Source organism: Lepeophtheirus salmonis, chromosome 3, assembly GCF_016086655.4.
Source record: "Lepeophtheirus salmonis chromosome 3, UVic_Lsal_1.4, whole genome shotgun sequence".
NCBI classification, from domain to species: domain Eukaryota; kingdom Metazoa; phylum Arthropoda; class Copepoda; order Siphonostomatoida; family Caligidae; genus Lepeophtheirus; species Lepeophtheirus salmonis.
This window is the reverse complement of record NC_052133.2, coordinates 28,044,572-28,332,929: the sequence shown is the minus strand read 5'-3', so window position 1 is coordinate 28,332,929 and position 288,358 is coordinate 28,044,572. Positions and strand designations below refer to the sequence as shown.

Genomic DNA, 288,358 nt, shown 5'->3' with positions numbered 1-288,358 from the left:
CATATTTGAAAAAGAAGTTTTCAAATCCTCGATTAGAGATTATATTAGAGATGAGTATGAAGATTTAACATATGTAAATACAGTTCTAAAACACGTCGTTTTTAATTTATGACTGACTTTATGTTGAAGTTTCATATTTTATTGTGGAATATAAATTTTTTATATTTGACTTTGAGGAAGTATTTCAAGAATTTACGGGAAATGAAGAGCAAAAGTGTTGTGTAAAGTTTCTGCCTTAGGTCATTTTTTGTAGTTACATGTATACTACTAGGGCTGGACATTTGTTTAAAAATCCTAGACCGGTCTGAGACTGTTATGAATTTTAGTGGGAGCAAAGGTCAAGGACGTCCGCAGGGGGTGGGCTGGAGGGGCTGTAGCTCTCCCAAAATAAGGAATTTTTGCTTTTTAATATAAAATTTAATATTTGGTGAATTGGTGGATTTTTGAATTTTTTTTCCAAATAACTTAAAATTTGATTTTGGATTTTTTTTCTCCCAAAAATGTAATTTTTTGTGAATAGCTGTGGATTTTTGAAGTTTTTTTCAAAAATTTAATATTTGAATTTTTTTCAAGAAGTTCTAAAAACCAAGTCCCCTTCCCCGAAATATGATCCTGTGGACATCCCTGAAGGTCCTTTAAAAAAGTTTGGTCTAGACTGTTTCCAAAGAAAAATTCTGTCTGAATCGGTCTTCTTTATAAATTCCGTCATACCGATTCAATGATGAATTGTTGATGACGTCATGTGCATTTCAAAATTGAGAAAGATCGGCCTACAATTACTTCATATGAAGTAAAATGTGTTGCATAAACCATGTGTGTACAACTTATACTTAAGAGTAGGTGATAAAATCTGTTCATAGATTGAGACTGAATAAATTGACCTACGATTTGAAAACGATGAAATTTCGGTTTAGAGTCTGAGATCGTGGGCTGGACAAAAATATCGGTATAGAAAAAATCATTTAATACCAACTGAACTTTTTTTTGTACTGGACTGAGTCTCAATACTAATACATACTACTAAAATGAATTTGACGAGGTCAAAAACAACAAAAAAATTGTTTTATTCAGTTAGATACGTGAAGGATAACATCTTTTCCTTTCTTTTCCCACTAATAAATATTGTTAGACAAGGAACAACGTATAACTAGTGTTGGATTCAAGTAGTTAATTATTGAGTCAAGTCGAGTTTGAATTTCTAAGCAATGTGCCAAGTTGTGCTGGAGTAAAGGCAAAAAAAAAAAAAATTTCATTGAATAAATCAAATTTAAGCTCAACAGTTTTACTACTTCAACCATAAAACAGTCAAATTATGTAAAAATAGTAGAAAGTATTTTTGGAAATTATATGAAAAAGTTTTATTTATATAATCCCAACACAGTATAAATTAAATTAATCTTAATATCTACAGATTACTCTCATTTGTATGGTTTTTTAAAAGAAATATTTTTATATTCGATATCAAAAAAATTGAAACGTCAATGAAAAACCCTTTACAATCAAACCTGGTCCAACAATCATCAAGTGTCTCACTGTACTAAGTGCCCATATCCAGTTCTTATATAGGAGTTTCATAACATAAAAACTGTATTAAGTTGGTCCCTGCAATCTCCGGCCAACGGTCACACAAATTATTAAGTAGGTTCATATTTAAGCTTATATATAACACTAACTTTTTTATTCTTACATAGACTGTTGAGTACATGCAGTGATCTGCTTTAGACTTATCATTAGCAATAGGATTGTTGTAGAGCGCAAGGAGAACGCTGCAGCGAGACATATGGTATTACCAAATTAAGACCCTGTTAACATCCACTGCCTGTTATATAATTTTGAAGAGAGAAAATGAATTACTGCTATAGAGAGTGGAACCATCTACATTTAAAATAACGTTTGTGCAGGGAAAATATGGGAATTATATTTAAATATTTATTTTTAAGACAATTTACACAAAAGATAGTCGAAAATTCTTCTTTGAGAGAGATAAATGTTCTGTTGAAGAATGAACAAAAGAAAAAGGATCTTATGGAGCCTTGATCGTTATTGATTTTTCCAAAACTTTTAACTCTATAAAACATAGACATGTCAGGAGAGCTCTAAAAAAACTTTTTTCAAGTAAATATTTAAATTCAATAAGATTAATATTATGGATACTTTTCATTATGTTATGATAATTTTTGTAGAATGTCTGAAATTGAGACATAACAAAAAAAACATTTATATCTTTTGAACTAAAATATTTATTTTATTAATATAGTCAATTCCTCTAGATATTTTATTTAATTATTAATTGTAGTGATAAAATGTAAATAAAAGAAAGACCACTTCTTAAAAAAAATTAATAATAATGTTAAACTGTGCGTTTTCCCTACAAAAATCCCATACTTAGTTATAAGTTATAGACCCTCTCTTGACGAATAAATAAGTAAAACAACCATACATTCACATAAATGAATCTATTCACCACATTTCGGTCTTCCCCTCCCTCTATGTGACCTGGTATTACGGCACTAACACAAAATAATTATGTGTATCTGCTTTTTTTCTTCAAATCATTTTTCTGGACGTTGATTGGTTGAATTATAATTAGGTCCAGAGCTTGGAAGAATTAGCATACTACCACCTAATTTTTGGCCTTTTTTCCGTTTCTTTTAGGAAAAAAGGTTGCAAGATCCTATATAGGTGACGAAGTCCAATGAATGATTGTTTTCTTTTCTTTTCTTACATATTTTTAACTTTTAAAAAATTATGATAATTTTATGTAGACTTTAAGAATATAGGACGTGATAAAAAATCAACAACGTACTAAGTCAAAGAAAAAAAAATGATGCAAAAAATTTAAATATTAAAAAATTACTTGAGAAAATAAAATCTTTGAACAGCGTGGTCTTCAATTTGTTCTGAGACAAAAGTGCCTAGAGATACACTACGATACTCGAATTGAAGACGAACAGTTATGGTTTCTAATTTAGCAATAACGTTGAATATTTTTATTCGACAAATATCCCAACCCTCGAAGCCATGAGGAGTTCATGAGAAGAGAAATCCCGTCATTTGTGCTCATTTAGTCCTTCTTTGATCATTTCTACAATACTTGCGAGGTCAAAAGAATCCTTAAATTCATGAATGCCATTTTTTTTCTTCCACAATTTGAACAGAAATCCAAGCTATGCCTATTAAACCGATCTGTAAAGTATAACCATTATGATATCAAATTTGATTTTTGACTATGCAGGCTTAATTGGTTTTTGATTACACTATTTGGAACTCCAAGTGCCTTTTATTATTGAAGTAACAATGTTTGAGGGATTCAATCTTTTTGGTCTTTGACTTTTCTTGATTGTAGATATCAATTAATCGATCATAGTAACCAGATTTAATTCTTCTTTCTTCATTTTGGGAATGTGGATATTCACAATGAATTTGAGAATTAATGTTATCCCATTACTAGCTAGACATAAATTTTATCCTTTTTTCCACTATTTTTAACTTTTGAATTGTTCCAAAATACCAAACTGGGTTTAAGAGGCCACTTACACTAAGTGGTCACTGTCAGTTTCCCTTGGCAAACTGCTTAATACAGGTTTGACTGTAATTACAACTGGAAACGAGATTAATCTATAATCCAATATTTTGAGCTTTGATCATTTGAATTTAGTCGAAATTGATTAATTTTACAAAGATTATCAACATGAGAAAAGTAGTGTTTTTTTTCCCGAGTTAGAGTAATACTCGAAATTAACACTAGTATTTACTCAAATAAAAAAAGGTATATAGTTTAGCAATAATAAATAGTTTTATTTTTCAAAATTCAGAATGAGGATAAAAAAAGTTTATTTTGTACATTATGCGATTAAAATTTAAAAAAAGGAAAAAACAAAACGCATTCTTGAGATCTGTTGGAGTGTAAAAGTAAATACTACGTTAGTTCTCGATTGATTAATACATAAATCTCTATCAAAGTTGTAAATTCAACCATTTTTATCTTAAAAATATAAAAAGAGTATTTGTGGTGAGTTAATAATTTTTTTAACAAAAATCAAGAATAATTTATTTTTTGTATCATACATACAGGGTGGTCCAGAATTAGTCAAACTGAACTTTGATTCAATATAAATGTTTATGGTCAATTTTTGAAGTTCAGTGATTTAATCAATTTATTTTCCAAAATGGTTAAAAGTTTTTTGGAATTCATAAATTGTACAGTAAATATATACTTGTTACATTATGGACGAAGAAAGTAAACTTGTCGCCATCATCAAACTTTTCAAAAATAGGCACCGCTTGCTATCATGTCTAATTTTGGGAATGCTAGAACCCAACCCTTACATACACTAAAAAAAGCAACTCTTACTGAAGCTGAAAAAGTCAAGAGAGTCAAACGGTTTTTATACCAAGAATCCGGAAGGATAATTAGTTTTTGGGAAAATTTAATGCTTAGAATAATCCAAGGATGTCTCGAGCAGTTTTTCAGGGGTCAAGAACGTATATCAAACCCAGAAACCCAACAAAAAAAAAATTGTTTAAAGGATTCCTGATGCCGTCAAAATCAACCATTACACCTATTTACATATAGTTTACTGAGACAAATGAGTTAATCTAGGTTAATTCCACCTTCCATGGGGTCGAAATCTGCTTTCAGCAGAATGGTTTCCCAACTCTTAATGCAAAAAATGTCATAAATATTTGGAGCACTTCTGTAACAAGTCATGTATACCCCTCTCCTTATTTGATTTGTTACCCTTGAGAGTTTTTATGTGTTGGAAGGTCGAGAAATAATGCACCTGTATCTCCATGCTCACCAAGGACACTCTGATGGGAGCTATTAAACATCATAGGGGAAAAAATATCTAAGAATTAATCTGTTAATGTCGTGATTCAGTTAGAAAGATACTTTGAACTGTAATTAAGAGTAGTTAAAATTTACCTACATATATATATTCCATAGTAGATGCGCATTTTGAGTACGATGTATCCCGGACCACCCTGTATATACAACATACGAGGTGTATTCAAAAATTAAGATTACTTTTCAAATTTCATTGGCAAGGTACATTTAGTATGCTCGATTTCTTTATTTTTTTAATGTTATTACACTCGCCACGAACATATCTTTACTTTTAAGCTATATAATATGTTTACTTTGTTTGTGAGAGGCATAACGGTTGTTTGGCTATTTTTTGTTATTGAAAAATATGGATCAAAGAATTTGCGTCATTTTTTTTTGTAAAAAATGAATAAATGCTCAAAAAAACTTGAAATGGTGACAATGGCATACGGTGAAATTGCTCTGAGTAATAAAAAAAAAGGTTTACAAGTGGTACAAACTCTTTTAAGATGGTCGGGAAGATGTCAATAACGAGCTTCGCTCTGGACGCCAAAGCTCCTCAACAACAGATAAAAACGTTGAAGTAGTGAAGAAAATTTACTATAGTTCGGTTTTTAAAAACCATCAAATCACTATCAGAGAAGTTGTTGAGGATATTGACATATCGGTTGGCTCGTTCCATAATTTTTTTTATAACGTTTTGGGCATTAGACGAGTGTCAGCGAAGTTTTGTCTAAAACTGCTTAATTTCGACCTAAAGAATTGTATCATTTTTTGCCCACAAACAACACCACAATCATGCCTTAGTCACCATATTTACCTGATTTGATCCCATGCAACTTTTTCTTGTTCCCAAAACTGAAGAGACTAATGAAAGGACGAAGATTTGGAACGATTGAGGAGATGAATACTCAAGGCCATACCGAAAAGTGTTTATGAGAAGTGCTTCGAGGATTGGAAAAAGTATTGGCACAAGTGTATTGTATCTGAGGGGTATTATTTTGAAGGGGGCAACATAGATGTTGATGAAAAAATAAATATTTTTTCTTAAAAAAAGTCCCCTTACTTTTTGAATACATCTCGTAGACTTAAATAATTCATAGATTTATTTTGTAAATTCCAAAAAAACAAGGAATTCTTTGGTTGATCTATTTATTTTATTTCATTGAAATATTAATTAATAAATCAAACTATTTCAATTCTTTAAGATATTCATTTGAGAATTGTCTTATTTCAATTTTCTATTTCATTTCATAACTATTCCACTAATAGAAAAATTTAAAAAACTGCCTGTAGTTGGTCCCCCCCCCAAAAAAGGAGCTACATGTTCCATGTATAGAGCATTACTTGTTAAACTATTAGGACTCCGCACATAACATATATTTTCAATAAAAGGATGTAAATGTCTAATTTTAAAAACTAAAAATGTTTTTTAAAAGTTTTTTATTTATTTAAAAAACTATTATTAAAACTCTATATTGTATAAAATATAGCAAATATAAACCAATTTCCTCCAAAAACAACAACATAAATGTCAATTCGACAATTTAAAAAAGAGCCTTACACATTATCTCTGTAATTGCCAAAACTGACCCTCCATAAGTCCCGTAATTTAGCGCAAAAAATAGAGGGCTCAGACAAATTAATTTTCTAAAAACAAAGAAAAGTCGAAATTAATTTTATAAAAAGGGCACGACCATTTATTTATCTTTACTGAAGACCTTTTTTATGCTAAAGCTGGTCTTTGGGCCGATACTAGACATATGCACGGAATTCTAGAAATATAGAATGCTCACAAATTTTTTTTACTGTGCCCATGAGTCCATTGGTTATAATTATATAAACTTCATAATATTCAATTTTAGAGACATATGAATATCTTTTGGTAAGAGAGCTAATGAAAATTATTGTTGAAGAGTCATAAGGGAGTATTGTATAAGCCATCCTTCAAAAGAGCCTAGTCAAATAATAGACAAATATGCATTATACTAAAAATTTATAGATATGATGTTAGCTTAACAACTTTTTTGTTTCGTGAATTTACTTTCCCTGAACTTTTAGATCGTTTTAGATTTATATCATCATTAAGTTTTTTGATAATTTTTTTGTCATTATATTAAATATTTGAATACAAATCTGATTAAATAAATCTTTAAATAAATTACCATTCAAACATTTATGGTCTCCCTTAAATCAATTATAATTAAACAAATATGAGAAAATAGACTTCTTATATTTTGACACTGAAAAAGATAGATTGCATATTTTCTGTCTTCACGATGAGGTTGTAGACATTATAAATTTGGACTACTAGAGAAAACATAAGGTCACTCGGTGTATAGAGTCCTCCTCGGTTTATTGTCTCTAGTAGTTTAGTTTTGCCATTATTCTCCATTGATTCATCAAAAGTTACACAGGGAAACCCCTTTGAATTAACAAGCTGGTCATAATAATAAGTGCTCTTAAGTCTAGAGGACTGAGATTTGGATACATATTTCGAAATAAAGAATAAAATAGAATTTTGATTTGAATCAAAATCCTTACATAACGATTCCTCTTTCAAGTAAGATCGTATTTTACTTATGGCGGCATTCTCTTCTGGATGCATTTTCTGATTATTATCTCTATGAATACTTGGTACTTCATTCATGACTAAGTCATCGAATTTAGCAAGCGACGATATTCTATTTATTTTTCAGCGTCCAATACTTGAAGTACTGACACGAAGTACTTAGCACCTGAAAGTTGGAGATACCAGCTAAATCTAACTTTAATGAAATCGCTCTCAACTAGACCAAGGAGAACGTAGTCTAATTTACATTATGTCAGTAAGTAGATGGTCTGACCTGCTGCTGCATCAGTGGTTTGACTCACAGCAGTAAAAGTTTTTATAGTGAGACTTATCTTGTTACACACGCTTTCCTCTTTCCACTGGTTTAACCATTAATTAAAGTCTGTAAGGTAATTAAAATTTGCATGGCCCAAAGTGAGAGGTTCCTTTGAAATATATGATGAGTGATGTCAGAAGAACGACATTTGTTGGGCATTAGATGAAAAACAAATAACAATGCAAAGGACTGAAATTCCAAATAAAAAGAAAACTCTAGTAAAGCTAATATCAATTTAATTATTATTAATTAATAAATACTTTAGCTTGAATGCTTGTAATTATATAATATTTAATAATTAATAACAATTATTACTCCAATACATTTCTAAGATCCTAAACCGATATACTTACAATCAAGGGTTTTACTTAAGGTATTTTAACTTTTAAGTTGCTAATTGAGAGATACAATATCAATAATTATTAATTATAAGCTTTCCGTTTCTTTCAAACTAAACTCAAATTTCATCTTATGTGTGAGTTCCTTCTCCTTCTATATGCCTAAGCAGCTGAAACCGCCTCAATCACTTTTCTTTCTTTTTTCTTTAAGGAAGGGATCATTGAATAAACGTGTTATAGACTCATCCTGTACTCATTTTTTTCTTTTTTCCCTTGCGTGAGCATTCCATGACCTATGGGACACCAATATTCCCCCAAAAACCCAGCAAGTAAAAAAAAAAATTGTCCCAAATAAAATTTATATAAGTAAAATTAACCCAAAGTTTATCTCCAAGTAAGACAAAAATATAAGGCATTCAATTTATATCATTCACTAGACACTAACATTTTCCCAAAATCTCAATACCTAGAGAAATGTCTCGAATAACAATCCCTACGTAAAAATTACCCCAAAGTGTATCTCCAACTAAGAATAAATATATCAATTTACATCATACACAAGACATGGGGTCTCTGGTTTTACATGTCATGTAGAAACAACATTTCCCTTGACAATCAAGTTTTAGATATTCGATTACTATATATTTGAAGGGAAGACCTGGGAATGTTGTTTTTGGCTCAATTATTCATAGTTGACTTGAATTAGTATCATTAGAACATATGGATGCAATTGTTTGGACATATTGAAATGATATACAAGTTAATAGTTTTTCCACAATAATTTGCATTATATTATGCATTTGTGATGTAAATCTTAGGACTATAGATTTTTGGATGTTTCAGAAAAAGAGATATATTGAAATTGACCCATTGATTAGTTCATTAATAAATCCTTGGCTTTTAAAGCAGAGAGTAAATTTGAAAGTCCGTCTTATGTGTATAAAGACTTATCTATTGATGAAGTTTACATGATAAGTTATAAAATATGTTTTTCAATGAGAACATAGAATAAAATTTTTGACAGGATTTGATTGGGTATTTTATTTAGACCAAGTAATTGAAAAATGATTTTGTAAAAGAAAATACTGATTATTTTCATAAAAATTTCCTTTACAATTCTTCATGACTGCTATTAATACATACAGTAAAATATTTTTTTGAGAATGTTGATTTGTCATGCAATATATGTAGACAAATATTAGTCCTATTTTTAAAAAAAATCATGTTCTTTAATGAACACACATTTTTCCATGCAAAATCCTTTAATGCAAAGATTGAAGCGACCATAATGTTGTTACGCAGACATTTAGACAAGGTTGTGCCCTATCGGTCTAGCAGTTCTAGCGTTTCCGGTTCTTGAACCCCTAGAACCGGAACAAACACTGCAATTTATTGGTTATCGGTCTCACTTCTTGTATTTTCTTCCTAATATAATATATATAGAAAATACAATATTTATTTAAAAAAAAAATAGTTAGTATAAACTTTTTGAGTTTTTTTGTGTAATTGTAGCGATTTTCAATATTTTTTGAGGTTACTAAGACGATATAGTTGTGTCTGAGTTCCAAATAGCTAAGAGCTTTTTATGGATCTAGAAAAGTGGTTTTAGGCACTACACGATGTAAATAAAAGAGGAAAGGGGTGGGGTAGATCATCAATCCAGCCCTATAATATGATTACTATAGTATTTCTTAAGCCAGGGTTTCCCAAACATTACTATGACAAGGCCCCCTACACTAATACATTTTTAGCTGAGGCCCCTTTATAGGAACCATGTATACTATGTATATGTAGAATGAAAGCAATCTTCAATTCTCCATCTTCCTGCGATAGTTTCGAACCCACGATCTTCAGTGACATCACTATTTCAAATATATACTTACATTGGTTTACTAAATTCAATACTATAAAAATAATTACATCTACCTATATGATAATCATGCCTCCTCCCTAAATCCTCAGCTCTTCAAGAAAAGCTCCATATTTAAATATTATTTGCACTTACTACTTGCATTTATTATAGTTCTATTCTTTATACATAAAGGACTCTAAGGAAAACAGCAACAATCGTATTAACTATCACATTGAATTCTGATAGTTTTACGGTGCTATCATTATATTAGAGATGGGATATTTGTAGAGACACATTACAGTTTTATTTTCCTCGTGTTCTACAAAAGTACTATCCCTCTTCATTTCTTGACCGAGGTTGTGTGAATGAGTAAACATAATTTAAATACATTTTTTTGTTTCATTTTCTTAGAGTCTCTTTATGTTTACCTTTTTGTACAATTGATTCGTTGTTTTATAAAAGGGAAGTACATTTATAGTTTTGTCATTATGTAGTAGCGTTCAAGTGAGCTACAGTTGTCTAAGAACACAGTATTACCAATGCTAACTCCGTCAAATAGAACTAGAAACAAAATGTCAACAAAAGTTTTTTCATGACAATAACGAGACGAAACAAAATATTATTTTCTTGACTAAAAAAAGACGAGATGTAATGTGAAGAAACAAATCGTGACGAGATGAAATGTGACGAAACGAAATGTGTCGTCTAATCTTCATGTCGTTATGTGCAAAGGGGCTGAAGGGTTATTTATATACCTTAAATACTCTTCTGATAGTTTGATACATATAATTATGGTTGTATAATTCAGCATTTTCAGTAGCCCGGAAATATATAATAATAGATTTTGTAATATGTAAATGTAATTCTGAGAGTTTGAATAATGTTTTGAAGGTTTAGCTGACATAATCCTTCATTAGATTAGCTATGAATAAAGAAAATAAAAACAAGTCCCTCTCTGTAACATCCAATGATATAAGCAAAAGTTACACTGATAATACACTCCTGGTTACACTTCATACTTGGATTATATCTTAAAGAATAATGATAAAAGCTTTAGAAAATAAAATAGAATACAGACTCTTCTGGTTGTCGAAATAAATAAAAAACTTGCACTCCAAAAAATGCTTAAGATTTACAAGCTTAGATATCATAACTTTTTTTTTTGTAAATAAGACATTGTAGCAAAGCTTGTTCCAGGATACAAGGTTATAGTGGCCACGTGGTATAAGTATTTTTATTTTCACATCCCAATAGTTATTTTTTGATATAGGTACACGTATGGTGCAAATATTCTTTATAGAAAAACAAAATTATTATTTGAGGAAGAATATTATATGTGTAAAAATATTCATTTTCTACAATTTACCAGCTTTCGTTTTATTGGTAGGGATTTTAGCTGGCCCGTTTTTTTGAATTGATAATCTGAAGAATTTCAGGTTTTCCTTAGCAGTTGTTATTATTTTTAGCTCTTGAGTAGTGACCTTCCTATTCTACTAAATTAAATTATATTCAAAACCTGATTGAATTTTTGTGTGTGCTCATAAAAGATGGAGAGCAATCTTGAGGATTTATTGAGGAGTTTTAATTGTAAGTAGTGTTGTGTCAGTTCTTGTTTAGGACTGAAGACTGTAGTCCCATCTATTTCAGTCTTGGCACGGTCCATTTCAGTTCTAAAGTCTCATAAAGTTCGGTTCTTGATGACGTCACACAAATATACTTTTTTTTTAAAATTTATTCTAATACTGATAGTTCAAAGGACCCACAGTCTTAAGGACCGGTCTCAAGGACGGATAGGACCTGGCTTAAGACTGGACTTGACCGAATTAATAAGGACTGATGCAACACTAATCGTAGATCCTTGTTGGGTTTAGAGTAGAATTGAGAATCGATATCGGAGTCAATGTCCTTGTTTATTTCCTTCTCTTCTTCCTTCCCCCACGTCACAGCTGATTATAGCTTTTCTAAAGAAACGTGATGACAGCTAAGCTGCTTTCTTGTTTTTTTGCTTTGAAAAAATTTTATCGTGTAAAAAACGTTTCATCGTTGTAATAAATTCATTTGTGGTTTGTCAACTGGTAAAGACGATTGAGTAAAATTCAAGTTATTGAGGAATTTTCCTTTTATTTATTTACTTAATAAATAGTTAAGGCCAAATAATTTATAGATATATTTGCTCCATTATGAGATTTATGTTCAAATTAGATGACTAGCATGAGATATACAAGAATATTAGCTATAATTTAGACCCTATTATTAATTAATGCGACTCTAATTAACCCCGGTATGACCTTACGAATATAATTGATCATATTCATATCCTCAGTCAGATATTTATTAAGCGAAGTTGTCATTAAAATAAAAGGAATTTATATGATGTAGCTTTACTCGGAGAGGAACAATATTTTCTCTTGTAATGTTCTTTATAACTCCGCTATACAATATTATATGATTACACGACATTATTATACGAGAAAGAGCAAGAGATGGTTCGAAATTTTGGAAAAATGGGATGCAATGTTAAGTTAGGGCCTCAAGAATCCTGTGAAAAGAGAGGTCCATACTCGAAATGTTTTTCTCCACAAGAAATTACATTTTTTAGGGATAAGTCCTTTAAAATGATTACAATTTCTAAAGATTCTCTCCAAATGTATGTTCTTTGACATTTTTCTTCAATGTATGAAAAAGACGGGAAGATTATTAAAGGGAAGCATGTGTGCCAAATCTCTTTTTCTTTTTTGATGGATATGTCCAAAAGTACCCTTGGTCGTTTACATACTCGTAATCTGGAAAACGGCCTTACTTTGGGACACTTAGAACGATTGATAATCCATCAAACAACCCTTAAATATATTTATTCATGAGCAACTGGAAGGTATCAAGATATTCTTGTAAACCTAATGACTGATCATGGCGCTTTTATTCTTGGAAGGTTACCTTCTCATTCGGGACTTCAAGGTTGTTTGTTTTCCAAGTCATTGGAGTAAATATATACTTTACCAGAAAAGTATGTTAAGTCATGCCAAGATTTTGGTTAGGAAAGATTTTATTGTTTATAAAGAAATGGAAAACCGCATGTGTACAATTATGAATTATTGGAGTGACATTTATCGTATATGTTGCGATCATTTGGAAACTTTAGCCTCCTTTTTTAAGGAGTCTATTCTAAAAAAATCCTTTAGATGATAGGACATTAAACATTGCTGGTTTTATTTAAAAAAATATTTCAAATGTGTTCAAATGGAAAGAAAAGACTACAACACTCGAGTCCATTATGCTAATTATAGTAGGGATAAAGTTCGAATGTTAATAATGGACTTTTTGGAGCGATGCCCATTACATATTCATCTATTCAAAGTGGAAAGACTCATTTCCTATCTTTATAAATCTACTTATTTGATGTTGAAAATAAAGGTGTAGGGACATCTCATATATACATGTTTGCTGAAGTGGACCAAGTAAAATTATATATTGTAATTTTAAAGAAATGTATTATCATTTAGCTCTTCGACTTGAAATTCAATATGACAACTGTAGGTGGGTGATTTCTTTCAATAATATTTTTACTTGTCATCCATTTTTTTAAAGCTTTTCAGATTTCAGAACAAGAATTTCATTATTATGGGCCTTTTAGCATGCATTGTAATGTGGATATAAAAAAATAATTTTTTTGGTGAAGAATCATTCCAATTTTTCTGCCAATCGCAGCTTATGAATAATTTTTAAAAATACCCAAAGTATAGATTGCATTGATAACTTAATTGAAGTAGTAAATAATACATCTCCAAAATTGTCTGGAAAATCTGCAAAACAAAATAGACCTAACACATTTTTAAGATAAAGTGAATAAAAAAATATCACACATTTATATTCTCCTTTGATCATCCCGGAATTGTAAAGGTGAAGGAGTGGTCCAATAGTAAATATATTAAATCTTTAAGGCTATTAAAGAATCGCATTTCATCTAAAAATCAACAATTTCGATTCCTGAAAATTATTTATGTGAAGACACCCTTCTAACAGAAGATAGGAAATAATATCTAGAATGAAATATAGCTCCTCTCATCAATTGTGATAACAAGAGGAAACAATTTATTAGGGGCCTAACTGAGCATTCCTCCATCCCTTTACCTACATAAATCTCGTCTACCTTAAATCAGTTTTCTACCCCAGACTCTCCTTTAACCTTGAATATGTTTCGTAACTCGAGCATTAATCCTACCTTAAGTAAATTACCTACCTCAAACTGTCCGACTTAAATCTGTTTTCTACATCAAGCCCTCTTTCTACTCCTAGCTCTCCTCCTACCTTTATTATGTTTCCTACCTTAAGTCATCTTCCTACTCTAAACTCACCTCTTACCTCAAGGGATCATCCTACCTTAAACAAGTTTCTTAGCTCAAACTCTCCTCCTAGCATATCGTTTCCTGACTCAAGTTCCCCTCCTACCATAAATCTGTTTCTTACTTATAGCCCTCTTTCAACTTTAAATCTGTTTCCTAGCTCTATTATTTATCCTACCTTAAGTCAATTTCCTACCTCAAACTCTCCTCCTACCTTAAATAATTTTTCTACATCAAGCCTTCTTTCTACTCCAAGCTTTTCTCTCACTTTAAATATGTTTCCTACCTCAAGTCCTCTTCCTACTTTTATACTCCAAGCTCACTTCCTACCTCAAGAATGTTTCCTAATTCAAGTACTCATACTACCTTAAGTCAGTTTCTTATTTATAAGTATTTTTCCTGAATCTAGTATAAATTCATTTCTTACCTTAAGTCCCTTTCCTAGTTTGAATCAATTTCTTACCTCAAACACTATTACATTATATCACCTTCTATCATTGAGTCCTCTTCCTGCCTCATTATCATCAAGATTTAAATAAAGGTGCTTCAATTTTATTGGGTGTTTCTTATATAAACTATATGTTTAATAAAAAAGAGTGGAAATGTAAATTGTATGGATTTTGCATAAACAAACATTTAAACCAGTCACGCAAAAAATTCATTTAGTGTAATTTATGCATCGTCGGACGTTTCAAATTGTCGGACACTTAACGGCTAAGTCGCAACAATTCTTTAGTACTTCAACCAAGAATATCAAAAGATATTGTTATGTAATCATCACACATTTTTAGATAATCCTGTAAAATTTCGAATCGATTGATACTATAGTTTTTGAGACATAAAAGTTTAAAGTTCGATGTTCTAATTATTTGTAGTTAAAATTCAACATTTCTATACTTTATGGTGTGCGATAATAGGAACATATTTCCTCTGTATTTGCTCATATTAACACAAAATTCCCATATTCGAGTTCAATAGGAGTTTTGACATTAGTATTTTATATATTTGCTGGATTTTTGTCATATCATTTATGAAATAACCACTGTCTGATAATATGAACCAAATAATTGACAAATTCATATTATGGGACAGTTTTTTTAATTGAATAAAATAACAAATAGCTCACTAAATAACCAAATAAATAGCTAGATACCGAAGAGAAAATCATTCAAATAGTTGTTGATCAGAAAGAAGAAAAGGAGGAAGATTCGCTTCACTCCTACTCATCACCTTGGGAAATTATCAACATTTCATTTTCAAGCATAAATAATGGTTATGGTTCCTCTAACAGGTGCTCATACCAACATTAAGTTTAACTGAATTGATACGACTATTCCACTTGAAGCATTGTCAATCTGAGGAGTTGAATCTTGAAGTGATTTTGAGGAATACCTTTTATTGAGGGAAAAATATGAGAAGACGACAGAAGAATCTTTAGCCAATATTTTGTTCCACCTTACCCAATGTTTTTTTACCCAAAAAGGCAATATATTTGAACTAAATAATCAGTTGAGAAGTCAAAACATTAAGAAACATTATCTTAGCTGCTTCAATAAACACCTATTATAAGCTTAGAATTTAGGTATCACAGTCCTCCTCATCCTCCAAAGAGCAATTTTGAAGCATAGATCGTAACTCATATTTGACATTCCTCTCAGTAATAATACAATTCAACAAAGGCTAGAGCAAATGTGGAAGTAAAGGGATTCAGAGGATTTATTTAAAATCTTGGAAGGCATTGGGAAAAGAGAGACGAAAACAGTCAAGTACGATTATTTGTGTTTCAAGTTGTAAGTTGAAATATACAATAGTAAAGAAAGCGCCTCACTCTTTAATATCTACCGCGAACCTCAAATGAGGATAAGTTCCTTCAATAAAAAATTTCCATATTTGGTGTTTCATTCAAAATTAGTGGCTCAAACGCTTTTTTTATCATTAAATCCTAACATTGACTCGCGAAAGGTAGTATAATTACGTTTTCAAAAAGTATCATAAATTACAGTTAAAAAAAAACTGGGATTTTTTCCTTATCTTGATTTATGTTCAATATTGTTTGTATGCACAATATATGTCAAAAGATAATTAAAAAGGGACACCATATGTTTTTTTGTTTTTTTTGTATTTTATTGTGACCGTAAATTTTTACAAACTTTATGTAGGAATAACAGGGTCTATATAGGGGTAATCAAAATAATTTCTAGAAAAGAAATAGAAGATAATTATTTGAAAAATACAAATCCATCCCATACTTTTTTGAGAAAAAAATCCTTTTAGCTTAATTTGTAGTTGACTCACCATAATTTTTAAACCATAAGTTTTTTTGATATTAAAAAAAAGATACTGAAATTTGTTATAATAACATTGATAATTTGAATAAGATTTTGGAGAAGTGCAGCTTGGCTGTCATGACGTTTCATTGGATTCGCTAAGAGCTAATCCACTAAAATGGTGGCACACTCATGAAAAAAAGAACATTTTCTGACCTATTTAAGTTATACATTAGGTATTTATCGATACCCGCAACTACAATTCTTAGTGAGAGGGTCTTCTCATCTGCTATCTGCCGGGTAAATAGTTTCTAGGAAAAGAAACAGGATTAATTACATTGTAGCAGATATGTTCATTATTCTTCATGGTATTCTTCACTAATATCATTTATTAAATTGTAGAGAGTTTATGAGTTATCAGACATCCTTTGTATCTGGCTAAACGTGAGCCGGTGGTATTTAATGAAATATACATATATATCCCAGTAATAAGCAACCTAATTTCTCTTATTTATGTTATTTCTTGATAGCAAACTCGAACAGATTTGAAGTAAAATTTTCCTTACTCTAATTAGACTCGACTTCAATCATCGAAATCTCGAACTCGATAATATTAAATCGAATCCAACTCTAGAAGATAATAATGACCTATTTAGTTTGTGAGCTGGTGTAACATTATACTAATAGCTACTCTCACTTACCAATGGGGTCGTTGCAGATGTAAAACAAGTTCTAGTTTGACACATTTTCATTGACTATTATATCAAATAGACGTTTTGTGTGTATTTTTTATATTTAAAAAAATATAATTTAAGGGGTAGCACATTTTATTCATAGAAAAAATCAGAAGAACAACTTTTGTGCAACTAAAAAAATGTATAATTGAGCTTCACATTCTAAAGTTTAAAAACTAAATCTTTGTCATTTTAAAACATTTGTAAATTGATATTTAGGGTCCTTATAATTGTTTTTGCTTTATGGGTCATTAAACAATCAGTTTAATACATATACTTTATCAATTATATCCAACCAATTACTAATATTTAATGTAACTAGCCTCCTTCATTATAAAAGAGATTTATGACATTTATAAATGTAAAGGTGAATGATCTTTGTTCGAGTCTGATTTATTTATTCTATAAATCATTTTCTAAAGAATATTTTAGATCATTTTATGAGATACTAGCAGAGGGTGCCTGCAGTGCAGGTTTGAATAGGGGGGAATAGAAACAAGGAATGAAGGTAGAAGAAAAGAGACAGAGAGAGGGATGTAGAAAGAGAAGAGTAGAGAGAAGGAAAATACATTTTTTCTTTCATTTTTGTCCAAAAACAGCCTCTAAATGACGTAAAAGAACCCCCAAAAAGTATAGCTTGTATATGTTGTACGTCTACTTGCTAAATTTTGAACTGACTACAAACTGACTGAAAAAACTAGACTCATAAGAAGATATATGTGATATATATATTTATTAGGGGGATGCAGTTGCCCCCGAAATTAGAAATCTTTGTCAAAATCAGCGGAACCTGATTTTGGTAGTGCAACTAGGCAAGTAGAAGATAAATACAAAATTTTAGTAAATTTGGTTAGCGTTTATCTCTAGCACAATTGCAATTTCTAAACACGTATGAAGCGAAATAAATAATTGTGCGCTATTTAAAAAATATATATTTTTCAATAAATTATTTATATAAACAAAAAAAGATTATGATGTTTCATAATTATTTTTTTTGTGACTCTAATTTCTTTGATTACAGAGAGTAGTAACTAATCGCTCCTAAATCGTTTATTAAATATAATGGACAATATTAAACTTCAGTAAAGAAAATTAATAAAGGAAAACCTTTCTTCCTTTTTTCCTTATTAATTATCTTTTAAATTTAGAATGTAAATATTGCATTTATATTCGAACAAGAAAAATGAGCACATTTACAGTGTTGCATTCACGTCAGTTGAACACTTATAAAGATACAATTACTTGTACATATGTCAAATTTTACTGTGTAGTGAGTAAGTTTCATTTTATTGTAGGTATTACGGATTGACAAGTTTGCATTCAAAGGGCACACTTTGTTCATTAGTAGGATTGGTCTATATTTGAGTATGGTTATACTATTCTTTAGCCAAAAGTCATTATTTTCTTGTGATATGAAGAACCTCGATTATCCATCTCTTGACGATAGACTAGAAGAGAAGAAGAGGATAACTTTCTGCTTTGCAAAACGTTGTCCGCTAAGACTTTTGTTAGAGGGGATTGTAAGGAACAGATAATGCTGATAATACTCTAGATAAGTTTGGGGAAGGATAAAGGTTTCGACAGTTCATCAGACCTGTGCCTGGTATCGAAATTACTTACTTTAATACAAAGACTCAGAAATTGCAATTGAGCTAGAGGTAAACGTTAATCAAATTTGTTAAAAGTTTGAAATTCAGAAAATGTATAAGTATAATCTTACGTGGCACTAGCGCTCTCAAGAAATCTATACTTATCTATGATCACAACATATACGTAGTGCATCTTTGGAAGGGAGATCTGTATGTGATCTTGTCTCCACCGCCTTGCGTAAGTATTTGCACAAATAACAACCAGGCATGCGGACTTAGACAATAATGATGGATTTGACTTTTGTGATAAAATTTATTTAATCTTATTTTTAAAGAAATAAACAATATGTTCTTACTGATACAGATTATACCCTTAATCCAGGGTATCACTGTATTTCAATAGATAAATAGGATTTGTAAATTATATATGATAATTTAGAGTACAAATTGTGGTCGTGAAAAAGATAATAAAACTCGAGAGGCTTATCTCTGATGAGCTTTGATAAATTATGAGTTCTGTTCCTCTTATATATATTTATGGTCCTCTTTCAAAATTAATAGTCTATTAAAAACAAGTTGGTTGTTGACAGTGGAACTTATGAAATATCTGTCATCAGACTTGATTAAGTATCAAAAAACTATAATATCTATTAATATACATTGATAGTTCATTAGATAACAAACTTTTGCCTATGAATTGAGTTGGTGTGTTTCTGATTGCTTTTACGTCAAGCCACTTGAAAATAACTTTTATAACTCTATTTTATGTGCCCTACAAAGAGCAACAGTTTATATATTATCATTTATTTTCATGTTTCTCGGAGTAAAAGTAATCACGGATATACCATTTTAATCCAAAGGCAAAAAAAATACAAAAAACATTTTGTCGACTTGGGTAATAATTAAAAATTTAAACAATATATAGAGGAAAAGAGTAAAAAATCTTATGTGAATTATGTCTAGGTTCTGTATAGTGATGTTTATGAGACTTTCAATGTATAACAATTTTTTCAGTATTCTAATAAAGACAGAAGACATTTAAAATGACTTATGAGGAATGATGATGGAAGATGTTTATTTTCATATTCCGTACTTGTTATTTTTATGTGTTTTTAGTGGCATTTACTACCTTAAGTGCCTCACTATAGTTTTCCACCAATATCAAGAGACACTTTAATTTTTCTTTTTCCCAATAAAATAAATCATTTTCATCAGTAATAACCTGAAAAACCTGTTAAACATTATTTTATAATTTTGGGGGCGTCTGTAGGATCATACTTTAATACTTTTGGGGTGGAGGCTTGGTTTATGGATTTTTTGAAAAAAAATCCAAATATTATTCTTTTTTTTATGAAAAATTAAAAATAAATTTTTTTTAGAAATAAAATTCAATTTTTTTTTTTTTTTTTTTAAATCAATAACTATTAACAAAAAATACAAATATGAAAGTTTTTGAGAAAAAAAATTCACAAATCCACATCTATTAAAAAAAATGAAAATTTCAAATACTAAATTTTTTTCCAAAAAATTTCAAAAATCCAGTTATTCTCAAAAAATTAAATTTTTTTCTAAAAAAAATCGAAAATCCACAGTTATTCAAAAAATTATTCAAAAAAATTAAAATCCATGCTATTGACAAAAAATTAAAGGAATTAACAGTTAAGTTTTATGGAAAAAAAAATTCAAATGTTAAATTTTCTAGTAAAAAAGCAAAAAATTTTAATTTTGGGGTGTCGTCAGCCCCTCCAGTACAGCCCTTGCGGACGCCCCTGAATTTGGTTTTTTTTTATTTATGAACGTTTGTATGATACTATATTGTGTATTCATTTGTGTTGTGGTTCGGTTTGTAAATCAAAAACGGGTTTCAAACCCTTATAAATTTAACTAATTTGGTCCAACATCGGTATGTACCGGTCTTGCACTAAGAATTCGGTCTTAATTCGTTTTGTAGGAGAAAAAAAGAGAAAGCAAAAATTAAATTATGTGCGACCTCTTTTTAGAAAAGGAAATTTCTGTTCACTGTTTGAACTTCAGTCTGAAAGAGTTATCTTTCCATATGAATCTAGAAAAAATCTATTAATACCGAACACTTAAAAAAATTGGTCTTGGACCGAGTCTCAATATTAGTAGGTTTCTAATCGTACAGTATAAACAGCTTATAATGACACCCTAATATAGTGATAAAAATGCATCTTTGTCTTAGTTACATCAAACCCGGAGATAGTGATCATTTTTTATCAATTCCCTCCATTTTCATATTTTATATTCTCGGAATTCTCATTTGCGGAATTGGTGACAAGAAATATCATTTTCCCCCAACAGTTGACAATACTAATCTCATTCCAATTTTTTTAGAGGGTTTCAAGGTATGGCTTAATTTCTAAGGCTGAATTTTTTTGATTATTCTTGTACAATTTCAATTGATGAAATGTTATTGAAAGGCATTGATTATTTGTGCCTCAATCTCGTGGTTGTAAAATTCTAATATTATATCATCTCTTATCAACTGACAATTGTTGCAAAGCTATATTAATATAGCAAAAAATATGATTGCAGAGAATATATCCAGTGACAATCGTTTGCAGTAAATTTTTTATTTTGTTCCAAGCGATTTTTTTGTATATTCCAGAAATGGGAACACAAGTTTTTTTTTTTCCTTGTCATTTGAATGAAACTTGTTGTTCTTCAGACTTGACTTGAACTTGAGATTGTAATATTTGTACTTGACTTGAAACTGGAGATGCTAATCAAATAATAGAAAATTCCCTTTGTAAAAAGAAGGTCATTTGTAAAAAAAAGTGGAAATGTATTTTGTTAAAAAAAGGATAATCAATGTATACAATATACTTGAGAATATTCATGGTGACTTGTTCTCATACCTGGTAAATGCTGCTCCTTAATGTTATTATGAAAGTTTTGCTCCTTGGTATTATTTGGCCCAATCATGTTGGATACTTTTAAGCTATATTACGTATTTATTCTACTTCATTATATTTCTTAATACTTTTTTATTAACGTTTTTTTATTATGAAATATAAGTGCATTTGAAGAAAAAAAAAACTATAGACCATTTCCACTGACGTCATAAATTGCATCTGAATTGAAGATAACCCTATCTTGGGGACTCATAATTGATATTTTTACTAGGTAAAACGGACAAATTTCCGATAAATATTGATTAAACTTCATTAAATGGCTTTAAGAAATACAAAATATGAACAACTGCAATTAATTAATTTTTTTTTTATGCCAATATTAAATATTGATATTTCCGTCGCTAGCTTCTTTTGGGGGGAGTAGTGGGTTTTGAGCCTTCCCCTATATTTTTAATCATATATTTGGTGTGCACAAATTGCAAAGTGTGTACAGTCTCCATTTCTTCGTCTTAAAATCCATTACAAAGTTGATCATTTTAAATACTAACCATACACTGATACTCCCATTTCATTTTGATCAATTAAAATTACATGAATATTAAAAGTATATATTTCTGTGTAATATAATTTGAACTTTATAATATGCCCTTCAATATTTTTATTTGAGTAACTTGTACTAGAATATTCTAAAGTTGTACCATTAAAATATGGATCATCGATTAAATGTTTAATTATTATATGCTCATCATGCCAAGTACTGTAAATCCTTCATTTAAAATTATCTATCTCATTTTTTGGTTGCAACTTGTAGAACTTGTACACTACAATGAAATAAAATAATTTATTGTATTGTAGTGTTAATAACAATATAGGATAATTAAAGAAAAATATCTTATTATTTTCATTGTATTGATTAATTTATAATTAAATTATATAACGATGTAGTAACATATTTTAATTACGGCTGTATTGATCCATCGGAAACGGTAGAATCAGCTAAATACTGCCAATTCTACTAATACCTATGTCTAATTATTTACATGGATAATATGACTAATGTGAGCTCCTTTTTTGGAGACAAAATTACCATTACAAATCAATAAAATAGCTAGACTAGGCAACCTTGTTCACATAAATTAAAAAAAAAAAAGTAATGGAGAAAATACTTAGAGAGATTATATTAATTATCATGTTTGTACAGGAAATTTAGTTGAAAGTAACGATTTAGAAATAACCACATTTTTTAATTTCGCATACATTTGAATTGTAGCATGAGTCGTTCAAAAAGTCAGTCACGGTAGGAGTTTGGGTCGAGCGATTTACTCTCAACCCATTGAGTAACTTTTTTACAAAATATTTGTTTTTTGTATGTTTGTTGTTATAATATTATTTATAACAGACTGAAGTCGATTCCATATTTTATGAGTCAAGTTCAGAGTCATCAGTATCCGTCCAAGTCCATTATAAAATACAAAAATCCGGACTTGAGCACTCGTTTATACATATTTCAATTCCTAGGGCAAGCATATGAAACTCAGTTAGGAACTAGAAACAGTTCAAGACCATTTTATCTCATGTGGGCCGAACCAGTAAAATAATAGAAAATAGCCTATTGTCAGTGTCGCAAGTATTTGTTTTTTATCCGCTAGGCAGTTAAAATTAGATTAAAGGCTGAGGAGCGAGGATACAGACTGTAAATATTTAACGAAAGAGGTGTGCCAAATTCCCTAATATGAACCAACCATAAATTAATTATTTTCTGAGCACAGAGGGTAATTAATTTCTTAAAATATAAATATATTAACAATTAATTATGATTGATAAATTTATGTAATTTTTTCCTATCTGTAATTAATAAAAAGTTAAATTTAAAAAAAAGTATACAATATGGGTATTTGTTTATGAAATTCCTTTATATATAATAAGGAATCTGTATCGGAATCGTCCATAAAGATGGTATCAGAACCGGAATCGGCTGAAAATTTGTTATCAGTGCATCCCTAATTTTAATACATATTAGGGCCTGATATATAATAAAACTAGGCATTATATGAATCGATTTTTAATAGACAGTAACGTTTAAGACATTAAATAATGTTTGGTGCCATTTCAAAATCCAAATAATAGCAATAGTTAACTATTGTCCCTTCGATTAATGAAAAATGGTTTGTATTCCTATAAAATTTGGTTATTTAGGCCCCCAAAATGGTCACCATCAACAATGCTGATATCACACGAAAATGTTCTATTGATTTCACTATTTTAAAGTACCGCTGATTTGAACAACCCTCCCCGGGAGAGGAAATTATGAAATTCCATCAAGTTGATCATGGGGGAGAAATCTACTTACAGTTGGGTTGTGCCAATATGTCATACTGATGATTTTTGATAGAATAAAAACGATAATTTTTTAATATTATGTAAACGTTTATGGAGTGACTCATTCCAATTAAGTATCTTTAGTCAACAACAAACTTACATTTTTCATGTATTAATAATATATATTATATCTCTCATGTTAAAATATATATATATTGACAACACATATTCTTGACTTAGAAAAGTGTTTCACAGATGTTACACATAGTTTTGTGTATATACTTTATTAGTGATAGCCTGTTTATATTTTTTGCCCATACAAATAATATTTGGGGAGATGGGGGATAATAACAACACGTCCGGTTGCAACATCACCTTTTTCTTAAACATCAACTAAAGTTATAGTCATAAATTTTACATCAACATTGAATAATATAATGCAGATTGTATTCAAAATATCACTGCATTTGAGATTTTTTAACGTTTAGTACTCAGAGGACAGTTGCAAGAAGTTCTGAAATTTTACATTCAATGCTTATTATTCCTTTTTTACTTTATTAGTAGTAGTCCCTGGCATTTTGTAGAACTGCTAGGCGTCGTAGAAGAGACAACCATATCTTAATTGATATAGAAGATAACTCTCCAACAAATCCTCAAGTGTTATTCTCCATTTTTATTATCATACAAACACATACTTACTCATTACTAGATATGTGAATATTGCAACACTTGAAGAATTGTATTTAAATGCAATTTGTAGAAAAACTATTGACTTGTATAACCTTTAAATAGGTTCAAACAATAGAGAATATATGTAAAAGTATAAAAGTGTCCCAGGTATACTCTTGAATAATCTTATAAATAAAGTAAAGTTTATTTGTATGAATGTCTGAAATCAATCACAGGCTACTCTATGTATCGTGATCCCTGATGTATAGTATAAACATATTTTGATCTAAGAAATAACAATGTAGATTTATTCATGAAATATTGCAGGCGTGTGCATATAGCATCAAACGGATGTACAAGGTAAACTGTATATAGTGTCTCCTGATATATATTATATATGAATATATTTTTGGACTAAGAAATAACAATATATTTGTATTAATATTTTTGTTTGTTTTTGTTAGCAAGTGCTCTAGAGACTAAAGTACTCATCATTCATTCCCACATATTTTCTTTAAACTCTTATTATTATTCTTTCATTTTTGAGGAGAGAACGCGTCACATGATTTGATATAAGTATTGAGTAGTTACGCATGAGCGTGCTCATGAAAAACGGAGAGCAACACTAAGGATTTCTTAGAGATTTACCTTTAATATTATTAAAGCAAAATTTATCTTTTAGCCTACGCCTCGTTATTCCATGCAATGAAGGGTACTACAACTAATGGTTAGATAAACAAAAAACATATCAAACAATTAATTAATTATTTTAGACTAAAATATTTTATGCTTAAGTAAAATAAAAAGGATTTTAAACAAAAATATTTTGCACAATTGATTTGAATTATGTTTTGTGTGTCTTTAATCACATCCCAGCCCAGCACAAATATATTGTTGATAATGATTTGCTGCGTGATTGTCAATTCAATTCCTTTTTTTTACATACAATAAAATAACATGTTTCATATGATATATATATATTCATTCGTTAAAATATGTATTTGGTAGACCTAAACATCATTTATGCATATATACTTATGAATAAATTTACAATTTGTATAACTTAAAAAAAAATTCAAAAATCCATTACTATTCACAAAAAAACTATTTTAAATATTATTTTGTTTGAAAAAAAAATTCAAAATTTCACATTTATTCAACTTACACCATGTGAACACCCCTGTTATAATTATATTTAACCAGTACACTTAGTCTGCAAAAAATTACTCCGTTACAACGGAGATAAGGTAAGAATTATTTAATTTATTAAAAGTACTACAACGGTAAAAGATTCGAACTTCATTCACCATATGCTACTGTGGTGTGTTTCTATATTTAATGATCATTAGTTAATACAAAAATATTATTCTACAAAAGTGCTATTAATTAAAAGTATATGACATTAATTGTTCTATAGTAAATTAGTAATGCCAAGAGATTAAGAACAATTATATTTATTTATTATAATACCATTTAAAATTGCATTCAAATAAAGGATCGGATAAAAAACTTAAATATCATTTTTTGTCCAAATTTCTTTTCGGCAAGAATGTTTTCTGCAAATAGTCCCAGAAACGGTAGGGAGATACACTTTTGATACAGAGTAAATGTTCCGTCATTTTATTCGTTGATCCCTTTTTGACATCAAAAAACACGGCAGTACTTTACAATTTTCCACAATCTTGATGGAAAAAAAGGTTTTTATTTTTTATATAACTGTATAACTTATTTCTCCAAATATGGTCACATGAATAATCTTTACGTTACATGAAAACACTCCATATGCAAATCTACATATATTGCATAATCCTCCAATTAGTAGGAGGGATCACCTAATTAATCGTAAGCTTTTAAAAATATATATATTACATTACATCAATTTGCTTATTTTATTTGAATAAATAAATATATACTTAACCCTCCGTTACTAACCTGGAGCGTTGGTACACACCAAAGACAGAAAAATCCTTATTATATCTCTTGTATGTTTCTTAAACTTTTTTTCCGGCTTTTATGTAAACTTTCAATTTATCATTCATTTACCGTATCTAATTATTTTGGAGGGTACTCCATTAGATTCTGAGTAACTAACAAACTTTGAAACTATAGTCTAAGCTAATTTATTGTAGAAGAAGAGCTCGTTAAGGGATTTTAATATCACTATATTTATTTAATCTGGCATTAGCTCTTTTGATGGAAAAAATAAATTCATATGAGTTTTTTGTTGTATAATTTTCGTAGTAAAAAAAATTACCTCTCAATTCTATGCAGACGATAATTATATCTTTATGGAGGGTTTTTCAGAGAATGACTTCAAACAGAAATTCATTTTGTGAGCTTAAGACTTTATGAGCGCTTTTGAAAAATATCTGGCCTAGAAATTAATAGAGAAAAGACAAATGTGATGATTATAGGGACGAATAAGGTTATATCAAAAAGTTTTGCTGGTTGTGCCATTTTCGACTCTATCAAACAATTGGGAATTATATTGACGAAAAATGGATATGAGTGACACAACATACCCTAGGGGTTATCCAATGAGCTTCATTGAATGTATTGCTTGAAAATGCTTTGGAAATTTATTTAAAAGAATTTAGAGAAAATATCTTCCACGTATTGTAAATATGAAGCAAAGCAGATATTTGAAACTTGCTATTAAATGTCCCAAGGAACCTAATTTCTAGTTCAAACTTCCAAAATAAGGTGGCAGGAGTGTTTGTTAAAGCCTTATATTTGGGATGCACTGGAAAGAACGAAATGTACTCCCTTTTCGTAAGAATCGACGGACTTTTGTAAGGAATAAAGGGTGTGGGTTGAGAATAAGGCAACTATAAACGAAATACTGAGTGATTCATATATAGTTAATTGGTTGAGAGGAAGATGATCAATCCAAGTTTCTAGCAGATAAAGTAGCTAGAATTCTCACCCGATTAAATGTATCCATCATTAGGAATATGGAAAACTATTATAGTTTAGAAATGCTGCCAGCATTAAAAAGAGCCAACAAAAACAAAAGATTTTATGATTTTATATGTATAATATCATGAAAAATCCTCTTGTCAGGACATATTTTCTATAATGGAAATGGATGTAGGAAATAATAAAACCGTACCCATATACAAATCGTTAAAAAATGTAAGGCACATGAGGTGTAGAATTGTCCAATCCCAAATAAACAGCAAAACGCTTTCTTATAACTATTTTTTTCTGAGAAGGCGGTGAAAGACGAAGTACACTTCTTTGACTGTGAAAAAATTGATGATCAATTGCTTGTTTTTTCTGAGTGCATCAAAACTAAAGAAGTTAGAGTGTTGGCGAGATAGGAAGAAAAGAGACGATCGGGAGGAACCTGCTATTTATTTTAAAAAGCTGATACTTATGAGTAAGAAGAATGGACAAATAAAAATTATTGAGTTGTTGAAACACCATTTAACCACAAACCTCATCGTGAATAACATGAATATAATTATGGAGTTAAGAAGACTCAACACCATCCCGTTGAGGAAGTGGAAACGCCTATGATATTTCAAGTTTATCTGTTTTGTTTTACTTGTTTTTAGTTAATTTTAGTATTTTTAAACTATATTTTTTAAATTTTATCTTAAATATGTGAATTTTTACAAAAAAAAAAAATATATATATCAGAAATTAAATATAAAGATTTCAAAGAATAGTTTTCATGTGTTTTTTTATTTATCTTTCCCGACAATGATTATGAAAAAGGTAGACGTCTTATTTTAGTGTAATTTAATATTTTAGAAAAAATAGATACACTGTCAAGTCTGCAGTCTACAAAACTGAATATTGTTTTCTTAAAATACTATTTTAGATTATGAATTCAGGTTCATTGATGCTTATAGTAGAGTTCGTAACAATTTCTAAGAGTAAATAAATTTTTACAATGCTAAAATAAACCTTTTAATGTGTAAACACCCATGAAAATTCTTGTATTAGAATTTGAAGAGAAGTAACGAAGGGTTAATAACATGATATGAAATCGTTTACATATTGTTTAAAAACAAATTTTAAATTAGGTCATAGCTTTAACACATTTAATCAACAATCATTTTTAGTGATGCATGGCCATACTATTAAAATCCTTTACAGACTAAAATCTTTAATGCATTTATGATTTACGTACATAATTATTAATTACAAAATATGAAAAAATGAAATAATTACATATGATTTTAGGAAGTAAGCAAACTTATGTAGGCGTATAAACATAAAAAATGTTATTTAAGGCCGAAGGGCTTTTACAGCTGTTCTGGACGTCATTAACTTTTGTGTCCTTTTCTAAATAATGACGTAAATAACTTATGATGAACAATGTAAGTTAATGTTTTGTATCATGACTCTGTTTTATTATCAACATTGGAAATGTGTATCGATTTTTGTTTCATTTAACGAGAGGCAAATCAATTTGTATAGTAATGGGGTCATGTACATATATCTGGATATAGTTATATAAACAAGTGTGTACCTTTTAGGAATATTTTTAAAAAAAATGAATTATAAAATTAAACAAAACTTATATTATGAAATAATTAAATACAGGATTTCCCGGGAATTTAGGTAAGTGTAAAACGGCAATAAGTCCCAGGAAGCGAGATCTTTGGGAAAACATCCGGGTGCATAATGACAGATAAAAAAACATTGATTTGAGTGTGCTGTCAACCTAACAACTCGATTCATGTAATAATTACTAGCAGTAGTACCCTTCATTGCCCAGAGTTAATTGGCGTCGAAGAATAGACAAAGTTTGTTCTATTAGTATAAAAGATAAATTCCTAAGAAATACTCCGTCTTAATCTCTGTTATTCATGTGCACACTCACAAGAGCCACACATATTTTATACTACATATACTCCCTTTCCTTTTTTAACATGGCAACAGGATCAACCCTTCAAAAAATGATAGTAAACTGGACAAAAATTTACAAGATGAACTTTGATTTATTAATAAAGAAGAAGAATATATACTTGAGACATACATAAATTATTCTTTATTCCCTAGATTGTTTTTTAGTTGAATCTATGTTACCTAATTAAGATTTTTGGAAAAACAACTCAATTCAGTCAAATTGTATCTATCACTCGATACTCAAATTGTATATCTTGGTCACATACTGACAGTGTCAGTGACACTTACAATCGTAAAAATGATTTTTACAAAGTTTATCCATTTTTCTTGAAACTTTCTTTTAATTAATTTAAGATAACCCATATAAATAGATTTTTTCTAAAATAACTTGTCAAATCAAAGATTTAAGAAATCAACAAAATAATCCATATTAAGGTTTCTTAATTCGAAGAACGATAAAGACAGCGCCTGCAAGATTAGTGAAGAGACAACTAGAAAAGCTGGGTAATATTTCACATGAAATATGTCATCAAATGATTCTTACCAACCCCTGGACAACTTGGCTGCAAAAATGGTTCTGATATAGACTCACAACCTCCTCACTATATACGAACTAATCAAACAAAAAAAACATTATCTACTTCTTTTGCAAGCCTTCAGTAGAAACCTCATTTTATCTTCTCTACTATTGTTAAAAAGTGAATCAGATTATCAAATGGTTGATAGTCTCCAATTATATATTAAACTGTAACCCTATTATGGTAAATGTTTGTCTGTTTTCTTGAACGTATAGCTTGTATTTAGTTTTTTACATAATTCTATTTAGTTTTATCATTTTAAATCGTTTTATATAATTTATTTTTTTTTGTACTATGTATTAAAATAATCCTTATTGTAACATTTATCTACATGGGAACTACTCCTTGAGAGATTACAAGATGGGTACTAACAATTAAACGACTGTTTACAATGTTAAGAGGAGACTGTAAGCCGATAGAGATATGGATATACTTGTTGGCTCTGGTAGAAAGTATAATTTGGACCCCAATGTTGTGAAGGAGGATGTCAAGGCTTCTTCAATGAAAAATATGCAGGTCATTGTAGATAACTTCTATTATTTTCAGAGAGGACAATGTCCAGGACCAAAAAAAAACAATTGAAAGATTTTGCAGTAGGTTGGTTCTCGAGCTTACGACTCAAAAGTGGAAAAGAAGCTCTTGGAGAACAATTGCCTCTTTGGAACAATAAAATTTGATAGGAACCCCTATTATCCTTCAGATTATCCCTTTTGGGTACAAATTGAGAATAAGGTACTCGCAATGCATTAGTGCCCCGAAGAAGGCAGGCATATACAAAGACGGTTCATAATATCATTACTACAATAATAGTTATTAGTTTAAACCTCAAATACTCCCTTAGTCTAAAGAAAAATTGCGAAATTCAAAACCAAATTATTTTTTTGAAACTTTTGGAAAAAAAAGAAGTCTTATTTGAAAAAATGAAGTAACTTATACCATAAATTTCAACTCTACATATTTCTTTGAATGTAATTTTATGGTTATTGCTTCCTCATGCTACAATTCACTTTCTTTTCCCTTACATTCAATGTACGTGTGTGTATATCTTGACATAAATATTTCTCATAAAAACTTATGTCTAGAGGAAATAATTTATTTTATTCAGGATAAAGTTTCTTCAAAACATTGTAGAACTAAAATTGTAAGCTTTTATTGTTTCTAAATATATGTATAACTATGTTATGTGTATCCTTAAACCATTATTCATTGTTAGTAACCCATTAATAAAAACATAGGATCCTAGGAGTGATATTACATTATATACAGTTTTCACTGACGTCATAAATTTCATCATAAAGTTGATTTTTTTTTGTATATAACATGGGCAAATTTCCAATAAATCATGAGGAAACTTCATCTAATGAATTTAGGAATAAAAAAAACTTAACATCTGCATTGAATATAACTCTATGCTAATGTTAAAGAGTGATATTTAAGTTAAGTTAAAGTAATAGGTAATCAAAATCCCCATGCTATGACAAACTCACCAAGTTTTTCCTTATCTTTGTACACAAACTAACCACTATCAAATACTGAACTCAGCATTAAGCTATGTTTTTCCCTTTGTGTTTGAATCGAAAAAATAACTTATAATCATGAGAAAAATCATTATCAAAATTATCATACAGATAAAATACTATTTTTAGACAATGATGCTATTGGAAAAATAAGAGATAATTTTGGAATTTAACAATCTCATAACCTAGTTATGTTAAATAAATAAACTAAATTTGGTTTCTTTGAGGATGAACGTATATAATGTATACATAAAGGCTGTAATACTGAGTGTCACGTGAAAATATAGAGTCATTCTTTGAAGTATATTAAGAGGTTGACATTTTTATCTTTCCTTTTTTTTTGTATATCTTGCTAAAGAGTATATTGTGTTATTTTTTTTCGATTGTCATTTACAACATCGAAATCAGTTGAAAATTAACGCTCAACAAAACAAAATTAAGGGGGTTATATTTTATTTTCCTGTGGGAAAAAGCACTAATGACTACTACATGGCCTTTAATGGGGATGAGGAGGACAGGGCCATCATGACAAATAAAAACACTGACTCTATCATGTCGCTTCGTGCTATGATGTCCTTCAACTGGTTCTTAAAGGGATATTGACTGAATGCAGCCGACTACATCAAAATTGTAGTGGCCAAACTCATTTCCTTGATAAAACTTCCCAGACAGTTTTATAACATTTGCGGCCTGTCCAAACATAAGTAAGCTAGAATGATTTTTCTCAAAGTTGAGTGTGGATTTCTTCGACGATTTACTCAATGGAACAATTAGAGGGGGGGGGAGAATATTGTACAAATAAATTGAAGATAATAATCAAATTTATCTATGAGGGCAGAATCCGAAACTCCTACTAAGCCACTTGTTTCCTATTTAGTATTTAATGTTTCCGTGTAATACGTATTATATATTGCTTCATATTACATACTCTCTTAAATTAGTTTACAGGAACAAAATGTAAAGCACGTATTTCTACTATACGGGTTGTAAACGTGAAGGAGATATTTTTATTTACCTACATTCAGCCAATAAAACCTCATAATTTGACTCTGCTATGCAATTTATTTGATATAAGTACTCGGAGATATTTCTAGTTCATTTCCTTGACGTTTTTTTTTTTTTCAAGACGAAAAACGTCTCATTTTGCAAGGCTTTAATGTCATTCATTAATGTTCTAAGCCAGACAATTTGATTAATTTTTTTGAGGAGAGTAGCTTAGCTTTAATGGCGTTTCATTAGATTAGCTACTATCAGTTATGAGTTGGAAGAAATAAACACGACTTCAAATCCATATCAAGTAAAGTCATAGGTAGGAGTTACTCCATAGTCATTCATCAATTCTGAGCCCAGTTAGAAGTTACATTAATAAAATCATCAGTGTTCTTCTCCGTGTATGAGTATACTTGTTCGGGATTACTAGGGATGGATTTTGCGTATTGGAAATTTAGGGTAGAACCAGATGTTTTATTACCTCATATGTACAGAATAACTCAACTATGTATTGCCTCTAAGTTACTGATGAGTGGTAAGCACTACGATTATGGGCCCTCACTTAATGAAAGACAATAACAGTGAAAAGTGACGGGATTATGTTGCCATTAATATATGACGTCATTTTTTAAAAACAATTTATTTAATGTAAGGCACTAGATGACCTGTACTCAAAATTCACGAATGCTCTGGTTTTGTTTGGACTTTTATAACAAAAGGTATCCCAGGAAGGACAAAAGAATTGGAATTATTGTCGTTTAGTTTCAATGCTCTTATTGGCGGTAAAATTACAAATTAGGAAACCTTAGATACTGAAGAGATAGAAACTGTTATCATATCAGCTATGGCAATATATGCCGCATTCTCTTTGATGATTCTGAACACCTCTGGATCTGGCTGGAAATATAGTGCTGATGTTATAAGGTATTATTTCTTAAGCAATAGTCTTAGTATGGGGACTAATTGTACTTCTAATTGGTACTTACTTATTGTATTTTATTCTTATTCAGTCGTTTTTCTGTTCTTGTTGAGTGCTTGTATGTGTCTTCCGAATTATGTATATTGACGAATTTTATTTAGTTGTTTTAGCTTAGTGGTATATTAATAATGATTAGGCAAATTTTTAGGAGTAGGATAATTATAGACTAAAATGTACATATATTCATGTTATATTTTTATATGTGATTCTTCCTCTTTCATTTATTTCTAATGTTATTTGTACATATTAAATGATAACCTTAATAAAAAAATACCCTCCTAAAAAGATCTGAATTTGCAGCTGTATAGGTCGATAAACAAAAATTCAATAACAAGGTAACTTTCTCCCGAGACTAGTACAACATGAAAATCAGAAATTCTACTCGTCACCGTAACTTTTACATATTACGCAGTGGTCCATTAAAATCTTAACACTTTCAAATTTAAACTTCAAAAAGATTTATTGTATTAATTAACAATAAAATTTCAACAAAATTAATACTATAAATATATATGTGTCTGAGCTCTCTAAATAATTAATGAAGCCTTCCTTAGGAGCAATGATGGCTTCCAGACGGTGGTGGAAGGCCTGGTACACGCTGTGGATATAGTCCTTTGTCATGGCGTCCTTGTGCTAGCTTTCAGTGGCTTTTAGGGCCTCCGTGTTTGGATTATGGATAATGATAGACTGCACATGTACCCAACAGATGTAGTCGAGGGGTTCGCATCAGGGCTGTAGGAAGGGGGGGGGCAAAAGTGTCAAAAAGAGTTCAAAAGAACTCAAAAGAGTCTTGCAACGGAGATGATGGGTTTATTTGATTACTTGTGTCAAAAGTGGCCTCTCCACCCTCACAAATCCTTTCCACGCCCATTTTGATAGCTCTCTGGGCAGTTTAGTGTGAAACCCCGATATCTCTTGCGTGGGCTCTCATGGGCTTGAAGCAATTGGCCTGGGCTTTCTTCTTTAAATCCTCCGGTTCAGTTTGACCTTTTTGACAGAGCCTTTCTTCCCCTCCAACGTTTTGGAGTTGCTGACGGCCTGGATGGTGATCCTGGAAACGCCCAGCTGCTTGGAGTGCGTGAATGGGAGTTCGTCGATCACCTTCAAATGTCATTTTCGTGACTTGTACGTAGGTTAGCGAGCACAAGTTTCTAATGTTTCTATAATATATCGAAATATGAATTCATTTAAATCACTCAACCTCAATTAACTATTGAATTAGTTGTGTTCAGGTTTCATCGACCACCCAGTATAACATTGAATGAGTTTTCACTTCCTTCGTTAAACTTTCAGAAAATAATATGTAATTATACACTTACATTAATATCGATGTTGTCATGGCAAAATGAAAGTGAGTAACATTTACTTTATATTTTATGCCTGATAATAAATATTAGTAAAAGGATTTAGGATCATTATGATATTAATCTATGTAATATCTTAAATCAATATTTTGCAAAAAGGAAAATATAATCATACGTATGTATCCACATTAGTGTGGTCTGTATTACAAATTTCAAAACTTCAGATTAGTAACTTATAACCTTTGAAATCTTGCATTGGTCTACTATTTTATTTTTAGGTTGCACATCTTAATCAAATTTAAAAAAAGGTAAAACATTATTTCTATAGTTAATAAAGATAAAAAATAAAGGCCTATTTTGATGAATATGATATCGAACAAATTGGGAGAATAAATAAAGTACATTTGATCATCCGCTTATTGCGCGCATCTTCGTTTCTTTTTACAATTTCAGAAAGAAAAGATCAAAATATATGAAGAGTAATAAAAAGTAATCTGTTATATCCATATGTATATATATTTTTCCTTCATTAATGTTTCACTCCTTGGCCATCAAAACAGTGCTTATATGACGGTTGCACTCGACAACTTCCTTCCATTATTTTATCCACATTTTCGACAACTGCCCTTGAATGTTTGACATCAAGATTACCAGAACAGAATCGATGAAACTGAAATTACGTATAATTACAGTGTTACAGTGTCAGTACCATAAACACTATTCACATTTTTAGCAACCTGCTATGCATTTTCACCTTGTTCGATCAAAAACTATATAATATTGTGTATTTTCTCTTGTCCCAACATTTTTGGCTTAAAGTAAATAAACATATATACACAATACACTTAATTTAATGACGTTAAAGCAAATGGGACTCTAATTCCATGCAACATACATTTAAAGGCGAAACAAATATTTTTTAAACCCTGGTTTTGGAATAGAAAATATTAATTTATTACATAATTTCTTGTATAAATTAAACCAATCTTTTAAATTTGAGTTTTCCAATGATCTATATACGAGAGTGGTATAGAGGATATACAGAGAGACGAAGTTTTTATTGATGAGGTTGTTATCGATTTGAGATGGCCTCAGCTGTTGTGGGCGTATTTACTCTATAATAATCTATAAAAAAATATTTATCTTTCTTTTTTTTCATAATTTTCAAAGTATATCAATAAGTATCAGTATACAGTGAAAGTACACAACAGTTGACATGATCTTACACAGCACTAGCGGCTTCAAGCAATCTATACTTATCTCTGATTGTACTCGTACAACTAACATAGTTTTACTCATCCAAGGGGATAAAATAATCATAGTATTTTTTGAACAATTTCTAATGGAAATTACCCTTCAAATAGTCCATTACAACGGAGTGTTCATAGGGGAGAAAATGTGTTAAAGCGGCGTATGAATATACAGGGTGACGCTGAGGAATTTTCACTTTGGCCGGTCCGTATTTTTAAAACCTTTCTTATGACCACTTGTAATAGAAAGGGATTTGATTTGATAGCTGAAAATTTAAACTCTTGATAAAGAGTTATATTTTGCTTTATTCGACCTCAAAATGAAGACTTTTGAAAGCATGCAAAAGAATCTTTGAATTCATTTTGCAATAACAAATCAAGGTTGACAATACCATACATAACAACAGGGATCAAATCAAGGAGATAGTAGAGAATATTGTCGAGGTTGCATGGTGGAAAAAAGGTCGATATTTTCTGAAATGATGATTTGGATGCGATAAGTGCCGAAATGGAGGTGGGGAAAATTCGACACCAACTTCTACATAAGAATCCTGTAGAATGTCGTCTTAACCTGGATTAAAGAACATTATCCGTATGTAGGCACTTTTTGACTACAAGACACTATCCCATACCTCCAAAATAAATAATAAATTATCTTTTGCCACTTTTGAAATGTCCTTGGCCACTCTAAATCTCAGATCTCAATTCCCTTTATGATATTTTCGGGTGGTAATCAAAAACAAGATTTGCGAAGTCCACTGTCCTAATATTGAATATTGACGTATTCAATGCCTTTTTTGAACACAAGTGAGGGTTACCTAATAAGGAAGAATTTCGTTAGTCATGTTCATGCTTCAAGCTAAAGACTCAAACTTTGAAAAATTACTCTTGATTAATATTTGTATACTATTAACGATTATTAATCATAAAATTTCCCATTTTATGATTAAATATTCTAAATATATTTATTTTCGTTAACAAATGGGAAGGAAACATTTTCAAAGAATCACCCTATACACTTCATAGTACACATGCATAGCTACGACTTTTCATGACCTAAATATATATTATTTTACAGATTTCCTTCCTTATACTTTTTTGCGTAGTTGAGATCATATGAAGAATTTCAAGTAAAACGCAAAACGTTAAAAAGGCATAATACATTATTTGGAAGATGAATATATATATATATTTAAAAGGCTTTTCCTTTTTACCCCCACCAACGAAGATTTAATTTATGTTTTTGTCCCTGTTTGCTTGTTAGTCACTAGGGTTATAGAAAAAGTTACGGATCGATTTTGGTACGAAGATTGCATATGGTCACAGTAAGAGGCCATTCAATTTTGAGAGATCAAGGTAACGTAAAACGTTAAAACTGCATAATCGATAATTTTGGAACAAATTGAGATACATAATTCAATTTGATTTTAGGCGGAGGTTTTGCACTTTACCGAGCGTCTGTGATTTCCTAATATTTTAAAATTTTATTCTTTTAGGGAGGACAATTTTTTTCTATATCGATCACTATAAAAATTCTGTAAAAGTGATACAATGGCAATTATGTGTCTAGATACATACGAGAGTGGTCTGAAAAGTGTCTTACCTAACAAAGATACAAGACATTCTTTCTTATTTATATTTTATTTTTCAACAGCCGCCTTGTAGCTTTACAGATTTCTCCCAGAGATGCTTCCGTCCCCGTAACTTAATACCGAGTAATCGCCGTTTTTCTACGCAAAAAAAAAATAGTTCACATGACACTTTTTGATTTTTTGGCTCAATTACTCCAAGTTGGATTGACTTAGATGTGTCAAATTTTAACTCAACAAGCCTTTATATGTATGCTATTGTTTGAATTTATTTAAAGGTTACACTATCTAAAAGATATTTAATAACAGCTCTATACTTTGTCCATTTTTAAAAAAACACATCAACTCATTCAAACGACTGCTACATAACATCTATGCGTCCAAAATGGCTAAAAGTTTTGTGAGTAAATGTGTCAACAGATGCAAGATAGATCTCACTAGCTTTTATTTGTGAGTGCTGCCATCTTCACGTTGAGATCGAAAAGTTTTTATACTACTCTCGTATATGAACCTTGATTTAATTAATAATAAGTAGAATACATATTTGTTTAATTATTTAGATAATTCAGTAGCTAGAATATTTACATTACATTGACGTCATGGATTCGTTATTATAATATGTTTAACTAAACAAACAAGAGTAACGAATAGTTTGCCTTGATTTTAAAGGATAACCTTGTAATCTAGTGTGTATATTTCATCAAAGATTTGTTTAATACTCTTCAAAATCAATTGTATTTTCCCCAGCTGAAACATCAACCAAATAAGTCGTATATTGTTCCGGAAAATGTTTAAAATTTTAATTAGATTTTTTATCTTCCTTGTAGGCTGACATGACATTAATAGAGGGCTTATTTCCAATGAATCTTAAAGAGCGTTTGCAGACTCCCTTGTAGTAGCTACAATTACTAGAGTATATTTTTACTTTAATTTGCCGAGCTTGACTATAATTCTTTGGTGGTATGTATGAACTTTTATCGATGAATATCCCTTTAGTAGATCTTTCTTTGTCCACACATCATCCATTGAATTAGTTGAGCTCTCCAGATTGATCACTGCTTGTTCCAGTTCTGATATGGATTTATCTGCATGCTCTAGCTCATTAATGTATATTAAGCATAGTTAACAGATCTCCAGTTTTCTTAGCCCGAGTTGGCAATTGTCGATATTTTTCGTTACGGCCGTCTTGAAACCACCATTTGAATTTTTGTTGACATGGTAATTTTGTAGAATGGAATTGAATTAAATCAATTTGAATTGAATAGCAGTCGAAAAGCTAGGGAATATGTGATGGGGTTATTTAATTGGAACTTCCCACTGCGCCATGTATAGTTATCTATAGGACTTTGTATTTGTAAATAACTAAATACACGTACATATAAAATGATCTTATAATAATAATATTACTAGAAACAAGAAGGACTCGACAAATTTATATAATGTACTGATGAACACATAACTTATTGGGATTCTCAGGTCCGTTGGTACAGAAAGTGTTAAGCGTTTCTGCCTTAAGTGGGTTCTACTGTATTTAATTATTTCACAACATATATTAAATTCATGAACATTTGAAGTTTGCAGATGAGGGTACGAATATTTCTAAAATGCAAATAATTTGTGAAGGGTTGTTGATTAGTTTTTTTTTTTTTTGGAGGGCAGGGGATTGACAAGCCATATAATAGTGGAAACTAGGTTTTGAAAAATTGACAAAATGTTTTAAAGTTTGTCAACAATCATAGTTTTCATGACAAACTTAAAGGAAAATTATTTTATTATATACTATGCTAATATTTAAACTTTTAAGGGGTTAAATAAATAATAACTTCACTTTTTCACAATTCATAAAGCCATATATTTGAAATTTTACACCCAAAAATTGGAATTACATTTCCGCTAATGCTAACTATTCTTAAATATTTTTAATTCAAAAATTCATTTTTTGACAAATTTTTAAAAAGTTTGACAACAATAATTGTCTTTTCCACAAAATACTATGATATTTAACAACTTATTTTAAATTAGGGAGGTGTAATTTGCTCCCTTTTTTACACACTCCTAGTTCTGGGCCTGAATATAGGCAATATATTTGATATATCAATATTATAATAGATATACATATAACAAAATATTCTTAATTTAGATCTTTATACGGTTGCTGTAATTTTTAAACTGGTATCATTAAGAAATACGAGTATACTTTTGTAATCGATCAAATATAAATTTGCTCTGATTATAGTTAATCGATGGACATTAAACTGCTCGGATGTGCGTTTCCCTGTTTTATCAATCATAATATATCGAAATTTAACCCTAGGTGAAGTGATAGTTGTTGAGCAAAAAGGAGGAACAAGATCTTAATTTATGTGTTATAAAAAAAAAAGGGAGCACCCCTTAAATGATTAAATACAGGATGCATAATTTTAAATGATAAAAATTCACTGCTATTCTCAAAAAATTAAATTTTTGGAAAAAAATTTCAAAAATCCATAGCTATTCTCAAAAAAATATTTTTTTGAAATTTCCAGCTATTCACAACAAAATTACATTTTTGGATACAGCCTCTCAAGTCCACTCCCTGCGGAAGGCCCTGCAAATAGTAAAAAATATAACAAGTACAATTTTTACTTAAGAATTTATATTAGGGAATAGGTCAAGTTTGGCTCAAAGATACTATTTTTCCAAACTAAATCATGCACCATGCCAAGAATGATCCGAGATACCCCAATCATTTGCAGAGTCAGTTTTAGATTTCCCTAGTAAAAATGTATTTTTGAAAGGGGAGAAAAATATTAACTCGAAAATTTGGACAGTCTAATGCACTGTTTATTTGAAGAATATAATGTATTTGTGTTGCCATGCACACTGTTGCTCCTCCCATCTAATTATTTTCGCTTCTTAAATAAAAATATAGCAAAGCAATAAATGCAATCTATAATTACTCTGACGTAAAGGAAAAGACAAATTATCTAGGGAAACTCTGCATATAACATGCAATATGCATATTTTATGTTTACAAAAAAACAAACACAAAAATCAGTTTAGCTGATTTTTAGAGACGTAATTTTATTGATTATTCAATAATAACAAGGTAATTGCTAAGCGTTGTTTTTGTATGAAACCATATTCACAATAAAAGGGTGTATTTGAATATTTAAGTCCTACTAGTGTTATTGAGTTAACCGTCACTTTTGTTATACCAGGGTAAAGACGTATTTAAAACGGGTCTCCCTGTATTGCAATACAAAAAGGTATACAACTATGAATTAATTTTATAACTCTATATTATGATAGCTTAGTAGATTAACTTTTTTATAGAATGTATCCTCTTTCTGCCTCAATAACTACCTCTACTTGGCATTGCCAATAATGTACACGCTACCCATGGCTCGTCATTGACGGTTAACAACTTTCTTTATGGTGATGTTACTCTTTTTTCATCCTAGAAAGGCAAAAACTATATACCAGTAAGTTCTGCTTTGGATTGTAAGAAGGTCACATTGTTTTTGACCAAAACGGAACTTTTTTTATCAAGGCATACTGGACAGTTTGGATATTTGGAGGGCGCCTCGTCATGTTGCAGGGCGTAGTTTTCATCTAGTGCATAATGCATAGTAAGAATATTGATTTCAATTTTTCCTAATAACCATCACTGTTAAAGTGATTACATTGAGGAACCAAATTAGAGGCATGGCATACTTTATGATGGCTGGGAGGGCTCGTACTTACTCATCAATATCCATATTTATATTCAAGTACCTATCAATCCTTCAGTTCCTCACTATCTAGGTCTTTTTATAAGAGAATATAAAAATGATCACTTCAAGTTATTTTCTAGAGATGGAAATCTTTCATGGCTGGGATCAAAAGTGGCCTCTCCATAGCCTTAAGGGTTTATCATCGTGGTATAAATAAGTTCAATTATTTGATTTATTAGGGAACATAGAGTGCTAGATTACTTACATTATTTGGCAATTAAAATTACAAGATCACCTCTTTTGTTATTCTTCTTATGCTAACTTTGTTATAAAGTTAATTCATTGGGGCCCTTGTAATACTTTTCAAACATATAAAAGGATAAACAAAACACAAAATATGAAATATGATGTTAGCTTGGATACAAAAAAAAATTGCCTTTTGATTTTGCTAAGCAACACATCTTAGGATAAAATGCGCATATTTAAGTTTGTATCCTACGTTCTTCATTTTTTGAGTGTATTTAAACACGTGTACTCTTTTTTCCATCCTTTCTTTAACCTAGTAGTAGCTAATTTTATATATAATGCATAGTTCTAAAATGAAAGAGTACCAGTAATCTAGTAATAAGTGTGTAAGGAATTTTTCACGATTTCCAAAAGGGAAGTTCATGTTTATACAATTTATAAAATTTATATTTTAACATCTCGACAAAATAGATTTAAAAAAATTTATTTATTCTTAAAATTTTGGTTTGGGTAGAGGGAATTTTGGATCTTATATTTGAAAGAAATCTATCTGATGCTCCCTTGATTTTTTAAAATATATTATTCTTTTATTCAAAAATAAAGCATTTCCTTTAACGAACAATATTTGGAAGAAGAATATATATATTTCTATAAGGGCTTTTTCTTTTTATCTCCATCAACGAAGTTGAACAAAGCTTGAATTTATGTTTTTGCCACTGTTTGTTTGTTAGTCACTAGGATTAAAGCAAAAGTTACGGATTAATTTAGGTACAAAGATTGCATATGGTCACAGTAAAAGACCATTCAATTTTGAGAGGTCAAGGTAAAACAAAACGTACAAAATACATAATCGACAATAACTTTGGATCAAATTGAGATACATAAATCAAATTGATTTCAGGCGAAGGAATGTGTGCTCTACCGCGTGTCCACATTAGTTTTTATAATGTTCTTCTAATTTGTCAGATAGAGTTCAGGGGCGCCTCACGGGGTGGTCTGAAGTGTTTGTATGTAAAATTTATTCGTCATTCGGCCAAATTGTGCAGCAGAGTAAGAAATTTACTGTTTGAACTTTTTTTTTTAATTAATTTTTTGTGAATAGCTATGGAATTTTGAATTTTTTTTCCAAAAACCAAGCCCTCCCACCCCCTCCCTAATTTTTATTGATGTCTTTTTTTTAGAAAATAATATTTCATTTCGAATTTGGTGCCATCGTGGTCCCCTTGTGACATTGCCATTAATTATACGAGTGTTTTATTCAATATTCACTTTCATTTAATACCTATTGCACTAAAAAAAAAAGAAACATTTAGCTTCCAGTTCGACAAAAAATTAAGAAAGAAGTGGACAGTTCATGTGATAGATTCCTTAATCTAAATGAAAATGTGTAATTAATTTGAAGATTCATACCATAAATTGCCAAATTTTGCTTGTATTATACACTGAAAGTTTTGTACTGGCCAAAATGTTGATTAGTTTGAAAAATTTATCTATACTGTTAAATATATAATTATACCAATATCTAAGTGTCTAATAAATGCATTCACAGGTCATATTAGACTTGTGGGTCATATTTTGTTTTCCTGCATAGAGATGTGAAAATGTTCGAAATCGTCATGAGCATACATTAAAAAATTAATGTTGATAACCAGCAAGACATTATTATTCCTCCCTATTTTGAAAATTCAAACATATTAGCGAGCAAAGAGTAATATAGTTATGACTAGAGGTTCTGTAGTAGTCCTTAGAAACATTATAGATGGTTCTTATTCATGGTTAGGGACCAAAGTGACTTCATTAGCAACTTAAAGGCTTCTCACCCTAACTATTAATTTATCAAAATACTGATAGCAATTTTATTACCGGAACCACTGCAATATTGGTGGTATCGTGACATCAATAAGCTCAAATATTTGATTTATTATTGATGAGTGTCAGCAAATTTGTCGTCTGTCAACGTTACCAACATGTACTTCGTTTTTGTTTATTATCGCAAGGACATTTCTAATCATTCACGATGTATGGTAAATCCTTAAATCAAAAGAGGAGAATTTGAAAAATTCCTATAATAAGGGTTTAATATATCTAATCACCAAAGCTGTTCACAAGTCAAGTCGTAGTAAAGTTCTGAGGCTTTTGCTTCTACTACAAGTCAAGTATAAAGTTGCAGTTTAATGAGGTTTCAGTACGACTCAAGTTCGTGTTGCAAGTACTTTTCTATGACTCTACTGATTAATTTAGTCGGTTATAATTTTAAAATTTAGACAAATGTATTTAAATTGATTTCAACAACTAGAATGTACCCCTATTAGCATTTCTTTAGGCTCATCACTCACCAGTTACCATAATTTAAATTTCCACTCATTGATGTGAACATCCGTCAAAGAGCCTTTTCAAAAGTGTCTAAAAATCTCAAAGAAACGGCATTGCCCAATTAGATAAAAATTTACTCTGGATGTAATTTGTTGGGGATTTTTTTGGTTTCTCCCCCTATCAGTGTTTTGAATGTTTATTGGTTGACTTTGAATCCGCTCTTATTAAGTTGCTAACGATTCCAAACGATTTTTCAAAATAGTTCCATTATTGGGAAAAATTGAAAAACTACCAATATATTAAGGCTATTTTTTTCTGTTTCTTTTTTGGTGTTTGGCTTCGGTCTGGAAATTCCACGATTTGAAAGTGATTAAATGTGAGCCCAGGCTATGACATAGCAAGGTATAAACCAAAATATCGCTGCAAATCTGTCAATAAAAATCACTTAAGGACAAAATTAAAAAAATACGTTCCGAAGCGGGTCTCAACAGATGTTTCTTTATGTTACGCTAATTCAGGGATTAACTTCTATGTTCGAAATCTTTTATTTGCACGAATGTACATTATAGCTCCAGTCCCCAGAAGGGTCAATGTATTTATGTGGAAAAAATATTCAAATATGATAATTACATCTGCACTTCAGGTATTTACTTATTCATTTAATGCATTATATAATTAGTAATTCAAATACAAAAATATGACAACATTTATGTGGGAGGAATATAATTTTTTTATATTGTATATTCAACCGTTTTTTGTTTATTTTTAAGGTATTACAATTATTTAGTACTAACGATAGTACCCGGCATTTCCCAAAGAAATTGCTGGGTTGGCTAAAAGATCAATTTTACCTTAGTAATTTAGAAAATAACTCTCTAAGAAATCCTTAGTGTTGCTCTCCGTTTCTCATGAGCACACTCACACGTAACTACTCAATACAAATATCAATTCATATGACGTGTTGTGTCTTCAAAAAAATAAGAAGAAGAATAGAGGCTCAAGAACACTTATTAACAAAAACAAACAAACCTGTGTTCTATGTAGGCTACTTACAAAATACTTGCGATAGTTAATCATTTTTACATAACAGCATTTGTATCTTATTTAAATCTTAACTTAAACTCTAAATGCTATGAGTTATGATGTACATAAGAGAGCAAATACAAACAAAAACAGTGCCACATATTTGATGCTACATGAACATGCCTGCAATAGTTCAGCAATACGACTACATTGTTATTTCTTAGAGGAAAATATGTTTTTGATATACATTAGGAAGCACTATATACAGTGCATACCGTGACAATTGTTCATATGACAAACATACAAACTTGCATTATACATATAATAGGAGATGTATAGGTTTAAACATAATTAAAGTTCTGTGAGATATAGGTTTTTAATTTATTAAATTTGCTGATTTTCTCTTTTTTTTTTCTTCTTTTTTTTTTCATCCCGATGTAAATGCTCTTATAACAAAACGTTTGGATGATCATTTCACTCTGAGACTTTTTATGACACGATGTTACTGGAAAGTAAAAAGCTTTGTAAAATTGTTGAGTCAATTAAAAAGTACAGTTCTTCTTTAAAATAATTGATAGATAATAGATAAAACATAAGACGACTCTTCAGTGAATTGATGGGCTTTATCCACCCATACATTTTGCAAATCATGAAAAAAAAATTAATTTTAATCAGCAGATTTCTTCCCATAGTCGCCTTTCTATCCCCTTCGACGGCCCCGAAAAGAAAAAGCCAGGACTTTTCTACCAAATTCAAAATCTCTAAAATCTTCGTTCCAAGTTTTCTAAAATTCCCTGTTTTCACACAGTCCATAAAAATATGCCATGGTCTGTCTAGTTTTCTACATTTCAATTTGCTGATTTTTTCTTTATATAAATCCTTCATGGAAATGTTGTTTGTAAGTTCTCAAGTGTTTATCAATCAATAAAAATATTTCAAATATATAGACTATAGAAACACTAAAAATACCTTCGTTAGTATAAGTCAGAAGGCAACTTGTCATTAAACAATAGAAATGCAGATATATTTAGAGGTGTATAAAATACACATGTCCTAGAAGGCAGGAGGAGGGGCTTATTCTAGTTGTCAATCTGAAGTGTGTTTTTTTTTTAAATTTTCCAAATCTGCTATCATTACTATTAAATTCTTGAAAATATAACATATTATTCTATTACATATAGTTCTTGTTCTTGAAGTCATTAACTTTGTTTGAAACCAAAAACAATGTGCTGTTTCTGTCTTGCGTTGATATATTGAGCTAATTTAACTGGTTAAATATATTTTTTGTTTTGCAGCAGCTGGAATCCTTTCGGTTTTATCTGTTCACTTTGCTAAATAATAATAATGCTTCTGTAGAATACTGGTGTGTCACGGCACCCTACTTGAGAACGCCTGTACTTTTATACTGTCGTTGGCTGATTTATATCAAGTTTTTATTAATAGTAAAAATGAATAAAAAACATGATTTATATAACGAATTTTATGAACTTTTATTAATTGATGGAGATTTGGCATCAATTATACCTTATATTTTACCTTATTCATTCTTAAACAAAAAGCAGGGAAGCCAAATCAAATGAAAATTTGAGCCTACAAATTATGTTTTGCCTTTAATAATTATACTTTTAGTATTTACTGAATGTCCTTTTACCATGGGGATTCATACCAATTCAGCAAATATAAAATATAAATTTTAACTCTCAAGTATTACTCATTATGACCTAGGCCCTTATTTGCAAAGGCACCGGAACAAAAATCCCACCTATATTTAGTAGTAAGGCAAGGAAAACTGAAAGAGCAACCACTAAGTGAAGTTTATCTCTTAAAAAATGATTCCGATTTTTTAAAACTTGATATAGCCGCTTAGTGGTGAGACACGCTTACCAGAATTGACTTATATTTATTTAGGAAGTAACTAATTAAAAAAAAGGATTTCTATAATGGAAAAATTTGATAATATACATATATAGGTGGGTGATATGAAAAGTTTCCGACCCAACAAAGATACAAGACATTTTTTCGTAATTTTTATTTGTCAACATTGTCTCGCTTGTTAATCTACAGACTTCTCCCAGTGATGTTTCCATCTCTGTACCCCCACCCCCCTCCTAATAGTACTCGGCGTTTTTCTCAGGTAAATAATTGTTCTTTTGAGACTTATTGTTTATGGCTCAATTACTCCGTGTTGGATTAACATAGAATTTTAACACAATAAACCTGTATTTGTCTGCCATTGTTTCAAGCTATCCAAAGGGTACACTTTCGAAAGAAAATACTTAATGACAGCAATTTTGTCCATTTTCGCAAAAACACTTACATCAACTAACTCAAACGACTGTTATATAACAACTGCACATCCAAAAGAGCTGAGACTTTATTGAGTAACTGTAAACAGATGCTAAATAGATGTGACTAGCTTTTATTTACGATTGATGTCATCTTCACTTTGAGATCGGAAGCTTTTCATACCACCAACGTATTGACAAATTCTGAATTTACTAGATTTATTGCCAAGTAGTTCTAGAAACATTCATTTCACTCTGAGTCCAACAAGGACTTATATTTATAACTCTGCAATAAACCTCAAGGTTACTCTCCTTCTTTTATGAGTAGGGCCGAATTTCAATCACGTTTTGAAAATAATTGAATATACTAGAAAAGGAAGTTCACTACAACAGCTGAAGGAAAGGAAAATTCATTCTTTAGATTACCAATTCCAAAAAACCGTCCCGTCAATAAAAAGACGTGATATACATGACTATTTATTAATATCCAATGTATGCCTTAATTGGGAATAATGACACACTAAGGGGGGGGGGTAATTTCAATATTTGTTTTCGATGGGAAATCAATTTATCTCGTGGTGTGTCATTTCTTAGGACTGAAGACTGCAGTCTCGTCCAGTTCAATCTCGGTCTGGTCCAGTTCTGTCCTCCATATCAGTCCTAAAACAGATAAAGTTCGGTCCTTGATGACGTAAGTCAAATTTATTTCTTCTTTTCTTACTGAAGCACTGACGGTCTTAAGAGCCAGTCTAAAGACGAATAGGGCCGGTACTAGGACTGGACTGGTCTGAATAAATAAGGACTGACACAACACTAAATTTATTTTAAAGATTTCAATCCGTTTTGGCTTACGCACAAATATTTTAGATCCATCTTTTAAATGGGATATGCTTATTAAATGGAAACGGAAAATAAAGGATTTCTGAATACTTTATAAAAAATTATTTCTTGTGGCATTATTTTTTAATCGTGTATTTTTCAGTGTGTTAAAGAAGTTACGGGATATGTTTCACAAGGAAGATTGTGGTTTCCACCCCAGATAATAATATCTACTTTGATATATGTTCCTATATAGCTTTTAGATAAGTATATATGATACTATAAAGAAGCTGTAAATGTAGCAGGACTTACTTAGTCAAGGAATACTCTATAACATTCATTGACTCTTTTAAAACGATATTAATTCTTTAAGGCATTCATAACATGACTATTTTAAGACAATAAGACGAAAAATTGATTTTTTTTCCCCCCCAAATTTGAACACCTCCTTTTATTCAAATGATAATCTTTTTAAACAAAAAATTAATCTATAAGTCTCAAAGTTTTTGAATATATTCCCTGACTATTAACTAAAAATTAAATATGGACGTAAAAAAATTGAACATTTATTTACCAAAAAGACTCTGAATTCTCGTTTTTACATGATAAAAATTGATAAAGCTTACCTTATCTTCCAAAAAAAAAAGTAAAAATGTCGTTACACTACGTTAAAAATGTCTAGTGCGCCATTTTTGTATTTGCTCTTATGAATATAGCTACAAATATTTATTTTGAAAGTACTTAATATTTACAAAATATAATAATAAGGTGTGATCGTGATCATTATGCACATCACTGGTTCAATTATATAATGGGACGTCATCAGGGGACCCCACATGATAAAGGGGTCGTCGGAATTTTTTGACAGTTACAACGGGATGGTTTTTTTTTTGTTTTTTTTATTACATTTTATAAATTTGTTTCCAAGAGAAACTTTTTTTATTGAAATAACTAAAAATCTACTTAAGTGGAAGGGGCATTGGTCCCCTGTCCCTAGAGGTTTCGGTGCTACTGATGATAATTGTTTAGAAGAACAAAAGTTACATGAGTATTAAATATTCATGACTATATTATATTAAATATTTAAGTAGGTTTTTATATGGCTGTTTAGAATAATCTACTTTTCCGTCTTAATGATTCAATTTCCTCGTTCCAATCTATTCTACTCTAAAAAAAATCCTTGTAGTTAGTTAAAAAAGGAAGAGAAAAAAAGAGTACTTATGCAATGCATAGAATATGGAGTTGTGTAATCAAAGGTTTTGAAATGGTTCAAATCTATTGTACTTTTTAGTAGTTTATAGAGGCAGTTTCACAGGAGACATTATATCGTAATAATATATTCAAATATATAGAAAATATCTGGCGTAGTCATGATATAAAGTAAACCTTTCTTCAACAAGGAAAATATATTGATATATAGGTTGAATGCATTGAATTTCATTCCATATGGATCATTTCAATGAGAATTCCACTTGCAGGGCTTCATTGCTTCCTTGGCAATACAATTTATATACGATAGAATATAATTTTTATAAATAAACTTTTTAAAATGTTATGCATGTTTGAACAACGTGCTTTTGCTTTTTTGAAAATAAATCATTAAATAGAGTGTGAATAGAGGTCTTTATTTAGAGTTGATGGAACCCTAAAATAGATGATAAAAAAGGTGAAAACAATTATATATACATAGCGTTAAAATCAAATCGGCGCTTGTGTGTGCCGGCGATTTTTGTCAGATGGTGTCTTTTTTTGCTAGCAGGAGTGTTGTTGTATCAACAAATTTTAGTGAAGTTTTGGGCATCTTGGCAACAGCTGCTCCAAATATAAAGAAGATTGAATTTACAGAGGAGGATTGGCGTTGTGCAGTGACGATTATTTTGGAACTTTCAAATGTGACTGGCATACCGATCCATAGCGTGTAACAAGACTCAGCAAATTATCATGTCTCAGAAAGGATGCTGAAGTTGATGAGTGTGCACTGCTATTGCTTCATTTGAAAAGAAGTATGGCCCTACCAGAAGTCCAGATCTTAATCTGATTGACTACTTTGTCTGGAGCTATGTTGAATCTTAAACAAATCTAACATCTCATGTAGGGGTTAGTGGAGCAATTTTTTTACGAGTTGTGTTCTAGGACTTTTGTGAAAACACACACACTAGTGTTGTATTATCATCAGCTATTTGATGGTGGTAAGGTGAGGGAGGGTTCCCATTGCTGAGATGCGACATCTTTTATGATTTTAAGGCCTCTGTCTTTGAAGTCGAAGAGTAACTGTCGGGAAGGGGCAGGGGGATCCAGCAGTCTTAAATACTAATTTGTGATAACCCTGTAACTATTTTAAGTTTCATTTACATTAATAAAGCAAAAAATTATGAATTTCCGTACACTCTTGTGTATTTATAATAACATCAACTCTTGCTTCCTTCAATCTAAAATGATGTTTCACAAGAGGAATGAGGACATTTGACTTTTTGAACATTACAGTATTTAGTGAGTTGAGAAAATTTGACTAAATTGATAGTCCTTCTGCAAAAAATCGTACTATTTGTCATGAAAAAGTATTTATATACAAATATTGATTCCACTTAAGAGTCATCTAGCGAGTAAAAATAAAGCATGTATGTAATCTACGGTCATTTTTGATTTAAAAAATAACAAATCAGTCAGACACCGTCCATGTAGCATCGAGCGTGTGCTACATGTAGCACACGCTCGATGCTACATTGACTGTGTCTGACTGCATATAGCATCGAGCGTGTGCTAAAAAAGAAAAAAAGTACATTATATCTAATAAATAAATCAACTTTAAATGATATCTAGCAACGAGCTTGCGTAGCTAAAACTCAGTCAGGTAGTGTTTTAGACACTAAAGTATTCCCGGGTTTATTACGTCCTATTATTAGGTTTTTTTTTCTCAAGCTATTGTAGTTATTCTTTTATTCTTGAGGCGAGAACCTTTAAGCATTGAGTAACTACATGTGAAAATTATCATGAAAAATGATAATGGATTTCTTGGAAAGTTATATTAAATATTTTTTAAGCAAAATTTACCTGTTCGTCGGCGACAAATAACTTTGAGCCACGATTAATAAGTTTACGTCTAATTTATTATTGACTTTTAATACATAATATACATGAACATACGTTAACTAGATTATTTGAAATAATAATTACTTTTGGCTATAATAAATTTTATTTCAGTTATATAAAACATCGATGGGGAAGTTGCATTTTATTTTGAACTTTCCAACGAAAACTCATATTTCAATATCATTTCTACAAGCTGATAAATATGGCAAAAGGTAAAAATTGAGCCAACTAGCCCTGCTTTTCCCTATACAAGTTCGATGAATGTACAATGTACTTGTTGTAACTTGTGTAATAAATAATGTAATGTATCCCTCTTATAATTTAAAAATTAATAAAAATATTAGTCAATTTTATGACCAACTACTAAATGATGTTATTGTTTCATTTTGATGCATTAACACTATTTATTTATCATGTATTTACAAGTAGAAAAAATTACCTAGATCGACATTTGAACTATGTAATGTACAACAGAATACAAATCAATTTGTAATTTTCATCAAAAATGTAAAAAAGTAGACCTTGGATAATATATGGAATATTCAAATCTATGTTAATTTTGTCAGCTATGACTTGACAAAATGTATTCATCAACGAGTATTTTTGGCATGACAATGACGAGACAAAACGATTTTTTAATGCTTTGTCTGACAAATTTTTCTATTTTTTTTATTGACTAAATAAAGTCGATATTGAATGTGACGAAATAAAATGAAAATTAAACTGATATAAATGATATTTAATTTTTACTTAATACTCATTGTAGGAGTCGGAGAGGCACATATTTTTTTCAAAATATTTAAGACTAGGATTTTTTGCTAAAATAACATTTTTATGAAACACAATTTTATATTACATTGTTGGATTACTTTTTATATATAATAATATAATTAATTTGCCCTCCCTCCTTCCTGTTGGCTCCTAAACATCACTACAAGTATTAGAGTAAAATCTTTATCTCGTTTTTAGGTTACAACTTGTACAAATTGTTTATACAAATTCCAACTTATATATTACAAATATGTAGAAGTATATACTGCGTATACAAGAATTAGAGTTTCACCTTAAAAAAATACTTTTTTATTAATATTTTCCTACAATGGAACATTATTATTGGAAAGTTATTGTTAAGCCTGAAACCCGCATTGCCCTCTTCTTCAACTATACATTGCAAAGTCAAGCGGGTTAAAACCCGGCGAAAAGTGAGTCAAAAGTCAGGGGTATTCACAGGGGGTGGGGGTCCTGGAGAGGAGTTTTTTTGCTTTTTACTATGTTCTTTTTTTTCAAATTATTTTCAAAAAAATTTAACTTTATCAATAGTGTAGATTTTTGATTTTTTTTTCAAATTTTTTGAAAAAAATTTGATATTAGACTTCTTTTTTTTAATTCAATTTTTGAATGTTTTTTTCCAAAAATTTAATTTTTTGTGAGCAACTCTAGCTTTTTGAAAAAAAAAAAATAATATTTCAAATTTTCTTTTTTTTTTCAAAAAATTTAATTTTATTTTAACAGCTTTGGATTTTTGAACTTTTTTTTAAGAAATTTAATTTTTTGTGAATAGCTGTAGATTTTTGAATTTTTTTTCGAAATTTTTTTAATTTGTGTTATTTTTTGGAAAAAAATAACAACAAATCAACCCCTCTCAATATATAATCCTACGGACGGCCCTGAAAGTGCTCAAAATTATATTTTCCCCATTCTTCCACATCATTTGCAGTCTACCTGGTGCAATATTATTTTGAGAAATCGCTGTTGTAATATTTCTGACTAGGTGAACAAAATCTCAACACACAATATTTTTATCTTATGTGGGTAGTAATTTTGTTGCGAACATTTTTGCAGCCAGTAATTTTGCCACATACATTTTCTCCTTTCGTAATTTCGCCTCTTGGTGATTTTACAACTTGATATATTAACCGCCTTTTTATGCTTTTATATTATCGATTCGAATTTAACCTTTAGTCTTGACTGTTTTTTATCTCACCTATGGACCAGAAGAAGAAAGAAAACAGTAAAGATTAAAGATAAAGTTCGAAACAATAATATATAAACATAAATAGGCTGGAAATATACTGCTATCAGAAATGTTCACAGCAACATTACCCAAAACTCTTAAATTTAATTGGGCTTAAATACTGAATCATGTATATAAATAAATGAATTCAGCATATCATTTCATTAAAAAAAAAAAAATATTATTTAAAAATGAATAATAATGCCATGTTGCTAAGACAGGTATTTCTAATGCCCCCTGTAACAAATTCATTCTGTCATTACTGCTTTAGGATAAGACAATTTCACACTCTGATTAAAATATCTTTAATTAAATTTATGATTAACAAAATGTTGACTAATCAATATTTCTTTCTTAATCATTATGATTAATGAAAAACTGCCATGTTAAACAAAATTACAACGGATTTTATTAAAATAACTTTTTACTCTCGCCGTATGCAACATCCACAAAATAAATTCAAGGTTAATGTAGAACAACTTCCTGTTGTACCATTAGAGTACAACAAGAGAAGGTCATCACCCACTGCCATATCTTTTTATTTACTCAATCAGGTTTTTTAGAAGCAGTATACAACATTACAAGAGTACTCACTACTTTTGAAATGTAATAATAGGGAAGTGCCCGTTTAAAGTATGAATTTGGCATGTCTAAAGGTAGAAAAAAAAAAATTTGGCTTCACACAAAACTAATAACTAGTATAGGGGTAAAAATCAATCACTCAAAAACAGCGCCATCTTTGATTTTTTTTCAAATTCGGCGGAAAATTTTAATATTATTTAAAAACTCAAAAGCCAAAATTTGAGACTTTTTTGTTTTCCGGCTTAGGATTTAGAGGCTTCTAAAGTTTTGGCCTCTTTTTACACCACCTACCCTATTTTTAATTCCCTATATTTTGAATTTTTTTGAAGATATTGATCTATTTTAAAAACTATTATAATGATAATTGTTCAATTCTTTTGTTGTATTTTATTGTATAATCCAACAAAATTAGTTTTTACCTATAGAGTCATGAAGTCTATATTTTGACCTAAAAAAAAAATCAAACATGTCCATTTTCAATTTTACTCAAATTTTTATATTTTAATTTTTAGTATGTCATAAACATATTCAATAAGTTTTTGGGGATGCATTCCACTGCAGATGAAAATGTGTGCGTAGGTAAAGCAAATTTCTGAATTTTGCCATCTATATCCTTGGTTTTTAGCATGTAGTAATTAGATGGAATAGAATGCATCTCTAAGAACTTCTTGTTTATGCTAATGATATTTGACGAATTAAAATATAAAAATTTGAGTGAAATTGAAAATGGACATATTTGATTTTTTTATTAGGTCAAAATATTGATCTTATCCGTAAAAACTTATTCTAATAATTTTTCAACCACCAAAAACTGAACAATTAATATGTAATAATTAATAGTGCGCGAAAGACAAAGAGTAATTCTGGGGATTTGTTGTGGACTTATTGAGCTCGAAGTATGATTGAGGATCGACATCGCTGTAATTCATGTCTATATTATTGCTAGACAAGGAGTGGGATTTGTGTTTATTTCCTTCATCTCATAGCTGCTCGCAGATAATTAATGAAACGTCATTATAGTTAAGCTTCTCTCCTCCCGAAAAATTATTTCAATTGACAAGGGGATCTGATTAATTTTTAGTTTATTTTTTTAACATACCGGAAGGTCATATTTTAAACAACTCAAAATATGGCGGCGTTCCATATTTGATACAAATCTAAATATACCGTGGTTTCAAATTTTTTGAATCTTGCCAACTTATCAGTCATCATTTTCTGGACAGTAACTTCGTCTCTCTTTCTTTCCTCTTCGTTTCCTCACTTACACACAAAAAAAACACTGTATTTTGTAGTCAGCTATCGATGCTTCCTTATTTTTGTCTAACCATTGATTGGTTGAATTTGAATTAGCGCCTTTTTAGCTATGAACAATTCTTAACAATTATAGAATAATAATTCCTTAGTTGGAAGAATTATCTAACTACCAGTATTTAGGGTTATAAAGGTTGTGTGATACAATAAAGGTAATGACTTGTTAAGCTACAAAATAATGAAAAATAATTATATGTTCCTCTAAAAGTTCTGGGCAACTTTTAGTTGGATATGTCAGAAGAATAACAATAAAAAAATGAAGAAGATTTGCGAAGAAAAATATATTTTACTCACATCGGTGGAACCACTTTTAATAGATGTGTAAAAAATGTAATGTATTGCCTGAGAGTTTGAGGTTGATTGTAAATGCATGAGTCTTGCGCCAGTTGTGGGAGACTTGAGATCCCTGAGTTGAAATTGAAATAAAATAAAAATGTATTTATCATTGGTTCTTTTTATTTATAGTTATGGTGTAATTGACCATATTTTTTTCATGAAACGACATATCTTCCGAATCAGACCTGTTCTAAAGATTTAGGATGGGATGTCAACATTTAAGAACGATACATCATGAATAATAATTATAAATTATTATTCAAGGGAGGGAACTATTATATAAAAAGAAATTCTTCATATGACCTCTCAAAATTGACTAGCCTCTTAATGTTACCATTTATTATATTCATACAAAGTTTGATCAAAATTGGTTTGTAACTTTTGCTACCCGAGAGACAGACAAACAAACAAAAAGGTGAAAAAATAACAACTTCGTTGCGAAGGTAATAATGAAAAAAAATGAAGATTGCAAAAATAAATATCATAAATAAAAATTCTATTTTAAAATTATTCTCCTCAATTATGGCTTTACATCCCATTTGTATTCTTTTAAAATAGATAGCATTCAAAAACTACAAACGACTTCCTAAAAATATGTAAAGATCGAGAGAGATAAGATATACAACTAAAAGTTATAATAATTTTCTAAATTAAATAAACAAAATATTATTTGTTCAAATTTAATCCCTTCCAAACAATTTAAACTCTAAAATAAACTAAAAAAAGAACAAAGGTCATTAACATTCTCATGACATCACCATGATATAATTTGGAACCCTCTCCCACTTACAAATGCATTCCGGCGCTGGTGGTAGATTAGGTCCATACTATGATGCAATAGGGAAAAAACATAAATACGACAAAGGGGTTTCGATTTGAAGTTCGGCATATAAAGGGTTTATTAGATAAAAATCTTCTGACTATTATAAGGAACAGCTATTATGGCAAAGGGTACTAATTACAGGTACTTTTTAACGTCCGGTACGATTTGTTTGCAGGTGTAGGGCCCTAGTATTGCGACAAAACTCAATAGGATTTTCAACGATAGCTTAAAATCTGAAAACAAAACAGACTGAAAGCATTATGAAATGTGAGAAATCTAAGCTCAAAGCAAAGTGATGCCATGGAGTAATTTGAATTTATCGACAGAATTTAGACTTGCTGTTAGTGATTTTAACTTTAGATCCTGCTAGGTTTTTATTAGATTGAGGGTTCCCTTACTGCTCTTCTTGTACGCCAAACAGCCTTTATTAAGGCGTTTTATAATTATTTTTTTCAGATAGAGGAAAGGAGTTGATTGATTAACTTTGTTTAATCCATTATAGTCAGTCAGAGTTAATAATCATTTCCCTAGTTGGAATGGTCAGAGTTTTTTTATATATATTTTTAAACAAATTCTACATGATTTACTGTTAGTTTTTGCTGTAAAACATCTAAATAAAAAAATAAAGCATAAAATATAGTTTGTAGAATAGATGCATTTTACCAAATTCTATCAAACATTTAATTATGTCCGTATCTGTTTCTAAAATGGAGAAAACGACTTGAAAGTAAAAAAAAAAAAGACGAAAAATGAGCCCTTTCTTTGAAAGTCTAATAATTTTGCCGTAAAGTGAAGATATACTTAAAAAGAACACTTTAAAATTGTTAATGTTTAAAAGTTAGTTAATATATGATGATATAAAAAATATTTTGTATATTTATTGAACAATCATGGGTTATTGATGAGAATTGTGTATATTTTGAGCATGTTACAAAACGAAAATCAACATGGTAACCCTGAAAATTAGAAGAATGTTTTTTAGCTGTAATGACGTTTCATTAGACCACCTACTATCAGCTGTGACAAGATAGGAGGGCGAGAAGGAAATAAACATGAACTTTGGCAAGAATGACTCCAATGTCGATCCTTAATTCGACTCTGATTCAAATTGGAACCTCAGGGTTACTCTCCATCTTTTATGAGCGCAAACGAATGTTCAATCCAGTTTTGTATATAATATCATGTAGCAGAAAAGGAAGTTAACTCCTCAGGAATTAAATAATAATGACAGCAGCTGAGGAAAATTAAATTCATTCTTCAGATTACGAATTGCAAGAAAAAACGGGTGAGCTAAAAAAACCATTTCGTTATGTACGAGGTCGTGAAGAACGTTTAAACTTTTTCATGTTGAGGAGGCATTTAAATAATTATTTAAAATAAAAACTTCAAAACATATCTTCTCTAGATTAAACTTGGGGCCATGCCCCCCCCTCCCGATGTTGAGGGCCCTAGATTCAAAATATGACCATTGTGCTAGTAATGAATACAACAGATAAGGATATATCTGATTTATAATTTTTTTTTGGTTGAGGGTCTGTCATATAGAGGAAGCTTTAAAAGTTGGGAATCTTTTAAAGACCGATAACAGGAACAGAATAAAACGTAAAAAATGCTTATATATTTAATACTGTCCTAAAAAAATTATTTTTTGAGCTACAATATTGAATTTTGATTAATACAAACGATTTATTAAATTGGATTTCATTTATTTCTTAAACAATTGATTTTCTAAACACGAAAAACCTATTGTCCTTAAACCATAGACAAGAGACTAACTTTATACTTTAAAGTATGAATCATTTATAGATCAAATTCAGGAAAATATTAAATGATGAAACTATTTAGCAAAAGAAACAAAGTACAAATAAGAGTTTAAAATACCTTGGCCTATATTTTTATCTCCAAAAATAGAACGAATAAACAATTTTAACTAGTGTTTGATTAGAGTATTACTCGAACTCCAAAAAACTCGACTTTAATAAAGTTAATAAATTTATACCCCGAAATATTATTAACAAAACTTGGCTTAACTTAGACTCGAATGATCAAAATTCGAAATATTCGACATTCAATTAATATGAATCTACAAATTTACAACTACTCGATATTGAATGATCAGAGGATCAATTTAAGATGCAGAACAATGAATAGGGTTTGAAAACTTTTTTGAGCAAGCCATAGAATACTTATTCATTCCAGCAACTTCGATCTCTACCGAAAAGATCCTTTTTCCTGCTGGATAAATTATATCGAAAAGAAGAAATATAATTGTAGTGATGCTGCTGATATTATCATAATAGTTATGTAAATCCTGTATATTTTTATCGGGTCCACTTTTTTGAGAATGGTAATCTGATGAATTAATTTTCTTTTTCGCAGCCCTTGTCATAATTATTTTGTTTCAAACTTTTTTTCTTACTACATTCTATTATATTCAAAACCTGATTCAACATTCGTATTTGGTCATCAAAGACAGAGTGTGGACCTTGAAGATTTGTTGGAGGGTTATAATTGTTAGTTCTTTTTGAACTCAGAGTAGAATTGAAGATCGACAGGGGAATAATTCTTGCCACTGTTCTTTTTTATTTTCTTCTCCCCCCTTGTCACAGATAGTTGTAGCTGACTCCAATGAAACGTCATGACAGCTAAGCTGCTCTCCTGCAATAAATTCTTCAAATTGTCAGGGCTACCATGTTGATTTTCGATTTCTTTTTTTTAACATGCTCAAAATACACACGACTTTTATCCCTATTCATACAATTTTTTGAAATAATTTCCTACAATCGTAATAAATATTTTCGAAAATTAAGAATTGACTTCCCTATTAAGATAGTCAAACACTTTTAATTGTTGAGATTGAAGAGATTTTATTAATTCAATGAGTAAATATATACATTTTTTTTTTTTTGCCTTTACTCGAACCCGAACTCAACTAGATTCAACATTCAATTACAACAACTTGACAGAACTCTTTAGTTACAACTCGAATCTAACACTAATTTTAACATAAACATACATACATATGTAGCTGAGGAAATTGAAATGTTAAATATTTGGCTGTTTACTTACAGTAGGGGACTAATCACTTTTTAAATTTTTTTAAACACTATGGAAAAGTTTCACATAGTGTTGTGCTGTTTCTAACATAAAATCATAAAGTAAATAATATACTGAATAATTTGAACTGACGCGTTGTATTGCATTTCAAATGTGGCCCATGTTTATGTTGCTTTAATATACTACAATATAGATTGTAGTGTATATCCTATTACATCATAAAATGCAATCTTTTTTAAAGAAATGCATTTGTATAAAATGTTATGTATGTTCATGTTGCTAAAGAGACGCATTCCACTTTTTTTAGAGATTTTTCCTTCCTTTTTGTTATTTTTTAATGACTTCTTTATAGGAAATTGCTTTAGAAAAGAACAATCTCCATTTTTAATATTTTTCTTATCTTTGACGTCATAAAAAGAGGGAGAAATTCAAAGGTAAACATAAAAGCACACAGACTTGCTTTTTATACACTGTCAACCTCGATTGTCAAAAAGGAAAGGATTTTTTTTGGAAAAAAATATTGTAGCTAGTCTTTTGTATTTTTCTTACTCTCAACTATTAATTATCGTTTAGATAATAGTTATTAATTACCATATATATTGAATTGATAATCATGTCAAAGACTGAGAGTGAAATCACACATTAACAATGCTGACGTCACATGAAAACGTTCTTTACTATTAGAACTTTCATTTTGTTATTAAATTGTCTAAATACTTGATTGTATTTAATCAAACATATTTATTTCTATATATATTGATGTGTCTATAATTTTTTTAATTAATTTTTAAAAAAAATTCTTAATTTTTATTTAATTATTTTTTTTTTGTAAAAAAAAAGGTAAAGATTTGGAGGTTTAAAAGTGTATTTTTTAGATAAAAAAATACAATTGACAAAGTTTGAACCATTTTTATGAATATTTAGAAGTAGTTCAATGGTCATAAAACTTTGAAATTTTAATATCATTCGTATGCTACACATTATAGCCTTTTAATTAGATTAACAAATTCAGTGAAATCAAATTGTTATCAACAGCGTTTTACAAATTTTTATATGAACATTCTATTCTGTATTTAGGCGCTAAAAAGAACGATTTTAGTATGTAAACGAAATGTTAAACTCTGCATATCTATCTGTTCATTAGGACATCTCAGCCAAACTATTTGACAAAAATATACGAAAATTTGCAATAATAATTATTTTTTTACTTAAACAAACGAAAAAGTGATAATTTTGTTGACCCAAATCAAAAACTTTAATTTATGTGAGGTATGAAAAATTGCAATAAAAATTTAGTAGGAGCTAGAATTATACAAAAATACCTTTGTGTTCATTTAAGGTCAAGGGCATCGTCGATTTGAATGCAAATATATATTTGAACTATTTATATATAAGTAATATCTTCCAGCTTAGCAACTAATACTATTTTTTTAAATGTATATCCAGAGGATTTCTACAATTTTCATATCCCTAGTTATTATCCATTTTTTCTTATTCGCTGTTTCTGTCATATCCTTGCTCAACTTACAACCAATTAGGGGACCTAAAAAAAAAAGAAGTACTCCTTCTTGTGATTGAGACTCGTAAAAAATAAAAAATATGCACTGGTAAGGTAAAAAAAGGATGTCCAATGGCGTCATAAATAAAAAAGTTATGTTACATTTGCAATGCTAATGTAGATATAGATTTTATCTTTAATAAGACCCACAGACACACACTCGTTTCTTCCTTTTTTTTCCAATGGATTAAAACTGACCAATTTGAAGATAATTTTGGCACATTGTTATTCGAGCATAAAATCACCACTTTCTATTAATGATTAAATCAGTATTTTCTTGTAATTATATGTATATAAGTCTATACTTATTTTGGATTTTTTTCGTTCCAATGTACTTAGATTTGTTGTTTTTCAAGAAAAATATTGATTCTATTTCCTTTTATATTATTATTGTTAAATTTAAAAATAACCCTATAAAAGTACAATTTGAGCTTTCAAAAGTATTAAAAATTAATAAATTGAAGAAAATTCAATAGAAATTTTACGGGGAAAAAAATCCACCAGTGGTTTTTGTCCTAAAAAAGTTTGGGAATCTTCGATGTCTATATTTTGTTAGCTAAAAAGTAAGATAAGTGTCAGGTTTTTTTTTGGTTTTTTTTTGATAAAGAGCAATACTTTTTAAATGAATCAAACTAAATTATCGTACTAAATATTGTTGCTGTTATTTTTTAGAAATTTGTTTGGAACCCTGTTTAAAAAAGAAGTAGGCTTTTAGTAAAATAATAATTTACATATAATTTTACTTTTACTGTAAGTCCTTCTTAAACTGTTTGTCTCACACAAAAGAGGACATACATAACTTATGGAAAAGTCCCCGGAAACTCCGAGTGGGTTTTAAGGACATGTCCGGGGGGAAAAAAAGAGAACAGTTGATAAATGACCCTCCCCCGGCAACTATGGCCATGTTTCTGCTATTAACTTTTTCTTCTTTATTCCTCTATAATTTAAAATTGTTTAGATAAAAATAATAGATATTGTTCCAATAATACGCAATAGATTAAAATTGACGTCAATGGAAAATGATATCTTCTTACGTTCTTTATGTAACTTTTTAAATTCATCAAATTCTGAGGGACATTAGAAGTAACATTTATCAGGTAAATAAAGGATTTATTTTTTTGTTTTGTTTATTGTTAATTTATTCTAACGGAAACGTTAACTATGGCTAGGAAAAGTATATTGGCAGGTGATATTTACAACACTTTGGAACTTCTACCCTTACAAATACGAGTTTTCCCAATTAACTTTAACAATACGGATTTGCTGCCTATTTGCATGTATGTATGTATACTCCCCAGGATCCAATAACTAGAAGTTACTTATCATAATAATAGTATTCTGTACATTGTAATGTATGTAAATACACATAGCTTACAAACAAAAAAATAAAAGTGTTTATTGCGGATAACAATTTTTTTTTAAACATAAATATTTCTATCATGATGATAGAACAAAAAGTGTTATTTTTAACTTTGATCAATCCCATCAGACTCAAGGATCAAATATACATTAAACAGAATAGAAACGAATAAACAATTTCATTTGATAAGTTTAAAGTTGATAAATAAAGCTCATTTAAACTCTTGTGCGTTAGTACACGAAGGATTTTTTATATAAGGTCAATGGATCAATGGTAAGAGTGTTCGATCTACATATTTATCGGATTAATCATATTATTAGCAAATGTATGATAAACAATGTACATTAAAAGATTAGCATACTCATGACCTCATTAACGCAAGAAGAATACTTCTAAAATTTATTAAAGTATCGTTACTAAGTAGTAATAGTATTCGAACTCGAAAAAAAAACAAAAAAACTTCAGTGCAGTTGAAAATTTACCGAAATATTGTTTTTCCCATGTTTGACTTTATTGAACTGAAATATTGAAAAATCAAAATATTCGACTAATGATAAATTAAATTGATAATATAATTGAAAAGGATATTAAAAAACTACTCTACGTACGTTCTTTTTTTATTAAAGGAAGAGTTGATGCAAAAAATACTAGAAGCCTGTTAGCGAAGGCTCAAGTGCACCCCCTACAAATGGGGTAGAAGAACTAAAAAATTACTGCATTAACATGACATCAACTCATAATATCATTTGGCATAATTTTACGGGTAAAAAAAAGTACTTATTAGATTTGAATAGTCAAACAGTACTTGTTTGACTATTCAAATCTAAAAATCAATGAAATTATTTAATTTTAATATCAAGCCTATTATCACTGTCTCCTTTTTTAGATATAGATATACATTTGGCTATTTGAGTCCAAAAAAGGGTTGACAAATTGCCTTATCAACTTATGTTATATCATTGCAGTAATTTCTCAGTTCTTCTACCCCATTTGTAGCTGGTGCACTTGAGCCTTCGCTAACAGGTTTCTAGTATGACAAGGTTGATGTATTTAAATGGATAAACCACATTACATATAAAAGTTAAGGCTCAATTTAACGGACCCCGCTGTAACGGATTTCGGATGTAAAGCACAAAAACAGATACATCAATTTTTGTCTGCTTGGCGTGCTGATAGCACTGCAGTATAACTTTATTTGCATATATAAAATGAATTAATTCAGAAGGAAAACTTGTATTTAAATAAAGATTATAAGGCTCATGAATTTGGTGTGTTTTGGAGATCGCTGCTGAAGAATACGCAAACAATTCGGAACAAAGAAAAAATGTCTGGGAAGAAAATAAGTGCGAATAAATTCGCAGCACTATTGGCATAAATGCTACTGGAACGAACGGACAGCCACTCCCCTCTATTAGTCCGTTAGATTGAGTTTCACTCTATATGAAACATCGTAAAAATTCAAACTCAACCGAACTCGAAGATTGTTAACTTGTCCAAACATGATTTCGACTCGAACTCGTCGGAAATCAAAAGTTTTGACTCGAATCCAACATAACTAAAGAGTAGTGTTTTGTTAACAGATATAACGCAGTATATGAACATCGTAGTTTATTGAACCTTATCAACTGTTAATTACACATTAAAAAATATATACAACAAAACATACTCTCTCTATGGAGTTGCAAGGTTAACATGATTATGATTATGATTATTTTTTTTTTTTTGCACATCCTTGAAACAGTGGGACTCTTTCCACTCTACGAATCAAGCGGTAGTTGTCATAGGTAGAGTTGCATTGGTAATGATTTAATACTGAAGACTGCAGTCTCGTACAATTCAGTCTTAACAACTTAGATAGTTCGGTCCTTGATGACGTCATTTAACTTAATTTTTTTAATCAGTTCTAATACAGATAGTACGAAGGACTGACAGTCTTAAGGACTGGTCCAAAGACAGGACTGGACCGAATAAACAAGGACGGACACAACACTTGTCATATAATTTTTCCATTACAGAAAATCTGTATTGTGTTAGATTGTCGAACCGTCCTCTTTTGCACCATCATGTCCTCTTTTTACATCCTGCCAGGAGTTTCCAGTGACATTTTTATAAATTCATGAAATGTCCAGTTTTTATGGTTTTTGTCGATTTTCAAATTGACTTATAATATAAGTCAATTTATCAGACTACCTGACGAGTTTTAGTATATAAAAATAAATAAGCTCTAAAAAACTTATACCTATGTACTTTTTATAACTGGAGGCTTCCAGAGATTAAACTTAAACATATTTATCAAAATAAAATTTGATAAATAAAATGTAATATTTGTCAATTTGGAGCGGACTTAATTTCATTTTAGTTCGTAACGTATATCTGTACCATTATTTTAGACGGTTCCGTATCATATTTTGGTTCACTATCGAGACAGAATTGTTTTCTATACAGAATCGCCCGGCTCCGTAATTTATAAATAAAGAAAGACCAAAATCACGAAAAGTTGATTATAAAAAAAAATCCAGTATAATCAAATATCCTAAAAGCGATACTGATCGTGTGGTTTTATGGAAAATTGAGGACACTTGCCTTAGGTACTGCCCTTGATTATAAGAAATAGGGCCTCTCACTTTGTATAATCATATCAGAATGTCAAAAATACCTTTTATAAAAAAAATATTAATAAAGTCTAAAAATTAGAGAAGATATCCTGTGTTTTAGGGCCTGAACTTTAAGGTAAAAAAAATGGCACCATGTCTGAAATAACTTCTTAAATAAAATAAGATTCAAAATCATTCTCATAAAAAAATAATTTTAAATTTAAAAGGTCCCTTCTTATATTTATCTTTGCATTAGGCTCCGCTCACGGTAAACCCGTCCCTAGCCACATGTCTTCTTTTTTGAAAATTAAAATATGGCCACCCTATATTATATGATTATGAATTTAAAAATAGTTTCGAGCCAATCCTTTATTGGCATGTTGTTAAAGGCAGGATGAATCAAAATACCACAGAAGCACACAAAGGATAGAAAAAAAGTTTTTAGTACATGTGTATATTTTTAGAAAGTGACCTCTAGAGGCCCCCATACATATTAAAATCTTACATAATATTATATCCGTGAGAAGAATGAAGAAATTTTAAACATTTCATAGTGCTACAGAAATAATGTAATTTTTTTTTTCGTGGAATGCATGCATAATATTTAAAAATGTAAATTATGAGAATCATTTTCTTATACTTTTTATGAGAAACTAAGTATTTACAATAGAGCGGTTTGATTTTTGAACTTAAATTGAATTTCGATTATGTTTAGTGCGGAAAAGTTGTCATTCTACATGGAAATTCAGATGCAAAATTGCATTTTCCTACATTTTAGGTCGCATATCTCGTTCTAATTATGAAAAAAAGGGGGGAAAAACTCTTTACTTTGTGAATATAGATACTTAGAATACATTTTTAGTTATTTTACATTATATGGTTTCGATTGACATTTTTATAACATGTAAAAAATATTTATTTATTTTTTTTTCCAAAATTGTCTTATTGAGAAAAAGTTAGGAAAATTTGATGATTCACGTATAGTACACATAATTTTTTTACATTTTCATAAAGAAAAGACCAATTTGTCTTATTTTACTTCATAGGGTAGCTTTAAGAAAACACTTTATTCATTTTTTTTATAAGTTAGAATAATGTCTTTCATCATTAATTTATGAAAAATATGGATTAAGTCTGTATTTTAATCTTTAAAGAACTTTTGTCTCCTTTCAAACTTTGAGCTAGATGAGCTAGCTAAAGAAGAAAACTCAAGAAATTGAAACTTTTCATAGTTTATTTCCATATCAAATCCCAACTTTCAAAAAAAGTTGACAACAAACTGACCTAATGTACAATGTACCTATCTCCAAAATGTGCGACCCTTCTGTCATATTGTTAGTACACTACATCAAAGAGATAGAAATACATATGTAGATAGGCGACAAGATGAGCAAAGGATTCAGCTCAGGTATCTCACCTGACAAACGGAGTATAGTAGGACGGCGTATTTATTTTTTAGATGAATACTCGTCAATTCCAACAAGAGAGAAAATATACTACTCTGATTGACTCCCATGGTGAATAAAAAGTTAATTAATCAACTTTTTCCCTGTAGCTGACGTTTAGATTATAAACATCTTCATACAGAGAGATAAAATTATATACAGCAATACCTTCACATACGTGTTATATTCGTTCCTGGACCGGAGTTTATAAATTAAAGTAATTTATCCCAAAATAAATATCTAAAAAGAAAATTAAGCTTCAAGGGCTCTCGCGTTCCGTCGTCAACTCTCAACCACCTTGAATCATAATAAAAATTTGTATATTGGGGCAGCCATATTTTTGTTTGGATTAGGATGAGTCTTGAGATGAGAGGACTAACTCAGAAATTTAATGACGTTATAAAATATAAATTTGATTCTTCCTTTATTTTATATAAAATCTACAACTTTGTAGCTCTGAACTTTGGATTGTTACGTCATTGTCATGATACTTTGTCTATTCGCTGCAGGAACAGCCGGTTCCAATATCAATATGTCAGGTAAGGTTTCATATGTGTGAGTACACCGGTACCCCTATAGTACCGGCGTACCAAGCAATACTAGTAGATAGTTATTAAGAGAATACCTATTTGAAGCATAATTTATTCTCTCATGTGTCTGAAGCTTCTTGTTTTTTCCTCAAGTCTAAATTGTTTTTTTATTATCAAAGGAAAATGTTAGATAACGGAATTTTGAACGACGTATAAACTGTTTCTCTACGATTTTATATAAATATATACACATGGAGAAGAGAATCGTTATGAAACTACGTTTCTGTTTTTTTTTTTTTTCATTATATACGTCCTACCGACGTATGCACTATGTACATATCTATTTCCTCTCTCCCTAATGTTTCATGAAATATGTTTTTTTCATTTTTGTACCCTTTCATACGCACATATGAAGGTCGACCTTAAATAGGAATAGTGTTGGATTGGTCTAAAAAAACTAAAAAGACAACAGTCATATTAGTCCACTCCGGATTATTTTGTCTGTCTTAGAACTAGTCTTATCATAATTTCTTTAAAATAGACAAGATACCTGAAGTTTAAAGTAGGAGGGGTTAGCTGAAACGTATCATACGTTTCAGCTATCATTAATTATTTCTTCATTCCCAGCTCTCGGCGTTACCTCTCTAACACAAAAATATAGTCTGTATTTTGTTGTCAGCTTATGTTCCTGCATCTTTTCTGATACTAAGTGTTCTTAACGTTGATTGCTTGAACTATAATTGACCATTTAGGATCTGTGAACTATTCACAAGAATAACTTGAGCGATACTTTCATATTTTGGAAGAATTAACTAACTTACATCAGATTTAAAGACTTTTTTTAGTTTCTTCTTGGAGAAGATGTTGCATGATTGAGTTGACATATTTTGTATTAAAAAAAAGCACAAAGAAAAAGGCAGGAGAGAGCCATATGATACAAACAAATCAAGACCCTTCCTAATATCAATCTTTTTTTGTTTTATTTCGTAGAAACATTTAGGAATATAGGATTGAAAGACCAATACTGATGAAAGGTGAACACGATCCGACCAATAGTAAAAAAGACTGGTATGGGGTAGACTGATTAGGAACGCCAAATAAAATAGAATTATAATGAGGGGTTCATATTTAGAGTTGTATAAAATATGAGTAGCCGGTTTGTAAAAATATTTTTAAGCTCATCAAGAGAGCATCAAGATAAGCATGAATGAAAATAATACTATTCACCGATATGTTAAAACTAAAACCCCGAAAATTAACGTAGTAATCCTGACAGTTTGAAGAATGTTTAGGAGGATATGAGCTTAGCTCTCATGACATTTTATTAGATCAACTGTAAGCAGCCATGAGAAGAAGTAAATAAATACAAATCCTACTCTATGCATAGAAAAACCACATAGGTCAGAATTACTGGGTTGCCAATCCTCAATTCTACTATGAGTCAACCTATGACTTACACTAACAACTCTTAACAAATCTTCTGTTTCATGAACATAAGTACTATTGATTAATTTATAGTTTAATAATTAAAGAATGCTGGGCTACAGCTTCGGAAAATAAAAAAACACTCGTCATATTACCAAATCGAAGAAAAAAATTATCATATAACATTGCAAAGAAAATGAAATACTTCTTTAAATAACTTTTACAATTGAAATAGAATTAGTGTAGGGAAAATATTATAATAATATTTAAGTTCATATACATAAAACTAGACAAACGAGGTATACATTTTTGATAGACAGTAAGGTCTTTTTATGTGTTGTTCCCATTTTGACATCCAATAGTTGATTATTCTCCCTAATATGAGTGAAAAAGGGTCTTTTTTCATTTATAAAACTGGGTTATTTAGACCCCAAAAATGGCCAACATACACAATGCTTACGTACACATGAAAACACTTTATAGAGCATTTTTGGTGACTTCATGAATTACAGACAATGTCATCTCATCCTTGTTATTTTATAACATAAAATGAAACAACTGCAATAAATATTGCTGAAACTTCGTGAAAAAAACTTAACACCTGCATTGAATCCTACTTGATAACAATATTAAACAGTGATATTTGAATTAAATCAAAGTGATAGTCACAAAAAAACTGGTTGAAATCTGTAAAACATTTTTTTCCTGGATAAGGAACAATCATTAGAGAAAAATATCGTATTTTTAACATTGAAAATGGTTAATTTATTGTCGACAATATGGAAATTTTTTGAGAATGATTATATATTCCTGAATTTTTTTTCCAAAAAAATGTTATATTTGATTTTTTTTTTAAATTGAATTTTTCAAATTGAAAAAAAATAATAATAATTCTTGAATTTTTCTCAATACATTTCCAAAAACCCAGCAATTAAGTTAATTATTTTCCATATGAAAAAGAGGTTTTTATATTTATAAAACTGCATTGTTTATATTCCAAAAATGACCGACATCAACAATGGTGACGTCACATAAAAACACACTACTTCTTTCTCAATCTATATTCCAAAAAGAAAAAAAAGGCCCAAATCAATAGCATGGCATATAATAATAATTATTTAAAAAATCAATACAAGCTAATATAAACTCATTCGAATTCGGCGAATCATCGTCAGTACACTCATAAAGAGAAAAGAATCGACAGATAACAGCAAAATACGTACAATAGAGATTGCCACGGCTCTCAAGCTTTGAAAATAATCCGGCCTGGAATTTTGACGAATGAAGAATGATACATGGGTAGGCACCAACCCATGTATCGTTCTAATTATGTTTAATGTTTTATCATTAGATAAAACATTAAACATAATCATTGAGGACCCTAGATTTTTTATTTAAGTGAGGTAGCGCCTCGCTGGTTTATAAAATAGTAGTAGTAGTGCTTGGCATAGCCCAGATTTAGTAGGCGTCGACGAAACTCCTAAACAAATCCTCAGTGTCACTCTACGTTTTTCATGAACACTCTCACATGTAGTTACTCAATAAAAGGATCTTCTCCCCTCAAGAAAGAATGAAATAATATTTGGGAATATAAAAAACATTTTGGAGATTGCCAACCATAAAAAAACTCGCACGCTAAAAAATAAAACGGATTTACAATCCTAAATATTTCCCTTTTCTTTTCGTTTTAAATATGAGGTGAGCTATAGTTAAACACAGCTCGTTGCTACATTGTTATTTCTTAGATCAGATAGACACGTAGTTCTAAAGGTGGGTCCATGAACCCACTTTTGTACTCGTACCCGTACTATAATGTTATTTAATAATATTAGGCACGTCGTTAACTTTACTACACATCGCAACCTTCACTTTGAAAAAAACAGGAAATAATATATATTGGCCAAATTTAGCTTGAGCTAGTTAGCCAATTTTTCCCAACTATGGAATTATTATTCAATAGTTGTTGGGAATAGTTACAGATAAAAAAAGGAGCCAATTCTAATTCAACCAATCAACGTTCAGAACCCTGATCTGAGGAAAACAAGCAAACATATACAGCTGACATACAGATTATATTTTTGTATTAGTGAGCCATTTAGGGTGCAGGCCAAGCAATCTTAAATCTACTTTTAAAAGCAAATTAAAAAAATTGCATTTTCACTTGCTCAAAATATTAGATGTAATTTTGTTCATTCATTTATACCAGAGTTGGGCAAGTTGATGTAACTTTACTTAACTTAAATAAGTTAATAATTTAAGTTAATTAACTTTTAACTTGACTAGTTAATGATTTAAACAGCATTATTTTAACTGTAACATAATTAGTTAATTTTTTTTTTCAAAATTAACTTTTAACTTAATTAGTTAATATTTTAAACTACATTATCTAAACTTTAACTTAACTTGATTAGGTTAATAAGTTAAAATTAAATTCATTTATTATTTTTAGTTGAAAAACTAAAAAAACTTTCTTGTAATAACGGTTAGTTCTCCAATAATTTGTTAAACACTGTGTCGACACTATCTGTTTTATCAAACTTTGGAACCTGGTCATTCCACACGAAATTGTTTATATATTATTATTGATATATATAGCATATAGTTTAAAATAATATAAAAACTCAAAAATATAAAATTTTATCTTTCTTCGACCTCCTTTTAATTAGTTAATTTATCTTGCATTGCTTTTTCACTTCGAAACAGAATTTGCTGGGAGTTTTAATCTGTATTTTTTTATTGATCGTTCAATTGGAAGTAGAGAAAACCCCAGACATAGAGACCGACAGAATAATCTTTACTATAAAGCCTTGATAAATCTCTCAATGGACTAACTTAAATAGTCCATTAATTGATTATTTTTCATGAATCCATGAACCTCCTATTATGTTTCATAATTAATGTATTCAATTTTATGTCTTTTAAATATTAACTTTAGGTCCTGCATATTTTATCCACAAGCCACTGAGAATACACTTCCTTTATTTTGTACATAGCCCAACATAAATACATATTATGCAGAAATATATCACATTTTGCAATAGTTTGCTATAATTTTCAAGGTCGATTCAAAAACAGAGTATAGAATCAAATAATTCTGTCAACCCGAGTTTCAAACTCATATGATGTGAATGACTTACATAATTGATAACACGCCTCCATGAAGAAATACATCTCCAAGGGCATAGGTCATATAACTAAGTCTCTCAAGATTTCTGTAGTAAATCCCTTCAAAGATTTTTGAAGAAGAAGAAGGTTTGGGCCATTCTTTTCAATTTACATTGTAGCAGTACCATCATTTCATTGAATATTTTCAAAAAAAAAAACAAAGAAAATTAAAGAATTGCATTTATAATTTCAAGTCCATACAAAGAACAACAAAATATTGTATGGTTCGATCATCGAAAGATATTTTTTGTTTTTTTACAAAAAAACAGAACGATGATAAAGCGTACCGACAGCGACGGGTCATCTATGTAGAGTAGCTAAAACTAGATGGAGTACGTACCTGTGTAGTACTGTTTTCATCATAGTGGTGAAATGAAGCAGTGAAAGAGAGAGAGAGCGCGGATATAACAACGCACGCTTAAATTTCGCAGGATCTCATACTGAATTCCCATGATATTAATTTAGTTTTTGTCAGATATTAGAAATGTTAATAGTGAAGTACGACGTGCTGTGATACAAGATTTAATCACGGAGCAGAGAAAAGTTAATAGATACATATGTACTTTGTTTGTAACAATAGTATTTTAAGCTAAGAGTTCCTCCTTCCTTTGTCCATTTTGTGTTCTCTGGCCAGCTCTCACTCTCTGTTTCTCCTTTTACCTCCCTCTCTTTTTCCTTCTCTTTTCTTAGGAAAATTACAAACCATTTATCACCCAACCTCATACTTTTCTCCTTCTCAGAGAATATTTCCACTTATTTTACAACTTGTACGTTTACCCACTTCTTGGCATCCTCCCTCTTTTCCTCGTTTCCTCTCTTCCTTAGCCCATTAAAAGAAAGGAGCCTCATTTCAGTCTTGTGGGAGCTTTCTTCCCATAAGGAAACGAAGGGGCGTCAAGGATGAGTTTCTTGTCTTCCGCTTTCAACTCAATTCGCACCTTCTATGGAGAGATTAATAGCGCCACACTCACGGGAGCCATCGATGTGGTTGTCGTGGAGCAAAAGGATGGAAGCTACCTCTCTTCTCCATTCCACGTCCGCTTCGGGAAATTGGGCGTTCTCAAAGCCAGGGAGAAAATTGTAAGTGTTTTTTCTGAATCTGAATTGGATTCCGTTCTTTGAGATATTTAGGATTGAAGCTGTTTTTTTTTTGTTTTCCTTGTAGGTGAGCATTGAAATCAATGGAGAATCCGTTGATATTCAAATGAAGCTGGATGACGCAGGCACTGCTTTCTTCGTTGAGCAACTGCGAGAGGAGGAGTGCCCCGACTACCTCGCCACCTCCCCCATCCCCAACTCTGAAATGATGATAGAGCAGCTACCCAAAATAGAGGAGAAACCTCCGCCACCTCAAAAGTCCAAAAAGAAAAGGAAAACACGACAAAAACATTCCAGGAGTGGTTCCAAAACATCTCTGAGGGAAATTAATTTAGATATTTTTGAAATGGATGATGTTGATGGAGATGTTGATGAAAGTGATGAGGAAACAACAACAGCAGGAGCTGGAGGAACTCTTACTCAGACTTTAGATAAAGAATTAGAAGAGCTAGTGCGGGAAATGCCCTCTTCCCGTGCCTCCTTAACTTCCATTAACCTAGCCGAGATTGATAAATCCTTTTTGGGCTCTCGTATTCCTCGTTCCATTTCAGAAAATGAGAAATTTGAAGCTGATTTGAAGAAGGATGGAACTGAGGTCAAGTCTGTACTCAATGAATCTTCCTCCGTAAAAGCTGACTATCATTATTTTAGTGAACCTGATGAACTAGAAAAAATAAAACCTTCCGTATCTAAAACTCCTAAAAGATCTCGTTCTCCTGGTGGTATTCTAAGTGATTCCGAATATGAAACAACCAAGAATAAACCTGAGGACGATACCTCTGCTTCCTGGCGATGGGGAGAACTTCCCTCTACTTCGACATCTACCCCTGTTACTAGTACTTCAGAGTCAAAACCTCTTGAAAAGATACAAGAAAGTTCAAAGGAAGAAGAGGTCAACGCCACTAATAAGGACAGTGACGCTAAAAAATGGTCTATTTTTAATTATCTACGTTCTAGTCGAAAGGATGGTGCTAATTCTAGCGAAGGTGGTGTTTACTTGGATGATATTAATGATGAGGAAATGTTGGCTATGTATGTTGGGGCTTCACGTAAATATGAAGACGCCGAATCCGGAAATGGCCCTTCGTTGCCCATGAGTCCACGTCTTGTTGAAAGAAGACATAATGAGGATTCATTTATTGGGCCAAATATATCATTTAGTCTATGTGGCTATGCTGAAGGAGTATTTTCACCGGCCTCATATGAACAGTCAATTATATCCTTTGATGACTTTATGTTAAAGTTGCAAAACAATGATCCAGTGTTTGAGGATCCAAATTTAGTTGTAAAAATTCATAATAACTATTACTCTTGGAAAAATGCACTTCCTGCTGTGATGTCCTGGTTACTCTATAAAAGACCTCTACCCGCTGAATTGATGCCTAAAAGTATTGTTATCCCTCAGGAGGAACAACCAATAAATTCTTCTGCAGATACTGTTCCTACTGTAGTAGAAGAAATTCCTAAGCTCAATGAATTGGAAAATACCCCAGATATCAAAGAGATTCAGTCAGTTATCGAGGACACTACTAAACCTCATGAAGATCAATTGTCGTCCTCATCTCCACCACCACCTCCTCCTCCTGAGAGAACGGAATCAGAGTCTAGACAAAAAAAGTCCTGGTGGCCCTGGTATAACAGGGACTCTAAAATTACACACGATTCAACAGAGACTGCTAAGACACTTGAAACCCTTGCAGAAGTGAGTGAAAAACTTAATTCAGAAGTTAAAAAACGATCCCTCAAAGCTGTGTCTGGGAATTCTAGCGACTCATCAGGAGCATCATGGAATGAAAAAATTAATGCCGTTCCTTCTTCTCATGGAGCCTTTATCAAAGGAAAGGAGAGGTTTAGGAAGACTCTTCGATTGTCGTCTGATGACGTTAAACGGTTAAATCTTCGTGATGGAAGTAACGAAGCAGAATTTACTGTTACAACACCCTATCAAGGAACTTCTTATTGTAAGTGTCACATATATTTGTGGAAGTACACAGACAAAGTCGTTATCTCTGATATTGATGGAACAATAACAAAGTCGGATGTCTTGGGTCATATATTTCCAATTATCGGTAAGAGCTGTATAATTCACTCTGATATGGATATGAAAATGTATCCTTTGATATTTTATAGGTCGTGACTGGGCCCAATCTGGTGTAGCTCAATTATTTAGTAAGATTAGACGCAATGGATATCACATGATATATTTGTCTGCCCGAGCTATAGGTCAAGCTTCTATTACCAAAGAGTATCTCCAGTCTATAAAACAAGGGGATTTATGTCTTCCGGACGGCCCGTTATTTCTTAATCCAACGTCTCTTATATCTGCATTTCATCGTGAAGTGATTGAGAAAAAACCCGAAGAGTTCAAAATTTCATGTTTAAGGGATATTCTAAAATTATATGAGGATGCTAAAAATCCTTTCTATGCCGGTTATGGAAATAGAATCAATGTAAGGATCGTTGTTATTTGATTATTATGAACTTATGATTGTTTTACTACTACTATCTCTTTGTTTCTTCTTATTTAGGACGCATACGCCTATAGAGCAGTCGGAATCCCTGTGTCTCGTATTTTCACTATCAACTATAAGGGTGAATTAAAGCACGAATTAACTCGAACCTTTCAAACCTCGTATGTACTTCATCCCCTCAATTACATAGTTATAGAGCAAGTTGACTTATTACTTTTTTTTCAGATACTGTAGCCAAAGCTCAATAGTCGATCACTTATTCCCTCCAAGGACTGATGAGTTTGATAGTCCAACGTCAGGACAAGAGTTCTGTTCTTTCGCTTACTGGAGGGACCCAATTGGTGAATTCGAGTTACCTACATCAACTTAAGATATAAATAAAAAGAAAGACATAATAATTACTACCCTTTTTCCCCTCAAAAAGAGTGGCTCAAAAGGCTATTATAATGCAAGAAATATTATTTATTGTATATTTTTGAATATCATATTCTTGATGAAAGAAGAGCGCAAGGATCACTTGGACAATGCTCAAAAATTATTCCTATGAAGAAATATGTACCAAAAAGAAAAGAACAGAAAAATGTATTCAAATTTAATTTATTTTATTCTCTTCTTCCTTCCACTCTTGCCATATTGCTTTTGCATTTCCTATGATTATTTTCTAATTTAAAGTTAGTTTTTCTATTTTTGTTTCACAGTTATATCTTGATTCTCGATACATATTACTTAGTACCTTTAGTCAGTCATTTATACCCCCCCACCAACACGTTAATAATACCCACCCTCATGAATGAAACGAATAATAATAAATGGAAATAGCTTATTACTCGTTTTCTATATTGATTCATTATCTTCCCCATTGTTTTTTGTTCCGAATTATGGTGTACGTATAGATTAATGAAAGAAAGAAATGTTGCCCAAATAAATCTTTATTTAGAAATAATTATTCGGAAGTCTCAATATTTATTATTTCAATCAACGAAATGTAATAATAAAAAAACAATAATGCACCTTCCTTCAAGGATCTAAGAGACATGAATCCAAAGTATGTCTTGAGAATCAAGAAGAAGAGTGTGTGTAATAACAAGAAGGGACGCAAATAAATATTAATATAGCAGGATATCATTAAGGATTGTGAATAATTAAGGGGGAGGAATCATTGATCAACAATTAATGAATTATACAGAGTAATTATATAGTTAGTAATAATAATAATAACACTAGTCAACAAAGTTTCACCTTTTGATGAAGATGGTGTGTTCCAAATTGTTTTTACCATCTCGGAAAATATGAAAATGACCTTCATAACCCAACTTTTCTGGAGAGTATTTGTATGAAAGATCAAACTCAAGGAAAAAATTACAAAATATACTTCGTAGGTACATATATACAGATTCAAATTATAATTCATTTATTTATGTATCGGAGAATATACCTTACTAAGTACAAAAAAAAAACGAATTTTTTTTTAAATTTTAAGTTTAATAAATTCCACATTTTTTATCATAATAATAAAAATCCGTTTATATTGAAGTAAGGACATACAACTTCAAAGTAAAGAATATCTTAAAAAATTAAATTTAAAAAGATATTTAAAATTGTAGTTTGAAAAAATATTTAATAAGCTATCAAGGTTAATGGATAGTATATAAAATATTCCTCACACTGTAGGCCACAAAAGTAGAAATTTTGTATTATTTATTTTGAAAGGTCAATTTCATATCTCTCGATGTAGAAGTATTCAAGAACACACCATCTCAATCCAAGGGGGAAAAATTGTCGCCTAGTGTAATAAACATCTTTAGCACTGCGAAGAAATAAAGAAGGAATATTAATGAGTTGTAGACGTATTAGAGGACGCTGTAACAATCGAAATGCCGGCTGAGGTAGACGAATTAGCAGAGTCACACCGATATAGCGTTATGTGGTGGTTCCTTGTTGGTGGTATATGTCGTGTTCTTACACTTCGACTTCGGCCCAACTCACCATTCATCATGACTTCCATTCCATTTGCTTTTGACTTGTTGTTATACACGTCTGGAAGGGATTGTGTTCGATCTCGAAGCAGAGGAGCTCTTTTATTTCCAATTTGCTGCTTGTTTATAATTGGAGTCGTGGAAATGGACGGTGGCGGAGGTGGAATTCTTATTCTTTGAGATCTTGAACGATGAGCATAAAAATCGTCTATGTATTCCTGCCGATCCACTTGCTCTTTAATCACAATCCCCGTTGAATAGCCTAATTTCAGAAATGACATAAATTAGTGATAGTTAAATAATATTTTTAAGCTTTCATAATAATAAGTTTTGACTAGAAATTAAACTAATAGATTATTTCTTTAATGTAAGGTATTGGATTTTAGTTAATAGCTACCTTTTTTAAGCAAGCCAGAAGTATAAAAAAGTTAATAATATAATTTATAGTCCAGTTTTGATGAATAATAGTAATTTTAATCAACTATGTAGGAAAATAATTAATAAATTTTCTTTGATTTCTGGTAAGTTTCAACGAGTTGTGCTAATAATTTCCTATTGTTGGTAAATTAGTGGTAGATTTTTGGGGGAGCAACGGGCAAAGTAGACTTATGCCTAATTATTAATCGCCCTATGGATCCTTTCGATTTATCCGTATCGTTTTTCGTGGAGTCTTTAGGTCATTTTTGAGGAAGTATCGAGAAAAGAGACAAAATAGAACTATAAAATCATACTTTAAAAAAAAAGGACAATAGTGAAGGGTTCATAGGACAATGAGGCAGAGGTCTACTTCAGCCTTGCTTCACCAAAAATGGATCTGTTTGAGGTAAGTGAGTATACAATGCTAAGCTCAGATATATTTTCTGACTTTTGCAGCCTCGGAGTAATTTTTTTCCATTTTCATAAATTTTCTTTTGAAACTCAAGTGTTAGCTCAAATTCGTAAATTATTTTTATGTTATAAAAGCTTGAGGTTAATTTAATAATTAAATAGAGTTCTTGGGTAAGATTTTAATATAAATATTAGTGTTTGAAGTCAAAGAGTAGCTGAGAGACAAGCTTTTGATTAGTTTGTTTGAAATATATCCTTTTGATTAATTTTTTTTTTTTCAATTATATCGATAAATACTTTTATTTATCAATAATTATCACCAGCGCGTCAAATGCTACCATTAACATTAACATTAGATTATATATGATTATTATCTATGTTATGAAATTGCTGCCAAGTGCTGCATATTATTTTGAACTTCACAACGAAAAAAAATCCGATCTGAATGTCACTAATTTAAGCTGAATAATATGCCAAAAAGTCAAAAGTGAGTATTCTAAAAATATTATTAGTTAAAACACGCAACATTTTTCAAACAAAACCCAACCTCACATTGTGGAACAAAACTTATTTTCATAAATTCATACATTCCTATGTCATGTTGTGTATATTTAATTAATAATTATCTAACTAATCTTTCTTAATTAACATATATATTAACAGACTAAATATTTAGGTATTTATTAAAATGGTCTATAGAAGTAATTTTATTAGATCATGAAGATCGATAAAAATACTAAAAAAATCATTTATTTATTCATTAAATTATAATATCAAATTTACTAATTGAATTGTATCATGCAAATCTCTCATTAATATAATACCCTATTAATATAAAATATAACTTCATTTTTGACATATTACTATTATTACCAAATACAGAGCCACCGATAGCAGCCAACCCTCCAATTTTGATTCCAGCAAGAAATCCTACAGGTCCACCCAAACAAGTTCCAAGTAATGCCCCAGCCACTGGATAAATTGCTGTTGAGGACAAATGGCTCGATCTAGGGGAAGATGAATTTACTTTGTGTCTTCGATGTTCCTAAGGAAAGAAAGAAAATAAAAATAGATTAGACCTATCTAAAATATATAAACAAGTAAATCAAAGAACATTAACACAAAAGCAAAAATATCCCAAGGTCGATATTAGTTGAACTCGTTTCCTTGGATTCTTCAAAAAAAAGGTCATAATGTTTTAAGGTATTTTTGGCTATTTTTAAGATTCAAAACGACGTTTTGAAGATAGAGATAATTGATATAGATATATTTTAAAGCCTAATGTTGTATGATTTCAAAAAGTTCGTGAAAAATAATTAACTCATTATAATTTATAAAATTATCACATGTTCGCTTTATTAAGATTGAATGCTGGAGATCAGGCTTGTGAACAAAACGCAAAATCGAACGGCGTTCCATGGAACGTGTGTTCAATGAACGGAACGTAATTTTTTTTGAACGATGAACGCTAAAAATGAGATTTTAGCGTTCTGTTCCAATAGGTAATAGTAATTTTCGGTGTAGGTGTTCACGGGATAAGTATCCTAGAAACCATGCAAATTTAGGAGTAATTTTTGAAATTGGGGAGGTATCCAAAGCCTCCACCCCTTCAGGTGCCCCTGATATTAATATTCGTGTAAATGTGAATTAACCCCTCTAAAAAGTACATAATTATTATTTATATTTATGTCCCTTTTATGTAGTAATAATTTAATTTCCCTTGTACTCAATGAAACGAATTCTCACGCTCTTTGTTTTTTATTTTTGTTGTAATTTTTCGTAGGGATTTAAAGTACTTCACATTGAGAGGATGTTTGAGTTAGATATTATGTTTAACGTTACTGCCTGCAATCAAGGGTAATTAATTTAATTTCTATTAATCTTGGCTGCAATGTATTTTTTCAATACCGCCTACATGTCGGGGTTTAGTTTAAAAAAACTATTTATTTTTATCAAAAATGCATGAATTATATATACAAAGGTTCAATCATTTATATAATGACAGGCAATATTTCAAAGAGATATTACTGTCAATTATAGGCATTGAATTCTAATTTTTGAGATAAATTGAAATATCCAAGATTGGGAACTGTAGTTTAAAATCTTCGTTTCATCTATTTTATTTTATTTGGCCCCAATATTGTCATAGAAATATAATTTATTAATTTCCTAATTCTAAAAATCTGGCGGTGAATTTTGGCTACTTTAAGTACAATTAGCGGTGCCTCCAAAGGATTAATTAGAAACATTGAACTTTAATTTGTTGGAAAATGTATTCCATTTTCAATTTTGATAAATTTATTTCATGTTCAATTTTGAAAAAACTATTCTAACTTCCTTTTGGGTTGACGTGCTACAAGTATGCAATTTTATTACAATGACTCAGTACTATTAAGAAATGGTCATAAGGTCACTGGTTGTTGGTCATTCTTTAGATATTATGTTAAAAATGCTAAGAGAAAAAACATTCTTTCATTGTAGATATTATATATAATATACATTGAATTGAAGTCCTTGATATATGTATATAAATCATAATCCTCTAAATTTTTTAAGTTTATAATATGTAGAGTCGGCTGCTTTAAATCAAAGAGTCAACCAATGAGTTCTAATACTAGCTGGAGGAGAACTAGCTATAATCCCGCAACAAAAAAACATCAATTTTGATGATAAATTTGACTTCGTAACCTCATATGAACTTTGTACAATTATTAGGGTAAAATATTTGTCGTAGTAGTAATTTTCTCTCAACATCACGTGGTACTTTAAGCAACTCTTTTATTTTGGGATAATAAAGTTAATAAAAAAATTGGGATAAAAAAAGAGTTCAGTAGGTTCAAATCTGGTGAGGAGGGGTGCCGTATCTCTTTGGACCAGAATCGAGCCATGTTATCTATGCAGAACTTTCGCCCCTTGGTGGTCTACTCCTTGCACCTCTTCTTTTTTTCTGCAAGTCAGCGGTTGTTCCGGTGGTTATGGAATTAATCAACTTTGAAAATCTTCCTGTCCGAGAAAATTTTCACAATGCACCCATTTTCCTTGATCCATGTGAGGAGGATTTCTTGCACCTTTCAAGCCTCCGGGCTTTCATGTCCTCTGTCAAAAGATGATGTGGGGTTCTTGTGAAAAAAAAAACTAATCCTAAGTTGTGCCTTATAGCCTTCCTGAGCCACAGAGAAGTCGTTATTGAGGCGATTAAACCTTGAAGTAGGAATTGATCTAGAAGCGATTCTTGTAATTGAAATTTGAAAGCTACTTGACATACATATGTGTTATGTATAGAACCAAGCCTATAAACAGGGCTGCTAGAAAAAAAAATCTGCTTCAATAGTTGTATACGTCTAAAATAGTATACTGTTCTATTCCATTGACATTATTGGAATCCTTAGATTTTAAGCCAAGTTTCCAGCCTCAGTTGTGATTTTGGGTGTCATCTCATCAGATAGTAAAGTCATGCCACCACCCTTTTTTCCTGTCATTGGGCAAGAATGGACTTCAATGCCTACATTCAGTTGCTTCCGGATGCTTTCAAGCCCTGTATTGATATTTTTTGTCGATCATATTTTTGCTCCCTTTCATGCAAATTCATAATTTATCACATATTTTCTCTTCGTATCCATTTGTTTTTAGGACGGTACTTCATTACTTTCTAAGTTATTTACCTATTCTGGAATTAATTATTGAGATTTTATAGATCTTTTTTTATGCGTTCGTGTTAATTATGTATCTATTACCCAACGATGGATATGAAAAAGGTAGATGGTAACTTTGTAGAAGATATCTTAGTCTTTATAAATTTTTTTCTTGTTTGATAATAATTTAAAACTTGGCTTGAATAATTTTAGGCTTCACATACAAATGGCCCGATTTTTTTTAAATTCGCCTTATTACCAACCTTCAAAGGACAGCTGTCAAAATTTCATAAGAATCTGATCTTTAGATTGTGAGTTATTTTCAAAACAATTTTGTGTTTTAGTATTAAACTCCTTCTTCTCCCTCTGCTGGGCAAGAAGTCAGAGTAATGTGTCACTGGAAATGAGGTGGCTTATATGCTAGCAAAAGCCATACTATACTCCCAAGAGTTAAACTTGGGTGGTGGAAGAATCTCTTGGATTTTTCGAAAGAAAACTGAACTCCTTGGTTAAGCTTACCAATGGGCATTGTCTCCTACGCCGACACTATCACCTTATGCACCATGAAGTTTGCCCACTATGTCGTGAGTGTCTTCATCTGGTTAAAAATGTCCTAAATTTATGATTGAGCGGACACAGGTCTCGGACAATTTTCAACCTTTTCAAGGACATTCCGTCTCCAGCCTCTCCAGTTTTTTATGAATCCTGATATCAGGGGCTGGCTGAACAATGGACCGTCCCTAGAACAAGTTCAGCACAGACTGCAGTAAGATACCTAATACGCAAACTATTGCAAGGGCACCACAGGTTAAAGTCATTTTTGCATGTGCCCGTACTGATTGTATGTTTTTATATAATGTATAGCAAAAAGTGTTTTAATAATAACAATTAAACTCCTTCTTGTTGAAAAAAATAAAACATAAAACCTGTTCAACCTAAGCAATGACCTTAAATGTGTTATGGGGACTCCGCTCACTAAAGTGAATAAAAATAAATAACTCAAAATAATAATTTAAAAGAAGCCATTTTTGAACGAAAAAAAAAGTTTTTTGTTTATTAAGCCTGGGACTTTTCAGCCAATATGTTATTAATTTAGAAAAAATATATCCACTATAGTTTATAAAATTGAATATCATTTTTTCCCACATATATTTTAAATTATGAATTTAATAGTATAAAATATTATGATAAAAATGTATTAAATTTGTTCACTGATGTCATATCATATCATATGTAACCAGTGGTCATTAAAAAAAAATTTATACTGCTAGAATATCCATTGTGTTTAAGCACATTTTTTTTTTTTGTAAAAGGTGGTAAAATTGTGGAACTTTTTTTTCATAAAAAATAATATTCTATTATTTCATCCTTTTATTTAAAAAATGTTTCAAATCGTAGACTCCGCCCCCTGCCTCCATTCAACCACCTTCTATAACTGACACTGACCCAAAGACCTAATATATTTTTTGTAATAGCTTGAACTTTGGTTCAAATTGCAGCAAGTTTTTCAAACTTATTATATGTCATTAGGAGGTACCTTATTATAATTATTATACAACCATAAAATTAAATCGTACCATTCCCTGCTATTGCATTAATTTTTAGAAACTTTTTTATGGAGGAAAAAAAGTTTTAATTTACTTCATTCCCCTTTTTAAAAAGTTTAATTTTTTATTAAACATGTCAACCAAATTTTTGAGGGATATATTCAGTGAAAAAATTAACCTTTGACTTATTAATAAGTTATTTTTATATATTTATTTTCTTAAAGATAAACCTGTAGAAATACTGTATATGTATACTTATTCGGACTTCATCCCTAGTATTAATACATCGTTTTAAAGTGGTTTGATCAACTCTTTTGAATTTTGAAAATGGGGTGTCGGACAAAGTTGTGTATTGTTATACAAATAGTTTGTATAAAAAATATAAGCTTTAAGGTGTGGGTTTCAGAGGTTCTCTAGTAGATTTATTTTTTCTAAATGTCTAATTTTTCATGGTAGTTGATTTCTTATGTGAAGATGGCTATAGTCCCATTCACTCTAACGTAAAGACAATACCAGTCAATTTTTATTAAATGAATGATTAATAAACATTACAATTATGTTAGAAAAAAAGGAAATAGTATTGTTTGCTCTGAATCATTGTTAAATTGGTCCTAGGACTGATTTTCCAGCCAGTTTCTTTAATTTTTTAGTCAGTCCTTCGGTCGAAGATATCTTTTATTTTCTTCATTCCTACCTAAGAGTATAAAAACCTAAGGCGTAGTTTGTAAACTAAGTTATTTCAGATGTTGTTAGTTATCATGAAAGACCGATAAGGACCCAACTGCAGTCTTTTTAGACCAATTCAAACTACTTTTGATGCTTAACGATGAAAATATACAATATTTCACAGAAAGTACAAAATGTGATTTGTGGGACATCAAAATCTGTCAACGAAACTCGAACCATTTGATGATTATAGGTTATAAATACCAACCAATTTGATCCAAAAATCAAATTTCTGATCAAAACTGATAAAATAATCACAAAATATGTATAAATAAGTTTTCAACGGAATTACGAATCTCAAAAAATTTATATTGCCCTAAAATTTTGTATGGAATAGTAATACATATATAGCATTACAAATTTCCCACTTTAATGTGTAATAAGAGATGCAATAGAAGAAAAAATGAAAATTACTTAATGGAGTGGAAATCTAGAAGAAATTATTATTTTTTTTCTTAACTCCCCAGTTTAAAAGGCTTTCTTAATGGGTAAAAGGATAAAATATAAAAAATAAATGTTTTTATACGAACAAGTAAATATAGAAATTTGGTTTAATCTATTTTGTTGTTCTCCAAAATTTATTTATATCCTATATGTAGAAAGATATTATAAACTTATACTAAATAAAGAACAAATCAGAGTATTTAAATTTTCATGCACAATTTTTTATCTACTTTTCTGATTTATAACAGGTTTCATTTATTTTAAAATCATTCTCTAGATCAGGAACATTAATACAGTCAAACTTAGTCTAACGGTAACTTGATTTGAGCATGTCACCGAACTGAGCAACCATAATCAGTTCCCATCCAGGAATTTCATAACAAAAAACTCTATTAAGCGTGTTCCTGTGATCTCGGCCAGCGTTGATATCTTAGTAAGGGAAAAAAAGAGCGCGAGGAGACACTTATGGTATTGGTGAATTAAAATCAGCTGCATGTTATCACTTTTTTTTTTTTTTTTTTTTGGGGTGGGGGGCGGGGTATGAAGAAAATAATTATAACTCCAAAGATAGGCCAGACCACTTACATATTGAGAGTAATTAATACAACGACGACCAATTAAATAATTAACAAAAACGATAAAGAGTACACCCAACAACTACCTTTTCTAATTTTTGAAGATAGTTTTTTGATTACAGACTACTCAACTCTAATTATTACATGGTTACTACTTACGCTAATAGATACATTTACTTCTAACAGACACTTTTTAATACATACAAATACTATTGAGCACAAAACAAAAAAGAAGTGACGAACTATAGACTTATTGACATAGATGAAAATAATACAATAATGAAAGATAAGTTTTTTTTTTTTAAGTTACTACCGAAGTATATGTTTATTTTTATTTTGTAAAGCTGTTTTCATTATTCTTTCATTCTTCAAGAGAGAACAATTTATGCGTATAGAGTATAAAGTGTAACTCATGTTTTTGCTTATGAATGGCGGAGAGATACACTGAGGAGTTATAAGTCCTTCCTTGATTCGGAGTAGAATTGAGGATCGCTATTTTCAACTTTTAAATTGTTCCAAAATTCCGAACTTGGTTTATGAGGTCAAATGCACTAAGCGGTCACATCATCAGTTTCCCTATCCTGACTGCTCATTACAGGTTTGATTATATTCTTATTTTTGTGTTGGATTCGAGCTTATTGGAACTAGAAAAAAACTTGACTTTACTGAATTAGATATGTTTAAGAAAATAATTCAGACTCGCTAAAAATATTAATTAAAAATCCGATTAAATTTGAACTCGAAGGATCAAAACTTGAAATATTTAAGTATAGATTAATCTGGTCTCCAGTCGTTTCCACAACATTATTTCGGGTAATTTCTTTGTCATACTTCTGGTTGGATACTTTTTCTTTAATTTAAGTGGTGCCTAGTTTTTCTACTTTGTTAATTTTACAAAAAAATAAAATAATAATGTCGTCATATTTAGTTTTTTTAGGCAATTGTAGATCAAAGGCCTCTAAACTAAGGCCTCCCTATGACTTCAATCTGTCCCAGAGTTTTCTACATTATTTAATTAATAATTAACTGTCTTACTTACTCATTTCTCAAAAATGAGTAAGTTGACCGGAGTTCAAAGTTTCCTTTGTTTGTTGAAATTTAACTCGCCTATAACAAGCCCTTGTGCTTCTATCTCTTCTTGTTCGTCCTTTGACTACATGGGGACATTTTTTCTTTTAACAAAAATGGTGTAAAAAAGAACCAAATCTCCTCTTTTAATCGATCAGAACCTCAAAAATTTAGATGATGATCTGTTAAGAAACGTGATCTATGATAGGAAAGAACTGCATATAATCCGCAATTTAAGGATCCGTTATATATTACAATTATATATGTTGTATACAAGTTGTGATGTCTGTACAAGCTGGAACTTTTATATGCAAATTGTACAAGTTATAACTTATTCCTCTTAAAATGCATTATTTAATTACAAAAAATTGATCATTCATACCAACTCTTAATATATAATATAATTTATTTAAATCTGTAAAAACTACATGGTTACTGTGTATTTATTAATAATATAATTCTGGACATTTGAACTTTATAATATGCCACAGGGTACTTATATTTTAGTTATTTGTATAAAAATAGTGAAAATAGTTCATCATTAATATATCAATGATGAATGGAATATTCAATTATTGCATAATTCTCATTTAAAGTACGGCGAATCGTTTATTTAAAATTATTTATCCCCTTTCTGATTGTCTCTTGTAAAAATTGTTTATACAAGTTGCAACTTGTACACAACATGAGTTCAAAGCTCTTATCTCTTATTTATCCATTATAGAAAATGTCAAGAACTTTTTTTGTTAAAAATAACATATAGTATATATACTCATAATAGTTTAATATACTACATAATCTTCTACTTGATATTGCGTATATATATGTATGTATGTATTGTTGAGTCCTAAGAGTCCTACATATCATGAAACGTCTTCCTAGGGAATAAAGTTTTTAAAGAGGCCCCTTTTGTTGTGTAGGAAGCTAACATTTTATACATAGGATGTAATACGAGTATATACATGAGATTTTTGTATTTGTTTTGCCTTGACGATTGATTCAGTTGAGTTCCCCTTTTGAAATGGCGCAGCAGAAATCAGATTCAAGGTCAATCAGTCGGTTTCGGGATTTGGCTTTAATCTCAAGGACGCTCAAAAACGCTGACTCGTACAGGTATGCGGAGGGAAATAGAACTAGTAGACCTCCACAGCAACGCAAGGATACGAACCCTGCATAGTGACATAGCCTTCTGGGATTTCTCTGCAAAAAACAGCCTTTGCTGCAGAGTCATTTGTGAGGGCAAGAAAGTAGTCTTTGATGTCTTCTGTTTCCTTCGGAAAGTTTTCAACTAGAAAGCTGAAGGGATCCCTCCTGAACTCCATCATTGGTTTGTCGCTTTTGAATTCTGGAAAATAGTGCTGAAACTTGTCCAGTGGTCTGTTGAGGTTGATGAGGGTGTCGTTCTTGAGAATGTTGCTAACGCCAACAAACGTCTTACTGATTCCCGTCAACGTTGGAAAGGCGTTGCACTGCGGCCAGTCTCGAGCTTGCTCGCTTTTCCCATGCATTCATAAATCTTTACCCTTAGAATATCATCACAACACACACGAAATAAAATAGCCATATTGCTATCATGCATTGAACTAGTGAGGAACGTTTGTTTGCCGTCGAAAATAAACATTGACATAATATTTTATAAAATTAAACTCATTGTAATTTAGTTTCTGAGTTTTATTGGCCCGATTTATGAAAATTAGTTAATTCCTTCAATTTCTAACATTTAAAAAATCTTTTTTCATAAATTGAAATTCTCAAAATTCTTTGAATGCGAATAACTCCACAAATAAAAACTTCAAAGAGCTAAAATTGATGTAATCAAATTTGATTTTGTAAAAATAATCTAAATTAGTGTAGTTCGTCCAAATTAATTTTTGGTCCGGATTTATTCCGGAAAAGCCAACATTTTAAGAAACTTTGCGGAATCCGACAATAGCTAATTATTTTAAAAATTAATCATTCACAATTATCGAATAAGATATGTTGTTAATTGAATTATGCATTTTTTATAAATAATAACTATCCTATTAAAACCTCTCAATCAAATTTATTTAAAGAGAAACAAAAAAGTTGAAAAAATTACCAGGTATCAAATATCAAAGTTCGGTTGATTTAGTTTATTGACAATGTAGAGTGTGACCTATCTGATAAGATTTTCAAAACTGTATAATTTATTTATTTATAAGTGTACTATCATTATGAAACACAAGTAAAACTTTTTTGATCTATAAAACTCGTTTTATTACCTTTTGGAAAAAGGAGCTTATGTTTCTGCTTCCTGTAACACTCACAACTCAACTAAAATTATTTATTTCATAATTTATCTATCTATATTTATGTTTTTTTATTCGTTGGAGGACGGATTAAATCACAGAGTTCAAAGGATCGGGTTCCACAGCTTTGAAGAAAACAACCTGCTTACTATTAGTGATACAGTGAGTAAGACTGCTTTACAACAAAGTGGGGAAACAGCTAACAGGCTCTGTTCGCCTTATTTTCCCAATGCAAGATAATATCACATATGACGGAACTGTATATTTGATTGGCATTTTCTCTCAAGACATATTCCACTTTTTCTTCCTTTCAAAAGATTTATCTTGTTATTTCAGTTTAAAGGATGAATTCATGGAGACTCCATAATTAGATAGGCATTAATATTCATGCTCTTCTTGACTAGCTTTTTTCATTCACTCTCAATCTCGACTGTCAAAAGGGAAAGGAAAAATTGAAAAAAAACCCAAAAAAACAACTAAGATTATATAGTTATTTATTATTATATAATACATTGGCTGAAAAGTACTAGGCTTAACAAATAAAACGCGTTTTTTTCCTGTTCAAAATTGGCTTTTTTAAAAGTATTATTATTATTTATTTATTCCCTTTATGGAGGTGAGTCACAATTAAACTTTCAAGACATTGCTTAGCTTGAACGGTATATCTTCCAATCAAAAAGTAGTGAAAAAAAAAAAAAAAAAACTAAATTGTTTTGATCCATTGTGTTGGAAATAACAAACACTTAGCACAATAAGTGACAAACTAAAGAACAAATTATCATGAAGAATTGACTGTTGTCTTTTGAAGGTTGGTACTAACAGAAAATGAAGTGAATTAAAAAAAAAAAAAAAAAAAAAAAATAGCACCATCTCAATGTGAAGCCTGGTACTTTTTAGTCCATGTGTTACATTGAATTGATAATTTTATCAAAATAAATATCAATGACAGATTATAAAATTACACAAATTCCAAACAAAGGCCCTTGATTTATATATAAATTAACATAAAAATTCAAATCCAATGTAGTATATTTTTTGAGTTCATAATACATAAATTCATGTACTTTAAACAATAACAGATTCAAACTATAAAAATTAATAAAGTCAGCAGAAACTTTGTATACTTCAAAAAGCTAGCCATGACTAGTAGTGGGGGGGAATCAACAAAACACTTCATTATACAAATGTTGATCAGGTGGTCTTCATTTTACGGCTTTTTTTTTAGGCTTTAGATCTAACCAATGAAGGACTGATCTCTTCTAAAAATAAAATAGAAATTTTATTTCTATAAAAAACGGTATTTGATAAATATTATGAAATTTTTGGTCTCATAAAAGAAAGTTAATATGAAAAAACAGCTCTTATTTTAATAAAAAGTGGTGAAAAAACAACATTAGTGATAATGACAAGAGTGATGGAGAATATATAAGTAAGATTAGCTTAAAGTTACCCGTTTCTTTTCTGAATATATAAAAAAAAACTTAAATTTCACAGTATTTATGATTTAATACAAAAATATTTCCAGGGATTCTGCTCAAAGACAGTTTACTGGGAAATGAGAAATTGTAATATATAAATTCAATTATAAATCCTAAATTGGATATTATACATATTTTTTATAGTTGTATAAAGATGTAGATATATTTTCTACAAATATTTTTGCATCTTCCACACAAAAATACACAATCTCCTTTTGTATCTCAAGCTTCGAAAAAGTTTAATTTGTAAGTTGAAATTGTATGTTCAAACACCAAATTTATATCAAGGATATGACGGCATTAAGACTTTTTACAGGATAATCAAGATAAATAGAAAAAATGTTTAAAGGCTTATGACGAATGAACTGGATAGGTTCGAACCATAAATTTTTTATTATTTGAATGTTATATTTAATGACATTCAATCATTTATAATCAAGTTCGCCTTTCTTGATAACCTTGGCCACACGGAGACAGAAGCTTTGGCAAGCTAGGACGACCTCGTCCGGATCCAGCTTTGCTATTGTACGGGCAATTGACTTCTTCAGAGCCTCCACAGACGAATGATACTTGGCACAGGCCTCATGCTTGATCCTCCCCTAAAGATAGAAATCGAATGGGTTCAGGTCTGGACTGTTTGTAGGCTAAAAATTCGGCCCACAAAATTTTCTAAATTTTGTGGCCAAGACATCCAGCACATTTTTGTGAGGTGGGCCTGTTCACTGTTTTATTGGAAGGTGTAATTTTTTCCTTGGGCTACTCCATCCATCCAGAGAATGTAAATTGAAAGTGTAAAACCGGAAGTAGTACAAGGGCAAATCTGGATCTGCAAGAGGTGTCCCGTTTTTTTAAACGTATAAATGTATATAGTAAGTATAATTATATATATTATTATGATTTTAATTTGTATTTTCTTTTATTTATTATTTATTTTAATTTAATATCTCAGAAAATAAATCACATCGTTAAAGACCATCGATATTTAATTGAACTTTCAAGCTCAGTCATTTAGTGTATTAAAAAATGACGACCATTGCTAAAATAGTATGGAAACCACATCCTGTGCCTTTTATATTTCAACCACTTTATTAATTTTGCTCATAGTATACAATGCGTTCAAACATACTAATTACATAATTTCGAAATATACTTCCGCATTCATATCATGTCGGTTTCATCCTTAAAAATACCCCTTATAAAAAAATAGAATTATATTTGATAACTTGATCTAAAATACTCGTACATATCTGTATCTCTTTTTGAATATATAGACATTAGATGAGAAAATATTTAAATTTGTTTATTCTCAAAAATTATTTCAAAGTAAATAAAGCCATATATCTATATATGTTATATTGAATTGAAACATACTAACTAACAATTAAAGCTGCTAGATGGCGCAAATATCATGAATCTAGTAAACAACACTCATACATTCTCCGTCACGCATCCTCCCCGCCAAAAATAAACAGAACAAAGACCCAAAATCAGTTGGTAGTTAGCCAATTCTTCTTAACTATGGATTTAGGATTCAATAATGGTTGGGATGTACTCAGCTTAAATAGAGCTTATTTCATTAAACCACTCAATGTTAAAAACACTGATTAGGGTAAAAGAAGCAAAAACATTGATAGGGGACATTAAAATACATACAAAATTTTTGTGCTAATGACCTAACTCTGTGTCCCTTGGAAACCTTGACTTTCAAGATAAAAACATATGATAGCTATGACCTATGTATAGTTTTAGCACGCTAAGGGATCTTCAACCCAGTCAAGAAGTATTAATGGTATTTGCAATTCATAAATATATCAAGTCTACTGCTTATCCCAAAATGCGAGTCATGAATAGAATGATTAGTCATGATCAAACTAATAAAATATTCAAAGTCATAATAAGAGGCAGAGATCCTGCATTAGTAAATAAACAAAAACAACGCTCATATCCTATTGATTTGATACGAATAAGCTGATTTGTAATGACTGCATCAACAACTACTAGAGTACAATATCGAAATTTAAACTAGTGTGGGGTTTCGCTCTGAAAATCCTATACCGGTCGGAGACCATTCTAATTTCTGTTGTATCGAAGTAATACAGTTCTTTAAGTAAGTTTGATCTGGACCAGTCTCATATACAAATTCTGTTTAGTTCGGTCCCACAAAAATAAAGTCTGTCACATTTAAAATTAGTCTACATCGATTTTAGAGGTTCATTGGTGATGATGTCATACGAAGTCAAAAATGTTTCGTGAGTGTCCAACCCCTATAAATTGGATGGTTTGGAAAATAAGATGAGGTCAAAAAGTTGGTATACGATTTGAAAACAATTAAAATTCGGTCCACGGCTTGAGACATATCTCAACTGAACTATTTGTGTAGAAAAAGTCTTATTAAAAAAAGATTAATCTCAATACGAGATTAAATCCATTTCTATGTCTATTAACTTTCCGAAAAATAAATTGTATTATGTAGTTTGTGCAATCATAAAGATAAAAATCATTCCATGGATTTGATTGTGGCTATAGTTCTCAGTTATGGAATCCCTTTCTAATCCCTCTTTCTTTTCAGAGCATAAAAAAGCCCCCTTTTGGTCCATTATAAAATAAATATGCTCTATGTGCTATTTATTACACTGTTCTCTGCATAATGTCTTGGCCCTTTTATGCTATTTGTTGTATTGCCTCTTGAGCATCCCATGGCATTATTTTTTTAGCAATTATTTATGTATGTATAACACATTAGCACACATCACTGGGATTTATGCTAGTATAGATATTGAACAACGAGGCGAGCATCTATAATAAAATATATTTGTGTATGATGCATTTCTTCAATCCCGAATTTTGTTGCACACTGCAAAATATTACAAACATATATATTATATAGGCGTTGTACATTGTTCATACATATACTGCATATCGATGATATAATATGTATAATTAAAGTTGTATAAAACATGATCTAGTTCGCGTGCAAGTTTTTTTTCTAGCTCGCAACCTGAACAATGTTTTTTATCTTCCTTTGCTGTTATCAACTTTTATGTTAGTCATGAAGATATAACATATATATAGTGTATTTTGAGCATGCAATTTGAAAAATATTTTGGAGGAGAGGACTTAGTCGTTATGATCTTGTCACAATCAGCTGTGACAATGGAGGAGGGGAGAAGGAAATAAACAAGGGAATTGTCGAGAATTACTTCGAAGTCAACCCTCAATTCTACTCCGAGTACAACAATTATAACCTTGCTACAAATACTCAAAGTGTCTCTCCGTCTTTTATGAGGACAATCAGTTTAATATAATTGAATTTAGTGTGAAAGAAAGTTCACTATTCAGGAATGAGATAATAATGACAACAGCTGAGGAAAATAAATTCATTCTTCAGAATACTAATTCCAAAAACGTGGCAGTCAAAAAATACACAGGATTTATATCACTTATACAGCGTACGGCCGAAGTTCAATAATGAGCTTTGATCACCTATGACAGCTGTGTAGTGCATGTGGGACGTTGTTTACTGTTCTTCTGGCTAGCCAGAAGTGTTTGTCGTCAGTTAAAAAAAGTTGCAGCTATGTAATCACCGTAGCTCATGGACAACGCGCTCGGGAGGAAGTTTTTCTCTTGAATTCAATGTCTGTTCGCGCCCAGGCGATCCCTAGAGAAAGAAATATACTTCTGTATATACATTTCAAGATTCCTAGGTTAGATGGATTAAATGTAATACTATGATTTTTACTTATAATGTGCAACATTAAAAAAAAAAGTAGAGGAAGAGTGTCCTTGTTGCAAAACTATTTTGAGATTGAAAATTTCTTAAACTTGTACAGGTACTTTGTTTAGAGAGTCAGAAAGGAATTGGAATAGTCTGGAGGAGAATATGACTCTGCTCTATTCCACATCGCAAAGAAAACGTTGAAAGATGCTTTTGGCCTTGTTGGACGCAGTGTTTGACCTCTGAGCTCACTGGACCTCATCCCCATGGACTTCTTTGTGTGGGGTGCAGTTAAACGACACATAAACAGATCATCTTGCAACACGAAATCCGAGCTGATGTCAATAATACAGGAGAATTCTGGAATCTACCACAAGATACTGTCATCAAGATATGTCATGTTTCCGAGTTCGATTCGAGGCCTTTATTGACGCCAAAGGGAATTAAATTGAATAATATTAATATTCGTTTATTCATCTTTTATTTGGCATTAGAGATATGAAAAACTCCATTTAAGAAACAAAATCATTTTGTTTGTTAAAATATGTTACTCCCTGTATAGTAGAGATGTGAAAATTGTTGAAATCCCAATGAGTGTGAATCAAAAAGAAAAGTATATGTTGGTAACTTTGATAGAGGATATATCTGCTGACAATAAAAATAGTAATCCATGCTCGCTAATACTTTTGAATTTTCAAAATAGGGAGAAATAAGAAATTACTATCATATACGTGTTTGTAAACGTAGGTATGCTCACGATAATCTCCAACATTTTCACATCCCCATCTATTTATGAAGGAATCACAGGTGGATGTGCTCATGAATAATGGAATGTAACACTAAAGTATTTCAATCATAAGTGTAGCCCTCTTTTCGACTCATTGAGGATCGACATCAGTGTAATTCCTGACTATGTTCTTGATAGATATGGAGTGCAAATTGTGTTTATTTATTTCTTCTCATAGCTGCATAAAGTTGATCTAATAAAACCTCATTTTGATCTCTGAACCTTTCATTCAGAAAGAAAACGACTCAAAATTTACTGATAAATTTTTAATAATGTCATTCTTTCCAACAGTTGATCTGTTTTCCATTTAATAAGTATTCATAGTTAAAGAAAACTTAATTTGAGTTCAAGAAACCAAAGTTAAAAACAAAATTAAAAATAAAAGGAATGACTAGACAAATTGACAGTGGACAAAAAAAAGTAGTATATAGGTGATTCATTTATGAATCATTGTCCTTGTTATGAATAAGGATTTATGATCGCAGCTATTGATGAAACTTTAATAGCTAAATTGACGTAGCACTAAAAGAAGACAAAGATCAGTTCAAGACTGTCAAATTAGTTTAAGTTATTCAAATTTAATCAAGACTGGACTGAAAGGACTTCCATCTTTATAATTTTTTTTAGATCAATCCAATATTAATTCCTAAGGCTGACTAAAAATGCAAATATGAGATGATTCAAGGAAAATAATTGAATTGCAATCTATAAATTTAATTTATAGGTATATTAAATATACCTATATAATTATGTATATAAGAACAAGTATCTGCAATATTGGCTTAAATTGTGGACTTTATTTCAACGTTTCTACATTGAAAGAACATTGAATGTATAAATAACTCCCTTTGGAATATTATATTTTAAATACTAGGCAATATAAATAGAGAAGGTATCTATAACTACAGAAATACATAATAGATGCACCTTCCTACATTTATATAATATAACTGAGTGCATTGTTTGTATCGTATAGTCAAATAACAGTAAAGGGGCTGTGTGACTCTGTGTCTGAAATAGAGTTTTGTCAAATTTAATTGGAGTGTACTCAAGACTAGCTTTTTTATCCACTCTTAACCTTGACTGTCAAAAGGGAAAGAAAACATTTAGCTTTAACCAAGTCAACAATTTACGGCTTCTCTTTACCTGGTTGGCCTTGGTTGCTGTTGAAAGCAGTTGCCGATATCTTGTACATAATATGTCACGCTCAAATCCTTCACATACCTCATCAGAGTCAATTTACTGACATTGAGAGCCTTGGAATGTTGCCTCATCGACATCGTGGGACTTCTGGTAATCGAAGTGTCAACGTCTTCCACGATCACAATTTTCCAGCGTCTACCGCAACATAGTATTTTAAAATATTTACCCTAAAGTAGCCCAGATTGATTTAAAGTAAAGTCTACGATTTTACCTTACACTTATTAGTTTTATAATTCTGGGTTGGATGGGGTTACATAATTGAAAAAGTGGGACCCGTGGGATCGTCTAAAAAACTAAACAGATTAGTTATAATGGTAAAAAGTGCAAAAGTAAGGTTTACTTAAAGTTTTTTGTTTTTTCTTAAAAAATAATAAATTAATAGTAAAATTTCACATTACCAGAATTTATAAATTACTAACAGGATCCAAATATTTCATCTTCATATCCCGCTCAAAGACAATTTATTGGAAAATGAGACACTCTAGAAGAAGGTACATAATGTTACGAGGTGTTAGTAAATGTTTAACAAATGGCTTGAATCACATTTTTCTTTAATGGGATTTTCTAGGAAAGGAATCTCTAATTTTAGGTATGTACATAAATGTATAACACACGTAGGACTTCTCAGAAAACATTTTAAATAATTCCTGTTATTTGCACGGCAATAAATTTAAAACATACAAATAAATAATCGTAATATATATTTTTATTTTCCTTAATGAACCTTCATATATTAGGGCGGTGTGTTTTGCAACTTTTTTCGAATTTCGATTATGGATAGACCGGATAAGTTGTCATGTGGTAAGAAATTTTTTATTGTTCTATGATCAAAGGTTGAAAAGAGGAGAAAGTTATTTATTTAGTCATTATAGAATTACATTTAGATTTATTCTTTATTTTTGCATTCATACTTTTAATAGACATTTGTCAAGTCTACAAACAGTATTTACAAAGTTTTTCTCTAAAGTTATTCTGTACACAAAAAAGAGTAAATAACCTTTAAAATTTTGATAATCCGCCTATAACGTCTTTCCTTTCTTTTACATTTTCTGAAAGAAAAAATCAAAATTCCTAATGTTATTCCCTGTTATTGCTACATTGGGTTACTTTAGGGGTCAAAAAATATAAATACTTTAGATAGGTTAGAAAAATACATACCAAAGTTGTTTTCATGCAAAATAAATAATGATTTTAATATTTATTGACAAAAGGGGTTAATCATAAACCACGCCGTCCTTTCTCACATAATTCTAACCAAGGAACATAAATTATAAACTAAAAGTAAAAGAGCATACCGGCAGTTCAAATGAATTCGTAACCTTCTTTTCTAAAGCGTTAAGTTGATAAAATTCAGATCAACAACTGATTATAAAGTATTAGTAGACATTTAAAAATATCTACTTTTATATATTTAATTTCTTCTTCTTTTCTGTTGTTGGCTCCTTTTATTTAGCTGATGCGTTGCTCTTCTGCTTCTTTACATATTTTCTTTGATTCTTGTGCGTTTATATGGTTCTTTTCTTTAGTTTTTCTCTAGAACCACTAATTTTTTGTTACCCCCCTCTTTAAAAACACGAATTAAATTTGATAAAATGAAGAGCTCTTTTGACCTTTTTTTTATCATAGTTGTTATTTAATTTTTAAAATGAGTTGTCTTAGGATTGGTCAAGTCTTCTTAAGCCTTCTTTTAAAAAAAAGTTCTATATTTCCTTGAATGATGTTTTTTTTATCAATCAAATGTTTTTCAATGACAAAAATTTTCTTTTTTCTTTTACTATATTTTCAAATATTTGTCCCATGTTCCTTCTGACGTCATTTAAGCCATCTTCGCACGTTATACACGCTTACGTGTTTTTAAGTTGCTACAGCCTCCCCTTTCAACCAAAATTGACGTTTATTTAATCCCCCAAATTCCTTTTTCAAATTTTGATTGAGATGTACGACCTAAAGATGAGATTGTAGATCGATGAAATGTGCATAGGCGACATTATATGTTTGCATGGGTATTCTTATCTCATGACAATTTCTCTGCACTATCTGTATATACGTTATACGAAATCAAAAGTATTTGTTTTAAGATCTGCCATTAAAATCATAATATGTTTTCAAATAATATGAGGGAAAAACAGGATTAATCAATTATTTTTCCTTTTGTATTAATGTAGATGACGCTGTTGTAGTTTCACCTAATAAATATCACTATTTCTCCTTCGTTTGTTGGAAAAATAATTATATTAAAGAGATATTAACCCTAGTTTTTATAATTTAGTTCTTAACTCCCAAATGATAATTTTTTCAATATATTTTTAGAATCACACAACTCCGTTAGTTTATATTAATATAGCAGAATTAGTCTCTATGGATATATGACAACCAGTCACTGGAGACAGTGTAAATAATTCACCATGATGTATATCATGAACATATTATGATATAAGAAATAACAATGTAGTCTTATTAAGGAAATATTGCAGGCCTTTGAATATTGTATCGAACGTGTATACAGGGTGCACTGTAAATAGTGCACCCTCATCTTAATTACATAAATATTTTGAAATAAAAAAATTCTTTTTATTTTTGTTATTCCTCTCTTATGTATCCTATCTCTTATGTCACAAATCATGTTCATTTACTGTATATGTTAAGATTTGAATTAAATATAAACGCTGCTATGTTGAAATGAATCTTGTTGAGATTTTTCTCAAAACTCTTATTATTATTCCTTCATTCTTGAGGTCAGAGTAGGTCATTTGAATTTATAAAAGTATTGAGTAGTTATGTGTGACTGTGCTTTTGAAAAACAGAGTGTAAGACTGAGGATTTCTTGGGGAGATATATACTATATTATTAAAGAAAAAATTGTCTTTTAGACAACCCCTAATTACTCCTAATATTGGACTGCCGGGTCCTACCACTAGTATTCAATATAACTAAATAAAATTTACAGACATAATAATCCCTTCAACTACTTTTGTATACTGAAAATTACATTAATTGTACTGTTTTAAACTTCAATAAGCAGAAATAAGGAATTTATTCATTAACTGTAATAGTTTTTAATAGTAAAGTAAACTGTATGGATCAAAATAAATTCAAAATTATAAAAATTACAAAATCTTATAGATACAGTGAATAAAAAAATGTATTAATAATATTCTTTAAAAAAAATATAAGTCTCAATATATCTTTTTGAAGATGAGTAAAAAAAAATAATAAGTTTTGATTAAAATTCGAAAAAAAGTAAAAATATAAACCACCCTAATATATGTACCAAGTATGCATGCATTTCAGCCAATATGTTTTTTGGCCTTGGAGTCTAATAGCTAATTACACAAATAGTAATAATAAAGAGGGTATTTGAGGAAACAGGAGAATTTTTTGCCTTATAATACTTACGGTTAATATGTGTGCTTTTATAACCAAGAGCTTTCTACAACAAAACAATACTAGTCAAAGTCAACGTAATTAATCCTTCATACGCCCTAACTCACAATCTCCATTGTATAAAAAAAAAAGGAAGTAAGAGACGAAAATGATCTTCAATGAATCTTACACAGATTTATTATTGGTCATATACTTTTAATATTGAGTACAAGTTACTTCTCAAGAATGAGACTAAAGATTTTTTTAGAATCAATGGTAAAAGACCTTACAATTTATTATATTTAGCGTTGTAAACTTTAATCATTTACTTGTGTGTAAAAATTTAAATAGTTGATAATCTGAAGTGTGTTTTTTCTTTTTCTAAAGATGTTATTATATATAATATAATTCTTTAATTCTTGAGGAGAGGACATTTCAGTCCGTAATTCCCATCCTTTTTCATTATTACAGATTGTTTTTTCGGGAGCTGAAAAATACATAACTTTGGCAAAATATTTATATCTTGAATACTCTTATAAATTTTTTGGTATTTCCTTATTGTTAGAAAATACTTATATTCTATACCTTGATAACTTCACAGAGACCTAGACGATCCACTGCGTAGCTCCAGTTGGGAATCATTGGTATAAGTATGAATAATTTGTTGGGATATTACATTTTTCAAGCCCTCTTTGGAATCAGAGTAGAATTCAGGATCGACATCGGGACAATTCTTGTCCATGGCCTTGCTGTACAGAGTTGGATTTCTGTTTAATGCGTTTTTTCCATAGCTGTTACAAGAACATCATGACAACTATGCTACTTCTCCTCCCAAATATTCGTTAAATTTTCAGAGGTATTTTTGCATTTTGTCATAATTTTAATAGATTAAAATGTAATGATACTACAAGTTAATTAGTATTAGTCTAATGCTCAAAGTGTAATAATTTAATTCAAATAAGAAGCACAACCATTGTTTTTGTCTGAAATAATGGTTTACAATACTCTAAACAACATTGTCAAAAATCCCGAATTGTGCATTGTTTACAAAGGTCACTTCTGATGTTTTTGTTCGAGCTCATATACAAAGCTTTTTCTTCATTTTGTATTTGAATAAAAATATGTAGAGTACTATGGAGGACAAGTTAAGAGGTTCTACTTTGAGGGATACCCCCTTTCGAGGCCTATACAAAAACCAACTGATGGCCCATTTTTTTCGAAATCTAATAAATAATGATATTTGTTATCAAAAATAAAATATTTAACCTTTCTTAATAAATTTTTTATAATATTCATCGAACGACTTTTTTGGGAAAAGTTTAGCCATCTTTTGGCCTTTTTAATTAATTGTATATTTTATGCAATGAGTTTTTTTTTATAAAGTAATATTTCCTTCTTTTCTAAAATGACCTTTTTTTTTTACAAAACATCCATTTTATTTTTTCACTCATATATGAAATAACAATTCGTTAGGAGTGCTATTACAATTTTTTGATTAGACATTACATGAATAATCTATTTTTTTAAAGCAGATGTAGCAGATGCAGTTTATAGTTATCAATATGGGATGAACGTTATTTTCTTGAGTTTTTGTTCCTAGACTCGGAATCTCTGCACCGTTTTTTGGCTTTGACTGTTTTAGTATTATTTTACTTATCCCCATTACTTATTAATTTTTCGGTCCAGTTGTTTCCATGAGTTTACTCTTGTTTGGTTAAAGCAGCTGAAAACAGGGATATAATATTGAATTTGTATAAATCAAGGTCCTTTGTTTAGAATTCGTTTCATTTTATAAAAAAATCACTGATACTTCTACTAATAAAATTATCAACATAATAATTAATCAAAAATAATTAGGAGGTAAAACCAAAAAACATATAGAAGACTAGATACTATATGTTGTTTTTTTTTCAAATTTTGTCATTCACATTTGTCAGTCGAGGTTGCTATTGGATACAAAAATCTCGACGTAAATATATTCAAAGTTAGTCCTAATTGAAGGAATCACGTCGAGCCTTTTCCAATCAACAAGTATAGAGAGTCAAATGTTTTCAGTAATGTTTATGAGTTGACTTTTTATGATTTAAAGCAGCTAACTCTACGTATGAACTCAAAATGGGATTCCATATAATTTAGATTTGTATAAATCAAGGACTTCAATTCAATTTATAATATTTACATATAAAGAAATATTTATTATTCTATAATCATATATAAATCAGCATATAATAATAAACAGTTGCCAATACGAAAAGTAGAAGAACTCAACTACTATATGTTTTTTTCCTTTCCCTTTTATCAGTTGAGGTACCCAGTAGATAAAAAAACTCGATGTGAATATTAAATAAGAATATGTATGAGTCAAAAATTTCCCCCATTATATTTGAATTGAACGAAGAATATTAAAACTACTTATTGAGCCATATTTCAAAAATAAATCCCTCAGTTTTGGGTCTTTTTAATAAGATTTTTTAAAACTTCAAACATTTAATAAGTACATAGAAAGTGTATATATATATATTTTACATATATGTAAAATATGAAACTAAGTAACTCAAAACGCTTACCTTAGAAACAACTGGAGAGAACTCAGATATCAACTCTTGTAAATCCTTTATTTCTTCATGAAGAAGGCCCCAAGCCTTAAAGGTATCTTTCCTGGACTCCAAGTCCCGGTTCTTGAGTTCTTGTTCCTTGTTATGCTTTGTTTGGATTGAAGATGTAGAAGAGATGAGTCTGGATCTTTCGTCCCCTTCAACAGCTAGATCTTCATCCTCTAATGAAGTACTTATCATTGATACAGAATCTTCTTTGGGATCCTCATAGAGTATCTCAAGAGTCCCAGTCTGGAAGTAGATCCTTCCTATTACTATATGTTCTATTGATGAATAAAAAATATAATTTAAAAAGTGCAAAATTTTATGATATGTCATAAATATAAAAATATAATTTAATATATTAGTGACGGGAAAAACAACACTTTTTACTCACTCGATTCTTTAATTGTTGCTCACAAAAAATAGTGATTCTTCATGAATTCTGCAATCATTCTTTTTAATAAGTCAATAACTAACTCATTTAATAGCTTATTATTATAAATCAAAGATAAAATGAAATATACTCTATTTGTCAAATAATTCGAAATTTAAATCTAGGTCAAGTATAATTAAATCCTGTATATCAGTCCTAAAACTTATAAAGTGTTGTCTTTGATGACATCAATTGACTTGATTTCTTATTTATGTAACCCGATCTAGTACTGACAGTCCGAAGAACCTGTCCTAAGAACTAATATGACTACATCAAAGACTTGACTTGGCTGGACCGAATAAATAAGGACCAATACAACACTAATTATGGGCATATAATGTATATATAAACATATGACCTGAAAATAACCGGCTTCACACATAGATGACGTTATTTTTTTAAATTCAACTAATTCACAGTTAGTACTAACCTTCAAAAGACAGTTGTTCAATATTTCATTACAATCTGTTCTTCAGTTAGTGAGTTATGGTGCTATGTGTGAGGCTACTTTTGTTATATCCAAAACAATGAATCAAATCTTAATTTTGAATAAATGAATCTTAATTTTACATTTCTTCTTTTCGGAAAAAAGTACGGTTGAAGCTATGTACTGCCTAAGGAAAGTGTTATGTGTAACTCTGCCCCATAGGCAAATACTAATTTTTAAAAAATACCCAATTTTGAACGAAAACAAAACATGCTGTCTTTGTTAAGCTCAGGACTTCATAGCCAAGGATGATATACAGGGTACGTGGACAAAATCTGCCGCTTCAAAAAACAACATCTACAAGCTTATTTTATAATATTTATTGATAAAATAAAAGTGAATATCTTTATTAGGATATAGAGCAGCTATCTATTCAATGTAGTCGCTGTCTGCAGCCAAACCCCGCTCAATGCGACTACGAAACCGAGAACAGGCATTTTGGATCTGCACTGCTTCTATCTCACTGAATTTCTCCTTGATGCAGGTGATGAGAGACTGGGAGGAGCGGTTGGTCATGTTCTCCGCGTAGGACCAGACAAAGTAGTCCAACGTGTTCAAATCCGGTGATGAGGGAGGCCAAGAGGAGAAGGGTACGAACGCAAAAGCATTACTTTTCAGCCATTCTTGCATCCGCTTAGCTTTGTGGGACCGAGCCGTGTCCTGCTGCTACCCCACGGCCTGTCGCTGACAACAGACTTGATGCACGAAGATGTGGGGCGGCATGACATGACCCTCACTTGACACGACCCCAAAGACTATGACAGTGGCCGGAAACTTGGTCTTCATGACCCTGGTGCTCTTCTCCTCCTTCTTCTTCCTGTCAAAAACGTCCATCGGATCGGATGACTCCTCCAGCTGCTTCCTGATACTTCTGACCGTTCTAACTGGCATTGACAGAAGGCCAGAGATGTCAGCATTGCTTAATTTCATGTGATCACTAAGCATAATCTGAATAGCAGCGCACCTACGATCTCTCTCATTGAACATAATGACTTTTCTTGGGCACTTAAAATGATGCTATCGCTACAAGTGGCAAACAATAACTGAGGCCTATGACCCAGAAAAAATTTAACACCAAAAACAGACGAATCAGACATCAGCTGATGGAGTAATGTCGTCTTTAAAATGTGGCAGATTTTGTCCACGCACCCTGTATATATATTTTTTTTTTGAGGGGGGGGGGGCTTTTGCTTGTGTAAAAGTGCGGGCAAATTGTTCACTTTCAGGACTCATTCTTCTAGCCCTTTTGAAGGAGTAGGTCATTTTTAGGGGATCGTTCATGAAAGTCACATCCCTAATATGTATGTATGAATAAATATATGCACTCTATTAAATTTAAATATGACGAGAAATGTCCTATATTTTAAGGAAATTACAAAAAAAAAGAAAAAAATATACATATAAATAATTAAATTTGAAAAAATAAAAAACCCATAAAACAAGAGAATTTAATAAAACTAATGCATATACTATGACTGTGAATAAAAAATATCACAATCTCTCAATTCATTTTGTTACATAAAGGATTGGGCAGTAATCTTCACATTAATCACATTATATATGCTACGTACTATATTGGTTCTAGAAATCTTCGACTAAACCTTGTAAAATCAATCTGAATTTAGTTTGAAATCTGGAAACACTGGCTATTAGACTCTTGTTCGGAGATGACAATATGATATCAATATATTCAGATTCTACAGTTGACATAATCATCATTATGGAAGAATTATTAATAAAATCAATGATTGCAAGGGTTAAATGATGTTGGGCGTTGTGGCTCCCTATAGATTTTGTGAAAAAACTGCAAACGTAGGGTTTGATATTATTTGGATAAGTTTTTTTGTTTTTTCTAGAAGAACATCACATTTGGTAATGACAATTCGGCCAAACCTAAAAAAAGTATCAAAAATACCATAATGGTCTAAAATAAGAAAATTTTCTGGGAATGGTAAAAATAAATGTTCCCACCACTTTGTGGCAACAAATCCAGTAAATTTTGTCAATATAAATAAATAATACTAAACTTTCCCATAATGTTATAGTTATTTCCTAATAAAAATATCAGACAAACATGGGTTAATGGCCACCTTTTTAAGCGTGTCATCGCACAAAGAGGTCATATCCAGTTTTCAAAATTATAATCATTACAATATAGGAAACCTGTTTTAAGAGGTCACATTCACATAGCAGTCGTTTTTTTCCTTGCCTGACCGCTTAATACAGATCTGACTGTTTTTTTTAAATGTATGTTGCAAAACTCTATTAATTGAGCCTTTTGGGTTCTTTTGAACTCTATTTTGACACTCCCTACATCCATCGACTACACTTTTTAGGTGCACGTAGAGGGGCAAGTCTTCTGTGTCCGTCATCCGAAAACTGAGGCACCCAAAGCCACTGTTATCCAGCACTGGGACACTACAGCCACAGCGGTTGACAGTCCTTCCGCCACATCCTGGAAGACGTCATAGCCACTGAAAGCAGCAAAATTAATTAAAAGAGAGACCCACATCTATTTAAAGTATTAACTTTGTTGAAAATGTATGGTTAATTTAATACAACTTGTTTAAATTAAAGATTCAAATTGTACAGATTTTAATGGACTAATCCGTAACTAAATTATTATTCACTAATGGCCAACTTATTACATAGATAAGGGAAGATGGAAAAAAAAAACAAAGGTAAAGAACCTCCAGAATAAAATCCAGAGATATCTCGAACCAGTTCTAAAAAAGATATACTCGTGAATATTATTTTTCTCCATCACCCCTTTGACTATTTTAAACCAACCGTCACTTTACATTCCTCGAAAATTTCAATAACTCTGATGTACATCTTCACTAGCTCTTCCAGACCTCCAAACATGGCTCACCCGGAGGATCTTGCATAACTTATTATATAGAAAATCTTCCAAATTATTGCCTGAATCCTTGTCCGTTGGATTGGCGGCTACCAGCGAATGGGTCTTTTTTGTTCAATCCCGTACACATCTCGGATCAATAGATTCGTTTAATTCCTTACGTAAGTTATGAATTGGGAATAGTAGAAAAAATGTCCTGAGTATTTCTTCTTCTCTTATACAAAATAATAGCAGTCTCTATTCTCAATTTATTCATAAATAAGGACGACGTTGCCATTCTCCTTCTTTTATAACATTACTTAAAAATGTCCAAACCTTATTCATTAATTCATTGTTCGTTTTTGGTGATAAGTGTTGAATCGGCCTAAAAAAACTAAAACGACTGCATTTCTATCAGTCGGATCCTAACAAAATTTGTTAGTCCTAGAATTGGTCCTGACGGGTCTTTTATGATAACTACACCCGCACAAATGGCGTAGTTTTAATTACACCATTTAATCAAAACATCTTTCAAAGAGATAAGATACTTGAAGTTTGAAGTAGGAAGGTTGTGTCTAGAACATATTAGTATTAGTTATAGCGATCAGGAATTAAATTTTTGTTTTTGTATATTCTCAATTCCAGTGTGAATATTTCTTGATATGTCAGAAATCATCCTCCCCGTCAGGAATCCTTTCTGTTTCAGATCAAGCCTATATTTTAAAATTGACTCCATTTTCCTACAAGAATATCAGAAAGGATTCTATAGCTTTAATTCAGAACAGTAATTGGTCTCCAGTTATTGACGTCCGTAGGTGAACCTTTCTAAATTCTTATAAAACCACGTAGTTCTTTTTTTTAGAATAATTAATTTTCAAAACATTTGCTTCCTTTCGATATTAAATTACACTCCAAATTCCGTAGTGTTGGCATTTGTTGTCTATATTATTTGCAATTAGATGGTAAAGTTTGCATTTTTCAGATATACTGAATATTACTGTTAAAGTAGTTATTTCTTCCAGTTTTAAAAATATACTCGTTAGGTCTATTAAATATTTTTAGTTCTATATATATGACAAGACTTCTTCTTCCTTTAGACTACAGCAATTCCTAACCTTTTTATCAGATCAATAACATTCTTATTTAGGTCTATTTAATAAAATCTGTGCCAAAGAAAAGACAAACAGTAATTCCTAGCCATGCTACTATTTAATGATGACGTCACTAGGGTAAGAAGGTGGGAACATTCATATATTTTTTTGTGTTATAAGGGTAAATATTGGTTCGAAAATATTTTGCTTAATACATTCCTTATCAATATTTTGCACGATTTTATATAAAATATATTCCCCACTTTCTAACCTAGTGACGTCAAGGGAATACTGTTTATTTTCTACTGCCTATATCTTATTATGTAGACCATAATTATTATGCCAAATATATATATTTTTAAATATACTCAACCAACACTATGGAACATCATTTTTGCCTGCCGGCTAAAATCCACATTTATAATTGTTTTCTAAGTTATAAAGACAAAAATGACCATTAGAACCTTAAAATTCAATAGGTTTGGCTTTTAAAGGCTTTTTTTTTTTTTTTTTTTTAAAGCCTGTTTTTAGGGTATAACTTTCGTATTTTATGGCTTAAATAAAAATAATAAATATGGATTTTAACGAGCAGGCGTTCCAAGACTTGAATATTGTTGTATTTATCTAATCTCTCTTGGAGCCTTAACGATGCAGCGTGGAGTACATGGGATCCGAGGAGCACCAGTTGGGAACTAATGCTTTATAACAGTTACTTCCAACCGGAGCTTGCGAGGTTAGTCAAATTTAGATATTCCCTCAAAAAATAAAAATACACCTTGGGAATCCGTAGTGATGGAAAGTCTGGGAGTCACTGATCAAGTGAGATAATAAAAAAAAATTTAACTAACCATGTCAACATGAAATAATTTAAAAAAAGTATATATCTCGACCAATAGTAATAAAATCAATAAAAATGATCTAGAAATTGATTTAAATTATGATTGAATATGATATGTAGCAATTTTTATCGCATTATTGCGAAAGCTTTGAGCAGCATCAAAAAACTGCCGACAAAGAACCCAATAAAACTCATTTTGACTAGAAAGCCACTATTGGCTTTCTACATAATAAGTAGTATGCAAGTATAAGCACATATTTTGTTGGATTCATTTAAAAAATAATTTACATAATACGTTCGTAGGATATAATATATTATTTTAACGAATACCCCTAAATCAAATTGTGTTTTTTTTTTGTAAAAAAAACAAATTTTAATCTATTTAATTGAAAAACAAAATGATTAAAATATTAAACTACTTACAAATACGTATAGTAAAGTGCATTTGAAGTCTATCATTATTATATGACTATTAAATAAACGTAAATGAGAAGTCATACTCTAGGCTTGGCTATTTTCCTTGTAGGTTTATATTTTTATTTATACAAAAACATGAAACAATTTAAATAATGGGTCTGATAGGAACTTTCTACATAAACAGAACAAAATGTGTTTGCATACAATGAAGTTTTCTTATAAGAGTTCATGTGCCGTTTTTTTTCGTATGTATGTGAGTTTTATATTCCTTCCTTGCATAATGTACCTTTGATTAACCTCATTTTTACCCCCTCTTTTTTAAGGTGTATTTGTTGGGAGAGTCCAATTACAAAGAACGCACATAATATATGAAACTAGAGAGAAAATACATAGAACTGGGAGTGCAAAAAACTATCAAAAACAACAAACAAAAAAATGACTCATATAGTCAGGGATCCTCTTTAATATGGATTCCATTTATGCAAGGCTGTGCTATACATCCAAAATGTTGCGTGTTATAAAACAGTGAACCCTTATACTACAAATAGAGACCAATGTTTCACACATGTGTTCCTGAAAAAGTGTCTTGAAATATATTAAAATTGTTGGAATCCCGGCAAGTGTATATTAAGAGAAAGTGTTAGTTTGTATCTGAAACACTTTTTTTTATTTGAAATTATTATTCCTTCCCAGTAAAATCACTAGCCCCCATCGGGGTGCGGGCATAATCATAAAAAAAAATATGTTAAATTAGTAACTATGTAACTGTGCTGAGAAATTTTGGGGCTAAGCCCACCTTCCCCAATAATGGAAGTTAGAAATCCCCCCTGTTCCTTCCTATTTAAAAAAATCAAACGTTTACTACAGACGAGAAGCTCAAGTAATCTCTCTGAGCAGATACTTTTTAATGGGATTATGTGGATTCCAAACAATTTTCTCATCTCTAAATACATTGTTATAAATGACCGATCCATCAATATTGGCTCATACATACTATGGAATAAGAGTTGCAAAAGAGTGTATTCAATACGATTTATTGTACAAGATGTAATAACATAATTTACGTGACAATCCGGCTGTAGAAAAAGTAGCAGGGTGGGCGGGGTTTCATTCTAAAGTTTTCTTGGAAATACAGTCAGTTGCAACCATGCGTTGGAGTATTGAGGAACTTGCCTTTACTGTCGAAAATATACATATATTGCCCAGTAATGGTTTGACAGAATATTTTATGAAATATAACTAACTGCAATTTAGCTCTTGAGTTTTAACTGGTGCAATTTGTGAAAATCAGTTAATTGCTTAAATTTTTTTATAGAACAAACGATTTTTTCAATTCATTTACATAATTAAAGATTACCAAAATTCTTTGAACACTACAAGTAATAGCACTAGTTATTAGTGTCATCAAATTTGGTGTCATGCAAGAATTTTAAATTTGTGGTTTTTTTTTCAATTTAGTAATTAAAACCAGATTTATTCAAGAAAAACCAACATTTTTAAGATCTTTGCAGTATTGCCAATAACTAATTACCTAATCATCCACAACTTAAATATATAAAATACTGCCAATGCAACTTTGCATCTTTTTGAAAAAAAAAATACTGAAATTAAAAGTTTTTTTTTTTTTTTTTTAAAGAAACAAATAAATTAATAGACTACCGTAGTTCTATTTAATTAGTGTATGAACATGTTTGATAAGATTTTCAAAATGTGTAAAGTAATTGTTTAAATGTTTTTATTATCCTTGAGAAACAAGAATAAAAGTTTACCTACATTCTGAACATCTTTGACCTTCCTTTTTCCACTATACTCTACCAGACAAAGTCCAGGGGATTGCAATCAGGAGAAGAAGGAGGTCAAACATATTTGAGCCAAAAAGGATCAAAATGGGATGTATTGTATGCTCATTTTGGGAAGTATGAGTGAGTGATCGATCTCATAGAAAATATATTGGGGTTCCCCAAACACTCATTTGAAACCCAAGTAGATATCTTTGTTGATTTTAACAACATCAGGAATACGGAAAAAGGTCATATTTGGTTAGTTAAGACCACTGCACCCCATATCATTATTAGAGATGGGATTTTCGTAAGAGCGCGAGGAGAAGGCAGGAGCAAAAAATATGGTTTTACTAAATTAAGAGTATTGTTAATATCAGCACCCTCTTATATAATTTTAGAGGAAGAAATTTAAATACTGCTTTAAAGAGGAGAATCTTTTACTTATAAAATAGTATTAGTGTAGGGAAATTATTATAATTATGTTTAAAGTAAATTATATTGTATATTTATTGTTTAAATTAGTTGACTTAGTTTTTTCTTAAAAAAATCCCTTCTTTAAATTAATGATGGATGCCGGGTTTTAAAGTTTTTTTATTACTACTAACTTGAAAGTATGAGCAATTTTGAACTTCTAAGCGATACAATATTGATGAGACGGTAATTCATAGGAACTCTGTACATACTTACATTTAAAGATCGTAGGTCAAGGGCTCACTGTTCTTAATATATATATTATATTATGTATGTAACATACATCATGCTGAACTCATTTTTTTTCAAACCATGCACAAATATAGAATGTATGTACTATGATCATTGCCAACCTGAAGAGGTGGAGTTCCTGGAGCAGATACAATTAGTGGTAAATCAGGCGGTAGAACTAAGGGTGGAGGAATTGGAGCTCTTCTGGAGGATAGAGTTGATGAACTTATGATTGGAGAACCTGAGCTCGTTCCTTGCTGTGGCTCAATATTCTGTAGCAAGTAGAGAAGGAAAGGAATATATAATACAATTAGTCAATTTGCAGAGGACTTAGAGTATGCATTTTTTTGGATTGGTCAAAATATTGTTAATTCTTACTTTTAAATATTAAGTGTTGCTAAATAAATTAATTGATATATTTAGCTCAAAGGCTTTAATTCCATGTATGCATTTCTTCACACGTGCATTCCTATATGCCTGAATGGCATTAATGTGTACCTACTGTGTGCTAAACACTTTCTGTCAAGAGATTAGAAATCAGGAATTACTTTATTTTTTAAATATACTTGTGTTTTTTCTTCCAAGAATAACTTTAAAAGAATGATTGTATAAAAAAAAAATATGTGATTATGACTTTAGTTATTATACTTAAATTAACATTTTTTCCTTATTTGTTAATGTAAGAAGCAATGAGGAAGATTTGAATCTTTTTTTTTTTTTTACTTTTTGTTAACATGTACCTTCCTTTGTACAATAAATACATTTAAATTAATTAACCTTCATTTTCTGACATAAATATTAATTACTTTTTTAAGGAAATCAAAAATGTTTTTGGTATTTACAACTTTTTAATACTCAAGTCTCTATTGCTTTAATCTAGGGATGGAATCATACTCGTATTCGAAGCATCGAGGTAAACATATCTGCATATTAACAACCAAAAATAATACTCTGTAGATAGCTATTTGTTGGCAGGTACAATTTAGTAAAAGTTTACAGTTCTTTATTTATTGGTAAGTATCCGTTTTTACACGGATAATTGTAATTTTATATATATCCCTAATGACGAGTCATTTGAATGATTCTCTTTACAATTGAACAATTCCTAGCTTTTTTGTGACGTCATCATCTGTTTCAAACTATCTTGTTCATCATCATTCTCCAGAGTAATCGGAACCAATTCAAACTTATATGCAAAGTGAATTTGGAATAAACAGATATATATATAAATAAAAAAACTCTAACGTGGGGAACAGCTTTATAAAAATAACGGAATATATTGATGGCAACAGTTTACGCATCATTTCTTTGTTATTTTTTTTTAAAGTAGGGAGAGCCAATGCCTTTTGGTTCTTCAACCTATAGTCATTTGTGACTGATGATAACTATCTTATAAAATATAAACTATGAGGCTTGTTGACGTAATCAAATTCATGTCTTTTTAAAAGAAAAATTAGTTATAGAACTGACAGTTCGAAGGACTGACAGTCTTATAGAACGGTCCCCAGGACTGTGGGGACCGATCCTAAGACTGGACTGGACCGAATAAATATGGAATTATATAAACCTAGGTATAGCTACTAAGTACACGCGAGTAGAGTTGTAGTGCAGGGTTGTCCACCCTGAAGTGGGGCACTAAAACCCAATAAAAAAATTTTACTGATACTTTGGTCCGCTACAATAGTTTACCAATTGAATAGGTTAGTAAAACTTTAAGCATCTTTCATACAGAAGAATAGTTTGCCATTACTCTTAATTCAGTCCTATATAAATTATTTATTATTCTTATAAACATTGGTGAAGATTGATGATGACGCCACATGTTCATATCTATGGATAAATTATTTAGCAAAGATTTTTCTATTTGACGGCTTTTGTGTGTGTTTCGTGCGAGTCCTTAAAATTTAGTATGGGATCGGTAGGGCCAACATTTTGGGAATGATATATCCCAAATTGCAGGTATTAAAATACCCAAGTCTGCCCAATTCTTAAATACCAATTTGTCTTAGTCAGTGCCACCTATATATGTATCTACATATTAATTAAAAAGGGTGGATCATATTTAATAGACTATCAGACGTATGAAAAACAGTAGTAAACTTACTTGGATGACATTTAATGATCCTTAAATGCAACCATGGTAATTGTAAATTCTATTTGTACCTGTCAAAATGCACAGATTTGATCTACTTTTTGACTGAAAAAGTTTAAATGTAGAGGTTTTCTTTAAACTTAAACAATATATGACTCACTTATTATAAGAATCATTACATATTGAATTAACCATACATATATATTAGGCTCTATTACTGATTTATGCATGAAAGTTATTATAAATATATATATATATATCCGTGAGTCAATGTTTAGCAATATTGAGCCCTACTACAAATGGTTAGAAAGGAGTTTTGCTTAAAAATACTAAATAAATTTGATAATATGGAGCATGTCTAATTTTTTATCATTCCTAGCGTTGATTTGATTTTAAAAAAGTAGCTAAAAAAATGAGATTGTGACTCTGATAAATGGACTAATGTTTGAGAGAAGAGCCACTTAGTTTTTATTAAATTAGTTGAAAGCGACTGCGAGAGGAGGGGAATAAACAAAATCCCATATATTTTTCAACCTTTATGATTCCCATTAATGTGGACCCAATTTTCAAAGGAAAAAGTTTGAATGCAGCAATCGTTACATATGGTACTTACATTGGGGCCCTAAAAAAGTCATTAAGAAATGTCCCAAATATTTTGGCAAAATTTTGTTGCCCTCCCCCAAATTATCTTCTTCTATGGCTATGTGTATGAGCATTAGACGATTTAGTTTATTAAAAAAAATGATGCCAAAAGAAAAATAGTTTATTATGTGTTTAATTGAAGAACAAAAATTTATTATCATGATTTAGTAAATATTTGAATCTCACACCATTTTCCATCATCTGTATTCAATTAATGTTGATATAATTGTTTATCTAGAATTTTTCAAGCAAAATGTCTAAATGTATTATTTATATAAATAAGGCTATTAAACAAAGTATTTGCTAAGTCTCTTCAGTACCGATCTTAGAAGTGGGAACATTTATGGTACTTGCACCAGGAATTGGACATCAACCTAAAAAATGGGCCTTAGCAAATGGAGGGAGCTTAACGTCCTCTGACAAAAATATAATTGTATAATAATTAATTGTCAAAAAAGGTAATTAATGTTTTTCAATTTATTTGTGGATAAAAAAAGATATAAAAATATGTTGCTTATGAAAAAACGTCGTCTAAAGTTTTTCGCAAAACATTTTGTTACAAATATAATTTAAAAAGAAGAAAAAGTAATTGAAAATGTGTCTTGGAAAAATATCAAACGTTGATAACAATTATTTTTGACCACCGCCCGAAAAGGTTTTGTCTTTGCCCTAAGATCTGCTTATTTTAAAATAATACTTGAGCCTCTTAAATTATGTTTGTCGCCCCAAAGAGGTACATAAACAAAGACCTTATAAAATTTATTGTAAGGCCTAATGAATTTGTAATAAAGACTATTTTTGAGTATTAAATAGAATACTCAAATGCAAAACCATATTTATAGATATTTATTTATTAATTCAATTAGGCAAATACGTTTTGTGAATGCACCATGATGCTTAAAAATGCAGCAATATGTCACATTTATATACAGAGTTTAATTCGTGATTTTTTTTGTGGTAAAATTTTCGAGAAATAATCAAGACCCCTAAATTATATCTGTTAATACAAGACATGTTCATATTGACTAAAGTTTAGGTAAAATCGTTTAATATAGAACTTGATAAATATTTATGTATTAATTTATACTTTAAAAATAAAGAGTAGGTATATTATTAGGGATGATAATCTTGTAGAGCTTAAGGAAAACTTTTGCTTAGAGTTGATTGTTATGGGAAAAAAAAAAAAAAAACAGACATAAGTAAAGGGAAGTTATTAAAATAATGTTTATATTATAGTCTTAATTTTGCATTAGCAAAAAAATGAACGTAATCTAAACAAGAATTCTTCTTTCAAAGAAAGATGCTGACACAACAGCAATCTTCAAAATAATGCACCAACAGGTTTTTTTTTATATTTACAAAAAGGTACTTTTTATCCATAAAAATACCATCCCTATATAATGGCGATAACATAATAGCAAGCTTGGATTTTTTTGATGAAACAGAGAAAAACTGTCCAAAAATTATTTATATGATTGTAATATATTTAAATTTTTACAAGAACATATTATATACAAGTTCACTCAATTTGATCGTGCGGTATTTGAACTTTAAATCGAATTTTGATATCATCAAGATAATCAATTTTAGTTGGCAGGTTTGTTTGAACCAGCTAATCCCTTTCTTTTTTTCGTTATTCTCGCAACGAGAATACACACTTCTTTAAAAGTTAAATACTTTTCACGTCATGACGTCTCTGTATCTTTTATGATCAGTGATACCAAATAGCTGATTTTTATCAGGTTCAGTTAACCTTAAAAACCGCGGCTTCTAAGGACTTTATTACTTTTTTGAATTGATGTAAATTATAGTACTCATACGGATACGTTTATGATACTGTCTCAATATTGAGAAAAAGTATCCCAGCCTGCTTTTATGTTATCGCCACACATATATTATCAACTGAGTCTATCATTAATGACTCTTTAATTAACTTATCAACCTCACTCTTTTAACTGAATTTGCAAGATGATTTGTATTAAAAAAATAAAAATTGCATAGGTGATGAAAAATTTCGATAACGGGACATATTGCAAGGGAAAATGTTTTTATTCGTAGCCAGCTAAACTTGGATAACAATTGATCACGTAGTCGTCATTAGATCTATATAAAAAATAAACGGATTAATGGAAAAAAAGGATTATGGGTAGAAGCTTGTAAATTATGCATATCTTTTAAAGTCATTTGGCTATGTTTTTTTTAATCGTTAAAAGAGTAATAAAAGAACCAAACTCAAATATGTTAATTTAAAAAAAAAGGATGTAATTTTTTTTGTCAGTTTAAAATTAAATTATTTATATTTAGGTAATGATGTTGAAATAACTTTTTGTGTTTCGTGTATCAAAACTATTATATTAAACTTTTATTTTATTTGGGGAATAAGGGATATACTGTTTATATTTGGAAAAACTGATATAAAATATTTCGTGCTTAAAGAAGTCCACCCATCTATTAACTCAATTAAACTTTTGATAAAACTTTAGGGTACGTACTACATGTACTATTATTCAATAACAAAAAAAATAAAAAAAATATTTAAGTACATACCACATTCATCATATTTCAGTTTACATTTAAAGAAATGCTCACAGCTGGAATTTTGATAGGAATTTTTAGAAAAGTGATTTTGCATTATATTTTAATAATAATTTGCTATTATTTTTCTTTATAAATATCTTCAAAGGCGACAAAATGGAAATTGGTCACCCAGCTCCCACGATCTTAATTCTTTGGATTATTCTATCTCGGCAAAGGGTCAAGGGAACTGTCTGCAACAAGCCTCATGGATCTGTAAGAACTTTGGAGTCCGCCATCAAGGCTACATGGGCTGACTTGTCAAAAAAAAACTTCATCCGTAAGGCTTCTGTAACCTTCAGGAAGAGGGTGGAGGCCGTCATTGAGGCTGAAAGAGCCTATAAATTTTCGATAAAGTTAGTCTGATTTGAATTTGTATTCTTCGACCAGTTATTGTCAATTTCTATTAACCCACGATTCTGATAAATTCTTTGGGTGTGCTACAAATTGCACTTAAAGAAGTAAAAATTCATCGTAGCGATGGAAGGATTCCGATTCGATAGATTTGATTTGAAAGGCCAAATCAGAACCAAAATGAGTATCATCAATCAATTGAATGTTTTGAACTGTAGTTAATACTTTTGGATCCTTCAACTCATCCCAGAAATTTGAATGTTAAGCTTATGAATACTCATATGTCTATGAAATATTGGGCGTACCGTGATATATATGATAATGTAATAAACAAATATAACATGTTTTGTTCAAGATTGTTTTTATATTAACTTACCGGATTTATAGAATGTAATTAATATTTTTAAGCGTAATTACTTAATACAAATTGTCCAAGAACTGTCATGAGGACCAGGATTATTTAAAATAACAGGCACATTCAAAATGTCAAAACATGCAATATTACCGTAGCTGCTCGACTAGAAGAGGTAAGACTCATACTCCCGAAGTCTCCATCTCCAGAGAGTCGTCCTTCTCTTTCATTATAAAGAGGATTAGAGCAGTATGTGAGAGCATTGAAGGAAGTGGAGTTTGAATTATTTCCTTTTTTCTCATCAAATTTACGAAAATCTTCTTTGGCCATTGCATTCATCAAATTGACAGGGCACATTTCTATACGTAAAACAAAAACAAAAACTATAAATAGGATATAAAAACTGGGTAGTGATTTATATAAATGTATCATAACTGAAGACCACGCCATCTGGGCGGTTCATAGTTGATATTTTTACTACTTTAAAATGAAAAAATCTCTAATAAATCATGAATAAATTTCATCAAATGATTGTAAAAATATACTTAATACCTGCATTGAATAATACTGATGCCAATGATAAACAGTGATATTTGAGTTAAATCAAAGTAATACGTATTGAAAATACCAACAAATGGTTTGATTTGTACAATTTTTTGTTGCTGATCGGTTAAGAATGAGAAAAGTAGGATAAGTATAGAAGAATATCTTATTATCTCCATGGTAATCGTTAATTTATTGTTTAGGCAATGGAAATAAGATTGTATTAAGATGTAATAACATATTTTTAAAATATTTATTAGTGTCGGATATATAATAAAACCAGATCATGGAATTCAAGATAGATAAAAGTGGATCAACTACTTTTTTTCTCCCTTTTCCCCTCCACATGAGTGATAAATCTTTATTCTTATACATGTGGCCATCGCCAGCTCTTTTTGGGGATGCTTGATCCCCCTTAACAGTTTCTGAAGCCCCAAAAAAAAAGTTTTATAAATTAAGACTAAAATTTTATATAAAAAATAATTGAAGACCAAACTTATCTGAAATTTGTAGTTTGACATTTAAAAAATGTTAAATAAAATATATTAGGTTGAATTAAATCAAAGCAATACGTATTGAAAATATCTACAAATGGTTTGATTTGTACAATTTTTTGTTGCTGATCGGTTAAGAATGAGAAAAGTAGGATAAGTATAGAAGAATATCTTATTATCTCCATGGTAATCGTTAATTTATCTTCCTGTTGTATATAATATAAGAAAAAATGACTCATTTAGAAAAAAGAAAAAATACTGCCTTTATTCCTGGTATGTAGAGGTTCCATGACTTGGCATAAGAGGTATATATTTTTTTAAACTATAAGGTTTAAATCCGTTGATTTGTTGGTCCTATTTTGACATACAATTACGAATATACAGCAATAGTTCAGTATATTCCTTAATATGAATAAAGAAGGGTTTTTCATTCCTAAATAACTTGGTTGTTTAGACCCCCAAAATGGCCGACATTCACAATACTGACGTTATATGAACACCCTAAAAATAAACAAACGTGCTAAGTTTGTTCTTGACTGTATCACAACTCCTCCTCAATCCTAATCCATCATCAAGGTTCATCATCTTAAGGCAACTTTTTTTTAAATATTCTTAATTTTTTTAACATAATATTCTTATGTAAAAAATCGTTTTTAACTTAATAAAGGTGTAGGGTATTAAAAATGAAATATAATATTCCTGTATCAGCATCAAGGACATTTGACTAATTGATTATAAGTGCTCATTTGTGTACTTATAAATAAATCCATTCATTAAGTCATGATAAAGATAAGTAATTTCTTGATATCTAAAATTGAACCAAATATGAATTATTGGGTGTGCACTACTTTTGTACTGTACTTTTTTTTATGCCCAGATTTTGAGAAAGTTTGAATGTTATTTTGGTGTCCTTGGAAATCATCACAATATGAATATATAAACAATTTATAAAATCAGTATTAAAAAATCTTATTTTACAAAAGAAAAATATACTGATTATCCATTCAAGTATTGCAAAGTTACTACATAAATGATGTTAGGTTTTTCACACATCTTACTTAGACTTTAAATATGCCTGTAAGTATTTAAATAGTAATATGTTTTACTTATTGTTTTCCTAAACAATAATAAGGGTAATATATTTTGCACTATATGTTCATATTTACTCTATATTAATAAAACGAAGCTTGTCTGAATGTCCCTATGTTTGTTTGTCTTTCTGTGGTGTGAATTTCTATAATACGCACAATCAAAGAAATAACAATGTAGTTACATTAATGATATCTCTTAGGCATTTTACATATAACATGGAGCGTTCGTAACATATTAAAAAAGGAAAGTTTGTATATAAGTATAGAGTTGTATAAGAACGGTATGTTGAAATGCGTGTAGGTCAACTCCTATTTTAAACAACAAGCTTAGGTAGTTTAGACTAAACCATGTAGTGCTCAAGAGATTAAATTACTTTCTGGCTCATCACGTCATATTACACAGTAAACCTTAAATATTGTAACAAATGTTAAAACTTATATAACTCATTGTGGTTTTAAGATATCATAGTAAAAACTTCCCAGGTAAATAAGTAATCATTTGTTAACAAAGTTTGTTAGAAGTATTTTACAAGAACAGTACGGACTACGAAGAACATCAAAGTCATAGGAGAGAGGATTTGTTGAAATTCAAAGAGGATCCTCTGTAAAATGGTCATGGAGCTAGACATGGGCTACACAACGATGAACAAACTTGTCAAGAAGGGCCTGAGGATGTTCAATTACTGGCATCTGAAGAGACATCTCTTCTCAGAAAAACTCAAGAAAAGAGGGGCAACTGAAACAAGAAAGTTGCAGTCTGTTGAAGTTCTGCATGACTCCCAACATTATCTTTAGTGATGAGAAAGCTTTTTTCTATTCATGCTATATAGAACTTTCAAAAGGATGGGGTTTTGTCTATTAAATAGGATCTGATACGCCCGATAAAATCAATTGGACGCAGAACCCCTAATCAGTGATGCTCTGGGGAGCCGTCAGAAGATCTAGTAAAGACTTCTAGCCTTTGTACCCTCTGGAGTCAAAATTAAAAACTTAAAGAATGTAAACACCATCCTGAAGAAAGTTCTTCTTCCATCGGCAAATTCACGATTCAATGAAGAGACTTAGACCTTCCAACATGATGGTCTCATTCTCATTCGTTCAATATGACGCAGAGATAGTGCAATACTCATTTGGAACGATGACTTTTGACCTCATCCAATTGTTATTTGAACCCGCTGTATTTTAGAGTCTGGTCTAAAGGTTTGAAGAAACCTCTTCCAAATTTAGATGCGCCAAAAACCTCCCTAATTCGTGAATGGGACAACATTTCCATGGAGATGGTCTGTGTTTGATGCTGAAATATCCTCTGTAATAGACTCAAGGCTGTAGTTTCAGCCAAAAGAGACCATTTTGAATTATTTTTCTCTCACTTATTTGTAAGATAGTCAGTAGTAGTTTTTAAAATTTTTGGTATATAATAATATAATAAAAAAATAACATACAATTTTTCCTCTGAAAATGAAGAGTAACACTGAGGATTTCTTGGTTAATTATTTTATATATTTTTAAAGCAATAACGTCTAAAGACTCCTGGCAATGCTGGCTACTAAAGCATGTTCTTATTATTCTTAACAATTGCAATATTTAAAAAAATAATATTTTATCATTCTATGCTAAGAATTAAATAAAGGATTCTCTCAAGAAAGCTTTACAAAGAAATAATAATAATAAAAATAATAGCCTAATACATCAAAAAATCCAACTTGTAAATGAACTAAAGGAAAAAAAATACTATATCGTAATGCTTGAAAGAATATCTTCGTTTATTGTGGTTTTGTTTTTAGCAAGATGAATTAATACATACATAAAGTGCACGCGTGCAATGTACGGACCTAAAAAGATAGCATAATAAATCATTGTTGGGTAAAGAACAAAAAAATTCTTCGTAATATATAAAATACTTCATATACCACAATATAAAAAAACCATCTGTCAAGTCCTCTAGCTAGGAGTGAATGTGAACCTTTTTTTTTCATTATAAGAAATAGGATTTTTTTTGGCTCCTATGTATGTGTATAGTGATCACTATTTTTTAAATGAAATTTCATTTGAACCAAGTAAAATGTGTTTTTTTTTTGTTTAGACATTTTAAAGTTTATGATTGTATTTTTGAAAATGTTTTAATTATCACTTTGTATTGTTGACTGTTTTTAAGTGTTTTATGATTTATTTAAAAAATTTAACTTCATATTTTAGTTAGAAAATAATGATGGTCTTTCGAAAAAATCAAATTTACTTTAAAAAGAAACTGTCATTAAAAGCAATTATGAACACAATTTATTAAAAAGGCCAAAGAGCGTCGCCTTTTCCATTAAAGGCCATTCAAATCAACTAAGATATTTTTTTCGATCTAAAAACGTCAATTCATAAAATATGTTAGAAAATTCATAAGAATTTTCATAAAAATTATCTCATATCGGAATTAAAAAAATGAGATGGCAGACGGAAAATTTGAGGGGAATTCAATAACCCTCCTCTCCCCCTCCATAAAAATTATAGTTATGATCTGTAATGAAAATCCAGTGTAGAATGGGTATGTTAAAAAAACGAAAATCAACATGGTAACCCTGACAATTTAAACAATGTTTTGGAGGAGAGAAACAATAAGGCTCATGATGTTTCATTAGATCACGTACAATCAGCTGTTACAAAACGTGACGGAGAAAAGGATATAAACAAAGACATTTGCTAGAATCACTTCGATGTCGATCCTCAATTCTATTCTGAGTCCAACAAGGACTTACATTATAACTCCGCAACAAATCTTCAGAGTTACTATCCATGTTTAATGACCACAAGCGAATGTTCAATCCAGTTTTGAATATAATAGAATCTATTTAGGAAAGGATGTTCACTACCCAGGAATTAAATAGTAATCCATTCTTCCAATTAAAAAAAAAAAAAAGACCACTTGAAAAATACACCGAATTTTCAGGAACTTGCCAACAATTGAGAGTTGATTGTAATGAAAAAAACTACCTTTAAGAACAAAAAAAGGAAAAACTGTTGTTGTGAGTGCTCTTTCTTCTTTTTTGTTCATTATTTAATGTGTCCTCATGATGTTAACTTCTCCCACTCAAAGTAAACATTCTCGCCTATCTTTGACATCCATTGTTTTAAAAATACTCAATAAAATAAATATAAATGAATTTTAATAAATTTACAATATTTTCTCTGCACTTATAGCTATTCAAATGTAGCAGTTTCCTCTTTTTATAGAAGTAATTCATTTTCTCTCTCAAAAATCATATAAAAGACATAGTTCAGGTGTACCCTCCTCCTTCTTCTCACGCTCTTTTTTTCCTAACAAAAATTTCAAATCTTGACATGTCACATTCTTACTTAAAATTTACACCCTCATACTATTTATTTAAAAAAAATAGTGATCACTCTATCAGTCCTTGGGACCAGTTCTTCGAAATGTCAGTACTAGAACTGATTAAAAAAAGGAAATATAAAGTTGATTGATGTAATCAAGGACCAAACGGTATAAATTTAAAGAACAATATACAGGAATGAATCGGACTGAATTGAGACTAGAAATATGAGGAATTACGTGATATTTGCCAAGAATATTAATATATTTACATATATAAAATCACTAATTGCCTATTATAAATATGTTTCTACAGAAACCCCAGTCCACAAGAAAAAATCATGGTATTTTGAGTAGAGCAGCTCAGTTGCATTACGTTCAATTAGATTAGATAAAATAATCTATGAGAGGAAGTAAATACGCACAAATCCCACTTTGCATTAAGCAAGGGCATAGGCAAGAATTAATCCTATGTCGATTCTCAATTTTACTCATAGTCTAATAAGGATGTACACATATAACTCCCCCAACCAATTCACCACCAGCATAGTATTCAATTGATAACTTTAAGATCATATTTTATACTTCTTTATTGAGTTACATCACTAGAGAAGTGAAAATGGACGGATTTTTATGCGAATAATGTTATAATTTAACAGATTGTTTGGACAAGTTACAATTTGTAAATGTTTAAGACACCAAAAGCGCTCATTTTCACTTTTTTACAGTCACTTATCACCAACGGCAAGAAATATTATTTAATAAAATGATAATTGCATTTTTGACGAGTTATGAGTTTTCCTTCGAGATACGAGTTTATGTGAGCAAGTTAATGAAGTTAGAAAAAACAAAATACTTGTGGCCAAAATTTATGCTCGTGACTCATAGTATCTACCTACCATGGTATTATAGATACCTGGAATAATCAGGGCCATTAGGCCACACTAGGCCAATTAAACACTAGAACGACAGATGGTAACGATTTATTTTTTAGTATTTGTATTTGTAAATATGTTACGTTTTGTAAATCGACATTCAATTTTCAAAAACTTCAGAATAGTAGGCAGAAGAACTTGATTGAAATGGTTGGGCATATTATTCCTCTTGTTTCAATTTGAAATCATCATCTTCCGAATTGGAGTACGATGTAGACACAAGATAAGGTCTTATTTTTTCAATGTATAATTTTTTCTCGGACATTCTTGGTTGTTCAACAAAATCTATGTTTATATTTATATATGGAATTTGCAGAATATGAAGATTGTCCGTTCATGTCTGACCTTGCTTGGGCCTTTCCATACATAAGAATATTATTTGAAATGATTGGATATCAAATATGATACCCACGTCTGTCTAGGTAGTGCTCACTATATCAACGAAACGATTACTTTTTTTTTTGTGGTTAATAAAATGAATTAAAAAAATTCAACAAATTTTGAAACATATAATTAAGAAGATTATCACAGTATTTCATTGGACCCCTAATGGGCATCAAAAATGATACCCTCGTCGTTCTAGTGTTAAAAGGAGTGATTGGTTTTAAAAAAAGGAATAAAAGGGCATTTTTTTCTCCATTCCTTCAAGCGCAGAAATAAATAAAAAATCTAAGCTGCATGTCTGATATTTCCATTTGCTTAGCATTCCATGCCACCTACTATTACAATATCTTGTATCTTAAAGTCATGTAATACCCACAAAGCTACAATTTATAATCTATTTAGACACAGACTTGAATAATGATTTAATTAGAATGAAGGGAGGAGGGCTTTGGGAGAGACCTGTATTTTATGTGAACACAAAGGAACAAAAACAACTTCCGTCTAAGAGTAGATACAATATATCTATTAATTCAAGGTCAATTAACTATTTTCATTTTGAGTTTGATATCATCTCCCAAATGTGCTAGTTAACCCACTTTAATTAATGCATAAGTGTGTGATCAGATATGGTCAACATGTATTTATTATGGTTGTTAGAATTTAATTAGCTTATTTTTCTGCAATTAAGTAGTATCGGCATGAAAATACATTCTGTGCAATTGGTTTCAAATTAGTGTTGTGGCGATATCTATATTGATTTCCGCTACCAAAATTCGCATCTATATGAACAAAAATTGGAGGTTCTCATTCCCTTTCAGGGGTGTCTGCAGGATATTTTAATGAAAATTTTCATTCCTATTTTTTTTATGAAGGACATATTTTGACATGACAGCTAAACTTTTCAATTGGGAGAAGATGAAAAACATGATTTAAAAAGATGGTATTTTGATATGGACAAGATTAAAAAAGTTTTTGTTATGAAAATTTTATATGATTTCAATGATTATACAGTTTTCTCCTTAATCATTACTTATTTCTATTCACTCTTTCTTATCAGTTGTCTTGTCACCATGTTTCTTGTCATTATTACATATATTATCAGTTTGCCTCTTATTAAGTATTGATTGCGATAATTGAATTTCAACTATCCGCTGTCGCTTTCTCCAATTTTGAGATAAAAATAGAAAGTAAGAGTTGGGCCAAACTAATATAATGCACCTGAATAGCTCTAGGGGTTACCTTTCTTTCTAGAAGTATTTAAGCCGGAAATGGTAAGATCATATTATCTCGATTTTTATGTGCATTTATTAATTCATTCATATTAAAGGTCTATAATTTGATTGTAATGCTATTTACATCTGAGCAAATTTCGATATTATCTTAATCATATTTTCTATTATTTGTAAATCAATGTTTTAACATCCTTCAAAAATTGAGAAGGATCAAACTGACATCTAAGTGGTTATGGAAATGAATCAATATTTTTCTTCCACTATTAAAATTTCCAATAAGTCTCATGCTTTTCAAAATATGTCAGAAGATGGGAAAGATAAAAAGAACATACTAAAATGTCATTTACTATCAAAATGGCTAACAATGTTTTTGTGGTATATACACATAAACGAGAAGTAAATTAACTTTTTCATTATTCTGGTTAAATATTTATTTATCGAATTAACCTACTTTTTGAAAAATTGAATTAACTTTACCTCATTTGCATAATATATGTATCCGTGGCTATAAAAAAAACATAATAAATTAATTATGATTGCGATTATGAATAAAATAATTTAAAGCCATATCTACCTATAAATTATATAATATATTTTTTATAATGAACAATACAACACAGAGGTACTCGATCGGTCTATATTGTATATAAACGTCCATAAGATACAATAGTTAGAAGGGGAAGATTTTTCTAAACCCAAATTCACTCTTCCCAATGTTTCTAATCCATGGGAAGGGATAATCATGACTTGGAGAAAAATAACAGTTTTAAGATTAGAAAAGGAAAAACAGTTGGTGAAATCGTAGCTCTTTTTTTTTTTTCTTGCTATGAATGATGAATTCCTGTCTACTTTTGCTGTATTTAAAGAAATATATATAGTAAAATACTAATTACATATAATTTTATAATACAGGATGAGGACTCAAAAATTATAATCCTCTTCGAGGCTGTCTAGCCTCAGTTCTAAAAGTCTGACAATTTTGTAAGAAATAAAGAAACGAACAAAATAACTTGCTTTCAATGACAGTATATTTCATGAGCACACACACACTAGTGATTACTTTATATTTATATGTTCTCTCTTCAAGAATGAAAGAATAATGATAAAAAAGTTTTGGAAATAAAAAACACTATTCAGATTGCAACTTGACAAAGTCATCCACGTGTTTTAAGTCATATTTTCAACATCTCTAGCAATGTTTACTCCCATTTCAATTTCTTAATTTACAAGAAGAAAAACAAAATAGGCAACTTAAAGAGGTTAAGAAACCGCTGATGTAAAATCAGGGGATATATATATCTCCTCTTGTCAACAGTGTTACTCTTTCATAGCGTTATTAAAAAGTGTGGCTGAAGTCAAATATCAGTTGGAAAACGTTATGGTATAATCTTGTATTTCTTTTAACCTTGGTACACAACACATTTCCTCTCTTTTGTAAAAAAAATAAATATATATAATCAGTCGGTAATGTTGGATCGGTCTAAAAAACTAAAAAGACTGCAGTGCCATCAGTACAATTCTAAAAAAGATGTTTATCCTAGAACCAGTTCTTATTTGCCCTTTATCGTAACTACAAGAGCTGAAATCAGTTAACTACGTCATTTCAGTTTCTGAAGTTATTATAACTTCTTTCAATGAGATCTGAAGTTTATAGTAAGAGGTATGTAACTAGAACGTATTAATATTTGTGATAACAGAAAGACTGAAGGGGGGAGTAAGACTGATAAACTAAATCTCAGAGAGTGGCGCTGTCTTGCAGCAAAATAATAAAATAATTAAAAAAATAATAATAATTATAAATATAATTGTATAATTATTGAATATCAAATATATTTGTATGTTACACAAATTTTCACCATTTTGTAAAATACAATTAATTACAAATGTGTAACACCACCTTGCGGATAATATGATTATTAGGAAATTGGAACTTTCATTAATTGTATAGGTAGCCATGTATCTTAAGCTCCTACTGCTTCTTGAATTTTTTAAATCGGACGAGAAATGTCATCGCAGCAAGATTCAAGGATTAGGACATGAACTCCTTCTCAAGCGGGTCACACTCCAACAGAGGTAGACAGGCTGACGGTAATTGTTTGTAAGACTATCTACAATGGTAAAAATAGACTAAACCACAACGGGACCATAAATAATAAGAAGGTCTCCGGAAAAAGCCCATCAGTAATGTGTATGCCGTCAAGGACACCCTTGAGCTGGGTTCCGGAGGGCTGGAGGCTCACGTCAGCCATATACATCGACTATTTCGAGGCAAACCTACGCTTCAGATCCATGCAAATTTCCCCGCCTGCAACGTTGTCTCTCAGTAAGATGGGGGTCCGCTCATACTGCAAAAATTACTCAGACATTCTTTGCTAGCAACATTACTTTCTGGGACAAGTGCATCTAGCAACAGTACATTTGGGATGTCAATTGCCTCAACTTTTCTTTCTGGCCACACATCGATAGACCCTGTAGCATCCGTCACCCGAACGATGGCGCCATGAAGGCCTCCGGCGTCGAGGAGTGGGCTGCAATGAACCCGAACTCCATTTGCAATAATTGCAAGCCTTATTGCAAGAGGCTTATGACCATCTGTGAGGCCAATGGTGACCAAATAGAGTAAATGTATTGGACAATGGCTATGTATAAGAAAACAATATTATAGAGTATTGTTAAATGTATAATTAAAGAATGGCAGGCTATTTTTTCACTTTTCTAGTTTGTAAGTTTTTAGTTTCCATCCGGTACCTAGTTATTCTCAAGTGTGGACAAACTCTAATCTCTAAAAACAAACAAAATATAAATACATATTTTTTAAGACTTCCTTGATGTTCTTGTATGTTGCTTTTTGCAAATTTATTCATGACTATACAGACATATTACATATGTCTGTATGTACTTAGAGTAAAAGAGATTCAATAAACCCCCTTTTAGACTCTACTATTACTTCTACAAGTAGAATGAGCACCACCACCTCAATTAAGTATTATGTGTAATCTTATACACTCATGATTAAAATGTCAAAAAGCAACAACAAAACGAAACATGTATGTAAGTATTTAAAGTAGGTCATATGATATGATGAGGAACAAATAATAATAGACTTGTACATTGGACCGGTTTGATTTTCAACTATTTACGAATTTCGATTACCGGTAGAGCAGAAAAATTCCCTTGGGATATCAAAATTATCTTTGCAAAATTGCATTGCCCTAAGAGGTCGCAGATCTCTATCAAAATATGAAAAAGGCAAAAATTCCTTACATAGTGACAATAAATATTAGGAATACATTTTTAGTTACTTTATTTTGATAGACATTTTTCCAAACTATAAAAAGTATCAAAAAAGGTTTTTATTTTAAATTGTCTTATTGAGCAAAAAAAAAATAAAATAGAAAACAAGGTTAGGAAGAAATTAGCTCTAGAAGAAAAAATATTTTTCATATCTTAGAATAATGTATATCTTCATCAATTAATGTGAAAGAATGATTACTGCTATATTTTAATTGTATGTAATTAGTCAATGAGTGCAAAAGAATACTTTTTGCTGTGGTGTTAAAAGGATTTTTTTTCGCACACAGACCATTTTATAAGGGACTCTTTACACCGCTGGATACGTAAAATCTCTCTTTATCTAAATCTAGTTGTAAACACCTCCTGATCAGAAAACTAAGGAAATACAAAGCCAACACCTAAAGGTCTAAGGACATAGGAAGAATTTCTTCCTCTTTGTTTCCCCTTCTCTTTTCCTCCCTTAACGTTGTGGTCACGTTGATATAGAAAAAGTGCATTGAAGAGAGTGCCATGTTTTTTTATCCTTTTTTACCTTAAAGTTACCTTGTGTACGCCACTTGCTACCATATCCACATGTTATATTAGTGATAGGTATTGCAATGAATTCGCATCCCACGAACCGACCCCCAGATGACAAACAATCCAGTAATGACAACAGCAAGATATCTTATGCCAAAGTACTAGCTAAGAGTCAAGGAAACATCAATGATGCTTCTAAGAAAGGAAAATATGAATACACCATTCGAGTGGGATACTTTCGTCATCTCTTTGATTGAAAATAATACTAAGAGAGTCTTTAATAACAACTTTTAATACATATTGTTATATATAACGCAGCTCTGCACTTTGGTGTTTAGGAGGAGGAAATTGCTGGTTCCCAAACGCGGTATGGGTATGGATATGCCTCCTTGTATACAAGTGAGCCTGTCAATATTCAAACACGTATGGAAAATTTCAAGAAGGAATACACCACTGAAATGGAAGAACCAAGTGGAGAACCTAAAACTATTACATTGATAATTCAAGGGATATAGAATTTTGAACTTGATCGCAGAAGGAAGATGAAAATAAAAGCTGTTAATACTTATAAAAGAGTAGATGAGGATAAACTAAAAAATGGCTAAGACACTTTGCCGAAGTTATTGACTCCTATCCAGAACCAAATCCTTAGGATCCTGATGCTGAGAAAAAATTTACAAAATATAAGAACTTCGAATTACATACTCGAGATAAGCGCTGACTATCACAATATCCCACAAATAATACTAGTAAATGGAAGCTTACTGAATCTTATGTTCCCAGGAGGTACGACTCCAATGCCAAAAACTGGTTCCAGTTAGGACATACGCGCGTAAACTGTAACAGAAAACGATAACAAATCAAGGAATACAAATCTGTACTGACTCTGAAAATTGATTAAATCAAGAATCACAAAACTGGTAGGGAATGAAAGGGATATGATGAAAGAAGGAATGGATAACAAAAATTGCAACGAGAGTCCCACTCTTGAGGAAGACAAAAGCAACAACAGTAGCATTACAGCATGTTATGGGAAAGAAGTAGATAATCTCAATGACTAATCCACTCTTGGAGTTGACGACAACATCCATGCTAGGCCTATAACTTCCGATAAAAATGAAGTAAAAAATAAGGTAGAAGACACTTCTACTATCTATTGTCCACAATCACAAGAACCAGGTAAGGAACCAAACAACCATAGCGAGGGAAATAGACATCAGAACCTTACGCCTGTTACTAAGGTGAGTGCAGGACAAACGGAAATACATCTTAGAAGACTCTCTGAGACAGAAATCCCAAGAACCTTTCTTTGTACCCTCACAAAAGAGAACATATTGCTGGTCAGATCAAGATCAGGATCTAATTCAAAAAGAACATTATCTTGTTCACGATCGTCTCTGTCTGTATCTATATCAAAGCAACATAAAAAAGAATGACCATATCAATCCTTTCCTTAAACGTAAAGTAAATACATAGATTCTAACGTAAATTCATACAATATGCTAAATTACCCGGTTTCTACCAGGGTAAGCTTTTGCATATTGCCCCACACAGGCCAACAACTATAGGAGAAGATTTTAACGTGAAACTAAAAAGGACCAGAGACGCAACAAGCAAGGCAGCAAACTCCCATCTCAATCCACAAAAGTACAGTTATCAATTATTACGTCCTTCGGTTTAATAACGTAGGATACAGAAAGAACAATTTATTTCACACCTTCTTTTCTATTGACAAGAACTTTAAGCCAGTTGCGTCCAGAATCGACTTATTCCTGATGAAGGGATTTGTAGGAGATGGAGTTGATTCTTATGACGTAATAGATGCTAAACCTTGAGATCATAAGGCAATTAGTATTTTTTAAAAGGGTTAAATATATGTATTTATTCATTTTAAACAATACATTTATAAAACAATGGAAACATTATTATTATGTTCTGATAAAAAAAGAAAAAAACCATTAAAGAAGAAATGACAAATGCATGTTTAATTAATATTAAGTCAACACACAAAGATAAAAAACAACGAAAGAAAGGCAATTAGGATTAAAATCCCAGTGAAAGGAACTCAGAAATAAAAAGCCGTGGATACTTAACTCAAACATCATGGACGATCCACAAGTTAATGAAGGAGTTATAAACATAATTCTGATCGTATCCCAAAGGCTGTAGTATGAGGGGGTGTGTTTCTGATTTTGTAATAAATGTTACATAGGATGAGAGTTTTGTGTAGAAGAAAAGGATCTGTTCTTCCGAAAAGACAGAGGGAAAATCTTAACAAAATTGAATCTATCTCTTAGAGGATTCTTACTGACGAAGAAAAAAAAAAGCCAAATTAGACCCCATGTATAGGAAAAACAATTTGATGTATAGAGAATTGAAAATGAACAATATTGATGACCTGTCACATTCCATACTGCTGTGTATATGTGGCAAATATAAATAGAAAAAACGAACCATTAGGTCATTAGATAATAAAGGCGTGAAATCGGATGATCTGAAATTCAACTGCAGTGAGATCAATAAATTCTACTCTAAACTCTACTCATTGATAATAAATGGAGGAGATGCCAAACAAATACAGCTTCCTTTTGTGATGACTTGATGCTGAGATACAGGTAAAATCTAACAGAAAAACATTTGACACACTTTGAGATTAAAAATGCCATTGTCAAAATTGCTAAGCTTAATAAATCCCTGGGGCCAAAATACGTATACGTTGACCTCTTGATGCCTGTTCTGCTCTCTTTTTACGAAAGAGTAATGTCTCTTGGATATTTTTCCAGGATTTGCATCCGAAGGACAGATTCTCTGGGTACCAAAAGCGGACAAAAATCCTGGATACCTGAAGAACTACCGACCCTTAACCTTGCACAATTCTATATACAAAATTTTCTACTATGTTTTGACTAACAGAATAAGTAGTTTGACGACGCATATATGAACCCTTCCCAGTACGGATTTCTGAGAGGTAAATTTATGGAAAAAATTCCCTTCTCTGTACATACCTTCCTCGAATAATCGAGTAACACCACTGTGATCACTTTGGATTTTGCCAAAGCCTTCCATTATACTCAAAACGAATGCAGTATCTATGTAAAGTGTGTATAGATGTTACTATGAAGTTTGAATTGTTTCTCGGTTGGGAACTGCCGATAAGAGGACACTTTAACTTCCTGGAATTACAAACTGTGTCCGCTGATATTGATGCGGATATTAGATGGTAAACCTCACTCATTGGTAAAATGGCTGAAAAGTCCTTTAAATTAAGGTTAGGCCATTTTAAGGTGGCCGAAAGACCCTTGGTACTGTTCAGGATGAAAACCTCGATGGTTTCTACATTAGTGATCAGAAGATGTTTCAAAAAATCAACGTTGGTTCCTTTTAACAGCTATTTGGAAATGAGAAACATTAACAAACGAGCTTATAACAGCATCAAAGAAATAAATAGTATATATTTGACATCTTCTGAGAGATGGTTCAAATATCGATTACTCTCAGGTATGTTGGAGCTTGGGGTAAAATTATTTGCCGGTTTTGCAATGAAGCAAGAGAGACTACTAACCATCTCTTTTGGAGCTATAGGCTTTTAAGTGTAACTTGTGAGCGGATCTCAAGGCAAGGTCAACGCCATTACTACAAAAACATAACAATAATACATGCAAAAAGGTCTAAGAATGACTTAAACCATACAGACGTTATCTCTATTGCTAATTTATACTTCAAAGCCCTTAAGGGTTTGGACTAGCTCATCAGTTAACTGAAGACAATCACGCCAACGTGATTTAATTTTTAATTCCTCATCTGTTTAATTTTATCTTTATATTTAATTTGAGGGTTTTATTATTTTTACCGTTGTTTTTTAAGCTTAAAATTTTATGTTTTATGCAATGTGCTAAGTTTTGGTTTTGTCGAAAAGCTTATATTTTGTTCTGAATAAAGTAACGCCACATGACCCCCCCAAAAAAAATGTTATATTTCAATCTTTAAATAATTTTAGTCTTCATTCAAGCATAGAACAAGATGTGTTACATAAATTTTGCATTGGTTATTTCCTTAACAAATCCCAACATTTCCAATCTAACCGTAATCCAATTTTGAAAAAAGTTAAAAAAAACAAAAAAAAAAAACCGGCCTATTGTACACAATAGTTAATAATATTGTGCATAATTTAGTATCTAATGGAGTAGCCAATAGCTCGATTAATAATAAATATATGTTATTATAACAAACTTATCTAACCAAAGCTACTGTGCCAAACTTTTATTATTTACTCATCCCTTTTACGCAAATTTTAGAGGTTAAGTGTCATTTTTTACATTTTTCTTCCATACATGGAGACATTGTAAATAATCTTCTCCTAAGCCCTAGTCTGTTCCCCAATGGCCTACAGGGACGATTCTGCACGGAATGTGCTCCTATCTTAATCATATTCTCGTAGTATGTCCTCATGTTGACGACTAAGACAATTTTTTTCTTAGAAATTGACGACTAATTATGTGTTCTACAACATTGTTCCTTCGAAAATTGTAAAAAAATGACTCTTAACCTCTAAAAAATTGCATAATAGAGTTGAGTAAATATTAAGGGTTGACCCGGTATATACCAAGTGACAAAACAAGGACAACGTGATCAATATTTATCCAATAGTATAGTTGACTAACCGACAATATTTTTCTCCACTAAGGGTGCCCAAGTAAACTTGAACATGACCCTTTAAAACAGCGTTTCTCAAACTTTTTCAGCCAGTTCACTTTTAAAAAGTTCATAAAATCTTAAGGTGCTCCATTGTAAAATACGATTAAAAATGACAGTAAATGCCAAGTTCCTGTTTCTTTAGACAAGACAGTAATGAAAAGAGCATAATACAAACTCTGAATAATAATTATAAGGATAATTTTAGGGTATAAAAATACAGATTTCCTAAGTGCTTCTCTATTTGATTGACCGCCAGAGCTATACAGCTACACAAAAACCTAACGACAAGACCCAACTAACTCAAATGGAGTGTATAAGTAGGCTAATGCTTCATTTCACAATCAATCATGTCCAATTCTGGTGGGGCTTTTGGTTTTAGAAAACGATCCAATATTTTGGGGCTTGTTCCTTGCTCTTTGTGAAATCAAAAATATTTTTTTAGTTAAACTATGAAATAATATGATGTGCACTGCAGTCACACTGACATAGGCGGGCTATTGACATGACATGTAATTGAAAATAAGTTCTTGATACAAATTTGTATTGTTAATGTTATATATTAATTTATCTAAATATAAAATGTTATCCTTTCATATGTAAAAAGAATGTATTTATGTTTTCAACTATACCTATATGAAATGTCAATTATTTTTATTGATTTCTTAAAATTATATATCAAAATACGTATTTTTGTCGGCACTCCTGCTGCGGTCAGGGGACACCCTATAGTGCCGTGGTACATACTTTGAGAAACGCTGCTTTAAACTAAGAATGCATATAACTGAATTAACAAGATGATTTCTGCAAGGGGAAGAAAAATTCGCATTCGTAATGAGGGAAAATGATTAAGTGACATCATCTGTAGTATCATAAAATGCAACATCTTAGATGGGAAAAAGATATCAGTAGGACAAGGTATCTACTTTATCTAACAGTCTTTGATTTTATCGCCACTTTGTTTTGAAGCTTTATATCCAACATATATATTAATTACCATACTGAAACTTTGTGTCATCTTTCAATCTTTTTACAACTGTTCTTCTAAATCAAATCTATAAAACAAAGTAACAACCCGTACTTGTTAGTTTGAATTTTAGTAGCGCTATCCATTTGAGTAACGTATACTTATATTTTATATTAACTAATAGTAATCATTCTTGGAGTTGTATTATTTTGCCAAAAGTTTACAAACTAATACAGGGTGCGTGGACAAAATCTGCCGCTTCAAAAAAACAACAACTACAAGCTTATTTTATAATATTTATTGATAAAATAAAAACGATTATCTTTATTAGGATATGGAGCAGCTATCTATTTAATGTAGCCGCCGTCTGCGGCCAAAACCCGCTCAATGCGACTACGAAACCGAGAATAGGCATTTTGGATCTGCACTGCTACTATCTCACTGAATTTCTCCTTGATGCAGGTGATGAGAGACTGCTTAATGTTATGAGAGGAGCGGTTGGTCATGTTCTCCATGTAGGAACAGACAAAGTAGTCCAACGTGTTCAAATCCGGTGATGAGGGAGGCCAAGAGGAGAAGAGTACGAACGCAAAAGCATTACTTTTCAGCCATTCTTGCATCCGCTTAGCTTTGTGGGCCGGAGCCGAGTCCTGCTGCCACATCCACGGCCTATCGCTGACAACAGACTTGATCCACGGCCACACAACGTCCTCCAGGACCTGTAGGTAGATGTCCGTGTTCACCCTGAGGCCTGTCTCGAAGATGTGGGGCGGCATGAAATGACCCTCACTTGACACGACTCCAAAGACCATGACAGTGGCCGGAAACTTGGTCTTCATGACCCTGGGGACGTTTCTGTTGTTTATGGCAATCCAGCTATGATTCTGGGAGTTGTGGATTTGATCCATGAACAAAATTATTCTCATCAGAGATGAACCAGAACATCTTCGGCGACTTTGGGTTCTTCAAGATGTTCAGCAGCCTGAAGCTTTTGAGCAGCCGCAACTCTTGAATCTTTTCAGTCAGAAGTTGGGCTGTCTGACGCCTGTAGGACTTGCACCTTAAGTCCTCCTTCACACAAGCCCTTACGGTCCACTCGGCCACGCCCAGGTCCCTCGCCATGGCTCTCATGGAACGCTGGGGGTCCTCGTCGATGATGTCCGATGACTCCTCCAGTTGCTTCCTGAGACTTCTGATCGTTCTAACTGGCATTGCCAGAAGGCCAGAGATGTCAGCATTGCTTAATTTCATGGGATCACTAAGCATAATCTGAATAGCAGCGCACCTACGATCTCTCTCATTGAACATAATGACTTTTCTTGGGCACTTAAAATGATGCTATCGCTACAAGTGGTAAACAATACTAAAACCTATGACCCAGAAAAAAATTTAACACCAAAAACAGACGAATCAGACATCAGCTGATGGAGTAATGTCGTCTTTAAAATGTGGCAGATTTTGTCCACACACCCTGAAACTAACTAAACAACACTCATACATCATTTCCCACGCCCCAATTCAGGGAAAGCAATGCAATATTTTTTAAAAAGGATACAAAAGATTTCTCTTTTATAAACAAAGACAAAAAAAAATAATGCTATTTCCAAATATTTGGAAAAAAATTGTTACTTCCCCTAAAAATCTTGTGACTTTTTCTAATTTTGTCATATATTTATTTTGACGAATTCTGATATTACTGAATGTTAATTATCGATCCAAAGGAAGTTAGTTATTTCATTTGATACCATAAGGATATAATGGACTCATCTAATATAACTCCATGCATCAATTGGTAGAAACAGTAATACTGAAGCTAAAAATTCAGTAAAAAGTTGTCAAAAGTGGACAAAGAAGAAAAAAATTCTCCCATTTTACGGGTTTAAAACTAAAATAGTAACCGTACAACGTCGATCTTTTACCTCACATAATTTTTATGTTTATAAAAAACTGCGTTATTACAATACTTACTTATAATAATGTATTTATAAAAGGATTCAAGAAAATGTTGTACTTAAAAAAAAAAAAGAATCATTTTCTTAGATCAAAAGTATATCCTTTACATATATATTAGAAAATGGAATAATACCAAATAATAGACAAATAAGTCAAAATTCGAGTTTCGATAATAAATATACCTCATTTCCTATTATTATAGAAGCATATTCTGGAAGCGTATACTTCTATTTTGTGACTAAAGGTATTAAAAAACTATGTAGACGTTATCATTATAATTCTCGATATCTCTACGTGTTTTATATCATTCAATTCAAAAGAAAGTGCTTTTATTATCATATGAAAATTAAACTAATCCACTTACCACTAGGTACATTGGTTAGAAGAAGTTTTGCATTATCCTTGATAAGTTCATTCAATATCTTCACAAGGAGGCAAACTTACTCAATTTTATTCAATATGGTAGATGCGTAGCCAAATAACTCTCACAACCACATTTTTTTTTTCAAATTTAATCATAATCTATTATTAATTTAGCTCATTATGATGGGATATTCTGCGCTAAAACTAATTTTTAAATATTTTGCTTGTGAGACAATGAATCATTAGACAGTGAAAATAGGAAATTTCTTATTTATGACCCTCCAGTGATTTAGATCAATTACTTTCTGGAAAAAGTATTCAAACTTTCGTGATTTTTGACAAAATTACAAATCCAATTTAATTGTAATGCGATTCTCAAATTAATTTTTTTAATATGTTGGTACATATGTACACAGTTTATGATAACAATATGTATATTTTGCTATACTCAAAAAATTCCTGGCAGTGCCAAAATTGTGTGCATGTGGGCATTGCTTAAAATAGGGAGGCATAATAGAGAGGAACACTGATTAATTCCTGGTTATCAAGATATGTATACTTTTTAAAGCAATTTATGATAAGAAGTTCGACAATTTTTACATCTCTTAGAAATACAATCAAAGAAGACTTCGGTATTTATTGAATTTTAGTAAAATATGTGTCACTAAATAAACAAACTTATCACCCCTTATTTCCAGCCACAAAAACATACGTAATACTCAGTTTTGTCCTATATACTCGCAAAAAGGGAAAGATTCTGGGAAATTACTTGTTAACAGATAAAATATAAGAAAACGAGTGTTGAGATCCTTATTGACTTGCCTACCCAGTTTTTACTTGGTTAATGGGGATACATCTTTCTGTATTGAGAGGTAATTTAAAATCTTTTACTTTTCTTATAAGAACATATGTAAAAAAGCATATAGTTTTTTTGTGACGTCATAATCAACCTTAAAAACTCAGAAAGAAATGCTTACGATTAAATAACATATAAATTATTTTCTTCCCGCGCATTGTAAACCAGAACTTCGGAGTCAGTGCTTTTTTCACTGGAGTCGGAGTAAGAAAATTTGTACGGACTCGGACTTACAGAAATTAGTACAATTTATGTAAATAAAACTTATTTATAATCTAAGGCTTACATTGAGTGTATATATAACGAGTATTAAGTACAATAAATCTATGAAACTTCTGCATAAATTATGTTAAGAATTTATGAATGTATTAGCAATATATTGATTTTGACCCATTTCATTTATTGTTCATCATGTTAAATAAATTATTTTCCAAATATTTTCTTTATAGCTGGCACAATTATTTAATGCATATAACTAATGACTATAAATTAAATCTATATTTATGGTCTCTAGACTTAATGACTCAATAATACTTATATTGGATATAAAGTATATTATTATAAAACTAAATGTCTGAGTCGGAGTCGGTAACATTCAAAATACTGCAATTGGAGTAGGGCATTTTATGTACTAAATTCAAAGCCCTACTGTAAACAATCCAACAGTAGAAAGAAGGACTATATCGAAATGACGTCATAATATTTACAGCTTATATTCACGAAACCTTCTGCGATATTGTCTTTTAAAAAGTGAGGGGCCATTGTCCTCCCACTGTTGTGGTCTTACACTCATCACACATCAGTAAATTATTTTTATTAGTATGTATTGGAATACCCTGTTTATCGGAGCGTGAAAAAAAAAAATACCAGAAACCCATTTTAATAAATAACTAACTTATGTATTAATTAATATATGATGATTTAAGATTATTTCGACCTCTTTATCTATATTAATATAGCACAGTTTGTCTGTATGTACATTAGACTGTACCAAAATGACAAAAGTTGGGAATTTGGTACTGTAGGATATTTTTTATTTTGTATTTTATTCCTATTAACAAGAAAACAATCATCAAACGTCTATAAAAAATGGTCCTTTATGGACGCGTTTTGAATTGAAAATCTGTAAAATTTCGAAAAAAAGAAAGTTTTGGAGTTTTTTAATTAAAATTATCAATTTGAATGGAGTTACAGGATTTTTATTTTATTTAGTATTATAAATAAAACATATATCTTGAAACAATGTTTATACAATCTTTCTCTGACTTGCCTCATGGTATGAGTATTTTAATTCCAAACATATTGCCAATGAATATATATTATTTTTTGGTACCTCCCATTATGCGCATTTACTTTGATTTTTCTCTTCATTTTAACTAAATTATCCGTTTTTCTTACAAACTGTCTAATATATTATAATTAAATATACTTTTTTTGTTCAATTATGTCATATATTATTTATATACTATATACATTATTTTACCAATTTTTAATTTTGGAATTCGAAATTTGTCAATTAAACTGTTAAAAATACTACAGATATTTATTATTTCTAGTGTTGGTTGTTTTTATTTAAGGATATTTAAATTTTTATATTCTATAAGTTTGATACTTTTCATTTATTATGAATATGTATTTCCTTTTTTTTATAACCTTTAAAAAAAAGATTTTATTAATCAATTATTGCTTCTAATTATTTTTTGTTACATTAATTGAGAAAATTAAACATAATTTAATATTGCTCTGATATAGTCTCTTTTGTCCACAAATTTGAGCTGAAGTGTTGTTTATTTCTTTACTGCACGTTGAGAACTTTGTGTCTGGCATGGTATTTTGAGAAACCGAAGCGGTAAAGAGACAAAACTAATCAGTTAGCATTGAGGAATTACTACTTTGATTAAAGGGTCAGTGGCTTTGTTCCAATCCTGGATATTAATAATTGAAGTAGCATCCCAATTGAAATTAGGCAGTACACTGATATCTACCAAATCACTTCCATCTCTTATCACTCTTATTTTTGATATCCTGAATTGTCTATCTTCTTGCTTAGAGCTTAATAGTAAACATAGTAGAACATACTCAGTGTGAGCATACCTCATACCTTTTCCCCACAAATTTCATGGCAATACTTTTTACTTTTCTTTTTAAAGTGCATCTTTTTTTTGTTGTTTCATGTCTTGAATTAAATGTATTTGATGTAACGTATGTGATGTATAGGTGAAAATATTTAAATCTACTTTAATTTTGAACTACATATGAAAGTAAAAATTCACAATGAACTCAACTATAATGTGCAACTTTTTTTATATCTCCAGCCAACCAATGCTTTGAGGTGTAGAGTCATACAAAACGACTTGTCGATATGAGCCACATACAATGCGAAATAATGACGACCTTCATTTGAAGAAGTTATTCATCTGCAATTCCTAAGATAATCATTTTTGTAATACAATAAGCATAAAATAGATCAATAGAACAAATCATCAACGACAATTTCAGAAATTTCAGGCAGGGGAAAAATTGGGCTGACTTTTTCTAAATTTATAATTAAATTCGAAATTGTGAACGTTACTACGAATAATTTTCACAAGTTCCCTATTTATAATAAATAAACACATAATAAAACGAGTTAGCTCAATTTTGGGGACTATTGAGCTTAGTCATTATGTGACGTAGTGGTTTTATGTGTATGAAGTTCACACACTATTCACACAGGTCTATGGACCAAAAATTTCTCTGTTAGTTGAACTCTGAGGATGTTCTACTATCTTTACTAAGGTCTAATCCAGAATATAGACAATTCAGGATATCAAAATAAGAGACATATGAGATGGAAGTGATTCGGGAGATATCAGTGTACGGCCATACTGTCACATAATCTCAACCAGGATGATAATACAATTATTTAAATCAAGGATTTTAAAAACGCTACTGATCCTTTTATGACTGTAGTCATTCCTCAAAGTCGACTGATTAGTTTTATCGAAAAAAATGAATTAAAAACTCATAATAAATGAAAAATATCAAACTTAGGAATATAAAAATATGGTTAAATAAAAACAAATTAACCTTAGAAATTTAGGAATAACAAAAATATGGTCATATTTTTAAAGTTTAATTTACAGTTTTTGTACTTCAAAATTATAATTCGTTAAAATAGATTGCCTTATTTGGCATAAATGAAGAACAAAAGTATATTTGATATTAATATATTTTACACTTATATCAAAAAATGAGATTTTAGTAATAAAAATGAGGATTAACATCAAAATAAATGCGTGTCATACGCGGTACCAAAAGAAAATATATATTCATTGGTAATATGTTAAGAATTAAAATACTCATACCATGAGGCGAATTAGAGAAAGATTGTTGAAATATTGTTTCAAGATATATGTTTCATTTATAATACTAAAGAAGATAAAAATCCTGTAGCTGAATTCTATTCGATAATTTCAAAATTTCCTTTTCTTCGACATTTGAAAGGTTTTCAAATCAAAAAGTGTCAATAAAGGGCCATTTTTGGGATTTTTAATGGTTATTTTCTTGTCTAGATGAATAAAATGCAAAATAAAAATATCTATATATAATATTTCGGTGTAGTCTAATGTACATATACCTGAATGTCTGAATATATGAAAAATAGATACAGGGTGCACTGTATGTAGTACTTCCTGATGTATGTCATACACCAATACTACATATAAATAAAGAAGGGAGTATAATATACAAGGATCACTGTTTAAAATGAATGAAATCTGGCATGTGTTTAGTTGAACTCATTTCAGAAAAAGAAAAAAAAAGGAGTACAATATATAAAATTTAGAAAAGTGAATGTGACTTTAATTAGTTACGAGCTAAAGTACTTTCTGGCTGATTAAATCATATTATTATTTTTTCTCAAGGTGTTATTACTATTTTTTATTCTTGAGGAGAGAAAGTCTAAGTATTGAGTGAGTAGGTATGTGTGAGTGAGTGCCCTTATAAAAACGGTGGGTAACACCAAGGATTTGTTGAGGAGTTATCTTTTATATCATTATAACGAAGTTTGTCAGATCATTGATCCCTAATAACTCCGGTTACTAGGTCTAGTAAATAATGATTTATTTTAAACTAATTCATGAGTAAATTTCCAATGGATCATTCGGCGACATTTTCCATTTCCATTATGACCAATTGTTGAAATTTGATATTTGAATATAGAAATTTGCGCTCAATATTTTTTTTTCAATAGTTTACTTTTCTACTTCTTTTGCGTTTATAAGTGCTTTTAACTTTGATTGGTTGAACTCCAATTAACTGTTGTTAAGTTGTGAAAAATGTACAACTATCAAATGAAGTATAGTCCCATAGTAGGTGTGAGTCGTTAACTAGCAACTAATTTAGGACCTTTTTTTTCTTTCTGATAGAAAAAAAGGTTGGGAGATACAATACACATATGGTCTCTAGAATAAATTTTAGCATAAAAAATGAATTTAGTTACATCATATATGTATAAAGATACTTAAATTTATGTGACACTAAATGATTTTATTTAGTGTTAAATTGGAATTATAAAAGTGTTATTAAATTTAATGTTTCTTAATTAGACATACATTATTAATTTTGGCTTCATAAAATTTCCAGGAATATTCATGAATAAAGCTGTCATGGTGACTTAAATGTTTCGACATTTATAAAATTAATTATGATTAGAGAAAAACATCTTAAGCCTAGGTGAATGCCCTCATGTGTGTGTGTTTCTTTCGCATAAAACATCATGACAGCTAAGCTCCTTATCTCTCCAACATTTTAGCAAATTACCAGTGATATTATCTCAACTTTCGGTTTCATTTTTTTGAACATATCGACAGGATATATTTTTTACAACTCTACTGATCGTTGATTTGTTGAACTTGAATAAAATCATGTGAAGCTGTGAATATTCATACTATTAATAAATAAATTATATGTAGTCCAACAGTTTGAAACGGATATGTCCAGATACCATATGATTTCGGAGAAAAGTTGAGAAATGCAATACAGATTGTTATGTGCTGAATCCATTTTCCCATAACCTAGTTATGTTAGGCATCATATTGAAGCCATTTATATAAACAACACAAATTTAAACATATTATATACTAGCAGCAGTACCAAGCTGTAGCTTTAATAATACGGAAGATAATTTCCCGATAAATCTTCAGTGTCACTCTCTGTTTTTCATGAGCACACTCACATGTAACTACTCAATACTTATATCAATTCATATGTTTTCTGTCCTCAGGAATGAAAAAATATGAATAAGAGTTAAAAAAAGGGAGGAATAATACGTTGAAAAAAATTTAAAAAAATTTCTTAATTAATTTTTTGGAAAAAAATTTGAAAAATTAAATTGGAATGACTGATAAGTACTTTAATCACTAGAGCGCTCACTAATAAAAACAAACAAAAATCATTTTGACATACAAAGGCTTATATTTAATTCAAATCTTAACATACATTGAAAATATTCATGAATTATGATATATTCGTAGATATGAGACCAATACCAAAAACAAATTTAAAGATTGTGCAATATTTCATGAATACAACTTCATTATTATTTCTTATATCTAAACTATTTATATGATGCACATCAGGGAGCGCTATATACATTGTACCTTGTATGTACGTTCGATGCTCTATATACACGCTCGCAATATTTCATGAATACATCTATATTGGTATTTCTTAGACTAAAATACGTCACAAGGTGCACTATATATAGTGCACCCTGTGACTCGTTTTTATATATTCAGACACCCATACAGGCAGAAAAACTTTGTTTTATTAATATAAATAAGTCCAAGCCATCCATGGGCAACCTCATATTATTTGCCTAAGAGTTGCTATAACCAATTGCCACATTCAAGGGAATAGATAAGAAAATGAATTAAAATATCATGGGCCGTTGAATGCACCCTAATGAACAATGTACATATTAATAAATCATATTACTCCTTCTAGTATGTAGATTGAACAAATCTATCTAGTTGACATACAAATAATGTTGTAAATACAAGTCCTATTTTTCAATATAATAAGTACTACAATTATTTTTGTCTTATCTCCTATATAATTTGTCTGTCAATTCCAATAGTTCTTATCTCTAATTAAGAGGGACATAATAAGAAGAACAAAAGAATCCAAGAAAAAAGAAAGCCTTTATCACTTTACAATAGTGTTGTATGGACTTGAGTAAAGTTTTTAAAGATCGACTCAAGTCGATAAATTAGACAAGCGAAAAAGGAGGAAAAACCTACTTTTTTTTGTGTTGACTCACCACATATTTTCTTTTCTATCTATTAATTTCTGTTCAAATATATACAGTCAGTGTGTATGTGCAGGGGCGTCTGCAGGATCATACTTTTTATTCTAAAATTTGAATAATTAAACTTTTTCTCTATCCCAGAATTTGATCAAAGGATATTTTTTTAAAATAAACTCCTTTACAAAATTATCCCCTTCCCTTGCAGACAGCCCTGATGTATCACTAGATCCATAAGATGTTTGATATGCCATGAAGATATACAGAGGCTTTCTTGATGTATAATGCAATGAAATGACAATACCTTATGCTATGGAAGTTCTTCCCTAATTTTACCACTAAGACGTCTCGCAAGACCAGAATTGGCTGTTTATAGTAAAGTTTTTTATTAACAAAAGCAATGAATTCTTCATGAAGAGCAGCTTCAATAAAAACAGGAGATTGACTTGTGTCCGCCCCCCTTCTATCTTCAGGAGTTTTGCATTTTGGGGCGTTAGTAGATTTTGCAATTTTGTATGTACATTTGAGAAGAAGTTTTAATGAAAATTCTGTATCTGGGTTTCCAAAAGAACGATAAGTGTAGTTACATGAATTTTAGCTTTCCGCCTATCCGTCTGTTTTTTAGTGTATCTTAACCAAAAAATTAAATTGATACATACCCAAATTTGCAAGTACATACACAAGTAGATATTTTACCTGCATAGATAAGCAAAAAGTACAAATTTTCATGGGATTGACCTGGATGCCCTCTTTATGACCTTTATTAGAAGAAAAATGAATTATATGAAATGAATCATAAGTTTTTGTGAAGTAAACATATTTAGTCGGGTTTTACTTTTATATAAAAACTCCCTGGTCAGTTGTGGCCAAGATCAACGACGAGTTAAATAATATGTATCATTTTACTTTTACTAACTACCAAAATGCAGCAGAGATATTTACAAAACAATAAACTAGTCTAACCAATTTAAAATTCATTATTTTTTCTTATATAATTAAATTACTCAGTCGTTATTATTTACCAATGGGATACTGCTTAGATACAATTTCCCCGAAAATTAGAAACCCTAGCCCTGACTCATTCATCATAAAAAATTGTTTTCTCTTACCCTCTTGTCTTATGTCACGTTGTATGTACTCGTTATTCACAAACAAGATAATGAAAGATAAACACTATGGTAAGTAAGAAGTTTTCCTATTACCTTCATGTTTGGATAGAATACATTTGTAGGGAATAACAAATGTACTTGTGATATAATAGACTGATTAATTATAGTTTCTGTATCTACTGCATCATTTGGACTAGAGTTGTTTATTACTTATGTCAAAGAACCATTATTGTCTAATGAAGTTGACAAGGCTAGATATCCCTCTTACAAGAAAATACTTATTGTAATTATGTGAGTTCTTTTACGTAGGTCTAGATATTCTTTCCCTTTTGTTAAAATGTAAATCAACTGAACTCAAGCTACAGCAATTTAACTAATAGTACGTTGTAAACATGTCAATTAGTTTCGTAAGGGAATGTCAACTGAAGAAATTCAATTAGCTTCGTAAGGGAATGCCAACTGAAGAAATATACGTTAGACAAAGGTTTCTTCGGCTGGGGTAAATTTTAGTTATTTTAAGGGGTAAACATTGGGTAATAAGTATCATATATATATATATATATGTTGTATATAAACAAATTGTAAAAGATAGAATTCCTACGTCTCATTACACTTTATTTAATTACAACATCAATCATTGTAATTATGCATTAATTATATATATACGAGTAATATATACTTAGGTATTTAAACTTAATAATCTAGTTACAAAATACTAAGTATCCTTTATCAACTTTTATCCAAATAGTCAATTTACACCATTAATATATCTGCCATCCAAGGAATATTCCATTATTCGTATCTCAAGTATTCGAACTTTTTCAGTATGTATTTGGGTTGCTGCTTGTACAACCTGCTTATACAGGTTACAACTGACACAAGACAAAAAAACAATTCGAAGAGATATAATATTTAACTACTTTCTTTATAAACTTTTAACATACGAAGCAAATTGAAGCAAAACATTATTTCTTTCGAGCCAGTACTCGCAGTGCTGTAACTACAGAGGGGCAAATTATTGTTTTTACCTGATAAATATATGAATACATTTTATAAGTGTTTGGTCTATAAATACTGTTAACTAGCATTTATATAAACAGGTGTAAATCTAGATGATAAAGCAATCCATAGGGTAAATTACTTCCACAAAAACAATTATAATTTAAAATATTATATATAATACAGCCCGCCGACTAACATAATTATTATAGAGTGATGGCCGGTCGGGAAGGACTTTTTTCACATCTCTAATCATTATCAAATTTATCAAGAATTCATTGAAAAAATGACTAAACAAAAAGTTATGAATGTCAAAGTTCGTACTTAAAGTATAACTCGCCAGAAAATTGGGTCTTCCTCATGATGTAATGTACATAATTTAATTTAATCATATAGGTATAAGATGTATTTATTTTACCTTGAAGTCCATGCACTGCCACAAGAGTACTCGTCTTAGCTGGGTTCACTCGTACATCAAAGTAGTTCAAGTCCGGCTCTTCCACATAGGTCCTCAAAATCTCAATCTCAAATAGTAGGACTCCTAATTGATGAACGGACTTTGTTGCTCGATTTACCTCACGACTTACTTCTTCCCAGTCACCAAGGCGTTGTAACTGCAACAAATAAAAATAAATAATGAAAAAGAATTATAACATTTGATTTATATTTTAATTAAAATTTATTTAGATTATTTTAAAGTATTTGTATTGATCAAAATCATGTTATCAGTAAAATTTGAAATGTACTTAAAAGTTAGAGCATTTATCAGACGGTTCTTTAGGTACACCATCTTGCCTTTACCCAGAGGTTAACTACGTGTGGACTCAGAACGGTGTCCCCACTCACACGTCCGCTAAGTGCCAAAAGTTCAGCACATATAACAAGGCTCGATTCTGTTGCAAAAAGATATGCTCCCTTCCTCGCCAGATTTAAACCCACTATACTTTTTTTATATGGGGTAAGTTGGAGAGAGAAACCAACAGGACCTCACACCCAAATGTGGACTCACTGAAGTCCTCCATACTGAATGCATGGGACAACTTGTCATCAACTCCTGCATGGCCTTAAGGAGACGTGTAAAGCCTGTGATTGATAATGATGGTGGGCATATTTGATGACAAAAGTTTTGCAAAAATCTTGTCTACATGTTTTGTTAACATTATTTTTTTGCCTATTATTGAAGAAATAAAATTATTGATATATTTCAAAATCCATATATCGAGTCCTCATTTTGCTGCCCTATGCTGTATATACGACGAGGGATGAACATGAAATGGTGTTCCTGTCCTTTTGGAAAATAAATTATGAAATAGGCATGACGTATCAAGTCAGACAAGGGACAACAAAATACATAGGGTTTTTTTTCGTAAGCAAGGGAACGCCTTATCTGTGTGTTACGTGCTCGGCAGGGCATCCTTTCGCTCCAGTGAATTCCTTTTTGGGAATCCTTTTTGGACCCTGGGAATAATTTTAGGGTATAATATGAGTATGCCAAATGCATTTACTTAATTTCATCAAGAGTATGAATAATTTAAACTAAAATCTGGAATAAGGCATCTTCCATTTTGAAAAAAAAAAAAAAAAAAAAAAATGAATAAAGGAAACCTCGGTAATAACTAAAGATTGTTGAAATTTATCCCAGATACTCTTTAAATACTATAAACTATGGTAGTACTTCCTATTTGAAATTAAAAGAAGGAATTTAATCCAGCATTGATTTATGCGTATAGAAAATTGCGTTCTTCATATGATCACGATGAGTGTGAATTGGTAAAGGATATAGAAGGCTTTAAATTTTATTAAGATCTATTTGCAATACCCTGTATGTACGTACTTTAGAAATTGTTTTCTACATATTTTTCTTCCATGGAAAAACATCCATTTTCTTTTTGACCGACCCAAAAAAAAATTATAATAAATCTTATAGTAAATTGATGTATGATGTTGAAATATACTTATGTACTACTAATGTGGAGAAAAGCTAATGTCTATATTCCTATTGAAAGGCACAGAACTAAAACCTTTCTAGCAATCTTTTGAAGGGATGTATCCTCTCGAAACGTCATTAATATACATAAATATTTGTGCTAATTTTTGGTCTATCCTAGACATATCTAAAATCGTTATAATTTTTGTTGGACCAGAATAGGGTTGTTCTCTAAATAAGTTAGATTTGGATCGGACACATAGAGAAGATTGATTTAAATTGATCCAACAGAATAAAATTCGGCCTGTATAAATTTTTGATGACGTCATGTGTTGTTCCAAATTTTTACATTGGTATATGACATTAGATGATGTTTATGGTGTTTCTTTTCTATAGTTATAAATTATAATTATTTTCAAGCTTTTATTTTCTTAAGCTATTATCGTTATTCATTCATTTGGAAAGAGACAACATCTAAATATTTAGTATAATCACACACGTGTCTGCTCATGAATGGCGTAGTGTAACCCAGAGGAATTGTTGTGGATTTATAATTCCAAGTCCCTCTTGGACTTGGAGTATATGTAATTGCAGATTAACAGCGGAGTAATTACTAAGTATTGACTTGTTAGGTACAGTACAATTTTTGTTCATTTTCTTCATCTCACAGCCACTTATTATGACTTCTAAGCTACTCTCCTCTCAAGCATTATTCAATTTTTTTGAGCTAACATTAATTTCTGTGTTTTATAATTTACAACTCTATTCATATGTATACAGCCAGGGGCGAGTTGGAGGGGCTGTAGCCCCCCTCAAATTAAGGAATTTTATCTTTTTACTAGAAAAATTTAATATTTGAAATTTTAATTTTTGAGATTTTTTTAGGAATTTAATTTTTAAATTTTTTTTCCAAATGTAATTGCAGATTAAAAGCGGAGTAATTACTAAGTATTGACTTGTTAGGTACAGGTTCATTTTCTTCATCTACATATTTTATCTTTGAATTTTTTTTTTCAAAAATTTTATCATTGAATTTTTTTTCATAAAGTTTAATTTTGTGTTTAGCTATGGATTTTCTAAAATAAATTTCCAAAAATTTCCTATATGAAACTTAATGTTTCAATTTTTTTCAAAAAATTTTTAATTTGGGATTTTTTAAAAAAAAAGATTCAGAAAAACCAAAAGATTCAAAAAAAAAAAATAATAATAATATATATAATCCTGCTTACTCCCGGGCAGCTCGCTTCAAAGTGTAGGGAGCAAAGTCATTGCATAATAGAGTGAGACGGAAAAATTGGTCTGCGATTAAAAAAAAAAAAAAACTTTGGTCCACTGTCTGAGACTGCTAAAATATCAGTTTAAATGGGTATGAAAAAAACACTGAAGACCTAACCCACAAAAATTTGATCTCAGACGGAATTTCAACATAATAGTAATTATATAAATAGTTTTTAATCTATCTTGTACAATTATATTTAAATATTCCATAATTTAGGAAGGACTCTAATTAACTTATTTCCAAGTGTGAACAATACAAATGCCTGCGTGAGTAAGCATTTTAATATGGCGTGCTTTCCTCACGAATAATTCCTCTTAAAAATATATGAACACATAGCCACCCGTTATTTGATACTTTTATAAATAATATTTCTCCCTAATCAATTAAATAAATCTCATAATTAGTTACATGAAGTAATTATTTATTCCATAGCCTTAAATAACAAATTATGTATTTTACCTATAAATAAGGGCAAATTAATTTAACTACGTATTATGTAGGGATTCATATTTGAAAAGTTAATTGCGTTTTGCATTAATATTAAATTATGGTATTGCTTTCATAGTATTGTATAAATTTCTGATTTATCGTTTGCAAATGTTTTTTTTTTTTTGAGTAAAGGTAGTCGTAGAAAATGCAATAATTGAAGTATCAATAAAACTATCTTATCCTGCTCAAACTTGTATACAGGGTAGGGATTTTAAATCTAGGACAAGTTTAGGCCTCAATATCTTGGTAACACGGAGGTTTAAGTTTATGAAATTGTGCTCATTAGATTTAACTGACAAAACTATATAAGAATAATTAAAAATCCTTTAGATGTTATCCGAATCCGAACACCGTGTCCCCCTTATTGTGTGCATTCGTACCAGGCACACGCTCAAGGAGATTATTGATTTGACAAAACTGTCCAAATCAACTGTTTATGGTGTTTCCAAGGCTTTGAACAAGTTTGAGGGGGGGGGCACCTGTAAGGAAGACTCATGATCGTTCTTAGAGCATAAAAAAAAAAAAAAAAAAAAAACACACACTGCAGACTTCCTGACATGTTTTGGGCAGAGAAAATATGGCCTCCTTGTTGGTTGGATCTCTACTTCTTGTATTGGTATGTGTCTTGGAAAGAGGGTATAATGGTGCACATAACATTGTTGACTCCTTGTTGGTTACCATTCTTGAGGCAGTGGTCCACATGGAGTTCCTTATCAAGGCCTGTGACAGGTTCAGAGATAGAATGGAGACTCTGGTTGAAGCTACAGATGGTTGGCATGAGTGATTGACTTAACTATGGATCTCAACATGTAAGAGCAAAGGAATTGTGAACTTCTGAATTAATTTTAGGGCATAAATTGTAATATACATTTCCCTGAAATTCTCCATATTTGAAATCCCCACCCTATATAGTATTGCTAATTTTTTTTAAATTTGAATTAAGTCCAGTAACGTCATCATGAATCGACTTCGTTTATGTTGGAGTTATAAATATACCAGCGGCCAGGTAAGGGAAAGGTTAAGTCTCCAAATTTGAAATACGTACTCAAATTCGTGACCTAATTAACTAGTATAAATTAACTTTTTTTCCTATAAGATTTTTGTTTAGATATAAGGACAATTAGTCGTGAGATTATTCTCCTTGTAGAAAACTAGCACTTTTTCATTCGTTATAAATAAAAAAAGTATGCAATCTTATTTATGGGTATTTCCAGATCATTTTAACGTAATTTAATGTGAATATGTTAATGCTGAAATATGGAACTATTAATACCTGGAATCAAGATCCTCTTATTATATACAACAATATATCAAAGCCCGAATATACTGTGTTTAACATTTTGAAAATGTCAGAACAAGAACTTTCAGCAAAGATTGATTGATGTTCCTCACAATTTTTACTACAAATTTTAGTATAAATAATTTTTTTTTAACAAATCCTTTTTTTTAAAATTGTAAATAAAAAACTAATTACCTACCATGGATATTATTAAATGTGTTTATTTGCAAAGGATTACTAAGGAAAAATATTTATAGATATAAATTAAGCACTAAGAAGCTGTAAGTGTACAGGGAGCAGGGATCAGATTGTAGCCTAATTTAAACCTTGATAACTTGAAGACGATATTATCAAATAAAAAACCAGATACCAAATAGGAAAGCTATTCTCGTCAGCTGACGATACGTAGTTCAGTTAGCATCATGCCGTCATCATATGAGGAGATAAAGAGCTATAAGTGGAACGAGGAGCTTTCGAGGTCCACCGTAGTCATGGCATTGGTTAATAATGGAGGTGAAACCTCCAATTCAACGATTGCTTCAACATTAGAGTGAATTTACGGACTGTTCAGCGTATCTGTAAGAAGCTAGAGGACACGTGGGATGTTGATGCCACCATAAAGAGGGTACCCAAGGAGGAGGGCGCCGACAGGAAGGTCAGGGACACCTGACTTTGTCGACAAGGTGAAAAGATGGTTGAGGATGACCCTACCAGGTCAATGAAGGCCATGGTGAGGGATCTGGGCTGCCATGAGAAAACAATAAGGACTCAGCACCCTGCCATGCAGTGGTTAACCGAGAACTGTTATGACGTCGTAACCAAGGATTTGTGGCCTCCTAACTCTACCGAACTTAATCCTTTGACTATTTTGTCTGGGGCTATGTCGAGAGACATACCAACAGACATCCCCATAGCACCAAGGCCAGCCTGATGGACTCCATCAAGGAGGTATTCGGCAACATGGACAATGAGATGGTCAGAAGAGCCTACGGCCGGTTCAGAGGCCGTATTGAGGCCGTTATTGATGCCAACGGTGATTATATCGAATGAATGGCTACTCTATACCTATATGCTCGTCATAGTTTTGATTTTCAATAAAAAAGTTAAAAATGTATATTTTGTGTTGTTTTTGTAGAAAAATATTTGGGCGACAATTTGATCCCCGCTCCCTGTATAAACTATATAAAAAGAAGAAGGATCTATGACTCAAGTGGGGGGAAAATGACGTCAATAGACGTCCATGTATCTTTATTTCCAGGGCTAAACATATGGGATTTTTTATCTCTGCAACGAAATTAAACAGAAGTTATGTTTTGGCCTCTGTTTTACTGTTTTTCTGTCTGTATTTAGGTTTTTATGGCTCCAAAAACGGTTCTGGTGACAATTTTTTGGTTTTCAGGGCCATAGCGGCCTTTAAATAGAATTTTTAGCACTTTACCTGTAAGGGGAGTATTTCGGATATTATGAGGGTTCTTTAATACTCAGGGAAGCAGCAGTGGATGAATCTAACCTGCGTCAGGGACCAGGAGCCCACAACCAGTGGGGGCGAGGGTGTTCTAACATATTAGGAAGAGATAGAGGCAGCGGTAGTGTTTAAACTGTATCGAGGTCCTGTACTTCACCAGTTCAGTTATAATTAACTTCGTATGTTGAAAGCATGCTAAAAATTAGTATTTTTGGTGACTATATTCCGTCTTGGTTAATTTTCCTAAGGGTAATTTTCATCCTTGTGAAATTTTCTTAGTACCGTATAAAGTTGAGGCTGGTTTAACTGCATTTATAATTGAATTTTTATATCATATTTATTTTAAACAAATACACATTGACATATTTCCTAATTAATTGTCATAATGTAATGCAATATTAAATTGCAAAAATCAATTGCAAAAAGAGGACCACCTATGTAAATGAGTATCTTAGTTATTGAAGAAATTTTTTTGTAACAATACATATTATATATATTTTTTTTGTTAATTTTAACAATGAATCAGTACTTACACGCTCAATATTTTTTTTATGTTTATAGATTTGGTTCAAATGAAAGGGTAGAGCCACTTGAGAAAACTTGTCCAATGTGATTTCCAGACGTTTACTGAGTGATGTTCTAAAAGGATGGAAGAAAAACATAATGTTATTAATTGTGTTTCTATTCGACTTACATAAAAAGTTTATTTTTTGTAAAAACCATTCTGTTTTTGTATTATTTTTTGGTTCAGGTTCAATATATATGTATATTAGTGTAGTTTTTTAAACTACTTTTTATGAATATCAATTATGTCCAGCGCGGAAAATTTATCATGTTATAAGAAAATAACATAAGAAATAATAAAATTTCAAAGTTATATTATATATTCACCTTATGCAGCAAAAATCACGTCATTTTCAATGTAAAGAAAATTAGATAACTCATGTATAGCACTTACTGTTTTGTTTTTTTACATTTTCAAAAAGGCAAGATGAAAATATATGTTCAAAATTTATTTCAGTTATTCTCTTTTGTTGCTTCATAAGATGACCTTGGAAACTAATTATAAAAACAGTTTTTATAGATTACAAAGATTTACATTAAAATTGTTTGATACCAAAAAAAAAAAAAAATGTTTGCCTTTTTTTTTCCAACTTAGATTATGATGAGCAGCCTAAAGATGGCATCGTAGAACAATATAAGTTCTTTTAGATTATTTTATTACTACATTATAACATTTCTGCACAAGCCATAATCGAAATTTGAAAAAAGTGGAAAAACAAACCGTCCTATAGCATTTAATATGCTGATCAAAAAATCCTACTTTCTTATGTCTTAAAATCAATTAGGCTGGAAATATTCTTGGTAGAATTTAACCATCTAATTCCTAATATAACCTCATTTTTTCTTATGAAAGTTAAAACCCTTTAGCACAAATTATGAAGTTTGCGGTATTTTTCATTAATTCTAAGCTTTAAAGCTTTTGTGGCATTTGTGTTGTAAGTCGTGGATGGATATTTTCCAAATAGATAATTCACAGATAAATAATCTTAAATATATATGCAGGTTTTAAACAAAAGAGCAATATAAAGCCATTTTTAGCATATATATTAATTAAATTAAAAAAGAGCATTAATTTAATTTTTTTTAAATAGTATTTGTAGAAAAAATACAATGTAAACATTTTTGGGAAATATTGAAAATGGCGCCCCAGTAATGCATCAAGTTTGATTTTTCCAATTTGTTATTCGAAGTTTAATCTACTTAAACACTATGATTATGAAAATGATTAGAATGACATCTTAATGAAATCATCTTCATTTTGGCCTATAATTGAAAAAGGCAATTTTTTCCATCAATAGTACATAATTCCTTCAGAACGTTCTTCAATTTGTGTGGTTTACCAAGTAAATTTTCGGTTTCTTTTTTTACATACCGAAAATGCTTACAATCTACAGCCATATTTTTAATATGTGTTTTTAAGGAATTGTTTTAAAAAGGGGCTCATCATTGTAAAATATATACGTTGAGGCTTGCTTACAGTTACGTTTTTGTGGGGGACTCTACATATACACGTACATTTTCGTTCTTCCTCCTTTTTCTAAATAGCTCCAACTTTCTCTTTACCTCACACTAAGTACAGCCTTATATAAATACACACAATACACAGAAGCAACAGTGTTCAATATAATGTTAGAGTTTTATTGATTTTCTAATCATTTTTAAAGAGGCGTTTTTTGGTGGGTGATGGCAGGAATTTATATCAGACCATGAGATTCTATGTGTATATAAGTTCTATTTATAGAGCTGTATAAAATATGAAAAATGTTTGATTGATATTTTTTCTATTTGTTAATATGTTTGAGTATATTTTCCAAAGTTGTCATCATTATTCTTTCATTCTTGAAAATTTGTGATTATTTCCGTACAGCTGCTCTTCTTCCAAACATTCTTTCAATTGACAGGTTCACAATTTGTCATATTTTTTTTTTTTCATACCAACAGGTCATAATTTATACAACTGTAATCCTCATACACGAGTAATGTGGCATAATCTGACAGTATGCGATTACAAATTTAAAATGTTATGGTATTGCCGGATAATATGATTGTATAAAATATTACCTGAACGTGTGCAAAATTTCATCTATAGGGAAATTTGAAGAGTGTTTGTTATTTTCTAAAGATGAACTATCATTATTTTTTAATTTTTAAAGTGAATACATTTACGTATAAAGTAATCACTAGTGCTTCCGCTCATTAAAAACTTATCTCCGTAACATTAAATATTTGATGCGGAGTTATTAGTCCTTGTGTGACTCAAAGTAGAATTAAGGATTGGTATCGGAATAATTCCTGCACATATATACTTGCTATATACAGAGTGGGATTTATGTTTATTTTCTTCCTCTTACCGCTGCCTGTAGCTTAACTAATAAGACTTGATGACATCTAAGCTGCCCTTCTCCAAAAAATTATTCCAACTGCCGGGATTACCATGCTGATTTTTGGTTTCTTTCTTTTTAGTATAATGGCAGGTCTTATTTAATACAACTCCAACTTCTGATATATATACACAGGATCCATGATATGATTTTTCTTTTATTACTTTATATATTAATAAACTATTTAATTGCTTGAATATTATTTTTATAATTGAACGATAGATGTGTAAAACAGAATGCTATTTTGGCCGTCCAAATTTGATAATTATAAGATAAATAAAATAATTATCCATCGACTATCTCAGAGGATGTGTTAAAAGAACGGCAGTAATTTAATTATTCATTTTCATGACATCGATTTATTAAGTTTCATTAATAAATCCTATGAACAAAGCCAATGATAAAATTGTTGATTGGGTGTGTGTTAGGGTGGATGGGTGGTTATTGATTTTTTTCACTCCATATTTTACGGTTTTTTTTTTCGGAAAATCAATTGTGAGCCATTTCTTCTTTTCCCTATTAACTATTTTGGGTGTTTTTAATAAAATTTTGTAAATATTTATAGAATTAGAAATAATGTTTTATTAGGATATACCAAGGTTTATAGAAGTACAAGGTTATACAATAATGCATATACGACTGATGTCTAAATTCTACCACTCTTTTAATATTGACGTCATAGTAGATGAGTGGTTGCATGCTTGGTTAAAATCTGTTTTTCCTGTCAACAGTCTGTACAATACATTAAATTGAAAATTCTAGCAAGAGTGACATCAAAGACTATGAGTGGTTGTGTGTTTTATCACAATCTGCCTGTCTTGCCAAACAGTCGGTACAATACATCAGATTGGAAATTCTAGCAAGCCCGATTATATGATGAACCTTGTATTTCTATTAACTTTGCTCCTTGACAATTATCCTCAACATTTTAACACTCATTAGCCATTTAATGAGACATCCTATTCATTGATTGAACCACTTCAGGGGGGTCTTCTTTTTATGAGGTTTTGGCTGAGCACTTCCAATGTCCTGATAACGTTTCAGGAATGTATAAATACATCATATTGAAAATTCTACCAAGCCCTATTAAATTATGTTCTAACCTTGTATTTCTATTAACAATTGGGATGTACTACATTTATTTATTTCTAAAATGATAATTAAAAAAATAATCAAATTTTCTTTTTCAAAAGACCATCATTTTTTATGTTTTTTTACGACATTTCAAATTTTTTCATTCATTAATTAAATAATCAGAAAGTTTTGGACTGACATCCCTTTTTTTTTTTGACCTAATGATCCATGGAGGATTCACCCCCCTTCCCCCCGTACCCAACAATCCTTTATGTACATATATAAGTAGTTTTTACCCACAAGTTGTAAATTTTAAAACAAATTGTATAAGTTACCCTTTGTACGTCTCTTTCCGCATTATTTAATTATCTACAATATTCATTATTTTAATTACTAGCTGTTAATTAATACTATCCTGACATTTTAATACATTAAAATTACGAGCTATGAGTAATATAACTTTGGCAGTTTGAAAGTTATAATGCACCTTAGAATAAGTCTTTATGAGTTAGTTAGTATTTTACAAATTACATTACATAATTAATATTTCGACCATCCACCGAATATTCAAATATTGCCTTATCTTCATCACAAATAGGTACTTTTACAATTAAAATTTTAAGTAGCAACCTGTACAATATGGTTACACAAGTTACAACTTGTACAAAAACGCACATTAGACACAATGTCTATATACAATAATACTTTAGATTGTGAGTAACTTGGTTAAAGGTTACTTCTGGCACTCAACCGTGATGTTGATAAATGGTGAGAAACAGTAAAAAATTGTGTGATATTTTTGGAATATAAAATTTTAATTTAGTTGTTACGGCCTTGATAGTAACAAAGAGGGACCATATAAATTATGTATTTAAAAGTTCAACATTTATAATAAAAAAAAATATGTTGTTGAAACAGTAGATTTAAGTTGTTTTTTAAAATTTTCCTTGTGTTAAAAACAATTAATCAAAAAGTTAATATCTGCAATGTGTGATTTGTGTTTATTAATACGTATTAAATCATGAATATAATCACTAGAAAAGTTTGTTAGTAGTTGTTATTAAATAATTATGGTGAAAGTTTTATTTGTTTATTTTGTAAGCTTTATGACAAATTTGAACTCATTTAGTTAAAATGATATAAAATAATTTTCATATTATACACAATAGACTCTGGGGTCTCCATTTGAGCAAAATCAAAAGATTCTTATAAGAACCTTATTTAACTTCATTAAAACTAAAAGGTAGTGCTTTAAACGTTCGCAATTAGCTTTGGCCTCATCCCATCTCCCTACTAAAACAAACTAATGGAGAGTAAGTAAGGTATTCTCAGATGAGAATAATTTCATTCAAACCCAGAAAAATAACTTAAGGAATAATAGATAGTTGGCAAAAAGTTCTTATGAAGTCGCTAGGATCTTAAAAACTTAGTGCCCATACCAAGTTATGGTTCTTGGCATTGTAAACAGTCACGTTAATGTTATGCCACCTTTCATATTCAATCAGGACCTGAAGCTCAATCTTAAGGTCTATATAAGTGTTTTGGGTACCAAAGTCTTCCCTTGGATCTGTAGCATCCTGAGGACTGACGTAGGACCTGTTAGAAAGACGGGTCACACCAGCAAAAGAAAACTCGATTTTATTCATTCTGTGATTGTGAGGATTGTCCCGCCGAGTTTTTGGCCTTCTATCTGGGCAGAATTGAACCCTTTAGACTATTTTGTCTAAGACAATGTTAAAGGGGTTTCCAATGAAGGTCCCAAAATTACCAAAAGATCCCGTCAAGCTGAGTTAAGGAGGGTGTTACAGCCTTTACCAAGTGTTGCCGTCAATAAGGCAGTGGCACGTTTTCGGGAACTTAGTGAGCTATTTTCTTTAATTAATGTCAAACTTATCTTATAAATGTAGAATTTTGTAAAAACTTTAATAAAATAGGTTAAGAAATAAAGTCACAGCAGAGTTCTACTTTTTTCCCCGGCAAGCGAACGTTTAGATATGTAATACAAGGAAGATTAGGTCACAAGGCTTGAAAATTCCAAGTAGGCATTTGGTTAGACACTCTTCAGGTTTTGGTATCCCTACGAGAAATGAACTGGTACATTTTTTTAATGTTTTAATACATAACACATCTCACCTAATCTACAAAGGTGGAACTTTTATAAATTTAAAAAAACAATATCTAGAAAATCAATTGCTCTGGTTGGTAAATTAGAAAATGTCAGTGGTTGTTATGGGAACAGTCTCATTATTTAGCAAGATTTCCTCTTGTATGACAGTCTCCTCTCCCTACTCATTGCCTTTCTAGTCTTTTGTACAATATGTAGCGATTATATTTAAGTAGAGCAATAGTATTATAAATTACAATGTACATTTGCTTGAATAAAATTGACATCACTTTTAATTTAGGTAAGTACTAAATTATAAGTCTATAAACAGTTATCTTTAATAAGTGTACTTTATAAAATTAAATACACGCTATGCAGTCAATTAAAAGTTTGAATTATGTTTTAATAAATAGTTTACTCTAACTTTAAAACACGATATACTTTTGAACTATTTATTCTGAATTGTGACGTTAAGCTTTTTTTTTAGAAACAATAAAAAAATATATAATTTATATATTTTCCCTCATATTTTTATCTATATATATATTCTTCGGCTCTTAGCTCTTATCTAGATTTTTGAGATGCTAATTGTTAATTGTAATTAACCAAGGGGAAAATAACATATTTTTGCTTATTTTTAATTCAATTTTTTTAGTAGCATCATTTCATAAATAATAATTAATTGAACTTCCTATCTTGAATTTTAAACCAGATTAGTTATTAAAATGTTCAAAATATCTTAATGGATGACGATGGAATATTTAAGTGTTCCATTTGCAATATTAGGATATATCTACATGGCTTTTATAATGATTTCAAATCATACTCTTACTTATTTTTTCTTGTAATTTTATGAATGTAAATACAGAGTCAAGATTTAAATTTTACTGACTGGAATAGGTTAATTAATCAATCAAATCCTATGAGGGCCACATAAATCTTTTTAGTTTTTAAAATTTTTTACCTTTCTCATTGGAATCATAAATAGATAAACTATATACCCAAAATCTTTGTAACCCTAAATAATTATCACCTTGGATGAGTTAATAAGCAACCCAATTATAATGATTGCAGGTTTCAATTAATTAAGTGAGTAGAAAAAGGGGGGGGGGGTGAAGAAAGTGTCTCATTTATTTTTCCTTGATCTTTGGATTTGGAGAGTGAAACAGCTTTTTAATAGCGAAAAAAAAATTAATATACTACATAAAGGTTGTGTTTGTGGTTCACAACGTCCTCCTTTTTATAGAAAACCCTACTTTTGTGTGTGTTATTATTCGAAGAATAAATTTCTCTTAATGTGATTCTGCTCAAATAGTCATTTCTCTTTTTCTTTTTAATTTTTCGTATTTTAATTTCTATTTAATAAGAGAGGAATAAATATTTACGGTTTCAATTATAATAGCAAATTAAAAACTTAACAACATTCATAATCCAAAAATAGAATTGGCAGTCATATAACTAATAACATACATATATAATACATTTGTGAGAGGATAAAGTGTTGATAGGATCTGTAGTCATTTTTATTTCTAAATAAAGATGAGTTTATAAATACTACTACTAACGACATAAATCTTTTATTTTGATACAAGATTCAATTTAAAAATAACTCTTTTATATGTTTGAAATAAGAGCTTTTAAAATTCTAATAATAGTAACTCTCACAATTTGTGATTAATTGAGGGAGATGTTGAAGTGAAAAATCCATTTTTCTATTCAGAAAATACAAAACAGAGCAACATAACTCAATGGAGAAATGATTCCCTTGAACTCCATGTGCAGAGGTTCCTTACTTGGTCCGTCCTAAAGAAGGAAATATAAACAATGTATATTGCATATGAACAACAACTATCAACATTGCTAGGTGAGATGGATTAATGATTAATGCTTTCTTATACTTAATAACTACAGTCCAGTACTGTACAGCTCAGTCTCCGTCCAGTCAAGTTCAGTCCTGTATATCAGTCCTACAACTTATAAAGTTGCGTCGTTGATGACGTCATTCATTTTTATTTCTTTTCTTTTTTCAATCAGTGTTCAAATGACCAAATAAATTAGGACTGTGACCTCATTATTGCCAATGAATAAAAATAATGTTGCATTTTTACCGGATATAATTTTCGAATTCTTGAATAAAACGTCGTGACGTCTAACCTGCTCTCCCTAAAACATTCTGAAAATTGTTAGGGTTACCAAGTTGATTTTCGGATTCTTTTATTTACAAGCCCAAAATACAAAAGATTTTCATCACTTTGAATAAATCTAAAACACTTTAGTCATTTGAATTAACAGACTTGAAAGTAACACATATGTATGTAAGCTGCTATATATATTTCTGGCCTTAGAATGAAAATGCGAATATTTATCATCAAAAATGGTTTTATTGCTTTTCAAATCTCCAGCATGATTTATACACTTTTGCAGGCGCTCAATCCAATTACCCAAGCTCTTTTTCCACTCCGATTGAGACACCTCCAAGGCATGGTTTTTAAACGCTTCAACAGCGACGAAATTGTTGACCACGCATTTTTTTTCTTGATGTGCGGGAATAAAAAGAAGTAATTGGCTGCTAAGTCATGGCTCTACGGCAGACTTCAGGCAAACACATTGTAATGTAGCACTCAGAATTGACCGTCCTAAGATGCTCAAGTTGAACAGTCGCCACATGACCAGTTTTGCCTAAGAAACAAGCGACCATTTGCTTCGAAGTGCGTCTTCCATGACCAATTTTCGTTGGATTTGCCTCGTTTTCAAAGACACAAACGGTCAATTGTTGTTTTGTTTCGGGCTTATACGCATACATCGATGATTCGTCACCTGTGACGATCTTATAAACGTCTTTTGAAATACTGCCAGCATATTTTTTCAAAATTTGATTGCACCGATCGATACGAGCCTTCTTTTGTGCGATTGTCAAATTGTGCGGAATCCAACGAGAACAAACCTTTTTTTATGGCTAGGTGTACATGCAATATCGAATGTATGCTGGTGGAAAAAATGCCCAAGGATGCCTCAATCTCACAGTATGCCACATGACGATCTTGCATTCACCCACGGCATCAATGTTCTCTGGCACAACAGCTGTTTTTGGACGACCTTCACAGAATTCGTCTTTGAGCGAGCGACAGCCACGATTGAATTCATTAAACCGGGGGTTCACATTGCTATAGGATGGTGCTTCATCTCCAAACAAAGATTTAAGTTCATGAATGCACTCTTGTCGTGATAATCCACGTCAAAAATTGTGAAAAATGATAGCACGAAAATGTTCACGACTTTATTCCATTTCTTTGCCAAATTAAATTTTTCAAGTCATTATAAACAATACAAATGATGGTTGTACGTCAAAATATTCTGAGTACAATTATGCTACAAAATGTCCAACTCACCAAAGGAAATGTCAAATTGCACCAGGCAACACTTAGTGTGCCTAGGCCAGAAATATATATAGCAGCCTACGTACTTATAACTAACGTTTGGATTTTAAATATTGTAAGTATAATCTAAAATAAGTATGATTGTAGCTTTAGTTGTCAATTAATATCCATTAATTTGACGTCCCAATATATAGCATAATTAAATAGCTTTTTATCATTACATAATTTCCTGAAGAACATTTAATTTCGTAATAAAAATTTCATCATAAATTAGTGTTATCCTGTGTTGAATATTCTTAGAAGTAATTAATCACTTTCAAGTATGTATCTTAATATCAGTTATCAGAGTGCAATGTAGCCTTCAGGAGAGTATAATGAAAAAACAACAATATACATATATAAGCAGTTTAATAAGAATTCCACCATACCTACATTAAGTCTTTTATTGTTTTACTTTTTTTTATTAGTGCTCTTTTAATTTATCATATATTAACATATAATTAAATGTACCCTAGAGTTTGATATAAAATTAAATTTTATAAAATGTCGATTAGATCAATCTCGACAATGCTAAACCTGATCGAAAACTTTAAAAAAACCTTAGAGTTAGTACCAATAACTGCAAAAAAAATATTTAACTTATATTTAAGTTCATATATATTAATTTTATTATGCATTTTTAAAATAATTTATAACAAGGATTAGCAATAATGCATACTTTAGAGGGAGAAGTTATGACGACGACAAACGTTTAAATGATGAAAAAAAAAAAAAAAAAAATGAACACACGCAACAACCGTTTTTCCTTTTCTAATTTTTGAAGGTAGTTTTTTCATTACAAACTACTCAACTCTGATTATACTACACTTATGCTCCGTTTCCGAAAGGACAAGAATATAATTTCTTGTTGATGCCTCCTGGTATATTTATATATATTAGCCATTTCATTATTTCAATCATGATTCTACGACTTCATATAAAAATATATGTGTATAGCTACTCTTTGAATAAAATATTACGAAGCAATTTTATAATACAGTATTGAATAATATACACTCTAGGATTTTATAATATGACAATGATACTCTGGAAGTACTTAAAATATAAATAGTAGTTGGTATGATTGACTTATTTGGCAAACTACCAGAAGATACTAGGCCTTTTTTCTGTTTCTTTTGAAGGAAATGTAATAACATTCATAACATTATAAGTTTTCTTGTTTAAAATGATCGAAATACCGATATTCATTTTGGTACCGGAACTGGTAGAAAAACATGGGTGACACAACACTACCCATTATAATTTAAATGTTACTTTTAATTGTTGTTGAGATATTCCAATAACTAATAATTATTCTTAATGGTTGTACACATATATTGAGTACCTATATATATATAAAGGCCCCAGAAATATATAAGTCATGCAATTGTTTTTTTTTTTAGATTTCGTTCACAATATCAACGAAAATAATAACAATAATAAAAATAGCAAATAACTTTCTTCATCGCGTTTCCTCATATCATATGTATAACATTAATAGTGGGTCTGTATAAGTACTATATACAAAGAAGAAAGAGGGGGGGGAGGGAGGGAGGAAAATGGAGTCGATAAAAGCTCGGTAAATATTATAAGTTACAACTAGTAATGTCGTCATGCCCAAAAGAAAGAGAGGAAGAAAAAGAGAAATTGTGGAACAAAAGACTTGAAAGCACGCAAGGAAAGAGCCCCCACGAAGCAACGCTATATCATATATGTATACTTTATACAAACAAACTAGGAATTGTTTAATCAAATTAAAACTCGTGAATAAATTGTTTCTAATTATTTATATATATATGTATGTATCACAGCCCTATTTTTATTGTGCATCACAACCTTTCCTTAGAAAAAGAAAAAAGGGCCCAAAATCCCTGCGTTACCTCACCAGTACTTTTTTGTCAGCTGTCTATTTTCATATTTCTCACAGCATTGCCTCACTAACACAAAAATGTACATATACTATACTTTGCTGTCAGCTTTCGATTTTTCTTCTTTTTTCCCCCTTGCCAGGGGTCTGAACGTTGATTTGTTGAATTCGATATTAGCTCTTATTAGACTATGATAAATTATTGAATAAGAGATCTTGCTAAATAAATGAAATATAAAACTTTTCTTTTTGGAAGAAAGGTTGCAAAGATATAAATTTACTTGTAAATAGTTTGACAATTTTTGCTTGGAATTGTTCAGTTCCTTTTTTGAAAGCCGAAACGACAACTGAAAATTTAATAGAATAAGGGAAGGGGGAATAAAAACCAGTTAATCCAGAGTTCTGATAAGTAAATCAAGTTACTTTGTGAGTGATCATACCTTAGATAATCTTGAGGCATTTCTGATAAATAATTGACGGTAAACATTCTAAATTTTTTTATTTCCTATCCATGGAGAGGAAGTTGAGGATTTTAATTGATTGAGAGAAATCGGAGTCTCGAAAGAAGTTTTTGGTTCTTGTTCTTCAATGCGTTTATTTTATAGTTTATTTTGTAGTTCCGCCTCTCAATTCTCCTGTCTCCTCCACCTGTCATAATACTGTGACGCTTTATAATGAGCAAATCAGAGGGCCTCAATTATGAATCAAAGTTTTTTTTTAAATCTCTTCAATTAAATCCTTGAATTCAATTCTGGTCCTTGACCAGAGTAATTTTGAAGCTGTGTCGAATGCATAGAACAAGATTTCCAATTCTTGTTAGAAAAAAACAACTTTTCTTTAAGTGTCTACCCGGAACTTGTTACAAAAATAAAGAATGTTCCTAGTCTGTAACTCAACCATTTCTGACGTGCAACAGTAAATGGATTCTTTTAATTGACATTGGGACCTACATGATCCATACCATCTTCAAGACTAAGTATGTCGAACTTTGGCCTTGCCATAGATGATGTGTACTTCTTTTCACACCAAGTCCAAATACTGGAGTCTTGTTTAATCAATTTGTTGAAATGACTTTTAAGGCAATGAAAGCTGGGATTGGAAGATCAAGATATTTACTTTTGAAATTAAGGCTAAAGAACATCTCCCGTATTCTAAGGGACAGAAAGAAGTTATTCGAAACGGAGTTCCGTCGCATACATATTGACCTACAGTGTTATTCCTTTCATTTTTGTGGATCACTTTCTACTATTGAGCCGATGATTATAATTCAGTGTTTCGTTTGACAAAGTAAGGACATTCTTAATGGTAGAACTCCATACTGAGTAAGATTTTTTTATTTTATTTGAATCGTCCAAAAATCGTTGGAACTTCCAATTCGTTTTAACTACGAAAGATTCAGTGTGTTCCACATATCTTACCTAAATCTTTTCTTGATTTATATATGCTCTCACATCAGACCTTTGAGAGGATATTAATATCCTAGGCCTTCAGTTTTACAAATCTGGTGAGTGCTGTATTACTGAAAAGTTTAAATATAGAATGTCTATGTAACTGTTGGGCAATTTTTCATTTAATATGTTGTAGGAATTGTTCATAGCTTCTGAATAGCTTATTCAATTTCAAACAATCAATTTTGAGAACACTAATAAGATGCTAGAGTAGTTGAAAAGTCGTCAGTCATAAATAATAATTCGAGTTAATTAGCATTTCCAATATACCAATATTTTTTAGCGGTTCCGGTGCCAAAGTTAGTATCAATATTTCAATACTGATACCACTAAACACATATAACAAAAATGTCGCTAAGGTCAATGTGCATGCACTAACAGAAGACACGTCTCCAGACTTTCAAAAATATATATATATATCAATTTATACCTATTTAATTGTGACAATGAATTTTTGTTACTTAAAGAAAAATTTGCAACATCTCCAAAGGAATAATCAGAATAATTTATTGTTAAAAAAGACGATCATTATTTGAGGAATACATTTGTAATTAAGACTGATTTTGAGAAAATTCGTTTTAACTTGCTCGTGAGGCTTTCATCAATAGTTATTAATAATTATGATAATAATCAATACGTTGACATGACGTCACCACATTGCATGTTCTAAATAATATATCTTGTCACGGGCTTTACATTATATTAACTATAATTACTATTAATCAAAGTAACGAATGCCCCATCTATACAACATCGTCAATCTATTTAGAAAGAAGTGAGGGAGAAGTGAAAGCACACATAGAATAAAATTCAATGCGTAAAAAAAACCCAAAAAATATAACTTTATCTTTACAACATTTTTTAATGCTGTATTCCTCCACATTGAATTAAACTGTACTTGCTCAGTGTTTTATCTGCCTTTTTAAATTCAAATACTACACGTAGTTATGTCTTAAAAACATGTTATAGCCAAAAAGCCATCATCGTATTTAATAACTGACGCAGGAATTATATTTTTTTATTAGTATGACTAAATAAAATTTTGGATGTCCACTGTAGAGTGGCTCTAAATTCAAAATTTTAGATGGGGGGTTTGTGAAATTTGTACAGCATGGGGACCAAAAAATTCAGTAGCATGACTTAATTACGAAAAACGTGATTTTTATGGAATCGACGTCTCAAAACAAATTTGGTATATGTTTAAATTCTTTATTTAGCGATGTTTTTTATTCAATAGGTCCTCCTTTACAAGCAATAACAGCCTTGACACACCGGCGAACAGATTGGCAGCTTTTGACGACGAAGGTCGTCTCCATAGCGGAGTAGGCTGCCACAAAGACAGCTCGGAGTGAATCCAAATTTGGATGAGAGGTTTGGCAGACATTCTTCTCTAAGACACACCAAATTGCAAAGTGTGTGTAGGGGGGTTGAGGTCAGGAATGCAGGAGGGCCGCGTGAATACAGGCCAGAAGTCAGCCTTTTCTTGCTGCATAAGTTTTAGTTCTTCTTGTCCGTGTGAAGCTGATATGGCCTTCTTGTCGTTTTAGGGAGATATGCCAACGGTCTTTACAGCTTTCTTAGGATTGACACCGGGACGTAGAACATTGTACAGGGTCGCCATTTTGATTTTGCCCCGAGGTTTTTACACATTTTGTCGTTTTGTTGCGTAATGAAACCGCATGATTAAATGCTACTAAAAGTTTAGAGTCCCCACTCCGTACATTGTAGAATGGCTCGAAAATCGAAAAACTTGATATGTCCGACCAATCAAATTTTATATTTTCTGTTAAACATTGTGTTATTTTCATTTCTGCGTATCAAGCACCAAACCATAATAATTAATTATTATTATTCATTATAAATACTTCACTAAAATAAGTACATAGCATGATCTTGTTTTTACGATAAATTCAATATAGTTATTGATCAACACAAAAGAAATCAATTTTGAAAATGTGTTTGTATTGGTGGACCTCTGAAACTCACTCTCTCAAATAGAATAAATAACGTTTTAAAACAGTACAATTTTTATTTATTTTAAAAATAACGGGGAATATAAGAGAAAAATATTTGTTAGGAAAAATACTGTTTTATTGAATATAAACTATAATACTTTTTTGACAAATAGCAATGACAAAAGCTTATCTTGAGTATACAATTTATCATCTTTATGTTGAAAAAAAAGTTCGACCCTTAAAATGAGCTTATTTCATCTATTTTTTTATTAATCTTTTTAGTGTTACTGCGGTACTAAAATTGGTATTATTTGTAAACTATACTTTGTGAAAAATATGACTAAAAATATAAAAACGAAATGTTTAAAGTGCAATTAACTTACACTAACAGGGGTTCTGGTTAATTTTTGCTTAGAATGGGCAAGGGGGCCGTAAATTTGGCGAGTTACGTCATTGGGGATACAATATATTTGTTATCCAATAGCATTGTAAGTACCACTTCAAGTACTAACATAGTATAGTACTGCTTTAAATGTGTTAGTACTCCGGTACTACTGACGGTAATAGGTCAGCTTAAAAGTTCGTACGCTAAAATAGTAAACAAATTTATTTGACAAAATTTCGATTGATTGATTTAAAGAAGTTACCTTAGAGGGCGATACATTTATAGCGGTCATACCTTTTTCTGACGCTATTTTTTTTTTGGTATGATTTATCTTTATTCTCAAAATCGACCTCTGTTGCGATATCACCTCTGATTTCATATAAAATATGTTCAACACGTTCCTTTCATAGAGTAAAGTCTCAACTATGACTATTCAAACTTATTTTTGGAGGTTTTTGATTTTTTCGTCGGCAACTACCTATTTTGTACGTGATAGCGTGCGTTGTCTATGACGCTCATTTTGCCTGGTTTAAATTATAAAAAAAACACCTTTTTCAAGAATTGATTCTGCTGATGCAAAATCTGAAGAATTTTTGTCAAGGTAAGATTGGGCTGTAATAGTATTTTCAACAAAAAGCAATGCTTCATTAATACACAAAATTATTTTTTATCCATTTTTTTAACAATAAAAAAAATTGTTTTACTCACAGTGCTATATCCCACTAACCAATTGACAGAAGACAACTTTTACACGTATAGTTTGAAGGTTGATACTGAGTAAAACCATATGGTTTAGTTGTGGTGGCGACAACAATGTGTCAACATATCAGCTTTTCAACTGTCATAATATAATACCGCTAGACGGAGCATCACTAAATCATATATTGTAATATGAAATCAATAACTCGTTAATTAAACTGTCCAACAGTAAAAATGGTAAAAAAACAGTATATGTTCTATTTAATAGAATTTAATCCCCCTGATTCCAAATATGGGCTTATTTTTTCTCTCATAGTCTCGTGGCCTTCAGAAAAAGGACATACATTTTTTGTTATTTAAGTTTGAATTTTAATTTAAAAAAAAGAACCTTGTCTAAAACCCTCTATATCGTTGTCAATTTAAGATTAGGCAACGACAATATTTCAAGGAAAAAACTCATTTTTGCATTGATCTTATAATAAAATTCCATAAAAATAGAAACAAAGAGAGAAAAAAAAGAAAAGGATTTTCTCCGAGGATCACCTTGAATGCACGTATTTTTAATCCTTCACTCACTATGGTTATGCAATGAGTCCTTTTGTGTCCATGAAGATTGAAATAGTTTATTTATACAGTTTGAGACATGAGGCTAAATGTTATAACAAATTGTATAATATATCTTTTCTTTTTCTTCTTTTTATCTGTCTTTGTTTTTATCTCATTTGTTCTTCTCTCTCTTTGTTTCTTTTTCTTCTAGCTGGGGCATACGAATACTTATGAATTTTTATTATAAGAGCAATTCAAAAATGAGTTTTTCCTCAAATATTGTCGTGGCCTTATCTTAAATTGACAACGATATAGAGCGTTTTTGGATAGGCTCATGCTTGACGATGTGCAATGTATCATGGTCTTATAGAGTGCTCTTGTAAAACAGAAGAGGATCATTTGTTTCTAAAAACATTAGTAGAATACATAGAAAAGCTTTTACTTCTTGTTAAATAGATTGATTACGCTGTTGCAGCACGTATTCTACATAATTAATATGTAAAACTGCCGCTGGGTGTATGAAAACAGTGGTTTTTAATAATATTTAATTAAAAAAGTTAGGTTTTTTTTTATTGAGAAATTTTACAATTAATTTTGAATACATTCTTTCCTTTTATTTCTATCTACTGATAATATAAATTACAAACAGCACATTTTTAGGCCCTGTTCACATAATTTAAACCTTTTTAACACCCCCAAAAAAAAAAAAAAAAAACCAGTGATGTTATCTTATGTAAAAAAAAATCCCTTATGAAAAACTCGTCTAAATAGTTCAAAGCTACTAAAACGCTTATCATCACATTGATCATACTTTAATCGTTTAAACCAATGAAAAACTTCTTTTTTAGTACGAAATCCAAAATTAGTCCATTGGGGAAATATATTAAATTTATGTCTACGACTTTTTAATGTATAAAAACTGAAACCAAGTTAATTAAGGATACATGAGCAAATATTTCTGTTGACTGTTTTTTAAATGGTTGGATATAATCAAAGCATTATATACAAAATAAATAAATCTACACTCTACTTAAATTTAAACGTAAAAATATTATCAGTCAGTATCTGAAAAAAAAAAAATCAAAAATTTAGGACAAGTATATTTGATTTGAGAGCAGCTTAGTTGAAATTAGCTATGAGAGGACAAGAAAAGAAATAAACACAAATTCCCCTCCTTAGCTAGTTAATGCATTAGCTGAACTTACTTCAATTTCAATCCTCTATTCTAGACTGAGTCTATCAAGGATAAACTCTTACAACTCCCCTAAATAAGTCCTCCGTCTTTCATGAGCACATGCACTTTATTCTTACACCCAAAGTTAATAGAAATAAAAGGTTATCCTATCATGTAATTGAGCTTGCTAGAATTTTCAATTTGATGTATCATACCGACTGCTAGGCAAGACACACAGGTTTTGACGTCATAAAGAATAACAGCAGGACTCTAACAGTAACAGTCAAGGAGGGTGATTTATACCTACTCTTTGTAAAATTTAATGTCTATGATGCCCCTATTGAAAAGCGTTGTGGAAGTCAAACATCAGTCGAAAAAGCGTAAGATATAACCTTGTATTTCTATTAATCTTGCTTACCCCCATTCGATACTGTAGCATTTTTAAAATGATGAAACATTTATTATTTTCAGATTCAATATGAAGGGGAAGAACCAAAGAGTAGTTTAGTATTTAGAGTACTACCTGGGAGAACATAAGCTAAACACGTTCGTTGTTAAAAATAAGTTATCATGTCATATTAAAGATAAACTAAAAAATGACAGTAAAAAACAAAACATACATTCATATTGATAAATTTTGTAAGATTAATATAGATATATAGTAATTTCGGTATACAAATTACATTGTAAACACGACAACGCGTAAATGGTGTTTTCAGATTTTTTTCACATTAAAATCAATTTTCAAAAAATATTGCCTTATGTGAAACAGAATGCAGGCCTTATATAGATGCAAGCCGATACGCAAATATGTTGCGGCATATTTTTTTTCAATTATATAAGTACCTAACAAATTAGTCTGCAAATGACCCTAAGTATTTTGTATGAAAGAGTAAGTTCACCATTCAACGCTTTCCATTCCAAAGATACAGGCTAATATTTTTAAACCTAAGCTTTAAAACAAAGTGGGGAAACGTAACTTTTAGTTTGTGTAAATTTCTAGTCGTACTGGTATATTTTTCCCATACAGGATGTCTTTTTAATGATACTACAGATGACGTCATTTTTATGATACTACAGATGATCTCACTGTTTTGTCATTTTCCCAAATTACGTATGCAACTTTTTCTTCCCTTCGCAAAATTCACCTTGTTCATTCTGTTAAAAAAGTGAATTCATGAAGACTATGTAGTTAGTTAAGTATAGAGTGATATTCATATATACACAACGCTCCTAGAGGAGAGAAAAAAGTGTCACTAAGACCACTACTATTTACAAATATTGATGACATGGTCTTCGTTTTGGAACTTGGTTTATAGCTTTTGTTCGACCCACAGAAAAAAGAATGCATGAGTGTTGTCAGATGGCTATTTGAGACATCAGTCATATATAGTACAAAAATCGGTTAATCTGGACCTTCAATGACTAAAAAACCTAAAACAACAAATACTGATAATAATTTTATGTTTCATCGTAAAAGTCTTCTTATCATAATATATTTTTATAATAAAATTAAGTTTCGCTCTTGGATATTTATAATAACATCAACTCTTGCTTCCTTCAATATAAAAGGATGCTCCATTAAGGAAATTGGGGCATTTCATTATGTGTTCATGAGATACAATTTGAGTATTCAATGAGTTGATAAAATTTGAGTGAAATAGCTGGGTTTTTTTTCCAGAAAAAGTCTTGCTAATTAGCTTGAATTAGCTCTTAATACTTTAAGCCCCTGCTCGACCGTTTGGTAAATCACATTTTGACTTACTATATCTTTGATATATGCATAGAAATATATTTGATTTTAGTTCAAAGCATAAAAATCTATACACGTTCTTTAAAATGCACTTTTACCATGAAGCAACATATGAACTGTTTGGTAGAGGCCAATAAAAAAACTTAATTTATTGTATTTTTGGGGAGGTGAAGAAGTTAAAGGGAGAGTAATATTGATTCAACTTAAAAGTCATCTAGCATGTAAAAAAAATAAATATTTGAAAAGACGTCACCGGGTGCACTGTATATAGTAATCCCTGATTCATTTCCTAATGATATTGTCTTTAGCTATTAACTTTGAAATGCTTTCAGGATATCCTATTCAAACTCAGGTATTACATTTTTTATTTATTTATCTAGAAATACAAAATTTTAACCTTAAATATAAAAACACTTCATTTACGTACACATAATCACTACCATTATTGGTAGAGAAGGGATTTTTGTAAGGGTGAAAGGAGAAGGTAGGAACGAGCCATAAGGTACTTCTGAATTAATACCCCTGTTAGTATCAGCTGACTTTTATACGATTTTCAAAGACAAAATGAATTACTGCTATAAAAAGGAGAACTTTCTACATTTAGTGCATTAGTGCAAAGAAAATATTATAATTATATTTTATTATGCCTTTTTAAATCAATTTACACCAAACTTAGGCAAAAATTATTCTTTCAATGGGAGGTGTTAACAGTTATTAGATAATGAACAAAATAAAAGAAAGATCACACGCATCAACTGTTTTTCCTTTATTTAAGAAACTTAGTTTCTTTTCTTTACACAGACCTCTTCTTTAATCATTGATCACCCACTGCGTTTTCCATTTCCGTCATTTAAAAAAAATCTTTTTTCCATATTATGTTACAAAATATACTTCCCAGCAGAGAAAAAATGCCACAGCTGCATTCAACTTTTCAAGATCAGAATATTTATTCTCTGTCTGTCTAGGTAAGCCAATCGCTCAAAAGTAATAATAATTGTTGGCCCTATATTTTACCTTCTCTATGGATACATGTCACTGTACAGTTAGTAACCTTACCCTTAGTACTAGTATTATTTACTAATTATTATCCGTGTAACGATTAATCGGTGCATCCCTAATAGTAATCAATTATAAATTACATAAATAAAATAAGACGTTCTTCTTGGGCCTGAAAGAAAATGAAAATTGAAAGAGAGAACAAAAAGATCACTCTCACATAATTTTTATTTGTAAGTCTGGGGAGTGGTTTGATAAAAGGATCTATTTTTTTTTTTTTTTCTGGTGAAAGTAAGTATAAACTGCAAAACATTTTTATATATATGGATGCAGCGAGACTATATATGGGATCATTGAAACCAAGTAATATATGTGAAGCTTTAAATATTTTTAGATTGCAATGCTTCTGTGTTATCTATACTGGCTCAAAAAAGTAATTAATTTATTTTATCATTATCAAATTTAATATAAGTTAAGATGTTCAAAAACTCTTTTGTGATAAAGTTTAAATTTAAACCTTAAGAAAATGAACAAATTTATTGTTAAATTATTGATAATTTGAAGTAAAATTATATGTAAATTGACGTGTGCTCACGACAAAAATTAGTTATTTGTCTTGAATCGGTTAATAAATAGGTAAAATATAAGGAACATCAGCTACGTCGTTCCCTTTATTGTATATTGCAACATTTTCTCAAAAATCAGTTGGTAACTAATTTAGGCAATATAACCAAAAATGGAATTTTTAATTAATAATTTAATTAAAACATCTTCACAAGAGTTTAATATCATTCAACCATTGAATGTTCAGAACACACATAAGGGAAATAGAAGCGGAAAAAACGACAACTCACGACAAAATACACTATAGTTTTTTATTAGTGCGGAAACATCGTGATAGATGATAATTTATTTTTGGCTCAAAATAGTAAAATTTGCTAATATATAGCTGGAAATAAGAATATTTGGTAATACTGTGGATGCCACTCTCAGAGTCATTGTTGATGGACGATGAGGCATAGAATCAAATTTGTGAGGTTAATAAATCATACAGAAACAAAGACGCAATATATACTTGTATGTAGGTATACCATATATGAACCTTTTATTAAAAATAACCATGGTATTGATTTTATGATAAAAATAACCTTTCTAACGTAAGAAGTTTTAATAATTATATACATATCCATAAATATGAGGCCATAAATATTTATAAAAAAACTTTTCTCATTATCAAAGCTAGTATGTATTATTAACTTTCTGTTACAAGTTATAGCTTAAAATCCCCATAAAGGAATTATCTTTGTTACAATGACTGTGAACTCCCGAAAAGCAAAATGATGAAAAATAATGAAGAAGGAGAGCATATATTAATGTCTCTCCTTATGATGTGTTTTTTTTCATCCATATAAGAAATTTAAAGGGATTTTTTTATTAAGTGAGATAAAAACACCAAGTATTTGACCAAGAATATTAATAAATCACATTAAATATCTTCAGGAATGTTCACATTCCTGGACTTTTATTTCACACTAAAACATGAAGAGAAAAATAAATAAGTTGGATAGAAATTATAAAAGAATATTTATATAACTAGCAGAGGTAACCGAACTGGGAGACATAAGTATCGTTTTGGGAAAGGGGCACAACTCCATTCCAAATCTTTTACATAGTTATGACTAAAGATGTAAAAAAAGCACATTTTCCAGCGAACATCGATTACTACAAAATCATAAAAATTGGCAAACTCTGTTATCCATGTTAATAAAGCAAAGTCTATATATATGTATAAATCTATTTAGTAGTTAAAGTAATTTTTGAGTGTATCTTGGGACTGCGTAGAGAGTTGATCCTTATAACAATACTATCGAACGTGCACGTAATATTAAAGGGAAGTACCAATACATATTCTAGAGAAAGAGTCTAAATTAAAGAAAAATGAGTTATGGTAACCCAAAGAGTCCAGATTTTTTTGTCTTGGACTTTTCAATCTAGACGCACATAAAGTCAAAAATTCTATAGTTTCTTTAGTGAGAAATTCGTGTTTTAATCATTTTTATGGGCGTTGAAGTGTATTTGAGCAAAGTAGGTTGAGGAAAAAATAATTTCGTATTTTTGCTTTATTTCAACGCTTTGAAAGAAGTGTTACAATAATCTGATTTAAGCCAAGTATGCCCCATTTGTTCGATAACATGTTTCTTACAAGAATCCAACTTCATAATAAGACTTCTATACTCGACGCACGATAATTCATGACGGAACCATCCAAGTGCAGATCTTTAGTCTCTAGAAGAGGAGTTATTTTCCCACAATTCTCCACTTTTTAATGAGCCAACTCTACATTTCCCACCACATTACCTAATTGGCACCTCCGCCATTACCTGCGGGAATTCCCCACAGATTAACAACCACTTTTATAGTGTTTAAAGTCTTCTTTGGCTTATCAATTAATACGATTATCAATTAGTCAACGATCTAGCTGATAATTATTATTTTTTCATTATTATTATTAGAACTTAGGGTTTCTTGGTGTGTTATCTTCGGCATTTGGTATTTTTGCCTTAAACTATTTCGCCACAAGGATATTTCGTTTTAAAATATTTATTAATAATTATAGAATGATTCTTAAATTTCCAATAAATACATACTATCAAAATTTCACTATGCTATTTGTTCGAACTAGAGTCAAAATAGCTATAAAAATTAGTATAATACGAAAAATAAGAATAAAAACAGGACAATCTGCTAGAAGAAGTGCTAATTACTACTCTATTATTAATTATCGTTGGACATGACTATTCGTGTTAAAAAATACTTATGGATTGGCGAATAAGCGTAATACGGGGAATAAGTATAATTCCATCATTAATCCAACAAAAAACAATCATTCAATGCTTTTTATATGTAAAATTACTTATTACATATTTTGATTAAAAATTAATAGGGAACATCAATTTTAACCAAAAATAAACAATAACGCCGTATAAACTTATATAATAAGGATAAATATACTTGAAACAAAATGAATTTACGGCGAAATATCTTAAGGCAAAATGGGTTAAAGCAAAAAGTCCTGAGGTAAACTAGTTTAAGTACTTGGCATCGTTATCTTCTATATTATTGAAACAAAGTTTGTATATTCTTCGACACATAATAACTCCGGGCATTGCCCAGTACTTTCTTTATTATAAATATATAATATGTTTAGTACTGTAATATTAGGCAAAACGCTGTTGCTATATTAGCAAACCGATCAAGACTCTTGTGGGAAAATAATACAACTTCTTGAATGATAATATCATTTAATATATTGGTCATTTATAAATTCAAATTTGAAACACGTTGTAACCTTTATTGTATCATGCAACCTTTCCTCCAAAAAGAAACAAAACAGAGGGCTGAAATAATCTAGTAGTTAGCCAAATAAGTCAATAAAAACAATTGCTATTTATTTATTAAGTACATATTATTTCTATACGATAGTCATAACTTCTTCATAGAAATAATAAAATGGCCAATATATTTAAATTCAGGGTCCACGGAAAGTCCTGTTAAATTAACATTATAATATAATTATGTGACAGGTTTAGAGATATTATTTCAAACTCTAGTTGGGCCGAAACTAGATAAAAAACCAGTTTTGTTAACCATAATGGAAGCCAAGAGAGAGGCTATAATGAAGGAGTACCTGCACGGCAAATCTCGACCAGACAACTTGAGGAGCCTGAAGAGCCTGGAGATCAACCCCATTCTCATCCAGAGAACCATTGAAAGGTTTGAGGAGATTCAATATATCGAGGAAAGATCCAGATCGGGCAGACCAATGTCAAAAAGGACGCCCGGAGTGGTCAAGGCAAGGATTACAAGAAATACCAGGAGGAACCTCACCAAGATGGCCAAGGATTTCAAAATAGGGCCAACAACGATGAGATACCTTATCCGAGAAGACCTTGGAATGTATCCCTAAAAAAAAGAGCAACTGTCAAGCAAGGTCAAGGCTAAAAGTCTTAAGAGAAGCAATGTAATTTTTGAGAAGCTGATATACATTTAACAGAACTTTAGAAGGACCCTGTATATATATATATGCTACGAGAGAAAAAAAAAATGTTATTCCTATTTTTCATAACTTATTACTTCGTTTATTTATCAAAAAGAATATGTTATGAAATGGCTACGACGTATCAAGTGGGAATCGACAGTTGAAAAAAAAATATATGGGGTATTTTTGTATTAAATAAAGTTTTTGCTGCGCCCCAAATAACATAATGTCACACCACTTTGTAGATGATATATTGTTTTTTTTTAAAATAAATCAACAGTGAGGCAAGATTCATGCCACATTCTTTCTTAATTCTCGTAGGGCTCACATCTATTAAAAAAATACATGTTTTTTGACATTAAAAATGAGATAAATTAATCCCTAATCAATATTCGTTATCGAAGCGGTATACTAAAATCAATTAAATAATAGATACTTTGGGATGAAACCACAAATTAATAACAGTTTATTCATTCCCTCCTTTATTAAAGACTCAGCTGACTTGATATATCTCAAGGTTATCATATTTTTATGAGATCCTTATAGATGTGGTTTTTACAAAATTACATGGACTGTTCGCAGTATTGGACTATAGGAATTTTTTTTGATTATTATTGATTAATGTAGATGAAACTACTATATGGCTTTCGGAAAATTATAAATTGGTTGAATAGTGAAGGTCATATGAACATTAAATTGGGCCACAATGCAGTCAGCCGTAGATACACGTACCAGGTTATAAATACTTGTTCTGGATTCTTCTCTTGTATACATTATACAGCATATACTAAAACTAATTAACTCATGGGAATGCCTCATCGACCTCATGTTTCGCATTGGTTATTTGAAATAATTTGTATTTCTATATTTGCCAATGTCACCTTCCCTCACTCTGGATTATCATCATATGTACCTTATAATAAGAAACAATGCAAAGAAGTGTTTTGAAATAATGAATATGGACTAGAAAAAATAAAATAACTATTACCGAAGAATTGATTGTTATGCCCTGCGAGTAAGGCTGCCAGTGCCTGGACCCCCCCCTTACAAAGGGTAGGGAAGCAAAACATGGACTCGAGAGATGGATTTAGAAATACATTAATAATTTTATATTCTCAATAATAGGAAAAAAAAGTTATGTTAACAAAACATGTAGACAAAGTTTTTGCAAAACTTTTTTATATCAATATGCCAACCTTCATTATCAATCACAGCATTTACATGTCGCCTATATGGGAATAGATGACAAAATCATCTGAAAAGTTGTCTCATGCAGCCACTATGGAGGACTTCACTGAGTCCACATTTGGGTATGAGGTTCTGTTGTTTTCCTTCTCAAAAGCGCGCATTTAGAAAAGTCCAATGGGTTCAAATCTGGTGAGGAAGGGGCCACATCTCTTTGGACCAGAATCGATCCATGTTATCTGCGTAGATCTTTTGGTACATGGTGGACGTTTGAAAGGGACAACCGTCCTGAGTCAACACTTACTTACCCTGCAGGTAGTTGGTCTTCAGTCATGTTAAGATGGTGTACCTAAGCACCTTATAGTAGGCCTCCTGGTCGATTTTCTGTCCAGCCTTGAAAAAGAACAAAGGCATATTCATTTTATCAGAGGGAACAAAGCCGAGGACCATTAGTTGGGCTGGATATTTGGTGTGGTAAACCCTTTGGACCTCTTCTTTTGTTTCTGCAAGCCAGCGGCTGTGGAATGGATTAACTGTGAAAACCTTCTTGTATAAGATATTTTTCACAATAGACGCATTAACCTTAATCCATGTGAGGATTTTCTTGCGCCTCTTGAGCCTCCTGACTTTCATGCCCTCCGTCAGAAGGTGGTGTAGGATCATTGGGGAAAAAAATAATCCCAAGTTGTGCTTTATAGCTCTCCTTGTGGTCCTAAGAGACACAGAAAAGTTGTTGGCGATGCAATTCATCTACTTAATGGGATCCTCCTTTGTTTTCTTCTCCAAATATAACAAGAACTTTATATCTCTCTTTAAATTATGCCCTCCACTTTCTGACATCCTGGAGTGGTCTTCTCCATTTTTTTCATCTTGGGCAAAAAAAAAAAAAAAAAAAACCAGGCTCCTAATACAATTAACAATGTCCATAATCTTTATCACATCCACTCCAGTATTTATGAGATCTGAGATGCGCCTTTTTGCTTGTTGCTCGTTCATGATGATGAAATGACTAAATATTTAGTATAGTTTGTTACCGTAAAAAGGGAGGTGGAAACAATATATTAAAAAATAATTAATAAGCCTTTTCATAAATTTATTTATGAGAAAATAAATATTAATTAACACTCACATTTTGCTACCCTACCCTGTATGCTAGGGATATAGTCTTGTAATTTATATTGCATAAAAGTTTTAAACCGTTTAAAAAATTATGTTTTAACCCATTACGGTTCAAGCGGATTTTTCAAAATGTTTAGCAATTTTAAAACCAAACCTGCAGTATGTGTTACAGAGGATAAACAAGCTTAATGTTGTATTTCAATCAGATTATTTAAGGTTACATGTTTTCTTTATGATGATATACTCGGAGTACAAAAAAAATTGTTTATTTATTGAAGATAAATTACTGCAGTTAGCCAAAATGTCCAAATAATCAAAGCAACAATACAAATAATTATGATTTTTACCTTAGAGGAACGACATATCCACATTTGTTTTGGTTTTGATATAATTTATTTGGTACACATTATAGATTTGAAAAAAATAACAGCATTTTATACAAGAGCAAATGGATCAATGTTCTGGTTTACGGCTTTGTCTGTTAAATATATTTTCTGCTCAAATAAATACAACTTTTCGATTTGATCATTATTAAAAGTAAATTAATAGATTTATATTATTTAGTCCGCCCTTGCCCTTGGCTTCAAATGACTTCTAGTTTTTTTTTATAAAAGTGACTTGCATTTAAATTATTTTATTTTACAAAAATTTCTGACTTATTTTATATTATTTAGATATTTTTCTAAAAATAAGGGTCATAAAAATGTCACCAAGGTCAAAGTAATCAAAATTTACATTTGTTTGTTTAATTACTCACAAATTTTGGTATTTATCAGTTGAATCATTTGGCAGTGATACGCTAAAGAACAGACAGATTGGCGCAAAACTACAATTCATTTTACTATTCTTATCGTTTTTTTTGGAAACGTAGATACTAGACAAAAAAAAAAAAAAAAAAAAAAACAATTCCGATGCGATTCTAGTAAAAAATCCCAATGCCGATTCCAATTCTTTAATAATTTAAATAATAATAAAAAAATACTATCTTCCTATAAATTTGTAAGAATTATATTGATAAATTAAATCGCCTTCTTTCATTTAATGTTAATAATATTTATAGTGATGTGCCGCGAGATGAATTTTACTGCATGAGTATTTTCGAGTTCCTAAAAAAATACTCTTCACCCGCTTGAATACTTTTTACTTGTCTGAATAATCGTTACTCACCCTAACACTTTTGCTCACTAACAAAACTCCTGGGTCAAAAAAAATCATATTTAAAAAAAAATATTGAAACTTGTAATTTAGAAATTGTTTTCGTAACTTATTATCCAATGTTAACTTAAAAATTAAATAAATATATTTGAATCCTGGTCCTAAGCGTAATTCCACATTTTCTATAGTTTACACATCAATATTTCACTATAGTCTGGTTGGTATTAGGAACAGTGCTCTGTAGAAAATTGCCATGAAGGAAAACTGCATGGGAGAAAATTGCCCATATTTTGTTCAAACTTCGTTATGAATAATAACACATAATAAATTTGCTTAATATTATTTATACTTAAAAAAAAACCCTAAAACATCCAAGGAGTAATACCAAAAAAAAAAAAAAAAAAAATCCAAGCCCTCGGGTTGTACGGGGTACTTTGCAATACCTCTAGATCCTTTAAATCCACCACTAATTCATCTATTACAACCTAGGAATCCCTCGAATACCAAAAAAATAGTTTGAATCCTCAGTTTGCAAATTGAAAACCGCATTTTTTCTGTGTCTTTAGGTCATTAAACTCTTTTTTCGTATGGATGCTACGTTACATGAAAATAAAATCATTTGTATTTTTATAGCCATATCAATAATTGTTTTTTCTTTAAGTTTGTAATAGGCATAATTTTCCTAACTAGCAATTTTCTCCAGGGCATCTTTCATGGACAATTTTCTCTAGGGCAGTTTTTCGGGCGCGAGTCTGGTTATAACTTCTAACCAATATGTTTTTATTGGTACTATTGTTCATTAATGGGTATTTCTATTATATGAATTATATGAAAAAAATTTAAAAATGACATGTATACAATTAAACTTACATTTAAAAAAAATAACCTTAAAATCGAGCAACAGGTTAGAGAGATATGACCCTTTTTTAAATCTTATCACTATGTGGTGCCCATATATTTAAAAACTTTGATCACTAATTCTAGAGGCTATACTTATGATAGAAGTATGATTTTGGTTTCAAATTATATATTTTTCGAGTATGAATTTAATGGTAAAATTATTGTAAAACTAAGGAATAACAATTATTTTCAATGTTTTATGTTTCAAGAGTCATATCTTTGGGGCCCAATATGAGGATGAAGGATTAAACAATTTTTTTTATTTTTTTTTTGATTTCTTCAAGAGTTCCATATTCCAATAAAAAATATATTTATGTTATTTGCTTCCTTCAGCTTTAATTCAACCATACAATTTAATGCATTATTGGGTATATTTCAACATAGGTAATATACTTATGGTTGAATTATGCGAAAAAATATTTAAAAATGGCATTTATGCAGTTAAACTTACACTTATACATTTTCATCGTAGTGAGTATAAAATTGTTTAATTTTTTTTTGAAATATAATGAAACTATCCTAATATGAATGCATATAATAATATGTAGAACAATAAATGTTTTTTGACAGATAATATTTATTTTTACATATTCATCCTTAAAAAGGGAAAAGGGATTTTAAAAAAAAAAAATATTTATTGTATACGAATAAATATCAAAATTTTAACCAGTAAATTCACTTCAAATTGTAAACACTATTTAAACAATGAAGATAATGATAGTTACCAAGATAATACTCTAATACTAAAATACTGCAAGTACTAGAGAAATGGGGATTATGTTTAAGCTTAAATCTCAATGGATATGCCAAATGAATTAGTAACTTGTAGATGAAAAATTAAACAGTATATTCCCGATGCCGATTCCAAAAAAAAAAAATCGATTATCCGATAACCGATTCCGACTAATTGTTCCATCACTAGAAGATACTGAACTCTCATACAAATTTATGAAATATTGTTGATATAAATTTTTGTTTATCTAAATTTTTTTATTTTTCACAAAAAGCTATAGATGATACAAAAACAAAAAGACAACTTTAACTAAAAAAAGTGTAAAATTACAAAACTTTAGAACCGTTAAGCTACCTCTAAATATTTTTCAAAAAGTTCAAAGTTAGCTAATGATTTCTATAGACTGAAAGTAAAATTTTGAGACCCCAAAGATCTCATTTTTGTAACATTTAAAAAATAAGCTCCACCCTACATTTCATGGACTTGCGAAATCACCTCTCACATAAAGTTACTTTACTCACAATGATTTCTAAATATTAAAAAGAAGGGGATAATAAATCGATTTGACAGAATTAGTAAGGAGAAAATAATCATGACATAACGCTCGATGCAATCCAGAATATATTGTTTGCTTTTCCAATTGATGCATTTCCTTTATTCTCACACCTCTTGCAGTTTGTTACAGAAATTATTTCTATAAAAATAATAATTTATGTGATTGTGAATGTATGAAAAAAGAGATTTATTTAAAAGTCATGAAAATTTTCAACATCTATGTTGTTTACTCATGTTAAACAAATTCTCACATTTTGACTGAAACCGATGTGTTATTTCATTAAAACATATTCCTATTTTCCTTAAGCAAGGTATAGTCGATGATATTTTGGAAAAAGTGATGAAAAACTATAAAAGTCATATTTTTGGCTTTTTTGAATGAACAATCTTCATTGTACATTAAAAAGTATTGGTACACTGTATAATTTACTTTCTCTTTCTATCTCATAATTGGAGAAAGCGATAGTGGATAGTTGAAATTCTACTATCGCAACCTTTTAATAATAAGGAAATTACTTTGCTAAGTGCAACAAAGCGACGCTTCGCAATGTGAATAATATATTATTGGAGTAGGAGGAGAGGGATATTGACTCAATCGATCACAATTACTCGAATAAGTTTCCACCTAGGATTAGGCAATCATTGGTGTTGGTACGGTATATTTATGTATATTTATAGTCATTTTCTGATTCAGGAGTTAATTGATTTGATGACAGAAATTCATCTCCCTGCTACCTATTATGTTGATCTTGTAATTTTGCTGTAATCATTCATGGTTGATACAAGAATACCTTGTATTGCTTTATTTAATGAGATGTGATCTCTTCTGGTCTCATCCCTCTATCAATTGATCGACTTCGTGTCCTTTTCCTTCGGATTACCTCATAGGAGACAAAACTTAGAACTTCCTCCCCATAATGAGACCTTTAATTTACTTACATGATCCTCCAAAGCGCTAATTGTCCCATATTTCTTGAAAAAGTTGATATCACTCTCCTATTACTAAAATATTTTATTCTTCGCAAATATTATTTTCTTATCATCAAAAGGTTGCCATATTTGAATTTGAACTATCCGCTACCGCTGTCTCCAATTTTGAGGTAGAAAGTATGACTTGCAGGTAAATTTATACGATGTATCCATAAGTAGATTAAATAGAAAAGACTTTAAGAGATTGTTTTACTCTTTGAATGGAACAACGCTCTTTGTAATTCAATAATATTTAGTTTTGTCAGTTTTTTGTTTCATTTTTCAGAAAATAATTTTTGAATTTTTCTAATGGAAATCAATGACTTAATGTAACAAAAAGAGCTAATTGAGCTTCTTGAATACAAATTTAATGAAGGATCAAAGTCCTCCCGAAAATATTGTGTATTTTTACCATAAAGGTTTTGCAATATTGTTCTTTAACTTAAAAGAAGAAAAAGATAGATAATGTACGCTGTGAGTAACAGATTAAAGAAAAAATATACTTCCCTCCTATTCTGTATAAACCAAAGAAACTATTTTAAGAGCCAAATAGTATTAATATTTCTTAAATCCAATTGACTTATGTAAAAAAAAGTTATGAAAAACATTTACTTATTACTACCATTTCTGTTGTTATTTTTTTTTTTTTTTTGTAAAATTATGCATGAGTTTCACATCCCTTATTAAAATACATAAAATATTAGAATAGATATAGATATATTTAATAAATCCAAATTTAAAAATCTCTATTAGAAAAGTGTTTCTAGGAAGTAAAAAAGACTCTGAAAATTATACAATTTTTTTAAAAACTATCTTCCATTTTTGGATAATAAATGGTAATTTTGCGAACAAATGGTATGAAATTTTTATTAACATATGTACATAGTAACTATACTAGATTAAGCTTGTTTAAAAAAAGTTAGACATCAACCCCATCCAAAAATATACGTCAAACAAAACTAGATTAAGCTTATTTAAACATAGTTGGGCATCAACCCCACCCTAAAACACCCATCAACTTTTATCTGTAGCATTATAAAAGTAATAATAGGGAACAGATAAGCTTTTATTTCCTTTGGCAAATAGTTTTATGAAATAATGAACAAATACAGAAAAGAATTCGGAAAGATATAAATATTTATTCGATTATCTGCCAATTTTGAGTCAACATAGATCAATTAACAAAGGGAATCTAAATTATGTATCTACCTACAACATACCCAGATTTTATATCTTTTTAAGGAAGAAAAGAGTGCGAGGAAAAGGTGGGAGTGAGGCATATGGTACACCTGAATTTATACCATTGTTAATATGAGCTGCCTTGTCTAAAAAGCTATCTTCTACATTTAAAATAGCATTAGTGCATGAAAAATTTATAAATATATTTAAATTCATATATATATATATTTTTATTATGCATTTTTTAAACAAAATGAGAGAAAAAGAAAAGATATGTAATACCATTTGTTATAACATTAAGCCTCATGTTTCAATTTGTATAAATTAATTATTTCAAGCTTTATGGACACAAAAGGACTCGTTGCATAGCCGTAGTGAGGGAGGACATTCAAGGGTGTCTTCGGTGCAAATCCTTTTTCTTCTTCTGACTATTTATTTTTCTCTTTCTTCCAACGGGGCATACGAATATATATTAACTTTTATTATGAAATCTATTCAAAAATGATTTTTATTCTTCAAATATTGTCGTGGCTTTGTCTTAAATTGACAAGCATATAGAGTGTTTTTGAAGAAGTTCTTTTAAAAAAAATAAAAGTTCATGCATTTCAGCTATTTAATGAGATACTTTTAAACATTTTGAATCTATTCATCTTGATGCTATGATCTTATAGCATAAAAATCTTTTATTTTCCACTTTAAACAAAGATTACTCTACTTATAAGTATGGTAAATACATTTTAAAAATTGTTTTAGAATTTCCTAATATTTGGCTTTAAAATATATTACCATAATGTATCCCTATCTACAGCAACGAGTACTTAAAACAGCTTTAAACCTTAAGAATAGCCAAATATAGTAAAATAATGTATGACCTTTTTTTGAAAGGCACGAGGCTCTGAGAAATAAAATAAAGGCATATTCGGAATCAATGGAGCAAATTCTATCAAATAAAGGATATACTGTTTTTGTACCCTTTTGTCTGTTGGACGTTTAATTATTAAATAATAATTATATAATAACCAAATTATTTTGAACTTTTTTCTGTTTCTTTTAAGAGAAAGAGTTTCTGGGTTTGTTCTTAAGGAGTTTTTTTATACAATTTGGAAACATTTTTTCCCCCCAGACATTGGTTTGAAACTATTGACCGAATTTAAATGATGTACGGAAGTTAAAATTATAGACTGAAATTTCCTATAAAAAACATAAAACATAACAAATTTCTCTTCTTCCTAATAAAATAATACTCTGAGACCGTTCCAGATCGAAATTGTACCTAGTTAGTTATAATTATAACGGTTACAGACCGTTTTTTGATTTTCAGATCAAACAGCAACACTAATATATATATTCTTCATCCTATTAGTTCAATTAGGAATTAGCTATCAAGTCCCCTTTTGGGAAGATAAGTTATTTTACAAAAACAAACTTTTGATATATAAACTACATATATGTAGTGTCCACAAAGTAAAAAAATAGATATAATATGAACAGTTTGGTGGAAAGCATCTTAAAAAAGGACGTTATATGAATGTTTATTTAATATTCATGAAAGTATGTCCTAGTATCAGTGAATGGGATATATCTTATTTCGTGTTCACCATATCTATTATGTATACTTAAGGAGGATATTTTTCTTGTATAAGCAGATTATACTATACATTCAAGTTGTAATTTGTACATCTCATAATGGATAACTTAATTATGATATCCCCCATTTTAAAGAACCAATTCACTTACATATTATAATTAATTATTAGCAAGGCATCCGTTTTTTAGGGAAAATATACGGATTTCATTGAAGTTCCAGAAGCATCCCTATAAACTGTTTGGTAGTTATATCAAAATGTTTCCTAAAACAGATATTTTGACATAACTTAAATTTTTATTTATTTATTTTATAAAGATGTTTATTTCAATTTTAAATTTCCATTTTTTCTTGAATCAAAGTACCTTTGCTTCCTTACGTGATTACAAATTCTACACATGAATGTATTTCTGTAAAAAATAAGTTTCTAAGAAATAATTTAGTGAATACTTGATCATAATGCGGATGTTTTTATTAGAGACCATCTAATTTAATTTTGGTAAGAGCTCATTTATCATGGGAGAAAAAACAGATCATATATTGGTCCCAAATGAATTTCTTTTTTATTTTGTCTTTCCTTTTCCTTCATAATATCTTATGTCAAAAGAATCGTCAATTTATCATCTGAGAGATAGTTATTTGCTTTGGAAAAATTATTTCATTGGATATTAGTGATGGACTCAAATATTAGCTGAATTTGAAAAAAAACCGACTTAACTAAAGTTGACTATTTTTTGAACTTGCCCAAAATATTCTTTGAAAAATTGACTTTTTGTAACTCGAATAATGAAAACTGGAAGCATTCGAGTTTTCATTAGTCTTGTGCCGAGTTTCACTCAATAGGATAGTAAAAAACTAAAAGGACTACTTTCTTATTAAAATAAGAGTTGAAGTTTTATTCAAAAGTCCCAACAAGCGAATTCGAAAATTGGGTTTTTTCTCCTAACACGAACTCGACTACACGCAGAACTAAAAAATTTGAACATAAAATTTGTGACTCAAATCCAACATTATTGTTTATATTTTGAAAATATTTATGTAGATCAATGGTTCTCAAACTTTTAAAATTGCATGGGACTACGAAAATATCAAGATCTTCATATATTACCATTGTTTAAACATTTAAAAATTAATAAAAATAGGAAAAATGTAATTCAAAATTGTAGATGCTTAGAGAATTACAGTGATTATTTATCTCATACATCAAACGGAACATATTTTTATCGTTACAACTTTAATTTTAAATATTGAAATATATTTTATTACCTTCCAAGTGAAATTTTTGGCTGTAACTTGGTTGGCGGTGGCGTTGGAGGAGGAGCTGGAGATAGCCTTCTTGACGCCACGGAGTTCTTACGTGCAAGTGGATGTCTTAAGAATCCATGTGGAGAGGTTGTGGATGTACGACGATCATTCAATGCTCGGACTGGGGATAAATGCTTTTTCTTTCGAATTGAAGATGAAGGGTAATGGAATTGTAGGGTGTCCTGTGGAGAGTTCAGATCCCCTCCTGAAGGCTTCCGAACGTAGACCCGTGGAACACTTGGCCGACCGACTGTGCTTAAATCACCGGCTGCCATTTTGAATTATAGAATTTGAATTATATTCTCCTCCTGTTTTTCTTGACAAAGTTATTTCTTTTTGTGTGGGATGCTTAGAAAAATATTTTTTTCTTCCGAATCATTCTGTGGAAAAAAATTGGAGAAATTAAAATAAAGATATAATGTTAAGAGAAGTGAAAATGTGTGCATTTTTAAGCGTGCGAGGATAGAATTGTACAATTTGCATGTGCAAATTACAGCTGGGGTAAAATAACTTGTACAATTCTGCGCTCATTTCCACATCTCTATAGGTGTTCAACTATATTATGTGAAAGATACACGGCAATTCATCACGTGAAAGATTGGAATAACGTTAATTAGAAAATCTTATCTCATATTGTAATTGAGATAAAAGCTCCTACGTAAAGGGAGATAAATTGTCTATAAAAAAAAGTAATAACACGAATATATTACTTAATTATGTGGGTTAATCCTTTCTCTTTTTTCTTCATCAATTTCCCCTAATGTAAGACATTATTGATTCTCGATCTAGGACAAGTTTCTATATATTTATTTATATAAGTATTCATACAAGGATCCTTGAGAGAGAAAAAAACGGCTTCACCAAAAGGTAAAATACTCTAATGACTCACCTTTCAAAAGTGATTCATGCAAATTACCTTAGCATTTGCATATTGTTTACAATTCCTCTCGTGAGAGACTTCATCATCAAGGGACTATTGAAGCTCATATGAACAATTTATTTAATGCAAATTTATTATGTTGTTTAATATTCACTTAATTCGTCTACAAAATGTCAGCTGGCGTCACATAGGTATTTAATAGCAATATGCTATTCATTTTTGAGTTAAAACAGTTTGATGGGTGTGCATTGATGGCTTTTATATGTATTATGTATATAAAGGGTGGGATTTTAAATCCAGAAAATTTAGGGATAATGTATATTACAATTTATTTCCAAAAATTAATTTAGCAATTCACAAATCTTTTGCGCTAACATGACGGGGTCCAAGTGAAGTCTATCACTCAAACCAACCACCTCCAGCTTCAACCACAGTCTCCAACCTTGCATAGGCATTGATGATGAACTCATTGTGCATGTTGGGGACTGCGTCGAGAATGGAGGTCTTTAAGGAGTAAACAGTGTTATGTCCAAGTTTATTGGACTCTCATCCCCAAGACTCCCTACACATAGTAGGGGTTCAGATCCGGCAAGTTAGAATGCCGCATTTCCTTTGCACAAAACATTCAGGAAGTCTGTAGTACGTTTTTTTTGCGGTCAGAGAAATCCTGAGTCTTCCTTGCAGATGTTTCCAACTCCTTGGTACCATCGTTAACAGTTAATTTGATTCCGTAAGCTCAATAATCTCCTTGTGCGTGCGCTCGACATGGAGGTTCATAATAATGGCAGCAGAGTGTTCGTATTCGGAGGGCATCTCAAATATTTTTTTTTCCTTTTTACAATCTTGTTAGCTGGATCTGATGGACACACTTTCATAAACATAGATCATAATAAATTTTGAAATTACGTAACCCAGCAAAAAAACTAAAAAAAAATCAGTAAATTTAGACGATTTCATATCGCGAGACTTTTTGCGTCAAGACTAACCGGATCTGCATTCGTATGGTACGCGATCAAAGGACAAACCAACCAAATCCTCTACTACATCAAAGACGAAATTATTAGTGGGATCAAAAAGGAATTCCAGGATTTGCCAAGAGACCAAGTGGCGAAGGAATGCTCACGCTTTTTGCTTCGTATAGAGACTATAATTGAGACTGATTATCTAAAGATGGTGTCAGTGGATCTATAACGTACACATTTTTTTTTTTTTTTTTTTTGGTCATTATTATTTGACTTCATATCTTAGAAAATTTTAGAATGACTACTCTAAGGATAGTAATAATAACCACAATGAACCAGACATGCGATCAAAATGTGTGCAAAGGCACTTTTGAGGACCTTTAGGGTTATTATTTTCTCCATTTTAAGCTACTATAAATTCATATAGTTCTGGCGCTTTTTTAATGCTGGTATATTGTCGAGATATTTATATAAATTAGTTCCTACAAAATGATAGAAGGTAAACTATAGAGCTGTACAAAAGCTGAATTTACATACACCCTATCACTTTGAAATGAAAATAAGTAGACCTTGTATTGCGCAGTGTTCCTAGGGGTCACATATTAAAAAAATAAACTGAATCCAAATTGTGGTTTTTGCGTCTATACATACCATTAATAATTTTGAAACTATATTTTTTTACAGAAGTATCATAATTGCTGTTTGTAAACATATAAAATTATTTTTGATTTTGTAACGTATAATTATTTAAGATCACAACAAACCTTGGGAAGATATATTTTTTGTAAATTTTAAATCACTAAAGTTTTATCATTTGGATGCGCAGTTGTTATGTAACAGTCGTTTAGTGAGTTGATAGCAGTTTTTTTTTGGTGAAATTGGCAAAATTGAGTATGGAGCTGTTATTAAATATTTCTTGTCCAAAATAGCAAAAAATTTGGTGATTAATTGTCAACAGATGCTAGATAGATGTGACTAGCTGTTTCAGCCATTTTGGAAACAAATATTTAATGACGGCTACATACTTGATTTTGTCTATTTTCACAAAAATACTCACATCAATTCACTCAAACAATTGTTACATAATAACTACACGTCTAAAAAAGCTGAAACTTTGGTGAGTAACTGCCAAACGATTCTAGATAGATATGACTAGCTTTTATTTACGAGTGCTGCCATCTTCACGTTGAAGTCTGAAACCGAATCAAAAAATATTTTTGTATTTGCCTGGTACCAAATGGTTAAAGAAGTGCACCAACTCAAATATATTCAAGTGTATTTGAATATATTCAAAAAAAATTTCATACGATTTATTAGACAATAATAAACATACGAACGAATAAAATTGTATCACCTATTAAAATGATATATATTCCCCTTTCATACCTTGCTCATGATATATATTTTTCTAAAAAAAAAGCAATTGCGAGGCTAGGCTACATATGGACAACAAGTTATGAGTCAATACATCTATTTTTTACAAAATGTAACGTGTTCTATAGAAGATTTATGATAAAAAATAAATCCGTATGGATCCCATGAGGTTTGTTCGTTTTAAGGAGGGTTTGATCAACTGTTTCAAATTTTGATTACGGAGTATCGGCAACATTATTTTTATGAAATATGAGCTCAAGCAAATGGGTTCCAGAGGTTCATCAATACATATGAGTACATTTTTAAAATTTATAATTTTCCATATGACTGATTTCCATTGTGAGGATAACTAAACCCTTCATTCTATAGTAACAATAATACTAACACTTAATAATACTCTTGAAGAATAATTATTTATCAAGTATCGATAATGATAAATGAATATCATAAATTAAATAATGAAATTATATTCAGTAAAGTGCGCGTGATAATATATTCTTGCAGATGTAAGAAGAACCCCAAACTAATCGAAATAGCACTCGACGTTTTAGAAAATTTCATCGAAAATGATCTTTAAGTCGGATTTTGAGGTGCTTGTATGAAGAATATATATATACATAATTGTTTAACTCTTGATACATAAAAATGAAACTAACACAAATTTAGCAGAAAATACAAACTTGGATTTATGAGTCCAAATCCACTCAAACTCTTCAAATTATGCGGTCAGAAATGCTGACTATCTTTGCAATTTCAGGAGGACGAATTTGGGCACAAAGTAAATCTACTACTCGTTGCTCATTTCTACATCAAACAACCACAAATCAACATTTCCTGATCCATTGTTTAACTATACATCAAATGACGTCATTTTAATTGTAAAACTGTCGGTTGGTCGAGGCCTATTAACACTTATCAATGCCTGGTACTTCCATTAGTAACTGAATAACTAAAAAAGGAAAAACACTCTCAAATCCGTCACGAAAGTTCGAGTTCGATTTATTTAAGAACCGAAAAGTGGGAAAATATTTGAAGTATTTTTTAAAGTACCTGCAACCTAAACATATAAGGATCATCCCTAATTTATAGAATGTAATTTGAGACTTGCGTGCAAATTTTGTTATTATTACTCTATTAAAAAGATTGCACTTTTCATTATTATTATATATATTATACATACATATGTAAAATGTATGTTTCGATTTTGGAAAGTAATCCTTATTGTTAAAAAAAAAATTATGGACATTATCTAGTGCATGACTGAACAGAGAATAATCTAAATGGATAAGTTAAAAGCAATTTGACGTATACAAAAAGGCATGAATATGTACAATGTACATGCACTGCTTAGAAATAGCAATTACTTTAAAAAAACATTATCACAAAATTTGTTATGAAGGAGAGGTGGGGGACGGATGTAACATTTGCAACAGTCTCTTTCTCTAACATACAAAAATAAAACACTAAATTTTAAGTTATTTTTGTGAAACTCTTTTTCAATATACGGAAAACCTGGTTTTGAGGTGTAAAAACAGTTTCTTTGAAGATTCTTATTTTTGTTATAATCATAATCATAATAGACCCCCCCGTCTGCGAGAATATATATATATATGTTGTTGTTTTTTGGGGATTTTTTAGAATTTTTTTGCTCCTCTACAAAATTTAATTGAATGACCTATTTTTGACCGAATTTTTTATCTTCTGTTTTTTTATCAAAATGTTCCCTTCCAAAGTTGTTTTTTTTGAAAAATTCCTTCATTTGGGGGTGGGGGTGGAGGGGACTACATCCCCTGCAGCCCACTCCTTGCGGTCGCTCATATTATGTATTTTTTTTTATAGTAAACTGCACAACAAAGTTGTTATAACCCTGTGTTTTTGGTTGTAAATTAGTTTGATTATTTGTTTGTTATTCATCATGATTACGGCAAAAGTAACTGATTGATTTTGACCAAACTTGATCAGAAGATTAAATATAATCCCACGAAAATGGTATTAAATTTCGAGAGGTAACGGTCAAAGATTAGGGGCAAGGTAATGTAAACCGTAAAAAAATCATAATTGACCATAACATTCGAATAAATTGAGACACCTACCCCTATTAGTCTATTTTCATAAAAATCTAAGTCAAATACAATATTTTAAACTGTTGTAACCGTCCCTGGCAATGGAACAGTTAAAACAGATTACGAGTCGAATTCAATAGTAATTTGTGAAAAACTTTTACCAATTATGTACCTATAGCCTTTAAATTAGCTCAAATAATATCAATCATGTGTAGTCAACTTAGTCAAACCAACTCAGAGTAATGGAGCCCGAAACGAAAAATATTGCAACTGTCCTCGGTCTCCCTACTGAATGTTTTAAGGTATATTTAATTAAAGGTAAATATAGAACAAAAGTGAGGCAAAAAATAATACACAAGCCTATTTATTCATAACTGAATTAATCAAGCATGACTTGACATGGCACAAAAGAATATAACTATGTATTTATTAAATTATTTAGTCGAATATTTCAATGGAAATAGAAACACAACACTTTATTCATTGCCAATTTCAATTTGATTTAATCGTTAGTTAAGGAAGTTTTTAATGGAGGACTCTCAGGGATCAATGGGACAATTTAATTGCAAATACCTGTCTCAAGCTTGTGCAGACATATTTTTGGTGCCCCGCTTCAATGAACCCCTTTTCATCACTAGAGCTGCAAGAAATGTTTAAATAAAGTTTGATTTAACGAAAGGAAGGAAATAGATATTTGGTATTTGTACTTTGATCAATTATATTAGTATTGTTTATTTTTAATTGTGAATAACAAGTAGCTCAATGAATAAAGCAAAGGAACCAGATAGCAATCGTGGACGTGTTCCCTCACGTCAACAAAAGTCCCAACCCTAGCCTTAAATAGAGATATGAAAATACCCGCATTTTTAATCGTGCGATGATACAAATTTTTAGGGATGGGCATAATATAGTGAAAAATATCCTTTATTACTTTTGATTTATTTTAAACGCATTATTAGATAATAATTTATAGGTTTAAATATAATTAACCAAATACAGGTTATTTACCACTACATTCAAGTATGAATTTTTCAATTTACATGCAACATTTATTAATTGATTTTGTTTATCTGTCGTCTGGAGTACTTTACTTAATATTATACAAAAAAGAAAATCATAAATTATTTACGGTGGCACCGCATTACTCAGAAGTTTAGCTCGAATGGAGAGTGCTGTTCCAATTAAAACTAAAACTTTCAGAAAAAGGAAAAATATCTTGTAAAGGATAAGATCTACGTATTAAAATTCAAGAAGAAATGTTTTTGTGATCTTTGAAGTTGCTCAAAATCTAGTTTTAATCATTTTTTACAGTTTTATTTCACTTTGAAGATAGGTCTTTAAAAAATGAAGATTTTCCTACTTATGCATAGTGATTTGTAAAAATATATTTTTTTCATAGAAAAATCTTACTGTTATCAAAATTTTAGAAACAGATTAAAGTATATTATACTTCCTCAGGCAAAAAAGTAGAATATAGTTAAAAAAAAATATGAACCTAACATTTCCAAAATAGCATTTCTAAATATAACAAGGATATAGGAACAGTTGATCTCTTGGATGTAATATAAGCTGTCTATGGAGGGAGAATTAGATGAATGAAAGAGTGGTAGCCATTATTTAACGTATCATTAGTCCTTCTGCTGATCAAGCCTGGCAATCCATCGATGAAAGCAAAAATTAATGCATGTATATCTGCCATATCTATAATTCCTTCGTCATATTATATTATAGACCTTAGTCAATCATGGAGCATAGATACTAAGACTGTCTCCCACTGAGAGGAACCGCTAGCGAAAGTTGAGCAGCGACAATAGCATCCCCTTTATTAGGTATTTATCTCCGTTAAGACGTTGCAAAGGTCTAATGTTTAAAGAAACTGCGACATTGGAGTGTTCCACATTCAATATTGGGATACATAATTATATCTAATAATAGGAATTATACTATAAATTGATATAGTATTTTTCATAACATTTCTAAATGTAAATAGAAAGTCAATCTATCTGAATAAATTTATTTAATTTTTCAAGTTTGAATCTCAAAATTAAGTAAAAAAATTTAGTGGAACTTGTTCATCTTTCATATTATTGTCATAAATCCCTGTCTTAGGAATCCTCTTCTTTTTTTTTTTCTTCTTTAAACCTGATAATCTCCTTTTAAAAAAGTCTGCAAAGATGTTTACCAAAATTTAGCAAGAATAATTTCTAAAATTTTAAGTTCTTTATTTTTTGTTTTTTATGAAGTAGTCGTTTGTTACTCAAAAAATTTGTTTTTAGAAAATGCTATTTAAAGGCCTTAAAGCTCAAAAGATTGTTACCAGACCCATTCTTTCAGTCTTTAAAAACCTAAATAAAATTTTTGAGTAAAACCCACTTATTGGTTTGGGCGTGATTCCCGGACAAACGCAAATACACCCATATTCGCATTTAATATATAGATTAGCGAGAAAGGAACACTATAGTTTTTATAATGACCTTATCAGCAGCAAAGACATCTTTTACTACAAAGCTTGAATGTTAAAAACAAGCGTCTGTATTTTAAAATTCATTTTCTTATTAGTAGCTACTATTATAATATTTATAAATATTACTTAATGCTATGTGTATACCTATTCTACTCATTAATTATCGTCATTATCCATTCACTATGAATAAACCACAATTTTGTTTGGATTAATTGTAAATTAATTTTTTTGCTGTTAAAGTTTTAGTTAGTATTTTTTAAATAGGCTAATACTATTTGCATAACGTAGAATCAAGCAAACAATATTATATCAATAACTTACAAACTTTCTGAGGATGGTTTTGATGGACAAGTTTTTCTGGAACAAATAATAATTAATAAATGGAAAAGAGCAATCCAAAGAAATTAGGGCCTAGATATTATACTTGTAGTATCTGTTACATCGAAACTCATTAATTAAATTAGTATAAATATGATCATTCCATTGTATCTATTCAGAGTTACAAACAATAAATCTATTAGTATAATATTATAAGAACATGTGTTATTTATTTTCTTTAACGAGTTCATATATATTCATCTAAGAAAATTGTATATTTTTATTTTTGGAGTTTATGTATATGTTGTTATTAATAAAGCCTCCGCTAATTTTGTGATGATTTTTTTATTATTATACTGTCATTTAGACATCCTTTAATCTCTGATAATGTAATATTGTATTTAAAAAGACCCTTATGAACTTTCAAAAATTGTGAATCAATTACTGCCCAATATTGACATCAACAGCACTGTTAAAGATGCCAAGATGATAAGTAGTCGTCTTTACATATCAGGATATATAGCAAGGTCCATTTTACAACTCACAATATGCCATGAATGCTATAAACTACTACCATTTTTTTATTTATATAATGATTTGCTCAAACATTTCAAAAAAAAATTGATAAAATATGAATAAAAGAGTTTAGTTTCACCTTCTATAATTTATTTATTTTTTGTCTTCACTATAAAACTCTGAATGAAAATTATGAATGTTTCTGAAACAAGTGTATACCCTTATTATAAGGGTATATACTGTTGGACGTCACTATTAAAAAGCGTGGTAAAAGTCAAACATCAATGGGAAAAGTATTAGGGTATAACCTTTTAATTCTATCAACCTTGATTCTGTCAAATGAATTATTTTCAAGCATAAATATAAGTCGAATTCAAGAGAAAACAGAGTTCAATTGCATATTAACAATTGTATGTGATGGGGATCATTCTTTTTATAGAATTCTTTCAACATATATCAGATAACAATTCCATGTTATGAGTAAATCTATACATGCATATTCGTAAACATAAGTAATTTTTACGACCACTAGTACAATATCAATCATTGAGATATAAGCTCTTGTGAAGTCTCAAAAATAAGGTCTGATATCTCCAAATTTGAGTCCTAGTTTAGTCACGAGTTTTTGGGTGCGTGATTTAGTGAGTTTCAAGCATTGAGCCTTATTAAAATCTTAACCTTGTCTACCTGACGACAAATTTTCACATTGAGTACAAGTCAAATCTGAAATTTATTTTTTCTTGTACTAATCGTGGAGTTGGGAGTCCCAATTTGATAAGAATTAAGTGCAACCTGTGTTCGAGTGTACAATTCTGATTAGTGAATTATAATTATAAATAATTTATTACCGAATAAACTGAATAATTTATATTATTCACTTCACTTCTATTTATTGAATGTAACTAAAGAACAATACCATGCACTATTTTATCAGCAACTATGTCGTCTATCAATTTTGTCAATATATACTTACAAGGATTTAGACAACTTTCACATGAATACTCATCGACTCATAATTCATATGACTTTTGCTCATAAGTAAAACTATTTGTGAGCGAAATTATTACAACTCACTAGTTACCATATTTATTTATAAATAATAATGAGAACATCCCTGGATTGGTTTTATACGAGCTACGGGGAAGAGAGTGGGTGTATTAATTTCAAAAATCATTTTGAATCGTCCGTCGTCAAGATCTTCTGATCTCTTTCTTTTGAGAAGAGGGTGAGCCACTGAAGACTTGTTCTACTTAATAGATTCAAATTCAATACAAATTATTTTTTATTGGTCTTTTCTTACTCCACATTGCGAGTGAAGGAAGTGAGTTCAATAATTAATTTTTGGTTAGATTAGTTTATTTTCAGAAGTATTTTTTCCCCCTTTGTTCTTCCATTCGGGGATTTGGATCTAGATTGTGTGACACTTTTTTAATAGCGACAAAAAATAAAATAAAGTACTGAAAGGTTTATTTATTGTGTTTGGGGCTTACAGCGTCCCCTTTTTATTTAAAAAAAAAAAAACCCTATGATTTTGTGTATTCTTAATTGAAGAATAAAATTATCATGGATGTGACTCGGCTCAAGGTGTTTTACCTTACCTTTTGTATTTGAGCTTCAATGTTATAAGAGAGGAAGAAATCTTTATGGTTTCATTTAAACTTTTCAATTATAATAGTAAATTTAAAATTTAAGAATAATCATAACCAAAAATATACGTGGCCAGCCTTAAAACTAATAAATGTGCATAATATTATAATAGATTTGTTGAAGGGTTTGAATGTTGATAGGATCTGAAGAAATTTTTTCCCCTCAAGTAAAGACTGGTTTAGAAATAATACTATTTACATTAAATTGTTTATTTTGATACAGGATTAAATTTTTAATTAACTTTAAAAAACTCTAACAAGAGTAACTTCAGGATTAATTGAAAACGTTTAAGTAAAACATCAATTTTACTCTTCTTAAAATACAAAATGGAGCGACAACAACAATTGACAACGTGCTCTGCAGAGATTATTCTCTCAAACTCTATGTGCATAGATTTGTTACTTGGTAGCTCCAAGAGAAGAAAATATACATTACGTATTTGGACTTCAAAGACAATAAATTTGTAGGTCCGATGGAGTAATTGTAATACTATAATGTTTACTTATACTTAGTGTTGAAACAGTCCTACGACTGATCGCCTTATCTGTCTTTTTTCCACGCCTCTTTCAGTCTTTTTTTTTTTAGAAGTCCGATCTTTTTCTCTACGGAGATCGGTATTTCAGTCATACGGTCTAAGATATCGTTTTATTTTGTTCCAGTATAATAATACGTTCTAGTTACACATCTCCAACAAGTATCTTGTCCCCTTGAAAGAGGTAATGAATTATGATGTAGCTTCAGCGACTCAAATGACGTAGTTAGTAGTAACTACGTCATTTTAGCTATTGTAGTTTCTACAAAACACTGATATGGACCGGTCCTAGAAATGAATTTTTTTTATTTAACTGAAACTGATAGGACTGCAATCATTTTAGTTTTTTTTAGACCAATCCAACTAAACTTATATTTAATCAGTGCAAATCCATCTGTTCTTTTTGCTAATGTTGTTTTAAATGTTTCAATGTTCTCCTTTACATAGCAGAAATGCATTCTATCGCCCAAAATTATACAACAAGTACCTGATGTTAACTGAATTAAGCAATTCTGGGGACTAACAAACAAAAAGAGGAAACATCAAATTATTTGGGGAATTAAGTATATAAAATATCGACTAAAAAGGTTCCCGTTTCTCCTAACGCGACACCCTTATATCACAATTTATACCATTTTCAAAAGGGGTTTGAATGTTCAGGTATAAAAAGGGGTTCATAAACCGGACTGCTTGATGACTATAAATTATAGATTATAATTTGTTAAAATGTGTTTCAAACTCTTCTGTAAAAGGAATGGTCATATCTACAATGACAAACAACCTTTTCGACATTGAGTCAAGCTTTAGCAACAATCTGTTTCATCAAAAATATTTTATCAATCCATTTCAAGGAATCGCAAATAACAACTTACACTTTACGAATGACGTCATAAATGATTAAAGTTCGGGTAAACAATCTAAATATAGTGTTTTAACTCATAATTATGACTCCAAGTAGGTAGTACCTGTATTTCTTCTATTATATGATTAATGTTTCAAATTATCAAGTCATAATAACCCAGAAAGTTATATTTTATGGCGTTATTACAATAACATAAAAGTGTAAATAGTATGTTTTTTCTATGTATTAGAGTGCTATATGTTGATTGGTATAACTACAATTAGCTGTTGCTAAGTTGTCAACAAATTTCCTATAGATAGTATTGTATAATAGCCACACAGTTACTCACTGATTTTGGGCCTTTTTCTATCTCACTTTTTGAAAAAGGAAGTTGAGAAATACAATAATTGTATTGACGTGACGTTAAAATTAAATATCGATTTGATTAGTCATTTTTTTAAGGAAATTGATTTTCATTTGGCTTTAACGGTATCATGTTAATTAACTAAATGACTCCTTAATAGTATTTCATATACATATTAACTCAAACAGTAAAAACTAAGGTATTTAAATAAGGTCCAAGCAGTAGAAATATATATTTGAGATTAAATCATGCTGAATATGGATAAGGAATATATAACACTTTTTGGGAATTTAATTCATACATTTAAACCAATTTGTATCATAAATAAAAATAAAAGTTTGGAAAGGTTTCATTGACTTCCTAATTAAGTATCAGGTTTTTTCCCCGTAATATCAACGGGAAAATCTCGTATCGTCCCCTGCTCCAAGGGTCTCATTACCAAGATTAAACAGCTGACAAACGACAATAACAGCATGCAGAGGTAAAAAAATTAAACATAATGTGATGACGACTTGGTGAATTTCTGGTCTTGGTTAATGTAACATCCGTCATCATCAGACTTCGAACCTCTTTACAATGGGATTTGGGGTCCCATCAAGAAGAAGACATGTGCCACCTCTCATGTGAATGTTAATGCCATAAAGACTGCTGTGGAGAAGGAGTGGTCTGACATGTCAGATAAATAACTGAAGAAGACATGCAAGGTCTAAGATTAATCTCATGGTGTAGTCCAAAAGTGCTACTTCGAGATATAATTGTTTGTGAAAAGTAAAATAAATATGTTTATAAAGTATCATTGCCCTTCTACTTGTAATTTTTGATAATCTTGATGAAGCTGAGCTTAGCAAAATTTGTTCACAATTCGAAGAGACACATTGTGTTAGTAACACGGAAAGGAGTTATTATCCCATTTTCTATTGCCAGATCTTACGTAAGGATATGGAAGGTTGATGTATTTAATAACTTCTATTATTATGCTGTATGGAAGTGATTTAGGAAGTTGATGACCGCTTACATTTTTAGTGGTTTTGTATAAGATACTTAAAGGCCAAACTCTTATCTACGCATACTCATTCCTCTTAATGGAAAGAGGGGAAATTCGTAATAATACAAAATACAATAATAGTTTGGCCTTATATCAGAGTCCATTAAAAAACGATTTTTATTTAATTATTTTATGTTCAATTTAGAGTGGCTCGTTTCAGCAATTTTTTTCTACAGAAAAGTGTAAAATGAATATTGGCTATGTCAAAAAACTTGATACATGATTAAAAATGACTACAAAACAAGCCTTAGGTCAATTGGACATAGTTTTGCCGTTTCACAATTGAATGGAGTGTATAGAAGTACTATTTTGATGATTATTATTTCATTAATCCTTCTCCAACAAATATGTTTGACACATAAGTATGGCTAACTGTTTTATGTTAGTACTCGTACTTTGCATAAGGTACATAAGTTAAAGCCTATTCCATTTGTATCCAACTATATTTTAGGCTCCTTTATCATTGTAGGAGTATATTACCTACATAATACATATAGTTTGCGCACAAGCACTTAAATAGTATTTAAAAGCTCCATTTTAATTAAATTGAAGTAACAAAACTATGAAAGTACCCATATTTACTATTAGTTTTTTGAGAAATCAATCATAGTGTATTATAATATTTAGAATTCTTAAACTTAAAAAGCTTAATATTGGAGTACATAATAATAAAGTTAATTATTTCAAATGCGATGGAGAACCTCAAAATCTTTTTCCAGGGGACTAAAACTTTGCAAACTATGTTTACATACTTTTGATAGGTAGTCATCTACAAAATTTAAAAAAACTATTTTTTGAGGCACTCTAAAGTGTACGTAATAAAAAAGAAGACGTTTGTTTATAAAGGAATTAAGTTATAATTCACCTTAGGAATAGGAATGGAACCTCGTGACTTGGGGCAATAGGTCTTCAAAGAAGTTATTTATTGTAGAAAAGGTGGACAAAAGTTATTTATTTATATAAAGTAGATTTACGGAAAAATACTGCCCTAGACTAAACTTAGTGCTTAACTTTGTTGAAATGGTTTGATATACCTATTGCATCTCCTTCCCCTCCCCATCTCCTGTAAACTAACACAGGCAATTTGCAATGAAACTAGCCGAAATAACTTCCAGCTTATGCAATAGTGGAGCTAGCGCCATCGTGGAGTATCCTCTGAGCTTTACTTAAGGGATCATCAAAACAACTATCATTTAAAGGGTTGTTAATTATTAGCTCTATTTAGCGTATGGATTTTGTTGTTTTCATTATTCTTTCATTCTTGAGGAGAGAACATATAAGTATAAAACTTAATCACGAGTTAGTGTGTCCATGAAGCATAAATAGTAACACTGTTTGGGGAGTTAGAAGTGTGAGTCCCTTTTGGATTCTGACTATAACCGAGGATTTACAAAGGAACTATTCCTGTATACGAGTATGTCTTTACTTCATAACGAGTGGGACTAGTGGTTATTTCTTTCCTCTCATAGCTTGCCTGCAACTAATCTAATGAAATGTCATGACAGCTAAGCTGCTCTCCTTCCAAACATGTTGAATTTCGGGTTTGTTCTTTTTTACATACCGAAAATGTTTACAATTTACAGTCTTAGTAATTAATATGTTATATATCCATATATAAAAAAACAGCTTGAATATACTATTCAAGTTGGCTCTCAAAAAAACTATGCAGCACGATATTATAACTTACACCATAACATAGCTTTAATAAATAACTAGCAAACGTACTTGAGGTTTAATTTATTGATAAAACTGTGTGACACATTTTGATGAAATAAAAGACCACAAATATTCAAAGAAACAAAAGTTATTTAAAATCTTTACATCTTTATCTCTTATGAATTAAAAAATGGAAAAGTCATCAATATATGATATTTTGGAATCTAAGTCTCCCTGAGTTTATTTTTATCAACAAATGGGGCTTGTTAAATTTATAATTACCGTGTTTTTCATTCTTAATTTAATTGAAAAATTGGTTCACCTATAAAAAAAAAGTTTTACATTGCTATTGTATGGGCTTATTGCCGAAATTGGCAAATTTTATTTAATCAAATTACTAAAAGTCATTATTAACTATTCACTTGCTAAATTTTAGGCTGATTGGTGCACTCATTAACTAGTTAACCCTTGAAGCATGAAACTGTGGTACAAAGAAACACAGGTTTTATATAGAGATTATATTATTAAATAGTTATTCGATTATTATCAAAAAAAAAAAATAATTTGGTCTACCGATTTTAGCAATGCCAAATTTACAAAGAAATGTAATACGTATTATGACGATCTTATTTTTTAAAACAAATATGTGCAATTTAGCGATATTAATAATACAATCAAAATTTATTTCTTAAGCAATTACTTACAAAATCTTATTTATGAATATGACTGCAGAGCTACCCATGTTCTATAAACATCTTTGTACATACATATATTGAAAGGAAATGCTGCAATGTTCGAATGGGCCTATTGGTGTTTATATGTTACAATATTTGCAGATCAAATATTTAAATCTGCGTGTATCTTCATAACATTTTCTCTTTAATAAATGTACAGATATTAGGGAGGTTTGTTTTTTCAAAAAAATTTAAAGATAGAAAATGTCAAACAAAATGATTTTTTTTTCTAATACAGAATAATGCTGTATTTGAAGATTAATATCCGAGCAATTCATTATGTCTTTACTACATAAATAATGGAATTTGTGTTTATTTTAAGTCTTTCATCGTTTTCTTATAACTGTTTGAAGCTAATCTAATATAATGCCATGAACACTCTTCTCTCAAACGTTTTAAAAACTGCAAAGATTGCCACGTTAATTTTTGATATCTTATATTTTTACATAGAGGCCCGTTAAATTAACTTAATTATTAATCAAAAAAGACTCATATATTAACGTCACGTTAGTGATGATTTTTTCAGAATCTTGCAATTTTAGGATTTTATACATTAAGCTATAATTGATTATTTTTGTTCGATTATATTAATAAATCTTCAAACTTTGTTTATCTAAAGTGTTTTCTACGCGTTTTAGTTTCGTCTGATTTTTACTGTTACAAAGTTATATACCATAAATAAAGGTGAAACATGTTCGAAGTAGCAGCCTCCTATTGTCTTAATATGTAAACTTAAATAGGTGAATGTTCATCCATGATACCAAGATAGGCTTAAAACCCATACAGAAAATTTTTATACACTTATTAGGAGATATTACTGAATGTGAAGCAGACTATTAAATATAATTGATTTAAGATGAGTGTCAAATTGTATTGATATTTTGTACACGATTATTATTTTCTAGAGATTACAGTGATTTTGGGATTTTAAGTGAGAATTCAGGGATTTTATAAGATTCTGAGTTACATCCCTACCACTGTCGCTTTGCTTCCGATACTTCTTTTTTTACTAAAAATATATAACAAAAAAGGGTGGATTCAAATTCACTCACCAAAATCGTCAGCAAGATTTTTTTTTTTTTTAAGGGGGAGTGATAGTTAAGAAATTTAAATACTTTTAAATGGAAGAAAGTTTTTATTTTGGATATAAAAAATGTCATTTTGCTATTAAAATTTTTATAAATTTGGAACTTAAGTCATCTAAGGTACAATATTGTTATCGTACAATGATAATGAAGTACTTATTTCAATATAAGATTAGTACATATTTAATTCACCCATATTCTTGTATCACAATAGAATCGACATACCATACAACACTAATAGGGACATTTATCAATTTTGATCCCTTCCTAACCTCTGTGACAGACTCACTGCACCCCTGTGGATAGATAAAAAAACCATTTAAGAACCAACAAAGTACGTTACGTAATATATATATATATATTTATACGTTAAATTTTTATTTTTATTTGATTGAAATGGTATCATTTACTAAAAAAAAGTATGCTCAATCTTAATTTTGAAAAAATAAAAATATTATAGCACATATTGTCGTCTAAACATTTCAAAAGAAAAATTTCTAGAAATATGAGTGACATTTATTTCATTTTGTTTTTGTTGTGGTGTTTTGTTCTCTTTTGTAAATCATCCATAGGAGTTTTTTATACATCTTGTAAATGTATGTATGCTTCTGGGTTATCTACTAAGTAATTCCGTATTTGTATTTCTCAAATAGCTGGTATTATTCTTTTGAATAAAAAAGAACAGAAGGGTGGGTTAATGTTTATACATTTGTCAGATTTGAATGAATCTAAAATTGAAAGTTATTTCAAAAATTTCATATAGCTGTTATTATACTTATTATACGAAAAAGAAGAAAGAGCAGACGTTACAACCGTTTTTCCTTTTCTAATTTTTTACGTTTTGATAGAAGTAGTCGAACCAAGTTAAGTCGTTCAAGATCGACTTGATTGTGTAAATTAGAAAAATAAATAAAAAAGATAGAGCATATCTACGCTAATGTGGTTTGTAGGTTCTGGAAGTCCTGACTCTATCATTTTTGTAAGACCAAACTAATTTTGCCATTAAAAAATGTTCTGACTATACCAATCACATATAAATATTTCTCTTTAGATACTTCCTTATATAGAATTAGGTCTAGAACAATTTTAAAGATGAACTTTTGACAAAGTCATTTGTGTTTCAAAAATATAAAACTTGCATAACCAAGGCAGTTTATAACAAACTCCATATTTAAAAATTGGCAATTTGATAGTACCCATACAATGCAATATTTATACGCTTGATATTTTAAGATGAAGAAACAAACCACATAAAACACAAGACTACTCAGTGGATCGCTTGATTTGGGAGTCAATGAAGACTGCAACTAGCTGTTAGTCGGAATGTTAACTGCAGGACAGATGAAACTGTGTTTATAATAATTATTAAAATCGTTAAAAAGTTTTACGGAATAAGACCGAAAAAATTTGTCTACGGCCTGAGAACACGTTTCTTGATCGAAGTATTGGTCCAAATCTCTATTGAAAAAATTAATTAATAACTAACAAGAAAATAAAATTTCAGTTTGAATTCCAATGTCCATTGCCAATTTCATAGTTTGAAAATATCTATAATGCACTTTGATTCAATTATGTTTGTATTATTTTTAAATGAGTGATGCAACTCAATTTTGTCCAACTACGAAATTTTAATTTGCACATTTGTAACAAATTAATTCGACCTACTATTGTGAAACTTCACAAAGACACTTAAATTTTTTTTATTAATGTTACACAATTTACTAGTGTTCTTCGTTATACCGGTAATATTGCGGCGCCGGGCTAATGATGCATTTAAAACGGTAATGTACTAAATGCATATTTGATCTGATTCTTGTATCGTCATTACGACATAAACAAAATATCACTTCGGTAACGCTTCTCTCTAAATTACTGAGCTTAAAATTGGTACTTTACAAGACAATGCATGAATCAATCCCAATAAAAATTCCAGCTAGTGCTTGTAAATTGCCCTTAACAACATTTTTGCTGAATATAAGTACGGAAAACAGTCTATCAACAATCAAACTAAATCAATATATAACTAAAGCTGTAAACCGTAAGGATTTTCGGTATCTAAAAAACCCCTTAAATTAAGATGGTAGCCTTGACAATTTGACATTTTTTTTAGGAGAACAGCTTAGCTGTCATAACGTTTTGTTAGACTAGCTACGACCAGTTATTATAGGATGTAAATAGCACAGGTCCCACTCCGTATCAAGGAATGACTTACACAGGAACTACTCCGTTTTCAATCCTCAATTCTACTTTGAGTCTAACAGCGACTTACACTAATAATTCCCTAGCAAATCTTCAATATTACTCTCCGTAATTCATGAGAATATGCTTTATACTAAGAGGTTCTCTCCTCTATAAAAAAAAATAACAGCTTTAGTAAATAAAAATAAAATGTTTAGGATGCATAGAGCAAAAAAAATTGCACGCTAAATAATGCTGAGGATTTACAACCGTAGATATATAATTTTGATATTTTCTTGTTGCTTCATTTTTGTGAGTTAATTGTTAATTTGAAACACTAGTCATGTTGTTCTAGAATAATTAAAATTTTTCAGATACCGTTTTCTTATTTTTTATGTATAACACATGTAACATACAAAATTAAGTATACCAATATTTTTTTGTTAAGTTCCCAAATTTTGTTGGTAAAAAAAAAGCTTTTTATCTTTTATATCCGGTGAAATAAAATCCATTTAGATATATTATAATAATTTAAAGAACTTTTGTACTAATGGGTTAAAAGGTTGAGGGGTTAGACAAAACATTTAAATTATTGTGAGATCCTTATTTTGGATATTAACTTTTAAAGTACTAAACAATTTAAAGTACGTGTAGTACTGCCTATGTCTTTTGGTCCCATACACTTAGGTATATTTTTTATGTCTTCATCGCATAATATAGGGGTTCTTAGAAGAAGTATTCTTTAGCAAAACATACTTCATAGTAAAGTCACACATTTTTACATATTGACAGGTGTTAAGATCAAATTGGTACATTCTTCAAAAATCTTTAAATTGTGGCTTAGGCTGTTTTGGGCGGTTTACTTGAAAATTAAATTTAGTTGTACATATGAATGTAAAAAAAGAGCACAGTTAATGTATACCATTAATCATGCCCTATATCCAGGCCCGGTAGGAGGAACAGGCATTCAAGAGGTAGTTCATTGGCATGTTGATAATTATTTCATTGACGAAGGCAATAAGAGAGTCCTTAATGAAGATATGTTTAATTTTTTTTTAGATTCAACGAATCCCTAGACAAAATAATCTATCAGATAAAGATGCGTACTTCTAGAGGGGGAATATTTCCTTCCCAATGAAGAAATAGCAGTGCTCACTTAACCACTTAGCTATTTCAGTGACCTTTCTGAGACATGATAAGATGCTGAGTCTTGTTTTAGGATCCGAGGCCGATAGCCAGCAATTTATTGGATCCAAGGTAGAACAAATAGGTCTTCATTAATCAGGGTTATAACTTTTTAGGTCAATTTGGTTGTCCTGACCTACCTGGTCGACTTTTTTTTGTGGCTGATGACGGATCTGGGATCATCAGTCTCCAAAATATCCTTATGAATCTTTTGCATGGTCCAGATTGGGATGCCAATTACATTTGTTATCTCCCTATTTTAGGTCTCAATTTTTTTTTTGACAAAAATCATTGTCACCCAGCAACACCGTTCCTCCTCTGTAAATTCAATCTTCTTTATATGTATATGGAGTAGCTGTTGCCATGATGCTCAAAACTTTGCTTAAGTTTTTTGATACAACAACGTTTCTACAGGCAAAAAAGAGACGCCATGAAACAGCTGCATGATAACAAAACCGCCGGTGCACACAAGCGCCGATTTCATATTAACGCCCTGGATATAGATTACCCAATTATTATTTGAATGAAAGAAAACATTGCGTTATAATAGTTTGAAGGAGTTAACCATTATTCTTTCTGAAAATGGGACCTTCTATTACTTTATTTGTTCTATTATAGGTTTTCTGTTTTGTAAATAAGTGTAAAAGTTCTGAGTGGGTCCATGGGGCCCATTAGTATTATATACTATGTTTTTGTGTTTGTATGTATGTGGAATATAACATTAGTCTAAGGAAATAAAAAAATAACTTGTGTTTCATTTAATATCAAGATGTACAAAAAAAAAGGAGTTAGAAGTTGATTGTTGGCTGGGACTGATATTGAACAAACAATCAAATTTAAAAAAATGGGCTCAATGTTATTTTAAAGGTTAAAATATGGCATGTAGGAACCTGCTTAGATTAAGAACTGAGTTATTACAACTTCAACATAATATTTTATCATATTTTAAAGGAAAAAAGTATTTATTTGATTTGAATAGTCTATATGTAAATATATATGTCTAATTATATAAAAAACAATCAGGCTTGTAAAAGTCAAAAATCAGAGTTTTTATAAAATTACTTAATTCGAATATCTACCCTATCACAGGTATCTTTTTGGACTATTTGAATCTAATAAATGAGTGTTGCTGTGTTTTTTTCATACAAATATGACAAATAACCTTATGAATTAATGTCATGTCAATGTAGTAATTTATCAGTTCTTCTACTCCATTTGTAGAGGGCGTTCTTGAAAAAAAAAATCCTAAAATTATTTTTTTTCCAAAAAAATTAATTCACTTACAGATATCTAGCACCTATAATATGGATTATGCTAGCAAAGAATAACTCTTGACGTTATTAAATTCTCAAAATATAATATCGTCTATCACACTCTGATATAAAATAAAAGAAAAGTGAATGGCAAAACATGAATTCAATGTTCAGCATTTCAACAACCTAAATTACTTCTCACTTTATTTTATCTATAAATGATTGTTTAAAATCAGAAAATAAATTAACTTTGGACTTATAAAGAAAACTATTGGCAAATTAAACTTGTAATGAGTTGTTATTATTATTTGTTGAAGTTGGACAAATTACAAATTATTTTTCGGTCATTTCGACTATAAATATATTGAATCGACATTTGTTCAATACAAGCCCCAACATACTCATAATTTGAATCAAGTTGAAAAGTTTTCGATTCTATTCAAGTCAAACTAAGTCGATAATTTATTGTGTCGACACAACACATAAAAAAATGTATTGCTTTTTTATATCCATAAGGAAATGAAATAAGTATGGCTTTAGTGGGACAAATTAAAGATATCCCAAGGAACGAGAAAACAATACGATTGAAAAAAGAATGAAACAAAAATATATGTATCTCAATCATATTCACTCATGCACACAATCTCGATCCCAAAATAGCTAGGTAGGGGAATTTTGCAGAGAGTGTGGATAGTAAAATTGTAACGTTTCAATAAAAAAATTCCATCCTTATCAATAACGCGAGTCAAAAGATGAACATAGAACATGTAGACAACTTTATAGGTATCAGTATAATTAGGGAGTTGTTTTTTTGGTTGATATGGTCGTCGCCTCTTTCCTTTAAGTATGAACGTTGTCACAAAACATTTCCATTTGAGCCTTTCAATAATTTATCACGGCGTTTGAATAATATTTGCTGTGTTTTTGTCAGCCGTCATTTTTTAAGAAATTTGGAAGAAAGTCAAGATAATCATAAATTTCCAATAAATTATCATACTATATAAATATAAACGGCCAAATATTTCATTTTCATTATATTTTGGCAGTTACGAGCTTTATATCAAAATATCTGGGATGAGTTGAGATACTTAATAATGTTAACTATAATTTAAAACCTGTATTTGATTACTGATACTTAATTTTCTTTAATGCTCCTTCAATTGGATAGATGGAGTTGCACTAATTAAGTATAAGTAAACACTTAGTATTATTGAAATTATTCCATCTAACTTAGGAATCGTCTTTAAAGTTCATATACGAAATATATGTATATATTCTAATCTAGGAAAAATCAAGTTTCAAACCTACAAAGATTTAGTTCAAGTGAATAATTTCTCCCAAACACGTTGTCAGTTGAACTATATCGCTCCATGATACTTAATTTGGCTCCCATATGGTTTTTCAAATCAAAAATCCATCAATTCATCATTCTTAAATCGTGACTTGGAACTTTTTGAAATAAGTGAAATTTACAACACCTTCAAAGGATTAATCACCAATTTATAAATAGAAATCAAAGATAATTAATGGAAAATACCAAAATAGTATGCAATTATTGTTTAAAAAAATCCTACTAGCTTGCTTTGGTGTTGATAGGTCTCATACAGTGTGCGTACGGAGTACAGAGTGTACGTGCATACAGAGTGTTGAGCTTTTTCACATTTAGTAATAAAATATTTGGTAAATTTGTTTATTATTCTTTATTTATAAAAAAACAATACATCTTTGTTTTCGAAAAATGAGAGAGCAGTAAGGGAAAAGACAAAAAAATCCACAATCTCTGTAATGCCAATTTGGATAATAAAGAAACTGTCTAGTTTGTTGGACTGTATGCCTGTATTAAGAACTAAGAAGTTCCAAGGAAGTGATGAGCAAAAAAGAAAACGAAATTTTAACTTTAACAGTACCCTGGAGGCTAAGATAAATAGTTATCCCGCATCAGCATGTTGAGAAATTAATGTGACCATAAGCACAATCAAAAAAGTTAACCATGAGGATCTTTATCTGAAATCTTTCGTCATATTCAAAAATATCTCCCGACAATAACTTGGAAAAAGGGTTGTAAAGGTGCAAGAAACTCATGAGGTATTTCAAAAAATATAAAGAGGTCTACTTAAAAAAAATATGACTACAATCACCAATGAGGATAATTATAATTCAACTCCTTACCTAAATAGGGAATCTCTTAGGGCCAGTACGACCAAAGAGTTATTCAATATCCTGTGAATGCTGTAGTTGAGGTTTGAGCCTGGTTTAGACCCAGAGGTGCGGTTGCAGAGTTGCGGAACATACATAATAAACTTTCCTTAAAATATATCCATTTCGTTTTTGTTTGTTTTTTCACTTTGACATTGTGATAACTCTATTAAATAAATAGTTATAAGCACGGATGAAAATAATACTATAATGGAAGAGGATTTCAATTCGATTTTATAGAAATCCAAATCTTAATTCCAACTCTGCTTCTCTCTCTCGACGCTTTTCTACACTTTAATTGATAAATCTTTATTCATTTTAGCTGATTGAATCAAATTTACCGTGTTTTTTTTTTGTTTGAATTTTTCATTTCCGGCTTTTTGTAGTTGCGGCCTAAATATATGATTTCTATTTTCTAAAGCTGTTCTCATTATTCTTTCATTTTCGAGGAGAGAACATGTACTTATAAACTATAAATGTGGTTGCCAATGAATAGCAAAGAGTTCCCCATAGGAGTTATTTGTGTAGTCCTTGTTGGAATTGTAGTAGAATTGAGGATTGACATCGGAATAAAGTATAATTTTACAGATGACATTTCATGAAACAAATCACAGTCTATTACATAGAAGCTCTTAAATTATCTAAATGTACCCTCAAATGTGACGATAGCTAATAGTAGAAAGGGGAATGTCCATTTGAATCATTTTGTGATTTAAAATAAAAAAAAAATTATTATTTTCTTTCAGAGATAATTATTTAAAAAAGAAAAAGTAGGGAGTATTATTGGGTATCCAGGAAGAGAAAAATGCATGTAATGAATGGATAATTTTAGTCCTTCTTCAACTGACACTCAGCAGCAATATCTTTAGCTGCTTCGACACTAACTTCAGCAATTTTATTCATCTATTGCTTGCCTTTGTCCAAAATACTATCAATGAAGGGTTGATGTTTTCTGAAGTAAGGATTTTAGTTTATGGAATGGTGGTTTCATTCATGGGTGATATGAAATTCTTCAAAGTATCAGGGGGATCACGTTTATTTTTAGTTTCTTTTTATAAATATACCGGTGGTTATAAGCCATTTTTTATATATGCACCCTATACATATAAACTCATTACTCAAATTCTCATTGTTGATAAAAGCTCCGCTTTCTGAAACTAATTAAAAAAATAAATGTAATATATGATATAATTTAATCAGGATGAGTATAACTGAATAAGGATACAAAAAAAAGTAAGCTCAAATAACTATTGTCAATAAAAAGACATCTCTGTATGTACTCGTACATTGAGGCTCCTGACTGAATATATTTCAAAAGAATCAAGAGGAGAACAAAGAAAGTCCTGAACAAAAAATTGAGCTTATTTCCCTTCATCTGAGAAAAACATAATGAAAGTTCAAAGAACTCTGTATCTTTTCTCTTTTTGAAAAATATACTCAATAGTTTGGATCCTAATTATACCCCAAAGGAGATAAAAATAATAATTTGGTTGTGTTTACAGCCCACTTAGCAACTCATCATAATAGAATGAAAACAAATTTAATTCTTTGTTAATACAGACAGAGTGAGAATTACGTTACAAAAGCTTTTTCCTTGTTTAAGATTAAATAGATTTTGAGATACAAATGCATTAGAGAATATATATTTTGCTTCAGAACTGGAATGACTCACGCAACTTTATGAAAGTGTCTGATGTTTTCTTTAGTTACATTCATAGACATATAAGTTATTATTCCATTAATTGGGTTATGAATTAATCTAATATCCATAAGTATGTTTTTAATGTTATCACACATGGAAAACAAAAAATTCGAACAGATCAGTATTAAATTAATATAGAAGTACAAGTAGATCTATAAATGATGATATTTTTTGGTCCTCCGAGGTCATTCAGAGGTTTTTTGTTTATAGAAATAAAAGCTTATTTTCTTTCTCACTTTATATTTGTATATCTCTCCTTGTATTTGTCTTTCCTCTCTTCTCTTCTTCATCTATCTCTTTTCTTCTACCTTCATTCTTTGATTCTATTTCCCTCTATTCATCCCTGCATCGCAGGTATCCTCAGACTCGAATTGCTCCTAACTCTTATTAAATTAGGATTTCAGACTCCATGAGGACTCGACTTCGACTAGAAAAGTGAATTTCAGATTTGGCTAGTAATCGATGTGAAAGATTCGTAATTCGACAAGTATTCAACGTCAGGTCAACGAGGTTAATATTTTCATACTATTTAAGGCTTAAAACTCACTAACAAAGACTCGCGACTTGAATGGACTGGTATTCGAAAAATATTTGATTTTACTTTGGAGACTTTACGGGTTGTCGTAAAAATTACTTCCAACAGCTCTGTTTTTGAATATGCAATATGCATATATAATACTAAAAATAGACACACAAAATGTCAGATCAATAAATATGTCAGTATTACAACAAGTTACATGCAGATAATTTGAAATTTTGTTTGTTGACGAACAAATTTTCTCTATAAATATATGTTTCTGCTTTTTACTAGAATATATCAAATCATTGTGAGAGATTATAAGATACTTTTTATCATTACATAGAAAAACTTTTTGAAATAGGACGAAATAAATTTACAAAAGAATAAGTCTCCTCACATATGATCGCTAATATGAAATTGTTTGGTCTAGAGTTTAATTAACATATATAATTGAATATAAGTCTAAGAAAAAAAAATGTTATCCTTCTTTCATCATCGTTCATAATTTCCATACAAAGTTATACAGCTGAAACATAATATAAATAAATTGTATTCGAAAGTAAAACTAATCCACTTCATATGTAATAAATGTTCTTTTATTTGGTTGAGCTTATCAACTATATGTTACTTTTATAATGGACATTGCTATATCTCCCAATATATGAAAGAAGACTTCTTTCACATGTGGGATAACAATGTCGTTGAGGTAAATATTGACAGCTTTTGATTCATTTTTTGTGCAAATTAATTAAGGTTTTAAGCTTGAACGCAGAAACATGACAGTTTAAAAAGCGCTGTATTCATCACAAAATAAGCGAAACCTTTAATAATAACAACAATGGATACCTAAACTCAAAAAATGAGGATAGACACTTCGTCCTAGCTGAAGACATTATACGTTGGAGAAAATAACAAATGCTATTATAATATTATATTAATAGATTTATTATGTATAATTCCAGATAGATATAATATATCAACATAAGTAACAATGATATAAATACTAATTTAATTAATGAGTCCAAATATAAGTGATACTAGGTGTATAATAACTGTTGCCAAATTTCTTGGAATGCCTCTTTTTCATTTATTAATCATTTCTAATCCAGTGGGGAATCCAATTTATCCAAAACAAGTTGTGGGTTATAAACAATGAATTGATAATTACACTTGGTAAATAGTAATAATGATTAGTAAGTTATATGTAAGTACTACTAATTATGACTCTAGATACTTTCACCTTAAACTATTTTGGTTCAGGACGTTTTGCATTAAACCATTTTGCCTTAGGACATTGCGCCTTAAAGCCATTTTCCCTAAAGTATATTTTGACTTAATATATAAATAAGTTAGGTTTATTCTTCGTCATTTTTTTTTAAAGATATTAATGTTCACTTTAATTTTGTTTTAAAAAAAATATATAATGTTTACAATTATAAATCGCATTAAAAGGTTGTTTTCTATAGGAAAAATTATAAAATTATGTCCTTAAGTTTCAACCCATACATACTATGAAAACATTACTATATTATGAGTTCGAGCCAAATACAAAATATGTAATATAATTAGTTTAATAAGAGACATAAAAATTAAAAAACACAGCAACAACTCGAATGGAAGAATTACATCTATATCAATACTAATTTTAGACATGATGGATTATTCATATTGGAAAAACTCATGAATTGACGAACAAGTATAATATGGAGAAAGAGCATAAGTTCATCATTATTCCAACAGAAAACAACCATTTAATGTATTTAATACATTTAATACTATATATTTGATTATTTTTTGCCCCTAGAATAGTTTCTGAAACTTCAGAATCTTTCGAGGGCCTAGCCACGTCACAGGTGGCAACTTATTATCAAGCAGATAATATATCTTTGGAAATCGTTCCTAAAAAGGGTATATATCGATTTTATACAACATATTAAAGACAGATACAACCCTAGATAGTAGGAACGGGGTTTTAAGTACCATACGACCGATTAACATTGATATAATCTTGATATTTTATAATTTAGTACATGACACATACTCTTATACAAAAGTAATAAGTACAATCGAAATCAAAACCTAATATGCAGTTATGATCAATAATAAGAACAGTCACATCAAATTACAAAACGTTTTTTCCTTCGTTTCAAAAACGTCATAATTCATTTATGTAATTTCTTGTAATTTAATTTTATTATATAAAAATGCTTTACGTTTGATTTACATATAAAATAAATTCGTTTAATTATATTTTTTAATCTAACTGATATTTTAAATGCGTAGATTTGTATAAATTATTTTATTTAAAAAAAAATGTTATTAGCAATGCATTTACGATAGTTATTAGGGGTATAATGTATTTTGTTGATTATTCATGACGTTCTGAATTTGTTTTTAAACTCAATTGAATTTAATGTTCTTTTCCCGCAATCAGATGGAGTTGCGCCGATTAAAATTAAACATTTTAGTACCACAACAATTAATCCGTCTAACCTAGGAAGTTAAAGTCAATATACTAGAGATGTATCAGGTACAAAAATACTACGATATATTTTTCAAAAATCGGGTATGGGTATGGAACTTGTATTAAGTTAAGGAATTCGCGGGTACGGTTAGGAATACTCATAAAAAGAAAATAATTCAAGAATGTACTGGTAGTTGTAGGGTGGCTTGTTGAGTTGAAAATATAGGAGCATTTTTAGTAAAAACATATAATACGGGATGATTATGTGTACCTTGAATATTAGTACACTCACTCTTAGTAGGATAATATAAAAATCCAAAGTGTTCTATTAAAATCTGAACATTGTGAATTTGAAATTTCTACAATATATCATTTATTAATTAACAAAAAAAAAAATCAACAACATTAAAACTATAAATAGATCTGTATCTGAGATCTCTTAATCATTAATGTAGAGCCTTTAGCAGCAATGAGGGCTTCCATGTGGCGGCAGAAGTCCTGGCACCTGCTGCGGATGCTGTCCTCTATAATAGCGTCCCAGTGCTGGCTGACAGTGGCATTGAGAGTCTCGGTGTTTCAATAAAATTTCTGTTGTCAAAAGTGGCATCTCTACCCTTACTTTTTTAATAGCTTTCTGGAAATTCTGGCGTGAAACCCAGATATCTTTTGCATGGGCCTCATGAATTTGAGAGGATTGGCCTAGTTGTTTTTTCTTTAATTCCTCCAGGTCCAGTATGGCCTTTTTGACAGAACTCTTCTTCCTCTTCCCTATTAATTCATCCTTTTAACTAAAATATCGAGGTTAATTCTACTCAGGATGTAAACATCATAAGGAAAAATAAAATAAAATGAACAATTGACGTTATCTACGGTATCATATAAAATTACATTTTACCTACATAGGAAAAATGATATCAGTACGAAACCTCGTAATTATTTTTTTATACAAGTATTTGGCATTTTTTGAAAAAAAATTAACTTCTTTTATGTAATTAATTCGATGAAAGTGCAAACGAGGAGTATCGACAAAAAATTATGCCCAATGAAGCACTTATAGTAGTGTAAGAAGGAATTTGGGGTAGGAGGTTGACAAGTTTATATAAATCTTTTTTTTCTTTTCATGTTCGTATAATAACTCAAATCCCCGTTCAATAATGTGATAAGTCCATGAAGCATGACATTTATGTTCTAAATTATAAATAAATGAAAATTGAGCTGGAAATATAAGAATAACGCAAAATATTGCCTTTGTAATGCCTCATTTTTGCAAATTATGGATATAAATATACTTATTCTACTAAAGATTTCAATTAATTGATATTAAATAATAGATTGTGAGTACTTTTAAAGTGAAAAGGAAAAGATACATTCATTTAAAAATAATATCCCGTTTAAAAAAAGATATATGTTATTGAATTACGAACAGGATTTCATTTTGAACAATACTTAAGAATGCATTATTGCCAGTATTTCTCTATACAATTTCCAAGTAAAATGTCTTTAAAAAATATGTAATGTATTTTCCTTATGCTTCAGACCTTCATAGCAATTTATTTTATTGGCCATGCAAAACGGACTAAAAATCAACAACAAAATATCTATTTCCAAAATAAAGTTTGAGTTTACAGAAATATTAATGGAGCTTTGAAACTGTAAACATTGTATCTATGTATATTCTTTAATCAAATTTAAAGCTAAAAAAGTAAGGAAGTTTATAACTGTAAGCATCCTTTCTGTAAATCTAACGTTTTTACTTTTAAAGCTTTCAAAAGTTATAATGTTTTAGCTATAACTTTGAATCTCTAATAAATAATACGTAATAGGGTCTACTTTATTACATAAAATCTATGTAAATATAATTTGAATATGCAAGAAAGTAAGTGCTTTCGAATAATTATGAAGATAAGTTATTGAAAAAAGAAACTCTTATTTTGTCATGTTCATTGCATCTCTCAGACCCCGTCCGAGGTGTAAAAAACATGCACTAGAAAAGGGGAGGGGCTTTTTCTAGCTGACAATCTGAGCAGGTTTTTTATTTTCTAAAGTTGTTATAACTATATTTAATTTTTGACGACTTGATCTGAATATTAAGTAATAACAAGTGTTTGTGCTCATAAAAGACGAAGCCTAACAATGAGGGTTTGATGAGAAGTTATATGTGTAAGTTCTTGTTGGTTTCAGAGTAGAATTGAGGATGGATATTTGAGTAATTCTATTCGATATCTCTTTGCAGAAGGAGTGGGATTTGTGTTTATTTCCTTCCTCTCACGACTGCTTGAAACAGCTGAACTGCTCTCTTCCTAAACATTCTTCAAATTGTCAGGATTACCAAGTTCATTTTACGTTTTATTTTTAATACTGGGAGTACATGTCTTATGCATCACTTTTTATGTGTAATAAAATTTCTGTAGGATATATCAAAAGATTTAAATGGTTCAGGTTAAGCAGATTTCTTCCTCAAGTAGACAGTAAACTTTTTAAATTTAACAAATAGATATAGAACATCGTTTTGTTAACGTTGCCGCGTGGTCGGGGCCTCAACAATTTATCCCAAAGAAGAAGGAAAAATGGACTCAAAATCTGTTTGACTATTGTTGATTCAATAATAATAGTTATCATTATTCACTAAATAACAAGATTTTATTCCAATTTAATTAATCAACCTTCAGAACACTAATGAAGAACGATAAAAGCATAAATTTGACAAATGGCATAAAAGTACATAAGAAGAATTATTGATGTTTTTAAGTAGTTTTGTACAAGACAACAGTAAATCAATTTGATTGAACAGTAAACACCATTAGAAGGCTGACGAATTTTAATATATATTTTATTAAAAGCTTCTTATGTTGAAAATATAATTACGTTTTAAGGTTCTTTTTTTTACTTAGTAAATCATTTATATACAAAAAAGTGTTATGAAGATCAGCTAACAACTTCTACATATGTTCAATCAAACCATGAAGGATTGATGGTGTTTTAATTGGACAATATCATGTAATTCTGCAAACAACACAAACATGAAATAAGGAGTCATGAATTGCAAAGGAAATTGAAAGTGCCTTACTAATAAAAACTAGGGGCAGAGCAATATGTATTTTTATGGTCAGTACAACATAAAGTTTATTTTTTGACAATAATATGAGAATTTGTAGGATGGAGGGTTAAAACAGATAATTTATTAATGGCTCAACCCTCAAATTAACCTTTGAAATTTGATATTTTGAGAAATTAATTAAATTCAATAGTTTTTAAACACAGCTTTTTTAAATTGTCGATCCAGTTTTATCTTCTATGAATTGATGACTTGAGTAGCTAAACATACTCATAGTAATTAAACTTTTTCACAATAAATCAGGGTTTCTTAACTTGGTGTGATTTTTCTATTTAAAAGGAGTAAATATTGGGAAAAAAGTTTCAATGAGTAATATATATAATACCACCAAAAATTATAATATGGATGAGAGGAAGTAGATTTTACTAATAAAGCGAGTGAAGGTATAAATTCCATTAAAATAGGTTAAGAACACATGCTATAAATGTTCATTAATATTCAAAAATTAAAAATATAAAAATAAATGACAGTCTTAAAAGATACTCCATAGCTTAAATTATACTTAAGAATGAAATAACTGTAAATAAAGACTGTTTTTCAAAACTTAGATTTTTAATGGTTGAAAAATAAAACGCAAATCAAAAGTTGCTAATAATTAGTTACTGTGGCTGATTGTTCATAAGACAAAACACTGCCATCAATCCAATTTAATTGGCTCGTGGATATATCACCCCTAAAACACATAAATTTTGAGGGGAAAAAGAAACATCTTAACCAACTCTTTATGTAAAAAATTTACTTTACCTTTGAAAGAGTCTGAGTCCAACTGTTGCTATAATGTTGATTTATATTGAGAAGTCTTCTTTATATTTTTTTTTTTTGTTCTAGTGTAGTCACTAATTGCAAATATGGTAAACAAACAATTTCACATTTGGCACAAGGTTAGGTGCAATATATATGTTTGAGAGTTCTTTAAGTATATTTAAAAAAAAAAAAAAAATTGGACTGGAGTTGATTACGTTACTTTTACGACTGAAGAAAATAAATATGTATTTTCCATAATTACAAAAATGGGAGCGAAAGAAACCAGTTCGAACAATATTCCTCTCTTCGTCCTCCCACTTTCTCCATTTTTTTACTCCCATTAGTTCTTCCTCTTATTTTCTTTTTTTTTGGTAGAGAAAAACTCCCAAAAAAAGTGTGTGTTATGTTTTATATGCAACTTTCTTCGTAAGGGAATATATTGCCGAATTTTTCGACTGTTTTTTAAACTATTTCATATAATATTTACATCGTACATTCTATAGGAAAAAATTATGCATATACCTAATGGGTAATGGATTAGAAAGCAAGGGCTTTTTGTGATACAATGTCTTATGTTTAATATCACTTAACGTGAGACAAGAACAAGACTTTTAGAAAACCAGGACTACAAGAAACAAAACCTTATCAATGGGTACATTTTGGAGTTATTATATGAAACACAAATTTTTTTATTTCTTCCTTCAAATACTATATTCTACATATATTTATACAAACAAAAACATATCATATAATACAAATGGGTCCAATGGACCCATTAAAAACTTATATACTTATTTACATTACAAAAACCTATTATAGAATAATTAGAGCAATATAAGTTAATTAATTCAAACTTTTATCTAAAAATCCTACAAAAGCTAATTTCGATATTGCTTCTTCAATGAGTAATTAGCTACTACTAGGAAAAAAAGAAATGTTGTTTATTATACACATTTTCTTTTTTTTTCGTATATGAATCAGTGAGTCCATACACAGTCAAACCTGTATTAAGTGGTCAATCAAGGGTAACTGAAAAAGGGACCACTTAGTACAGGTGACCTCTTAAACCAGGTTTTTTATTTTTTAACAATTATAAATTTGAAAACTGGATATGGCCTTTTTATGCAGTGGCATGCTTGAAATAGGAAGTCGGTAAACCAGATTTGACTGTATATGTAATTGACTTAATTATGGATTATGCTTTGTTTCGTAATGAAGTCATATTTAGTGATGAAGCCATAAAAGATGCTGAAGTGTATATATGAGTCCAAACAGACCCAGGTGGTATTATAGGCGCAGCAATTTGTCTGGTATTTTAAAATTAATATATTTCAAATTATACTGCGTAAGAATATAATTATATCTGGACGTTCAAAATTGTTCAGGACAGGAAAAGTATATATTTTTTGGTTCTTTAAAATTTTAAACTTTTTTCTCCTCGTACATTGCTTACCATTCCTACTAATTGTTATTATTATTTTTCTATGAGATTGCACGAATGGGTGATAATAATTGGTATACAACCTTTTTTAACTCATTACTATTTCGACTGCATTGTCTCCGTTTTCCATAGAGTTTCTTTAGTTAACAGGAAACTATTGATGAATACTTTAAAAAAAACTTTCGTGCCTCTAATTTTCCAACTATTTTTATCTCTTCAACAGAAATTTATCATCAAAATTCCAAATGAGAAAATTACCTTAACAAACAAGCCACCTTTTTTCTTTTGGCAAAGCTACGTAGCACAATCACACAGAAATGCACTAATATACTGCACTGGAAATCAGCCTCAAAGTCAAGACCAATACCTTAAAATATGAAACTCGTCACTACCTTATCAAAAATTATGGATTCGTTTGCCTCCATTTCTTTGTTACGAGCTCCAAAAGCTAGTATAGTTTATATTTTTAGAATTCTGAATTTTATCATTTTCGCTTGTGGTTCTTTGGTTGATTTTGTTACAACCTTTGTTTTCCGCTTTTTAGTATTCCACAACTCAATCCCACCTACATTTTATTTATGTTTGAGGTAAAATGGACTAGAAATATTGTAATTATTATTGTAGTAATGTTCCATCCCTCGAAAATTGTTGGTTATACTTTATTAAAGATGCTTATACGGCATCATTTATTACTGCATCCTTTGGAAATCATAATTCCTAAAACAACTCTAAGCTGAATCAATATTCAACATGATATAGTTAACGTTTTAAAATAATCATATATATTTAAATCCATAATAATTAAATTAATATGATACAAATAATCATGTCCTGTGCATTTTTTCGGGATTTTCCGATGATGTAAAACGACTAGAAATTCTGTCATCCAAGTGAAAAAATCTTCTACATAATATTATAAGATGCCTCATATGAACGTTACCTTGAATTGAGAAGGGCGTTTACCCTTGTTTATAGAACTGGGATTTTTTATATCCCAATTTTTGTAAAACTATCTTTTATTTTCCATCAAAATTGAGAAATACTTATTTTGTACTCCAAATATGTTTTTAAATTATAATTAATATTTCATAGAAATTTTTATCAAAAAAAAAAATCCAGTATTTTCACTATGATAATATCAAACTATATGTATATTGTTGAGATTCCAAACTTATACTGTTATCATTAACTTTTTAAGCAAAGGAAATATTTTTCAGGAATGCTATGAGTTCATACAAGTATTTTATTTTTTAGATAGGTTTTATGACATGTTTGGCTTTTGACCTACGATGCATGCTCAGTACATTAATATGCATTAGCTACATTATAATCATATGACATATATGTATAATAAAATGAATAATTTGCAAGAATTTTTAAGAAATTAAATTTATAAATTTAACTTTTAAAGACAAATTAATTAATAAAAAAAGATTTAGTTTTTTACATTTTGCAGACTTTATATGATACTTGTTAGCACACTCGTTTCTGATATAAACAAAGGATATTATAATTTTTGATCTTCTTCATGGCAGACTCTGTTGTCAAATGAAGTTTTATCACGTCATGGATTTCCGATACAATCCGTCTAATGTGAGATTTTCTAAGGTATTTGTGATCTTGTGATAATTTATTTTGTAGGGGGGGGGGCCATTTTTAGGACTGATCCTCCATCCTCTGTGTTGAGCTTCGTAGGGACCGGATTCTTGGCTCTAATATTTCTTTAGGCTTCCGTTGCTTTCTATGATCTATGTATAACTTCTTTTTTTAAAGAATTTATGTCCGTTGACTTAAATAAAAAAGTTAGCAGCAATAAAAACTTTATTAAAAGGATTCCTTTATTTTTCAATTTCCCTTTTTTATGCACAGTAGGGGTAGAATTGTAATGCAGGTTTAAAGAGATTTATTGCTTCTTTTTTTGGTGTCTTCTACATCTTATTTACTTACATAGCCTGCCTTTCTCTTTATATTTATCTATTTTGATATGAGATGCGTGCAACATTCATTGAAGACAGTTCAACGAGTCAATAAATATATGACAAGAGAGAAAATCAATTATGAAAAATTCTCTTTTTTGGAGAGAATAAAAGCATTTGAATAAAATAGTTTGATGGAATTTACAATGATTTTGTTTCTTTGGAGTAGTGATTTTCAATTATTTTTCTTCTCAGGGTACATGAATGAGTAGAGTTGCACTAAATACTTTCAGTGTGTAAAAAACGAAAATTGACATGTTAACTCTGACAATTTGAAGAACCTTTATAGGAGGAGAGTAGCTTAGCTGTCACAATGTTTCGTTTAGTTGGATGCAAGCGGCAATGAGATGAAGCAAATGAACACAATTATACGAATGGCATAGGCGAAAATTACTACGTTTTCAATCCTTGATTGTACACTATACTTATAGCTCCTCAACTAATTATGAGTGTTACTCTCCGCCTTTCATGACATCACGAACTGTATACTTGAATTTTCTTATCAAATAATGATAGTAGCGTTCGAAAATATATCACATTGTTTTTTGTTCGCCAAAACAACACAAATTTTGTAATAAGGTACTCATTTAAAATAACTTAGCAATGATTATTCTCCGGAGGGCACAGTTTGATCAATTCTGCACCAGAACAGCCTTGCCAGTTGATAGTCCACCGATCACTTGTGGTCCGTATAAAAATGGGGGCATTACTATCATTTAAAATTTATGCATCTACATAATTGTTCATGAAGATCTAAATTTTCCCACTATTGCTGTATACTATTTTGAAACTTTAAAGTAAGGAGACATGTAGGTATGTCAACATTCAAATTGAAAGAGATTGATTTATATTTAGTAGGATATTTCCTTTAAAAAATGTTTTTGGATGATTTTGTATGATTGTTATCTGATTGCATTTATTTATTTAAAACAATCGAAAGATTAAAGTTATCCCGCAGAAGATGTATCAAGATATAATCTTTAATTTGTCAATTATAGACTAATTTCCCTTACATAGTTTTCTGACTTATCTTTTTATAATTTCATTATTTGATGGAAAATAAATTATCCGATTTAGAAGGGAGAGGGGATATTTTACACGAAATTTACTCTCGGATATGTTACTCAGTTTATAGAAGTGATACTGTAACCTGATTTTTTTATGAAAATCAAAATAACTTAATAGAATTTACAAAATAGTTAGTTAATAATATCAAACTTCAAAAAATATTTTAATGTGCACAATTTTGGTGTAAATTGGAACACTAGTGCTTATAATCTATGAACAATTAAGTCGAGTTTTGAAATAAACAAAGATAGAGTTTATTGTTCTTAAGTTTAAACAACAATTTCATGAGTAGTCCCTTGATTAATTTAGAGTTGCTACATTCTATTAATTTAAAAAGAGTATTCCATAGAAATTTGACTTCTATATTAACGTATATAAATCAAGGACTTCAATACAATGTATATTGTATATAATATTCATAGATAAAGTAATATATAAATAATAAATCCGCCCATAATATTTAAGAGTTGACAATAAGAAAAGGTACTGAAGACTAGCTACCATATGGTTTTTCAAATATTTCCTTTCACTTTTGTAACTTGAGGTTGGGAGTGGATAAAAAAGCTTGACACGAATAAAGTATATCAGTATAATTGGAACAAAAGCAAAATTTAACAAAAATATACATTACAGTCAAACCTTGTCTAACGGGCACTTGTTTTAAGCGTGTCACTACACTGAGCAGCCATATCTAGTTTTTGAACTTAGAATTGCTATTAAATCAGATTTAATAGGTTAGTTGCACTAAACATGTGGTTTTTTAGGATCCTTCCCTGACGGCTTAATACAGATTTATTAATACAGTATTTAATTCCTGATTCTCTTATAATTTCCAACCATTTCAAAATTCAAATTTTTTAAGTTAAATTAGAAAAATATAATATTCTTTTTTTTTTTTTCTTTTTTATATATGTCCTAATTTTGACTTTAAACACAAATATCTTACAGAATACTATACCTATTAATTCCAATTATCTCTTAAACTAATTACAAATCATAATACTTTTATAATTTAGGTTCATTTTGGGTTGGGTTAGGGATTTTATAAACCTAAAAAAACCTTTAAATATTTAAGCTAATTTTTAAGTTTCATAAGAAAATTAATGAATACAAAAAAATGTGTCACAACATAAGATTGGGTGTAATAGCCACCCTCAAAGAATCGTAGCTAATACAATGCTAATATATAGTTATTAAACAAAAAAGCACAATTCATAGAAAATTAAAATGCACCTATTTCCCCACGTGCCCCACTTTTCCCTCTAGTGTACACGTTATCCCAACAAAATTAGCAAATTATTGACAAAATGTAACTATCAAAGGATCAACAATATTTGTGTGTGTTGCAGATGTGTTAATCGATTAATAATAATTAATTATCAACGTTCTGTACAATGTTATTTGTTTCACTCAATTTATTCCTTGTTAAGTTATAAATATCCCTTGAATTAACGAGGTATTTAAGAGTTTTTATTTTACCTTTTGGGAGGAAATATTCAGAGATAATATTAAGAAAAATACTATTTAACAAAATTTTAATGTAAACTCGATTTTAGAATCTGCTGTAGTAGCACAAATACCTCGTTGTGTGGTCGTGTTCATTGCCTTATATTTGTAAAATTTTATTTTATGTTTGTATGGCAAGCAGTAATAAATATTTAACTAAGTAACTATTTAAATATTCATAAGAAATGTGTTAGGGTGAGTGCCTTGACTTCAACAAAAATTCGATGTTGAATGGATACGAATACATTTGTATCATTAGCCAAATTTTATTACTTTTCATAAGTTTGTGAATATTTAAAAAAATCATAATCATTAAGATCTTACAATGAGTTATGGGCAGACTGAATATGTATAATAAGGATTAATTATTGTAAAGTGTGAAATATTTATAATTTGGATTGGAAAAGTTATAAAATACAAAATTAGTACATCGTTTTATTGATGAGCCTGAATTTTTTTGTTGTTCCCATGTTATTCACTAATTCATGTATGCATTAATTAATTAGTCATTATAATCATAATTCCGATTCAAAATTATCAACCCTTATTCACAATTAAAATTTAAATAACTACACTTCACTTTACATTAAACTATCATTATTTTTTTGTTTTTGTACATACAGAAATAATTTAAGTATTTTTCTTTAAATCTGGAAACAAACTATATTTTATGATTTTTTTCTTTTATTTTTATCTTTCAAGTCGAAAAATAATACTAAATCGTGTAGATATTGGAAAAAATATTTTTTTTAAATGACTCTGTAAGGCTCAAAATCAAAAACTTTGAGTGATAAAGGTAATCTTTTTGTTTTTAGGGTAAAAGCGATCTCAATTAAAGGGCAAAAATAGATTTAAATTTTGTTGATGTTAAGTGTAATTAATAGTATATATTATTGAAAAGACTAAGAATTATTTAGATGTATACCACTGGTAATATAAGGTTATAATAACAATTCATTTATCCATTGAATAATAAAGAAACATTAAAAGCTCTCACAGTATAAAAAAACATTTGGAAGGAAACTTCATAACGAAGAAATGACCATTTTTGTTACTAGGTCATATAACATTTTGCTTGAGGGAAACAAGCCATTTATTTTAACATTAAAAATGCACCGAATAGAACTTTGTACTTTCTATCTACTCGTATTTAAAATGGAGAATAATAAAAGCGTAGGCATACTTCTGTATTCGGCTATAATTTGTTCTTTGTATGTGTTTGACTGAAAATAAGAAAAATAAGATCCATTAATATTTTTTATTTCCAGAGTTGTATAAAATATTAAACAGAACACGTGAAAAAAATTTAGTTGTTGGCAACCTGAACAATATTTTTTTTTCTCAAAGCTATTATCAAAATTATTTATAATTACAATCATTTTTTTTTCTTTTATAAGTGCAATTTAGAGGTCACCTCTAAAGGGTTAATTTATTGGTAGGTAACCTGTGACCTGATCTATTATGCGTTTACATGTCACTAATTAAAAGAATTTTGCATATTGTAATTTAAAAAAATATAATTCATGTTCTTTTAGTTGTTCAGATGGAGTTGCACTGATTAAGTATATGTAAACATTATAGTACTATATTTACTCCATTTGACCTAGGAATTGTCTTTAATGTTGACATATATAAAGTATATTTCCTTCTTTAGAAATGACCGGGATATATAATATTCAAACCTCAGCAGTTCTCCCTCTTATAATAAAAAAATTATGTGATTTAAAATATGTCTTGTTTGTTTGAGTGAAAATACCATATTAGTAATTTTCGTGCTCCTAAAATTTAATTTATCTTAGGATTTTTACCATTCCGAATTTTAGACATTTATAGGTGTGCATACTTTATAGATGTGTTAAGTTTTACTGAGAGAATATCTTAGTAATTTCTTGTACGTGCATGAATAAAAGACGGATACTTATGAGGCTGGAGATGCTGGATACTTACTACAGAGAAGGTATGACCTTCATTAAAGCACATTAGAATATTAAACATTATGATAATATTGTCTGTTTGATCTACACACCAAAAATGAAAACCCCAAAATCGAATAAAAATCTTTTGAGTAATATATATTTTAAATAAAAGATGAAACAAATGTGAATAAAATATGTCCTACAAGGCGGGATTTTTCTAACTTTAATTAATATGAAAAAGTTTTTTTTTTTTTTTTTTTTTTTTTCAAAACTTTTATCATCATTATTCAATTTTCGAAGATAGAAATCTAAGTATACTCTAATGGGAAGTTTGTGTGTTCATAAAGGCGGCGATTAACAATGAGGGTTTGTTGATAAGTTATAAGTATAAGTCTTTGTTAGAGTGGGAGTAGAATTGATGGATATCAGATTAATTCCATCCGATATCCCTTTGCAATAAAAGGGGCGGGATTTGTCTCTATTTTCTTCCTCTCTTTACTGCTTGGAGCCGATCTAATAACAAGACAGCTAAACTGCTCTCCTCCTAAACATTCTTCAAATTGTCCAGATTACCACGTTCATTTTCTTTTTTACATATCGGCGGGACATATTTTATGCATCACTGACCATTGCTTTAATCTACAAGTAAAAAAACTTCAATTAGTTTTAGATTGATCCTCCCAAAGTAAAATTCACTGCAAATCTTAAAGTCAATTTCAAAAAAATAGACCCCTGCTATTGTTACATTTTATTATATACCAATTACACAAAAAGAAATTATATAAATAGGTTAATCTTTCATTAATTTTGTACAGAGAAAAACTTTTATTATACAAATTTATGTAATACATAGCCTATAATAATACTTATAAAATATCATTTTTTCCTCTTAATAATCAAATGTAGTTGAACCGATTAGGTATAAGTATACATTATAGTCTTTCAATTAAACTAATTTACCTAATGAAATTCTTGAAGTCCTTATACATAACATATGTAAGTACATTGTACTCAAACTCATTTAGAGTTATTTTAGTAAAAAAACTTCTCCCAAAACGTTGTTCATTGAGCTACGTCCCTTTAGCAATAGTATATATTTTTATGTAAATTCGGAAATATAACCTAGAAACTGGTTAAAATATAAAAACAAAAAATACGGATATTCGTTTATATTGAGGATTTATGAAAGTTCTGAATTAGGTATAACAGTGTATGTAATATAATCGATAAGTCTGCTTTCTGTTATTGCAGACAGATTTTGTAAGTACCTTGAGATCCGGCTTAAGCAGATTCTGCTATATTATTAACTACTGAATAAGATCAAAGTCTAGGCATTCTCATAAAACACAACAAAATGATCCATAGGTTGGTTAGAAAAAGGCTATATACAAAAGGTAATCAACTGTTGGCCTGCAGTAATAATTTGGACTTTTTGAGTATTTTAGTTGAAGGCCAGGATCTGGGAAGATAAATAACATGAAGGTCCTTTTGGCAGATTTCCAGACAGCATAGTGATGTAAATCGTGTGTATTTTTGAGCCTGATCATCGCTACCTATGCATGTTTAATAGGACATATACTTATAATAGTTGAGTAAATCTGTTTTATACAGATCTGTTAGTTTTGATACGTTGAAACCTCTTTCATAGTTAGCACTCGAAGATGGTAAGGCGATAATCAAGATGGAAAAACAATAGATAATACTGTCAAATCTATTGGTATTCACAATTATCAGTATATGCTGAGTGTATAAGCCATGTGTGACAAGGGAGTCCACCAAATAAGAAAATCATTGATATAGACTAAAGTTTCTCAAACTTTATTCGACACAGAGCTTCATCTAATACAGAAACTAGATAGGTAACTCCAGATTTTCATAATTTTGGGAAGGTTTTCTTATATTAAGAATTACTATATGAGGTATTAAATTTGCAAATATTAGTTAGTTATATATTTTTTTAATGGAAAGTAAGCTTTGTTTATGTAGAGAGGGGGTTCTCAATCTTTTTTCTGCCATACCTCCTTATTCGATTCTTTCATCCCCTCCCCCCAAAAATATATATATACAAATACGAAGGAAAAGACCACGACCCCACATTGGGGTATTTGTGCATCTACAGCATATCCTAATTACTAGATAGATATTGATATTGTTACTAGTGTTGGGTTTTGGTCTAGAAATCTTAGACCTGTCTGAGTCTGTTATTTTTTTTTTTTTTTTGTTCGGTTTCATATAAAAATTCGTGCCAAAGGAAAAACTCAGTCTAGTTTGGTCCCAAAAAAATTGGTATCGACCGATTTTACAGATAAATTGTTTATAACATGACATCATATGTTTATTCAAGAACAATGACGTTATACAAAGTTTAAACAAAAATAGCTCGGATTAATTTTGAACTCTTCGTCTCTTATATGAATACAGTATTTTTTCTATAACTTATCGTGTAATTTTGAGATATTTTTGAAAAAAATGAATGGCAGTTGATCTAGGAAAAAAAATTGTCTCTCATAATATATGAGACCGAAAAAAATCAATCCATAAAATAAGACCGAAAAAATAATCGCCCAATAAAGTGAGAACAAATCAAAATAGACCTAAAAAGTGTGACCAAAAAAATCGGTCCACGGTCTCAGGCCGCAGTCTGAACCGAAAAATCCATCAAAATCGGTCTAGAAAAAAAAATCACGTAAGACCGAACCGAAAAAGAAATTCGGGGTCCTGGACTGAATATCAACACTAATTGTTACCACACTATTTTTCATTTTTGAACATTTCATAAATTTTAGAATACATACTTCTTCATCTTCTTCTTGGATTAGTTGATATCTGCACTCTGTGATTCTTCCATACAGGCATTGCATGCTGCATATATATTTTTACATTTACCCATGCGGGCCAGAAATGGCCCGTGACCTTTGTAAGCTTATACTAAAAGTATCATCTTCTGACGCTCAAGTTGGCATTGGCTCTTTTAGCATGAAGTGTTTATGTTTCATACTTTAATCTTCTTTGTACATATAAATCCTAAAATATTATTTTCTTTATTTATTGTTTTGGGAATAGTTGTAAATTCGCCTACTGTATGTTAAAAATAGCCGAAAAATTGATTGATTTGGAAGCTTAAATGTCATGATGTTTCCTTATATTAGCTACAAGTGTCTCTGATAGAAAGGATATAGGTAGAAATAACTTATATTTGATGTTCAATTTTACTCTGAGTCTAGCAAGGACTTACATATGTCCAAAAAATTCTTTGTATTAATCTTAGTTATTCATGAGTACACACACAAGTAATTATTTTAGGTATATGTATGTAATTGTTCTCTCCTCAATTATTTATTAATAATGATAGTATGTTTGGAAAATAAAAAACACTACTGAGATCGCCGATTACAAAAAATCTCGTATCCTACACTTAACAACTCGAAACTCAATTATCAAGTCCTTCAACATATTGAGAATTGGAGTCTAAGTCAGGTAGCTCGAGTCTGTATACCTCACAAAACAAAAATTACTTTATGAATAGCTATAAAAGGCCCACAAGAATGTCAATTAAGGCCCTTCGATCGTTTTTACTACTTTTCCTAAGCTCCTTCCCCTTAACCAAGTAATTGCTTTATTACAACTCCTAGATACATTTACGACATAATATGTATTCAAAATAACAATAATGAGAATTAGGATGAATCATTTTTTGTTATGTATAGAGGTGGTGGGAGTTATGAGTCAAAAGTGTCTTGTCTTTTCAACATTCTTGAACTTCATTTGCAGTCTGGGAAAGAAACGTTTCAATGATCCAATCTATCATATCCGACTAAGGTAATGAAATCTCTCTACACTTTACTCTTAATTGAATGACGTTAAATTTAATGGGACTCTAATTATGGACTACCTTGTAATTCCCCATTGGACGAAGAGTAGAATTGAGGATCAACAATGCTGTATTTACTGCCGATTTTTTGCATGATACGGAGCATGATTTGGGTGTATTATGTTAATCTTATAGCTGCCTACTTGTAGTAAACCTAATAAAACTTCATGACAGCCAAGCAGCTTTCCTCTAAAATATTTTTCGAATTATTTCCATGTTGATTTATGGTTGTTTTACATACCAAGAATGCTTAGGCTTTACAACTTAAGCTTTTTCGTTCTTTAGTTTGATTGTTGATAGACTGTTTTCATTCATATTATTCAATTATTGCTGATTACTCACTTTTTAAAGGATATGATTCATCAAATTCATTTCCTTTTATTTGAATGAACTCTAAAATCTTTATTTTAATCTAATGAGTTTAGTTTTGTAGCATAATATTTAAACTATATTTAAATAATTAGTCAGTCATTAATCTAATGAATACAATATTCATTGTATATTTTATTCCTTTCTTTAAAAAAATGAATCATTCGATAGCAGAATTGTTCACAGATAGAGAAGGTGTCATAAACTTATAAATGTTCAAAACACAAATACGGACAATTCAATAGCTGACATGAAGTGCATTTTTATCTTCCATGGGAAATAGTTTCGAATGATGTTTGGATACTCGTTGGAATATTTACTCTTTTATTCATTGAAAATAAATTATTATTGATGATTGTACAAAAATGTTAAATATAATTGATAATATTGATATATTAGAATGTTGTCACATGACTACCTAGATATGTTACATCAGTAATGAATACTTTTTCTTGCTCAATATATTGTGTTATCAATAAGTACTGAAAAATAGGTGGTTAAAGTTTGTTAATATACAGTGTAAAATCACATTAAGAATATAAAAATGTGTTTCAAAATGTTTATTAGGCTATCGAATAAGGCAATATACATTATACAACCTATGTATGAAGCTTAATTGCAAAAATAGTCTTTAAAACAAAATCCTAACAAAAGAAAACTATAAGTGTGTTCTTTTTAACAAGAGTAAACATTTTAACACATTAACGCCACTTGAAATTTTTTACGAATTTGAACATCTCCTTCTATTGAAATTACATTTAACAAAATAGATCTATAAGTCTCAAAATTTGTACATATTACTATTGACTATTACTTAAAAATTAAGTACTAATATAAAAAAAAGGTATGCTGGAAAAAATTTACAGAAAAAACTCTGAATTGTTTACCAAACAGGATAAAATTTGATAGTCTCATTTATATCGAAATTATATTTTTTCAAATAAAAAAAATGATTCACGAGTATCAAAATTGGCACATCCTTGTTATTCTTCTAATGTATCACATATAAGTGCAAACAATGGCGTTAAACTACGTTAAAAATGTAATTTTTGAACAAGTTCTTATCAATAAAGCTACTAATACCTATTTTGAAACTACTCTATATCTAAAAAATATTAAATAATGTATTAATTAGAGAATTTCAAATAAATTAAATATTCACAAATATATTATTTAATAATTAAACTGGTACAATGTAGAAAAAATTACGCTTATAATCAACTTTAATTGATAGCAATAAATATTTTGATATAATTTAAAATAAATTATTTTGAAGTTGAGTAATTTTATTTTTCATTAATTGTCTATAAGTTAACGGGACTATTGATCTTCATTTGAGACTAAAAAATATAGTATATGTACATTTTAGTATTAATTAGACATTGCCAGTATATTACTATAAATGTTTTGACTATTTGCCCAAAACTAATGAGACTGTTCCTTGGGTTTCAAATCGCTTTTTAATACCATACACGAGTATTAGGTTGATCCTAAGTAATTGCAATCGTAGCTGGGGTCTTCTAGCATTTCTAGCACAAGAATCCATTTTGTCGTCTAAGAAAAGACACAGCTAATATTTAAAAATAAAAAAATCGCATATAATTATTAGAACATAAAACAACCTCACTTTTGTAAAATATTTTATCAAAACTTAAGCAATGAGCATTGCTTTAAGTGTATTCTTAAATATGACGCATTGGGTATATTTTATACCTGTGGACTCATAATATAAAAAAAGTAACTGAAAAAAAGAAGATTAAATTTACTAGACTGTCTGTGAAGGATATAATATTTCTAAGTTATTAGATTATTATAAAACAAGATATGATGTTTCAAATAGAGTAATTCTCCCTCCCCTGCCATGTTCCTTTTTGATATTTGAAAATTTTGGGCTCAATAAATAATAAGATCTCATTAGACCTCTCAATGTTTAATTCCAGAATTTCTTTAAAGCACAGAAAGATAATGAAGCATTATCTCCCAAAAGAGGAATTAAAAATGTAAACGAAAGGTGGGCAAAAATAAAATACATGCAAGATATTTCAAAAGATGAATTGGTGTAGATAAACACGCCATGGAAGTTACGGATAGTGTTGTATCGATCTTATTTATATAAAGGGCCGCAGTATAGTCTAGTCAGATCCTATTTATTCCACTTTCACTTGTGGTCTTTAAGAAAGGAAAAGTCTATCCGTCGTTGAGAGTGTTTTTCCTATTCAATTGTTTCGTTAATTTAATAATAATATAATATGTTCTTATTATATTGTATTACAAGCGGTAGTAACAAGGCATTGCCTGAAGTAATTAGGATCCGGCTAAAAGACAAATTTTGCTTTAATAATACAGAAGATAATTCCTCAAGAAATTATCATTGTTAAGCTCCATTTTTAATGCGCACACATACACGTAATTACTCAGTACTTAGATCAATTCATATGATGTGTCCTCTCCTCAAGAATAAAAGAATAGTAATAAGAGTTTGAGAAAGAAAAAAAATATATGTTGGGATGACTACTGATAAGTACTTTAGTCACTAACAAAAACAAATAAAATTCATTTCAACATACCAGCGATTATATTTAATTCAAATCTTAGCATATACTGCAAATATACATGAATTATATTATAGTTCCAAGAGCAATAACAAAAACAAAGAGATACTCCGTTTCTCTTTGTATATGCAATATTTTATTAAAACAATTTCATTATTTTTTCTAATATCAAAAATATTTATTTAATTTATCTAAGGGAGCACAATAAAGGGTAAACCCTGTATACAAGTTCAATGCTATTCAAACGCACATGCATTATTTAATTCATACGACTATATTGTTATTTCTTATATCAAAATATGTTGGGATGACAGTTTACAAGTATGTGTAACACTAAGGATTTTCATATCAATAGAGCAAAATTTGGCTTTGAGTTCATGCCTAACTGCACAGGGCAATTACGGGTACTACTTATAACTGGTACCAGGAAAACTGCCATGGGGAAAATTGTCCCTGGAAGATTGCCTTGGAGAAAATTGCCCGGGAGAAAATAGCTTTTTTGTTCTAACTTCATGATGAATAATAACACATTATAAATTCGCTTAATATTATTTATGAAATATATCAAAACATATTCAAGTGTGAGTAATATTATTGCAATACAATTTCCTTCCAATTTTTTTAATTAAATCCAATCTTCTAAAAATAGATCGAGAGGATGGGTAAGGAGGAGGTTGAATAAATAGCTTAGGGCCTCTTAAAATATGTTTGAATTACCTCCGCCCTTGTATTGGCCCGTGGGTAGCGTGGGATTGCTATAAACCACCGCCAATACATCCAAGGAACCACTCTAATATAAAAAAATAGTTCCAAGCACTCGGGTTATGCGGGATACTCAGAGGTACTAACTGGATCCTGGAAAACCACTGCCAATTCATCCAACACATTAAAGGAACCCCTTTAAAACCAAATAATAGGTTTAACCTACGAGTTTCAAATTGAAAACCGCATTTTTCTGTGTTTTTACGCCATTTAACTCTTTTTTCTTATGGATGCTACGTTACATGCAAATAAAATTATTTGTACATCAATACTAATATAAATATATTTTTTTTCTTTAATTTTGTAAGGGGTATGCTCAATTTTAAATTTAGCATTTTGTTTTTCTTTTGTACAGGTTAGAGTGATTATAATAACACATTATAAATTGGATATAATGTGTTATTATTCATCTTGAAGTTTGAACAAAATGCAGACAATATCCTAACCGGCAAATTCCGTCGATGGCAATTTTCTCAGGAAAATCTTTCACTGGCAATTTTCTCCGAGGCAGTTTTCCGCCCACGCTACTAGACAAAATCTGCTGCTTCAAAAAACAACAACTACAAGCTTATTTTATAATATTTATTGATAAAATGAAAACAAATATCTTTATTAGGATATAAAGTAGCTATCTATTTAATGTAGCCGCCGTCTGCGGCCAAACCCCGCTCAATGCGGCTACAAAACCGAGAACAGGCATTTTGGATCTGCGCTGCTTCTATCTCACTGAATTTCTCCTTGATGCAGGTGATGAGAGACTACTTAATGTTATGAGAGGAGCGGTTGATCATGTTCTCTACATAGAACCAGACAAAGTAGTCCAATGGGTTCAAATCCGGTGATGAGGGAGGCCAAGAGGAGAAGGGTACGAACGCAAAAGCATTGCTTTTCAGCCATTCTTGTGTCCGCTTAGCTTTGTGGGCCGGAGCCGAGTCCTGCTGCCACCCCCACGGCCTGTCTCGAAGATGTGGGGCGGGATGACATTACACTCACTTGACACAACCCCAACGACCATGATAGTGGCCGGAAACTTGATCTTCATGACCCTGGGGACGTCATGAACAATCCTGGTGCTCTTCTCCTCCTTCTTCTTCCTGTCAACAGCATCCATCGGGTCTGATGACTCCTGCAGCTACTTCCTGAGACTTCTGACCTTTCTAACTGGCATTGACAGAAGGCCAGAGATGTCAGCATTGCTTAATTTCATGTGATTACTAAGCATAATCTGAATAGCAGAGCACCTACGATCTCTTTCATTGAACATAATGACTTTTTTGGGCACTTAAAATGATCCTATCACTAAAAATAACTGAAGCCTATGACCCGGGAAAAATTTTAACACCAAAAACAGACGGATCAGCTGGTGAAGTAATGTTGTCTTTAAAATGCAGCAGATTTTGTCCACGTACCCTGTATAATAATTAACTATTTGTGAGGAATAACCAAATTTTCAAAAGTTTATAATATAAATTTTCTATCAATCATTATTTCTTTTAAACTAATGACAAATAAATTATCATTGTAGCACTTATAGTGCGTACTTTTGTTTTTTGATGTATAACATACGATCAAAAAAAATAAATTTAAAAGCGTTATCTAAGTGAAAAAGTCCCTACAATTATTGAATATCTCACTGATAGCACTTTACTTAGGGATAACTAAATTGTATTGCCCAAGAAAACCAGAGGTTGTACTAAAAACCTTATTATCCCTTCATACTTAACTTTCATGTTTTTATATAATCAATGACCTATAATATGCACTGCTCGTATGATAACAAAAAAGAATAAGCGCTGTTATCCATGTAATTTTTTTTACTTTAAAAAACCATTTTCTAAAAAGATTAAATCTTATGTTATACATAAAGGAAAAAAAAATAAAATATACACGATCCAACAATATTTTATATGTCATTTGTTTTTTTAAGAAACAAACATTTTCGGTGAAAATTATGTGATAACTTTAAAAAAATTGTTTATCCATCTAAAATAGTTATTTTGTTTAAATTGCTTTATTTTATCATATATTTTTTAGGTAGAATTTTTGTTTTATATTTAAAAAAAATATACATTTAAAAAAAAAGTCAAAGGCAGTCAACAACTATTGAACCAAAGTTCATTGATCAAAGTGGTTCAAACATTATATTTTTTCATTCCTTACAAAATGAAATAGTTATGGACTTTGCCTGTCCAACATTTCGAAAAAAAGGAAAAATACGAATCAGCATATTTTACATTTATATTTTTATCAATGAAGAACAGTTCATCTGAATCTGAATGTGTCATGAAAGTTTCCTAAAAATTATACATAACAAAATCATTAAACTAGGCTATCCACCTGAATCCTTAGTTAAAAAAGGATAGTAAACTTTGTTAGGCTTTATCAGGAAAAAACCTTATCATAACTAGAAGTATAGTTTTTAAAAAAATATGACCTAAGACGAGCTCAATTTTTTTGCAGTTGTAACCTGAACATATTATATATAAATATTCTTTCATTGTTGGGACGAGAACATCTAAGCATAAAGAGTAATTACGAGTGTGTGTGTTGATTTGGTGGGTCATATGAGCTATATGTATAAGTCCATGTTGGAATCGGAGTAGAATTGAGGATTGACATCGGATTAAGTCTTGTCCATCAGGGCCGGTGCTATGGTACCCCATCCTCCAATCAGGATTAGAGTCGATTATTTTTTTATGTCGGTCTGAATTTTTGTATTACTGAAACTCAAATTGAAGAGATGGATCTTTGAAAAAATAAAGTATAACCTTTTCTTAAAAAAAGAACTTTTTAAAGAATAGAATAATATTCCTTCTTTACCTTCTCTATCTACTTACAGTTCATTTAATAAAACGTAATTACAGGCTAAGCTCTTCTCCTCTCAAACAGTCTTCTAATTGTCAGAGTTTTCAAGCTAACTTTCGGTTTTTTTGGGGTTTTTTTTTCACATAACAGGAGATCATAAATAATAACAACACATTTCAGTTGGTAAAGGGGACGGTTTTAGGAGGTCATAGGGGCATTAGATCAAACCAATTAAGTTTGTTAAGGCCCTTATCCTGACTATGTTATTTGGAGAATAAGCTTTTACATACATATAATTTGAAAAAAAGCTGTATCCCCAGTCGGAGTCCATAAAAAATAACTCGAATCATAGTACAGATTTGAAATTATAACTCTGGACAATATTAATTACAAATATATAATAGGTTGGTGAAAAAGTTGTTTCGTTTTTCCCGCTCTTTTTTATAACTAAGTATATATTGTGTATTATTAGTCACATCGGATTATACGATAAGGTGTTGTAAAGGTTTGAGTGAATTATTGCGTGTCGAGTATGGAAGTCTCAAAGGAAGAAATTCGGCATATTTTATATTTTTACCATCTGAAAGCAAATAAGGGGTTGAAAACGACAAAGAAAATTTGTGATGTATCAGAGGCTGGGATTCTTTCAGTTTGTGTTGCACAAGAGAGGTTCGAGTGATTTCGTTCTGGTGTAGTGGAGGTGAATGATGCGCTTTCATCGAAAATGTCAATAAAGTTACGGAAAATATTGAGATAGTCCATCATATTCGCAGTCGTAGCATTCCACAGGAGCTAAACATCGATCATAAAACAATTTTAAACCTTTTCAGAAGGCTGGATACAAAAAGAACCTTTCATAGAAGAGGAATCATGTTTCACTAAGTCAACGCCTGGCCGTACACATCTTTCATTACGCGCCAGAAGCTCCGGAAACTCGGATTAACAATTCTTATTCTTTCACCCTACAGTCCGGACCTGGCACCAAGTGACATATGACCAACGCGCTTGGAAGTGCAAATTTGCCCTCAATAGAGACCTGTGAAAATTTTTTGTCCGAGTTTTTGCCAATAAGGAAAAGGGCATGACCTATAAGGGAATTATGAAGTTGGATTCTCGTTGGCAAAAAGTTACCAATCAGAACGGGGCATATTTACCTTATATCAGATTATTGTAGCACTTCTTATAAAGCATTGAAATAAAACGAAGAATACGAATTTACATTTTCCCTAACTAATATTTGATATAATGAATTGATAACTTAGATTGTAACCGAGTAAGATTAACTAAATAAAATGTTGAGTAGTTTGCATATGTGATACAAAATGTCAAATATAAACAATAATATGCTATTTAATGACAATCATATATCAAAATTAGTCATCTGGTATCACTCTCCATCTATAAATATAATCAAGGTTCAAAATAGGTGATTTGTATGCAAAATATACTGTTTGTATAGATTTTGTACAATCTGCAACGTGTTTGCTAAATAAAAAAATGGGTATTAAAATGACCAATAAAACCAAAAAATACTAAACAAATATATTGGTATTTCAAAAGGCATTGCTTAATAGTCTCGATTCTGTGTATCCCCTTAAAAGAGCTAAGAATTTGCTCAATTTCTCAACCTTATTACCTATTTAATATAAATGTAACACAACACTCCCCCCCCCCCCACACACGGAATCAATATCATTGTACTATCATCTTCCCTACCGATAAGATGGAGAATCCTTTTAAAAAATAGAAGCCGAAAGTGAAAATCGGAAATTTAATTAATAATTACATATAGAACATGAGCATACTAAAAATATATTATCCGCAAGGCTGGCTACAGTCTTTAAGTTGTTGTTTAAAAAAAATGGGGCATGCTGAGAAAATATTTCACAACGACCTCTATGTTTGTAACATACAACTATATTTTCTAATAAATAGTGTTATCATTCAGGCAGTTTTATTATTTTGCCGCAAGGCGCTTTCTGGTACTCAAAACTAAAAGAAATATATGATTTCTCCCATAAAACTGTCTTAAAGCGGGATTTGTATCCAACTAAAGTAACTGTCGTTAGGAAATTACTTATTATCCATTATATTAGTTGGCCCTAATTATAAATGATAGTGAGCTCCTATCCTGGACATTTCTTCGATTGATTTAATGACAGTTCCTATTAGGATATCTTACATTAGTAAATACTTTTATCGGTCATGCAATACATAGACCTAAGATATCCATACATAACAGTATAGATATGCTTGTATATAGTGATTAAGGATTTTAATGTACAAGTATTATACAAACGCAGTGAAATATAAAGGATAATTCATTAACCACAGCACTTACAAACTTACATAAAGTATAGAAAGTCCATTAATTCTTTTATACAATAACTACATGATAAAATATGTACTATCCACTTGAAGTAAAATTAATCAATAACAAGAACTTTTACAGGTTAAAATATGCTCAACCGCTCGCATAGCCTCAGCATTTCTAATGAAAAACAGATCATTTATACTGTATATTTCGCTACAAATTTTAGATATTGTGTAGAAATACAATTAACCCTAAGCTCAAAATTCCGTGACAACAATAATAGTCTTTTAATAGATGTCACAGAACCTAGGGACGTATGTGTACATATTTAATGTAGATATTATGTACCTTTTCATGTTCACATATGTGAAATAAATTAGTTCTATTCTGACCATTCATTATTAATCCTTATAATGGATGTTGATATTTTTATGGCCCTAATGTGATTATAATTAATCCAATTTAGACCTTTTTCATGACTGAATGGAGCTTAATCTACCTTAGCATGAATCTTAATAATATTCCAAGTAGTGTGCTAAGAGATTCGGTATCTAGTCCCAGGGCGTCTAGGGATTATAAATATATTTTATTTTTTTGGGAGGGGGAAAGGGGCCTAGGTTTTTTTTGAACTCTTTTATTAAATAAATATTTTAAGAAAAGTAAAAGATTTGAAATTTATTTTCAAAGAAACAAAATAATTCAAAAGAGCGCAAAAAGTAAAAAAGAACTGAAACTTATTTTAAAAAAATATATAAGATATAAAATTCAATAAACAAAGAGCAATTTTTTTATAGACTTTTAAAAATCTGTAGAATAGGGGCACCAAAATTTAAACAGAGCCTCTCTCCTTTGAAAATCGTATAACATCGCCACTGATTGTAATAATCAGATAATGTTGTTTACTGTGGGAAAACTGGTGCGTCTTTTGATAAAAAAATTTTTTGTGTCCAAACCGAGCTTTTAGAGTGCTCAAGTTGTGTGATTAAAGATGCAAACAACGCACGCTCTAATCATTGTCACTGGTGATATAATATTTAAAAAAAAAGATGTATTAGTTGGTAAAAAAAATTGAATTTATATAGGAAATTATTTATAAAACTTATCAAATCAAAATAAACTCGTAACTTTTCTATTAAATGTAATAAAGAAACGCTCTTTTCATCCTCCCAGCTGCTGTTGTTTTAATTTAATATGTGAAATAAGTTTACAACAGTTCCTTCGACCTAACTACCTATGGTAGTTGTCTTTAAATTTCGTTATCATAGGTGCAGTTGACATAGGGTGAGGTGGGTCTCCACCAGATTTTATGAGCTTATAATATGTCCTTTAACTATATTTATGAATATATATAAACGTAAATTTCCAGAATTATCTTTTCGGACCCGGTTAGAGTACATGTACCTTAAGTCCTAAACTGAATTGTGCTTATACAGAAAAAAATCATACTTCAATTTCAAACAAATATGAAAGAAAATCAATCCTTTCCTTTATATTTGCCACTTAGTGCATTGTAACAACGTCATAAGCAACAAAAATATGATTCAATAATTTATATGCAAGAAAAAATTTGATGAAAATTTCTTATAATCTTAGAGTAAATTCTATATGTGAATTAATTTGATAATTTTTTAACGACATATCTCCCGGCGTTACGTCACTAACACACAAATATACTCTGTATTTTGTTGTCAGCTGTTAATGCTTCTGCTTCTTTTCAGTGTTTTGAACGTTGATTGGTTGAATTAAGTATGGATATTTGAAATTTCTCTCCAAAAAAATTTAATTTTTGAATTTGTTTTGAAAAAAAACAAAAACTATGAGAACAGCTCTGGATTTTTGAAAAAAAATCCCTATTTTCTTGTTAACAGCTGGGAATATTTTTTAGAAATACGAAGGAATTTTTGAATTTTTTTTTTCTAAAAATTTAATTTTCTATAATTAGGTATAGATTTTTGAAATTTCTCTCCAAAATATTTCAAAAAACCACAACTATTCACAAAAAAGTTTATTGACAAAAATTTCTAAAGTCAATAGCTGTTCTAAAAAAATTAAATTTCAGTTCTTCTTTACGTTTTGCGCTCTTTTGAATTTTTTGGTTTCTTTGAAAATAAATATCAAATCTTTTTCTTTTTTTAAAATACTTATTTTTTATAATAAAGGGAAGGACCCTTTTTCGACAATTTGCCACTGGAGATATACATTTTATTAACTCAAACAAACTTTCTTAATAAATTGTTTGTATATTACATTGAATGACGTTTTTTGTTGTAATATAAATATTTCTTTACTGTTTTTACATGACCTTTTCTTAGATTAGGTCACTACTTTTATAACTTTTATGGCCATGTTTATTCGAGAGGTCATTAAAGAAAATATGTTTCTTAATTTCTTGAACTTCAGCGTCTTATATAGTCTTCCGCGTTGGGGTATCCCATCCTGCTTGTCACTTCACTACTGATTCCAATTATCAAAATAATATGAATTGTACAATCATTTTTCTATGTCTAGTATATTCCAGTGTATTGTAATCCCTTATAAAGAATAAATAAATGTACTTTTACTTTTTACAATTATCTTCATTTATCTTAGTTAAAAAGTAATCTTTCACCATCCCACTACGGTAACTATTTTTAAAGGCAAAGAAATGGAACGTCTATCCATATTTCAAAGTAAAAATAATTTATTGGTTGTGTCTTGAGTGGTGGGGAGGGGGGGTTGCGGATGGCAGGGAAATATTTATTTTTTTTACTTAAAGAAATGCAAGGGATATGTCTAATGTCTATGTATGTAGAGAAACTGCAGTATCTCGTTTTGCCGGGATTTTTTTAGGGGTTAACATCTACGGAGAATTCCTGCAGTTGATTCTTTTATACTATAATGACCTGTAATGTGTATAATAAACCACACTGAGCACTATTAGTCTTCATGATAAAATGAAGATTGAGAATATAATTTATTTATTCTTTAAAAAATATAAGAAAATACTTTAATTTGACTGTATATATTATTTACTATGGGGATAAAACAAATATGTCCCGGTATCTGCTCAAAGACATTTTACCGGGAAATGATATGTATCATGTGGGCACATATTGTAATATATTAGAAAATTGATCAAAATGATAAAAATCATTTATTTTTAAGGTTAGGCTTTGATTCCTTAAAAGGAAAAAGGTTTTGTCTCATATATTACCTATATACATGTTCCTACTCGTATCTTTATACATATACGACTTTGTTTGTTTTAAATACCAATGCAAAAATTAAATTAATTGCATTGCACAATTGGCAATGGAAGGTAGGCTTAATCATGACTATCATGTCTGCATCAAAGTATTTCACTGTGAAATGTATTTTAATAATCATCTTTTGACGGTATTTTGTAGGAATTAGTTAAAGGAGAATAGAGCTAGTTGGCATGAAATTCGCTTTTTACCTACCATATAACTTAGGTTATAAAGGGTGACGCTTTGAAATTTTTATTTTAACCCAACTCTTGTTCAATAGAGACCTTGATTAAATCAATATTTGGATGGTGGACTGAACAAACCTTACTCTAGATTACACCCAAAAAGTAAAAATCTAGGGAATTTAGATTTAGGAATGTGGGCAGTTGAATTTTTCAAAGTTGTCATAATAAAATTATTTTACATTTCTTGGAGGTTTGGGATAGAGCACTGCCCGGCTGCCAAATATACACTCTATTCTGATAATTTTGTTTGATTGAGGGTGAGACGACTTCTTTTTATGTAGAGTTCCTATTTATACCCATCCACCGTTTCAGCGATTATCTCATCCCAAACAAATTATACCTTCAGATATATACCAACCTTTATTTTCAACCCAAGATCTCATCCTTTTCTATCTCTTTGAGTTGATCATCGAGATTTTGTATAGTTTTGAGACTCGCAACCCTGATTTATTTTACAGAATGAACGAAGGACGTAGAATAAATTTAATATTTTTAACTCTTTATCCGGCGGTTGAATAAATCGAACTGCATCTTTATCAAAAACCCAAAGTTTCACCTATTAAATGACATCATTTCAGTTACGTATGATCATTATTGAGTGTTTACAAATATAAAAAAACTCAACGAAAAATTTCATAGTGTCACCCTATATATTTATGTATATTGATATTTGATTTACATTATCTGATTAGTCATCCTCTTGTAGTTCCCAATCATTTTAGCATTTGAAGCTAAATTTATACTCAGAACAAATTAGTAAAAAATATGTGTTTGTGGTATACAAATTGTACATTATTTAAGTAACTAGTAATAAGTAGGATGTAACCATAAAATAAAAGGAAATAATAAATAGTTGTAACTAAAGTAACTAATTTTTGTATAGATCGAAATTAAGTTATAGCATTAATTAATAGTTTTTACTAATTTGGTAATCATATAAAATATATTGAGACGTATAGATTGTAACTTGTACAATCTGCTTGCTATAATTTTAATTGAAATTAGTTTGGGAGAGAGCGGTGGTTGTTGATTGTAAATTCACCTTTGGCATATTAATAAGCATGTGGAAGCAATATTAAGACCTGATTTATGTTTTCTTTTTTTTAACAAAGTTCAACGCCATATGCAAATTTTAGATAGTTTATGGTACTTTAGCTGCAATGTCAATTTTCATGTTGGTCATTTGTGTTCCAACTTGCCCCAACGATGAGGCAAGTTGGAACAGCAGTGATTATAGGTAACTGATAATAGAAAGTAATCGTTTTCACTTTTATAATTGCAATTAAATTTTATTTAACCAAAAGTTAATATCATCTGATTCGTGATTATCTTATAATTTGCAACCATTTCAATGTTTAAGATTTAGATGCTTCTCTAATACTCACAAGAAATTACGGAAAAAAATATTATTCATCTCTTTTCATTTTTTATAAATGTTCCAAGTTGCCCAATTTAGGTGTTCTAACTTTCTCCTTAGCTACTCTTTGTCTTGAGACACTAACACGAGTATATCACTGAATACGAAACAGATTAAATCAATTCAAATTTTGTAAATTAACCATAACTAAGTATATTTTCTTAAAATTTTAAGCGGTTGAGCTAACACTTACGTTTTAGAAGAGAAAGGATGAGTTTAAACAAAATTACTCCTGGTTTATCAATCATGACTTAGGATTGGATGTAATCACGCCTCTTAAACATATATAGCTAATGCAGCACGAATAGATGGTTATTTCACTGAATTTCAGCAGCACAACTCGTAGAGATTTGCTTGATTATTACAATTACTTGCGTGCTAACTAGCCACCAACTCCCCTAATTTTTGTAGAGTTTACCAATATTATCAAAAAAAAAAGACAGCAACAAAGCTTACATAAGAGTTGCAGATATTTTGGGGATAACCAAAGCATGAAAATACTTCGAAATACATTTATACACCATGAAAAAATACTTGAAATAATAAATTTAGTCTAGAGATGTGAAAAGTAGGGAATCTCAGTTTGGTTATTTAATGACTGAACCTAAAATTGATGGAATTGCAAATTACTCTGAAGAAGTAATAATTAATAAATAAAAAAATACTTAAAAATTAAACTTATTAATATGAGTCAGACATATCAAACCAAGTGAAAATTTGTCATCAATATCACTGATAATAAAGGTATATTATTTATAATAATAAATTCATGTCTATTTTTTATTTTATTTTTTTCCAAATATTGTGATGAATACATTAAAATGAATGTCTTTGTCATAGTTTTGCTTATTTATGCCTTAAGTGCACATAAGCTGAAATAAAGTAAATATATTGCTAATAGTTGAATATCCTTATTTTTAATATAAGCGGCAATAGCGGTTACACATATTTAGGGATGTGAAAAAAGAGATAATCAGAGCAACGGAAAATGTCTTAATAAGCAAATCAATCGCAAACCTTAAGAAATTTTTTGGTTTTTTATTATATTGTCTTGTTTTAAAGATTCAAATGTTGACAAGAGATATGCTGGTCTTAGAAATTCCCATAGGTGCTTTCAAAGAAATAAGTTTACTATTCACAGAAATAAAAAGAAATAATTAGTTTTCAATAAATTGGTATTCAGTAAAAAATACTTGGCAAGCGAATAAACAACGCAAAAAAAAAAAAATACTTAGAAAATGTTGATATATTTTTCGACTTTGTTGGTACCTAGATATATATTAAATGAAACAATGGTTTTTTTATATCCATCGGTCTAATATTATATTATATTTAGATTGTATACCTTAATAATAACAAAAATATAAGATTTTATATCAATGGGTCCTATGGACCCAATAAAATGTTATTGGAATTATTTAAAAACCGAAAAATGTATTAAAGAATCATTAGAATAATAGAAATTTCCATATTTAGAAAGAATAAAGGTTAATAAACTCAAACTTTGGTCCAAATAAGCTAGAAAAGTTAATTTAATGTTGCTTCTCTTATGAGTAATTAACTTATAACAGAAATACTATAATTTATCGCAATTTATTTATTTTTTCGGATATATACTGTATAACTTTTTGTGTGCAAATATTAACATGTTTATTTTATTTTCTTCTGTATACAACTGCAATTATACATGACATTTTTACTGCTATTTTTAGTGGTAATGTGATGAGGGATCTCAAGTAGATTTTTGACATTTTTGAAGCTAAGAATAACATTTATATATATAAAATATTTTAAAACTGTAGAAATGCATATCTTGATAAATTAAAATAAAAGTATAGGACATATAAAAAAATAATTATAATCCGACATGCATTTACAATTTTAATCATTTATAATTAAAAGTTGGACATTGAAGAGCATGTAATTAAAATATTTTTAGTACTATGTAACTGTGCAGGAAAAAATAATTTTTGTTGACAACTCTGTTTTTTTTAGGCTTGTTAAACAAACATAATCATTCAGACATAATAATAATATTGTCAAAATAGTTTTAAACTATTTTAACTTGATTAAGTCTTTCTACCCTAACAAATTGCTACAATAATTTACTAATGGGTTGAAAAAATTAAGCAATTTCTTTAATTCTTTGACTAAACCATGTCTGTTTGATACTAAAGGGCTTATTATGTATGTTTCTCTTATCTTTCATTTTGATACAAAAAAAAAAAAATCGTAAAGGCAATTACACAGGCCCATATTGTGACCCCTTGTACTAGGTTCTCGAGAGTGCACGGCTTTTCCACCCTAAGACAAAAATACCTTATGTATTTTGTTCTCAGTTTCGATACCTTCATCTCACTTGATACGTCATGGCTATTTCTATTGTTAAATGGTCGTTATTTTGCACCGAGGACCGCAGTCTAGTCCAATTTGGTCTCATCCAATCCCATTTGTCGGTCCTTACAGAAGATAAAATCGATCCCTCATAACGTCAATGAGGGTGTTTTCCTTTTTCAATAATTTTGTTATATAATATAATAAAAGATATAACTAATTAACAATTAATATGTTCAAATTATATTGTTGCATAATGAAACAAATATTATTTGTTGTAAGATATGTGCAGTAATCTTATTAAATATTTCATATATCTTATTTTTCTGAATAAAAAATCGTTATTTTTATGAAAAATTCCAAGGACCGAGAAGACCAGTCCTAAGATTGAACTGGACTGTACCGAATAAATCAGGGCCGACATAAAAGTAACTATTTCATAACTTATTCTTATTCCTAAATAAAAGAAGTGATCAGTCATACTATAGATAAGTACCGTTTCTAAAAGGACAGGACTAATATTTCTAGTTGAGTCCTCGTCGTATATATATATATATATATATTAAACATTTTATTATTTCTATGAATTTCTGTTTGTGCGATTGACTTATTTGCCTACCATCAGATGATTTCGGACATTTTTTCTGTTTCTTTTTTGGGAAAAGATTGCATGTCACAATAAAGGTAATGACGTGAAAATACATACATTTATAGTGATTTTTATTAATGGAGTGGTTTTATAATGTATGGACTTTTCTCTTTAAAAAATTTTCGAAAAGAAACTCTAGCCTTGAAATATTTTAATGGCCTCCTGTTCCAACTGATAACAATATTATTTGTTTTTAAAACAATAGTTTGTTCTAAATTAAAGCTGAGAGTTTAAGCAGTTCAACAATATATATTTACATTTTTAATACATTCTTTTCTGAAGAAAAAATATGACTTTTATTATTGAAGCTTATAATCTTTAAACATGATGTTGTAAAATGTATTTGGTCCATTTATCCCTCTCTTCGACACCAAGTTTGTAGGAGGGGACCTTTCACCTCAGATTGAAATGTAATGGACTTCACTATATCGTCCCTTCTATGTAGAGAAATAGTTTGGCCACACCTACAAAATCAATTTGGATTAACTGAAGGTCAAGATCAAGCTTGTAGCGGCCATTTTGTCCGAAGATATAATCCTTACCAGATGCAATGCTGTTCTTGAGAGATTAAGTGGTGTCATTAAGAGGAAAGGCGTTTATATTAAGTACAATATACCTAATTATATAACTTTGATATTGCTGAAGAAGTTTTGATCAATACATTTTTATCAGACTAACCCTTTCCGAATTATATTCATTTTTAATCTTCCAAACACATATGGGTCACCCTGTATTGTTTTAACTGCTTCCAAAAAATATTTATAATACGTATATTTCATATGTCAAATTATTTTTTTAAAGCAAAGTTATGCATTATTTTGGAAATCAGTAAGATAGCTACTTATAACACATTTGCTTCATTCGTTAATGATTATTCCATTTACCTATATATTTAATGAATACTATGTGAACAACCTACACAAATCTTATCTTCGAAGCACACATTATTAAACAATATCCTTTCTATCTATCACTTTTATCGTAGAAATTCTAGACAAAATGAAAATTAATCTCCTTTTATTTTAATGTGTTTTTTTTTTTTTTTGCAACACAAAATGCAAATGAGTTCTCAAATATTTAATTCCTTTAAAAATACAGAAGACATGCCAGGAATTAATCATTAAAAACAAAGAATAGTATTTTTTTTTTTACCAAGTATTGAATTTAAATAAATAGGACTCCAAATTTTAAATTAATACAGTCCTAATTTCCATTGAAGACGATTTGGGAATTTGGTTATGCCCAAACTATAACTATAAAGTATTATTTGACCACAAAATTATATGCATTCTTATCTATGTCAAGTACAAAATAGACTCGATCATTGATTAAAAAACACATGAATTGCCTTTTGGAAAAAGAAAATTTCACATAAGGTAACTAAAAACATTTTCTTAGACATTTATTTCTTTTTTTAGAATTTTTTGGTCACTGTTTGATTTAAACACAGGTTATGAAGAAACATTAAAGGAATTTCATTTAACATGAAAGGTTTCGTGATCCATATTTGTCTAACCAGCGGTAGTTGACTTTTGAATGCATTAAATACCAAAGAATAATATTTATCATTTTTAAGTTATCATTGATATTCATTAGACAATGGAAAAAATGTCACATTTTGACCAACATAGCAATTACTGGATCCCTGATTCCCAGATATACAAAAACGAGCAATTCACAGTGAGCAACGAACACTTCCAAATCCTATCAGGTACAAGCTGTATTATATTGATGTTTTAAGCTGTCATTATTGTTGCTAAATTCTTTCAGAAGACACATTAGATAAATAGATACGTTTTGACATAAGATGTGTATTAAAAATCCTGTAAATACTTGGAATGAAAAAAATACATGTTTTACGAGGAATTACTAAATACTAACTTGTCTAAGAGATGCACTCAAAATGACTAAATAAAAGCTGTTTATGCATAAAACAGCTAAATACTTCATACTATATATTTCATAATGTCATTTTAGACGTGGCATATATACTCATCAGAAGTTACTATTTTTTCTCTTTTCTACTCACGACAAGCTTTTTGTCGACTTAAGAAACAACAACAACTTATATTAGTCATGTGAAGCTTAAATTTTTAGGGTATTTTTGGGCAATTGAAGATGCATTAATACCCTATTTAATTCATATATTAAACCTATAAACCAATTGGTGAAATAAAAAGCACATGATCAATATTTGTTCAAAGTAGGGGTCTACGCAACACTTTCCTGTCTGCTAGAGGCGTTGACAATATTACCATATAAATAATTATACAACCTACACGAATTTACCCCTTTTACTATCTAGGTACATTTTGCAAAGGGAAGATAAAATTGTATGCGCCATGAGGGGAAACGATAAAATAACGTCATATGTGGTATAAAAATAATCAATATCTTAGAACGGCAGATTTCATATAGACAAGGAATTACTCAGGCTAACTGGAGTACTTTGACATTTGGTTTTTCGAGTCACCTGATAAAAAAATCAGAAAAGACTCAAGTAAGGAAAACAGCTGCAGAGAACATACACAGGACTGCACGACATGTCCGCAGTCGCACGGTTCATTTTAATTTCAAATCATAATGATGAGTCAAAAAATCAAATTTGAAAAATCCTAGCTCCAAGCAATGTTTATATCACAAAAAAAAAAAAAAAAATGAAGATACGGAGTGATTAGAATTTTTGGACAAAGCTTTAACTTCTTCGTTGTGATAATAATTTGAGATCTTGTCAGGTTTTTACTATATAAAGGGCTCCCTAATGGCTATTAATGTAAATCAAACAGTCCTTCTATTATTTTTGTATATTTCAAAGAGCGAATCGTGAATGATACATATGTTTTGTTCAAAAAGATCTGCATTAGGTTATAAGAATAAAACAGTTTCTTTAAACCAGAGGTTGGGTAACTTTTTTTAGCGTTACCCTAAAAGAACTTTTAATAAAATTATATGGAAATTTTTGAAATAAATTCAAAAATGTATGACTATTCACGAAAAATTTCAAAAATTTAATTTTAAATTTTTTGTAAACTTTTTGTACCCCACACCCATGTAGTGGCATGTTTATTGATTTATTTGATTTAATACTAGAAAATAGTACTCCCATTACCTAAAAAAAATGTATTACTTCCATTGGGTTGATTTGACCCTATTCCCCGACCACTGTTCTAGAACTTAAAAGTAATTATTATGATATAATTCTAATTCAAAACTTGAAAGAGTTGATATACACATGTACAAACAACGGAATTCCTTGAATGTTAGAATCATTAATTTAGTACACTTGCCATTTTGACTCTATAAATACTTTCAATTAAAAAGAAGTGTTGGTTTCGAGTTATAACTATCTGCCGAGTAGGAGTAATTGAATATTGAATCGATTTGAAAACTTAACTCTTTTAAATGCAAACGAAAAAAAAGTATTCCAGCGCTTAATTGATCAAATCTAAATTAATCAATAAAACCAGTTTGACTACCTTAATAAAATAGTCAATTAGTTATTTATCAAGTAATATAGATAATTTTAGAAAATATCGTACATAATCACAAATCAAATGCATCATTTACAACAGGTATCTTCAAACTTTGAAGTCATCAGTTCAATAATGATGACTGTAGTCTGCTCTAAGGGCCGAATCTGTTTAGTGTTTCCTACAATTAAGCTTTCTTGTGTAAAGTTCATTTTATATCCCTTAGCTGTCGTTACCCAAATTGAACACATAATATGGGGGACCTAATTTAGAGACCCTTGATATACAACAGCATATTATGAAAGCAAAAAATGAGGGTGATATCTTTTTTGTAAAATTAACAAAGTAGAAAAACTATGCTCCAATTAGATCTCAGAAAAAATCTCCCACCGAAAATATGACAACGAAACTTATAAAGAATTACTCAATAAAACTGCTGGAGATGAAATCAAAATTAATAAAACAAAGTTTGTCTGTATAAAAATATGAAAACAAGGCACCGGGTTGCACTTTATATAGTGATCCATGATGTATATCATAATCATACTTTGATCTAAGAAATAACAATATATTTATATTAATAAAAAATTTCCAGAGTGAGCTTTATTTTAGTTAATGGTCCTTTTATCCATATGACAATTCATGTTAAGATTTCAATAAAATTTAACCGTTGTTATTTTAATATGAATTTTGTTTCTTCTTTTATTAATGATCACTCATAAGACTTAAGTACTCATCATCATCCCAATTTTTTCTCAAACTCTTATTATTATTATTCCATTATTGAGGTGAGAACACAGCAAATAAATTGATATAAGTACTATTGTATTGAGTAATTATGTGTGAGTGTGGTCATGAAAAACGGAGAGTAACGCGGAGGATTTCTTGCGGAGTTATCTTCAAGATTATTTAAGAAAAATTTGTCTTCTAGCCGACGCCTAATTACTCTGAGCAATGTGGGTACTACCGCTAGTCCATCTATATTTAGTGTGTTGATTCTATTAGAAATCTATTTTGGTAAAGTTTTTCAAATAACATTTGGGATGAGTTCGACTAATACTCGAATCCAAATCTAATTAAAAGCATACCTGAAATGTTATGGATGACAATGAATTTAAGATGTATGAATGTATACATACATATATAAATGAACCTATCAAAAAGTGGATTCAATGCATTTGTAAATGTATTGTTAAGCAGTGACTCTTTAAAAAAAGATAATTAATCATTCTAATGATTTTAAATATTGTTTGTACATTAAATACGAATTTATAACAGATATGCTTAAGAAAATGCATTTTCTGTTTTGCTTTACAAACACAAATAAAAGGTGATAAATTATTTACTCCTTCAGTTCAATTATTATTTGGCTCTGTGTTTGATGATCCATTATGGACTCATTAAAAATACATGTGGGAAAATATAATTGGAAGTTCGTCTATTTTGGCTCATTAATAGCTCCTTTTGAGATCAATGATTCAATTATTTTTTTAAATGTATATAATTGATTAAAAAATCAGTAGCAAATTAAGGGTGAATAATATCAATTGATGATGTCAAATTCTAAATATACATATAGTGTGGCAAGGTACCGAGCCGCGATCTTTAAATAACGGCGCCTTACACATAATTACAAGAATTGTAGGTACGTATGATATTTTAGAGGTGCCTCGGTTTATAGGCTGCCCATTGAATATATAGACTTTGGATTAGTAGGAAGCAAGAGAAGAATGAGAGCAAGATTTATGGTATTACTGAATGAAGTCCTTTGTTAAAATTAGCTGAAATTTATGCTTTTTTGTGGGAATAAAATGAATTACACCTTCTACATTTAAAATAGCATTTGGGATGGGAAAATGCTAAAATTATATTTAAATACATATACATTCATTTCTACATTTTAAAATAAACAACAAATTCATCATTAAGGGAAGATGTTAACACCACTACGATCTATTAAAGAATGAACAGCTTCCAGTTTGGGAATTGTCACTTGAATTGTAGTAGAAAACGTCTACAAATTTTAGAATACAGATCTGTGCCTTTGGATAAGGTCAAAAATTCTGAAAAGGACGCGATTATAGATAAGGAAAGTTCCAATAATCCAGTTACCCCTACAATTGTTTCAACGATGATGGGTCACCAAGTTAAGCAGTTTCATGTATTGGACTTCCTTCAGTTATCGAAACAAATAGTGTAGGCACACCCGATGTTCCTAAAGAATGTTCAATTGATTATTATAGAGAGTTGCATCACGATGAGAAAAATAATGAAAACAACATCTCTGACATTGAGGCAGTAAGGACTGATAAGGACACTGAAAATAATACTCAAAACTTAATTCCCAACTCCTCGTTAAAGATAATGATGCGACTAAAAACTCACCCGTAAAAAAGTATTAACAGGAAGACTTGGATCAAAGGATGATCAAGGAAAATACAATTGAAACAAACCAAACAGTTGTATTGCGAAAGAATGACGGGAAGAACAAACAAATAGGAAGTCCCTTTTCACTTAGATAATCAAAAAGTAACCAACATGACATTTCTACTGAAAATATAGTAAGATAAAGATCTTCTTCCAGATCTTGTTTCGTCTCATCCAGAATCGTTTGTAATCAAAAGATATTGCATCCAAACTGACACAAGTAAAAAATGGCGAAGAACAACCCCATATACAGTCTAAACAACTATGATTTCATTTTTATCTTTAAATGTTAAGTCCCATCATTGTTGATTAAATAATCCTAAATCCATAACTCGAGTTTAAATGCTCACAAGGAAACTTTGTCAAAGTGCGATGTGAATCAGTTGAAGCTAATTTTGATGTAATTGGGATGTATGGGTCTAATATTGATGATCCCATGTTTTTCAATACCAAGCTTGTGTCAATATTATCTCACAGAGAAGTTGTTCTGGGAGGAGATTTTAACATCAAGTTGAAATCAAGCCGTGATTCAAAAAATAACTCAGCTATTTCCAAGCATCGAGCTACAAAAGCTCTCTCGTCTATCATCTCTTCCTTTAAACTTATTGATACGGAGGAAGCAGCAGGAAATTTTTCTCATACATTATTTTCTGTTGACAAACAAATGAGACCTGTATCTTCTAGGATCGATCTGGATTTTTTCAAGGGATTTGATAAAGATGCACTGGACCTATACAAAGTAATAGACACTAGGATATCTGACCACCGACGCCTGATTGTATATCTGAAATCCTATTGAAAATATCAATAAGGATGAAATATCTCCTCAAGAAAAATATTATAAAATAGATCAAATGGATCGCGAGGCTTATCATCTTCATTGTGTCAAGCCCAAATATAGAATATAGATGATCTATCCAACTACAGGTTGCTTGTTTAAAACAAGGATTAAAAGAAACTCAAACTATGAGTTGTCCACAAAGACGGAATCTGGTGTAACCTCAGAGGATTCTATATTTGTATGTAATAAAATTTTATCCTATTATTCGAAATTCTACAGATGTATTGACAGTGAAAATTCTACTCTATGCATATATATCTTTAATCTTCGGCTCTTATGTGAATCTCCAAAGACCAATTGTGCCTTTTAGATTAAGAATTTCATCAATTTCAATGGCCTTCCTAAGGAATTGTTCCAAAACTCCTTCTCTTCTACCCTTCTCCAATTATTTAAAAAGACGGAATATATCGTAACGAAGCCCAGCAGATTATATAAATGCTATAAGAATTAAATTACTAACTTCTCTTGAGTAATGGTTTAGATATCGTTTACTAACAGGCACACTTGAAGTCGCTGACAAGTTTTTCAAAGACGAAAGAAATTTTTGCTTTTTCTGCAAAGAAATGTCTGAAACGACAGATCATGTGGGAATGTGTCCAACTACATTTGACCTAGATGGGTATTATGCAACTCATTGAAGAGCGACATGTAAGAAACTTAGCAGGATCCACTTTCTGACAACTACTAAACACGCGTAATTGACGTCATGATCACCAAGGGACAGTATAATTTATATAAGCTTATTGACTATAATAGACAATGATTTAAATGGAATAATTACTAAATAAACTTGTAATTGAGTAACTTTAAATTGCATTTTATTTCATATTTTACTTTAATATCGCTTTGTTTTATTATGATATATTTGATGTGATTTCCTTGTTTTTGTTTTTAAGATTCTTAAATAATTTTTAATTACACTAAGAATTTATCCTAATAAAGGGCAAGAAAAAAAATTAATGAACATAAAAGAAAAAAGAGTATCCTCTTCAACCATATTTCCTTTTCTAATTTCTAATCCCCTCAAAAAAATAATTTTGGGATAGAAAGCTACTTTTAAAAAGAGTGATTAATTGAATTTATTGATTCAAAAGTACCATGTCTACTGTCTATTCTCTTTCACGTCTTCTCCTTGGGCACTACAAAATGCCAAATGGGCATTGCCCATCACTACTGATGTTAGAATAAATGATTTATGAAGTACTTGTGTGTAATAGTTATAGTATAGCAATTATAACAGTCCAAATTAGAAAGGATCATCATTTTTTCAATTCAATCAGCTTACTCCTTGATTGTAAATTTAACTGTATTTAAGACATTTAGAAATTATGATATTTAAAATCATTAATGAAATATTTTATTAGTTCTAAAATTACAGAATATTTTAAAATTATTACATACAATATTTTTTTGAGGTTGTTGTGTTGTTTGGTATATCAGTACTCTAGTCGTACGGGGGTACTGAAGTTGATTTGTTAAACTAAATTTAGCTCTTGTTAAGCTGTGAACAATACCCAATAATAACTCTTTAATTGGAAGAAATGACTAACTACTAACTTATATAGGGTCTTTTTTCTGTTTCTTTTCTAAGGAGAAGTTGTGAAATAGAATAAATGTTAACGATATAAGCTAATTTAGTTATCTATTCATAAGCATATTGAATTTTGTTACCGTCTTAATAATCGATTTTTCTTATTTTTGTTTCATAATTGTACAGCATATATAAATATTATGTGAGTGTAGACTAGGTTAAGCATTAACAATTAAAAACTATTCATTATTTTGTAAAATGTAATAAATTCCCTCTAAAAATTTACGGCATATTGATAATGTTACGATTCCCTTATTGTGTAATGGTTTTTTAAGCGTTTGAAGACATACATACATTAGGGTGGATTGTTTTAAAAAGTTTTGTTTACAACTAGTGCAAAAAAGTTATTTTATTTTAAGAAAATAAGCTATGCAAAATTCCTTTGTTCTACTTTCTCAACTTTAGGTCACAAATCTCGGTCTAATTTTGAGAAAAGGCAAAACCTCTTTTATTTAGTCGATTTAAATTAAAAAATAGCATTTTTTTTGTTATTATCCTTAATGTTATTTTGATATAAATTTTTTAACTTATATAAAATATCAGTCAATTTATTTTTTAAATTGACCCTATGGAGCAAAAAGAGAGAATAATGACATAAGTTTGGACCTCATATATATAAAAGATACGCGTTTTACAAGGATCATTAAAAAAATATAGGAAAAATTTAACAAAATGACTTAGGAAAAGCCTATAATTTTTTTTTTTTTACATAGGGGTTTTTATTTTGATCTTTATTGACTAATTATAGAATTTTTGCTTCTTTTTTCAAACTTTGATCGGGGTGTGCAACCTAACAATGATATTGTAGAACATGAAATTTTGATTGGGTTAGATTCTAATCACATGAGAACTTTTCTGGACAAAATTCTAGAAAAGTTGAAAAACAAACCGTCCTAATTGACATATATATTTATTGTTAATTCATGCATTTTGTAGATTCAATCAGAAATTTTGCAGTAGTTTTAATGTAAATGTATATTTTACAGTTAATATGCGAATAGTAGTATTAATTTGTAATATTTTTATTTTAAAAAAAGTTAAAGAAGAGTTGATTTAGTGTTCAGAGTATAATTTTTATTAATCCTATTACTATCAAAGGCATAAGAACAGTCAATTCAACTCATTGGTTCTTAAGACTGATGAATGGTGAAAACGACCGGACCGATTAGTAAGAAGGTTTAAGGGAAACTCGGAACCAGATGGTCTGACAAAAAATTTATTCCAACAAAACTTGTTTAATAACATCAAAGTTTAAAAATGATCTCTATAATCCAGTATCTCTGCCTTTGGTCTTAATGACATTATTCAATCTCTTAAGTGACGCCTTGCATCTGACACAGATATTGCACTTTGTTAAGTTGACCCATGTTAGCTTGTTCATGACTTTAAGCTGATAAAGTTGCTGTAGTATTTATTAGTTATTTCCAACCTCCATTTCTAGAATGGACAATATTGTGAAGTCAATAACAAGAAAGGGATACTTTTACTAGATTTAAATTTGATAAAGGCAACAAGAATGAAGATTTACTGAAAAAACCAAAGGTCATTAAAGTGCTAAAGTTTCAAGGGATCTAAGTAGGATAATTATTCGTAATGACCTCAAAATCTTTGTAACCACATTGACCTTTTGTTGTTTTTATCCTTATTAATCGTCCTAATATATATGAGTCACCCTGTATAACAAAAAAATATGTTTCACCCGAGACCGTCCATTAACTATAATTCTAAGGCCTATAACTAACAATTAACGTATTATTTCACACATTTCAATAAAGCAATATAATGGACAATAATATAATTCCATACACTTCTCATCTATTACACATTCCCACCCATCTCCTGTAGTGACACTCCTGTTCATTATTCTATGTGAAATTGCAAAAACCATATCGGTATTATTAGGTGCTTTATTAGAATGGGAATTTACCTTAAAGAGCCAATGCATAGAACCACTCTCAAAAAGTTATGACCTTTCATAAATTTTGAAAGGTTTTTTTTAAATGTATCATCAGATTAAATCTAGTGGCATCATAAAGAAAAAAAAGAGATAAAACTATGTTTGCAAGTTCACAAGGCATTGGCTTTTGAAATCGTTATCTATTTTATCAGTTCTGGTTAAATCAGGGGTAATAAATAGCATAATAAAGTAATGTTTTGAGTACTAAAATCAGGCAATAATATTTTACATGTACCTCGTAGACTTTCAAACTTCCCGGTAAAATTGGCTTTGAACAGGATTACTGGCTCAAGCATTTTATAATGTGATGCTAGAAAATACATGTATCCAGTCAATAAAAAAATTAATAGATTAAAAATCCAAGTATTTATTTTTATATTTTTAGTATAAAGAAGAAATTTGAAGTTTTGTCTTAACTATTTTTTTGTCTATATCTTTATTTAGGACTGAAGACTGCAGTTTCAATATGGTCCAGTCCAGTCCTTCATATCAGTCATAAAACTTTAAAAGTTCGGTCCTTAATGTTATCACTCCGCTTTATTTTTTCTTTTCTTAACCAGTTCTGAATCTGACAGTCCGACGGTCTTAAGGACCAGTCCTAAGACTGGACTGGACCAAATAAATAAGGACTGACACAACACTAGTCTTTTCAATATCATATTCTTAATTCTCATTTCGTTCCTCATTATTAATCATCACTAATATTAGTGTGTGCGTGGGTTTTTTAGGCATGTGGCTACTATTTTTTAATTAAGTAACCCAATCCAACTTGCAGTCAATAAATCAAAATAGTAAGTGATGAACAAGCTAATTTTTGATGGAACAGGTGCATGTATAATTGGGAAATTAAAAAAACCCGTAAAAGTCAAATCATACTACGCATGTACGAGAATCGTAAAAACGTGTAAATTAGTTATAATAATGTAATTAAATGAAACTTATATTACAGAATGATTAAATTCGAGGATTCTCAGGAATTTCCCGTTGGTCCGAATCCATAGAAAAGCCCGGAGAAATGGAAAATTTATCTTAGAGTGTTACAATATATTTGATTATGTTTACTCCCTTAAACTAACTGGTTTTTTATTCTTTCACACTGTGGACATATTATTTTGGGTATACTTTAAGTCACATTTGAATATGTGCATTGAATCAATTTTATTCTCACATGTACAACATCTATTGTTATCATTCCACGCTACTAGAACCTCAACATTCAATCATATCTAATACCAAAATATTGTTAATAAAATTAATCGTGTTGTCTATTGAGTAAGACTTTTGATCCATAAGTTGCATCATGTCAAAGATTTATGTACTTATATATAAATATATGCAACTTTATACGTTCAATATCCTTTTTTATATATCTCTCTATTTCAACATATTTGTCACATCTTTCAAAATGTAATTACAAATCTAGCTTTTTATATAGACTCCATACTATATTAAGGGATCAGACAAGGGAAAATGAAAAAGTGACCGCTTAGTAGAGGCGATGTCTTAATCCAGGCTTGGTATTATGGTGCAATTCAAAAGTTAAAAATAGTGGATAAGAGAGTACAATAATGGATACAATTTACGAGTGGGTAGTAATGAGATAACATTCATTTTCAGACAGAAAGAAAGGGAAAAACATTCATTTATGTGCCTGCAGAAATATCTTATCTATTAACTCGTCAAGTGAAGCTCACAAATAAGCTTATTGCCGGTGACTCCTTTCTTGATTTATACACAATAGGCTATTAAGTTTTAAGAGTTGTCTCTTTAAAGCTGGTTCATCTATGAACTATGTATTAGCTCTCTAATAATTTGTCTGACAACTGACTTAATGCAGATTTATTTTTATTTCATGAAATTTCTGTGAGGGAACTAAATATGGCAACTTCATTGGTGCATTGTACAAAATACTTACACAGGTACGATGGGTAAGGGCTTTTGAAATTACAAGCACAAACTATTTTTGGTTCATTGCTCTCATTTAGATCCATAAACTATAAGTTATTTTTAAAGTTTTATTTATTTGATTTAGCTATATTTATTATATCGGCATTATCAGTGTATAGATATTTAAGTCATATTATTGTAAAATAATATAAAAATGCTCGATAATATGTTTTTATTGGCATATTATTTATATTTAATACATACGTCGAATTTTTTACGCGGCAAATTTTTCTCAGGAAGGGTAATCATACGATAAATGTTCCGTTTCTTGTTTTAATAAATTATAACTAATTAAATCTCGCTTTTTTTATGAACAAGAACAGCATATGCTCAACTTAGTAAAGTTTGATTCCTTTATTTCAGATATGGCCTTATTTTTTCACCCATAGCCTCGTGGCCTTCAGAAAAAGGCCATACATTTTTTGTTCTTTTTGGCTATTTTTTAAGGTTCAAAGCTGTTTTACGCCCTCAGCGTTGAAGATAGGGATAAATTATGTTAATATATTTTAAAGCCGAATCTTAAAAAATTCTAAAACTATTTTTAAAATGTCTGCATAACACTTTTAACTCGAGTTATCTTTGTTTCAAGTGGAAAATATGTGCTTTTTATTCAGAGCTTCAAGGTGAATAGATTTAAAAAGTTTAAAAGTATTTCATTGGATAGCTAAAAGTATGAACTTTAAGTTTAAAAAAAAAAGAGCCTTCCCAAAAGCGCAAAATATCGTTGTCAATTTGAGATAAGGCCACGACAATATTTCAAGGAAAAAACTCAAATAGAAAAAATATTTCTCGGAGTACTCCCTTGAATGTCCGTTTTGTGGAATTATTAAAACAAGAAGAAGAAACATTTGGTGTATGATTACTCTTCCGTAGTGAGTGAGGGATTCCAAAAAACAGAGCAAATACTTTTTCTTTTTCTCTCTCTTTGTTTCTCTCTCTTTTCTTCTTTCTGTCTATGTTTCTATCTCTTCAAACTGGGGTATACTAAAACTTATGCACTTTTATTATGAGATATATTCAAAAATGAGTTTGCAAGCTATTCAGGTTTACAGGAATTTATGTTGACCCTCCTTCCCTAATGAAGATAGACGTATTTATTAGACCTCTAAGTGACCATATGGTTCGTAAATGCCCACTTAGGGCCTCACTTGCATAATATTTTTCGATGTATTTTATTGTCAGCTGAGGATTTTTCTGTTTACCCCTCTCTCCCTTAATCAGTCTTTTGAACATTGATTGATTGAGTTTAATTACTACTTGTTAAACTATCAACAGATCCCAAAAATTAATGATTAAATAATAACTCCAATAGAAGAGGCTAAGTACTACCCACCTGATTTAGGGCCTTCTTTCTGTTTCTTTTTTAAGGAAAAGTTGTGAGATACAATAAAGATAAGAGCATACTTTGTAATAAACTAATATTTGATATTAAAGTATTTACACAAGTAAGTACATGTTTGGTCCCATGGTTTAATGATTGCTTTTTAGTCATTAATTAGTGATATTCTGCTAATAGATTTGTTTATGTACCTATCCATTATTGTACATATTATATTGTAACCAATAAGGACGGACGTGCTGAATACTATGTACTCTTACGTACAATATAATCAAGTAAACAACAATTAACAATTACACGTTATGAACAAGTGTAATCAGAGTTGAAAAATTATTTTTTTTTTTTAAATAAGCATACTATTTATTTTTAATTAGTAGTTAAATGAAAAGTATGCAGATATTAATTACATGCATAAAGCTCCATTTAAAAAATATTTTATATTTCTACAACAATATTATTTGCACAAATTGTGATTCAATGAATGGTAATGTGTATTAACTGATTTTAATGTATGTACAAAAGAAATACATTAGGGCTGGTTGTATTTCAACTTTTTTTAAATTTCTATTAAAAAAACGTGCTTAAAAGTTTGCATGTGGTAAGGAGATAACCAATGGAAAATTTCTATATTCTATGATGTCGATTTTAGGTTGAACATCTCGGTCAAAGTTTGAAAAAAGTCAAGCACTCCAAAATTGTATATAAAAGTAAAATAATATTTTATAGACATTTTTTAACATAATGCAAGTTTTCATAAAGTTATTTACTAAACAGGCTTCCTGCAAGGTTTTTGAAAGTGAAGGGGCTAACAACCTACACTTTAAAAATCTGCTATTGGATAACTAACCGTCGACGTCGTTCATGTCCTCGTTTTACATTCTGCCTTTATTATCTAAAGGATTATTTTATAAATTCATGAAATGTTTGGTCTTTTATGGGTTAAACCGATTTTCAGGATATAAAAAGAGGGCACATTTGTGCTAAAAAGATCATTGGGTATCCCAAATGTCATATAGGTATGTAGTAGGAATGTCCGTTCATGCAGAAATTAATTCACAGATTGAAGGAGGTGGTACAAAAACAATGGGACTGCAGAATCATGAAGGATGATTGGCTATTGTCAACCCCATCAAGTAGCATAAAGAACTAGAAAAGGCAACGGTTATCCCAAATGAAGTAAGCAAGAGGTAAGTGTAGAATTAAGTGTAATAAACTTTTTAGTACATTTGTTAAATATATATATTTTTTTTATATATAGTGATCCTATAACTATAATAGGGAATAATAGGGATTTTCTATAAATATTATAAAATAAAAATTAATTTAGAAATAAAGAAGGCTCAAAATCAATATTTTAAATTATAAAAGTCCGACATAATGAATATGAATCAAAGTTTTACCTTCAATTCTACTCCCTTCAAAATATTTACTCTGTTTCCCCTTAAAACCTACCCTAATTCGGCCTCTTGTCTCTTTTAAAAAAAATCAAATATGGACACCCTAGCTATATGATAATGAATAGTAAATTTTCAAAAAGTAAGGTGGTCTTACTCACATGGTCTTTGCTAAGGTGATAAGGTTTAGTATCACCTTGGAGAATAATAACATTTAGTAGTTTTCATATTTTTCTTTCTTTCTTTACATTTTCAGGAAGGAAATATCAAAATATACAGTGTGGGTAAGTAAATCGTACTGTGCCAATTAGTGATCCATAAAGCCATTAATAATAGCGTTGGAGTATTAAAAACAAAATTGTTCCCGAAATTAATCAACTTTCATACACTGTATAATTACTCGCAATACGTCAACAAACAATGAAAATGGATGTAAAAAGTCAACGGATTGCAAATCTTCTACGTGTATGTCACTCTGTAAGAAGGTCGCGGGCGCTATAAATTGCTCTACTGAGCTTGTATGTAAGTTCAGGAGGCTTATTAACAGCAGCAAAGCCTCTCTAGGAAGTGAAGACACAACAAGATTGTCACTAAAGACATCTTCACCGCTGTGCCCTTTGAAAATGAAGCCCTGTCTAGAGGAGGTTAGGAAAGAGGTTGTAAAGCTCTTTGTGAATGGGAATTACCCAGAAGATGATTCTTCTTAGTAACAAAACTCAGCAACGGGTCATAATGGCATAATAATTCAAGCTTGATGCAAGGAAAACCTCACCTATTTCTGGCTTCCAAATTTGTGTCCCCCTCATCACCGCCACTAGAATATAGAATATTGGGCTTCGTGAAGAACAAGGGATAAAAAAGTTGATTCCGAGAAGCCCTCTTTTAGGAAGGAGTACCTGAAATTTCTAATGAATACATCATCAAGGAGTGCAAGAACAAGGCCTTTAGGTCTAGACTAGAGGCCATGGTGGCATATTGAGAAATAATTGTTAATATATTAGGTATACTCGTATATATGATAAAAAAATACTCTTTTTACTATGCTCATTTTGTTTTTGATTAAGTTGATTTAAATCTAACCATCACAAACGGTATGGTTTGCTTATACACACTGTATGTTCAAAATTATCTTAAGCCATTATCCATTTTTTATCCATAGGATAACTTTAGTAAATACTTTTTATAGGTTGAAAAAATGTTGATCAAAATGACTTTATGCTAAATATGCTAACTGACAAAATTATGAATTCTTTCCTTTTTTCAAATTTTTCCTTTGATCAAGATGTGCGGTCCAAGGATGATATCGTAGAACAAAAATATTTTTTATAGGTTTTATTTTTATCAGATGACAAGTTTCCCACTAGTCGTATTTGAATTTTGAAAAAAAGTTAAAAAAATAAAAACCCAGCCTATTCTATATACATACTTACCTTTGGCACGTACCTGAAAAAAGGAGAGACATTTGAGGCCATTTTAGATGGATGTAGAGAAATAATCTGTATACATTTCCATTCTAAAATACTTTACTTCTGGTTGAATAATACATACTCAAATTATTTAAATATATTCCATATTTATGTTGTATCGGAGTAAAACAAATTTTAACGTTTAAAACAAGTTGGGAATAGCAAACTTATGCTTTAATGATAAAAATTTGTACAGTTTAGGATATATTGCCGTAACACCTATGTTATTAGCCCCTTTCCAACAAAAAATAAATTGCCCCTGGTATAAAAACGGTTCCGCCACCTCTATAATGTTGACATCATAAAATATTTTTGACATCCTAAGATACACATTTATATAGTTTTTATTATAATTTAATCATGAGAATGGTCATTCACAATTTGTCCTAAAAAATTAAACTACATTTTTTTTAAATTGCGGTCAACACTTATTTATATTTAAAAATATCTTATCTCTTTCAAAAAATAATATTTTGATGACCTCAAATGTAACGAAACATACACGAAACAAAATGAGAATAAAATAAAACTGACAAAAATTACTCGAGACAAAAAAGAGACGAATTAAAAGATTATAGACAAAATTAACACTCGTCAGGAATAGTAAGCTTACTACAAGAACTGAAAGGCAACCAGTCTCCATCCTTATAAAAATGCTCCTGATATACAATTGCTAAAATTATAGGTGCTTCGGCGTCTGCGATATTTTACCAAAGCCAAATAGTCGTGGGTCTAAGGTTATAGTATTTAGAGTAATATCTATTATATTACTATACGTAATTAATTAATATTCTCACAGACAGTTAGAAACAGTCTTAATTTTGTCATACGGGACGAACCAAAGTGTTTTGTCTTGTTACAGGAGAGGGCATCACCCATTTTTCACCCGTACTCTACAAAATGCTTTTTTGGAATGAAATATGCCGAACCGATTCTTTATTATTTTAAGAAATACAATTTTCCTCTTAATTGCTAAGCATTACAATTTATAAAATAAATAATAATGTAAAGATTATTTACAATTAATAAACCGAGGCGATTCTTCCACAGGGTGAACTTTTTCCAAAGTGAATTTACCCATGGTAAACTTTTCGAGACAAATTATCAAAAGGCAAGCTTTCCTATATTCTACATAATAATCGGAAATTTTAAAGTAATTTCCCGACTCTGATTTTAGTAAAAGCACCCGATTATCCGATTCCGATTAATCGTCCCATCAGTAACTAAAACTGATTTAAAAAATAAAGAAATATAATTGAGTGGCGTCATAAAGAACCGAGCTTTATAAGTATTAGGACTTATATGCATGACTTAACTTGACCAGACCAAGACTAAATGGGAAGGGACTAGTCTTCAGTCCTAAATATATAATAACATAACAATACATATAGCCGCCTAAATGTAACACTTGTTTGACGATAAATGACAATTAAATTTTAGTTAAGGAGTGGAATTTGTGATTATTTCCTTCCTCTTATGGTGGTTGCACCTAATCTAATGAAATTTCATCACAGCAAAGCTCCTGAATGAAAAATTCAAATTGTCAAGGTAACCATGTCATTTTTTTTTTTTCATACAAAAAATACTTAAAATTTATGGCTTTAAAAAGTCACAAAAATTTCAACTCTTTCATTTCTTTAACGCAATATTTCTGAAACTGTGTGCAATGGCACAATAGTGTACATTAGAAAACATATATTTTTCCTTAGTCATTTATAGATAAACATATTTGATGACATTTTGTGTATAAAAAGATGACCAAGTACCAATGGTAGTCGTGATCGTCGGGTTATTTGCTGTCGGCGTAACAAAAGGGATGTGGGTGACATAACCTTGCTAAAGGAAATGACGAAGGAAAGAATAATATCAGCTAGGTATAGAAAAATACCTGGATGCATGAATATTATGGTAGTACCAACTGATTAATAGTCTTTGAATTTGGATATTAACTATGTGTGAGTGTGCTTATGAAAGACATTGAGGATTAGTTGGGAGATCTTTGTGTTAGTCTTTGTTGTCCTAGAGTATAATTAAGAATGATTTTGTTGTTATTTGATAAAGCTCAAATGGTTTCAACTATTTACTTATTATTAGATCAGTTTTTTTGTAATTTCTCTGTTATAATATGTACAATATTTATCTAGGTATCATGTACATAATACAAATAAAAGCGTAAATAGAAACAATTATTTATGTTAGCCAATGCACGCTTTTTGTTTTAGTATTTGATGATGGATGATAATATGGTTATTATTTTTCAATAAAGACTAGATTTTCAACAAACAAATATTCTAAGGAACAAAAAAACTTGGTTATCCGATTCAATAATAATATATCAAATGCAATGTCTTGTAACGTGTAATTGTTATTGCAGATGTTAATATTGTTATATGTACGAGTATTAAAGCATAGAGAGACTTTGCAAAATGCAATTCACAAACATGAATCATGTCATTCTTCCCTTTTTTTTTTTTTTTTTTTTTTTTTTTTTTTTTTTTTTTTTTTTTGCAAAAAAATATATGTACTCGAAATATTTGATTAATAACCATTTGTCGTTAAATAGGGAAGACCGGAAGAAATAGGAAGATAGAATAAATAGGAAATAGGAACATAAATAGGAAGATCGATAGAAATCGACATAGCTCAGTGACAACACGCTCGGGAGAAATTACTCTCTCGAATTCAATTTACGTAGGTTTCCACCCCGGTAATTCCTAGAGAAAGAAGAACTATGCGTAATGCAAATGAACTTCACAAAAGATTCTTCAGTTAGTTGGAGCATATGTAAACTGGTGTAAACTTTACATTAATTCAAATAATAAAATAGTATTGAGGACCAAATGGAAAACATTTAGCCCAATTAACCCATTAAGGACGTTAGAATTTTTCTGATACATTATTAATTTCGGGAATATAATTATGTTTGTTTCCTTTCATTTATATCTTTATACTGTAACAAAAGAAATTGACTGGTTTTTTGCTTTTGTTTGAATGTTTGTAAGTCAGTTTGTAATAATGGCCAGAAGAAAAATGTCTCAAAGTATAAAATAATTTATATATATATATATAACTTAGAAGAAATAAATCTGTTATTTTAAATTTTAATCATAATTTGGAGACACTAAAGTACAACAATGATAGAGTTTTTCTTTGTTTTTTCTTGCATTTATTTCCAAAGTAGTTTTTAACGTCGATATATCTACGCTCCGGCCGTTTGTCCATAAAAAAAAATAATTTGTTTAAAAGTTTGTAAAATATTACAATTTTATTTATTTTTAACTGGTCTCAATTGAAGAAAGTATGATCCCATATTTTTGAAAGAATTGTGCCAAGCAATATATTCGAGGTGCTCATACGATTTGGTTTAAAAATGAGGGTAATGAGTTCGAGTCTCCATTCTTTTGATTTATATCTGGGTAAAGAACCAGAAAGTGATGAGAAAATTTTTCAAAAATTCGGCTGGGAGGAAAAGTTGTTTTAAACTTGATTGAGAAAGCCAAACTTCCACCAAATAAAAGCCATAAAATTATTTTTGACAAGTACTGTACTATTATTTCTTTAAGAAATTTGTATCATCTAAAGGATGTTTAGCATCAGGCACATGTATGCACAACTGTACAGAAAAATGTTATATAGCAAGAAAATACCAAAGATAAAAAAGAAAAAAAGAGGTGCATATGATTTATGTTCATCAGACAATATTTTGCTCCTCCGATCGAAAGATAACAAAGAGTTCCATATTCCCACACAATATTTTGAAAAGTTATAATTCAATTTTAGCTCAGGTTTTAGCATGAAGTGTTTAGGAGTCTTCGAAAACATTCACCTACTCCCTCTCATCTGCAGCTTTAAGATCTGCCACATTTTTGTGAGGTATCGCACAAGCCTTCCTCTAGACTTCCCCTCACACAGTATAGTCTAGTGGCGAAAGGTTAGGTGATGAGAGAAGTCACATTTTTCATTTCCAGAATCACAACAAATTTTCTTTGCAATAATTTTGGAACAATGAATTTTTGGGTGATGGAGCAGAAACTTGTTGCCGAATGTAATTGCTTTCTGGGGGAGTCCCTGTCCAGCCAAGACTTCATCACATTCTTCATAAAGTTCAGATAGGAATAATTGCTGATTTTTTGGCCCTCTTCAAAACATTGAGGTATCATAATGCTGCCATCAGAAGCAATGATATCAAGCTTCATTGCGAAAGCAGTATTTTTGTTCTATTAATAGGAAGAACATCTTCCGCAATTTAAGCCAAAAATCTGTTTTCTTATCGGAGAAAATGCGAAGTATAGACTGATAGTGATGCTTGTTCTAAATAAAAAAAGTATCTCTTTCTCCATCCTCTTTTCCTTAACCTTGAAGGTCATGAGCTAATAGTAGCAGTGGACATTGCTGCCCTTCTCAAGATCTTTTTTAGCCAATAGAATCGTCTTAGAATCGAATTGGAGCTCCTGAGCATGCTTGTCGTTGGCTTTGTGACAATTTTCAATGATAAATCGGTCAGAAACTCATCAGTGCATATTTTGTTGTGTCCATCACAACCAGACTTCTTCTTAAAGTTTTTTCACACTCTTTAAGCTTCTTGACGGTAGCCACAAACTTTCTGGAGCAGGGAATCATATGTAAAAAATCTCCAATTGAAAGTTGTACCTCGAGAATATCTGACACTCGACTCCTGGACTCTTGGACTCCATCTTGAAGTGAGGTGTAGATAGAAAAATTGTTAAGTGATCAAAGTTGTACCATTTAAACTACTTAACAAGCTAATACCTTAAAAAATATGCGTTAAAATTAAAACTATATAAATATCCAAGTAATTAAAGTGATGTGCTTGCTTTGCTTACCAACACCATAGATATGATTGTTAAAATTTAACAGGTCTAAGTCAACCTAACTGTGAGTAATTGAGCTAAAAGAAATGTTACAACTGTCCCGGTCTTCCTTACAGCGTATTTTTTGGTAGAAAAATAGTTAAAACCTAGCAATAAATATATAATAATAAATAATCATTTCCAAATTAATATGACATTTTGTCACATGTTTATGCATCATATTTGGAGATTAAAGGATATAGTATTTTTTCCAAATAAGAAAAAGTGAATTTGAGAGTCCTTTTTTTTTAGCAAATGAACAAAACCACAAAAAAATAAATTTATTGTTGTTTGTGATATATTATATAATATGACAAACATGTAATTAAGTTTTGCCCATTCTCGATGTCTATATTTGACTTATTTCCCCTTTGAAACTTGTTTCGTACGATCTCTGTTCATGACCATAGTATTGTATATTTAGATCATTTTTGTAACCAAAAAAAAAAATTTTTTTTGAAGGATCATTTAGATTTAATCAAATTTAGTGTTGTTCTGTATACTGGTACTTTGGTGATACCGGGGCATGATACACTTTAAACGATATTAATTTGATTCTTATAGAAAACGGTACTTGCAGCACCATTATGCTATACAAAAATATGATGTAACTCCTAAACTCCTATTGTCCAATTTATTTATCACATACTCCCCCCAAAAAAAAAAGAAAAAATCATTTATAATCAATATTAAAAATGAAAATAAGGATCACCACATTTCTGAGCCAGTATTACTTAATTCCTTTAACCCTGAACAAAAATTTTGAGGATAGGGTAAAAGGAAGTATTTGAATTGCCCTGAACGACATTTTGTTTCCTATTTTTGACCGAAAAAGTATCAAAGTACGGAAACATTGGAATCCTGACAACACTAAAATCAATTATCTACAAGAGGGACTATGTTTTATTTTATCTTGTTTTGTATTTTTACAAATAAGGAGTAAAGCGATGGGTTTGTGGCAATTGAAAATAGGCTTGTTTCTGCTTACTTACCGTATATCACAAAAAAATATTTCCCCTGATGATCAAGATGGAATGATTAATGAATAGAAGGGACTCTTTGCAAGCCTTTTCTGGCATTCTATTCAATCTTTTATATTTCTCAATGTGACAACCATGCTTACAATTGTATATACAAGTATGAATTAGAGTTGATTGTACCTACAATGTATAACACTTCATGAAGGTCATTTATCTAAAAAAAAAATTGAATTAATATTTATTGTGCAATGTAAAGATATATTTGATTATTTGGAGGTTTTTGTTTAATTTCATTGATTTTTCACTTGATTTGTATCTATAATAAGGCCAGTAAAGCTTTAAAAGAACGAAACACAAAATCAATTGGTAATAATTAGTCAATTCTTCCCAACTGTGAAGTTATTTTGTAGTTAATAGCAGAGAATTGTTTTCTTTTTAACAAACGCCCATTCATGTTCAACTAATTAAGGTTTAGAGAACAAATAAAAAAGTAAAAAATTACAAAATAGTTCTTGATCAATGTTTTCATTATGACGGACTAGAAACGTCTGTACACATTCTCTGAGAATATGTTAAAATTTATCCTTTAATAAGAATTCATGAGCAAAAAAAATAACAGACAATCTACAAGTTAGGACTTCAAAACAGATTAGGTAGTGGCCACGGATCTGAACCTCCTCCCTTTATGACCCAAATTGTGTTTGAAGTATATTCTGTATAACTAACACATATTTAGCATAAAAATAAAATATTTTAATTTGAACCTGTATTTAATTGATCTGTCCCAAATTTGGTACATCAGGCACAAATACATCTATAATAGTATGGTCAAATATGTCACATTTGGCATACAAATGCAAAATGGCATATTAAGTATTTATTAATATATATAATAGTTAAAATAATGATTACGTAGCCCAAAATTGTTAGAGCGGATGAGGAGCAATCAAAGTACATGCACACCTATTAATTTTTGGATGTTACTGAAATACCATCCGTGTTTTTGCGTAATACATAGTATCAGTGTTGTTGTTAACGTGTACTTGACCGTTATGATAAGTTTCTAACAGATGCAGCCACAGTAATTTGATTTATAAGCAATTTTCCAAATATACCAAATTTGGCACATTGGGTCATAAAGGGTTAAAATAGATGCTATCATCAGTAAATAAAGGGAACAATTTATTCAACACTAGATGCAGCAAGAAATATACCTCACTATTAAAAAAATCTACACTGTATTCGTTTTGTCAGCTTTCAATTTTTCTATTTCTTTCCCACAGATTAGTATTTGAAATTTGTTTTGTGAAATTGGAAAAAACTTTGGTAAAACTATGAACAATTTCCAACAGCTATTAAATATTCATTCAATGGTTGGAGCGGTCTGAGGGCTTTATTTTTGTTTCTTTTTGTATACAATATAGCTAACGCCGTATAAATAATAAAATAAAATCACTTAACAAGGGTAAAGAACAACATACAAAAACAAGAATATACGACAAAAAAAAATCTTAAACTAAATAAATATTTAAATATCAAATTTGACTCTTTTAGAATGATTCAATTTTGTAAATGTGTTGCTATGGATATATTTTAGTTTTATTTTAATAACTTCAAATATTTGTAGTAACATATTAACATTTAAACAATTCTAAGAAAGAAACAAATTTAATTTTTAGATATCCTTTTAATTTGAGAGTTTCTAAGGCATTTTTGAATTCTTAAGACCGAAAGAAGTGTACTTCTATGTTCTCCAAGAGTTAGTACGAAAAGAAGATACAGGAAATCGAAGGAAGATACTTTTAACTTGATCATTCATCTCAGGAGATGTTTGATTTTCTCGGATGAATTTTCATCTCACAAAACTACCAGACCTCATAAGGGAGTAAAGTGGACTCCTTTTTTGGGAATGACATACCAGGATCATTCACGATGAGTAGATAATTTTAATATTTTAAATATATTATTATTAGTTATTTCATTTGAATTCATATGAGGCACAAGATTATACTTATGAATATTTATTAAGGGTCATGACGTCATGAAATTGACATTGAAATTGTAAACAATATTATGATAATGTTTCTTATATACGAATATACCCCCATAAAAAAATTTAATCACTTAAAAATTATACAAAATGGAATAAAATCCTTTTAAATAGATATTTTCTCTCTTAATTAAACATTGAACACTTTTCTATAATATAGGCTATTATCTTCCTTATTACTTATTATAAGGTTCAACCGATACCAGAAAATTGGGAAATCACAATTTTCCTTATCTACTAAAGTAGACTAATGTAAATTTCAATTACAAAAACCAGTTACGATTCCAAGTTTTATAATACATCTCATAGTCAAATTTCCATTCTCCGGATTTTCTACTATTTTTGATTGTGGAGGGTCCAGTAACCCTAAAAGATTTTTTTCTGCTATATTTTGGGTGACCAACTGTCTATATTTACCCGAAAATGTCCTCTTTTTACATTCTGTCTAGAGGTTTGGGGAACTTTTGTTTTATACATCAAATGTCTGTTTATTATGGCTAGAATGGATTTTCAGGATGAAAAAAGGGGACATGTTTGTGCAAAAGAGGAAGTTTGGTCATTCTAATTTAATATACAATAGGGACTTTTTTTCATAATAAAAATATAATAAATAATAGTCAATTTAAAAATAAAGAAAGAATTAAAAGAACTTTTTTTTTATTAAAAAAATCTAAAAAATTCCAAATTTAGCCTTAAATTTTACAAACTACAAAATATTTACTCTCTGTCTATTTAAATCAACCTTAATTTGGACAATAATTTCTTTTTTTAAATCAAAATATAGGCACTTTAGTTATATGATAATCCTAAATTTCAAAAAGCTGGATTATAATGGCTCCTCCCCCTTTTCACTGTTGCACGGCCTCTAAATTTTATATCAAATATATATGATAAATAAAAGCTATCATTAGACTAAAGATTTACAACAACGTGGTGAAACACGTCTGTTAGATTGAGTAGATTTATGGTCCTAGATATACCTTTTTCCCACCCAAGATGTTTATTTTCATGATAATACAGATGACGTCACTTTTTCCTTTTTTTGTACTTTTCCCTTGATGTATAACTTAGATGTAGACCAGTGCTTCCAGGTTATGATTTCAAATCCTGATATTCATGTACCAAGTTAAAGGTGTTCCTAAATTATTCTGAATAGGTGTAATGTTGAATATATAATTACTTATCTTCAAAACCAACTAACCATTCATTATTAAATGTATTTACTTCCCTTTATTTTTTTGGCTAAGCTTTTAAAAAGAATGGAGTGAGTATGAAAGTAGGAATCAATTTACATACATAATTTATATTCATCTTAAGTATGATGCATAAGTTTAAGAAGGCATGCATTTTAAATTTAATTATAATGAATGAAATTATTTAATCCATCTTGAATTACGTTCCTGCGCCAAAAAGAGATTAAATCATTGATTTAATAGGCTTTACCAGAGCATCACACATACTTTTTATGAGTAAAGATAATTCCACTTCATTTTAAGTCATTCTGTGTAGATTTAAGTTTAAAAAAGTAGATAATGAAAACTCAACGTCCGGATATTTAAAACGATATTCGATACATTATTAAAAGGGATATTCTCTTTTTTTTTCTTCACTAAAAACAATTGCATCTACGGATTATTTGCATAGTTTACATTGGGAAAATTCAAATCTTTTCTTTTTTTTTGCATTCAAACTCGTATCCACAAATTTTTAATTTTGATAGTATCATATAGAGAAGCAGTAAAGTAAATGCAAGGAAAAAGAGGTGGTCTTGCCCACCCCAACCCCAACAGAAATATTATTTACTATGTAAAATTATGAACCCATCCCTAAATTATTCTGCTTAGCAGTTGATTATTCTTAAATGTGCTGGGCCTTGGCCTGTGACTAATAGGGGAAGGGGTAAATTATTATAGTATGTTAAGCAATTTGTCCTTTTTCAAAATTTTAATTTGGGCTATTATATAGATAAGGTCTTTCAACACACAAAAAAAGTCCTAAGAAATAAAAAAATGATTTCAATTTTTTTTTCTTTTCTTAAAAACAATTAAGATCAAAATTCCTTATACAGCAAGATTAAAAATTTCAATCAGGCAGTCACATTTGTATACATGTAATATCTGTAGGGGAGCAAAATATTTACACATATCCTATCCAAATCTCTACTACAGGCTTCCCAAACTATATTAAACACGGAACCTCTTTTTGTAAAGATTTTTTTTGTGTATTCCCAGAGTCCTCATGAGTGTTATATTTTAAAAACATTACTTAGTAAGTGGCATAAACTTTGGGAGAGAAGCTTTTCTGTTATCATCCACATTTTAGAATTTCAATACATCACAATACATCCCTATTCGGAAGAAACCGTGGATCGGGGTGTTTTTTGTATATTAGATGGGCCTTGATGGTTATTGAAGCTGTGGTGATTATTTTTGATGTGTCATATTTTTTTTCAGTTTTACATAATATTAAATATGTACTCTTTCTATAATTTGTAATTCAACGTTTTGACTGTTCTCCATTTTGTCCAAAGAATAGCATTCTAAATACATAAAGGTTATGATCTGTTTTGGCCAAGGAATACATTTAATGCTCTTTTTTTTTAAAAACAACTAGAGGAGATTTTTCATCTTTTCAATTAGTAGAAAAGTTGGTTTAATTTCTTAAGACCCGCTTAAGATTCAGATCCCTCTTTCATTTTATAACTATTCTACTTATTCCTTATTTTGACCAATTACAAAGGAAAAGAATAAGGAATTCGTATATAAAGTCACGACTGTCTTTTTTGAAATAAACAAAGATTCAGTATATTTTCCTATTAACTGTTTTAATTAATTTTTATAAGTTGACTCTTTTATAATTTAAAGCATCTAACTATACGAATTATGAATTCAAAAAAGGTATTACATTGAATTTGGATTTGTACATTAATTTAAATAGATGTCCTTCGTTTAGAGTTCCTGCCATTTTATACTCTATCATTGATATTTATTTTGAGATAAAATGATATATTAAATGTTTTTAATAATTCATAACTATTTTCTAGACAGTTGCCAACAAAAAAATTAAGAAGGTAAGGTTTTTTGTTTTTTCCTTGGATAAAAAAGCTATTTGTGATTATTCCTTGATTAAAAAGAACATTGTTCTTTCTAATGAACAGCGTTTCATTGACTTCACGAATTGCATAATAATTGAAAATTGATAATGGACATATTTCCGACAAATCTAAATAAAACTTATATAAATACTGCATACAGCCAAAGATATATATAAGTTTACTCCTGGATATTTATAATAACATCAACTCTTTCTTCCTTCAATTCAAAAATATATTCCATTAAGGGAATTAGGGCATTTCATTTTGTCACCATGAGATACAATTCCAGTATTTAGTAAGTTAATAATATTTGACAATGAGTAAAATTTATTAAACTTGTAGCCATCTAGCGAATAAAAAATAATGTGTAGATGTTTGCAAACATATAATTTTTTAGGTTATAAAAGATATGATAATGAAAACTCATATTCATATGAAATTTATTACATATTAGGTAAAAGTCATTTAATAGATATTTACTAAAATTATATATTTTGCTATCTTTCTATTAGAATTTCAGGAGTGAATGAAAGGAAATTCACTTTTTAATGAATTACTATTTAAATTATCCATTGAAATGTATTAAAACAGATGTGCGATAAACGCGAGTAATCGACAAATTGCTATGCATTTTCCTTTTTTGTGAAATAAAATATCATTTTAGAAAAAACTTAATTAAATACTATATGTAAACTATACTAACATCTAACAGCTGTATATTTTTAAAAAATCTGATATTTGTGCTTTGTAAAATAAGAGAAAACTATCATTTTTTCAAAAACTTTGAACAAAATGTGCCAAATGAAAATGAAATCGTAGAGCAATGAAATTTTGTACACCTTATTTTCATACTCCAAGGCAACTTTTCCGCAATATCTGTAATCGAAATTCGAAAAAAAATGAAAATCAAACTGGCCAATTGTATAACGTTGTAATAACATATTTTTAGTACATACTTGCGTATGATATATAATAAAATTAGGTGTTCTATGGATATATTCTTGATGAAGACTGAATATGAATAAAAGGGTTATTATTTTTATAATAGTTAAATGTTTAAGGCCCCAAAGTGGCCGTCATCAATAATGCTGACGTCACGTTAAAGTACTACATTATTCTTTTTTAGCCTTTACATTTTCTGAATTGAGAATTTTCACACCCTAATAACTTTTTTTAAAGTTTAATTTGTTTTTATTGCCTAAGTAATCACATAAATCTGCTCTTTTTAAATAGAACAGAATTTCAAATATAAACAATAATCTTATTTATATAAAGCAAATGATTTGATGTGTATGTATTATATTTAATTTTTAATACGTATGTGCTATGACCTTCAACTGCATGTTGATAAACGTTTTATTTTTTATAAATGCGTGTGTTTTTTATATAAGTATCTTTTTAATAGACATTAGAATAACTGAAGTGTTAACTGCTAAAATTTAATAAAAAAGAGATTGAAATCATGGAGCTTCTTTTGTTAAATTGGTTAAATGGATAGCTACATAATATACTTTAATAAATTAATCCAGACTTTATTATACCTACTGTTATTTATGCTTTATTTTGTCAGCTGTTGATTTATTCAATCATCAATAGGGATTGGGAAAATACGTGATCCGCTATTTATATAAAAAATGCATATTTGGAAAAAAAAATCTTATCTCACTGCATATTTAAGAAAAATAAAATTAACAGACATTATTTTTTCTCAACTGTCTGTTTTTCCTTTTTTAGTGTTTTGATCATTGATTAGTGAAAGTAAAATTAGCTCTTGTTAAGTTGTGAACAAATTTTTTATTACTCAAACCCATCAAGAGGAACTTGGCAATTTCAACGGGTGATAAAAAAATGACTGTCTATCAGGCATCAACGACCTTAGGTAAGCATTATATAACATAATAAATCTTTACAGGTAAGATATTCATAAAAACGATCCTTTTGTAATTTATAGTTTATCTAAAACTAGTTGTTATCAGAAATATCAACTTTCCGCCTGTTAGTAATTATTTACAAAGTTTTTAAGAAGTTTGCATAGAATTGAACTAATCGTCCAAATTAAAGATTCATTAGTTCTACTCTTTTAAAAGAGTTTATTTTAGAGTTTTGAAAATAATTTTTAATTGTCGATCGCTAAGTAACATTACAAAGTTCAAATGCCCACGGTTATATTTACATGTAGCTTTGAATGTGTGTACAGGGTGCACTGTATATAGTGATCCTGATGTAACGTATATAATATCCATACTTTTGATCTTTCAAATAAAAATGTAGTGATATAAATGAAATATCGAAGGTAATTTGAATGTAGCATCGGGCATATGTACAGAGTACATTGCATATCGTGCTCTCTGATGTATATCATATACATATTTTTGATTTAAGAAACAACAATGTAGTCTTATTAATGAAATCTCCCAAGCGTTTTGCATGTAGCATCGAGCGTGTGTATCTAAGCATCAGCCAGGTGGCGTTCCAGAGACTAAATTATTCCTTGACTCATCACTCCTGAGTCATAACGTCATATTATTATATTTTTCACATACCGTTATTGTTATTTTTTCATTCTTGAATAGAGAAAATCTATGTACTGAGTAATCAAGTGTGTGTGTGTGCTCATGAAAAACGGAGGGTAACACTGATGATTTCTTTAGCAATTATCTTTTATATATTTTAGGTAAAGTTTGTCTATTTGACGACACCTAGAAACTCTGAGGAATGCCTAGGACTCCCATTAGTAACTTATACATTTTTATGCAACATATATTTATTCATTATTCACGCTTACAAGAGCAATATCATAAATCAGTTAAATTCAACTTGTTAGATCATGAAAAGATTAAATGAAGATCGATCTAGAAGAATATTCTTCTTAAAAGTTTTTTTTTTTTTTGCCTTAGCAGAAAAAAGACTGAATAAGATATATGGAGAGACTACTTTCATAGTAATTCTTTTACCAATTGATAAAGCTCATCTGAGGTGTAGACTATGTTTGCATCTTAGAGTAAATGTGTGTCTCGTTAACACAAAAGCAAACATAATTGATTTCTCTCACAAATGAGTATGGGTTACATTTATATTCTGGCACGAATGATCGTGGAGGTGGCAAAAATTGAACTTAAAGTAACCACTATTGCTCGTCACAACAAAAGTATGAAACATTGATAGGTTTATTTAAAAGACCATATCGGGCCCAAATTTACTTCCATAAATCAAATGATGGTTCTAAACTATAAATTATATTCTTGAGTATTTGAAAACAAAGCCTATAATAGACTGAAATCTATATATAAAATATTGGGCTATATGAATACATATATATTAAGATAATAAATTGGGCAATTTTCGTTTTGTTGATTTATGTTTTTTGTATGTTCACTCACCACATGTAGGAAGTTTCTTAGAGTAGTAATATGAATATATCTACATAGTTAAATAGCTAAGTATTTTATGAATAGTTTGAGAAAAATAGACACATGCCGACAGGTGACTTGAAAAATATTTTATTTATATATTTCCTGTCATCATTTCAAAGAAATTTTATTCATTTTTAGGATTTTAAAACATTCATAAAATTTTTATTTGTTTGCAACAACAAATTATTTGAGGAGTACGTAGAAGGAACACACTGCAAAATTATCATAGATTTACGCCAAAATAATTATAATGTATGTATACAAGGTGACACTGTGAAAATTTCCATTTAATTTTTCACTATTTTTAAACCCTTAATAATTAAAACGTGCCATTTCTTAGCTGAAACTTTTAAATGATGGAAGTTTTTTTGTGAGGGCAACTCTTCTCCATATATCATTTGTATATGACGTTTACACGCACGATAGCTGTGGTAACCCGCCTTAATAGCGTCTGATAAAGACGGAGTTTGCTTTATTCGAAACCCGAAATTAAGAAGTAAGAACATCATTGGCAAATAATTATGAAATTTACTCCACACCTCTTGGTGCATTCTGCAAACATAAATCGTGGTTGTGAGTCCCAAAACTATACAAAACACCAAATAATAACTCAAGGATGTCAAAAAAGTGTATAACAAATGTATTGGGGTGAAAACAAAGATGCGGATCCCTTTCAAAGGATACTTTCAATGAGATAATAGTCGAAAATGTGGATTGGCATAATATGAATTTCAACTACTACATAAGGGTCATCTAGGAACTCATTTTACCAGGTGGATTAAAGAAAAAATCCGAATGGAGAATATTTTCCTAGCAGTAGAGTGACCCATTCCACTCCTAAAGAAAAAGAAATAGGGTTTGCCGGCCTCATTCTCGGATCTGAAACTTTTGATTATTATTTTTGGCGTGCAATCGAGCATCGCAAATCTGTCGCTCCAATACTAACGTCCTCAAGGTCTCTATTGATCATAATTTTGGATTAGTTAATCAGGAAAAAGTTTATCGGGCATATTCTAGCTTTTGCTCCAGACTAAAGAAAAACATTGTCGCCGGAGGCTCAAACTTTAATTGATTACTCTTCGCCAATATCGGTCCATGAGAATAAATAAACAAGAAATGTCATCAGTGAATAGACGTTATAATAGGTAGAACTGAACTGGACTGGACCGAGGCTGAACTGGAAGAGACTGCAGTTTTCAGTCCTAAATAACGACGGACACAACACTATAACTATATTTAAATCCGATATTTTGACTAAATATCCTAAATATATGGACTCTTTATTAAAAAATTGGAAAGGAGAAATTTTCAATGAATCACCCTGTATATTTCATGTGAAAAACTCACGCAGAGACATTTAGTACAAAAAAATCCCCTATTTGTAATTTTTCACGTGCATATGTAAATTTATATTTTATTCTCAACAATAGTCATTATATGAGTTAGAGTTTTTAACCCGATATCCCGGGATTTATCAGAGTTTAATATCTACGGGAAATTGCCGTATTTCATTTTTCCCTGAAATCAGCTCCATTTCATTTGATAAAGTTAATAAAACTAAACGTTAAATACAGTTTGACGAATCACTCCTTTTAAAGTTTCTACGATTCATGCTACGTATATGATGGGAAACTAGCAGATTCATCACTTACTATTATATTTCTTTTGTTGCAGGTCGGATCAGATTACGGAATTCAAAAAATGCTAACCGCGGGCTCTATAAACCAGCTTGAAGAACCATTAATGATTTTGATCAAATAAGAAAATAAGGATTGAGTATGATCTGTTTAAAGTTTCTTCTGGTGTCTTAAAGTATGAGGTAATATTTAAACTACATAGAATTAAATATTTACTTACGGAATACCGTTATTTTCTATTATACCAAATAATTAATCAAAATATATTAATCAAACGACGTAGCTCAATGGACAAACAATGCAATCGGGAAAAATTATTCTCTTGAACTCAAGAACTTGAACTTGTACCCCAGTCGTTCCTAGAGAAGGAAATACACTTTATGTATTTGGACTCAAAAGACGATTCCTAGGTCAGATGGAGTAAATCATAATCAGTGCAACTCCATCTGACTCCGACCACCTCTAAAAAAAATATTTGCAGGAATCCAGCTCAACAACAATTTCCCGGAAATGAGAAACCCTAATATGATCTTTTACATAAACTTGTATCTCATGAATATTTTCTCCTTAGATAACACATTAAATTTACCTACAAATACATATGTATATACTTATGTATGTTATGTATCTATGAGCCAAAGGGAGTTTCAAAAATTTATTTAGATTAAACAAAGAATATAACTTTGCATATCGATCTATGTGGTAGACAAGGATATATATCACATAAATGCATTAAATAAAAAAATATTTTAAACATAAGGAAAATTCCTCGGTCATACGTGACCTTAACAAAAAAAAAGAAGAAGCTGATTATCATATAAATGAGAAGTTTATTTTGTTATGGATTTTAAATAAGCTATTAAGCATAAAGTTCCATCTTTTATACGTAGGGCCAACTGAAATACGATTCTTTCCAACTCAAATAAGCTATGGGGGTAATATATACACCCATCCTACACATACCCCTTGACGATGGACCTTTTTGCATTTTAAAATAATACATATGGAACAAGATATGTAATTTAGTTAATAAAGTAAGTTCCCTTCCGATAGGAAAGATATATGTAAAAGAAGATACAATGAGATGGAAAATAAGATGAAATTTATCTAAAATTAAAGGTTTTATTTAATATGCGTCATAAAATCGGTTTTAGGACACTTTTCCGAATGGATACTTAGCCAAAAGGACTATGTAATTATGATTATCACTCATGTTTATTCTATTTTAAAAGATATACTGTTTAATTATTTCCCCCTAATTGCAATAATTAAACATTTATTAATTAATAATTGATTTATTTCACCATGAGGATACTTCAACATTTGGTGCAATCACTATTAGAATATTTGTAACAAAAATTATGAGAACTTTCAGATCAATAAATAAATTAGAAACACAAAATATATTTGAAGAAGATATTGAATTAATTATAATTTATTCAGTTAATTATAATTATTAATTTGTGAAAAACTTAATTATTACAAATCGTGGCAAATAATTTAATCATTTCATTTTTTTAAATTGGAGAAATATGACTGGGAATTATAATTTCATAGTACTGTAGCATGAATCATCATTCATTATTAGTTGTTATTATTTTTTTGGCAAAGTGTCCTTCCACCATAAAAAATTGGAATCTTCCTTCTCTTTGTTTCTTAAAAAAGTCTCATTTTTTTTAAATACCCTCTACACTGCATCATTTTCATAAATATTACGATTGTTCAATCGAACGTCTTTTTTCTCCAATTCGGATACGTTCATAAGATTCAAGACTGGACCGGTTGGGACATGAGAATTTAATGACCAATACAACCCTACCTAAAACAATGAAAGGGTGTCCATAATCTAGAAATATTTTTTTTAAATGACTTCAATAGATTAATTGAATATAAGACGAGAGGAGTACTCATTAGAAACGATTTCACGTTCGTTTATTCTATTGCATCAAACCCTTTTCAATATATATATATATAATTTTTTTTTTTCATTAAATGACGAAGCTTAGGTCATGTACTCCCTATGGTCCATGCACAACATACCATAACCCCCCAAATCGAGAAATTCAAAAAAACATTAGTACGGAATATTAGAAAAAAAAATTATGTTTTCTTTTCTAAAAAATGTTTATTCGTTTGTGGAAAAAAAATTAGTTTCACCACATTACTAAAAAAAATTAATTAACGTTACTTTTTACAGATACCTATTTTCTATTTATTTATTTTTGAATCTGTAGAAACTTGAGTTTCTCTCTCGGAATTCCAATTCCCGAGATTTCTCAGGTTTTTTTCACCAACAAAACTTCTCAACAAACTCCATTTTTAACTATTTCATAATATAGGTTTAATGACTCCTAGTAATAATTTATCACATTCTCTATTCAGTAATATTTCCCAACACTGATTGTTGGGTGGCCACTAATTCAAATTTCACAACTTTCATGAACCAATAGTTTTAATACATTATAATTATGAAATAATTTATATAATTTAAGTGGATAATGGACATATGAATGGTTTTTGGTTTTTTTAAATTAAAAGGATGAATGAAAGTAATAAAATGATGAAATAGTAGCTTAATTATATAGATGTTGGATTGATGAAATAGAAAATAGGGAAATAAATATATTATTAGAGACGATAACCTACTTTCCATAGCAGTTTGGGATTAGAAGATAGAATTACAGTGAAACTCTCTTAAGCTGGACCTCAAAGGACCAACTAAATCCAAACCGACTATAAAATAAATCTGTTATATCGAATTAATACATAGGTTGCGTGACCAAAACAATACAAAATTTTCTATTTATTGAATTTCAAATTCATCAATTTTAATAAAGTATTTTATTATTTATATATAAATTGAAAAAAAAAATCACATGTTTCTAATTTCTTTATCCCAAATTCACTTTTGCACATTTGAATTAATAAAGATTTGTTTCAAAACACTATAATAAACTAAAAACAAGAAAAACACAACATGATAATTTGAAATATTAGTGGTGTTTACACTTCCTCAAAGGGATGATCTTGAGTCTTCATAAAAATTTCATTTCCCTATCAATATTTCAAGGACTTTATGAGGAAAGTATTATAGAGTAAACCCCAATATGGAATCACACTTTGTTTATGAGTTGTACTTCTCCAAATTAACATTTCTAATGTTTCTAAGAGTATAAATTAGTATAGGGAAATTAGATTTACTAATATTGTACTATTTTGACATAAAAAATACCAAAAAAAAAAATAATATGCTACCGTTTAAAACAAGTAAAATATGTATTTATCAAGTTAGTAGTGTATCTGAAGAACTTAACTTGTGTTATTAATTAATTATTGTTCTATAAACAAAAAGATATCCTCTACAACTACTATTTAGTTTGTTTGGAAAGCTAATACAATAGGAAAAAAATATTAATGACCCAAAGCGCAAATCCGTCGAGGATAGATGCGTCTTAAACCAAACTCATTATCATATTTGGGACTTTGATAAATATTCACTATAATTGAATATCGGTATTAAGCTTTGACGACTCAAGAGGGTTCTTCTGCAGTTTTGAAAATAAATATAGCCTTAACACAATATAATTGTTATTTACATCATGTTTCATCATAAAACAGACTTTATTTAATCCATTTGACCAAATCGCTTAAAGAACGAAATAAATGTGGATTAAGTTGCAGTTTGTCACTCTAAAAATTATGATTTAGGTAATATTTAACTCATATATAATTGAAAACCGTATTCTTTAAAAGCTCTAAGAATTTAGAAAGAATGATGACTGCATTGAAACAAAATTATAAATAAGTGTTTGCCGATTGATATGATTTTGGAGGGATTGAATCTTCCTGGAAACATTATTTTCTTCATATGTCTACTCATGTGCCTTCTATTTCTTATCGTTTTAGAATTAATTAGATATTAATGAATAAGGGGCTAATTTATTTATAGAAAATTCAAATTACCGTAAAAAAACAAAGATCCCTTTTCCAGCTCAAACTGAAACATCTAAAGTCAACCTTCTCGCTCACCTTGTCAGTTTTAAGAGCACATAAAGCACCTTTTAGACACCTGGTCATGAAAAACGTTATTATGCGTGTAATGGAATAATTTCATAAAAATGTCTTATACGGATATTCAAACCATTATTGGTACCAAAATCTAAAAAATTATTAAATGAAATGTCCGTATCAAATATTATACACATAACCCTTATTCAAAGTGTGTTCATATGTTCTTAAAGCTGCTACGTAATAAAAATAAGATGATGCTTCAAAAAATTCATTTTGAACGTGTTGAAGATTTTTTTTCTAAAATATGCAAATTATTCTTTCTGGCAAGATGGTACAAATAAAATGTTATTTAAATTTGTATGCAAATTTTTACTTACCAATTGTATAATAGATACAATGCTATATGTTGTACCTACTAGTGATGAAACGGATCCTTAAATTGCCGTTCCGGATTCTATGCCTTTAATCTTAAGTTCCCAGCTAATGACGGATAATCATCTAAATTTTAACAGTTCTGATTTATGTTTTTCTAGAGATATACATGCAATGTAGTACCTACTAGTGATGAAACGGATCCTTAAAATTCTATGCAATTCTTTAATCTTACAGTTCCCAGCTAATGACGGATAATCATCTAAATTTTAACAGTTCTGATTTATGTTTTGATGAACCTAGAGATATACATCGCTATATGTAGTACCTACTAGTGATGTAACGGATCCTTAAATTGACATTCCGGATTCTATGCAATTCTTTATTCTAACAGTTCCCAGCTAATAACGGATAATCATCTAAATTTTAGCGATTCTGATCCGTGTCCTATATAAAACTGGAGATAAATATTGTTGATTCACATTCACAGGGAATCCCTGGTGCGGATGATCCATCTCTTCAATCCAAACAAGATAACAAAGGTAATTGAGTGGGAATTCCATTCCTTATAGTATGAGAGTAGTTGAATTTTTTACATGAAGCCTCCTTCAAAGAGTAATTAACTTTGACCCTTTTTAAGTTCTACTGCTTTCGTAGTCTGTACTCACTCTCTCTCTCTCTTCACTTTTCTTACAATGGCATCCTAATTAAATGCCTTTTCTTATAAGATCAATTCAAACAGGAGCTTTATTTTAGAAATATTGTGATGTTCATATCTCAAATGGACTGCAATATAGATTGTTGTTGAATAAGTATATCTATTTTTTTTAATTTTAATTTTAGACTTTCTGCTATAAAAAGAGATATTTTTCAGGTTTCTGGGTTTATTCTTCTGGGAGGTATGAGACTCTTAATAAAAAGCACGGTTTTTATCTTTAAAAATTAATAACTTGAGTTCAAATCATGATAAAGACACTTAAAAAAATGCTTTTGGAATCTTTTAACATTAGACTTTGAAATATATTCAGGTCATTTATGCCTATTCTCTAAAAAAAAAGCTTTGAATCTTAAAAATAACAAAGCATACAAATAAATATATGGTCTTTTTTTTAACAAGCCCATTTCTATAATCAAGAAATCAAACTCAACAAAATAATTATACATAATTCTAGTAATACAAAAAAAAATGTGATTTTGTTGAATAGTATTTTAGGCGTGTTAGGCGGTCGCCTAGGCCGGCATTCTCAAAGGGGCGTCAAAAAATATTTGTCCGTTAAGTAATTTATAGTTTGCGTACAGTTTATAGAAATTAAATTTTATTTTTATTTCCCTGGAATGGCAGAAAGCCACGTTCCTGCAACTACTTTTGTCTTAATTGCTTTTGATCCTGTAATTCTTGTAGAATTATACAATACATAGGTTAATGATGACACTTCATCCTTCTTGGTTGGTCAGTACCAATTCAAAGTTTTAGAGCCCGTTAACATGCAAAAACGGGTTCTTTGACGTATTTTAGTAAAAAAAGATTTGTGTGTAAGTCACTTTTCTCGGTTAGTTGTTTGTGAACTGGTTCAAAGCCACGATCCGTGACATCACAAGTACGAGTATCTAGATTTATATTCAATTTCTGCTCAACAATAGAATAGGTATATTTGATTTTTATTACTTTATACTCCTTGGTTTACTTGATTTTGGTAGTGAGTGTGATGTATCGGGGTATAACATACTTTTATATTCTATTATATCGTCTAAAGTAAAGAAACTACTCATTTTTTCAGTTATGTTAGCTTTTTATTTGTCTTATGAGTAACTGTAAGAATGGTAATTTGTTTTTAAAATTTGTTTTAATTCAAACCCCATGATAGTGAAATAATGGGCATTCTACCACCTTTCTTAGCCAGCTTTCCACAGTTCCTAAAAGACCCTAACGAATGAATTAAATATGTTGATCTGGCCGTGACTTGAGATGATAATGCACAAGTCAGTTGCTTAGCTTCTCTTCTGTAAAGCTTATAGTTGATTAAGGCGTTTAAGTTTCAGGGTACTGATCAGAACCAGTGATAAATTTAATTTAAAAATATATTATCAAATAATAATTATTTTTTTCGGAAAATAGAAAAATGATGACTGTTTTTTTTAACTAAAACCATTTTCAAAATAGGAGGAAAAATTATTATATAAGCAACACTTTAAAATGAAAATATAGACACAATTTAGTAAAAAAGACATTAAAAAGGTTTTGGATGTTTCTAAAATAAAGTAATTCGATAAATATAATTAAAAATATTAATGAAAAAAGGAATTCAATTTTTTTTTTCTAAAGGTCAAAAAAAAAATACTGCACTGAAAAAAATCTTATATTAGTTTTGGATTCTGCACTAAAAAATAGATTCATTTTTTGGCTTGAATTTATTTTTACAAAATTCCTGTTCCCCATTCAAATATGTAATATTGATTATTGTTTATTAGATAGAATCTGAATAATAGTTGGAAAGCTTTTGCCGATAAACAAGCTTCATTTAAAAAATATATATTCTAATCTACACTAAAAATTAGTCATTTTGGTATCTTTTAGAAAAATTGTCTTAGAATGCATCGTAAAAGATATGATATGTTCTCAAATATAAAAGTTTATTTATTAATACAATTTTTTTAACTGCCTAATAAAGATTAGGTTTATTATTTTTTTTAAATATACTTTTTAAAACATCATAAATTAATTTTTGTATAAATCATACATTCATAGGAAATTTATGTTCAGTTATGGAGATGATTTTAAAGATTTAGGCTTAAGATTACAATTTTAAACTTAAAAACGATATTTATAGGGTAGAATTCAAATACATGGCGTTGTTTTAAGACCTTAAATAAAATTTATGTGATGTTATTTCTGACTTTTACGATACTACAAATATGTCTGTTAAATGTTGTTACTCCATGACAATGCTCATTATAAAGATTTACATAGAGAACTACTATTAGGATATTATATAATTATATAATCGAAGCATGGTAGGACTTAAACTAACCATAAAAGCATTCTATTTTATTTTACAAAAAATGTTGCATAGAAAATGTTTAGATTTGAAAGAATATTAATTTAATTGTTTTTATGCTTTTATTGCTAGAATGTAGGGTTGTATCACTTGTATCCGTCCTTACCCCAATAATGTTCTCTAAATTATTGTTTGGTAAGAATTTTCTGATTTTGTGATACTATATTCTTTTTTATTGCTAAAAACATTTTTTGTTTTGTTTTTTTAATTGGTCAAGGTGGAAGCTCAATTATAAAATATGAGAAGTATGGTGACATAGGGTTATTTTGTGACTTAAAATTGGTTCTGTCCCTGTTGTCAATCTTTAAGAAAGTTTCAGATCGTAAGCGCCATCTAGAAGTAAGTACTTTCCTTTATAGTACTTTATTCTAGTAAAACTTTATGTATCGCTCATCCTCAAGAATGGATTGCCATTATTTTTAGTTAAAGTAATTATAATACTTGTAAAAACGGGTGAAGCCTGACTGGTGATGACGTCACTGGATTATATATAAGATTACGTCATCCATTAAAAATCGTTATTATGAACTGATTTTACAACTGATTTGGGCACACTTTGAAGTTTTAGCACAAAGAAGGACGTCAAAAAAATAGGATTACTATTCTTTTATAAAAAGGTCTATGTTGTTTTTTTAAATTTTTGATTGGTGTTTCTTATTTGATATAAAGGCAGATTTTAATCTCTTTCGTCTAAAATTAGAAGAATAGAAGCATTTTAATGAATCAAAGATATCTGTTAATAGTTTATGTCAAAGATTTTTATGCATGGATTTGAATTCTTTACATTGAAAATGAGTTTGTATCTTTATTATGAGCTTAAAAAAATAAAAAAATCAATTTGCATATTGACGACAAAAGTCAGGGTTTTAATTTAAAAGTATCCTTTTTGTGTCTTCCGACATAAATACAATATATACAGTATTCATTTTAACCAGGACACAAAAAAGTTATTGATGGTGGATTATTAATGAAATAGTTATTTATAATCAGTTAGACTCAACTATCAGCTTATTCACGATGATAAACCTTAATTATTCTTTAATTAAGGACCACATAAACTAATAATATATAATATAATCCCATAAATTATATTGACATCAAATCTATATTAATAAAGTCAAGTTGATCTGTTTGTTTATTTGTGTGTCGGATTACTACTCATTTTTAACAATGAGCTCAATAAAATAGAAAAGCAAAAGGAAAAAATTTGATTATGTGACATTAGATGAGGTTTAGAGTGTGTGTCAGTTACAGTCAGTGCGCTCTAGAGATTAAAGTACTCTCTGGCTCATCTCATCATATATGTAAATATAAATTTTTGTATGTTATTATTATTCTTTAACTACTGAGTAGAGAACATTTAAGTATGGAGTAGCTCCGTGTGAGTGTACTTATGAAAAACGGATAGGATCACTGAGGATTTCTTTGGAAGTGTTATCTTCTATATTTGTAAAGCAAAGTTACTTTTTTAGTCGACACATAATTATTCCGAGTTAATCTCGGGTATTACCGCCAGTCTTTAATAAACTAAATACTCAATAAACCATCAAGGGAGCAATCCCTAAAAGGAGAAAGAAAATATGTCACAAATTAGTTGGTAGTTAACAGGGATTCTCTCTCGGGTTTTTAAACACACATGAAATTTCTAGGAAATTGGCATTTCATTATTCCATAATATAAGTTTTCTTTAATTATATATATTATTCATTGCTATTGTTCCATATCTGCAGAAAAGTCCTATATTTTGAATTTAATATGATTTTCGGAAGC

General features: G+C 30.1%; 2 protein-coding genes across 3 annotated transcripts; one reads left to right on the top strand and one right to left on the bottom strand.

Moving 5' to 3' along the window:
* The first annotated feature begins 71,785 nt into the window (after window positions 1-71,785).
* Lpin (phosphatidate phosphatase LPIN) lies at window positions 71,786-75,953 on the top strand. Its single transcript, XM_040708923.2, has 5 exons — window positions 71,786-72,521; window positions 72,607-74,608; window positions 74,670-74,989; window positions 75,068-75,171; window positions 75,236-75,953. Exons 1-5 carry the CDS (start codon window positions 72,342-72,344, stop codon window positions 75,378-75,380), a joined length of 2,751 nt encoding a protein of 916 aa, XP_040564857.1. The 5' UTR covers window positions 71,786-72,341; the 3' UTR covers window positions 75,381-75,953.
* Window positions 75,922-218,545, bottom strand: Syx17 (syntaxin 17). 2 transcript variants are annotated; one of them, XM_040708924.2, is made up of 9 exons: window positions 218,221-218,452; window positions 186,344-186,762; window positions 151,830-151,935; window positions 145,276-145,471; window positions 115,975-116,180; window positions 109,930-110,079; window positions 101,190-101,468; window positions 78,688-78,859; window positions 75,922-77,248 (listed from the first exon to the last, which is right to left on the bottom strand). In XM_040708924.2, the coding sequence occupies exons 2-9, from the start codon at window positions 186,655-186,657 to the stop codon at window positions 76,842-76,844; spliced, it is 1,830 nt and encodes a 609-aa protein (XP_040564858.1). In that variant the 5' UTR covers window positions 186,658-186,762; window positions 218,221-218,452; the 3' UTR covers window positions 75,922-76,841. The 2 variants fall into 2 exon arrangements, with proteins under 2 accessions (XP_040564858.1, XP_040564859.1); XM_040708925.2 differs by lacking the exon at window positions 109,930-110,079 and having other exon boundaries at window positions 218,221-218,545.
* Window positions 218,546-288,358: the final 69,813 nt, after the last annotated feature.

What these genes read in the sequence shown, in the direction of transcription:
- Lpin (XM_040708923.2), top strand. Translation starts at nt 72,342, where the DNA reads ATGAGTTTCTTGTCTTCCGCTTTCAACTCAATTCGCACCTTCTATGGA. An exon ending in TCATATATTTCCAATTATCG is followed by an intron (nt 74,609 to 74,669) that starts GTAAGAGCTGTA and finishes GATATTTTATAG; the next exon opens with GTCGTGACTGGGCCCAATCT. An exon ending in GTTATGGAAATAGAATCAAT is followed by an intron (nt 74,990 to 75,067) that starts GTAAGGATCGTT and finishes CTTCTTATTTAG; the next exon opens with GACGCATACGCCTATAGAGC.
- Syx17 (XM_040708924.2), bottom strand. Translation starts at nt 186,657, where the DNA reads ATGGCAGCCGGTGATTTAAGCACAGTCGGTCGGCCAAGTGTTCCACGG. An exon ending in ATAAAAAAAATATTGAGCGT is followed by an intron (nt 145,472 to 151,829) that starts GTAAGTACTGAT and finishes TATTTGTTGCAG; the next exon opens with TTACAACGCCTTGGTGACTG. An exon ending in GGCAGTGCATGGACTTCAAG is followed by an intron (nt 116,181 to 145,275) that starts GTAAAATAAATA and finishes TTTTACGTATAG; the next exon opens with AAATGTGCCCTGTCAATTTG.